Source organism: Larus michahellis, chromosome 2, assembly GCF_964199755.1.
Source record: "Larus michahellis chromosome 2, bLarMic1.1, whole genome shotgun sequence".
NCBI classification, from domain to species: Eukaryota; Metazoa; Chordata; class Aves; order Charadriiformes; family Laridae; genus Larus; species Larus michahellis.
In genome coordinates, this window is record NC_133897.1 from 30,446,634 (window position 1) to 30,690,426 (window position 243,793).

The window sequence follows — 243,793 nt, forward strand, 5'->3', positions numbered from 1 at the left end:
GTTAAAATCATGTTTTGTCCTCCAGTGGCTGGATTCCTCAGAAAAGTTTGGGCCATCTTCCTAAAAAATGTTACAGAATTGGTCCCCTTATGATATGCCGTAACAGAGATGCCACGAACTGCTTGAGGTTGTACAGTGTTTCTGGACGTAAACCCAGGCTTGTTATCCTTTCAGAAAAATTTAATTTTATTTAGATTTAAAATGATAAAATGCCCCTATTAAGGTTCTGGCTCATATATTCTGGCTAACATGTTCCCTACAAAATAGAGTGAAATACCAGCTTTCCCTTGGCACTTGGTTAAAATGTCAAAAATGGGTCACAAGTTTAAAGCTTAAAGACAAATGAGGAAAAACAGGATTGTGGACTTCTATGAAGTCTTTCCTTTAAGAAAACTAAGAAAAAACACTTTAAGTTCTGCTGTAAACAATGGGGGGTTAGTTTTCAAAATCACCGTTTCATGTCTAAGAAGTGCTTAATAGGTGCTTTCTGCTTCTTCATGTAAAGATCTTATAAGGGCTTAACCGATTAGACACTATTTTTACCTAATACTTTGGCTTTCTTCAGCACACAACCTGCTCACACAGGGAAGGGGAGCAAGGCTTACACAAGCAACTATGCATCTTAGTGCCTCCTAATTTCCGTGAACATGATTTTGCAACCTAAATAATATTCTTTTTTGTTTCTCCTACTCTTAACATGTTCCACAACATAAATGCCCCTCGTATCATGACTTGCTCTCGGCTCCCTTGCTGTGCCCTGACAGAAGGGTATTGATAGCTATACGACTGGGATGGCTGCCCCTGGCAAAAACCACGCTGAGTTATGAAGGTCATCAAAGACGAATTATGTTCAGTCTCTCTTATTTGCTAATCCAGAAAGAAAACTTTGTATTTAAGCAATAGAAGTATTTTACAGTCAGATCTCTTATCTTTGTTTACCTAAGATTCCCACAGAATTCAGCAAAAATATGGAGATGTTCAAGAAATATGGCCCCCAAAAAAGAAAGCAAAAAGAATTGTTATTAATAGTAAATGATAAACAACACTTTAATGTTAAAATACAAATGTAAGAAACTTAGTAAACAGCTTCAGATGGATAGAGAATAATATTAATATTTTAGGCACGTAACCACCAATTTTCAAGATGCAGACTATCATCTGACAGGTGTAAATGTGAAATGATCCTCTATTTCCTAAGAATCCTAGCTATTCGTTGCAGCATATTTCATGCCACATAATGTGTTTTCTATTATTTTGTAAATTAAATGTATGAATAGGTAATCCAAGTTTTAGTGTTGGAGGTGTGAAATTAGCTCTGTACTCACACGTGTGTTCGATTATTGGGGATTTAGAACATCCAGAAGCTTAGCTAGGTAAAAATTGCTCCACTTATATTATACAAAAGTTAAGGTAATACACACAGAACAAAAATAAAATCAGAATAGATTTTTTACAGAATCTACCATGTAAAATTCAACAGTGATTTTTTAATACTGTTTTAAAGAAACCCTTGGTTTAGGTGCTAAATATGGTAGTGTTCTCATAGCCTCTGAGCCTCCTCCACATTGCAGTTATCACAAATTCTCTATAATAACAAGATCATTTTATTTACAAAACCATAATCTTGCAAAACATTTGCATCGCTAATGTAATTAAGTACTTGTGCACATGCTAATGTGTTCTACCTAATCTTAGTTTAGTGAATTTTCAATTCTGTTTAAGGGTTAGAATTATAATTTTTTCTTGTTAGTAAATGCTTCAGGGTTTAATGACAAAAATTAACTGGATAGCATTAGTATATTCCAAGAGACAAAGAAATCTAGGCTGCAGGAAATTACCCTGCCACAAACAAACAAAAAAATTGTTCCATGTGAATTTTACATGACTAACGCTAAGTATGTGCTGAGCTTTTAAGAAATTAAATTGCTGTGCTATGTTGAACCATCATTTCATGCTCCAAACTCAGATAAAGTGAATAACTGCTAATCAAATAAACCTAATCCAAAACTCATTGATGTCAGTAGGAGACATTGTACTTGTCTGGCAGCGTATTAAAGTGTAGCGGTCTAGACGCATAGACTAAAACACAACTCTGTCTGAAATGTTCTGAATTGAGAGTAGGTGCTGTCTGTTAAAGCAAACTACCTTGAGGCCTCTGTGCTATACTCTAAGGCCTACTCATTGTTGTATTAAAAGCTCATGATTCCTAAATAGTCCGTTCATTAATTACTGTCTAAGAAAACAATTGGCCCGAGCCAGAGAAAATGCGGATTAATTATCACTGTCAAAGTTCTCAGTCTTTTGTAGGACTGGATCCTCAATATGGCTATATAACACACCGCTAATAGGGCTTCATTAGAGAGCACCCTCTCAGTCTAAATAATTTCTGTATTCACATTTATTAAAAAATAAAATATGGGTTGGTTTGGTTTTCTGAGTAAGCCCTTTCCAAGTTTTTACCTAAGAAAGTCCTAAATCTGCTTACTTATTTCTCCACTTTAGCTTACTTGTAACACTTAAAATAGTTGACATTTACCACACCTAGTCGTTAAGAAGAAATTGGTTGCTAGGCCATACCTTCTTTGTCTTAGAAGCAAGAGTTTCCAGAATAGGAACATAAGTCATATAAATAAAACATGATAAATGTATCGGCAAAGTAGCAGTCTCGACTCTTCCGGCATGGTCAAGCTGTAATCCATGCAAGCAGTAAAGAAACAGGATTTGAAGGACAATAAACACAGCTTTAGGTCACTTCTAACATTTCCTATTAAATGACCTAATCAGAAACATGTCCCAGCTAGGCTCCTTCCCCAGTGCTCAGTCCAGTTGTGTTGGAGACCAAACAACTGGGTTTATGTCTGCTTTTATCTCCTCAAGATGGCCAGAGTATTTGAGTAGCCAGAAGGTAACTCAGAAATCTTATCTTCCTGTGCATCTAAGGACTTCTATTCATGTAGTTATAGTTACGATTACTGCAGCATTTACTGTTTCTGAACAATTTTAGTGCCGGGTCCTATGCAAGGGAGCTCCTACTGATTTAGTGTTTCTGAAGCTGAAAAGGTTATCTAAGTTAGACTTTGAGATTAAATATTACAAAAACAATATTCAAAAGAATTTTTGAGGATTTTAAATGTCCTGAACATAACATTTATCTTTCATTAGTCACTCACTAGAAGTGAGCACTTTGTGAACAATTTCTTCTCCCAGTGTGTTTGCTTGCTCTTCGTACAAAGCCTCAGATCTACATTCAAATGTCATTCATGAACTAGGATAGTCTCTTAATTACTGAATACTCATTACCTGAACTTGTTTTCTTTCTTCTCCTTTTTAAAATAGTACCTAATTCAGGAGCAAAAGCACTATCACGGTAGCTGAAGGATCAGCTAAACCTCAAGAACGAATATTAACAGTGGACATGACTGAATTGTGTTTGGTTTATTACTAATTATTTCCAGAGACTGCTCACGCAATAGGTCACAACATCACTGCTCTTGATGGATCTTGTTAGAAAAGGGCACTATTCAATTGCTTAATAAATGACTAACAGTAGAAGGAGTGATAAATGCTGCTGCCCACTAGAGTGTCTTTACTTTCAAGCACTTGGCTTTACGACCTTAGTGGTGTTGTCTTAACAACTTTTTTTTTTTTCTGTAGAGTTTTATAATGAAGATACTTACTGAATGTTTAGAGCTTGTCATGTCCACTTAGAGTGTACTTAAGTATGCTTCAGGCCACAGGGAAGCTATATTCGTCACACTCTAGAAGTGGAAGACAAGTACTAAAGATTCAATAAAAGCAAAGCATTATAAAACTGCAACTTTTATGAAGTCCGTATGAAATAAATAAAAAAATAAATATAATTTACAACTTAATAAAAACTGCGTTAATAAAACTTCTATCTATACTTATGAGTTTCATATTAATACATAAAATAAATCATATCATAAAATTATTTCGTACTGGAGTCAAAAAATAACCCTTAAATAAGAAGTCAAAAATATACCACCAGCATCAGCATTTTACTGTTGTTAAAGCCATGGGTCCAGTTTCCCACACAGTGGAGTTAATAAAGACTATATTTGTGTTCGTACAGTGAAGTTCAGCGTTTCTTTAGTTTCTCTGATGCGTGCAGTTAACAATCACTGCCAAATTAAGATAAGCTTCCAGCCCTTTTTTTTTTTTCCATTGATTCCCAGAAGCCAAATCTCACTGTTTTTTCTTTTACTTTTTGAATCGGACTGATCATTTTTACTGCTTTGCACTATTGACCACACCAGCAATTTTCCCATTTGTATCTTCACAAAAGCCATATCAGAAAAAAAGATCATGGGCATTTATAATGTTTCCAAAATGAGACTCCAGTGTCCAAGTTCATACTTGCTCTCCTCCCACCTGCCGTTCTCCTTTACTCTATACCCTGTCACCAAAGAATTTGGCAACCTGGCCCATGTGTTCTCCTCACTCTGGTTTTCTGCCACAGCCTTTGGAAAAGCTGTCATCCTCCTGCATAAAGGAAAAGAGCCTCTAACTCCAGCAGGCAGAGCAAACCAGCTGGTTCATGTTGGATCTTGGGCAAGGAGAGGGCAACGCACAAGAAAAGTAAGGCTGCGTGTCAAAGCTCTCCCACAGAAACAGCCCAGGAAATGCGTACGTAGGCTGAGCGTGGCTGACGTGTGGTCGATGCATGCTGGTTCCTACGCTGATCCTGGATGCTGTGCTTGAATCAGGCATTAAACAATAGCACAATGGGTGGAAAAAATGTCAAATCCCACAAATTAATGTAGTTTGCTTGTATTTTTTTGGAGAGCAGAAGCATGCTAAAGATACTCGAGTCATTTGCTTTACCCATCATCTGTTAGGTGTGTTTTTCATTATTCACTGCAGCTTGCAGTCCCCATGTCAATCCCTTCAGGATTGTCTCCTCCTTTTAGACAAAAGAAAAAGCAATACAAGTTGTAAAAACCCTGGTTATTCAGACGTGCATGCAGAAGCTGATTTATTTTTAATAGAACTGCAGTACTTTAGTTTAAATCATATTAATGTAAAAGCATGTTTCCTAGCCCATTACAGCTTAAATTGTGCAGATTAATATACTACTTCTACTACTGCTCTGTTTTGGAAAGCGACCAAATTGGAAATTCAGTTCAGTCTGAAACAAACATATTTTTATTATTATCTTTGATATAACTGGTCTTGTTACTAACAGTATATATTGCCAATGTAATTTGAGGCAATTGAAATAAATGAGGTTATAGTTATGCCAGATAAAATATAAGACCATTTCATTTCCTCTGTCAAATGTCAAAGTTTATGATTCTGGTGTCTAGAATAGAATAGAGTTGAGATAACCACAACCCACACACCAGTTTCATTTGTGGATTGCAGACACTCCTTGATCTGTGCCCATAGATTACCGCAGTATGTTTTTAAAGAGCTCATCATTTATATAAGAAGACAAGAGTTGAAATGAAAATGTGTAGAGGAAAACAGCCCTCATAAAGTGAAAGAAGCCCAAGATAGCTGTAAAGTGACATAACATCTATCAGTGAAATGAAACAGCTGTCTCAGGCAAGACAGATAAAAAGTAAATGACTTCAAAGCAGAGGAGGAAAGTCAGGACCAACCCCAGATTCTTCTGTGTTAAGGGATGTCCATAATGAAGAAAGGGGCTTGAATATGAAACATAAGATTTTAAAAACTTCTCCTCATCTGGCAGCTGGTGGACAAGTATTGGAGTAGATGGTACGTTGCTGGGATTCAGGAAGGTAATTTTTGTCATTCTTTGTGTTCTCGATGTGCATATGAAAAATCAGATAGTTTAGAGACAATTTAGAAATTTTTAAAGCATCGCTCAATGGCATTTCAAAAATTTCTGAAAGGATATTTTCCCACAAAACCCCCTCTGTTAAATACACAACAATATGAAAAAAAAAAATCACTCTGTGACAAAAAAAGTCATTATGAAAATTTGAAAATTACTGCTGAATGCTGAAATGTGGATGTACTTCAGAGTTGAAAGTATTGGCATTCCAATTAAACGAGAATTAGTGCCTGTTTCCTTAAAGTTTCCCTTGAAATTAAACAAGTGAACAAGAACTAATGCAGTCTAGCCTGGAAGGAAATATAGTTTTCAATGCTCTGCAGCAGATCAAGCAAAATAATCCTACTTCAAACATTATGTCATTAGAGTTGATCAGGATGATTAGTTTTGATTGGGCAAAAAATAGCCCAACAGCAAAGTAAATTATCTGATCAGATGGAAAAACGGAGAGAGCTTTAAAATTGTTGTTGGGTTTTGGGTATTATTTTTACGCGAAGTGAAAACTGTGCGATTATAGCCATGTTTTATGTTCCTCATTATCTGGAGTCTTGCTTCCCTACGTTTGCATGTGAACTTAAATTTCTGGCATAGTTCTGAACACCTACCGGTGAACAGGTCCATGATAGCATAGTAAATGAAAAATGAAGGTGCTTGAACTCTTCATAAAGCTAAGAAAGGTACAATTAGGTGTTGATTAACACCCAGGAGGTGTCTGATTGACTGCAAGATAACAACACAAGTATTTTTCCTGTCATCAGCCAACCAGATCACTGGGAACAGTAGTTAAAAGTGAAAGACTTTGTTTACTCTATTATTTTCTTGTACTTGTGCTTGGGGTGCTTTTTGCCAATTAAATTAGCCCACAAGCTGCTCATAAGTACAAATGTAATTTGCGCTATTCAAGCACTGTGATATATCCATATAAAGGAAATTTACTAAAATATTGCCAAAGAAATATTTCCATTACAGGCTAATATAAAAATAATTATTAGCTGCAGTAGTAGCGTAGCCCATTTTACTAAATACTGGGAAAAAAAGCAGTCTTGCATATGAAGAAATTATTATTTGAGACAAGACAACAGATACAGGAGAAGAAAACTACCCCAATAAACCAGACGGGTCAGACCTTATGGACTAGTGGGTGTCATTGCTGTCTGTCACACTGCCAGTGAGGTCCAAGGTGCAGCTTTGGTTCAGCACCCCCCCAGGCCATGTCTAGCCACGGTACTGGATTTAACTCGGGACAGGGAAAAGTCCCACCAGGTAGTGTAGATGCAGCCAACCTATCCTGAAGTGTTAGTTTAGCTGTAAGGATGTGACTTGTAGCCTGACAGCTGGCCTGAAGTCGGAGAGGTGCTCATGATCTGTTTCAGGCATGTTCTAAGACAGGCATGTTTTGCTATCTATCATGAACGTATTACTGAAAAAATCAATGCTTACTGATACAGTGGCCTCCAAAACAAATTCTCCAGTAAGTATTGCTGTAAGACAGAGCGGGTGCATGCTGTGTCTTCAGAAATATTTACCACTGAAGTACATCAGGCTTGGAGGGTGGAGAACAAGAGCATCAGGACTGTCAAACAGCTGGCTTTTTAGAGGCTGACTTTGCGGTGTGGGTCACTGCTCGGAAAGATCTCTGCTGCTTCATCTGTGAGACTGGCACCAGGCAATCGCCCCTTTTTTCCAGCCTCCAATCCTGATTGATACGGTTTGACCTTCACTCATCTAAGGAAGGTGGTGCTAATGATGATGATGATGATGATGATGATGATGATGATTAAAATGCAACTTTTCAGAAAGAGGCAACAAGAGAGACCACTGTAAAAGGTTTACTTCGGGCAGTATGTTTCATAGACCAAGCTGCTCCCTACAGCCAGCATCCAAAAATCCCATTGACAATCCTGCTGATGCTCCTCCAGCCTTACCATCCTCTGTGAGGTATACTGTCCCCATCAGATAAAAGACTATATATTTACCATCACATTGTTTGCTAATGTCTTTGATATCCTGAAGGACAATTCATTGTTTTAATGCATGATGTAGTGTAATTCATCATGCAGCAATAACAATACTAATCACCCTTCCTGTTTGCATCAGCCATCACTCTTCAGCCCCTATTGTATCTGAATCAATCTGAGCTTGTTTATATTAATCATGAGTTGTTTGTAGAGCAAAAAGCCAGTCGCAAATTGTATGCATAGATACCATACTGCAGAGAGATAGAGAGAGAGCTGAGTATTAGAGAAGATAAAAAGAGGAAATGAGAAGGATGTTTTCTTTTCTTAGGTTTATAAGGCAAATAAATAGATTAAACAAACAACACATAATCAAATGTTACAGAGAGAAAAAATATTCAGGAAGCCTAATGTGAAAATGCAGATAAGCTAATTTAAAAGAAATTGAAGAACTTTCAAACTATCAGAAGACTTAAAAATTCCCTTCTGATTTGTGGTCTTGAAGAACTGCAATACAAACACTACGAAATGTTGCACATACCTTTTCAATGGTACGGTCTCTAAGGTATAGCTCTGTACTAAGTTCAATGCACTTGCACTGAGATTTATCAACCTCCTCTCCTAAGCATGCAAGCTGGACATTTATTTATTTTCATTTCCATTATTAAGGGTTTCTTACATTATACATCAGCTACTGGGATTAATGCGGTATTCTTTTGCTTATAAAAAAGGATTAGCTTTGACTCTTCAGTTTTCAATTAAAACTAAATATAAGTGCTTCTTGTGTTCATTTGTTACAAAATGCATATGCCTAATTTTAAATCAAAAAATAATTTTACATCCAAAATAGTAACATTGAAATTAAGTGTGCCATCAGAAGTGAACTATATCCTTAAATAATTCTCTGACTCGTGGATATTATAGTTTTGCATGGACATAATATGTCATAAACCAGTGTATTTTAAAGACAACGGTACAAAATAACCCTACATAATATTTCATATAAATATTTCCCAAGACACGGTATAAAACCAGGGTGTAAAAGGTGCTATATCATTTAGAATTAATTGAGTCAAGAATTCTTATTTTTCTCTTTAGCTTTTAATATTTATTAACCTGTCAACTTGGATGCAAGCCAAAGCTGATTTCCATATTTCTACTAATGACTAAGAAATTTTCTTTTCTAGTCTTAAACCTTATAATGTAATAGCTCATAGAGAGCAGTTTCAGACAACAATAAGAGTAATCTAAAAGTACAGTTCAGTTACAGCCATACTTTTTACATCATCAATCTCATTTCAAAGGGTCAGTTCCCCCAGAGTATTCATAAAATCTCTTGTAACGTTAATGGCTGTTAGATATTAGGAAAGCAGGGGGAGAATATAAGAAAACCTTGATATCAAGGCAATATTTATCAGTAAGCTAGTTTAGTGTATGGCAGAATATTAGCATTAAAATAATCGCAAGGAACAGAAGAAAGAAAATGCACTCTATTGAGCCAAGTCATTGGCTGACATTTTTGTAACCAGATCTGGTAATGGTGTCACTTTAAGTGCTATGAAGATGCTTTGATACTCTTTTTTATTCACTAAATGCTCACAAGATACAGCTCCTTTAAAGTTATTAAAGTCATCCATTTCTACCTGCTAATGCCCAAATATATGATGCAACTAAGATAAGGACTCAGACTGGGGAAACAATCAGAACCTATTCACACTGAAAAATTCCTACTACTGCAGGGCTTGTATTTTTGTGTACACTATTCCATGAATTTTTCATTGTTTTTCCTTGTTTGTTTGTTTGTTTTCAGTGGTTTTTAGCACAGAAAGAAAATAAGAGGTTGCCCCATTACAGGGGTATGTGAGAAGCTGAAGAAATGACATTGGCAGCCACCCTCAAAATGAGGTAAGTAAGGGTGGTATGACTCTAGCAGTGTGGTTACACACTTGGATCTTAGGCTGAACGTTTCAGGAAAGTAGTAATAAAGGCATTTAAGGCACAGCAATAGTCTCACCTACAGGTTTCCAGGCATGGCTTATGGTATGTATCAGACTGTCAAGAGCACTGGAGTTTTTTAGAAATAGTAAAAACAAAATTTCATAAAGGCTCAAGTGAAAAAGGCTTGGTCTGAGAGGGATCATTATTGGAAGGAATTACTGAACGGATTGGCAAACCGTTAGATTATCGCAACATACGAAAATGTCTTTAAAGGGTTCGTCCATCTGAAACTGGATTGGAAAAATATTACTGAAGACATTCTTTGAGAGCTGGATATATGTTCTGCAATGTGATTTATGAAATTGGAATTCCATCATCTTCTGTATTGTTCTGCTAGCTAAAAAGATTTTGAAATGACAGTTTTGTTCTAAATTAAGATTTATGGAAGAGATAATCTGAAAGATTAGACGTGCCAATGTCTGCTGAATGTATGGTCTGAGCAACTAATTTTTAATTTTGCCAAACAATTCCTTAAGCTCATAACAAGTTTTGTAAAAAACATCCTTCTTTGCATGAAACCTCATTGCATTAATTTTTTTAGTAAGTAACAGGGTAACCACCAGATTACTAAAACATCAGAAGTAATCCAAGACTCCTAACCATTCTCATGTTGCTTCCAGGACTACAAGGTGAAAAAAGTGTGCCTTATTCACTTTTATTTCAATTTATTCCTTTATTTAATAGCTTTACATAAATATACATAGAAGAAGTCTTGATAAAAGCACATGTTGTATTTCTCAAGTACAAGGAAATTCTACTGGTATCCCCACTATCTGATTCATTGTATTAATTAATACGTCTAGTCACATAGTAGCAGCCCTGAAACATGACAGGGAAGTAAATTGCTCCATGCTATAAGGAAGTGGTAGAGTATTTACATATTTGTCCAATTTTTCCACTGATCTACAAACATATTAGTGCTTTACATGAATTTTTTACTTTGCAACTTGCACGTAATGTTTCTGCCTGAACATCAGATAAAAGCTTAAAGAAAAGCTTGGTGTTGTAAAGGAAAACTCTTTTCTCACTTAGCAACAATTCATCATCCAAGCCTAGGGCCTCCTGAAAGCAGCTGCAAAGAAAAGCATAGATGTTCTGTTTTTTCACTTGCTTTCTGGCTGTCATTTATTTTATTAGCAACACTACAGGGGACCAATTATAACAAGAATAAACAAGATATCTATTTGTGTTTTTCATTATTTGACTGCTGCAGCTCCTTTTCCTCTGTTTTCAGTTGAAAACACCCCATGGTTTTGCCTATAAACAGGATTTTGGAAGCATACTTAGAGTAATGGTATTCACTGGTGCAGAATGAACTCAATCATAATGTTAAAATGAAGTCTCTGGGTTTTTTTCTGCACAACTGCAAGCTTAAGTGTGAATTTCAGTCTGGCTGCACCTTACACTCCCTTTAAAAGAGTAATTGCAGTGTGGCCCCTTTTCAAAGACTTTGCCAGAAAAGAACAGCTTTAGCCAGTGGTCCCCTGTAGAGCTTTCAGGAGATGTACTTGAATTAAATAATAGCTGTGCCCATGTGTCTAGGTCATTGTTGTCAAATTTACAACCTCTGTCAAAGGCAAGGCCAAGTCTTGCCTTTGTTGGCCCACATGACTTATGACTTCTCTTGTATATCCTTATGGCTTACAGTATTTGCCCTACTATAGTAACCTTGAAGAACAAAAGCATACGCTACAAACAGAAAATTTTTACTATGCTACAGCCATTCAGCATTGATTCAATGACATATTTAAGGCTTAAATCCATTGGTTCTTTTGAGTCAGCATGGAGGATCTTTGTGGATTTTAAAAAAATGTAAAGGTGTTGCACTCAGCCTGCCAAAGAAAGGGGTTTATACCACATCAAGCCACTGGCTAGTGGTTGGGCATGAAAGTTTGGTGAAAGGACCATAAAAATGAATGGAAGGTATTTGTTCTGTTCATTTGATATTGCAAATACAGTCTGGATGCAACCCCAAGGTTTGCTCCTGACAGGCTTATTTTTTATCGTTATGATTCCAGCCATAATTTCCTACTAAAGCCCAAATGTTTAATACCATATGAACAAGAACTCAGAATAAGGGAAACTATTCATACATCTATTCACACTAATTAACACTTACAAGATCTGTGAGAGTCCTTGTGTAAAACTTTGCATTCTTACTTTCATCTTTGTTTTTATTTTGTATGAAATTTTCCTGCCTTTAACACTTATATGCTTCCCAAGCTAATTTGTCTCACAGCTGCCCTGTGTTTCTCTGAGTCTGTGAAATACTTTCCTTGCCACAATATGTAGTCTTATTTCTTCTAGAAGACCAAAAACCACCAGCCTACCTATCGTCTGAGTATCAAAAAGCAATGACAACGTTCATATTAACTATCAATAATCATGTGAGCAATAGAATGACTTACTGAAGTTGTTAAATGTCATTTCTTATCCCTCAAATGTATTTTACATAGATTATAAATCTTCTGGGCAAGAACCCTTCCTCTGTTTGAAAAAGGATGAATAGTTGTAGCTGAACGTTTTGGATAAAAGCGGGGCAAGGATAGCAGCGAGGACGGTGTTGTGGATGTGGCCTGCACATCACAATTTTTGAGTATAACTTGATGGATGCTGTTTTTGTGATGGTGTTGGTCTGGAGGCCTCATGCATACACAGTGTTACCGATGTAGGTTGCCAGATTCTGTGCTGAAAATTGCGTATGGAAAGATGGTGGTCTTGGGGTATTTCAGCATATTTAGCTGCTATTGAACTTTGCACTTGCTTGAAAATATCTGTTTCTTTCCAACTTATTACAGTCTAATAAAAAATACTATTTCTTCATACAAGCTTCAATACAAGTAAGTGTTTCTATATTATTTATTTTTGTTAAGTAGACTTCACGTTTATATTGCATAGGCAGTATCTCTACACTTGACAAAATGCATAAAAGAATACAATGATTCTGGTTCAAATGGTCATTAATACAATTTTACTTCCCTAGAGAATGAAGTGCAAAGAAATTTATGAACTCTGTTCCAGGTTCAGAAAAAATAAAAGGAAGATCTTCACCTGGTGAATTTATCAGATCTATGATGATTTACTGTAGGTGAGGTTGTGTCTTATGTTGTTGGAGCAGAAGGTAAGAAATACACTATTTGGATTTCAATGTGGCTTTGGATTTCACACAATATCACTTACTAAGTTTATGAGTGTGCTTAGGGAGTTAAAAACAATCTGTGGAATCCCGATGCATCTTTGTGAAGCCCTGTCCTTCATGACTGACAAACAGATATTTATGACTAATAATTTCTTATTAGTCATCAATAAGAGATATCTATGAAAATCTATGCAAGCTCTGCTGTTGACCACAATCAATCCACTGCAAGACCTTACAGAAGTAAATAGAAAGGCTCATTAATGAGTTCATTCGTCACTCTCCAAATGGCCCTGGGGTTAATACTGTGGAACTGCTTTTCTTCATCTAGGTCTGTGTATGCTAGACCCCGTATGAGTCCGTCTTCTCATCTTTCTCCTTCTAATGATGAATCCAAATATAGCTCTCTGAAACCTTTCCAAGTGTCTTACAACAAGAAGAAGCTAGATTAAAACAGCTGTAAGAATTTTAGCAAAACACAGAAATACAAGTTAATACAAAAAATATGTATTACACTCTGAGAATATCACAATGATTGTGGTTCAAATCCATTAGACCTCTTGCAAAACCTGGATTCACACCACCGATAGCTTACACGGTATGTGGTCACCTGGGAGATGGTGTCTGTCCAGTGAATACCTCACAGTGATGACCTACAGCTCTGCCACACAGAAACTTCTCATTGGAACGAGAAGGGTATTTTGAAATTTGATTCGTAGGCCCACGTCAAGCAGCACTGGTATAACCACCACTTAAGTGACATTAATTTGTAATACTCAACAGATATCTCTTAGTCTTCCTGTTCCTTTGATTTATGCATTTGTCTGTGCTTTTCAAAACCCTCAAGTTTCAATGAAGAATATCTCTTACACTTTTTACTTCTTTTCTAAAGAAGAGCAGAAAGCTTAACTTGATATGGATGACACGTGGTGGTCAGTTTTGGGCCCCTCACTACAAGTAAGACATTGACCTGCTGGACCAAGTCCAAAGAAGAGCAATGAAGCTGGTGAAGGGGCTAGAGCACAAGTCTTATGAGAAGCAGCTGAGGTAACTGGGGTTCTTTACTCTGGAGAAAAGGAGGCTGAGGGGACGGACACCTTATTGCTCTCTACAACTACCTGAAAGGAGGTTGTAGTGAGGTGGTCTCTTTGAGCGGTCTCTTCTCCCAAGTAACAAGCGACAAGACAAGAGCAAACGGCCTCAAGTTGCGCTAGCGGAGGTTTAACTTGCACATTAGGAAAAAATTCTTCACTGAAGGCGTTGTCAAGCATCGGGACAGTCTGCCCAGAGGAGTGGTTGAGTCACCGTTCCTGGGGGTATTTAAAAGCCAGTTAGATGACACTTAGGGTTAGACACTTAGAGACATAGTTTAGCAGGACTTGGCAGTGTTAGGTTTACGGTTGGGCTTGATGATCTTAAAGGTCTTTTCCAACCTAAATGATTCTATGATTCTATGAAATTTTAGAATTCCTTGGCTGACTTCAACTACTCCTTTAGCTGAGGGGTCTTACCTCTGACTTCTTAGAACCCTGTCAGACCTTTATATAGAGACTCTCATGCCTGATGCAAAATTTTTATTTCATTTAGCATTTAATGCTTTCATTTTCATAATTCCCATACTTCTTATTGCTTTCATACTCGACAACAATTGCTACAGAAAAAGCAAATAAACATTGTGTGATTTGATTGACAAACCACAATACTTGAGGCTTATCATTTGCAGCTCAGAGGAACTCAGGCAACCAAAGGTGCTTCTTTTCAGCCTATTTCCTCAGAAGTTCCATGTGGAATCCTTAACCCTCAGTGCAATGGTTTATCCAGATAATAATGAAATGAAGATAAAGTCTTCATTGGGTTTTGGTCCATCTTTACACAGCTTCTGTCAAACGTTATTTTACAGAGAGAGGAAGGAAAACTAGCACTGGTGTAAAATTAGCAAAAAAGAAAACTATAATCTAAAGAACTAAAGACAGAGAATGCTAATTGATTAAATAGTCTATTCAGACCATAACCCTGCCAAGTTCTTTGAATTGATTTTGCCAAGCTTCTCGAGTCTGCATTATTTTCCTCTTATTCAGTGTACCGAGTGCCAGTGCTCTATCTGGAAGCCTAATTGTAGAAGTACTGATAGAGTCATCCTTGTTTTATTTTGTACTAATTTAGTGGCTAGGAAGAAAGTTTCACATGATCCATATGACAAATCCAAACTACTACAGAGCTAAATTACACTTTTCCCCAGTGTTTTTCACTATTTCTTGAAAGAAGGAGGAGGTTAGGAGGACTGAAAGTTCTGTGCTGCCTTGAGAATGAGATTTTGCAGTTCTTCATCCTGCAGGACTCTACAATGTATACTGTTTACATTGTACTGAAAGAGGAGACTTTTATACAAAAAATTAATAAAGAAATGCCCTGAACAACAACAAAACAAAAAAAATCTCTATTTGTAGTTTGGGCACAGGATAAACACTGATATTTTGACAAAGGAATTAAAATAATTAAAAGAATAATTAACTCAGTACTACTTTGACATGGAATAGAGTACTTAGCAGTAATGAGCCATTAGAAGGCAATAAAGAGCATTTTGCTCATGTAGGAACTATTTTTCTCTGACATAACTCTTCCAAATGTATTGGTCTGATGCCTCATATATGGCAGCAATTAGAATCAGGGGTCTCCAGGAAAATAGCTCATAGATTATAAGGAGTATAATGCTACACCTAATCCTGAAAGCTGAATGAATGACATAAATGGTTCCAGGTAAAGGTTCATTGGGGCACAGAACTCTTTGAAACATTGAATTATCCTCCAGTAAAGCCAATTTCACACAGCAATAGGCTCTTAATATTATTCCCACTTTATAATCCAAATCTAGTAGTCTCTCCCCACTGCTGAGAAACATTTTGATATGTTTGCAATGTTTAAGAAGTACTGTCTTGATTCATTAAAATTGAACTGGGCCAAAATTAATAAAATCTATCTGGTAATTGATTGTTCTTTCTTTTCTAATCAGCTTTTGAAAGGAAGTTAAGGTTTCTTATACAAAACAAATTAAGACTTTGTTTCTGTATCTGCCCATGTCTCCTTCCCAACCAACATGTAAACCTGTTGACCCATGTTTACAAGACAGAAGACAGTGGTTTAAGTTTCTGCAAAGATTAGGTTACTACAAGCTTCATGAAAATTGGCAACTGGAAGGAGGAGACACAAGTATGCATCTCTGATGTGAAGAGAGACAGAAATTCAGAAGTTATTGGCTGTGGTTGGAAGCAGCCAAATGTCCACACAAGAGCGCCTCTAGCACCCTGGCTGGCCGCATCATGTGCTTCTGGTGGATGTCATGAGATTATGGAAAACTTACTTTTCTTGTAAGAGTTAGGGGACAACATTAAAATCTGTAGGCAATGAGGCGTTAATAATTCTAGTACTCACAAAATAACCTGCTTTTATTGTGTTTATTCAACTACTTGATAGTTCAAAAATGGTAGGGAGTTTTTTTATTTAAATGTGAATATTTATTACTAATGTAGAGCAAACAAACAAATTGCTCCTGGAATAAGTGGACTTTAATGGGGTACTTTCAGAATCACAGAAAAAGTCATTTCTAACAGTGAGTAGGGAATTCTATTAGAGAAAGGAAGATGTTATTTTCCCAGAAACTAATTCTCTGCCTTCTTGCCTCAGTGCAGAGATTCTGACTGTAACCTTTCCCACACCTCCTTCTCCCTAGTTCCTTGCAACAATCTTAGCAGAGAGAGAGTCTGGCTGAGGCTGATCCTATGGTTTGACATGCAAATCTTTTGAGAGAAATACTACATTTGAGATAAAAAGAAGAAATCTTTCATGTAGCAAGTTTGGTTGGTTATTATTATTATTACTACTATTATTACACTTACCGCTGCTTCATATAATTTAAGAGCTAAATAAATAGTAAAATAATTCCTAGGGAGATAGAATAGCTGGAGGAGGACTGAGAAAACATTCAGCACTGCATATCATTTTTTTTTTTTCAAATTATTATACCATTTCTTATGTGGCTTTAATGTTATTACATACGGAATGTCTATCTATTTATATAGAATCCTGGAATTCTTCTGAATGTTGGAATTCTGATTTAATTCTTTTCTTCCTTCCAAAATGCTGAGATTTTCTATGAAGCTACCATTGTCTCCCTAATGTGTTCCAGTACAATCATTGCATACAGTACATATTTATTACCAAAAACTGAGGATTTCTGACATAACTGCTAAACTTCCAAGGAGTTGCTCAGGATTTAGAAACACTGCTCTCATTGACTTTAATAAGATTAGTGAGACTCTACTGCATGCAAAGCTTTGAAAACTTAGATGGAACTGTTAAACATTAATGACTATAATGGTTAGACTCAAATAAATTAAAACAATTGAATTAATAATACCTTAATGCCTCACCAGAATTTTATGATAATCTATCATAAAATAAAGAATAATTCATCACGGAATTTTATTTTGTCCTTCCTTCAAATATTCCTTTTTGATGTCTCCTATCAGTCACGATAAATAATTCCCACAGTAGTACTATTTTCTGTATCGGTGCTGTAGAACTGGGTAAGTTCTTTTTTGTTGTTTATAGATACTTACAAGTATTTTAGAACTCTTATAAGCTTTTGCTTAAGTATTTGCCATTGTGGCATTATAGTCCATTCCAGAATATGTACACATATGCACATATCTACACACACACACATCTTAAACATCACATCTTTGAGGAGACAGATAAAAAAAATAACTAAGGAAAAATGAAAATTGGTGAACTGGTTCTGAAAATACAATATTTGTCTTAATGTTACAATGCATTTTAGCTATGGTAATGGGAAAAATGGTGGAGAAAGGGTACTGATTTTCAGTGTGGCTTGAAAAAAGGAAATAATAACAGAAAGAACAAATATGGGTGAAAAAAACACAGTGTACAAAAATTAAGAAATAAATGGCAGTCTTTAGTATTATAAGTGAAGGAAGAAAGCCACTAGGAAGTCTGAAATCAGAGATTTTGTATGCAGGGGAATGAAAGAGCAAGTGCCCATCCTCTTTTCTGCACATCTCTGCCTGCTCTTGTCCCTCATATCTCTCTCTAATAGCCCATCTGGGGATACTTCCTGAGAAACCTGTAGCTATCTGCTGGAAGCCTTCAGAAGTGGAGAATGGGAAGGCTGCTGTCATTTCTCAGTGGAAGAGGCATGTGTATATATCATGGTTTCAGCTGGTATAGAGTTGACTTTCATACTAGCAGCTGGTATAGTGCTGTGTTTTGGATTTGGGATGAGAATGGTGTTGATAGCACACTGGCTTTTTTGGCAGTTGCTAAGCAGTCAAGTCCTTTTCTGCTCCTCACACCACCCCGACAGCGAGTAGGCTGGGAGTGCACAAAAAGTTGGGAGGAGACACAGCCAGGACAGCTGACCCCAACTGACCCAACGGATATCCCAGACCATATGATGTCATGCTCAGTATATAAGCTGGGAGAAGAAGAAGGAAAGGGGGAACATTTGGAGTGATGGCATTTTCTCTTCCCAAGTAACCATTAAGTACAATGGAGCCCTGCTTTCCTGGAGATGGCTGAACACCTGCCTGCCAATGGGAACTAGTGAATGAATTCCTTGTTTTGCTATGCTTGCATGCATGACTTTTGCTTTACTTATTAAACTGCCTTTATCTCAACCCAGAAGTTTTCTCACTTTTACTCTTCTGATTCTCTTCCCCATCCCACCATCAGGGATTGAGAGAGCAGCTGCGTGGTCCTAGCTGCCAGCTGGGGTTCAACCATGGCAGTATGGCACTGAGGAAACCCCAACTATGGAAGGAAACCATGACCGCTGTGCTGGTCTTTGCTCAGGTCTCTGCTCTCTGCTGAAAGTGTCACGAGCTCCAAAGTGTTGCTCCTCCAGAAAGCCTTGCACAGAACAGGACTGAGTCGTCTGTGACACCAGATGAATCTGAGCGAGCAGAGCTCCATGTCCCACTGAACAACAGGACTGTGAATTTCACATGTGAAGTAGCTGGGAGAGAGTGCACTCAAAGTAAATTTTCTTGGTCAACAGCCCAGACATCCGGAAGCAGAAAAAAACTGCACATTACATTATCGCCCAAATAAGTTCTGTATCCTTTTTCTTCTGAGCTTTACTAGGAAGGCATCTCATTAACAACAGCTTTTAAAATAGCCATAGCATGTGACACAAATAAAGTGCTTAAAGTCCATGTCTTCTGGAGGTACAATGATAGGCAGTTAGAGGAGACAATTTTGGGTGAGTGGCAAGAGTGAGTTCCACCCCATTTCAGTGTTTCCACACTCAATAATCACATTCCCTAGGCTGTAGGGAACCTACACAAACCTCAACAAATACTTGGGGCGCTGCTGATTTGCCGCTGGGATTTATAGAATGAATGATGGGATTCATGAGCTACATAGCGCTGCATGGTAAAAGACATTTTATGTCGAATAGTCACAGTAAATTTGTAGCTGGAACTAACTCCACAGTAGCTAGACTTAAAGGATTTGATCGTGTGAAAACATACCAAAGCAAATAACTGGCCTATTGATATAAGGGTGTATGTTTTGGTTTTGGAGATACTAGTCACATAAACAAAGCTGTGCATGCTTTTTTATATATATTACGTTGGATCGCATTGTTATCTGAGTTATTTCTCCCTTCATGCAATTTATTTATTATTCTTAAATAATCCTCCTGGTTATACAAGCAGAAAAAAGTCACTTCAGACAGTAAATCTCCCCACATATATTTTTGTAATTCACCTAATTTTAAAGTAGATGAATTCCCTCCTCCTCTTCCATATTTGTCATTTAAATAAATGTACAAACAACAAACAGAAAGTATTGCTTCTGGACTTAAATTTTCTGTCATTTTTCTTCTTGAGACAATTTTTTTACAAATTAGTTAAAAGCTCCTCAAAGGTCTTCTAACAGAAGTGCTGATGTAGTTTGGTAAGAGCTTTGGCAGGAGGATGCTCAGATTGGTGCAGAAGGATAGCTACAAAACTGTCAGTTTAGTTCCGCAGTAGTCACTGAAGAAAGGAGTTTATATATAAGATAGAGTGTTTCCTCCTGAGTTAGTTTCATTCTGACGCTTATATCCATTTGTACTCATTTTGTTTCTCACAGTTTAATTTTTTTCCCAAATCACCTTGTTTTTTCCATCATTCCTTTTAGTTAAGCACTACTACCAAATTGGTTTCACTCAATTTACATATTAAATGCAGTAAAATGTGTTACCACCAAAGTACATGCCTCAGAATGTGACAACCTGAAAACACGTAATTTTATGTGTTAAAGTGGGTTCAAAAACTGAAATGTTTCATTTTGCTTCTTGCTGGGCAGCTAAATTTGCTCTATTTCTAGTCTGCTCTGGTCAGTTCTTAAAACAATTTCTAAGCATTTAGCTCACGGTAAAAGAAATGCTTTATTTTATAAAAAATAATTTTATATTTTTCAGTCCAAAGTAGGCCATCTTGGCCTAATTAGGTTGCTATAAAAAATATTCTGAAGACAAGTTCAAACCTACACTAATAGCACTGGTGAAATCGCACTGAAGACAAAGCAACTCTGCTTTAATTTGGTCAGCAATGAATGTAAGTGGAAACAGTAGCTTCTCTATAGATGTTAATGCAAGCTCTTATCTGTAAATAAAAATTCCCAGTGTTTCAGCACAAGTGGAGCTAATTTGAGTTAATAAATTCCATTTAAAAAGGATAAAGATTACAGTCATTTTGACAGTGCGAGTGCAGCTAAGATAAGTTGCTGGGCACCACTGGGCTCCTCAGGTCACCCGTTGCCCCGCTCGTGGCCTGCTCGTTTTCAGACCTTCTCTGCCGCGCTTCACGCCAGCAGGACGTGCCTGCTCCCCCTTGGTTATAAGCTGCGATGCATCAGCCTTTTAGGGCTTTACAGCATCTCTGAGCCTTTTACACTGACCTTTAACAGCACCCTGATTCCTCTGGATCTGTGTTAGGCTTAACAAAAGGCAGCTCTGAGTGTCTCCAGGCACCATAAGCATTTGCTGCGGTTGGCAGGGAAAAGAAATGGTACCAAGGCAGAACCAAGATGCAGAAGGATGGGGAGTTGTGTTAATCCAAGTACCGAAGACAGAAAAGGAAACTAACATTTCATATTAAACAGGTACCAACTTGTTCAGTTTAAGGATGCGCTCTCCCTTTAGAAAATACTAGTTCTATCCATTTCTAGTACAGAGGCTCACCTGAACCACAGCTACCTGCACTTATCCAGGATCCCAGATGTTGTATACGCACCATATTCATTAATAGCTATATATCCATATACATTTTCTATGATGATAGCATTCTAAATTGAAAGTTAACAGAACACATTTGCCATTTTCATAAACACTATTCCTAATATCAGAATGGAACTGAATAAAGATAATTCCTTTCACTGATTCAACTCACCTTAGAGGTGTTTAGTAGGTCAGCAAGTTTTACTACTTTAAGCCACATAATACTTTATCGAGCCCCACAGAATTACATAAGCATATAGTGAACTGAATGGTGCCAATGTACACACGCAAAAACTGACCCAGGCAGATACCGATCACAGTATATTCATATAGGCAAGCAATAAATAGCAATAAGTGCTGGAAACTAAAAAGAACGAAAAACATTGAGTTCCTTAACAAATTGACTTATAACCATTGGTTACATTTTAGTGCAATTACTATTAAAAAAAAAACCACCAAAACCAACAAACCCGAAATTGTTTTTATTATTTAACTATTTTGTGTTGAACCCCATTTAAAACAACACATTTCTGACAATTTTGTAAGCTTGTGTGCTAAGGTTATCTTAGTTCCTGTCTTGTCTTATGCCTGGTGTAAAAAGGAGTGTTTTAAAATACCAAAAGAAATTCTCATGGTGTAAAAAGGAGCGTTTTAATATACCAAAAGAAATTCTCAAATGTTGAAGTTTTATATTCCTTTCAACCAGTGTTCTTCAGTTTATCAGGAAGAAGCATACCTAAAAGCACTGCTTAATTAAAATTCAATGTATGATTCCTTGGGGTTTCCCTTAAAGGAGTGAAAAATCACCAAGCAGCTTTCAGTTCTCTCACAAAGAGAAAGGGTCATTGAAAAAAAATTTATCGCGTTTTTATTTTTCCTCACCTTGACAGCCACAGGAGACGGAAAGCAAGCCCTTGAGCCTGGCCAGGTATCCAACAGCTCTTCTTATCCTGAAGTTTTTTTCTTAGCTCCCCCTTCTAACAGTGGATAAGAGCAAAGACTATCTGCATGCAATTACCAAGTTTTGGGATTTCTTACAGTGACTTTGGTATTATGTGCTTTGGTTAAGGTACATAAGGCTAATGGAAAGAATATTTCCTCTTTCTGTTGGACCCTTGGCAAATGACCCTCAGCTTTTGCCGCAACTTATTAGCTACTCCAGTTTATGCCTAGTAGATGGCACAGATGCTACAAGAAATGTTTTGAATCTTTTTTTTAGCCAGAAGACTTGTTTTTTAATTTTTCTGCAAGAGTAACCATATTTTGCTTTATAATGTAACAATGCTCAGAAGGAAAACAAAATTCCTGTTAGTGCTTGAATATTTTGTGCTGAACTATGTATAATAGTTCTTATTTTACTCAGAGAAGGACTTGCTCAGGATAGGAAATGATACAACACAGGAGAAGTGAGTCTATAAGAATTTTGGGGGTAGATATTCATGTAGTCCTTGATATGGGATGATGGCTGTATGGTCAGATGTCTCTGGCTAACAAAATGTTTGCTCTCATTTGAGCTTCCATTTTATTAAGTTAATTCTTTAAATTTATTTTACAAAGTATTCAGCTTTGGGTTCCCTCATTAATACCACCACCGATGAGACAGAGAGACAAGAATTCTAGCTACGTGCAAACCTTTCTCTTGAATTACGTGGTTAGGCTTCAGTTTGAGAGACAGTGACACCTTCACAGAGATGACCATGTTTTCTTACATTCTCTCCAGTATTTTCAAAGGAATGGCCATTTTGAGTGTTAGTGGATTCATAAAGAAATTAAACGAGCCATCCTTGCCTCAAACTTGATTATGCTCCACAGAATCAGAAAATCAGGATTAGGGGTCACGTCTGGATGAATCTAAGCATGTCTGCACTTATTTTGCACTCACTAGGACTAACCTATAGGACATGTGGGTCTCATGGAGATATGTGTGTATAGGGCATGATGTATATGACACGCATCGGACAGGACTTAGCACTGGATAGGGTCGTGGTGAGCCTAGCCTTCAGGCGACAGTGCTCTACACAGTCCCAGCATCTTAAATAGCATCCCTTTTTATTCCTCCGCTGGTCTAGAAACCTTGTTCAGCATCTACACTGTCTACTGGATTTTAGTTGTCTGGTAATTCTGAAACTGCTTCAAATCAAGTACAAAACAATAAAATACTCACTGCTTTCTTCCCTTCTTTTTTTTTTGCTTCCCTTCGCCATGCTGGTCTGTGTATAAATTGATTGAATGTATCTTTCCTACCCTTTTTATCCCCAGTGTGGCCACATTGCTGAGTTTAGGGTTGAGGTAATTTACAAATGTTTATCTGTCCCAGTGTTCAAAATAAATTGGACCAAGTTGGTATTTTCAGCTCTCAGAGTTCAAAAGTGAGAATTATAACCAGCTATGCTGGGAACCAGAGATTTGGTGAACTCTAAGCTTTTCTTCGGGCAGAGGAAGCTACACTCATGCTTGTCAAGGAGATTAACAAGAAATCTGATTGAGTCTGGAAGACTATTGCTGCAGTGGATTACAAGTTTGATCTTCTTTTTTTTCAGGGATAAACAACCTCAAGGGCTAGGACACTGGCACAGAAAAACAGATAATATCACTGGCTGTGAAGAAAAAGCGTGGCCATATGGCAGGCCCAATAAATGAAAGTAAATGAAAGCGAAGCAATCCATTCAATAAAAGTATGGTTATGTACTATTATACAAAATCGTTACTTTTATTTTTGTATTTATAGATTAACATGTACCCTTTCTCCAGCTCCTTTCTATCTTATTTATTCAGACTGCATGTTCTTTGGGAAAGGCCAATCTGGTATTAGGAGTATGCATTGGATCCTGGAGCTATCGTAGTGCAAATGTTTGAAAGTGAGTCTTTGAATAATCAGATTAGAATAAACACAGGGATAAAGATTTATAGCTGCTGGTGGAGTGTGGAATTTCTACAACTGCATAGCACACTACATAATAAGGAGGGAAATTCAGGAAAATTTAGCAGTTGACAGAAGAGTTGTATCCTCTAACTCTTTGATCTCAAGGACCTCAAGAGTATTCAGAGATTACTTACGAAATAAAAAATGTGAATAAAAATAGAGCTTCTAACAACTGGTCATTTCCCTCTAGATTGCATGTGTTTCTGTTTCTTAAGCAGGCCATATCCCTGAATATAAAAACAAAAACCAACCAACAAACCAAAAAAACCACAGACAACGATAAGGAAGATTTCAAACCCTTCCTTCATAATATTTTATTATATTCAAAAGCTGTCACAAAATAAATCATTCTATATATATTCTATGTATACTTATTAGCAAAAATAGGCCTACCTACTTACCCTAGAATAACACACAAAAAGTAAATCAGCCAACAGCGTTCATTCCAGTGATAGCACATCTGCACTAAATGCCGCTTTCTGCCTACTCAGTGAATGCTTTCCGAGTAAGATCAAGAAAAGGATTCTGATGGTTTTAACTGTGTCCTAAAGCAAGATGATCACTGAATCAGATAAACTATTAATCTGTTTAAAGCTTGTTACTTTTATTTTGCCAAGGCTGAGATGCTTTGCAGCAAAAAAGCAGCCAGGATGCTTCCTGCCAAGAACCAGACATCTCATGCATGTTTCATAAATACGTTTCTCTACTGAAAACACAAGGATTAAGCAAACACTGGTTCAGTTTGCAAAGGCTTCTACTAATGATTTTTAAATAACTCCAAAAGAAATCTTGGCTCTATTTAAATCAACAGCAAATTCTCATTGCCATTCAGGATGTCCAAGATTTTACCTCTAAATTTTAGCCACAATACAAACCCATTTCAATTTTAAATGAGGGTAACAATAAGTCATACAAATGCACTGAATATGAAGATGCCTATTTTTATTGCGTTTGTTGAACTTTTAAATACCCAAATAGATGCCTTTTTACTATTAAGTAAAATCTCCTTAAAATTTGGATAGATAGATTAAATGAATTAAATGAAGTTTATGCCTGCATTAAGTGTTCATAGTAAATATTGACTGAAAGAAGCCAAGATTTCATAATAAAGTTTTGCCGTTTATAAAATAACGTCACCACACACCAAAATTCCGTGTGTAATAAATCAGTTCTCAAGGAAGCACCTTTTAAAGCAAGACGAAAGACATTTCAACAAAATAGCAATGCTGTATCTAAAAGAGTATTGATGAGGAGGCCTCCTGTATTTAGAAAATCATAAACTTTATGCAGGAATGGAGAAATAAATAAAAACACTGGCAAGGTTTGCTTTCCAAGCATGCTTGGATACCAACATGGAATATTAAAACATGCTAAGGAGTAGGCTTATTGCCTAATGTGCATCATGAGTGTAATCACTACTGTAGCACCTCACACACCTAGTGAAAAAAAAAACCACCTAGTGGAAAGAAAATAAAGAGAAATTTTCCTTTCCAGGCAGTAAAATGGTAAGATAGCTGTTCACCAACAGCCACTGGATGACCGCAGCAGCCTCTGCTGCTCTAATGATGCACAGATGAAGGTGCAGCTGGAAGGGCTGGGAGGGCTGGCGCTGCGCACCGTTCGGTGGCCCGCTTCCAGCCCCGGCGACACAGGGCTCAGCCCTTGGAAATCCTGCCTGCTGCTTGCCCAACGTGACCGCCTCTCTTTTAAGAACTGACGTCCCCATACAGATTCAGCTGCAAAAGAACGCACCATACACACAAAGGAGAGAAGAGCATACGCCATGTAAAAGCCATGGGAGATGAGCGCTCGGCAGCAGCCGCATCCATGACACCATATTAATATGTAACATATCACCTGAAATGCAAATACTAAAAAATATATCATGTGTGTATACTATATCTATACATAAGGCATGCATTGTGTGTGCATATATGTGCACACTTAAGTAGAAAGTATTTTATACTCACAGCTGTACAAAAATCTCTTCTTATTCATAATGTACATTCTTTGTCCTGTTTATATTTTGTAGTGTGTAAACACACACAAAAAAAAGAATTCCCATGTCTCTTTTTCATTCCAGTTAAAAAAAAAAATCATGGAAACAGCCTGAATCCTTGAGTCTTGCCCTTTAACATCACCAAGTGTGTTCTAGTCTGCCTAAATTCACAAGGCAGAGGGCAGTGCTGCACAGCAATAATTGAGATAGCTCTTAACAAACTGGCCTGGAGACCAGTAGCCATGGCCTTACGGTAGCGTTAGGTGGCTCTGGTAGCCTGGGCAGATGCAGTGTGCTACGCTCATGTGGCTAGACCGCTACTAGCGTGACAGACTAGGCTTGTTGGCCCGAAGTCATGCTGCTGCAGGGTGCAGCATTTTGCTGAATAGGTTTCCTTAAGGCTTGGGCACACTCGAAAGCAAACCGTATGGTCCTTTAACTGACGGCGTCACCAGAACATCCAAGCACACCTCTCACCAGAAATCAGAAGTTAATTTTTCTTCTCTGTTGGAAGTTGCATGCATTAATTAGTCCTAAGAAAATTAATATAGTCAAGATTGCTTGAAAAAAGAGAAGTTTATTTGGCTTAGGAAACAGAGATAAAATCCAAAATAGTATGCATTCTACAGAATTAATGTCTTTGAGTCAAAAAATTATATGAAAACTGACCTTGCTAAAGTTAAATGCACTAGCGCATATACAAAAGAATAAATACAGGACAATAAGACAAGGAGTAATGGCTTCAAACTGGAAGACAGTAGATTTAGATTAGATACCAGGAAGAAATTTCTCACTCTGAGGGTGGTGAGGCACTGGAACAGGTTGCCCAGGGAAGCTGTGTATGTCCCATCCCTGGGAGTGTTCAAGACCAGGCTGGATGGGGCTTTGAGCAGCCTGGTCTAGTGGGAGGTGTCCCTGCCCATGGCAGGGGGGCTGGAACTAGATGATCTTTCAGGTCCCTTCCAACCTAAAACATTCTATGATTTTATGATATAAAAAGTAGCTCTAAAAGTCATCTCTGACACCTTGGATCTGGTAAAGCAGCTTTTGTGAACGACCTCTACCCAACTGAAAATCCAATCCTAAAGGGAAATGTTGGCCTCATTCAAAGCAATCACCAAACTCCATTTCACTACAGTGACATGAAAATATCACCCCCCATGCTCCTTCCTTCCTCCCTGACCCTAACATAGTCAATGCTGTCTTAATACAAAGCCTGCTGCAGCTGATGGGGAGCTCTCTTTTAATTTCAACAGGGTTTGTATCAATTCTTGTGCAAAATTAGACAAAACTGGTTAGAAGCAAGTAACATTGTATACCTCACTTCTGAATCTACAAAGTTATCTACTTGTTATTAATATTCTTTCAGTAAAAAACAAAACAATACAGAATACAAATACCTTTGTGACCTTTAGAGGTGCACTTTTAAGTTAAATATATATTTTATTATATTTTTTGTGTATGTGGTGCTAACTTCATTGGTTTTAAGGTACCAAATATTTACAGTACCAATTGTACTCATATAATCTTCAAACAGCTAATAATCTTCTAGCTATTTAATGGAGGGTGAATTCCCTTTTTCAGATATTGTTGCGGTCAGGATATGATATCACTTCTTTTTCAGAGAGGTCAGGCTTCCACCAACGATCCTCAGTTTGTTGGTAGGTAGTTTCGCATCAAGGCAGTTTTCTATTGCAAATTCTACAAAGTTTCACTTGGATCACTTAACTTTCCTGCTTACTGGCAAAGCTGGTGTCACAGCTGTAACGAGATGTTGATGGGAAAAGGTGCGCTTTCTTTTTAAGACAAAAGTAGCCAGTGATTCCAGCACGCCAGGAAATAGCACAGCCTAACAGAAGGAAAGCTCCTGACAAGCAGAAGATATATGAGTGACGAGGGTTTCTCAGGCTAGTAAGCAGAAACCCTGGCTATCTAGCTGAGGAAAGGATGAGAGAATAAAGACTGAAGACAAGAAAAATGGAGACCTTAGGCAACATATCTATACACATTTATATACTGCTGTCACTGAGCTTTTTTTCATTTTCAATAAATGCAACATACAAACAAACAGAAAATCCATCCAATTTTCTATGTCAAAATTCATGTACAAAAACATTTCCCTGTGACAATAATTTGTAATGGAGGAATTCATTATGCTTCCACTGCACATTTTACATTCTCTGCTTTCCTATGCCTCAGTGAGTAGGCCACTTGTTTCTGTCTCTCCATTCTCCTTGCTTTGGCTGTGACAAATCTCTCTTTCTGGGGTCTCAAAAAGCTCATTCTTCTTTCCCATAAAAGCTCTCCGTAATGACTGAGAAACACAGCAAAATACATCCAAGCAGAATTTCAGATACGCTACTGGACTGTTTATTTTGCGTTTGATGTGCACGCAGGTAGATAATGGAATATTAAGCTTCATCCAGAAGAGATCCACTGTTTCTGAAGCATAGTGTTTAAGCTCCGTGAGCTGGCGAATGCAGCTACATGACTCATTTGACTGCTGGAGCAAGCACCCAGGCTCCAGGATTAGGAGGGCTATTGCTATGAACAATAAAAATCATATCTACCTGGCTGACCACTGCATGCTGTGCTCCGTAGTGGAGATACTTCTTTTGGCAAGATACTCTAAATTTGAGGATCCCATTTTAATTTTGTCGAGTGTCTTCTATTCACCATCAGCTCAAGCTCAGGTTATTAAACTGTAGAATTTGTAAAAGCTCGAGTAATCTTTACTCCAGCTATCAGGCCAGCTGTGGAAGATTTTATTTGATACGGGAAACAGGTAAGGTTTGAGTCATAATTTTCATCCTCACCATGTAAATATTGCATGGCAGTCTAGATCCCCTCTAAACACAGAGCTGTGGTAGCCTGGGCCATTAGTCAACTCCTGACCTTATTCCTCTCTGCCAGGATTGGAAAAAGCAACCAATTGCCAGGGCCCTGGATAAAGAGCAGGTCGGGTGGTGGTGCTTCACTACCTCTTCACCCATCCATGCAAAAGAGTTCTTTCATATTTAGATGTTTTGCCACCAGCATAAAACAGCTCCTGAAAATTTTGTCCCTCCTTATTTTGGGGAGAGATGTATTCAGCTTTTTACTTTGTTACGTTGCATTACAGAAAAAGGGAGAGGGTCCCTTCTCCGATGCTGAATAACAATTTGCTGAACAACTCTTTCCAGTTATGCAGGCATTTAATTTTCATACATAAAAACAAAATTAGATTCAAGACGGAAGACCTGAAACCCTTTTCCTTCCTGAAGGTAAGGTAAGTTTTGTTCAGGTACAATAATGCAGAGTGAGATATAAAATACTACAATCTTAAACTAATATAACTAGTTACTGATACTGAAATCATTAAGAGAAAGCATATCCAATTAAAATACATACGGTTCAGACATGATTCATATATATATTTTACATTATTTGTAATAAGAAATAAGTTAATATTTAAATAATGCCATTATGAGGCTATTTAGAGAGAAAGAATATTTTCACAATGAATCTGTTTTTATTTTTATTTCACAGTATTGCACTAGCACAAACTTGTCATTAGTAGTCTAACTTCAGAACAGAGAGCCCCAGACCTTCTTTTGCAGTTATTCTGCTACTGCTTTTTTTATTTTGAGTAATAATTTAAACCCATTGGGACAGCATGCCTTTTTGGTTTTGCTCTGAACCTAATTCTCACTACATCCTAACAGGCCAAGCAGCCAAGGTATGTGTAACAAACAACTTCTGCATTTGTCAAATGCATGTACAAATTGATGGATGTAAACAGAAAAAATTCCGGCACTTGCTGTAATTGATATAAAAACTGATGCAGCTCCGTCTGCCTATTCCGCCACATATATATTACACCTTTTTTTCTGGAATAATTCCCCAACTTACCTGGGCTTTTATAAAGGGGGGTGAGAAAGATGATTTACACGTGCAGAAAACTGCTTCAGTGATCCCTGGTTATTTTAAGCACATTGTCTCTATTTGAGGAATGAATTTTCCTCCCTAAGCCTCCAAAATGCTAGGAACTTAAATCTGTTTGACACATCATGAAGATGAGAACAACATCTGAAGAAAATTATCCCCTTAACACTCTATCAAAATCTCATAGACTATCAGGAGATGTAAGTGGTACTAGAGTAGGAAGTTTGAAATTGGGATGAAATTCCGTTTTCTTTCTGTTGACAATGAGTTCTGCTATTTTCCTGCTCTTGGTCTAGCAAAAAAGAAAAAAAAAAGAAAAAAAAAAGAAAAGAAAAGAAAAAAGAAAAAATGTTACCAGTACTGAGGAAATCTTATTATATTCAACCCTATTTTTAAACAGCTAGGACCAAAATCTTCATTCAGACATGCTGGTGCCACCCCATTAAATTCCAGCAGTGGCACCACTGGTAGAGAAAGAATGGCACTCAGATTTTTCACCATTAAGTAATCTGTTTTCATTACCTTCTCAGCAGTTTGTTTCATTTGCCTGCAGTAGGGAAACTAAAATTAGAAAACATTTCATGTTCATAGTTAGTTTGCTTCCAATGTGAAAAAAACAAGTCTATAAATTTGTCTGTTGGGTTATGCCTTGTGCAATTCTACTAAAAAAGTTGTCTTTACATTATAGTGATGAACTGTAAATGGCGTAGTGCATTATTTTGTCCAAAGTAATTCAAATTAATGACCCTAGAAATATTATTTGAGGTGTCTAAGTTACAAAGCGTTGCCAATAGTCATGAATATTACCAGCAGAATTTCTATTCTCCTTCGTAATGTATGCGTTGCCATGTGTTAATAAACTATTTTTTGATCATCTTCCAGTAGCAAATGAATGTCAGGTAAATGCTGATAGCAAACTAGCAAAAGTTTGAATGCATTGTTCTTGCCTTGACTTGCATACTTAAATTCTCATTTCACATTACCTAAAGTAATACTGATTCTGACTGAGGAGAAAGTAGAAAAAAAAATCGAGCAAGTCAAAGTGTGGTGATCTCACAGGGTCTTCAGCTGGTAACTGTGAGAATAACATTAGCTTAGGAAGTGTAAAAATTACTTTTAGTTTCATTTACATGAAACTTTAAAAAAAAAAAGAGAGAAAGAAAAAATGTAGAATACTTTTCTGGCTTAGATAAATGTTACTCTGGATGCTAAAAACACATTTGCTTCTCAAGAATGGAAAGGGTGTGTATTTTCTTGCATTGCACTGGCTTATGCCATTTTTACTAAGAAAGTGCTAAGCCTCACCAACCATAGATAATAATATTTTGAAATGATTAAAAAACCCACGAAGTTCATCCAAGCGGGATGGCACTGGAATTAACACACATTTGGGAAACGTGCCATGATAGTGGTACCCAGAGACACTCTTAAGAAGCTTAGAGATCAGAGGAAGAGATGAAACGATTTGAGCTTCATAGGAACTTCTCATGACTAAATACTGATGCCAAGACCACTTCTAAGGAAAAGTGGATGGATCATGAAAGCATGAAGTCAAACAGCTCCTGGATTTCAAAAGAGAGGACTGAAGAGTAAGTTTTTCTATGAAGTAATATAAAAAAATTACCGTGGCAACGATGCAAGCGAAGACCTATTTTTGGAGTTCTCCTAGAGCTGCTGTGCTTCGCTTTGTCCTGGAGAAAGGGTTTTCTAGCTCATACAGTTGCTTTCTCAGTAAGGCTGGCCAACGAGTAGAAACAATAACTTTGTGTGCACTTGCACATATCTAATTTTTTGCAATAACTCATTTTCTGGTCTAAATACCTTTTTTAAATTCCTGTACTAACTTTTCAACCTTTCTTTCTGACAAAGTATTACAGTCCAATCAGCATTAAATATACATTTGCTTAGTTTTAAAGGTCATTCAATAGTCACACACCAAGCTAGCTTTAAAGGTAAAGCAGAGCTTGAAAACAAATCTGAAATGTATTTCCTCGGATGACATTTGACTAGAAATCCTATGCAAAATTTAAATTATACTTTTAGCATCAGGCACACCCTTCTAATTTCTTAGGGGCAGTAAGATATTTTATACTCACAAGGAACGTTCCTTACTACAGGCAAATAACATAAATCCTACTTAAAGGCTATACTAAAAATACAGCCGAAGGAAATACACTACAACGTGCTGCATGGAGCATGCATTCGTGCGCCAAAAACACGGAAACCTGTAATTCTTTCTACCTTAGGTGGGCAGAATTAATTTACAATACAATGCTGTATTGTAAAAATTACGGACAAAGCTTCTGTACGTGGCTCATTAACAAGACCCTCAGGCCAGGCCTACGCCGATCATTCCAAAAAAATCTGCCACAAGCTGGAAGGGAGCAGCTGTATCCATCTTAGTTGAAACGTAAGACAGCAGAATATCAGCCTCTTCCAGATAACACAGGATATCTGCTCAAGCAAAATTATGTGCCACTGTGTTAATGAAGGACCTTGGTTTTCCTATTCATGATGGGATTTAATTGTTTCATAAAAGTTCATAGCCAAAGATGGAAGGTAGAAGCTAGAATCCTAAAAATCCAAACTGTAATCTTCATGCTGTCTTCAGGGAGCACCACCTTTGACTTCATGAAGAAAGAGGTAGAAGGTGGCTTTAAAGAAGCTTTAAAGAAGGTGGTTGAATATTTTAATACAGATAGAATATTGCCAAGCTGTGAAAAAGGTCCTCTTTCAGAAACAGTATGCTACAAAAGTGCAAAGAAAGGTGCTGGATGCTGATAGAGCACTACCAAGCAGTTACAGACTAGGGCCGAGCTCGTGCTTTGGTTTCACGTGGAATAAATGATTCCTCAGTCCCTAAGGAAAAATCACAGTGGAAAAAGGTAAGCAGGAATTTAAGGCCTTACTGGACTGGAATTTTAAGAATAAAAACAACAGATGAAATACCAAAAATAGAACAAGGGACTAGCAAAGAGCATTTGTATGTTTAAAAATAAACAAAGCAAAGAAACAAACACACACCAACGCCCCCCCCCCAAAAAAAAACCCAAAAATCAACCCCAAACTACTGAAGAAATAGTAGCAGATCACAGAACTGAATTACTAGGATAGATCTATCAACCCATAAGATAATTATAAAACATCAAAAAATGTGGAACTTTTCCTTTAGGGATGTGAACACACATTGCCATACTACCAATAAAGTTGGTGAATTTCAATGCTTCTGTGTCCCAAAGCTGAAGATTTAAGCAAGTGCTTGATTTCTGCCCACAGAATAATTCAAGACAGACTTACAGCGAGCAGAGTGGCCTGAAGTCTCTACAGGCGTGAGGGTTCAACAGTAAAAAAAAAACATCTTCAGCGAGAAATTAGTCCCATGGAACCAAAAACCAGCACAGTATTATGTTTGTATGAAAATAACGTGTTGTTGGTTGAGCTGGTAAATCACACCGAATATGCAGAGTTCTTCTTTTGACTCAGTTCCTTTTTGGAAATTATGTAACATTTTTCAATTACTGAATATTCCAAGCATTAAAGATTGAGAAAGAAACAAAATTCTTATGATGTTTATTACTTTTTAAGTTTGGCAGGTAATGGTGACTATCTTCTGTCACCATTTAAAATAGGACAGAAGGCTATACCCAAAGAAAAGGGAGCAAGTGTCCCCTCAGAATAACTGCCTTGAGAATGAGATATGATGATTTTAACTTAAAAGACTTCAAGTTTTGTGTATTTTCAGCAGCAAGTATGCTGCTGTAAGGAAAGAGGAAGCACAACTGAACGAACTGCCTTTTAGTTTTCTAGTCAATACAGATTTAGAGCTTTAAATAGCTTAAGTTCTTGTTAAATATATTGTGAAATATATCGAGGGCAGACTATTTAAGTGCCTTTATTAAGAAAAACATGAGCCTATACCCTCTTCAGCTGTGACCAAAAGGAACAACCTTGTCTCACCTTACTGAGTATCAGGTTTACTTCCTGGGTATTGGCCTTTCCTAACATCCAGAGAAACCATCTGCACTTGAAGACCACAGCAGGATCACTAAAATCCAAAAGGACTACCCCAACTAGGTACACTTCCCATATTTACTTCTGACATACTTTTAAAATGGAAGAACAAAGTGTTGCAAGAGAGAGATCTATTCCTAAAAATATTTGGATTAAGGTAGCAACCACAGTCCCCAAGGACACTTATAGACTTTGCCCCACCACCATAAACATCGTCTCTGTCAGAACACTCATTTTCTTCCTCCGATTTCGTGAAAGCCTCTCAAACAATCAAGTGAAAACCGCAAGTAAAGCCACCATTTTGGTATATCATGAAACAGAAAACAATCACAACTGCTACCAAATAAATCACATTCAATTGACCTGTAAGATTTTTCCATATAAAATATGAAGCCTTTGCAAGTATTTATTTCTCAGTCTATTACCACAGAATAGTTTTTCTTCTCCAACGGAAGTTCTTGCTGCTCAGTTTCTTTCAATCTATTTCTAACAGCAGCTACGTTTATCTGCATTCTGAGAGTCCATTTTAAGTGTACTGAAATGTATCCAGACAGGAACAGCTGTACTCTGTCAGGTGGTCCAGAATTACATCCCTTATCCAAGGAAATACCAGCTGTTCACAGAAAAGCACAAAGAAAAATCTACCATGTTACAGACTCGCAAAGATACTTTCTTTTTGTCTGCCCATAGCAAGAATGAAGCAAGTATGAGAATTTGCCCTTGCTGAAAGATATTATACATTTTAATCTAATTATTCCTCAAATCCTGTACACTGGTCTGCTTACTGTGCGCTTCCCTTCCTTAAAAGTGTGATCCACAGAAAATCTTAAATATGCTCCTAGCATTTTATTTTTTAAATATTTAAGACTGCCTTCTTGTTTATTAACAAACTACTTAAAATGAAAAAGAAATGAAACCTTTTGCAGAAAGCTTGGGTTTGGTTTTTTTTTTCCCCCCTTGGGTTTGTTTTTTTTCCCCCTTCGCTCCAGCAACATATGACAACATCTGTTGCCTCCCTGCTGGACAAGGACTTGTCAGCATTGACTCGTCTGCTACCAAAACTTCTTAAAGTGGCAAGTAGAAAAATTCATGTGCAATTAAAAAAAAAAAATATATATATGTGTGTGTACGTATATATACATAGATACACACACACATATATAATACATGCTTTCAAATTCTTGCAGTTCATTATACAGCATGAACATGCAATTATTTCTCTAAAATCAACAGATTGAGTAAAAAGCACACCAAGACAACTTTGCTTTCTTGTTGAGGAAACGCGAACTGGCTTTTCGCTTACTATTTGACTGATCATACAACAGACTGTTAATGGGAAGATATTCTCATTTTGCAAAATTAGAGTAAAGAGTAGACACTTCAAGTTTCAGACATTTATTAAGCCTCATCAAAAAACTTCCAAACACATGACCAAGTGCAGAGTGAGGCAGGTTTGATTATTTCCTGGATGATTAAGCATGACAATTGTGCGGACGGCTTCGGGAAGACCTTTCTGTGCAGCTTATGGAGATGAATGTGTTGTTCAGAAGTCAGGACGGTCCTTTTTCAGTCTACTGTAGTCTACGTTAACCGAGTAGAACTAGGAAAGAGAGGGGAAAAAAAAGGAGTAAGTTCGACTACCTATTTTCCATGGTATTTACTAAAAAAGATGAATCATTTGAACTCATTTAGAGCGGTGCTGCAAAAACCAAGTTTGCATCTAGAATTGGAAGGTATGACAAGGAGGAAGGAAAGTAAGAACAGACCCTTTCACACTCTCAGTTTAGATTAATAAAGTTGGATCCCATTACAAGCAACTCAAAACAGCCTAAATAGTCTGTAAATTCATTGCCTCGGTGACTAAAAAGCATATTTTGGCATCCCAGCCTGAGCTGACGTCAAGCATGTGATGCTATAGCTTTTCTTTAAAAGAGAAAGGTAAGAAATTAACTTGATTATTTTTAGTTATGCCCAAATTCAATTTTTTTTAACTTCCTCAGAGAAAACAAAACAGCCTACAGCGCATTCAAATTACAGCTTTCTGTGCAGCTCCTACAGTAATGATCAGGTCTTCAACTCTTTTCTTTGGCAAGACTGAGGAAGTTGGTATAACAAAGAGAAGTTTACAAAAGAAAAACAGTTTCATCAAAAGCTAAAACTTGTTCTATCAGAGCTTTTTACTAAGCAGTCACCTTCAGTTTAGAGCATCTGCCTTTCCATTTCCCACAGTGCAGATTTGGAAAAAAAAATACCCAATGATACACACACCCAAATATGGTAAACCCTGAGGCTGTGTTTGCATGCTAAGACAGAAGGGGAATGCTACACAAGGCATGCACTCTTTAAAAGAATTTGTGCTGCGCACTATGTTGAGTTTGCCTCTTTTAGATATTTAAGAAACAGCAACATTCCAGAAACAGCAATGAAAACAAAGTATTACGTTCCTCCCGGACTTTTAAGGGAACCGCAACTTATTTTATTTTGGAGTGTGGGTTGGTTCTTTTTGCTTATTTCAATTATTTGAACAGTAAGATATGGTACTGAACAGACACCAGCTCTGAAAACATTTTGCTTTTTTAGTAGCTTGAGGATAAACTTAAAATATTCTTAACAGGAATCTACTAAAATACCACTTTAGTAAAACACGATAAAAACATGATTTCTGTAAACTACCAAATGTTTTACACATCTTTGCCTGCTTCCTCATCAGTTAAATGAAATTACTTTAATATTACTGAAAGAATATTTCTATTGCATCCAGTTACTTACAGACAATTGTTTTGTTTTCAATCAACTGCAGAACTGAATTACTGTTTAAGTTAAACACTCAGATTTTCCTGCTTCGCTTCTCATGAGTAAAGGACGACAGTTCAGAGCTTAGAAAGCTTTAGTTCAGAATTTACGAGGTTTTGTCCTTCTCCCTGTAGTTTATTTCTGAGTATTATGAGCTAGTATATTATTTTTCCTGCATATAATTTCTTTTTCTTACAGTGCAATATATACGAATGCTTACACATAGAATTCTTGCAGCCCATTGTCAACTAACTCTAGGAAAGTTTATAATCTCAAACTCAGCTCTCTGTGCTCTGAGTTCTAGGGACAAACGTTGCACAGCAGAGGAAATACAACACTCATTCAGCTACTTTCCAAGATACAAAAAGATCCTAAAGCAGTAGGCTACACCTTTGATATTATGTTTCCTAAAAATCTGTATTTTTCATATTACCTTGTACTGGTCACTGGGAGACAGTTTGTTCCAAGGTTCTGGATTATTTGTCTTGTCCCAGCTGTTGAGAGAAATGCAAGACATGAGAACATATTAAGAGAATCACACTAGCTTTAAAATAAATAACATTCCTATGTGTACTGTGGTTATTAGGCCAAGGAGAGTCACCCATCCAAATAAGCTTCCACAGAAGACGACACAGTCCTTTGCCTGCAGTCTCTAAATATCATGTAGTAAAAAAAAATAATCCCCTAATCAAGAAAATCTCTACACACTCAGTGCCAGTGACATTGGAACAAGACGTTAGGGCCTCCAGAAACATAAAGATCAAGGCAGTGAAGGTTATTTTAATATATGCAGCAAGAGAAGCGGGTGCTGTGAATTGTTTTATACATACCAGACATCAGGGTTGAACATTGCCAAACGCATGAGATACAGGCCTGCACCAACGCCTCCAGATCCGATGATCAAAAACAGAGGGATCAACTAGAATAATGATAAAAAAATTAAATGTCATACCAGTATACAACAGAACAGCATTATTACACAGCATTTCTGACTACAGTAATGACAAACCAAAGAACACACTCACACACTTTGAGCCCTAATGCATGGCCCTCTGAAACCCTGACACAAGCCCCCTGCGTGCAGGACAGCCCTGGGGTCAGAGAGCAACTACCAGCTACCGAGCGGCAGGCATGAAAAAAATACCGTTACATGCGGAACAACCAAACGCCCTGTAACAGCATGTTTCTGAGAAACAAACATTAGTCCCTCCACTGTCCAAAACAGCCCCTGCCACCCCAATCATAAAGTAAAAAAATGGGTGTGGGTGTGTGGCTGTGTGTGTAGGGAAAGAAATGAGCAAGAAGAATGGCAGGGCCACCTTGAGCAAGGCCCACACACACTGGAGGAAAAAGGGACTTGACAGTGTCTGGCCCATCAGCCCCGAGGTGCTCACAGGCCGTCCGCCCCGGCCCACCGAAGGGGCCTGACATCCCGAGGGAAAGAAGATGGAAGAGCGAGGAAGGGGGTGACCGGCAGGGCCGGGGGGGGCGGGGGGGGGAACCGACCGCCGGCAGAGGAAGGCCGCAGGGAGGTGGGGGAGGGCGACCCGCCAAGGCCGAGGGGCCGCCGCCCCCGGGCCACCGGGTCCCGCTGCCGGGTACTCACGCTGGGGTGCTTCTTGGCGTGGGTGACCATCACACGAAACATGGCGGCAGCGGGCGCAGGCGAAGGTCTCGCTCTCCCTCTTTACCAGCCTCCGGAGCCCGTCCTCCCCGTTCAGCTGCCGAGGCCCAATGTCACCCGAGGCCCCCGCCGCGGCAGGTGCCCGGCGCCGCCGCCGCCCGGATGTAGCCGCTCTGCCGTTTGCCTGTTCGCCCTCCGCGGCGGCCGGCGCCCCGTCGCGGCACCCCGCGCCGACACCGCCGAGCGCTCCGGGCTTCGCGACTCCCGCCTCAGCGCTGTCCCCGGCCTACCAGCCGGCAGCGCCGCCCGGGGAGCAGGCACCTGCCGGGGCACCCCGGGCCCGCGCCGCGCCGAGGCCGCCTCGCCCCGCCCCGCCCGCCGCCGAGAGCGCTCTGGGCAGCGCCTGCGCTCAGGGCGGCGGGGTGTGAGGGGCAGTGCGGGGCCGCTTGTTTCCCCTTCTCGGTGCTCCCCTCACACCGCCTTCGGGAAGCCGCCGCAGCCGTCCTGGTGAGCGCCTGCCCGCTCCTCGGTGGGGATGGGGCCTCTTTCATGTCGCACAGGCGAGCCTCCCGCTTTTGCCATCCTCTCCTCAACCTCAAACCTCCTCCTCCGGCAAACCTCACCGCCGAGGTCCGTCCTCACTATCACCCGGGGGTAAAAGTTGAGGGGGTAGTTGAAAGGTGAGGCAGGGGAGTTAGGGTTTCGTTGACTTGAAAAGGATAAAGGAGCGAAATTCATCATAAAAACGCCCAGTTAATTATTCTGCTGCGGTCGGCGTGGCAAAAGCTGGGTGTGTACGCAGCAGCGTTGAGAGACCTTTGATTTTCAAATTTGACATACACATGATACACAATGAAAAAAATTATCTTTGGCAGAGAAGTTTATAGTGAAATGTGACATGTTTTGTCCAAGGTCGGGTTGGATTTCATTATTTTTCTTGTTACGTAATTCTAAATGCGCAACAGTGCTACTTTGTTTATAATACTAAGTGTGTCCAAGTTTGGTCTCAGTTGCTGTATATCTTATTTTGGGAATGTATTGCCATTTTGGGAAAGAATTGGGAATGTAATGCCTATCTTAGGATCACCAGCTGCTTTGATCCATGATTTCATTCACAAAAGGTAACCCAAAATGTAAGTTTGCCCCCAGTCACTAAGAAATTCATTTTTAGGTAGAGGGAATATCAACATGCTACTAACCTAAGACAAAAAAGAGTTCCTTTCTTAGGTTAGAAGCAGAATAACCTTACGTGAATGCTAATGGTTTGTGTGGGTGTATATCAAAGTAAAATTTTGAAGTAAAAAATAATGAAATAGCAGAGAATAAATGTATTTAAGCAAATGGATGTCTTTTATTTCACTTACTAGTTCCACAGACTGGCTTCTGCTTATTTTCAAGCATTGTCTTAAATTGTCTCTTTCACAATAAATTAAAAAAACCCCCAACAACATATTCCTTGCTTATCGTTCCATAATGCAACGTTTTTCAGTTTGCCAGAGCCAGTATAATCTGGCTATCAGATAACCAGGGAGAAGACACAAATGCTGGCAGTTGGCCCTATTTAGTAACTTGTACAGATACAGGCGATAAGTCATTGGATGACACCAGAAAAATTATAACAATGTTTTCTTTGGAGCAACACAATCCTATTACTTGTCTCCCTCACTTGTTTTAAGAGTTGATAAACAGAAAGGGAACATGGGTTAGCGTGCTCCAAGAGTCTTGTTAACCTTCTAACCTTCTTGTTAATCTTCAGTATACATCAAGTGGTGGAGACATTATTTTTCCATTTTTTCCAAAAGGAAAAGAGCAATTTGCTCATGCAGTTAAGAGCTTTGAAAACAAGAGTATCACTGCTATTTCTTTTATAAGAGAGAAACACCCGAAACCTCCAAGAGTGACTTGGAAGGTTACGCTGCTCACCCTCTGCTACAATAGTTGAACTTTTCACCATCTATTTGGATCATGGGAAATACCAGTTGCCAAAGCAGCTGCAGGATGGCCAGGGAGAGGCCAAAGGGTAGATGGACAGACAGTGACCAGGCAGGGCTGTGGAGCAAAACTCGCCTCAGAGTGAAACGGTCTGCTTTCTTCTGCACAGCCGATACAAAGCTAACTGGCAGAAATTCAGAGACTTTGAGGAGCCTGTTTCTATGCTACTCAGGGATACATTATTTCCACTAGGCATGTCTTGAGGACCTATTTTTAGGAAATACATCATGGTTTTTATATGCTTCTCGGTGTATTTCCTTTTCCCCCAATGATTTATACTTTTGCTGGCTTCTTGTGCTTTTATGAATTTAAACAGCGGCATAGTACCTGGTCAATTTGCAAAATTTGTTATGGATTTTATGGGCTTTCATAAAATTTAATGATTGTGTGCGTCAGCTTTTATTGCCTGGGATGTATGACTCAGATGGTTCATTGTTCATATACATGTCTTATTATTATGTTATTATTATTCATATACATGTCTTATTATTATGTTACTTGGGCTTTTGTGTATGTTAATGAATTTTACAGGCAAAAAAAATTAATGTGTGAAAACAAGCAGACTTCTAATTTTAGAAATTGTGAGTTAATATTCTTAAAGTACACCCAGTGCAAGCATCGCTAAAAATGCAATCTCTCAATTGCTTGGCTTGGTGAAATTTTGAGTATAAACTCAAGCCACCTCATGTCATCTTGGTAGTGGATCCATGGTTCCTAGAAATACCTATTTAGCTGCCATGTTTGTGTGCTTGGACTATGCTATCGTTATATAAATTGTATGTGTTAATTTTTAGTAATGCTGTCAATATATTGGCCGTAGTTGAAGACTAACAATTTTCTATGACTCATCAAGAATCCATCCATTCCCTTACAGAGAGTGAACAGTAGATAAAAGTAGAGATTTTTACCACTCCTTTATCTGTCACTTAGCTACTCAAGCTGAAAGTAAACACATTTATTTCCTCTTAAAGTTTGGTGTCTTTGTGTTCACACCTGACAATTAAATTTATGATGCTTTAGTTAGACTAGTCACTTCTTTTATTCTGAGTAAAGTTATTTTTGTGTAGGTTTCTGCTTTTTAAATAAGTGGATCCATAAATCCTTCAGATATTTTGGCAAGGTTTTGTGATGAACCGGTCCATTAAGAACTAAGGGGCTAGATTTGCAGTGGTGCTTAGCACTGCTGAAAATCAAGTCCTCGGGTTATTCCGGTGCTTTATCATTTATTTTTTCCTCTTTTCTTTTGTTCGCCTGTACAGCCTCACCTCACTCCTTTTGTCTCTCACTTGTCCTTCTTTGATTGCTATCATGGCTTGTTCCTGTCCTTAGGCTCATTTGAGCTTTTAGTTTCAGAAACTTTTCTTCTATTCCAAACGCTTTGTTTCCTGTTTCTAAAGCCTTTCTTCCCTAAACCTTACCTGTTATTATGGATCGTGAATCCACAGATTCCTACTCTGTTTAACATCAGTTATGGCGTGTTTCATTTTTTTATATTAAAAGCAATTGATTTTAGCCACAGATAAAATCATGTCTGATTTTCTGTAGAACAGGAACATGAGGTCATAATAAAATCTGAGGTTATTTGAAGAATCGCACTCCTAAGGTTTGACAGAATCAGTCGATTAAACAAAAAAAATGAACAGAGACATAGTCACTTTGAAGTTACATATTTTAATTGGAAGAAAATAGGAAGGAAAGACTTGGAGATGTTCCAGTTGGTCACAGATCAAGCAACTAAACTCATTGTGAATTGTCCAATATCATCAGGATATTTCTCTGTTAATCAGAACAATATATAAACAGAGGATTTTCTGTAGGACATACCAGTTTTGGTAAAGAGGCAAGGACTTTTAAAAATAATTCTTAGCAGAGAAAAGGAATTCTAGGAGAGCAAAATGTATTTTAAAACTTTGAAAAAGAATGTAAAAATGTAAATGTAAACCCTGCTTTTTTGTGATTTTTTTTGTGGTTTGTGATTTGTTTTTTATGTCTTCTTGTACCTATTTGTATGTCTGTTCCCTCTGTTGTAAGTTCTATTCCTTTCTCTGCTCTTAGCAGTGGGCAACAGCAGAACATGATATATGTACGCGCATGTCTGCCAAACCCATTTGGAGTAGTCTGTTTACATCTTCCTTAAAGTCTGACTTACATTTGGTTTTAAGAGTGTGAAATGGAGTGTCTGCATATTCCATTCTAAGGACAGTAAGGGACTGAGGTGGATGCATTGGGGCAGTAACATTGCAATAGAGCATCTTGTGATAAAATCTTCCATTAAGTGTAAACATTGTAAATATTATAACAGTTCTGGAAAAAAAAAAGTAAGAATTTCAGTATCTTACAGGTAGTTAAGTCAAATGTTATGTTTATAAAGAGAAGAATTTGAAAGAAACAATTATGGATAAAGACCAGATTTTTAAACTGCAACAAAAACATGCATAGCATTTAAGATAACTATGGTGAAAGGAAAACAGCTACTGGAAATCTTCAATACTAACAAAATACAAGGGCTATAACAAAGAAGAAATGAGTAACAAATGGTACTGAAATACATGGTACAGAAATATCCTACTTCTCTCATTTATGTCTGTCAAAAGTATGAGTTGATAAAGCTTCTTGTCTCCATACATCCATGAAAAATACACAATAATGGTAGCATTATAAATAGATTATTATTTTATAAAAAAATACACTTGATTTCAGTTGGAATGAGTTATATGAGTTTATGTATTATATAGCATAATTTGCTAGCAACGATAGAAGAAAAATTTCTATTAAATAAGGCTGCTAGAGATCTGGAAAAAAAACCCCAACTTGGCAAAGGTGGTTGTATGTTCTATTACTAAGGGAGGAATAGTTTTCTAGAGTTTATAATCTGCTCAGCAAGTCCAAGAATAGTATTCTATTAAGACAGAAAAACTTTTTTTTAGTTCATTTGCATTTATGTATCTAACTTATGATAATTAATTTATATTAGATACAAATTGTTCCCTGGATTTTTACAGTGCTATTTGTAAACGTAAAGATATTAGCCCTAATAGATAGAACTTCTGTAATATTACATTTTTAAGTGTACAGCTATATAAACTGCTGTAGCGTTAAAGTAATTATAATTACTTGAAAGCAAGTAAATCCTTACTTTAAAATAAAGGCTTTTATTTTAACATGAAAATAAATAATACTTTTACACAAGGACAGTGAATATGTGAATATGTGCTATTTAGCAAAAGTGAAACTGACAGTACGAAAATGAAGAAAGGATTTCCTTAATCTTTCTTTCCTGAGGTTAAACATCTGGCAAAATGTAGATGTATTTACAAGTATTTAAAAATTTGTCCTTAAACATAATTTTTATAAAATCCCAGTTCCTCATCTGTCATAAATTGTGATTGATGAAACTGCATAAAAAATGTAACGGGAAGTTCTTTCTTTGTTCATACAGAATATAAGAAGAATCATTGGACATGACATTTCTTAGCATAAAAATGCTCTTACCCATTCCTCACGTAGAAACCTATTAAAGCGTGTCTTGCACAGGGAACTATGTGGCTATATGGGTTGTTCATAATGGAATATTGAGGGTTTTTACCTGTCAATTAACAGATTCAAATTTGTCCCCATTCAGCCTCTTTAGGGATTTTGGAGCAGCATGGGCTGAGACAGTGGAAGCACCTCAGGTAACAGATCCCGCAGGAGCAAACATGTTAAAGCACCCGTCACCAGCAAGAGTTCCTCCTAGCCTGCTGAAGATAACACATTTCAGTTGAAAGACTTCAGTAGTTACGGGAGAGAAACAGAAATAGAGATGTGTAAGAGTGAGTAATAAGACATTCCAAAATGGATGAAAATACTCAAGTTTTAAATACCAATATTTATAAAATGTATGGGGTTTTCTATACATAATATTATTCCATGACTATTAGGAACAGAAAGCAAGAAAGAGAATGACATGGCAAAAGAAGAACAGCTGAGAATCAAATACTTGAAAGGAACTAAATTGTGGTCCCTGCTTACTCTCTAGGTTCAAGAGAGCAAGTGAAAGAGCTGGTCTTTATATTTAAAATATATTTTGTTTTAAATTATATAATCTGCCAAAAGCTAGGATGCAGAAGTACAGTCCTGACACAGCTTGCACCCAACTGGAAGGCTTGAACCTCACCAAAAACCACAAGAAGTTACTGGAACGATTCCCCTAAAAGCTATGCTGGTTCAGTGCGCTTTTACAGGTAATCTCTTTCCCGTGATTGCATCCATAGATGGTATTTCCCTGTAAGCTGCTCTTCAGTTCAATTTGAAAAACAATATGAACTCTATAAATAAAAGATAAGTTTAATGGCTCAATAGAAAGTCAAAATCTTCACTAAACAGGACTGGTACCTGGAACTGTTTTTAAACTAGGTGCTGCTTCAGCTATTGAACAACCGTTACAGGCAAATTAAAACCACTTCTGTTTCTAAGGCCCATGATTATCTTAAGGCTTTGTGTCTTTCATCTTGATACAGGAGGTTAAAGGATGCATTTTAATTTCTGCAGTGGAGTAAGGAGAAGCACACTTGAATAATGCTTCCAGGACCATTCTGTGCTGTTTCTTTTACATATGCTGGGAAAGAAATAGATAGTCCTTACAAGTCCTCTGCTCTTTAAGTTAGCCTTTGATTAATCTTCTGTTTGCTTATGGTTTTACCAAAGTTTACTCAAATCTCAGCTGATTTTCTTATGCTGGGAATCTATGCTGACTGAGACAAGTCATGGATTTCCAGGGCTGGCATGACAGTCAGGTTCAAGCTACCAAAAACTATTGGGTAATTATTTATAAAAATCTGATCACAGTTGGCTCTCTGAGTAAAACTGTTCTCCTTTACCGGAAAATAATAACTTGTTATTGACAGCCCTTTCCAGGACATATTGCTGCTTATGAGAAACTGATGCAGCTCCCATGGGAGTGACTCAAGCAGACAGTCTGGGAACAGAGCAAGCTGCTTATAAGCAGCTTCTGAAATGTAAAAATACACCCCCCTCCCCCCCAAAAAAATTAGTATAATTGACTGTACAACAGCTGTAAGGAATGATATATGAGACCTCACATTCACTATGTATCCCAAACATTAAAGAGAACAATATAACGTTAACAAAGAAACATGAAAACAGCATATGTTTACAAAGTACAGTCTTATGGCTGTGGCATTGTCTGCACAAGCTGTTCCAACAAAGGATTACACAGAAAAGTATAAATAGATTTTGTATTCTAATTTATGTTTCTGTATTTTTTTCTGTAATGGAGAATGTCAGTATTTTAATGGAAACACAATTTATAGAAAGAATAAGGCTCCCAAATCTAACAGTTTCAATAAGCCAAAACTTGTTCTCATTTAAGACAGTGATAGAGCCGTTAAAGGACAGGATGAGACATAATTCTGATCAAGCTATTTTCCACAAACCTAGGCTGGAGAAAATCTCATCTGTCTTCCACTACCATGAGTCGTAGGCTTTTGTTTTCTTTATGGAAAGGGCAAAGAGGGACTCTTGCAATTTATGAACAGGACAGATACTGATATTTTGGAAGTAAGAATGTTACTCATGTACTTTCCAGAGAAAACATTATTTTCCTCTCTTTTCTGATGTAGTTTTTAGAGGAAGGTTAACGTTTGCAAAGTAGAAAGGTTTACTGAATAGAAATTGCAAAAGGATGTTTTGCACGTAGTTTAGAAATCCAGTATGTTTTATGTATTGCAGCAAGAAGAGACACATCAATCCAGCTGCTAATACCAGATAACAGAACTGTTACTGATTACTTGAGGAGTCTTTGAATTATGTTGCAGATCCTGACACTGTTGGGTAACACAGAGGCATCTGAAAAGCAGGAATGTGGAGTGCGTTTCGCTTGTGTTTCAGTGAATGACAGTGCTGTGGGGGCAATACATTTCACAAAACTTTGGAAATGCAAAAGTTGGGCGTTTAGTTTAAGGAAGTCTCCCTTCTGAAATCAACAGAAAGATACAGGCAGCTCCCAGAGGTGATCTAAAGGAGAGCGAGAATAAATCACTCTTTCAGGATGTCATCCTTGTTCCTTCCCAAAATCACTGGAGATGCAAGCTGGCGCCCAGGGATAGACTTCAGTTGCATTTCAGAAGATGCTACTGGATAAACCTCATGCTTTCATTACCCTTCAGAGCAAAACCAAGACACCTGCATTATCATGGTATGAACCTGGTAAGACCTGGACAGCTTGTGCAGAACATCCAATAATATCTGTTTCTTGGTATTCTCACATGGTTCACATTGTGCAATAACGTTAGTCTTGGGGTTCCTCCTACGTGGGCTATGATGTCAGACACGGCAAGTTTTGTAAGCGGCCCGATTTTGCAGACAGTGACATTTATAACTGACAATAAACTACAGATACCGTGGCAGTGGTTTAAACCTTCTCCTGGCTTTGCCACCTAAAGTACAATTTAGACGTAAACAACATCTGCCTGGAAGGGCATAGTGACAGGTTCTTGTGAAGACAGAAGTAGCGGATATCTGAGCCATCGCCCTTTCACAATTACAGTATCTCCAATTATCACATTCACTTGAATCATTAGCACTCGATGCAGATAATTTCTAGCGTAGCAGAATATGAAACCCAGTCCCAGCTTGCCTCCTTTCTGGGTATTAGCCACTAAATAAATTATACTGTACTTGCTCTACTTGGGAGAAAGGAGATAGACCATGTTTCAGCTTGGTTGCAGATCAAAGTGCTGCATTGTACTGTAACTCATCTGCCACAGATTTTGAGAAATAACTTTTTTTTTCTGTATATGCATTTATCTAGGTTAGTACAAAACTCAGTTTTCCCTTTCTAAGAATGCAAAGTATCCCATGATCTCTGTTTAATAAATCACAAAAGCTTTATCAAAGTGCATGAAAGTATTGCTTTGGCTTCTCTTGAGTTTTACTTGCGGTTTCTTGGAAACTTCTACTCTTAAAAATTATGTGATGTACCACTTACCAAGAAGTAGTATTCCCATATTATCCTTTCTTTAAATACAGTTTCATTCAAATGTAGGGAATGGTATTGTTATATTTATGGGAGAAGGATAATATGTTTTGATGTGTGACGGCCCATCCTCCTCCTTTGAAGGATATATACAGCATATCTGTAAGATTCACATTGTGTGATTGCATGAAATATATTCCTGTAATAAGACTTTCTGAGCAGGAATTTCTTATTTTATTTGAACAGCAGAGTCTAGACTGAAGTGGAAATGATGTGAAGGGGAAAACTACAGCATATCTTGATATTTTTTCTTATATGTACTAAGACATCAAAAATTTTCTTTGAGAACAGGCAGGACATAAGAGTTAGCAAATTTAATTAAAAAGGAGTTTCATAAAGTACTTTCATTTTTTTAATGTGAAATACCTTTTCATCTTACATCGCACAAGAAATCAGATTAAAGACAACAGAATGTTCTGTTTGTTTACTCGCTTGTTTCAGACATCCTTGGTCCAAAAAAAGTTGACTCCTGTCTTTCACTAACCTATTTGTCTGACTAACTTACAAGCTTGTATACTTTGAGATGTTACTCCATCGATGCTGTCTCTGCCCATCTGTTTTTCCTCTTTGGGACTTGCCCTTAAGAAGCACCTCCTTCAGGCTGCCATCCCTATTTACGAAGACATAAGCAGAACACTAACACTTGTGTGAAAGAGCTGTCTTAACAAACACATGTAGTGCTCCTAAAGTGTTTAGGCACCCAATACGCTTCTCTTTTCTCCATGGAATGCAGAACAGATGTGGATGAAATGAATACATTTAAAAATTGATATCTTCTGCAAGCATAATTTAAAATGCTGGAGCTCTGAAAAGCAATACCCATGACAAAAATATGTCTCATAGGAGATACATTTTACACAACCTCTCCAAAGCAGAATCATTGCTAATTAAAAAAAAAACCAAAACACCATGTAAGGAGGCCAGTCTAGAGATGAACTAATTTTTTTTTTTTTTTAAGTAAAATAAGGAAGTCTTTAAAAGAACAATCTGTCTTATCAATCTTGGATTCAGCATATTTGTTTCTAGGGTAAAATGAGCTTTGATTATAATTTGCCCAAACTGAAATGACTGATGTGACTGAAAATTAGAAAATTCCAGTACAATGACTTTTAAAAGTAATCCACACTGCATCTTCTAAAGAAACAAATCAGGACAGTGGGGATTTTTGCTCCTTGTATCTCCCTTTCTGCTCCCTTATTTGATCTGGGAGGGGAGGAAGAATAATTTTCAAGGTCATAATTCTTTTAAATCGACTTGCTGGTTTATTGTTTCATGACCACGGAGTCTGGAAGAGAGAGAAGAGTCATTTGAGGGGCAAGAGAAAAGACCATGTACTGTGGATTCCCCAAATCTTTTTTCTTTAGAGCCACCTTGAGTCAGAGAATACAAATAAATAGTAGTGAGAACACAGGGTTCTCACATGGGTTTACTACAAGAAACAATAAAGGATGTAGCGAATCACTAAGGCCAAGGTTACACGGTCTTTTTAATTCACAGTAAGTCCAAAGTGCTGCTCAGAGAGACAGTTTCATCCATCCTTTGCCCTTGGCTACTCGTGTGCCAGCACCAGTTCACATAAAGAGGCGAAACAGGACTTCTTGGTAGGGTAGCTTTCTGTCAGATGAAAAAGCTAATCTGGCTCACAGTATGGCTGAATAATTGCAAGATTTGATACAGGTATTGAGAATGGAAGATGGCAGATTTCATGTGAAACTGCACTCCCCCATCATTGTGACTAGGGAGACATCATTATGGTTGGACATTCTTATGAAGAAAACCAACCAAACAAAAAGTTATAATCATGTCAGTGCAATTGAAAAACAACTTTTATATTTTAATCTTTTACAGCATTTCCTGATTTTGACAGATATGTAAACTAACTCTATTCTGATGAAAAGAATACCAATGGCCTCATGTTTTTTTCTGTTTTCTTTCCCTGTCCAGCAGAAGCATTGAAGGAGAGAGTTTAATCCAGGGTCTCTCATTTCTCCCCTTCTCCTCATCTGGGAATAGGAAGATAAGGGGAATGAGGAAAGGGCAGGGGATAGCAATCCTTTTACAATTCAGATAAAACTTAGGAAACATCTAAAAGGACAAAGAAAGGTACATCTTCAACATCAGAATGTTGTTCCTGCTAAATTTCAGAGACTGTAACAAACAAGAGCTTCTCAAAGCTCCTCTATTATTTTCTAAAATTACGGTATTTTCTGTCAAATAATTTAAATACAGGGTTTCTGCTATTTCCCCCATAATTGTCAGAATGTAATATGCATACTTAAATCTGTATAAGCATAAAAATGATATTTAGCATACAAATATCTTCATGGAAGATAGAGTAGAATCTTCTAGCTAGAAATTCTTGCCCATGTTTGGGACTGGAAGTGTTCAAGTCTCTTGAGGATCTCTGGTTTATTGCATCTCCACTCACTACCACTAAACCCTCCAAAACTGAGTACTGCCAAGCTAGGTTTCAAATAATGTAAGAAAAAAAAATAAAATCAGCATTTCTCATTTTCACATGGAACAGCTCATCACTCTGAATGTCTGGCTCAGCAATATGATAGCATGGAAGAAAATCTACTTCTTTTTCAGAAGTCCTGCAGGATTTCATCCCTGTTCTCAAGAAATACTTGAAATTGAGACTGACCTGTAAAATATGAAATTAACACTATTATATCATAAACATTTATACCTTGAGGTATTTGTTTCACAGTAGTACATAAAACACAATTTCATAGAGACTTCTGAAGGTCCAGCTCTAATGGGGACTGTTCTGGGGGCTCTACCATCACGTAAGAAGGTAAAATCTCTTTCCCTGACTTGCAAAATCAGTTCTCCTTCCTGCATCTGTTTTCAGGAACTTGTGCTTCTTGCCAAGAAATTGATGGTCGCAGGCCATAAGACTGGCCTTCGCTGTAATCTGTTTTCTCCCCAGCCACAGAATGGGATCGGATCTATCAGTTCTTCCTGCACTTTCCAGGCAAGGTGCCAGTATTTTTGCCAGATGCCGCCAGCAGGGTACCTTAACAAAGACATGTTTTAGCGATTGTTTTTCTTTTTTTAAAAAAAAACAAAGAAAACTGTATATGTGCGTCTTGATGAAGTGGAACTCTAAAATAACTGATTTCCTTTTCTTTTGCAATAAATTGGATTTTAAATAAGCTCCAAATTCTTAAAATACAATTTTTCAAGACAAAACTGCATAATTTGGCAAAACTAGATTAAAACCAGATTAGTTTCTATAAAAACTGTGATGATAAAAGATGTCTGTCTTTGCTACGCATTGTGCTAATCAGTGACATAATGAATATTAGAAAAAGAAGCAAATTGATTCCTAAATGTCACAATTACATTTAACAGTGAGCATTAAAAGCAGTTATTTCCTTTCTTTATTGCTTACTGGTTTTTATTATTTCATTATAATTTTTAATAGAAATCCAAACCCGTCCAGCTCAGCTTCTTTTGTTTACAGATAATAACTATATAGAATTTAAAAGGAAGCTATAGAAACCCCTTCAATAGAATTTATTTTGTAGCAATTCGCAAAGATTTTTGTCAGTATAGCTGAAGCATCTTTTGTCTTCAGTGAGACCAAAACAAGATTGTATTGGAAAAGCTTTATGTGAGAAGGGCCATTGACACTCGCATTCAAAGTAATTATTCTAGTAAAATTAATTAACTTCTTTTTTTAAATCCGAGCCCTTAGAATACTTCCCATTAGTAGCAGCAGGTCTGTGCTTTTTATGTTCATTGTGGCAGATGTTCCTTACATCCCAGATTTTTTCAGAACAACAGAATGGTTTGATGGATGAAAGGCTGCATCTGGAAAAAAGTGTATCAGTCATTAAAAACCTTAGCCAGAGCCCACTGAAATCAGTGGGAATCACTGGCTTATGTTCACATTTTTCATATCTTGTTAAGAGGGAGTGAGTCTTGATTATTAGAAAAGAACGGAATGACATTGTTTGCTTGTATGGCACAAAATTTCTTTCTCCAACGGCGAGGAAGAGAAAGGCTGTATTGGTGGAAGAATCTGTCATTGCACATATAGATGGCTGCGTTTGTGACTCCACAGGCTTGCAGGCTTCCACAGCAACTACCAGGTGGCAAACCCCCTTGGGGAGTCTGGACAGGCTCCTAAGAAGTGCTGGGAAGGGGTATCTGGTTGTGGTGCACCAGTACTATTGGCAAAGGGAAGAAAATTTGAGCAAATGAGGAAACTAAGGTTTCTATGACAGTATTTTGTAAAATGCTTCCTGCCCTCCTTGGGACCATAGGAAGAGGTGGAAAGGCAGATTTTTTACTACCTTGATTGGATAATATAAGTAGGAAGAATGCACATTCATCATTAATAGAGAACAGTTTCAGAATAAAGGGAGTACTTTATCTGAATGAGGTGTCAGGGAGCTGCAAGAGGGAGATGTTCTGTAAGGGAAGGTGAACAAGGAGCTGGTGCCGACAGCAAGGCAGAGAGGGCACAGTGCCAAGGCCCAAAGGAAAAGAGCACAGCAGGTCTGGTGATGGTGCCCAGGGTCAGCCAGCAGTTTGATGACTGCCAGCCAGGTACGTAGTGATGAGGCAAGTCTATGGTCAAGCCAGGATCAGGCAAGATCCTGGTAAAATCAGGCAAGGCAATCCAGTGTTGCTAAGGCAGGAACCATGGGTAAGACCTGAGCTTAAATGCAGGCCCAGAGCTGCAGAGCCCCCTTCAGTAAGGCTGCTGCTGGTTCTTTCTCACACAGCTCTTTCTCCAGAGTCTGATCCAAGATCACAGGGCTGCGACACATCACTGCTGGTCTTGAGCACTGGCAACCAAACTGCCCTAGGAGGGTGAAGAGCCTGTTGGTGCAGGTCACTAACAAAGAGTGACACTGTGTGATTTTAGGTTCGACACTTAAAATCTAGAAAGTCATAACTGAGCATTTAAACTGGAGGCTGTGAAAGACAAATGCACAAGAACACACAGCTCTGAAATGGTAATGCTGCTGTACAGAAAAACTTGGAAGTTTGGTATCCTCCAGTAAAGGATTGGCCAAAGGATGTAAATACTCAGCTAGTAAATGGGAAACTAACTGAGTGTTATTTAAATGAGTTCCCAAGATGGGAACAAAACAGAGGTACACATGCTTACAGGCAAATGCTAGAAGTTTAAGGAATAAGATGGAGTAACAGGAATGTCCTCCCTCACTCAAAAAAAATGACATAGCAGATACTGGAAACTCGGTGGGAAGACAATCAGTGGCACACGGACAGAAAATATACATGAGATGATAGAATAAGCTGTGCCCAGGGCAAAGATGTAGTATACATTCAGGAAATCAGAATGAAATAAAATCAACAAATTAACCACCTCACTTAATTTGTACGGATTGCAATTCCAGGCCTGAATTGGACAGAGGGTAGTACTGGGTCTCTCTTAATATCCGTGCAGAAAGGATGGCAACACAGACTGCAATGTTGTGAGAAAAATCAGGAAGGCTGCAGTTGTACTGAGGGACTTCAGTTACTCCCACTTCGGATTGGATGAACACAATACTGCGATATAAGCAGAGATGAAAATTTTAGACGTTATGAATGACTCGCATGGAATAAGTGATCAGTGAGCCCACATCCAAAAATACAAACCTCGACTTTTTACTGAATAGCTAGAAGGATCTACTAAAAACCTTACTGATTACTTGCTCTTCTCTAACAGTGACCATGTATTTATTCGGCATTCCTACAAAGGCAGCAAATTTTAAAAAAATCCACACTTCTTGTGCTCTACTTCAAAGAGAACATACAGAAATTGAGGAAGCTTCTTAACAAGATATCTGAAAGGAATTAAATTCAGTAGCATGCAAGCTACTGGAGAACACTAATTGGAATCACAGCATTAGTGCTTATCACCTATGGAAACGTCAGAGAAAATATAAAAGGAAGCTGAAATCACTTTCCAGCAAAGTCAAGGAGACTACTATAAACGGGAAGGAATCCTTTAAATTGTAAAACAAGAAAATTAAAAGTATCGTAAGCTCTAATAAATTAAACGTAGAAGTATGATCAGTTAGGCAGAATGGAAAAAGTATTTGAGAATCAACAAGATAAAAGAATCAAAATTAGTACTAAGTCATATGTCAACCACAGCAAAAAACATGCCTGCGTCCATTGGGCCAGTGGATGATTTGTATGAAACGGGTACTTGGGGAGATGAATTCTTTCCATCAGTATTTTCTGTGTTAAAGAAATGAAGATACTCCCATGCTAAAGTGCTGTTCTCTGGGAGAAGAGGGCTCATCAATCTGTCTGAATTTGAAGTTATTGTGGAAGCAGCTACAGATAAAACATTAAGCAAAAAAGATAAAATGCTCTGATGAAATACTAGGAAACCACCACTATCGCAAAAACGCTGAGAGAACTCAGGTATGAAACAGTTCAACTATTAATGATGTAAACTCTTATTCGTCTGGGCAGTAAATAAGATATCAGATGAAGTTCAATCTAGATAAATGTAAAGGAAGTGAAATGCAGTGCAGATGAATGTAAAGAAATCAATGCTTCTGAGGAAAAGCAATCCAAGCTTCACAAATAAAATGGTGGACTTGGAGTTGACTGTTTCCACTTAGGAACAAGACCTTGGGATTATGATAGTTTTATGGGAGCATCAGTTCAGTGCAGTCAATGCTCACTCCATGTCCCAAGGAAAAAAAAAAATCTTAAAAATTACTAGGAAAGGAATTGAGAGGAAAACAGAAAACATTATTATTCAACTGAATAAATGCACTATTTCCCTGCATATATATATAGCCCATATACCGCCTCTCATTGCAGAAGGGCTATATATAAAGATTGGAAAAAGATTCATGGAAGGAAAACAAGGGTCACTGGAGTAATGGAAGTCTATCTCAGTCACACTATCAGAAGTGATGGAATTCACTGGGATTCTTCAGCCTGGGAAAGAGAAGACTTGGGAGGTATAGCAGAAGATGACGGGATCCAGGTTCAAAACAAATAAAACACGGTTATTTTCATACATAAGATAGTATTCAGCGTAAAATAATGTTTCAATTATAACTCTACATGGATTACAAGGGAGAATGGATGAGTTCTTAGAAGAAAGACTCATTACAGGCCACTAAATGGACAAACAACATCAGGATCAAGAAATTCTCTAAGCTGAAAATAATTGGAAGTTGAGAAATCAGTAGATAGTATCATATATACTTGCTTGGTTCCTGCTTTTCTCTGGCTGTCCACTTAGGGTAGAGACACCCTTAATCTGAACCAGCACACTACCTCTATAGTCGAATACTTTCATAATTCTGTATTATTATTAGGTATTCTTTTGTCTTTATACAGTGGCCCAAATTATATGTACTTTACAGAGGAGAAGAACATGGCTTACTTGATGAGCTTGCTATCTGAAAGCCACATGATAAAAATGATTAATATTCCTTCTGTAACTTTTATGTCAAGTATCTTTAATCATGACTCAAAATTCTACTACACCTGAAACAAATCATAGACAGAAAAACAATACAAAAATGGAAATACTTAGTCTGCGCCAAATTGGGGCATTTTGGGAATACAAGCATAGAACAAGAAACAGAAACAGAGAGCTATAGCAGGGAAGCACAAGTAAACTGTGAGACAATGTGAGAGACAGTATCCATTGGACCATGAATGCTTTTGGAAGCATGGTGGTAAGAGGGTATTTTGAGAAGAAAAATAAAGTGAGTTTGTAGGTTACATAGAACACGTTTTAAGTATGAAGGATGCCGGGAAAAAAACCCGACACACTTGCCTGAAAATTTAACAGCGACCAGAAGGCCAGTACATTATGTTAAACAAATTTGTATGGCAAATGTCATCTGCCATAAAGAAATGGCAGATGAAACCTGTGAAGTGTAGTGAAATCTAACTCAAGAAATTTATGACTGATGCATCAGAGCTGAACATATAGGAGGGATAAAAATGGAAAAGGAACATGATAGAAGCTGAGAAGAAGCATTACAATAGGTATGGCGACATCAGAACTGCATTTTTGAAAACCAGAAAAGGGAACAGGGAAAAGTAGATGAGAAGGGAGATGAGTCTAGACGAGAATTTTAGCTGAATGGGCAGATGGGAAAGCTGCATGTGGGATATGTTTTGCATTGAATCTTTCAGACATAACTTCAGTGGCAGGACTTGCAGAGAGGTCTGGGTTGAGGATGATGTCCTTTGTGTGGGCATGAGTGACAGGGGGTGGTCTCATAGGGGCTGAAAAGGGGGTAGGCATATAGAACCAGGATAAAGGTGGGAAGATCTCTTTTTGCTCTGTCAAGCTTGAGCTGACAAAAATCCACAAAATGACATTTTTTTTTTCTTAAAATAACTGTTTGGTTAAGGAGTTGCAGGACTGGAATTTAACAAAGAGCAGGGAAGGGAGGGTATGGAAGGCAGGAATCTGCTGCCTGTGAGTATCTGTATAAGCACCGGTATGTTACATGGGACCTGACTGCAACAGAAATACATAGATCCATCATTCCTAATCCTTGGGTTTAACAACTGCGTCCTGTATCAGCAAGTAAAAGAGGGAGCAGGGCCCACCTCTACTTAATCCTAAAAAAAGACACACATTACTTGGCATGGCAATTCACACAGAACTAAAGGTATAGGTACCCCTAATTCTAATATTTCAGTATTGCAATCTTAAGACGTGTATTTCTTTAATTCAGAAAGTTCTTCTATTGAAGATATATACTGTTGTTTTTTACTTTTCCTGGACTCTTTTACATGTGTACTGCGTAATCAAAAAAAAGCCCATAATTAATGCCATGACAGAATTTCAAATTGGACTGTATCTGTCAGCATCGGAGTAGAACAGGGTTCATGAACAGGCTGCCCAGGGAAGTGGTTGAGGCACCATCCCTGGAGGTATTTAAGACAGGTAGACGTGGTGCTGAGGGACATTGTTTAGATTAGTGATGGTTTTTGTCAGAGTTAGGTTGATGGTTGGACTAGATTATCTGAAAGGTCCCTTCCAACCTGGGCAATTCTATGATTCTATGACTGAGGCTGAGCGTGGCCTAAGGAGTGCAAGAAATATCTCAATACCTGATGGGAACATTCCCTCGCAGCATTTGACTGCAGTAGACCTTGTAGCAGTCTGAAGTTTATTATTTCAAAGTCTTATTGTTCAGAGACTATTGCTACTGAATTTCCTCCCTTTGTAATTTAAAACAGCAAGGATATCTGATTCAGTCTTTTTATATTTTACTATATAATACTAGACAAAAGAGCAGAGATCACTGAGAGAGGTGCTTGCTGTAATGGCACAGTTAAAGAGTGAAAGCTGGAACAATTCTCTTTGAAAAGATATTCGAAGAGGTCGGTCTCCCTACTACAGATGGTGATGTTTTGATGGACAAAAAAAAAAAGAGTTTGCTGTTTGAATTCAGATAGGTAGGTAGGTCATGGCTTTAACTGTCTGCTCACTGACAGGAAAAAAAAATAGATACAAGATTTCATACTATTATTTCTCCATTCGTAGTTGATGGATGAGTTAAAAACATACTTGAGTTTATTCCGTAGGTGAGGAAATGTGATATCATTGTATTTATTTCTTTGAAAACTCGAGACTTTCATTAAACGAAGAATGATATTTTTAAGGTAATTTATGTGAGTGTGACTGTATTCTCTGCTGACTTGCTATTGTGTAACTCCTTCTAAAATGGTCTTTACAGAAGGACAACAAAGATTCTTTTTTTCTTAGGGCAAAAGTACAGTCAGAACATATTATTTTCTCTCTTTCTCCAGGAGTTGAAGAACAGCACTGAAATGGAGATACAGACATCTACTCTTGCAACAGGCTGAGCGTTGAAGGCTCGACCTGAAGAGAACCACTGGAATGCTGAGATAATTGAAAGACCTGACTTGCTTGACATGACCTGATATACTGAAATATTTCGAGGCATTTTTTTAGATATAATGTTAGTGATGGAGTTGCCATGACATTTTCATAGGAGATGTATTATTTCAGCTTTTCATAATTTTCCTTTAAAAATGACCTTTTAAGATAATTTTTTATGTGTGTATGGGGGTAGTACTTAAAAGTGCTAAACTGACAACACTTGCAATCTATTTCATGGATATAGCAATGTCAGTACAGTGCCCAGGTCCCAGCGGTGTGCCAGTAATACCTCATTTCAACTCAAAAGGCAACTGAACATTTCAACACCCTTGATTATCTGCTGAGATTGGCAAAGGCCTTGCAGAAATAAGGGGATCAGACATTCTCTCTGAAGGCTTCTTTCATTTGGAGCATGAATTCTCCCCTTTTTTCCCCTTATTTGAAATAGTCTGACTCTACTAAAGGAGGTTAACATCTACTAAGGGCGACTTATCTTTGAACAGATGTTTTAATGGCCAGAAACTTCCAAAGAATGATGATCAAAAGATAAATTGGTAGTTCTAGTTAATTTCTGTGCTGCATGTTTTATTTACTTCTAATTACTAAATTTAGAGAATTTGTCGGCAAGCCCTATGTTAGTAGTGCCCAGAAGTTTAGGGAAACAGTGAGTAAATCTTAGGTACTTCACAGTTATTTTCATTTTATTGATGTGTTTTTTTTCTGTTGAGGAATGAGAGCAAAATATGCAAGCTGACTACAGAAGATAACGAAGAATGTGTGCATGCTATTTTCAGAAATAAAAGTGTGAGTATTCCTTTACAGGGGGAAAAAAGGAGAGGAAGAATAAAGAGAAAGATTTGGGACAAGAAAGTAAGACAAGAAGGGCTGAGAGGGCTTGAGTCATGGGACAGAGTACAAAGAGGGAAGGGGGAAGGAGCGGTTGGGCGATGTAAGCAGGGGCAGGCAGCCATTAATTAACTTCTGCCTGATTACCTATTCTTGCCAGAACTGTGCAAGTAGAAACTGGAATAATCCTAGCATTGCAGGCTGCCCCAGAGAGCTGAATTGAAAGCCAGACAGTCCATACATCTGCTTTGACTTTCATGTTTAAAGGAATTAATAAGTTCCTCCACTGCTCTACAGGGTGCTCCTCTCTGTGTTACGTGCTGAAAGTCCTCATTCTTCGAAGCTGTCTGTGTCCCTCAGTCTGCTCTTCTACATAAAGCTAAATTTGGGGTCAGTTGTTTACTTTTCCTTCCTCTTACATGTGATTTGAGTTGTCCTGCCAATCACCCCGTACGGGACACGATGAGGGGCTTGACCATTGGCAGGCAGGGGGTTCTGCAGAAGTTGTTGCTGCGCCTGTCATCATGGATCTGCAGAGTCTAAATGAAAGGATCTGAGCCCTTGTGCTTGCCCTATTAAGACTGAAATTGTGTGTGAAGAGAAAGTAGGATGGGGATGCCAGTTAAAGGGGAAAAAAAAAACCTTAAGGAGTAAAAAGCTAAGACGTATACAACTCCTGCTGGAACAGGGACGCTGATCAGAGTTTTGAAGGAAAGACTAGACTTCATGGGCTGATAGCATATTTGGGTAGGGCTGGCAAAACCAGATTCGGGAAAGGAGTTCATTTTGCAGGCAGGCTACCTATGTAACCAAGTAATTGATGGAGGAAATAGGAGGTCCCGGTGTGAACACATCAACTATGGGTGTGATAATATGCTACAAAAAATCTAGGAAATTCAAGTACAGAATGAACACAGAATTCACATTTTTCGTTGTAATTTTCTGCCCTTCCAAAGTACTCAAAATCTGAAATCCAGAAAATTATTATTTAAAGCATTTCAGATGCATAATTACATCATACACCAACTGGTCATCTCTATGGTCTGTTTAAAAAAAGATGACTAATACACCCATAGCACACTGAGAGTCTTTGCAATACCAAGATGAGTTTTGTCTCTGAGAAGGCTTGTACGGGTGACACACGCACAGCTGTGCTAAATGTAGCGCAGGCTTTCATCACGGACCGTATGCTTGCCAACCTTTACGTTCCCTCCATGCTTCATCGTAGAACCAGTTTGACCCTACTTGCATTTATCCACTGTTAAACAAACACACATATTCCAATAATGCCCCTACAATTCTGTTCCAAGCTTTCATCTTTAGCACTGTTATCACAGAATCATAGAATGGTCAGAGTTGGAATGGACTTTAAAGATCACCTAGTTCCAATCCCCCTGCCATGGCCAAGGACACCTTCCAATAGATTAGGTTGCTCAAAGCCCATCCAGCCTGGTCTTGAATGCTTCCAGGGATGGATCATCCACAATTTCTCTCGCAACCAGTTCCAGTATCTCACCACCCTGACAGTAAAGAATTCCTTCCTAGTATCTAATCTAAATCTACCCTCTTTCAGTTTAGAACTGTTATCCCTTGTCTTATCACTACACTCCCTGATAAAAAGTTTGTCCCGATCTTTCTTGTAGGCCCCCTTTAAGTATTGGAAGGCTACTATAAGGTCTCCCCAGAGCCTTCTCTTCTCCAAGCTGAACAACTCCAACTCTCTCAGCCAGTCTTCACAGGAGAGGTGCTCCAGCCCTCTGATCATCTTTGTGGCACTCCTCTGGACCTGCTCCAACAGGTCCACATCTTTCCTGCCCTGAGGACTCCAAAGCGGGATGCTGTACTCCAAGTGGGGTCTCACCAGAGTGGAGCAGAGGTAGAGAATCACCTCCCTTGACCTGCTGGCAATACTTCTTTTGACGCAGACCAGGATGTGGTCGGCTTTCTGGGCTGTGAGTGGACATTGCCGGCTCATGTTGAGCTTCTCATCCACCAATGCCCTCAAGTCCTTCTCCTTAGGGCTGCTCTCTCTATTCCTGATCCTCAAGTTCTTGAAGTCATACCAGTATGTCAGAGCATCAATTCTTTAAGATGTCCCTGTTCTTTCAATTACAAAAACAAGTTCAGGGAGAACGCCTATTCCCTCAGTTTTTTTAAACGCCTCATAAAGGTTTTGAGCGGCTTTTTGGCAGAGGACTGGCCACCCCAGGTGGGCAGAGGACTGGGCACCCTGGGTGTGCGCAGGGGCCGGGGGTGGCTCACGCAAGTCAGGTGGCGCTGGGACCCTTGTGCGAAAGACAACGTCCCCGCGCTGCTCTCCTTTGCTGTCCGTCTCTCACCATTGGGTGTTGTGCTTAGTTCTGGGTCTCCTGTGATGCAGTCAGACAAAAATCCCTGGTTTTAGGGTTTTTTTCTTTATTTTTCCAAATGCAATGGCTTGCTATTTTTCAAGAGCGCAACAGTGAGCTTGACAATGCAACAATGTCCACAAGGAACTCAGCTCTTACAAGAGGGGTTAAATAAAAGCCATTTCATAATGCTTCGTTTCCACACAGGGGGAACAGAGGAAGTGCCAGACTGGTTTTTGAGCTGTTTTTCCCTATAAATGTGATCACAGAATCGTTTTGGTTAGAAGAGACCTTTAAGATCATCAACTCCAACCTAGCACTGCTAAGCTACCACTAAACCATGTCCTCCAGCACTCCATCTACACGTCTCAAATACCTCCAGGGATGGTGATTCCACCACTTCCCTGGGCAGCCTGTTACAATGCTTGACAACCCTTTCAGGGAAGAAATTTCTCCTAATATCCAATCTAAACCTCCCCTGGTGGAACTGGAGGGCTGTTTCCTTTTGTCCTATCGCTTGTTACTTGGGAGACCGACCCCCACCTCTCTACACCCTCCTTTCAGGTAGTTGTAGAGAGCGATAAGGTCTCCCCTCAGACTCCTCTCCAGGCGAAACAACCCCAGCTCCCTCAGCTGCTCCTCATGAGACTTGTGCTCCAGACCTTTCAGCAGCTTCGTTGCTCTTCCTTGGACAGGCTCCCGCACCTCAATGTCTTTCCTGTCATGAGGGGCCCAAATCTGCAGGTAGTTGCTTTGTATCTAATCAGAAGCTAAATGCTGAATCCTGAGGTGCAATCGAGAGGTTCCTGGACCGGACACGGGTCGCCCCTGAGAACGAGCGGGCCTGCACCGAGACTTTGCCTGAAGTGCTCCTGACTCCCGGCACTACCCGCATCTCTCCCCACGGGAGACCCCAGCGCTGCCCAGGACGCTCCGTGTCCTCGCCCCGCTCCGGCGGGAAGCACCGGGCAGAGGACGGGCACCGCCGCCTCCTCTCGGCTTCACCGCGCACCGCGCAGGCGCGGCGGGGTCCGGCGGCGGGCGGGCGCGCAGGCGCGGCGGCGGGACCGGCCGCCGCGGGCGGGCGGGCGCGCGCGGGTCTGCATCCGGGTCGCCGCCGTGCCCATTGTCTGGGGAAGGGGCCCGGGGCTCGGCGGCTCCGAGGCGCTGCACCCGAGGGCCCCCGCCCGTCCGCCCTCCGCTCACCCGCGCAGGCTTTAGTAAGTGATCCTCAGCGGCCCTTCCCGCTCCTGCCTCGGGGGGATGCCGGCGTGCCCGCGGAGCCTTCCCTCCCTCAGGCGGCCCCGGCTGCCCTTTCCCCGTGGCGCTGGCGCTGATGCATCACGCCAGAGCAACTAGTCTGGAGGTGCCGGTGGCCTCGGGGGCCTCATGCGACCCCCAGTATCCGCCCAGCCGCCCCCGGCCCGGCGCGGACCGGGCTGCGGCCGGTGCGGTGCCGCGTTGTTCCCCGGCGCTGAGGGGAGCAGCGCTGCCCCGGCGGGCGGGTCAGCTGTGAGGGGCGAATCCGTCCCGCTGCGCTGCCGCCGCTGCCTCCCCCCCCCCCCCGCCTCCCCTCGGGGAATGAATGGCTCCGGGACGCCGGTGCCGGCTGCTCTTCGGGCGGCGTGGCGGAGGCTGCCCCCGCCTGTCACGGCCGTTCTGCCTTTCCTCCTAATTTAAATAGCGATGCTGAATTGTCATTATGCCACCTAATAACAATAGCGTGCTTTTTTTCCTGCAGTGGACCGCAGTTCGAAGAGGAGACAAGTGAAGCCTTTGGCAGCTTCGCTGCTGGAAGCTTTAGATTATGATAGCTCTGATGACAGTGATTTTAAAGTTGGAGATGCGTCAGGTAAATATGCTTCCTCATCTCCTTGGTTCCGAATTATCTCGTTTTTGTTTTGTGGTTGCTCATTTAGTATGTGGGAGACAGAATGGTGCTAGTGAACTGTGGGGACTTGGAGCCACTTGAAGTTCGGTGACTCGATTGGATAGCTGGAAATTCTTATGCTCCAGATAAAAAACAGCTGATTAAACAAAACATCCATGCAGTAGTTCAATTACAAATAATTTTTTTCTCAACAGAAAGCTCGTGATTATCAAACAAGTTTTGGCAGAAGCATTTGAGTAGGTTCTGTGCTGACTGCCTTAGCTATATTTATTGCTTTTTATTTCTTTAATGTAGAGATAATTTTTGAAATATTCACTGCATTTAGTACTGAAATAGGAATGTTCTAAAGCCATTTTGTTTTGAATCAGTTTGGATAATAGTTTGTTGCGGACTTCAGAACTTGCCTGTTTCTCAAGGTTAATTCCACTCGGTGAGTGAAAACCTTAAGCAGGAAGATAATCTGTTCAGGTTTTTATTGTTTTTCACAATAGACAAAGTGTCCATTCAGATAGCTATGCAGAAAGGTGTACACATTCCATACTAGAAGGAAATCCTTGGTTCAGGGTGTTTTTGTTCTGCAGTCTTCTCTATGTGTGCAGATTCCTGTATCTGCAGTGAACATCCACAGAAGCTGAAAGTAAACAAGATGCCAAAATAGAACTAATAAATTCAAATATATTGGAGGGAGGGAAAAGAAGGGGCAGGACCATGTTTGTGAATAAACTGCACATTGGATGTTCTGTAGTGTATGCTCAAGGAAATAAGCAAAGAGATGCAGGATGCCTAAGAAGTAAGGGAAGCATTATAACAGTTTGACAAATAACTTCACTTTGTTATTTCTGCACTGGGGATGCTAATCTATGTTTTCATGTGAATTTATCTTGCAAAAATATTCCGCATCTCCATTTAAAGGCTTGTTTTTTAAGCCTTTAAGGAGGCAAGCTCCTCCTTATTAATTAACTTAAAAATGCTCAATAATCATATTGCCAGTGCTAGTTTTAAGGTATACCCTAATGCCTTTGTTTTTTTTTTTCCTAAGCTGAGACATATTTCCCTTGGTTGGTCTGGTGGAAGCAGGCAGCAGTGAATTAAGAGAGTAAAACTGATGTTGTTTTACCAATTTCATGCTAAGATTTTTGGGGGCTTGTTTCATTTACTTTTTTAATCATGTTTTGGGGTTTTTTGATCCTTTCTTTTGAGTAAGGGCACTGCTTTTTGTAAAGACAATTTCCCATAAATGGAAATGATTTTTAGTTCCTGAAGATCTCCCTATTCTGTAACAGTAGCTTAGGCAGGATTTAAGGTAAAAGGAGAATTGGAAGTGGAGTATGGGAGATGGACACATAATTCAGAGCAATATGTTATTTGGTTAAAAGACAATCATTAATTAAAAATAATGAATAAAGCTTCCTGACTCAACTGTATCTAAATGCAGAGGATTCATTTGTAACTGATATCCTGTTTGACTTTTGGGATTATTGTATCCCCACATGGCGGGGGTCAGTGTCTAGCCTGGAGAGTGTTTCAATCTGAGTTTTATTTTGAGCAAGTTGAATGGGCTTTGCCTTAAAAAAGTAACACCAAATTGAAACAAGCATATGAGAAAATCCCATGTTCTACTTATAAAATATCTTTCTAATTGCTGTTTTGTGTTCATATATTCCATACAGCTTTGTTTTAACATCTAAGAACCTGTCTCTTTCAGTAGAAATTAATTCTGTTTAATAAAATTTAAAATTTACTGAAAACTCTGAAATAGCATCAGAGTTTGACATTTTACACTTTATTCAAAGATTTTCAGTGTGAAAGAAGAAAATTGTGAGGGTTTGGAGAAGTTGGGGAATAGAAAGTTATTAAACATATAACCTCTTAAGTTTAAAGAAAAAAGAAACGTTTCTTGTGTGTAATACTAGTTAAATGAGTAGTTGCAGGATATTTGAAACAGAACACCTGTGCTGATTTAAAATGAAGATGCTATAACATAGCCTTAAATTTGATTGTACTTAGTCCATTTAGATTTGGGTGGAAGAAATGCTGAAATCTAGGGACTTTTTTACATGCACGCATATCTATAACTGAAATCGATAGTTTCAAAGTTATATGTATATAAAGAATATGTGTGTACGCACACAAGTAGCCCCACTAGACAAATTCTGGATTGTTGCTAATAGAAAACAGGTTTTCCTTTGCTTCACTGTGGATTCAGCTTTCAAAGCATAACCTGTATTTCTCCAGTACAGTCAGGGCTGTTGCTCTTTTTCTTCTTTCAATGACCATAGAGGTCTCTCCATGTGCAGCCTGTTGCAAATCAGTATTTGGTGTTTGTTTGAATTCAGAATTTCATTGCAAGTTTGCTTACAAAGGGAAATAAATGTGACAGAAGGAAGAAACAATCTTTCTACATTGAAAATGACCATAAATTCTACTCATGCACTCAGAAGAATCCCGTAAGTATGGCAATTCCAAAGCTCTGCAACATATGTGTATTTCATACGCAAATGCACATATAGGTGTTTTAAAAAAACAAAAAGAAGTCTGAAGTTGTTTGCTCCCTGGTGATGATGTTGCATACATATGTATGAGCTTTAGGATGTTAAGTGATATGTGCCAGTAGATGATATTGAGCAAGTCTAGGAGGACTGAGCCCTGAACACCTAAGCTTTTACACATGCTCATTGTTTTATCAGATTTCTGGCAATATGAGATGCATTAAGGATTTGAGAAGTTGCCAGTAAGTACTTTTAAGAAGGAATCAGTGTTTCTGAGTTCTTGTATTCAGAATCCTGATGCCTTGGTAAATTTTTTTCAGTACAGAAAATATTTCTAGTCGCCTAACCTCCATTTCCACCAAAAAAACAATAAATCCATAGAAGATACAGCCATTTCTTACAGTGTAGTTAATTTATTTTCTTCTGGATTCAGGTCACACCAACAGGCAATTGCTGCTTTTTCCACTTTAAAGATCTCATCATTCTGACACCTCTTGAGGGAAACTGATTTTAGAACTTCTATATTCTTGTACATTTACTTAATGTAAATAGTTTTCAGGCCTTTTCATTATGTTAATATTGAACCAGGTAATTTTTTAATGGCTTCTCTTTTTCTACGTAATAGAAAGTAGTAATGCCATATTTTAAAGTACTGAATTTTTCTGTTTTTTATAAACATCTTGAAAAATTTTGTTCCTTAATTAAAAATGTCATATGTAATCTTAATGTGGGATCAGTCAAAACCACTGTTACTTTGGAGTCAGAGTACACAAATACGTGACTGCAAATGATGGTACTGTAATACACTCAACTGAAGTTTTTTAATAAGTTTCACAATACAGATCAGTTATTTGAAGTTTTGCTTTTAAGTTAACTAGAGCATACTTTGGTTTTGGTTTTTTTTTAATTATTCTTTTTTCCTTTTTTTATATTTTATTTAATGAGAGCATCTGGAGATATACTGATGTCAGAAATCAGTGTATAGTTGTAGAGTAATTCCAAGCAGGATTCAGAAGCAACAATCTACCACTTTTCTTTCATCAGTGAAGTTGGTCAGTTTTGGCAGCTCATATGCTGAAATTGAAATGATGCAGAGAAACGTAGTGTGGTCCCCGAACCAGAATGATGTGTGAATTTAAGGACTGGCGCTCTGTCTCAGTGTAGCTACGAAGAGCGTGACTGAATGCTGCCTTGAAGAACTGGATTCTGTCACTACTTCTGCTACAAGTCTCCTAGACTCCAATTTTTAGAGACATTTGTAAGTGTTCGTTGTTTTGGTGTTGAGCATGGAGCCTGACTTGCATAAATATTATGTACTATTATTGCAGTTGAGGTCAGTACGAGCTCTGTTTAAAATGTGTAATGATCTATATAAATGCATATATTAGAGATATATATATGCATATATTAGGTATTCTGAAAAACCTGTGACTTGATCTAGAAATAAAAAGTTGCAAATATCTTTATCTTTCTGTAGTTTGCTTCCTCTTAGCACAATGGAGATTCTACTTTTGCTTTCCTGTGCAGGACACTGTAATATAAAAAATGTTTGTGAAGCACCGAAATGCCATAGTGATAAACATTACTGAAATACTAATGAAGAAACTAATATGTTTGTTTTTGAGAATGAACTTAAATGATATGCAACAGAAGAGTTGTAGGGTGTTGCAATATTTTCTTCTACCTCCATTGTCTACTGAATAGGTAATATTAGTAAATTATTACAATTGCACAATTTTAGTTGTTACAATCATTCAGGTCTTGACTTTGCAACTGTAAGGTGTAGTCCCCTCAGAGTGGAATTCACAAGGGCTTTTTCCCATTGAGAAAATGGAAAATACGGGCATTGTGTTCTTTCGCGTTATCCTCATCCCAAGTGAGATTTCTTCTCCGCACAGATGTCTGCCACTTGAAATAACACTTTGGAGTGACGGATGGGCATTCTGAACTTTAGGCATTCTCTTTGGAAACACTGAGATTTCTGTTCTTCCATGTGTTTACTGACAGCTGAGGAGTAATGTAACAGAAATCGAGGCTTTCATTCCAGTGGATTTAGCGATGGGGTGTCACTGTTTTCCTTTGTTTTCCCCCTACTGTGACTCTTTGTGCCTTGTCTTTCCAGTCTGTCTGTCCCTCATGGAAACTTTGCTCATTTGTTCAGCGTTGTTCTGCTTGTGCAGTCAGTCTTGAACAGAATTTTCATAGTCTTCTACTTTTTCGTACATCTCCTCTTTTTTGTGTGTGTGTCCATCTCTTTTATATTTCCTGCCACATGGAGAAGATTCTTTTGTGCTTTATTAACTCCAGCTTGGTGGGATGGTCTGTTTGTAGCCTGACCACCTCTGAGAATCTAGGCATGCTCGGTGAGGATGGCACGTCTCTAGTGTTTCTTGAGCATATACTCGTTACAGCACCTCAGAGACTTAGACTTAGCATGTCCCAGACACATGTTCAGCTGTCTCCCAGGTGTCACATCCCTCATACAAGATGTGAAACTCTTGCGTTTTTCTAGGAAAAATAGCTATTCTAGTTCACTGTTCAGTAATTTATTGGACTCTGATTTTAAGGATTATTTAGGACTGCAACTTTGCTGAGGGAAGTCATGGGGCATGCAATACTTTATCCTAAACAAATAAAGTTAAATAATGTTAAAAACAGTTGAGGACATTGTCTGAAACTGGGAAATGTCAAGAAAATTCAGAAGGTAGGGTAACCAGTTCCATCTGTGTTAGAACATTGTAAATAAGGTAGTTAGTTCCCAGTGACCCCAGTCAAATTTGGCAACCTGTATTTTTGAGTGCTTTTATGAGTTGAATAGATATCTGCTGAAATGCTGTGTGATATAGTTACTGCTAGTGTAGAAGTGAGGAAACTGCTTACTAAACTTTTATTTATGTTCCTCTTCCATCCTTTTCTCTATTAAACAAAATACTTGTTTTCTGAAAGAAGTGTACACGCATCAATGATCAGTTTAATTTCCTACTCTGCCTAGTCTACATATGCAGTTAGTAGAGAGTTTAGATACTTTTTTCCAAAACATTATTTGAGAAGTTAATTTCTCTCCTTAGAGCAGTAATATCTTAATCTATGTTGGTTTTGTTTTGTATGTTCATAATTATATTACTTTGGACAGTTCAATTTTTTAACTGCCAGCGTTACCAATGTTGAATTGCCAGTAGCCTACCAATGTTTAATCATCATACTCAGAAAAATAGCATAGAAAGCCAGTGGTGTATATCTAACTGATGCTAGATTCTTTTTTTTGAAGTTACGTTGGAAGTGAAGTGTGAAGCCTTTTCAATTCTTGCTTTCAGTATAGTTATATTGGTCTTAGCATAATGGGCCTCTGTGGGTTTAGTCAAGCAGACAAATGTGATCAGGCATTTACCAGTTGCACAACTCTGCCTTTGGCAATTTAAAAGTTCATATTTTCTATATATGATGTAGGTTTTCCTGCCTTATTTTTAAATCCAGTTATTAATATCAGAACTTTCTGGTTAGTTTAAGCATTTCCTTATGCTTCTGGAGTCTTTAAAATTATTTGCAATTTCTAGATCAGGTGTCTAGTAAGTACAGCTGCTTTTACACGTGTTTGGTATAGCACACGTGCAAAGGAGTTCTTGTGAGTTTGGAGCTGTTCTTGTAAGAAGTTTATGGGCAGAGGCTGTTGTCAACGAACAGTTTTTGCAGTGTTTTCCACTTTCCTAGTCTGTCAGGATGCAGGCACCCTGGGTGAGGGTTTCTACCTGGTGTGTAACATGAAGTTTTAGCACAGATACATGCGTAACTTCAAGTCACCATGTCAAAGATGTCCACCTTGTGATTGTGAGACAGCCTAAGGGACCACTAGAGACAGGGTGGTGGTGATTGAATGGCTTTAACCTCCAAAAAAATTATCCTCACCTGTAGCCTGTTTTTTTGTTACCACCCTCAAAAAGAGGATATTGTGAAGCATGCTGTGGGCTGGATGACTTTCCACGTTATGCCTATAGATTATTATTGAACAGTATTATTTAGTCGGAATAACTTCAGACATGGTAGTTGTTTTCTGTATTGCATGCTCAGTTTTTTGGGTTTTTCCATCCTTTTCAATGTTCCAGGATCCGGGGTTGTATTCTTTGTATGAAGCTTTGAGCACCTGGGTAAGACTGAGCCAGACAGGACTCGGTGCAAAAAAAACCCAACAAACAAACAAACAAACAAAAAACTTTCCAAAATGATGCCAGGTGCTTCTCTTTTGCTATCTGGAGTTGGCTAGGTTTTGTTAGTGGAAGCGACAAGCCCAAAATCGAATCTGTAATTTCCTTTAACTAGCTTATCCTTCAGACTTCATTTAAAAACAAATGATAAAGCTGCTTTTTACAGAGCTGTTTATTAAGCTAAATACTGCATTGAAGAATCAGCCTGTCTTTTTGTGGGTGGGTGGCCATGTATTTATGTAGCATAGCACTTACTCTCTGTATACATACATTTTCTTAGAATATAAAAAAAAGAAGTCACAAGGTACCAAGTTTAAAGTTGCTTGTAAAATGGTCCTGCAAAACCCTGGGAGGATTTTTTTTTTAAACTGCCGTTGTGATTTCCGTAGTTTTCCCCTGAAGTCTTGTGCATATTATACAAGACTCCACAGCTGATGTGGAGATTAATAGTAACTTTTTAAATCTTTATTACGCTTTTTCTTGTGTTAATTCTGGAGCATAATGTGCTGTCCTGGAGAATTCCTCTCAGAATTACCCTCCTTAGGTTTGACTGCCACCTGCTGTTGTGCTCAGTAGAGCTAAAGATACAAGGTGTACAGAAATAAATGATGCCTTTCTCGCAACTGCTCTCTCTCATATTTGTTCTCAGTGGAACTCTATATTTTTCACTATTTGACAGTGTATCTGGCCCCATCTTTCACTGAGAGTAACTTGACTTTTCTCCCATAGGGAATGACATGATATGGTTGCCAATTTGAAAGAGCCATTCTTTAAGAATTTCTTTCAAGGAGAAAATTGTATACTACAGCCTCTTCCTAACTGAAAGTGCATCTGACAGAACACCACCTGCAAAAATAGCTGTTATCACAGAATAGCTCTTTCAAGAAAAGTACCTATCACGGTGGATGCATTCAGAGAGAAGAGGGATATCCCTTACTATGGGCATCTCTAGTGTGTACATGCATGCAGAAAGGAGAGCACAAAGCATCGTGTGCAGGCAGAAGGCAAAGAGAAATCGAAGGAGAGAAGTGAACGAAACTAACATTTATTTTTCTCTCTGCTTTATATTGTTTGCTTGTTTGCATGGCATAAAGCAGCTAGAGAGTATCCTTGGTTTTGTAGTATTGATATACAAGAGTCACTGTTGGCAGTTCAGAGCACTGTTAAAGAGCAAACTATACTGAGACTAAGATTCCCCCCCAAAAAATGAAATGGAAGATTAAATTCACAAGAAATCTAAGCATATTTAGAAATGGAACAGCACAATTAAAGCATCCAGACAAATTACCATCGTGGATTTATGTTGGTGAAGTAAAACAAAAGAAAATAATACAAAGTAACTTAAAAATCCAGTTACATTAATTCTAACATGTCAAAACCCTACACTACCTTATTTACAGTGAGACAAGTAGTGCACATTGGCACTCAGAACCTGTGAAATAAGATACAGAAATATGTTTTGCTTTTAAACATACATATGGCATTTAATCTATAATATCAATGTCTAGTATGAGAGTCTAGCTTTAGGAGTTGCTTGTAAAGCGTGAGACTTGGCAAATATAAAATAGCTCAGGTTGGAAGGGGCCTTTAAAGATCATCTAGGCCACCCCCTTGCCATGGGCAGGGGCACCTTCCACTAGACCAGGTTGCTCAAAGCCCCATCCAGTCTGGCCATGAACACTTCCAGGGATGGAGTGAGCAACCCGTTCCAGTGCCTCACCACCCTCATTATAAAAAGTTTCTTCCTTATGTCCAATCTAAACCCTACCTTCTTTCAGTTTAAAACCGGTCCCTCTTTTCCTGTCACTACAGGCCTTGGTAAAAAGTCTCTCATTCTTAAAAGCCCCCTTTATATATTGACAGGCTGCAATAAGGTCTCCCTGGAGCCTTCTCTTCTCCAGGCTGAACAAACCCAACTCTTAGCCTGTCTTCATAGGAGAAGTATTTCATGGCCCTTCTCTGAACCCACTCTAACAGGCCCACGAATATGTATCCAAACAAAGCTATTGTAATGTAAAAATGATTTTTTAGATTCCATATTAGTTAATACTGTTTTTTTTATTTCTTAGACATGCCTGAGGAGTGTTCTGCTATTCAGAACTTAATTATGTTTTTTACTTCCATTACTGCCATTAAGGCTGGTAGGTGTAGGGAAATGACTGAATTACTCTTTTCTCAAAAGACTGTACAATAACTTGTGTTACTGCATTCTCATATTTTTTTTCTGCCTCTCTAAAGATTAGGAAGATTGCAGGAGATTTTTACTTTCTGGCAGCTTCTAAGGGGACAGGTAACATTAATATCCGGATCAGTAGCAGTAGTGCTGATGGATTATTTTTTTGTTGTTGATAATTATGTAATCTCATCAAACACTTCCACATACAGGTATATACAGAAAAAGACAAAACTGACCATTATATCTAAGTAACAACAGAGTTACTGCCTAATCATTGACAGTGTTCTGTGGGGTGGAAATAAATGCTGTGTGAAGAGTGTAGCACACTGGCCCCACTGTTTGTTTATTTAGCTTTATGCAGAGATGGATGTGCACAGAAATTCTCTTTGTGAGGTGATACTGACTGGTGGATTTTTTTGTGTGGTAACTGAAGTGATTAAGAATTTTTTTAAGTTTGCAAGCATCTACATGTTTCTTCTTTGCGTGTAAGTGACAGCGCATCAGGAGCTTGGTGATGGCTGTGAACGCACTGAAAACTGTAGCCGTTGCCTAATTGATCCCTGCATTGGATCAAGCAAATTTGTATTTTCTTGTTAATTTAAAAAAATATTTTCTGAGTTTTTCTTCATTAAAACTAATGCTTTAAATTAAAAGTAGTAGTTGAATATAAGATGAGAGATAGTCAAGGTAGATGATGTGTATAAAATTTAACAAGTTAACTTGTCATCTTTTTCAATAATTTTACATGTACTTTATAGTACAGATGATTTACTGTTGTGATTTTTGTCATACATATCTTCTTCTGTTCCTTTCTATTGCACAGATTGGCCTGTGTTAATTAATAGAAATAGTGACTACACAGAACAATACCATATGAGTGGTATAAGGGTTAGAATTTATGCTTTGTTGTGCAGCTGTAACACTGAATGTGGCATAGCTTATGCGGGATTGATAACTGAAATAACATTTGAAATTAAAAGAGCCCCCAAACCCAGAAAAACAAGCCTGTGCTAAAAATGAAGGTGTGGGAGTATCCATACTATTGCTAGTACTTGTTATATAAACTCTTCATTTTTGTAATTTTAAATCTCTTCTGTTGGGTAGCTATTTTAATTGGAAGATTTAGAAAACACCTCCAGAAATTAAAAACTGGAATGCTCTTTCTTTAAGATGTGACTTCACATGGAAATTATTCTGTGCTACTGGTTATTAATTAATATCAGCTGCAGTTCAAAGGAACATTTAACGTTCATTTAATAAATTCTGCCATCTTTTTTTTGCCATCTTAAAATGCACTCATATTTAACAGATTCTCAACATACCACTTGAAATAGCAGTATTTGGACACCAACTGAAAAATTAGGTGGAAAACCTTATGAGGGAGGAACATGCATCATTCTTTTGTTTAACAACTTGCTTCAACAGATTTTATTTTTGGGGGTACATTTGTGTCGGAACTTTTTTTAAATTTTCATATGCTCAACAGATTCTGAAGGAAGTGGTCATGGGAGTGAAGATGCATCAAAGGACAGTGGTGAAGGTTCCTGTACTGAATCAGAAGAAAATATCTTGGAGGAGGAGCCAGCAGAAGAGAAAGTAGAAGAGCAACAGCCCAAAAGCTCCACTGAAGAGGATGTGCCAACAGCAGACAAAGAGGTAATTAAAACTGAAAAGAAAGAACAAGAAGATGAAGAAGAAAAGCCAAAAAAGAAGAAAGAGAAAGAGAAAGCAGCTGAACCTGATGCTGTGGCTGATGAGCAAACAAATGAACCAAAAAAATGGAATTTGCGCAGGAACCGACCTTTGCTGGATTTTGTATCAATGGAAGAACTAAATGATATGGATGACTATGATAGTGAAGATGACAATGACTGGCGGCCTACTGCTGAGAAAAGGAAAGGAAAAAACGCACTGCGCAAAGAGGGGAGTGATGGAGATAATGAAGATGATGAAGATGATGGGAGCGGAAGTGATGAGGATGACAATGATGAGGAAGGCAATGAAGAAGATAACAGCAGCACGGCTAGTGATGGAGGATCCAAGAAGAAGAAGAGTAAAGTTCTTAACAGAAATAATGCAGATGATGAGGAATTGACAAATGATAGCCTGGCTCTTTCACAAAGCAAGAGTAATGAGGTAGTGCAACCAACTTTCTATAATCTATCTGTTGACAAATGGAAACTACACCCCAGTAGCTATTCTGTTAGTTTGAAAAGTTAACCTGATTGGCTGGAATTGTGTTTACAGGAATAAACGAAGCAGCAAAATTGTGCTAAATAGGCGCTGCGTATTAAATAACCTTGCTTGGACCATTTGGCCAATCTAATGCCACTAAAGTCAATAGAGAGACTTCTCTTGGCTTTAGGGGGAGTTGGATTAGTTCTAAAGCAAATAGGAGGTCCAGTATGCAAATCAACATGTATTAGCAAGACTTTTAGTTCAGTTTTAGCATACATGTTGCATATCTGTAATGTTCTGAAAGTTAAAAGCATCTGTGACATATTCATAAAATAGCTAAATGATAGGTTATTCTTTACCCTAGCCCTTTGTGACAAACATCAAAGTCTGAACACTAAGTTCACTGATAGAAGAATCCTAAGTAAAGAAATATGCACACTGGGTTTAAAATCAAATAGGATAATCATGATAATTTATGTTGGGTTTGCTTATAATACAAATGAAGTAATTTCTTACAGTACTAAAAAGCATTTGGGAACTATTATTGTTATATTAAATATCTTCTAATTGCAAAATGTGAAAATTACATGTTAAGTGTTTAATAATGCGACTTTTTTTTCCTATGCACAATTACAGTTGCCTGAAGGTTGTGCCTGTGAAAAAATTAAAATGTTAGGTTGTCAGGATGGTTGACTTCATGTCCTGCAGTAGCAAAATTTTGAATGAAGTAAAAAGACTTGCTGTAAAATCTACATTCAATTTTCAGGAAATAATTGCAATGTCAACATGACATTTGATAAACGATAGTGGTATGGCACTATTTAAAGTTCTGCTGTTCCATTTAATCTATTTTAATGTGTAAAATGACAGGGAGCTAAACAGAGTGTTTAGAAGAATCAGTTGTCTCCATTTCATATATTTTGTTCTGTATTTTTTATTTATATATAGATACAGATATATATGATTGCGAACAAACTGTGCTGTTTTAATTATTAGTAGTAATTGTGATTGAAAAAAAAGAGCATAATTCGGTTGCTTTTTTTTTCACTTTTTGTATGCACATCTTCTTTCATTGTCTAGCTCTGGAATTCTAGTGTTGTTACTCCTCTTGGCTCAGGAGCTGAAAGTGCTCTAACAATACGGACTTCAAATAGAGATAGGCAGCTTTCTTTTTTGGATTTTTTTCCCTGTTTCAGAATGGAGATGTGAGTCTACATTCTTAAGGATACATTCTTGAATATGTCCATAATTTCCATTGACTTGGAAAATTAGGCCTCTCTCAGAAACACAGAGCTGTCTGATGTATCTGTTGCGAACCTTCTTAATATGCGTGGACCTCAGAGTCTCCTCTTGCCTTGGATTTAGGACATCGATCAAAAGATAAACTAAAAATTTGAAGTTCAAATTACAGTTTTGTAACTGAGAATTTATCTTTACTGCATGTAAAGCAAAGTACTATTTATGAATAGGTCTTTAAAAAGAAGTATTGCAACAGTGGGTATCTGTAGACTGGATTATAGACTGTAATTTTTAGATTGATACTCAACTGTATTATAACAGTACACTCACCACTATTACAATATTTTAAAATAGTAAAATAAATATAAAACCTCTCTAGCAGACAAGTCTAGCAAAATCTCATTACACTGCAGAAGCTATGTTCTTAGAAAAACACATGTGTGAATGCATAATTTGTTTGTGAAAGAATGTTCAGGTAATTAACTCTGAACACGTATTAGTGTCCTTAATATTCATTCTTCCTTTCCTTTGCTTACTTTTTGGGAGTGGATGTCGGGGAGGGTGCTGGGGGTGGGTTGTTTGCTTTTTGTTTCTGTGTGCCTTTTATTTTATTTTTCTACATTTTGCAAAAAATACTTTGAGGTCTGGCTGTACGGTTTTTTAACCTGTGCTGTAATGAAATACTATGTGTTTTTCTACTGTATTAAGCACAGAAGACAAACTTAGCTTTCTTTTCTAGGGCCAAGCATCATTAGTAGATAAATGGTGCTTTTCTGTTTTTATAATTGCTACCTCTTTACGTGATTCTTCTGTTCTCAGTGAGGTGGCTATTTTATTTTTTTTTTTTTATTCCTTTAAAGTTAGAAATACATAGGCATATAGCTTGAAACGCTCACTTTCTTCGTTAACACCAGAGAAATGGGAATTACGTAGTGATTCAGCTGAAATCCTTTCTCTCACTTGGGTAGGGAACAGGACTTGTTCTGGGCTTGGCAGCAGTTACTGTTTCTATGTAAAAGTTCCCGTGCTTTAGACAAGTAGTGTTAGCTTCTGGGATGGGGTCTTCCAGGTGCTAACATGGACTAAGCAGGGGAGCGCAGCATATATTCCACATCACTCCCTCTCCATGTCTGTGTATTAAAACAAGGAATTCTGCTGCTCTGTTTGACCTATTGGCTGTCTTCACATAAGGTAAACCGTAATGGATGAGGATCCTAACATTGCATTCAAATTTGATGCCCTTCCGTCATTGCTTGTTTCTGTTTTTTAATCCATGTTTGCATATGTTCTCACTGCCTGAACAGCTATTGTTATTTCAGTGTTGTTTTTACAGTGCAGTTCTGTTTATTTAATTTAAAGTAATAGTTTTGTTGTTTGTTTTTTTCTTTTCTTTTTTAAATTCCAGACCTTGCGCTTCTATAACAGTAGAGATTGTAAATTTCTTTTAAACTTCTGTTAGTGAAGCCAAATAACAGTTTTAAGTCGAAGGTACTGTCAGAAGAAGCTGATTTATGTAGAGTTGTGAGATGCGCCTGTCACGCCTGTGTCATTGCACAATTAATCTGCCAGAGTTAGGGAGTATCTACTGCCATTTTCTTATCTCTAATGTGAATGGTAAGCTAAACATGGTAATTTTGAGTAATGATGGGCCACAGTATTTTTGAAAAAAATGTGTACATTTCTTGCTTTCCTCAAAATGCGTTGCAACTTTGTCCTAAAAGGAGGGTGTTGGAAGAAATGCTCCATTAAGTCTGAACTCTGTAGGGGAGAATCTTGTATTTTTCACAACCAGTGACCTTCCTGTAAGGAAGCATGACCGTGTGAATGGTTGTATCATCTTTCATTTTTACCTCTAGATAAGTTTGGGTTTTTTTTCTATAGGTCATGTTTCGTTATGTTGTTTAGAGAAGATGAATAGGAGATTCAGAAGCTTTTCCTAACTGCTAGAAGTATGTGTTTGACCCTTTCCTAGGTCAAAAACATTATAACAAGCCACCTCTATTACTTGAGGTAAACTATTTGAGCCCAGCTTTAGGTGGTAAGGTTATTGGGCCCCTTTATCTTGCTTTAAAATCAACCAAAGATTCCCCCATTTCATCCCCAAATACCTGCCCAGATAAACCTAAAGTGTAAAGAGACTTCATTAATGATTCACTGATAATTTTGTGCAGAGACTTACTGTATCAGATTGAGATGTTATAATGAAATAATTGCATAGATTTGTGTGAAAATTTAAGATTATTGAGAAAGAATGCCTACTTCAGGTAGCATTCATGATACTTTTTAACTGCGTAGGCTGCACAGGCACAGTATTGGTGCTATGTTTTGTCATAAATGGGGGTTTGGAATGAGAAAAAGATGTTTTAGAGGACATCTTCCACCTTAATTTATTTTTTCTTTTCTGGTAGGGTACCACAGCAGTTTTGGAATATTCTCAGATCTCAGATGTTTTGAATGGATGCCATTTAGGCGTGAACTGTCAGTCTCTGCTCTGAAACTATTACTATTTTTTTATGCTGCAATTTTTATTTTTTACTAGTGTGCCTAATTTCACACTTCCCTATCTGCCTTCATGTCACCGATGAAAGTAGTTCAAGCTGAATGTTTGCTTGTAGTATAAAAATAAAACACAACATATGGAAACCATGAAACCTTGCAGAAGAGACAGTGGCTGTACCTCACAATGAAAATTATAAGAAGCCTAGATGGTGCTTATGAAGAAAATAAAATTTACATACAGCTTTATTTGATTTGTGAAACACTTCTCTCTGTTTCCTTAGAGAAATTCCCTATTAAAAGCCAGGTTCTTTTTAAGTGGTGTAGTTCACATTGAAGGCTGTCAAAACAGAGCAATGTGTTTGTTCTGCAAATCCTTACTCCTGTATGTAATCAGAAGAAAATAAGTTGTTACAGCTTTAATACATCATATGGTTTTGCATACAGACATACCACTGTTGTTTGCATTGCAACAAAGCAGAACTGAGTTGATAATTTTTCATATTTTACGTAAGTGGAGTTGTCAGGCTTGTGTTAGCTGTTTATTTTCAGATTTTTCAGATCTACGTGACTTTTTTTGAAGGTGCAAATTTTAGCGAAAATGAAGTAACTTTTCTGAATATTGGGACATTTGAAGGTCACCTTTGGCCTTGGTGGGTTTTTTTTTTTGCTTTTAAATGTTTTCTTAGGTATGTGTATTTGTTCCTTTTTGTAGAACATAAATGGTTTTAAGACATACATGTTTGAGGAAATAAGACCCTTCTCTGGCCCTTGAATCTTAACAGATCCCTTGGTATATCGAGATCAGGTTGTATCCATCCTTTCTCCTAGCTCTTATATTCGTGGATCAAGTGTTTAAATGTTTTGACAACAAAGAAGTTTTATTCTTGTGAAAATAATATTCCATCTTTTTTATTTGTTGTTCAAAATTGAGCAAATAACAGCTTTTTTGTTTATTTTAAATAAAACTGAAGTTCCTGGCATAATCCGTGTGTCTTCATTTTTCAATATTAGGACTCCTTGATCCTTGAGAAGTCTCAAAATTGGAGTTCCCAGAAAATGGATCATATTTTGATTTGTTGCGTTTGTCTTGGAGATAACAGTGAAGATGCTGATGAAATAATCCAGTGTGACAACTGTGGAATAACAGTGCATGAAGGTAATACAACCCTTCATTCTCATTGTGGGAGGAAAGCATATGCATTGCTTTTAATAAAATGTTGACTTGCTTTCTTCAAAAAAAGGAAGCCTTTGAACTCTGGCGGGTAATTTTTTGTAACAGTACATGGATCCTTTTTAGTGGTGAAATACCCATCTTCTACTTCAGCGAAGCAAAGATAAGCAACTATGGGACAGGACATGGATTACAAATACCTGTATAATGAATCACAGTGTGCAAATACTGGAGCTATATATATTATATTTTCAGGGCTTTAGGATATTATGTTCAATGTATTTTTGATTTAAGTATTTCACTACAGGAATTTGATTGTGTAACTGTGGTATAAGATCATGAGGATAGGAGGTCTTCTAAAAGGAAAGGGTTTTTTACATACATTTTTGCTGTACCAAAAAGGCAGAGAGCTGGGGAGGAGAAGAGAAAGGATGTGTCCATGGCATTTAGTTATAAGTGAAAACAGCTAGCCTTTAACTTTCTCATAATTTTCACTGACAATTTGAAATGGGGAAATCTTAAAGTTGAAACATACTCTAATCGTTTCTCTTTGAAATCTAGTCTATATGTGTGTTACAAATGTAGGTAAAGATGCACTTCTGGAATAATTCTGAGGTAAGTGTCTGGAATTTTAACAGCCTTACATAGAAGGTGAGCCTGCATTGTGTGGTGTTGCTCTTTCTCGTGAGATGGAAGGTAGGTGTCGTGGTCAAACTACTCAGACCATCTGTCAGAACTCTGGTAGTGCCACAGTCGGGCCCCACGTTGGGCGCCAATAAATCTGTCGTGGTTTTGGCCAGATTGGCCGATCAGAACGACAGATGGCCCTCCCCCTCCCCTCTCCTCAGAAAGGAGAGGAAGAGATAAGGAGATTTACAAGTTTAGAAAAAGAACTAACCTACTTTAATGAAAATAATAATAGATAAGAAAATAGTAAATAATAATAGAATAATAAAAATTAAAGAAAAAAAGTATACAATATATACAAAACCATATCCAGCTCCCAGGATGATGATTGTGTCACCAGCAGACACAGGGAAAGTCCCACACTGGAGTCAGTGACGGACAGGAGCTGAATTCCGGAACTAGAGTCAGGAATGCTCGGATTGGTATCAAAGGCAGACGAACAGACAGGGTCCTCCTCAGACACCGGCCATTGAAGAAAGAGCGAGCCAGAGCTGCCTTGCCCCTTTGATCCCTCAGCTTTTATACTGAGCATGATGCAGAGGGAATGGAACACCCTGTTGGTCAGTTTTGGGTCAGCTGTCCCGTCTGCTCCTCCCTGCAGGTGGGACCCCTCTACGCTTCTCCACTTCCGACCCTCTAACGGGGCAAACAGCAAAGTTAGCTGACCTTGGTTGTTATAGCAATAAGTATAAGCAAGAGCCTCTGTGCATACCGTTCCTTGGTATAATCAGGTTTTATCACTCTGAGAATGAACGGTTTCTGAACAATATGCTGTTAATTTCAGACTTTAGTCAGTTAGAAGAGGCCCAGCTAAAAAGTAAAATTACAAATCAGAAAATTGGTTCTGTTTTACCTCAAACCAGGACAGTAGGGTAGATACTAACACAGAGAGGCATACCTATTTTCTTGAAAAACAAAACCTGTTTGTTTTGGGTTTTTTTATTAATAAGGTTTCTTCTCTTTTTATAGCATTTCTGATATCCTGTACCTTATTAGGGCTTCACTTTTTTTTACGGTTTCCCAGGATAAATGAGATAGGCTACTTCAGTCCTTGAAATTAAAGAAGGTAGGCTTTCATTCTTCAAAAGCGTAAGAGGCATTTATTTAATATATGTAACTCCCATAATTTTAAAAACTTTTGGAGCTGTTTAGCATGCCTTTTCAGGTAGGAAGTGCTTTTCTTAATCCTCTAGACCCCTTTTGTTTTCTCATACAATGTTGAAAATTATTTCAAAACAGTATTTTTCATGCATTGAGCTGTAGTTCAATTCTTTGCTTAACGACAGTTACTAAACTGAGGATGGAATTTCTGTCCTCAGGTTCAGGTGCCTTGCGTTGAGCGTCAACATCTACTCTTAACTCCTGAACTCCTGTTGCGGTCCTTTGAAGAGCTAATCAGTACTGTCAGCGGAGCTTAGAGAGCAATTTAGTTGACCTAATTTGTGATGAGCTGAATGCCTTTGAGGGCATTAGTCAGGTCTTCATTGACTATAACAAGTGTTAGACTCCTAAATTTAGGTGTCGTGGTATGCTTGCAGAATTCCTTCCTCTGATTCTGTTAAGTTTTTGGAAAGTAGTATGCTGTGAAGCTCCCTGAAAGTTCTTCTGTAAGATTTATTTAATGATTGTACAGTTAGTCATGTTCAAGTGCAGAATGATTGTGATAGAAAAATGTTCTTCTGCCTTTTTAGAATAAAAAGATGGCAAATTTTATTTTTATTCCAGAGGAGTTTCCTCATTTTGTTTAGTTTACTAAACCTTTGTCCCTACAAAACTTAAGATTATAGCTGGCTTTCCTCCACAAGAAAATAGTTCCATAGTTCAAAAGTCCTTTGAATTTTAGTAGTTCAAAATCTGTCTAAAAGTAATTGCTGCCATTCTGCTTTTTAAGGTGTTATAGGCAAAGATTCCCTATAGTCCCGTTGCTATAAGGAGTGCAATGTGTGTATGTTTCTTTTGTTGTTATTGCAACAAAGTACAATTGATTAATTCAGAAGATTTAAATTGCTAGTTTATACTGATAAGTTCTGCAGACTGTACAAGCTAATTGACTAAGCATGTTGGTTAATTTTTCACACGTGGTTGAAAGTTTAGCTGTTTTAAGTATTCTTAAAATAAATTTTAAAGTGTATGTAAAGCATTTGTGAAGTCTTATAAAAAAAATAAGCAAGCTGAGTAGGTGAAAGTAGTTTTTGACTGTGATAAAAGTGTAAATTTCCCTGGCAACAAGCTGAACCAAATCTATGGTAAATGCAATTTCGAAGTTTACTGGACATTTTATTTATATATTTCATTGCTAGATATGTATATCAATTTGTAAGTGCAGTAATATAGTTTTAAGTAGAAAAGGACATTTATTTTCTGTACTTCGATATTTTTATAATGATAAGTAAAAGCAGGTACAATTTTAAATTAGAGCTTTTTCAGTGCTTTGTTTAAATAATTGCTTGCAGCAAATGAAAAAATTATTAAAAAATTTGGAACCTTTGAAGCTTTAGTTTGATTCAGTGATCTTATATAGGCATATGTTCAGTAACTTGGAGATTTCTGCACAGTGGTCACTGGCTCATTGTATTACTTCTGAATGCATAACTAATAAAGGAAGACACAGACTTTCATAAAGAAGTTGCAGACAAATCCAAAATGCAATGCAACAATTAGTTTTTGTTTCTCTTGGCTTAATCACTCAACTCGTGTGATTTCCAAATATACATTGAGAAGTAGTTCAAGAAATAATTACTGTCTAATCATACAAACATTGCTTGCAACCTTGAGAATTATTTTTGTAATGTTAATAGAGGTAAGGTTTGCTCTTAATGTCATTGACTTTAATTTATACCTCATAACTGTGTGCCCACATCATGGACATATTACAAGAAGTCTTTCGTACTCCTATACACAGCTGCTTTGTAGTTTGAAAAACGTGTTCCAGTAATAAATGAGTGTCTTTTGTAAACACATCAGAATCCAAGAATTTGTTATTATTTTTGCAGGTTTACTTTAGTAGGTAGACTGCTGTGTCTGTGGACACCATGCTGTGTCCTGAAATTTCTTCTAATATTTGAGCTTTTTCAGAAAACGCAATTTCTAGCACAGTATTGAATGAAGAGGCTCCCGTTTATGAATTGGATAGAAATCAATGCAGTGATGTTTACCTGTGTTTGCCTGCAGTTGGGAAGAATAATATGCCCATTTCCTGCAAACTGATTTTGATACTTAGCAGTTGTCTTCGCCCTAGAATCTCAAACTGTAGATGGCTGTTATCCTGAAATACCCAAACAAAGCTTCTGTAATACCTCAGGGGTTTTCTTCATAGTTTTTGTATGCAATTTCAAGTTGAATTATAAATTAGTATGGTTTCTCTACTTTCCTATAGCACTGTAGATATTTACTTGGAAGGAAGTGCACTCCTTTCACACCCTACTGGTGTGCCACCCAGGGACCTACGTAATGATGATACTAGTGATTTGATTATTCTCTCCCTGAAGCCTTTATTTTCTCTCTCCCTGTTGACTATTGTAGAAACTGTTTTACGTCACAGGGAGGGGTCTTACAGCCTTGGCTTGTGCCTTTGTGCTCTGCTGAAGTAGAAGTTTCCATGTACCACCTATGTATTTAATATGAAGTTATTCACTAGCCGTGAAAATGCTGCCCTTGAATCGAGCCTACTTCTGGACCCAAGGGCTCCCTTCCTTTCTTGGGGGGGAGTCTTTCTCTACTTCCAGTTACTGGTCAAAGGGCAGGTCCCATGCGATAGTGTCGGCCCTTCACGTGAAGGCGAGCCTTCCAGTTGTGATGCGTAAGTGGTTGCATGCCAGCATAATTGTTGGCAAGAAGTCGTTACCCTCTTTCAGAGAGTAAGTTAACGCTGCCTTGTGTTTCAAGTTAGGCAGGGTCTAGATCTCCATTCTCCCTTGCTGCAGTAAGTTTTGGCTTTTCTAGCACAAGGTAGCTCATCACTGTGCGTACTGCTCCATTACTCATGCACCTGGGTACACGGTGCTAGCGCCTTTTCCTTTTGAGTACTTGGTACAGCAGCTGCCTGTTCAGTCATGATTTGTATTCCTTTTGGTTTGCTCGCTTGTGTTAATCAACTATTAGATGAGGTCTATTTCCATGGGAAAAGAGGGGTGATAACTCATCTGGGAGAAACTCTGCCAGCACTCACGTGGAACATAGCAACATGACCAAGTGTTAGAGGGGGATTCTGATTCAGACCAAGAGTCATAGAATCATAGAATGGTTAGAGTTGGAAGAGACCTTAAAGATCACCTAGTTCCAACCCCCATGCCCTGAGCAGGGACACATTCCCCTAGACCAAGTTGCTCAAAGCCCCATCCAACCTGGCCTTGAACACTTCCAGGGATGTGGCATCCGCAAATTCTCTGGGCAACCTGTTCCAGTGTCTCACCACCCTGACAGTAAAGAATTTCCTCCTAATATCTAATCCAAATCTACACTCTTCCAGTTTAAAACCGTTACACCTCGTCCTGTTGCTACACTCCCTGATAGAGTGCCTCTCCACCTTTTCTGTAGGCCCCTTCTAAGTACTGAAAGACTGCTGAAAGGTCTCTCCAGAGGTTTCTCTTCCCCAGGCTGAACAACCGCAACTCTCTCAGCCTGTCTTTGTAGGAGAGGTGCTCCAGTCCTCTGATCATCTTTGTGGACTCCTCTGGACACACTGCAACAGGTCCATGTTCTTCTTATGTTGGGGGATGCAGAGCTGGGATGCAGTACTCCAGGTGAGGTGTCACAAGAGTGGAGTAGAGGAGGAGAGTCACCTCCCTTGACCTTCTGGCCATACTTCTTTTGATGCAGACCAGGATTCGGTTGGCTTTCTGGGCTGCGAGCGCACATTGCTGGCTCATGTTGAGCTTATCGTCCACCGACACCCTCAAGGCTGCCTCCTCCGGGCTGCTCTCAGTTTTTCCGCCCAGTCTGTATTTGTGTTTGGGATTGCCCTGACGCACTTGGCCTTGTTGAATTTCATGAGGTTCGCACAGGCCCACCTCTCAAGTCTGTCCAGGTCCCTCTGGATGGCACCCCTTCCCTCCAGTGTGTTGACTGCTCCAGACAGCTTAGTGTCGTTGTCAAAATTCTGGGGGTTCACCCAGTCCCAACATCCATCTTGCCAACAAAGATGTTATATAGTACCGGTCCCAGTACCAACCCCTGAGGAATGCCACTTGTCACTGCTGGCCACTTGGACATTGAGCCATTGGCCGCAGCTCTTCAAGTGTGGCCATCTGAGAGTCATAGACTCTTAATAAATACTTTTACTTGCCTTCTGACAAGTTTTGAGATTGCTAGAAATTCAGTTTCCTTTTCAGTGGAACTGTTTGCTGTGTGATGTTCATATTACCTGCACAGCCTGCATCACTTGTCCAAAAGATCTCTTTGCTCTGCACACACTCATCCAAAAATCTGTAAACTTTGTGGAGCAAATAACTATTTCAAAATGATAGAAATCTTTAATTGCCTCTAAAACTGTGAAAATAGCATATGCGTAATGCTAATTTAAAACACACTCTTATACTTTGCATTCATCTTTTGTGTCTGAACAGCCTGTAATTAATTCATAAGTCCATCAGTTAAAAATTTGTTCTTATTTCACATATCAACCTATTTTTTTTTTTTAAAGAAAAAAAAGGTAAAATGTTTTCTAAGGAAAAAAGTCTTTCTTACTGAATTTGTAGTAGTACCGTTGCTTTTCAGAGTGTTTACTTCTGTGTGGAGATAATTCTTATTTCTCTTTATAAAAATCTTCTTTAGGCACTAATCTGTCATTTTGGATAAACGCTTTTGTGGTAAGATCTTGTAATAGCAGGACACCCCCAACTGCAGCGTCAGGTTTTTTTGACATATTGGTTGTAGCATGTCTGAAGAAAATGTCTGGTGCGTATCATAGCATGTGCCTCAACTGTAGGTAGTACACTTGCCGGCTATTGCCCTTGGGTTAGCTGCTGAGAATTAAATGAGAGAAGTTCTGCTTTTTAACAGCTGTTTCTTTTCCATACCCTCTGTTTGTTTCTTACTTTACTGTGATGTGTATGGCAGGGAATAAAATTTCTCTTTGTGAAAGCTATAGTGTAGTCGCCATATGCTTTACAGCGTAGTAAAATGTTTTTGCGTTTTAATTTTGCCACTTACCCTGGTATAAAAAATCATTTCGCAAAATCATGTACTTTAGTACTTTACTAAATAAAAATACTGTTCTGAATGTATGATGCGTGAATTGATTAATGTTGTTATTCTAAGCTGTTGGTCCAGTTAAGGATTGAATGTAACACATTTTAAATACCGTGATCTCGCAGCATTTACTTTTGCAAACCTACAGTTTACCTTAAAGTTCATGTTTTCATATCTTTATAGTAAGATCATGTTTCAGGGCATACGTAGATGTAGTTAGCGTATGCAGATTGACTGGCAAAAAATTACCCTCCCAGAGAGATGGAGGAACAGATGCAGCCAAGGCAAGAATTAGGTCTCTCTTCCCATTTCCCTCAGTGGTATAAATTTCCGAACAATTGTTTTCATGTTAGCATTTTAAAGCTTTTGTGATTTCATTTTAATGACAATCACAGCAAATAATAAGCTATTGAAAGAGTATAGTGCCTTTAAAATCAGGGAATAAAAAAATATAAAATGACATACATTTGATAGACAACTTGGCTGTAATTGTAATACATAGATGCAGTTTGCGGAACAGTAAAGGTTGTGTGAGTTTTAACCTCTTGACTTTCATTTCTTTAAATTCATAGGTTAATCATACACTAAACCAGTTTTATCATTTAGTGTAAGAGGTGTTCAAGGAGGTGACAGACATGGAGTTGTGATACAGTAATCTAAGAATTTGCAAACATGGGGTTTTAATTAACTTTAGTTGAAAAGGGGCTCTCGAGTATTCTAAAGATCCAAAATTCTGAATTTTTGTGAACATTAAGGAAAGGCAGCATACATTTTAAGCAAAGTGTCTAAAAGTTGTTTTGTTTTCTTCAGCATATTTTCCAGTCAAAGGGCCAGGTGGTTGTCTTAATGCCAAATATGTCACAGGTTCAGTGATAATAACTGAATCCAGATATATAATTTCCAAGATATGTATGCTTTTCTCTGTTGTCCTTTCAATCCTTAGGTAGTCATACCATTTACACAGCTACGGTGGTTTTAGAACGAACCTAAAGATTATCTCCTGATGTTCCTTGGGAGATTTACTTGTAGTGAGGCCTTACATTGCTTTCTGTTCCATCACCAGCAATTCCCAAAAATTCATGCAAGAAAAGTTGGACTGGAGAACTTTTTCTTGTTCACCAGTTTAGCTGTTTAATACTAGAACGTAATGCAATTGCTCGAAAGTAGCTTCATTGGCAAGTATTCAAGATTGTGTTATTAGAACTTAAAAAATTACTTTCTGGAATACTGCCTAAAGCTGGTACCACATTATAAAGCAAATGGAGTTACCTTATGTATGAGCTGTATGATATTTTATATACCTAATGAAACTCATCTGTGACTGCACTTCTGCGCATTACTTGTCCTTTGATTGTGTAATACTTTTATAATGGAAAGGAACATTCTGGTTGCTTATTTTAATTCTTATTGATGAATCTCATTCTGTAATGGAAGACTGTATTTCTTAAACGGTTCCTACAGTGTTATTGCCTATTTCCTGAGTGTGATTTTAGTCTATTATGCAGAGCTCTGTTTCTGTCACAAGGGGAGTTAGAGCATTGTTGCTATTTTATTACAGTCAGTGGGTAATGAACCAAAGTAACAAATCATGTTGCTATTTAATTGTAGAATTCAATAATTTAACCGTTCTGCAAGTACAAATGTTGACTTGATCACTGTTTTTGACATATAGCTGAATTTAATCTTTTAGTAAAGTCCCTACTGTGTTTTAAGTGTTGACAATGAAATCATATTTTTCTCTTATTGAATACCAGATAAATGTTCAAAATGTGGCATATGCAGAAATACAGTTTTGTGGTGATAAGCATTAGGATTTTCCTTTTTGTCATTTGCAGTGGTAATACTATTACTCTTATTCTTATTCTTGTGCAAAATTTAAATAACAAGCTTTTAAATCACTTTAAAAATAATGTTTTCCTAAATTTGTGGTGATTAAGTGAGCATAGACACCTTAACAATCATAAAGAATACAGTGGATATACCAAAGAATAACGGTGAAACTGAATGATTGAGTTTAGCCATAATTTAAAACCAGGTAAAAATGAGAATGGTGATTGATGCAACTATATTATTATTCTTTTTTTAAGCAATCTGGTGTCTCAAAACTGTCAGTCTGTGCTCTGCAAACTATACTCTGGTTTTGAAGTTACAGAAAGTCTTTTAAGATCAATCCTGCAGCCCTTAAAGTATGCAAATAGTGTTTTTTATTTTATCTGTATATTCTTTTATAGTTGATTTGGATGCTGAATGCAAAGTAGAAAAGTGGAGTGCATATTTGTTGACTGGATACAACTGGCATAATCAATATCTTAAAAAAAAAAAACAAACCAAAACAAAAACCCAACAGCAAAAACCCAAACCCCGAAAATAATGTTTATTTTCAGAGTAGGGAGAAGGAGAGGAATATCCAAGAGAAGCCTGCAGGTGCTCATAAAACTGCAATGTGACCCATGGTACACATGGATTCTTCACTTGGTGCTGGTATTAAAGAAACCATGTTATGATTTGGGTTAGACTGTTGATCCAACTGAAAGCAGACTTGGTTGCATGGGAAGATACATACCTCAACACAAGCACTAGACCTGCCACACTGGAGGAGAGGAGTGGGATATAGTATATAAGATCTTATAGGGTAATAATAAAGGAATGAAGAGCTGTTCTTAAAATACCTCTATAAAATATCAGTGTTTTATTTGTGTTTTTAAGATTTTCATTAGCTTGTTGCATTTAACTTGAAACATATTTCTTTGTTGGAAAAAATGCTTTTGAGTTTTTCCTCAGTCTTTGTTGGTTGCTTTAAGTCTTGTTTTGTTACTTTCCTTCTTAATGGATAGTCTGGAAGAACACCAAGCATTAGTAAAAGAAGGAAGTAAAATCAGCCTTTTTCTTCTTGTTCTTCAGTTGTAACCTAAGACAGTCACATAAAGTAGATCACTTCTTAGAATTAGGGTCTCTTTAAAATTTACATTTTGCACTAACAATAATATTTGCAAAAATATTGTCAGCTTTCTTGGGACTTTTGGTGTCTTTCCTCTGAATGTGTATGTTTCCTGCTGAAATCATAACTGGCAACTGTCTGCTTTTCTTACATTGGTCTTCCCTTTTTCGTGTGTGTAGGTTGCTATGGTGTTGATGGAGAGAGTGACTCTATCATGAGCTCAGCTTCAGAAAATTCCACGGAACCTTGGTTTTGTGATGCGTGCAAATGTGGTGTCACACCTAGTTGTGAATTATGTCCTAACCAGGATGGGATCTTCAAGGAGACTGATGCAGGCAGGTAAGACTGAAGAAGTGATGTTTTGAATTTGATGTTGTCTTACATTAAAAGATTGGGTTTTGCCCTAGTCTGTTCCTATAGGAGACAATGTCATAAATTAAAACTTGTTTGTTGATGTCCTCTTTCTCACCTCGCTTTTGAGTTGGGTGCTTTTTGGATAGTCAATCACCTAATTTTTTGTGTGCTCCTAATATTCTTCATGCCCATTATAATATTAGGAAGATGTTGTCTTAAGGTGAATTTGAACATGAACATTTATGGACCTATGAGCAAAAGATATAACTAGGTGAGACAAAAAGATCACCTTTTACTTCAGAGACTGGTAAATCCTGTTCTTCAGTATGAAGTCACCGTGTATTATTATAAGTATATAGATGTCTTACTGTTTATACAAGAAGATTTTTCTGTGTTCCTTTGAACTACTTGTGTGGTGCATCTTTTTTAACAAAAGACATACTAGTGAAGGTGATGGGAGTCTTGAAAAAGAAACGTATTTTTGTTTGCATCAGGAATGTAGTTTACATTTAAACAAAAAGGTTTCCTGTGTGAAGTTTCTTAGTATCCCATAAAGTCTTACTCAGTATTCAGACATCTGCAAGGATAATAGCATGAAAGACTTCTCTCACTTAACCAATGGTTTGAACTATTGACAGTAGGGACTGGGGATCAGAAACCTAAGAAAAATTGTGTAGTTTTTTTGGGTGCACTCAGGCTTGGAGGTTGCAGTGCGAAAAGCAGGGCTTGAGTCCTTAGAGCCTCATTGATGAATAGTAGCATTATGTTCTAGCAAGGACAGGTGGTGGGGTTAGTCACAGTGGCTCTCTGATGGTGACTGAGCTTGTAATGTTTGGTATCTGCCGTCAATCACTGTAGAATTTGAGCATGTGTTCAGCTGCCAGAAAGCTGCATTTTATGCCTTGCTAGTATTGTGCTTCCTTCCTGGTTAATCCTGCAGAATAGCAAAGCACCAAAGTGCTCTTCTTTAGTTAATAACGACACAAAAAAGAATGACGAAGTCTGCAGCACAGGGGGAAAACACCTTCCAGACTTCTTGTATTGGATTGTGAGAAGTATATGGCCATTGGGAAAATCAAAGCACATGCTCCATTTGAAGGGAGGAAAAGTAGACTTTATCCTTTCCAGAGTATTCTGCTTCGTGCAAGGTAATGTCACTGCAACCTTGTACAGACTCTGCTCAAGTCTATTGACTTTCAAGTACGGCGGAAGTGGGAAGACAACTCCATGCTGCTTCTTAGGAAGCTAAGAACTGTGTGTCATTGATGTCGGGTAATGGAAAACAGTAACAAAATTATATTGAAGTTGTGCTAAAGGCATTCAGACAGACCTAATATATTATGATTATTTTGAGCAATGAAAATTATATTCTTGATTTTTGAGAGTATGCTTCACTTCTGATGATTTCCAGCCAGAGATGCGCTTTTCAGGATGGAGTTCAGGTATATTTTGAGAGTAAGCGGATTAATTCTCATGTGGTGTTTTCCATTCCTGTCGCATTTGGAAAACTAAATAAGATGTAGATACTAATGGTAACTAATTTTCTATAATAAAGGAGAGAGCAGGATTATCAGTGATGTGTGATTTATGGCTAGTGTTACTGGGCTTTGGTGAGTTGGTTTGTGGGTGGTTTTGGTGTTGTGGTGTTTTGTTTGTTTTTTTTTTTTTAAACTATTATATTTAAGTTTCTTTTTCCATACATTTTACAGTTACATAAATTGCAGATGTGTGGTAATATACAAAGCTTTCACATGCTGGGCCTCTCATGAGCTTTTCATTGATCATATTAACACAGGAAGGCAATAATTAGTTGGTAAGGCTGTTCAGAGGAAGGAGAAGTTTTCTTAATCCTTTTTCAACATATCTGTTTGAGGTGTAGGAGTATGAAACTCTGCAGACATGTCTTTATTGATGATGGTGGATGAGTTGGAAAGAATCCAGTTAATAAATATTCAGTATTAGTACAAATACTTTAAGTATTCTAAAATTAGACCAGCATGTGTTACTGTAAAACCTTTTGTGTTTTTTTAATATGAATTCATAGACATAATGCTATTTACACTTAGCTATTTATTTTCAAACAACATCTTTCGTACTAGCAGATTGCGAAATATAACCATACCCATGCTCTTTCTTCACCCACTGGTTTTCATGGTAGTGGTCTTCATGGTTTTCCCTACTCATTGTAAAAAGTTCCCTAGTTAAGACTTGCACAAATGCTAGGAAGTGAGTTAAAATGAAGTAAAAGTTTAATCTTATCATCTGTGTCAGTAAGCTTTTGTATATGTTATGACCTAAGTGTACAGGTGTCTTATAATGTGTGCATAAGCATAACCTTTTTTTTCCCCCTATTTTTCCCCAGTTGTTTGCTGTATTTTTTTTTTTATACTTTTCAGTTTTACACAGACTTTACTGTAATGATCTGCTCCTGCCGTCACTAAAAGCTCAGCAGAGCTCACAATGATGTTTTGGAAAGCTTTATTTGACATACTGTGTTGTCTGTTGTCAGAAAAGTAAAAACAGTATTAAAATGTCATCGGTCGATTCAAGTTTTGTGTATTAAATTGTACATGCCCTTGCATTTCTCCCCTATTTTGTACTTTTTCCTGATAGCAAAAAACATTTGAGTTTGTGTTGAGAATAAAGAGATAACGAGGGTATTCATAACTCTGAACTTTGACCATTGGATGCAGATGCTAGCAATAACCTTTGGAGGCATCTACCTTTCTCTGCTGAATATACATAGAGCTCAGCTTCTCAATTTGTAGCTGAGATGCATTTTAAAGATACACGTAAGCATGTAAAAGAAATCTTATTTTCCCTTCATGTCATCTACGTGCATCTTGTAAAGGGGAAACAATGAATGTAGAAGAAAATACTGTGCTATTTTACAAAAAAAAAAAAAGTTACACAACTGAGTCAGGATTTGTAGTGAGTAATTTTGACCCCATAGAAGCAGTTGTGCTTCTTTTTAAATACTTTTGGGCTTCAGATCCTCAGTTTCTGCTCTGTCTTAGATTCAGCAGTGTGTGTGTGTCTCCCTTAGAAAGCTGTTACACAATTAAACAAATTGCGCTTCTCAATTCTGTTTTCTATCAAAATAACAATAATGCTGCTATGTGAAAAAAATGTTTTTAAAGACTAAAGTCAGTTGTCTAACAGTTAGGAAATGTGAGAATCAATATCATGTGGCGGATTTTATTTCAGCCTTTTTATTCCTGTGTTCTATTAAGCAGTTTAAGCACTATATATGTAATTTTCCATATAACCATAACAGAAACTACAGTCAACATTTTAAATAGTGCTTAAATTTCTTCTTGTAAAATGGCAGTATGCTTTTGGTTAATGTAAAAGTGTTTTCTCTGTGACACTGGTTCTCTGTGCAGAAGCACATGCGTGCTTTGGTGATTGTGGGTATTAACACATTAATTATTGACATTATTTTTGTATTTTTACATGCTGAATAATGTGATATGGCTATTGTGAATAAGTAGAAGTTTATTTTTCCAGATGAACAGAGCTGATGTACTAGAAAAAACAAATACTATCACGTTAATGCCTGTGCTCTCTTTCTTTCTATCATTCATTTATTTACAAATTTGAAATCTCAAGGGTAATGGGGCACTACAGGCTAAGGGTAGGGTCTTGGGGCAGGCAATGTCCATTGTGTGTTCATTGTACGCGGTTCAGTCCTTTTCTTGAAATACTAGCAGAGAGAGAGAGACTCCTGAATAACAATCCTTTAACTCACCGTTGCTCTCCATCCCCTTACCACCTTTTTAAAAGAAATCATTCATATGCATCAGTGCTGGAAATTACACAAACCAAACCTATTCAGTTTCTCTTCGTAATCAAGTTGGAGTAATTTCTGTGTTCCTATATGAAAGGTGAATCATTAGAATAATGAGGTGCTTAATTTCTCAGCAGAAGCCTTTTCACATTAACCTCTCAGTTTCACAAGCATAAATGTGAATTTATGAAATTTTATTTCTCAAAATGCTATTATTCAAGAATATGAATTCTGTCCTTGTTTCGGTACGGAGTTTTTCTTCTTCCCTAATCAACATCTGTCATCATTGCTCCAAGCTAAATGGATGGTAAAGTAACAAGGAAGATTATTCTTCTTTGATTACCCAATTTGTCTTAATTACAAGCTTCTAAAACATGTGCAGCTAAACAAATGAGCAGGAAAATATTTAGAACTGGTATTAAAAGCAGCTGAAATTGCTTCAGCTGTGAACTTGACTGACTTGTGTATGTTTTTTAATAAAGATTCAGGTCTGAGTTCGCATATAGGTGGTTAAAGAAATGAGACGCTTGTGTGCCAATCACACTGAAATGACGGTTTAAATCTGTAATACTGTAATACTTGGGTGACATGTACTAAAACATTTTGAGAAGGTCAGTATGAAGCAAGCAGCCAGCTGTTGGGTTTATCATAGATAAACTCCTACAGAGTGCAGCAGCATTTAATACACCAGTGGAGCATGAAAAAACTGTGCAAATTAAATTGAGAAGCAGCTGCTTGTAGAAGATCTGTATCTTTATATTGAACTTTGGCAGGTATGTTTAGGAGGCTGTATTAAAACTTGCTATCAAAAATCTCCAACCAGAACCTTGGATTTTTGTTAAGAATAGTAATTGTGGAGATGTGTAACTTCTGTTTATACAAATACGTTCTATATAACACATCTTAAATCAGTGGAAAGGTATAGAAAAGAAGCCCTACAGAATTCAGATGGTTGTTATTTACAAGCAAGCAGTCTCTCTGTCTCAAGGTTACAGGTCTCATTTTGCGTGTGGTATTTTGATTTTTTAAAAAAGAAGTATTTTGATTCCTTCTGAAAACAAGTAGAGTATGCTCATTTCAATGACATATTTATTTTAGTAAATGCATACTATTTACCAAAACGGACATTTATGCACGCACATATGCTTTTTTTGTAGAAGAGTATTTCATAAAGTTACGGTAGTGAGTTAGCCCAAACTATTTCCAGTTCTGGATGCAGCGTGATATCATGGGCAGAGATGATACCAGGTGCTCCATTGCTCCCCCACAGGAATATCTTGTGCCTCTGTTGCTGTTGCGAGGAGGCAGACAGAAGATGCACTTTTCATACAGGAATGAGAAGAATCTTATTTTTTGCATATAACATTGTATTAAGTTACGGGGTTGTGCTGCCATGCGGCAGTGTTCATACTGTAATAAAACCAGTGATGAGCTTTACTCCCTGTCTGAGCAGATTTTGGCAGAACACTTGAGTATCTCAGCTTGTTCTCTAGCAGCTAGCATGCTGTCATATTTGTACCATGTTCTTTAAAGACAAAGTTGTAACTCATTTTTAAACTTTAAATTTTCTTCGAGTCTTCCAGTAGTTACAGCGCTGTGACCAAACCATTTTCTGGATGCGGAGAACCCAAGTAAAATCTGTAAAGACAAAGCAATGCAGTTGTTGCATGTAAATGTGTATTTAAGATATACATTATTCTCATGGTTTTAAGTTTTCACGTTTTGAAGGGAGTTTGTCACGTAGCATCTCAAACCTGAGTGATATAACAATAGGGTAAAAACTTGTTTCAAATACACAGGTAAAGAGAGTCTTGTCAGATATGACACTATGGATCAGTCAGTGTTGTGGCTTATGTTAGATTTACTGAGAAATTACTTATAGAGTGCAGTGAGTTAATAGCCTGTAAGTAGTTTCTTACTGTTACTGGGTTTTTTTTCTGTTATCCAGTTATTATCATGGACTATTTTTAGGGAAAATGTTTCATAAACAGTCTGTCTACGGATTTTGTACATTGCAAGATCATTGTTTTCTTTTTTAAAGACTACATGTATTCTTGAGCTTGCTACTGAAATTTTCGTATTTTTTTTTTTTGAATTTCTGTTCGGACATATGAGTCTTAATAATTCTGAACGTGGTGAATTCCAGCATTGTAGGTCTAAGGAACACTGATGAGAAATGTGGTGATTTGGGAAACACGGGAAATCGGGTTTACATGTAACTCCTGATTAGTGTAACCATCAGCTTCAGTATTTCTCTCATCTGTAGACAGCCAGTTAATAACAGGTTAATAAACATGCTGGTCAAGTGCAGCTAAAGCCAGACTATTATTGCTTTGGTCCCAATTGATTATTTTTTTTTAATTGACACACAACACAAAGTGGAGGGAGAAGAGATAGGCTAAACAGTGGTAGAAGATTGGAAAAAAAGAGCACAGCAGCACGGATGCGGATTTAAGCAGGTGGTACCAGGTCTGTGCTGAACCCCTGGTATTTAAAGAGAATGGAAAATTACAGTATGTGGATAATGACAGAGCTAAGGGAAAAAGCGTTTCTGTTGTCATCATGGGTCTTCTTGAATACAGGGAGCAGATTCTATTAGAACAGAAGTTCTAGTTTTCACTAGTGATATATTTACTATTAAACGTTAATGACTGGGAAGATCACAAAGTGCTGAATTAACATACTTGCTAAGGCTCAAACACAGGATATTATAGCGCAGTTACATCCGAAGTCTCTAGTTGTATCCCACGTCATCTGGGAGCTCGTAGGTTCAAAGTGGTAGCTACACACCTCTGCAACTGTAAGATTGTTTTCTTGAATATTTTAAGGCAACAGAAAGTATCAGTATTGCCTTCTGTCTGTGACAGTTTGCTCCCACCTAGTGACTCAGCAAGGGGTAGCAAATAGTTTTTAGAATTTTGATAGAATAGAAAGATTATTTTGGGGAGGAACACTTCGTTTTTTTGGAGTCGTTTGTCTCAGTTGATGTGAGTCGTGCATGCTGTGTAGAACAGATTTTGAGTTTGTCACTAACTGATGGTTTGTGACAATGAGAGTTGGATCTTTTAGAAAGTGTTCGTTAGGTAAAAAGAAGAAAATGTGTCTTCTGCTGCAAGGCTGTCTTTTTGGTAACTGAGAGTTTCAGGAGATTAAGAACATGTTTGTCAAAGGCAGACTTGAGGCTGAAGCCTTTACCATTGTGTGGTATTTAATGACCAGACTCTGAGGCCCAGATTCCTGCTGTCTCATTTTATGCTTCTCAGGGCTGAAGATTTAGACGTATTGCCCTCCATTTTTTTTCATGGCCAGTGAAGAAGAGTACATCTAAGTAACGTAACAGTCTGTTCATCTGAGTTTCAGATAGGCATTTCTGTAATACAACTCACGTGTTTATAACTGAATGCAGCTCCTACCCGTGTTGCCTAAAACTAGTTAGTTTTGGTGATACTAAAAGGTGTAACAGTAACGATGCAAAGTCTGACTGATGCTGTGTTGTAGGTACTTCATAGCTCTGTGCCTAGAGCTCAGTGTTGCTGTGACTACCTGTATAATTCTGTTCCTCCCCTTCCCACCCCTTGCCCCATCGTGAAAGTGTCTGTCTGCCTTAGCTTTGTAAGTGATATCAAAATCTTCATATACATTTCATGTTGCATGCAAAGCGATGTGGAGCCCCAGGTTAGAGCTATCAAAACAGAAAGGTGATGGTAGCCCAGCTCTCGATCCAGACAGGCAGAGCAGTCCTGGTGGCTTTGAAAAGCCTTACTCTGTGGTTCAGCGTATGAGCTGCTGGATCCCAAATATGCATTCTCTCCCTGCTTCTGATGTACTTTCCTTCAAACGCATTTCTTATAGCATCTGTAACATTTACAAGGCACTTTGAAATCTGCAAATGGTGGTATAATATAGGAACAAAATATTGATAACAGTAACCTAATTTTATCTGCTGTTTTAGGTGGGTCCATATTGTTTGTGCCCTCTATGTTCCAGGAGTGGCATTTGGAGATATAGACAAACTGCGGCCAGTAACGCTTACCGAAATGAATTATTCAAAGTACGGTGCCAAGGTAAGTTTAGAAGAGATGTGCTGCCAACAAGGAACTTTATTATACGTTGTTACATGCAATAGAATAACATACATCTTCCCAATTTATTTTTCTTGTTTATAGCAATTGCAGTGAGGTTCGGGACTAAAAATGAGATGAAGTTTGTTCATGGTTGTTAAAACATTACTCTTCCCTCCCTCTTTCTTTCTATTTTCCTTACCACTGTTCTCCATAATTTCTTTTGCTGTTTTCCCCCTAGTTTCCCTTGTTTTTTTACACAGATGCTAATTACTTTCTTTTAAAGTAAGTTAGTGACAGATTGCCAGAATGTGGATGGAAAATGAAGAGGATTTATGGGATGAGAAATGGGATGAGAAATGAAAGTGAACTGCACAGATGAGGACTCATTCCTCTCGCAGACCTGTAAACAAATGCTGTCTGCTGTATGAAGAACTGAAGTTAGAGCTTACTTAGCTAAATTTCCCCCTGCAAAACCAGCTTAATGTAATATTCCTTTTCACTTCATTTCTTATCTGTTACATGTTGCACAGCTAAAGGGTGCCCTTCTAGTGTAGTGGGTGCAGTGTTTCGAGATTCTTCAGTCACTGTGTTTTCTTTGCCGTTCTTTTCCTGCATGGAGATATTTTCTGCAGGTGATACACAGCTTTGCTCTGTACTCAGGGTGTGAGAGATTAAGAAATGCATTCCTGTATAATTTTATAACATTTTTTTTATATGATTTGCTTGTTCCTGCGTATGTGCTCATTGCTCTAGTTAGCTGGCACAGCTGTTTGGTATGAATTTGTAGTGAAACAGACTGAGGAACTGATCTGGCTGAAAAATAAGTGTGTGTGTGTGTTTTTTTTTTTTTTTCTGGGTCACATTAGGGGATGTCAGTTTGCTGTGTTTCAGACAGGGTGTCTAGAATGCCTGTAGTTGAAGTCCTGGTGCAGTGTTTAAGTGAATCACAACCTTCTTTGCTGATATTTACCATTCTTGAGCATTTCTTTTTGCATTGTCACACATTTTCTGCTTGGTTGTTGCTTGTCAGAGGACATCTATGTAATTATCTATGGTTCTCAGTCATCCACAGCACTGCTCTCTTTTTTTTGTTTTGTTTTGTTTGTCCTCTGAACTTGTTGAAAAATTGAACATTTGCTGAGCTGTTGTGGTATTTTTGTGGTACCATACTTACATAATTAATGACACAGGAATTGCATGGGTTGTATTTAGTTGTTGCCCTGAAGGGGAATACAAGACATGGAAGTTCATATAAAAATTCATCCAACGTGCTGTTGAGGTTGTTAAAGCACTCTTCCATTGCTAGTTGAAAATGAAATCAATAGTAGGGGTTGGGAAGGGGTGAAGTTTTAACTAGTGTCAACTGTCAGCAGCATACTTGGTTTCTGTACCACGCAGGAGTAAACCTACCTGTTTGTGTTTTGTATGTGAGATGTAAATCATGGAATATGAGGCAAAACACACCTGAAGTATTTACTATGGCATTTTCCACTCTGCTTTATAAAGGAATGCAGTTTTTGCGAAGATCCTCGTTTTGCCAGAACTGGCGTATGCATTAGTTGCGATGCTGGGATGTGCAGAGCTTATTTCCACGTGACCTGTGCTCAGAAGGAAGGCCTCCTCTCAGAAGCAGCAGCAGAAGAGGTAACTATGGAAAGGATAGAATAAGATTTGTATCGAAAACTTGTGAAGATGACCTGAAATTGTGCCTTTTTTTTGCTTGCTCACTTGGAAAAAGTTTTTGTAAATCGATAGCAAGTCATAGGTTGAGTAAAGGGACGGCCCAGGGAGTGCTCTTTGTTTGCTAAATTGTCCAACTCTGAGCACCTTTTGAAATGGCCTGCGAAAAGGGATGATGGAGAAGGTCAACGCAGAAGCTGGCTGAATAGACTGTCGGTCAATACAGACATGAATTCTAACTCTTAATTCTTGAACTGGTATGATTCTATAACTTCACCTAGGTTGTCATACTTACCTAGCTGTTTATGTAGCATAGTAATCTCTCTTTCATACCAAATAAGATGTCTTGAGAAACCAATTACGTTTGTAATGCCATTTTTTTATGCATGTTTTCCAGTATTTTCTTCAAATTGCAGTACAGGTATATGACTTTCCTTGTGGCAGCATTAATCTTAGGAATCAGAATGAAAAGCAAACACTTATCACCTAGTGATAACTTTTTAATATCTGTTCTTACCAGTTTTCTCCCTGTAATATGATTAAAGCAGTTTAGATATGAAGCTCCTACTTCTGAATTCATTTTTATGGTATAAGTACTTTTAGGTTGTCAAATTTCATCCTAATATGTATAATTTGGATTAAGCCTGCCATGTTCATAGCTGCACAATTTAACTTATTATTGCCTTAGGAGGTACCACAGGTAACACACAAACAAGCCTTACTTGCACTATTGAGATGGACACTTTTGTTTCTGAAAACGGTAGACCACTGTGGTTCTTAAAGGAATCACAAAATACTTTCTTTTGTGAGACTGATAAATAGGAAGATTGCATGATTACCTCATTGTTGTCCCAACTGAATTATGTGTAATGTTGATTCTTCAAACACTCTTGAGAATTTCATCCAGGCACATGTATTTACTTGCCTTTCCACCTTAAAATTTTGTTGCATGTTTTCTGTAACCAAAATATGTTTAATGAAGGCCTCAAACAATCTAATTTTAGTGTGCTGCTAATTTTTGGAAGTAAGGTGTCACAAACTCAAAATCTAAATCCAAATAAAATGTATTTGTAAGAAAAGCCTGTGTAGATTTTATTGGTCTGTGTTTTATAGGTGAAGTAAAGGAAAATTTGATAGGCAAATTGTTTATTAATATTTTTATTACTTTATGAAGGAAGACTGTTTTAAGTTTTTCTTCTTAGTCTGTAGATTTATGATTATGTTTCTACACCTTTGAAAATATACTAGCAATGAAATATACTTCTCAAACCGTATCTCCTCATGGCTCAGATACTTGTAGCCTGTTTGCAAGTGCTAAAAGTTGCTATAAACTTACAGCCGTGATAATGTGCAGATCTGATGGAGCAAAGAATGAAAAATAGAAAAAAAAAAATCATCTGACTGATAATAAATCACATGGGGGTATGGCCCCTGAAAACATTTAGAAAATCATTTGAGAAAATGAAATATATTGCCTTTTGTATTATTCAGAATTGATAAGCCCTTGTAGGATATAGTGCAAAAGACACAGTGAAGCAACAGTAAGTTAGCAATATGTGTTATATGTTACACGGATTAGTACTTAGGAATTTCTTCTGCTGTTTTTTCTGGGAATGAGAAAATAGGACAGCGATTGAACAGCAGAGAGTTAATGCATTTAAAATGTTTATGGTCATGCAATGAAAACAATGGAAAGAAACTTTATGTGGTAAATTACATCAAGGTGACAAAATTGATTTAGAAACATACTTATTAGTTGTTTTTAAAACCATGTCTATTTGGACATGTGAACTGCTTGCCAGATGTTTGTGCTGTTCCGAGCCTTTTGGCCTCGTGTGTCTTACTTTGTTTTCATTCCCTCCCCTTTGTTTTCTCTGAAACAGGATATAGCTGACCCTTTTTTTGCTTATTGTAAACAGCATGCGGACAGGTTAGACAGAAAATGGAAGCGGAAGAACTACTTGGCATTACAATCTTACTGTAAAATGTCCTTGCAGGAAAGAGAAAAACAGCTCTCTCCAGAAGCTCAGGTATTGTATGCATGAGAGAAATGTGTCTGTATTAATCATCCATCTTAAGCAAGAAAGAAACGAAGAGGATGGGAAATTACAGTAGGAAACGAAATGTGAAAGATACTGATAGTGCGTGGTCATTTAACAAAGCAGTGAATTATTTGTAGGTTTTGGTCTCTAAGAACAATTCTCAATGAACTAATTATCAAATTGTGATACCTATACTTGTCTGAACTGAAAGATCTTACTTTGGTTTTGTGGCAAAAAGTTGGTAATTGCATTTTCATTGTAGTTCATAGATTTTTGGTTAACATTTTCATCAAGATTCTTCATAAAAAAAAGACAGCCAGACAAAAAATTAGGCATATTTCTACATCCAAGTTCACTGAAAATCCACTTTTTTTCCCTTAGTAATATCTTGAACTTGGCAGAATAGTTTAGCTTGCCTAAAGATTTTTCTTGTTAGATCCTTTTTCACTTTTTGTAAGCCTAAGTAGAATTCTGTGTGCTGGGTTTTTTTCATAGTAAAGATTTCCTAGAAAAAATACTATGTAGGTAGAGAAACTGAGTCTGTGCTGCTGAGTGGGAGCTCTGAAAATCTTAGGCAACGTCTATGTCCCTGTCTAGTGTCAGATCCATGTAAAACTATTAGTTACTGCATAAGCTGAACCGATAAATGTCCTGTTGATATAAAGGTTTCAATCCTTCTGAGGGAATCTGTGTACTTTGATACGTTTTAATGTGTGTACTTTGTTATTTTTTCTGATTCTGAGGAATTTATGGCATACTTTGCTTTCAGTGCTTAGGCTGAACTCATTCTATGGGAAAATCATACCTGTGTAGAAAAGCAGCTGGTTATTTGAATGAATTCTGACTAATTTGCTGTAGAAAGTAGCAGATGCTGTAAATAATGGAAGGCAGTTATGGGAGAGAAGTAATTGCTTTTTTTCTGAACGAAGAACTGTAGTCTAATGATCAGAAAATAAATCTTCATATCGTCAAACTTTTTATTTAAAAAAATCATACCTTTCTAGTTCTTCAAAGATATTTGAATAGGAGAAGAAAATATTAATTTAAAATGACCTGTGCAGTTGCGAATGAATATGAGCAAACTCTATCACAGAAGAATTTTGAATAAAGTATTTCTGTGGGATATTGAGCTCTGTGTAGCTTGATTTAAAACCGGTTACATAATTCTTGCTGAATACACTCAGCTCTCAATTATGTGAAATGCGCCTACGTAGTGGAGAAATCACGATAATATGGACACTGCCCAACACAATGGTAAGTGCTGGTTGTGCAAAATCAGCTTGGGTCCAACAGGGCTTATTAACTCTGTTTTCAGGCATTTGTGATGCGGTGCTGATAATGCAGATAAGTTCCCAGCATTTCCCTCTCTTCCTCCTCTTTCCCCCAAACCAAGACCCTGCAGATTTTAAAATCTAAATTATTTGGATTAAATGTTTGGAACTGAAAGAATTTATGCTGAAAACTGCAGGTGGAGTTACTTGACATGGTGTCATAGGCACCTTGATACAAATTCGATAACTTCCATACATTTTGTAAAACCTTTTGATTTCACTATTGATGGGTCTAGCGTTGTATGAGTTTGCATTAGTATTGTATGTGTGTCTGAGTTTACATGGATGGAAACAGATTGGATGCTTTAAAAATACATTTGCATGTCCAGTTGTATGTATTGGGATTTTATGAAGTGATTGTTTGAATGGTTTCTGTTACTTTTTAGAAATGGAGAACTGTAAGGGGTACTTAATACACACCAGAAGTGTCTGACTGGGGAGTTGACACAAAGTACATATGAATTCACCCCTTACCTTATCGTATGTTGTCTGCATGAGGAAGTTAAAATGCCACCAGTAAATTCAGCCATCTTTGTTAAATTGGGATTTTGTCTGAGAAATATGAAGCTTGAGACAGTTTAGTCTGGGAAAAATATTAAGTAAATATGTCTCTATAGTGTCTATATTTATATATATGTACATAGAAAAGCTCACTTGGCGGGGAGTTTGTAGGCTTAAGTGGGGTTTACAACCATTGAGCTAATATAAACAAGTATGCAGTTGTACAAATAATTTATCTGGTATTGTGAAAGCGGCTTTTTGAGGCACACTTTTGAAGGAGAAAAAATGGATATCTGGTGCTTTGTAGCCCAGGCAGGAATAATTCAGCCAATAGTCTGGCAAGTCCTGTGGCCCGAGAAAGTAAATCCCTATAAAGAATATAATATATAAAGCTGTCTAGGACACTTACAGATTGTTGGAAGGTGTTCTATATTGAAATACTTTTTTTTTTATATCAATAAAGGAAATGTACATTCCGTGAGTAAAGCATATACTTGAGTTAGGATTCCATTTAGGCATAAGTCATTTTAATCTGTCATCTGTATCTGGAATAAAACTCTGGGTGTACCGTTGTATGACATCTTGGATGACCCCAAAGGTTTCAGAACTGAGCATGTAATTAGTGAAGAAGCATCTTAGCTGAGGAAGCTATAAACCGTTCTTGATCCTTCCAGTGGAGAATAAAGCAAGGTGGTGGCTGTAGGTGGTGGATCTGTTGCGGGGTGGCTGTAGTTGGTGGATCTGTTGCATGGTGCTGTGGGCCCAAGAAAAAAAGCCCTTGGGGTCAGAGCTGGCCTGCAAGCCATGTTTGCCAAGTTTCTTTGTCATTAATGTTGAAGACTTAGTAAACTAATGTGTTAAACTGTCTGTAATATTATCTTCAGCGATGCTGTTTGTAATCAGAGCTGTTCCTTAACCATAGCGTGCATATACACGCACATGTTTTTGCTTTTGTCTCAGGAGTATCTCATACCATATGGTGGGGCAGTTGGATTAGTTTAGTTTCTTCTTTCTGCAGGCAAGTAAACAACTTCTAACTGATAGTCAGCTGGAGTGTTGCCTCTGAAGGTTTGTATGTTGATGTCATTTTCTGCTAGAATTGCCACTACATAGAGTTCCCGCAAGACAGTGTTTTCCACCTGTCAGTAACAACTTGATCTTCTGGGGTTGATCTCCCAGATGGTCACAGATATACAGATGTGATTGACAATATATATTGTGAGCCTCTCTTGCCTACTTCACTTCTGCTTTGGTTGTGTTTTTGGCACATTATAATCAGCTAGCTTAACATTTATAAGGAGATATGACATTGAGAGAGGAGTTCCTATGAAAGGATCTCAAATATGGCAAAAATGCTCCCGTAGATACCAATTTAAAGTATATCTAAATGTATTTTTGATAGGTCAGCCAAGGCTTTTCCCAGTAGTGAATTTTCACAGTCCCATCAGATTATCATTATTAGAAGGGATTGTCTGAAAGCCAGCAATCATCCATGCTGGGGACATCTCATCAGGAAACCTGTGAATACCTCCAAAACCTAGTGAAAGGATAATGTTATTTGTGTATGCGTTTTGAAGTAAAATCAAATGTCTGAATCAGTGGCTGTTTCTTGAGTTGTAGAGTTCCAGAGTGAAAACAGTGTTGATTAGATCATGCAGCTTTTAAAATGCAAATAGATTGTGGATGTGTTTCAAAAGGATATAACTCAAAACCAATTTTGAATTGTTCCCGTATGTTTTTAATTTATAGAATTCTTTATTGCAGGCTCGAATCAATGCCAGGCTACAGCAGTATCGTGCCAAGGCAGAGTTGGCCCGCACCACCAGGCCTCAGGCTTGGGTTCCCAGGGAAAAGCTACCACGACCACTTACTAGCAGTGCTTCAGCCATACGTAAGCTTATGCGCAAAGCTGAGTTAATGGGAATTAGTACAGACATTTTTCCAGTGGATACTTCAGATACTAGTTCCAGTGTTGATGGAAGAAGAAAACATAAACAACCAGCTCTCACTGCTGATTTTGTGAATTATTACCTTGGTAAGAATGAAATTTGCCTATTTTTCTCAAGAAAAAAATTATCCCTTTGCTGTATGTGTACTGTGCTGATTCACGTTGCCTAGAGAAGCTGTGGATACCCCATCCCTGGAGGTGTTCAAGGCCAGGCTGGATGGGGCTTTGAGCAGCCTGGTCTAGCGGGAGGTGTCCCTGCCCATGGCAGGGGGGCTGGAACTAGATGATCTTTCAGGTCCCTTCCAACCTGAACCATTCTGTGATTGGCTTTTTTATTTTACTTATATTTCTTTGTTATTAATAGATAAATATGAATTATGACTTCATTTTAGGTCAGATACATTATTGCTTGGTATCTGTATTTACAAAGTAAGTTAGAGATTTTTTAAAAAAAAATTTCAGAAAAGAAGAAAATCATTCTAATATAAACAGGAGGCAGTGTCATTGCTAGGAAGGGAGTAGAAGCTTAGGTACCTTTGGTGTCATTTTTTTTCTTTTGTTTTCCTCCCTTTCTGTGTGGAATGGTGTGATTTTTGTCTTGGGACTGTTTGCTAGATGGCTGATCAAAGCTTACCATTTAAATAACTTTACTAGTTATGCAGCAGAAAGTAAATGTTATGACTGTTCATTCTACTCAATCTGTATAATAAACCTATAGGCTATAGTTTGGTGTTTTTGTGTTCTTATTGGTTTTATGCTTTTCATTGCTTCACATTTTTCAGTGCGTAAAACTTGAAAATATAGCCAAGGATAGGAAATAATGCAATTTTCTTTTAAATAGAGAGAAATATGCGCATGATTCAGATCCAGGAGAATATGGCCGAACAGAAGAATATCAAGGATAAATTAGAAAATGAGCAAGAAAAGCTTCATGTGGAGTATAATAAGGTGAAGAAAAAGGGATAATGAACTGTCGTACTGTTTTTAGTATTGCTGCGGTTTAGTTTGGTAGCATTTTGCTTTCCAAACAAAATGACTTAGAAAGAAAGATATAAACCATTCTTTCTTTAAAAGTTATATTTAAAAACATATTTATTTTAAAAATATTCTGTGGTCTTTTTTCCCCATGCAAGCAGATTCAACTTCTAAAATGTCATATATTGGCTGGGCATGAGTTCTTTAACTAACCCCACTGAGACCTCAGTGACAAATTGCACATGGACAGACAGGTCCCTCTCATGAGTGAACTGTATCTTAGGGCCCTTCTTTTTTTCATTCTTTCTATGCATTTCATTTGAGACTTTGAGACAACAGTTTAACTCCTCTTTCTCTCTCTGTGGTGTGTTTTTTTTTTTTTTTTTTTTTGCTTGTGTGTAGTTCTACATTCTTTTTGAACCTGCTGCTTGGTTCTCTGCTTAGAACCCTACTTGATAATAGAGAGTCTAGGATTGTCGGAGTGTTGTTTATTTGTTTATGTCAACTCCAACTACAGTTGTGTTCATCCTAGATTTAGTGACTTGACTAATTTTTCAGGCTGAAATAATCAGTATTTACACGTCCCTAGTGTCCTCTCAGTATTTTGTGTGAGTATATGAAATTTGGGGTCATAAATGATGGCACTGCTCCCCCAAAATGTTGCTGCTTTATTTTTTTATTAACTTATCATCATGGTTAAAAAAGCATTTTATATTTTAGTTGCATTTTTACTAAATAATTATATCTTTATTTTAATCTTTAAATATTTTGAAATCGAACGTAGAAATACTGTATCTTTTGTAATAGATAACATGCTGCAATTCTTGAGGAATTCAGCAGCCTCTCAGGTGACAGTGATGACAAACAATAGTGTTGATAATAATTCTTAAATAGTTAGGTGTGTGTTTTAAATGGAAACATATGGAAATGAAGCAGCAGTTCCTTGTGAACTGCCCGAAGATGATAAAGAGGAAGGGGATTGTGCACGGGGATTTTAACCAAATTAATAGGTTGTATATGCTGTGTGGTAACAAACAAGTACTTCCAGAAGAAAAAAAAACAACTTTTTTTCTGCTTGCATCCTTTATTAATTATATCTTTTTCTATGACAGTGAGTGAATGTTCTTTGGTAATGCAATATAGAGCTTTAATTCATTTATATGGTTACTTGTTACAATGTCATTGCTCAAGTAGTATGGACAACACATAAAAGATGTTGCTATATTTTAGTTTTGCTTTTTAGTTGACTTTATGAAACCGTCTTTTCATACTGAAATGCTTCAGATCTTCTTTACAAACAGGTGGCTGCCCAGGTTTTCATCTTAGTTCCATTAAATTGCTGAATGATTGCACTGGTCTCAGCTATATTGACATGAGTTCCATTGTTTTTTATTCACACAATAAAGTAATGCACCCTAGATAGGTAAGAGGTTGAATGAATTTTATTAAATAACTCTTAATGGATTTTCATTCCTGTTGATTTTTTTTTCTTTAACTTTTCAGCTGTGTGAGTCCTTGGAAGAGCTACAAAATTTGAATGGAAAACTGCGAAATGAAGGGCAAGGCATTTGGGCTCTGCTGGGTAGAATCATTGGACAGGTTGGTTGGGTTTTTTCTCCCCTTTTTATACTCCGTAGGCAGACCTGATGTTCCCAGAATTTTGTTTTTGCCTGTCACTTCTATGGCTGAATAAATTGCTTTGATGAGACCCAGGCTTTACTCTGGGGATAATGTTTCCTGATTGAAATACCTAGACTTCTGCAAACCACCTATTGGAAACCTGTAGCTTAATTTTGTTGTTGTAATAGTGATCTTGTTTGCAAAATTCTTTCATTTGGTATAACTGATTGACCTGTCATTTGTGATGAACCTTAACGTGAAGCATGAGTTAGTCCTACCATTTTTGTCTCCACATTGTCTTTAGTTACTGTAGGCTTCAAATGATATGGTAGCTCTTTATGGCTTTTCTAAGATACAAATCTTTGAAACTGCAGTATATATGTGATGGTTTTTAACTGGATAGAGCAGAATATTTTGGTCAAATGAATATAAATATTCAGGAGAAGAGAAGATTTGGATTGCGTCCTGTTGCCAGCAATTTTCTTTGTTCTCATTGATACACATGGAGAAAAGAGGGAAGTATAGATTCTTGCCATGTTTTGACATATGCTTTATGTCAAAGGTATTAAATGGCAATGGACATTTTAGATGTCAGAGAGAGACTGAAAAGATTTCCAATTGTGATTTTAAGGAAGATTGAAGAAACTGTTTGTTGTAAAAATACAGGCATACAATTAGGTCACAATTTTGTGGTGCCCTTTTGTAAAGCTGAGTTAGTGCTGCTATTCAGAAAATGAAGCTTACCCTTTCTTTATGCAGTTGTGATTCTTAAGATATGCTAGCTTTTTCTGGTTGTATTTGTCCACCTATCTTTTCTACTTGTGAAGAAGGATTCTCTCATTATGTACCTCTTGAATCAAGATTATTTTTTTCCACTCCTTTTTGTGATGGCTTTGAGTAAGTATTCACAAATATATTTCCTGGTGCAAATGTTGCTAAATGGAAAAAAAAGAAGAAAAGTTAAGTAGAATTCATTTGCACAGCTTGCATGACATTTTTTTTCCAGTTGGTTGAACAGATGCAGACCCACGGGGCTGCTGAGAAATGACTTTGATAGATGGCTGCTGTCTGAGAAGCTAGCATACTGCAGATTAGTAGAAACCCGAAGAGAATCTCGTCTGCTTTGTGAAGGGCTTGGTCCAATAAGATAATTTTTCTAATTAACCTATTGAGCACCATTGTAGCAGGGATGTTGGGGAAAATAAACTGCCTTAGTATTCTGTCAGTTTTCTGAATTTGCCTTTGCTTGTTTTAGCTGCTTAGAAAAATGCATCCTTGTTCATCCCTCTGTTTGAAGCTTGAAGAAAAATTTGGAAAGCTAGAATTTCAATCTGGGTTTTATTTATTAAATTGAGAAAGAATAGTATAATATTACTTTATCCCAGTATGACTTTGTAATATGAACATCTGTAGTTGCTCTTGTCTGCAAAATAGCTAGCTAAGCAATTTCCCACTCATAATTTGTCTTGTTCTTCATGCATTGAGATTAGAGTGGTGTTCTCTAAAACTCTCAAGACTCATGTATACTTCATTTGTTCAAATCCAATAGAAATTGAACATACCAGCAATTCTACGTGCTCCTAAGGAAAGGAAACCAAGTAAAAAGGAAGGAGGAACGCAAAAGACATCCACGCTTCCGGCTGTACTTTATAGGCAAGTAACAAAGTCTTGACAGAATAGATAAAACATATAGTAAGTTATAGTTTCACAGAAGTGCTAAGAGAAAATTGTTTGCTTCGATTTTGATTAACAAAATGCTTCAGAGTTGTCTATATGCTTTACTTACTTCTGAAGGCTAAGTTGAACAGTAGTCAATTCTTCACCTTAGCACTCATCAGTAAGCTTTGGGGTGTTTTTGCTAATTTGGCAGCGGTGCTTTGAGGACAAAGGTAACTCTTCACAGCTGAAATAGAAGGCTCCTTTGCCTCTGTGGTGTGAAAATTTTTAACTGGTCATCTTGTCTTTTGAATGCAGTCATCTGTATTGATGATTTTGCGAACAGTGCTGCTGTTTAGTCACAGTGGCTGGGTGCATAAAACACTTGTCATATAAGAATTTTTACTTTTTGCTTATGGGTTGTCAAATGCTTTGGGATAGCTTGTGTCACTTACTCTGTCATTGTTCCACCCTTTCTCCTCCTTCAAAGTTGTGAAGCCACTGACTGGGTTTTAACTAAGCCTAACAGTGGAAAATATGCTGGGATCCCAGAGCATGACTGTGCGAAATATACATATCGTCTTGGATCTTCTTCTCTTGCCACCAGCTGAGAAGTGGCACGGTCTGTCGCTTATCTAGAGAGCAGCAGCCAGGCCTCCAGCCACAGCAAGTGGGCAGTATCATGCCCAGCTAGCAGGCTAAATGAAGAAGACGGGATACATAAGCAAAAGTTAATTTTAGTGCTGCGAGAGGTGAAAATCTTGAGAACACGGCAGTGGGCTGAGGATTTGGCAATTTAGATGTATACACAAACAAATGATAGGAGTCACGCTTTACTAGTTCTCTTTCATTCAAATTCAGTCATTTGGTTCCTCCCATTTTATAATGGAATCAATGAACACCTGATCTTTTTGAAATACCTAAAATTTCGATTACGGTAAATAATAATAACAAAAAGGAAATGTAATTTCTTATGAGTTGATACATTGCCGAACATAATAGCAGCAGAGACCTATTTCAGGGTGCTTGCATTATTGAAATAAGCATATGATTGTTAAGACTGATAATAGCAGCATAGTTTTCTATTTAAGCGTTTGGATGGCACAGATAGTATTTTTTCCACTTCCCACTGGTACATTTTGTTGATGTACCAAGTGATTACTTACTGGTTAGAAGTCCTCAAAAATTAGATTGAAAGACATTTTATTGTTAAGTATATTAGATGCCTTTTTATGCTTTACTGTATATCGATAGAAGCTCCTTAAAAAGTAATTATGCACTTAAATGACGCATTCAGATGGAAGTTGCCACTTGTTTGTATTGAAACTGGATTATGTTGGGATGTATTGTTTGTTCTTTATGATTTTAAATATAATACTTTTTTGCTACCTACATGAAAAGTTGTGGAATTTGCAAGAAGAACCATGATCAACACCTGCTCCTACTGTGTGATACTTGTAAACTCCATTATCATCTTGGTTGCCTGGATCCACCTCTTACACGGATGCCAAGGAAGACCAAAAACAGTTACTGGTAAGAGTGCAGTTGATGTATTGTCTTGTGCTATCTCTTAAAGTAGGACATAAATGTGAATGGACTTGCAAATTCTAAGTGTTTTAGACATTGCTATAATGCAGTCTGAACTGAGGTATTTTATTTTCAGGTTATTAGCAGTGATATTTCAAGGTAAAAAAATAGTTGTAAAGATTTTCTCATTATTAGCCTCTGCGTAGAAATAGATTATAGCTTTAATTTTCTTAGCTTTTGCATTCATTTTTGATTATTAATGCTGCTATATAATAATGGTAGGAAACGATAGGCTGGAAATTAAAGACTTGATCTTCTGTTTATCTTAGGACCCAGATATGCAACTCTCTGTCCAGATCTTTAGGAAAATACGTGTAAATACTTAAAAATAAACTTGTAATTAGTAGTTTATTGAAATGTGGAAATCATTTGGGTTTACTTCTGTCTTATGACTCAAATCTGCAAAGGCAGAAGCATATGCGCAACCATACTTACTGCAGTTACATTTCCATGAATTAAAATTATTTTTGTGCCAGTGGAGCAGGACAAAAGCTAAGTCGTACAATGCAGAACTGGTAATGTGGTAAAGGTGCTGATTTCCAAACTGTGATAAAATTAGCGTGCTGCTGTGTTGTGTTAGCATTCTGCATGTTTCTAAACTGCTATAAAATGGGTCAGAAGCAGTTATTCAGAAGCAGTTTTTGTCTGGCAAAAAGTTTGTGTACAGCATCTCTAGGTATCATCATCACCTTGTGTAAACGTTCAGGTTTTTGGTTCAGGTACCAAATAAGATTTGTCTAAGAATTCCTTCTAAAAATACAGTAAAACTATTTTGATTGAAAAAACTTGGTTTCTATTTTTCTTCAGATGTCTCGTATTTATTTATTTATTTATTTTTAAATTCCATAAAACATTTACTGAAGTCATCTTTTTGGGTAGTTTTGATGATTGTGTTCAGAGCAAGATGGCTGGTACATGAAATGGGAGGTCTCTCTTTTTTTATATCTTAACATGACAAAACCTGAATTTACCCCTGTAAATTTAGTTAGTAAATTAATAGAGATTTCCTTTAAAAGCTGACAATCTCAGGAAGGTTTTTACCATCACAAATATTTTTCTGGACTTAAACTTCCTTTAATTATTTAATGTAGTCTGTGATTTTGAACTTTTCAGTATTTCAAGGGCATTCTCAGCTCTTTGGTCAAATTTACAAAGTAGTTATGTTACATAGAAGCTTTTTTTTTTTTGGTAGCTTCTGCATTTGGTTTTTGTTCTGCTTTTTAACCAAGTTGAAAAGGCTCACCAAGAGCTATCAGTCCAAAAGATGTAAGACTACAATTCTCAGTAGGTGTTAAAGGCAGAATAGGTCAGGTTAGGTAGTAAAATGCTTTGATTTCAAAGCTACAGTTTATCTTTATTGTGAATTTCATGCTTCAGTTATATCTCAGATCACAAACTTAGCTTTTACTTCTAATTAGATAGGGCATATTCTGGAGTATGAGATTATAATGGACAAATTGAGCTGTATTGATTGCATTCTTTTCATCATTGAACGCACCTTTATGTATTTTTTTCAGGATCAGTAGAGAGCATATAGAATGGACCCTTTATCTAAGTTGGAGTTCAGCAGGTTCCCCCCCCCCCCCCGCTGCTGTTTTGAATACAATTTTAATCTTTTTCATTGAGTTATGAAGAAAAGTGCGATTTTATTTTTTTTTTTATATGGCGGCCATGTGCTTTTCAGATATTTGTATAGATACAATGGGAACTTAGACAAAAAGATAAAAGTAAGAAAATGTGTATAGTGGGAAATTCCTTGAAACGTTAGGCAGGTTGAAAGACTTTATTTAAAGTGGTTAAGAATGTTGTCTTTAGTCCTCTTTTAAACTAATCAGCAGGAAACAGTTAAAAATAATTGCTTCTTAATTTTTACTTTCTATTTCATTATCACTGCTAATCCTTTGCTCATAATTGCTAACTTGAGCCTTTGCAAAATGTTTGATGAGTAGAATCATATACTTTATCAATACATATTTATTTAAACATTGGGTAGTTTAGCAGGAGTTTATTCCATAAGCTTCGTATTTTATACTGTGTTTGAGGATGCCAAATGATTTAACTTACGTGTGGGACGCTATGTAGATTAGTTAATAGTTATACTTTTTGTCCATTTCATAGAAATTTAAATTATAGTATACAAAAAAGGATTTTGAAATTATTTGACTAAATCCACTATTACATTTAGTAGTAAGAAAAAAGAATTAAAACTTTTTTTATATTTAAAAGCTAATTTGTTAAAGAAAGCACAAATTATAATTAATTATCTCGATGTTTCTAAACACTAAAAGGAGGTAATGATTTTAGTCTCAGTGAAATCGCAGTAAGAGCTTAGACCTGGTGAGCACCAGTGTCTCACAGCTTATTAGAAACTGGTTTCAAGCACTTAACGTTAAGAATTTCCCCAGTTCAGAGGCCTGACAGTTTTCTCCAAGGTAACATTTATACATCTTGAATATTTTAGAAAGAAATTGTTTGTAACATAGTAAGTCCAAAGCCTGCCCTCATTTCAAATAGATTCATTTTGGAAGGGAAGAGCATGACAACTGTTTTACGTAATAAAACACGAAAGCATTAATTTCGACCTGTTTTCATGTGGTGCTTTCAAAGCAGACCATCGGCTCTAATCATAGAGTAAAATGCTGTGGCATACTTCTATTTAAAAATTTGGAAATTTTCAGTTTCTTAGAAATCCTGTTGATTAAACTCTAGAATATTCTTTTGATGCACATTTTATCATAAAATTAAGTCTCGCCATTCTCTCTGACAACTTCTGTGCTTTTATGCGCCTGACCATTCGGGATGGACTGGGAGCTGTGTATTTTACTGGTAGAGAATGATCAGAACTGATAGAAAAGCAATGCACAAATGTTGACAGACAGAATCAAAAGCTGATTATAAAATATTGACGTTTTCATTAAGAAAATACTCAGCAGCTACCAACAGGGAATCGCTCTTTCTATTGAAATGAAGTTGCCGAAAAGCCGTGATAACTTCTGGTAGCGCATGAAATGCTGGGGACTGAGATGAACTAAACAAAGACTAGGGGGTCATATTAGGGTTGGTGGGTTTTATTTTTTGTTCTGGAAGGCCAAGTTATTTTCGTGGTAACTCTGCTGTGGGGAGCATTGGCCACAGGACAGAATGCGCTGTGGTGTTGCTGACCAGGAGTCCCGTGAACACTCATTCAGTATCTGGACATTCGTTCATATTCGTGACCCCACTCATTCAGTACTGATCCAGCACATCTCGATTGTTTTTTTCCTCCTGAGTCATTGGATAATTATATTAAAATTATTAACTTGTGTAAGTGAGAGTGCAATATAATATTGCATATAACATATAAATTTTTTGTGTATTTGTCACTTGTCCTAACTGAAGGATGTTTGGGTTGTTGCAAATGGCAAATTTTCAGTATCTTTACTGTCTGAAAGATGCTCTTTGAAGCTCTTTGACAAACTCTTTTTAGTTCATACATGCTCTCTCTTTTCTCCACAATAAGAGCAGTCCTCCTTTTTTTTTCCACTTCCAGTACATCATTCAACATGTGTGATTTATTCAAATTACCAGAGCGTAGGTGTCATCTTGAAGCTTTGGTCCATGTTTCGCAGGTTCAAAGTGGTTTAATTCTTTGCTAACACTGCAAGCAGTGGTTTATCACAGAGTTACGTCTACAAGACCTGTTCCTCCTAAATAAAAACAAGCCAGACTCTAACTAATAACTGTACAGTTTTCATCTTTAAACACTGAGGGTAGAACTGTTTTCTGGAAGCACCATAGTATTGTTCAGAAGACTTAAATCTACTCTTTTCACAGTAAGCACTGTGTGCAGAAGATGCTGGTTTCTTCCAAATCCTCCTCTGGCCGAATGCTCAGTTGTGATTATAAGAATGACTGTCTTGTTCAGTCTGAGTCCTTTATATTTTCATCATATAAGCCACTCTGAAACTGTGTACCATACCGGTTAAGGCAGTCTAATTCATCTATAATGTGGTAACTGAACAAAACCTCAGTTTTTTCCTAATTTTTGTAGCATTACCTTTTCAATAAAATATTTCCATTATGTTTTTATCTGGTTTTCTGTCTCATATAGCAAAGATGTTGTTTGCTTTTTTATTAAAATTTCAAAAATAAAACCAGATTTGTGTTAAGTTTAACAATATGTTGGCTTTGAGCTCTGTTTGGTAGATCCTTAACTTCGTAACGCTTCATTTCTAAAGGAATGGTGTTTAGTGTTTCTTCGTCTTTTCTAATCATCATTTCAGAAATTCCCATGTGCCAGGCCCATCAGTTAAAATGCATTCACTTTTTTTTTTTGATATGTAAAGCTGCAGCGTAAGGAAGCATCATAATGTCATTGTTTGCACTGGATTTTTTGGGAAGTAACAGAGTTTTCTTTCTCTCCATGGTTTTCGTTGCCACTTGACCAAAAAAAACACCCCTTCTCCAAACTGTCCCTCCCCTCCTTGCTTTCTCAGTGATGTAAATGTTCACTTTTTCACTTTGTAAATTTCTAGGTTAAAGGCCTCATGCTATCAGTTTCCAAAATTTCATAAGAAGAAAGCACTCTGTGATCTTTGAGTGCCTGCTAAAGCCCCATTATAGGTTCACACATTTCTTGAAGCTGCCTGTGCTCCAAAATCTATTCACCAGGCAATGCAGAAAGATTTGTATCATGCAGTTACGCAAAAACAGTGTTTCAGTGTTAGCCTGGACCATTAATAATTTTTGAAAATTAATAATGTGTGTTCCCTTTCACTTGCTGTTCTTGTCTCTTGCTAGTGTGTTGAGAAGATCCATTTGCTTTGTGAGATGGGAAGGTATCTCTGGTACCATTGGTTCTTGTACCAGGTCAGACTGGAAACACAGCAAAACCATGGAAAATTTTTTTCTTCTGTAGGTTGTTAGTGCTTAAACAAAACTTTCTGTATGAAAAGGTTTCAAGTTCTCACTGAGATTTCTTGATGGATCAAATACTTCCAGTAATTTTTAGTAGTAGGTACATTTTAGTAGCAGGTGTATTATTGCCTTCTACTGATTTTCTCTGTGAGTCTAGATTAGGCAAGTCCAGACTAAAGGCAAAACAAAACCTGTGTACAGAAGTTGAATCTTTGGCACCGTTTCTCCTGTTGATTTGTTTGTGCTGCATGGCAATGCTTGCTAGTTCAGAGGTAGTTGAGGATTGTTGTAATAGTTGGAAAGGTGACCTGTTGTGGTAGGTTCTCTGTTCACTGATTGTCCTTGAAGAGGTGAAATTAAATGAGCATGGCTTTAGCGTAGCCAAATGAAAGGCGATTCATATGTCTGCTTTCCATGAATATGTTGGGATTAAACAGCAGAATGGGAAAAGAGTTCTTTGAATTCAAGAACCATGTTGAAATAAACTGTAATAGGAACTGAAAGTTAGGAGATTGTTTCCAAGCCAGAGGAGTGTGTGTCTGTAATAGCTTTTCTGTGGGCCCTATGGGAGTTAACAACCGAACTACTTTATAGTTGAAGCTTGACTGTTTTATAATAGGGTTGGTAAGATGTGGGTGCCTGTGATAGTTGAGGTTATTCCAGTAAATCAAGAGGTTGCGTGTAAGTTCACGTTTATAACTTTCCTTTTTTCCCATACCTTCGGTGTATTTGTGAAGTTTTGTTCTGTGATTGACACACCACCCCTCCCCATCGTACTGTGATTTTGCAGCTTTCTTTTTGTAGATCTAGCTTTTTTCTAATTGTGATTGCTGTGACACTTGTACCACCTGTTTCAGAGCAAGCTTAAGTCATGAAAGTGGAATTTCAGGAACTTCCACGCAGTACCTTATCTGTTGGCAGACATGTTTCTTGTCTTCCGCACTAATATCAAAGTTAAAATGCTTCACTTATTTACATTTAAATAGGGCCCTAATGAAACTAAAGTACTTTGCTGATCTGCGTAGTTATTTTCTGTACAACTGTCTGAACTTATGTAGAAGAAAAACTGTGTCTTTCCCTTTCAACAGTGCGGAGCTAAAGAACAGGAATGATGTAAAACTTAGGTGCAGGGTGGTAGATCCGAGAGACTGGCTCGCAACTCCAAATATTGCTGTAAAATCATACTGCTATTTTTTTGTCTTGTAAGAACTTCAATTTTTTTTCATACAGCTCTTTCGTTGTAGAATGCTTATTTTTAAATTTATACATACGACATATTTTTACTGTAAGAATGGGGAAAAGAAACTTTTTATAAGAATTGTTCATCACAGTATTTTTGAACACTTTCATAGCTATTGCTTACATCTGCATAAGCAGACCATGGTAAGTACTTTCAGTTGTGCTTTCCATTACATAAATTATTGACATGACTGATGCTGCAGTATTATGGAGTGCTGTGCTCTCTGATGCTTACCAAACAGAAAATCTCCTTAGAGTTTTGAGTTTCAAGTTTCGGCAACTTGAAGACAATGCATCATATAAAAGAAAAGAACACCAAGTAACCTTTAGCTAAGCAGACAACACAAAATTTTGAGGAAATGCTCTTATCTCTAAAGCTTCTCTCTCCTGTTACATCATTGGAGGGCCTTTCTTCATAAAATCTTAACAATAATAGTAATTTGCTCTGTGTGCCTTTATTTACTTAAGTGCGTGTGTATACATATTTTTGTGTGTGTGTGCACACAAATTTATGTAAACATATAACTGTAAAAAGTAGCATTTTGTGAAAGTTATTATACCTTATATTTTTCTATTGGTTTTATGTTTTAGTGTCCTAAAGAGGCTTAGAAATGCTACAGGTACTGTGTCTGTAATGAACTGAGGTTTGTAAAGAGGAGGAAGAATAGAGTATTACACACATGTATGCTGGCCTAAAACTGTTTGCAGAGTGTAAGAACTGCATAAACTGACTTCCTTGTGTTTTGGCTACTGATAAAGTCTCCATACTTACATGAAGGAGGGAAGAGACTGATACTTTCCTGCAGTCTACGCTGTAGTACTTCTGCTTTCCTAGACCAGCAAATAATACTAGCACTTGCATGTGTCCTGTTTCCCTGGGTCTCAAGTGCTTTAGAGATAAGTGATTGATCTTCATAACTTTATAATGCAGCCACGATTATCTTAACTTCACGTATGGAAAAACTGAAGGAGAAAGATTACGCTTTGCCAGGGTTACACTGGTAAGTTACCCAATCCAGGATAAGATCCTCTCTATTTTGACTTGGTAGCCAGTGGTCTGTCTAGTGGACCACGATGACTGCTGTTGTCTTCTGGTGTAGCCAGTAGAGATCTGATATTATACTGCTTCAATTAGTTTGAAAGAATTAGAAGGCATGGCAAGTTAATGCAGTTGATATTGTGTTAGCCCTTACTGAAGTTCACAGGAGAAAGGCTGTTCCTGTTGAACATGTACATTTGAAGAAATCAGCTCGGACACAACATACGTACCTGACTTTGTTCTTTTGTTTAGGTACGGGATGGTTATGCCTTCTTGTCACAAGTCTGTATTAACATTTAACTTCAAATAATTAAAGACATGTTTTCTGTTTGTCTCCTTGCAAAGCAAATTTGCTCCTTCGTTTAAATATTTTTTAATGTGATAATTTTTAATGTGTGTATCCCTTTTAATGACAATTAATAGCAGAACATAATGTTGATACTTTTTTTTTAGTTGGTATTAGAAAAAGAACATGTTTAATACGACTACAGTGATCAATTGGAATTTGTTTGAAAGGTTTTATAGTTTTTTGAATTGGAAATATAGTGTGAGAAGGAATTAAAAAAATGGCTCTTAGCGGTGGGTGTAATTTTTAAGTTTTCATTAACATATTTTTAGTTAAGATCCCCATTTATGACTTTGTATAAGATAAGTATTTTCTGAAAATAAGAACAAAACTTGATGATTTCCCATCTTGTTAATTCTGTCATGGAGCTTGTTAATAGCGTTACCTTAGCATCTGTTCTCTTTTGAAGTTCTGAATGTGATTCTTTACTTTTTCAAAGACTCAATAGGCATTTTTTTCAACTCATTGTTCAAAGTTTACTATGCGTCTCCAGCTTCTATATCTTTAATTGTCTCTTCTTTTTTTTTTACAGATTTAAAATCCACTCCCTTAGAAATTAGATATTAAAATTGATTTTCATTGCAGACATGTCTTCTAAATCCCAGCCACTAAAGAGTGCTCTCATCAGCATGAATTCAGCAGTGTGTTATTGTAAAGATTAAACCGCAGCAACAGTTACAATAATGAATAGATTACAGATCAGTGGGCACCATTAAAAATGGGGATATGGTAGGATGCAAATGGTGAAATAGGGTGCATCTTTCTTGAAGATTAAATCCTACTTTCAGAGTCTTGGTTTTCAAAGTTTAAATACAATCAGGAAAAAAAAACAATAAGAAGGTCTTGCTCATTTTTTACTTAGTTGCTTAAAATATCGTACATTTGAGGGACTTCTTTAGGTGTCCGTTGGGTTTCTTGACTTTTTAATTTATTTTAAACACAAACACTTCAATATGTTTCTTTTTCTGCTTTGTGACTGCAATTTTAAATAGAAAATCTTCCACTTTGCAGGCAGTGCTCAGAGTGTGACCAGGCAGGTAGCAGTGACATGGAGGCTGATATCGCCATGGAAACCTTACCAGATGGGACCAAAAGATCAAGGAGGCAGATTAAGGAACCAGTGAAATTTGTTCCTCAGGATGTGCCACCAGAGCCGAAGAAAATTCCAATCAGAAACACGGTAAATGATGGTTGAGTTGTTGTTATGCAGCTCATACTCATAATAATTTTGTTTAAGATGACTTATGTTTTGGACATTTTGAATTGCGGGATTTCAATTTGATTGATGTTCCATTTTCGTTATAAATGCCCTTTCCTCTGTTTAATGCTTTATTACTTGTGTTAAATACATAGTTTTGCTAAAGTAAAAAGCTGGGAAACATGGTACTTAACTGAAGAGCTGGACAAGCTTTTCCTTTTACCTGGGTCACAAAGTCCTCTGTTAATTGCAGAAAAAGTGAAAATTTAGTTTGCACTTAAACTTAGCCTTTAAAGCTGTTCTTCACCATAAATAGTAAGGATGCTATGTTCTTGTATGCTAAGTTTTAAATATATCTAATCGCCAATTACAGCTGTAAAGTAATTACTCATTTCCTTATGTACAGGCAACCTACTGACTGACTGCACATTTTGTGACCATCACAAGACCCTGTTATTTCTGTTTATTCAGCTTCCTAGTCTTGCTAGTCATTGTACGTTTTCTCAAACTTCCCTGGTGGATAGTTTTTAGAGAAGAGAAGCAAAAGCTTTTGCTTCCTGTACTGATGAAAGATTTAGCATCTTTCTTTCATTGGAAAGTAGAACTTTTTTATTAATCACTGTGCTCTAATCCCTAAAATTTTGCTCTCCTACTTGCTCATAAAACAAGGTTTTTCATGTGTGATGTGTTACATCACCTATAAAATGTACATAAAAGTACATTAGGGAATGAGTAGTGTTCCCATGACCCTTTGGAAATTAGTAAGTTATTACATATAAACTGGTGGTTCATCTTCCAATATACTTCTTGGTATTAGGAAATACGTAAACCCTCTCACGTTAGGTTTAGACATACTTCATCTCTCATGCAGCACAACTTTATTTGCCTCCTGGAACTTTCCAGACTTTTTATGGTTGTACTAGCAGATACCATACTTAACTCTTCTGAGTATACACTGATAGGATTAAGCAAGTATTTTCCTGACCTAACCTTAAATGTGTGCTTTAATTACATTCCATTATATTTGGACTGTTTGGGCCACAGCTTTGATTTACCTAATGGCCTCCTTTTCCTCGTCTATGACTAAGAAGAACTTTAACAATGACTCAAGCCAAACTGATTAATTTAGCTCTGACTATTAGGAGTGTGAGTAATCCAAAATTAAATTTAGTGAATAATTAAGAACCTCTCTGTAGGGGAGAAACTTTTTTCCTTTCTTTTTCTCATTGAGGGAAAGTTTCCTTCTTCCCTATGTGTAAGAACACATAGGTTCTTACAGCTCTCTGGGTAGGTTGAACTGACTGTTGTCGTGCTGTTGTTCACACAGAAGGAAGACTTACCTGGTGTTCCTGCTTACTGAACCCTTTGTGTCTCCTCTTGCGTTTTCCTTCTTTCTCTCTCTTCCCTCTTTTTATACCTCATGTAGTGGTATTAGGGGGTGAGGATTCATGACTATGGGACTAAAAAGAACTAAAAGTGCTACAGGAAAGGCATTCACAGTAGTAATAGACAAAAGAGTGATATAAGGCATTGTACAAAAATCCATGGGAAGACAAGATTGGTTTGTTCTAATGCCCAGGTAATAACTGCCAAGCGTCTTCTGCGCTAAATGGAGAGAATTCTGATTGCTCTGAAGTTTTCCCCTTAAGCTGTGAAACTGTGATGTGTTACACTGGTGCTACACTGGTGATTTCAGACCTCACGTGTTAGAGACTATAGATACACACATTCTGGTATGTAATATAGAGACTATATTTGCTTTGAGTGGACTAGTATGTTGCCACGGTGCAGCATTGCACTGTGGAAAATTACTGCTACCGCTCTAAGAAAGACTTCGTTCTTCTGCTTGAATTTTTTGTAAGTCTTTCAGTTCTCTCCAGTTCTCCGCTTTTCTACAACATACAGATTTGCAAGATAACATCTTTGTTGCCCTGTGGGTAGAGCTTCTCTGTCAAAGTTATCTCCAGTCTTCTAGCTTTCCCACAGCTGACAGGTTGTTGGGTCTGGGTTGTCTTTTTTTTTATTTCCTACTGTCTTCTACTTAACTATGGAAGAGGAGGTTCACACCCTTGACACCTGCTGGATTTCTTTCTCTGAACTAGGCTGAATTCCTTCATTTCAGCTCTTTCATGATCTTGGTGCGCTTAGGCTGTATAACGAAAGGAAGATAGCACACCTTTGAAGACTTGGTAGAAACTTCCTGGCAGTATGGGATTCCTGCTCACCTTTGCTATGAACCCAGGAAAGTTTCTGTTAGTTTTTGTTACTTGTCTGTTTTGTTTTGGGTTTTTTTTAGGAGGAGAATACTTTTTAAGTCATTAGGTCTGGGGCTGTGTGTGTATTTGAGGGGAAAAAAATTGACCTTTGTACAACTTCTCATATGAAGTTGAATTGAGTCTTAGTACTCAGAGAACACCTGTGTGGGCCATTTCAACAGCAATGACCAGGTACTACTTCTGTTCTTTGAGTACTCGCTGCTCAAATCCTTTAAAATAGTTTAAAATAAAGACAAAGTAGTTAACAATTTGAAAATATACTTACTTCACAGTACTCTCAGTCCTCTCTTCTCAGTGTACTTTTGTATCTCTGGGCATGTTTTATTCCATCTAGTTTTATTTTGGAAGGAATTGGCTAACCTGCTTAGCTAACAGCGTGTAATCGGCCTTGCTTACACTTATAATCAACAAGTGCAATTATAAGTCTGTTGAATTGTCTGTCTTCTGCTTTTAAGGGAATTTCCATTTATGTTGCATAAATTTGTCTTGAATTGATAGAATTGAAAGAAGGGTTTTTTGCCACATACATAGGAGAACAGAATACATGTTGCATGTTGGGATTTCATTGTACTGGTTTATCGTAGTTAACTCTTCATTACTTCGTTGGCAGAAATTGTGGGTAAGCCCTAATATTTTATTTTGATAAAGTTGCATTAAGAGTGTTACTGATGACAAAAATAGCTGGTAACTGTGAGATATTTTATACAAACACATTTGATTAACTAAGTCTACATGCTAACTGTATGAAAAAAATCTTTAGTCTTTATAATTCCAATTTCATACTTGTATAAGCTTCACAAATCATTATTTCTGTTGCTGGTTAATTTCCGAGAAATTAATAGCTAATAGAAGTCAATAGCCAATCTGTGTAAACCAGATGCCTATAAACTTTTTTTCTGTATTTGTTAAAAACCTGACAATGTTTTTTAACATTTGCTTTTCAGAAGTGTACAATTTTTTCATATTAGGTATTTTTATTATAAAGATTAAAAGCATACAATAGTTTGTTTATTTGGAAAAAATCTTTAAAAAGATACAGACAGTGCTGTAAGTTGAGAGATTAATGCTTTTCATCTACTCAATGATGTGTGTTCAGTTTTTCAGAGCCTTTATGAGATGATCCATATTTACAAAAAACAGCTTTTAACAAATCACCAACTTCATTTGCTAAAAAAACACACACAGGTTATTGTTTATCTAAGATGTCATTGCTAAAATAATTTTGTTAGTCTGGTGTCGCGTTTTTGCAAAATGAGTGTTCTCCTGTCCCTTGAAAAAAATTCTCTTAGGTATATTTCGGTGAATTTCTTTACTTTAAAATTTCACGAGGTGTGCTTTACCTACTGTACGTGCTGTCGTCTGGAAGTGTAATGGAGTTTCTGTGAGAAGTGTCACACACATGCACATCTTCTAAAGCAATATTGCGCATCTGGGGCTAGCTGTGTGCTGTAAGAGGGGTTAGGGGATGCTTTTTCCTGTAATTCTGGTGTAGCCTTTGAAGTCAGGCAGTGTTTCTGTTATTGCATATTCCATCCTCCAACAAATGCTGTCAGTTCCTGGTACGCTTAATGAGCATATTAGGGGGTGGTATGGCGTTTTTTTGTGTGGAAATTTCATTTTTGCTTCCTTTTTAGTGAAAAAGAAGTATCTACCCAGTCTTACAAAGGTGAAGAAGGCTTTTTGTAAAGCCATTTTGGGAACTTTATAGTTTGTTGAGGGATTTAAATAAAACATTCTGATTTTCTGATACCAAACTTATTTTTGTTATCTAAACCCTGAAAATCTGATAGCTTTTTTTTCTATAATTACATTGTATAAAATCCAAATGAACAGACAGTGATTTTTCTGTGTAGCAGTAAAAAGTCTGTGTTCTGGGGAAAGAATTATTAGCCAACACTATGCTGTTCGTTCTTTGGAAAATGGAAGAAAACAAATCTATGCCTGAGGGGCTGTAGTCTAAGTAGATTAGTTTTGAAAAATAATAATAAAAAAAACACTGAAAAAGCACCTACAGACAGTTTTTAGCACAGGGAGTTGTTGTGTATAGTGATTTTGTTTTACAAATAAATACTATTGTTTAGAATAGATTATTGTTTCTCGCTTTTATTTCAAATAGGAAAAGATAGCAGAGGAGTGATTATTTTTTTTCTTACCAAGTATATTAAAAGATAAACAGGACTGTTATCTTGTATTTAACTGAAGCATTTCCACCAAAGTACTTTCCAAACATCTATTGTGTGACTTAATTATGTGATGTCATAAATACACATTTTGAATAAAAAAATGGCTACAAGAGGAAAACAGAACATCAATTCCGATTTGAGTGTAAGTATCAGTGCTTCATAAAAACAGCAAATAATTTTAAAACATTTATCTATACTTATCAGTCATCATTTTAATTAACATTGTCAATGATTGGTCAACTCATTTATATATGACTTCTAAATAAGTACTTGGAAGACCTATTAAAGCAACTATTCAATGGTAGTATTTTTGACATATTCAACTTAAATTAGTGTTGTAAAAAAAAAAAAATAATCAGGAGTTACTCAGCTTTCTGAGACGTAAAGTTTTCATTAGAAAGAGCATTGTAAAATTATTTTTTTCTTCATCACTGAATGTAAAAACTCAACTGGGTCTATGACACATCAAACAAACATAAAAACTAGACCAGTCAGCTTGCCAAATACATGGGTACATGATAGTATGGGACTGTGTTTTGGCTTGAGGTCAAATTTAGGAAGGGAAGTAGGATAAATTGATGCAGCTCTTCCATAATGCTTGAAGTGAATGGAGTATATGAAGAGTTTTGCATTTTGTGTTGTTTTTTTTTGTTTAGGGATTGTTTTGTTTGTTTAGGTGTTGTTTTTTTTTAAGAAAGCAGGGGAAAAAACACCTATAAATGAAAGTTCACTTCTTTTCAGTGTAGCAAAGGCATGAAGAAGTGGACATATTCCAAATGGTATTCCAATGGTGTAAATATAGATGCCTCTGTAAGTAAAGGTAAACATCATATCTATCACTTCTGCAAATAACTGCATTTAAGTTCAGTTTTCCAGAAAAGAATCAGTTATTTTAGCAACATCTGCAAACTGAATTTCTCTGGCCTTTTTCCCCTCCCGCTTTCTGTTTCTCCAAACGTGTGGGCTTTGGAGGAAATTAGTGTTAAAAAGGATAGAGAGCAATCCTGCGAGATCTCAAATTCTGTTGTATGTTTTAGTTTTAGAAACAGTAGTTTCGAGTTAATTGCCCGATTCTGTGATAGTTTAGCTTGACAGCAGGAACATTGCAAGATTTTTGCTTTTCTAGAAAATAAAAGTTCTCAAGAGAATGGTAGCTGAAGAAAAAAATAAGGGGACCTTTGTAATTCGGTGTAATTAAGCCTCATGGTCCACTTGTTTCTCTTAATAATCATATTTTGATGTATTGCTTTTTCTTTTTGTCTGGCAGTTCACTTCTCATTACTGACAGCTTTCTGGAAAATTAAATAGTTATTTTGGAGATAGATTTTGAATTGTAGTGATATATACCATTTAAGGTATTCATTTTGATCTGTATTGAGCGAGTGTGCCATCTGGTGTCTATATAGCTGTCCTTACCTTTATTTAAAATAATTTTATGCCTGCGTGGTGCCATTAGTAGAATGTTTTTTCTGCATTTTAACAAAGCAAAGGAAGTCAAAGGGATTTTTCTGCAGATGGCTTTCACTTCTAATGTAGTGAAACCCCTGAATTTACACAGATAAAACGGCATAAGTAGGTGTGTTGGGCCTCTTTGCTGCTTTTGTGTGCGTGTGCGAACAATTAAAAGAAATTCTAGCCAGTTAACGTATTAAGCAAAGGAGAAACTGAGAGCAGTGCTTTCTACTGTGGTGTCTGAAATAGTTGGCAGAATTAATACGGCTTTTTCAAATGACTGGGAATCTCTTCAGTTTTGTTAAATATCATTGTGCTCTGACCCGTCTTGGGTTTCAATTCACTTTCTTAAATAACTTTCTGAAATTGTCATGCAGAAATCGCCATTGATTTTTCTGAAAGACAGTGGACTGAGCAAAAATCCAGAACTGTGCTAGTTCGCTTTATGTGGAGTGGACTTGAACTGTTGCCACTGACCACAGATGTTTTCAGTATTTCATATTCTTTTCCATTTCTTTGTAATATTCACAATTTCTGTATATTTTCTCATGTAGGAGAAGAAATTAAATAGGTGACAGTATAAATTTTTATCCTCCAGGAGCACTTCAATAAATGCTCAATATTTAACTGGAGCATATACTTGTGACTCTTGGGAATTGCCTCCCCCCTTTTGGTCCGTTGACGAGGTCTGGATCAGGTCGGTTTTCCTCCTCTTCCAGCTGAAAAGCAGAACTGCTCCAAAAGGACGTTCTGCCTTCTATTACTGTCTTTGGATTAATTAGTTTAACGCATGTATCTTCCAGAGGCATAACATGGTGACAGCCATGATGGTTTTGGGTCATGTGGGCACCCATTCTGTCATGTTTACCATTCTGCTTTCAGGCTTGAAAACATACCTACTTGTTGCATCTGTGAGCGATGGCAAACAGACTGTTTCCTTTGCAGCTTGGCTTTGCTGCTTTTTTCCTTTGCTGTTTTGCAAACAGTCTTGTTTCTTTTCAAAGAGTGTAGGATTCCTCCTAGGCTTTATTTGTCCCTTACAGATGTCTTTCATTTGTCTCATGTGTGGAATATCTTCTTCTGAGAATATTCAAAATCTTAGTCAATGCATTATCTAAACTTTTTCATTTTACATGTGTTTTAAATTGTTGTCCAGTTGTTACTGAGTTGCTTATAAACAACTTGAATGTGAAATTTAAGCGTTTGCTTCTAGCTGTTCCAAGTGTTCCAAAATGGAGACTCCCACTTCAGTCTTTCTTCTTCTCCCACTTTTGGGTTGACATTTTGATCCCATTGTTGATCACATTTTCCCTCAACATTTTTCATTCCATTTTGGACAGATATTTTTTAACTGTCTGATTTTTTTAAGTGTCTTGAGTTCACTACTTCCTTCCATGGGTTGGAATCCCCACACCTCTACTGATTTCTTGTCCATATGTCTCCTAAAAATGTCACCCAAATCTCTCGTGCATTTGATCCACATCACATTATATCACTTATTGCTTCAGACAAATACTTTTGTGACACAAAACATGATGGCTGAAAGAAACCCATTTTTTATTGATCTTTCCCTTGGCTATGGAAGTGTATGCCCCCCAGTTCTCCTAATTTCTTCTTTTTTTTTTTTTTTTTTCTTGAGGCATTCTCTAACATTCTTTTAACTGTTTTATTACTTACATTATATGTTATAAAATACTCTGTGTTTTATGGAATATTTTAGTAACGGTCAGTTTAGATTATTACAAATCAGATTAGACAGGGGCAAACAAATGTTGGGAGTTTTTTCTACTGCTTTTTTTTTTTCTGATGGCTGTGTCCATCACTGTTTCTCTGTAGGTAGTCTTGTCATGTTTTGTGTGAATTTTTAAAACACCGGGGAGGCAAGAGGCAGTTTGTTGTGGGGTTTTTTCCCAAATTTTGAATGCGGAGTCCAAAGTTAATAAAATAACTCCGAAGAATGGTGTGTGCTTTAATGCTGTGGGATGGTTCTCCAGCTTCCACTGAAGATAAGCTTTGAAATAAAAGACCAAAAGGGGCGTTGTTAGTCCTTAGGTTTCACTTACCTAGAGCATTACTCTTTTCTGAGGGAGGGCATTAAGATTGCTGTGAAGGCTAAACCTTAGGAAGATATTCTTGGAAAAGATGGCTTGCTTTCACTTTGATGGTTTCGTTGAATCAAATGGCTCAGTCTCTTTACCTGAGGAACATCATCTTAAGGGATTTTAAAGAGTTTAATGAGAAATTGGTTTGCTGATGTATAGTGGTGGTTTTTTTCCCCTCAAAATGTTATGCTGAAAATGACTCATAGGAACAATTTAATCTATTTTTATCTTTTATTATTTTTAACTTTTCCATAATTTTTTTTTCTTGTTTAAAAATACTTCCATTTTATGCTTGCGTCCTAATTTTAATTCATTGATCTTTCTTGGTCTGCCTCGATTATTTTGGGATATATTGCTAATGAGTAAAGACGCTTTATTTTTCTCTTTCAATTCTGTTCACTGTAAGGTGTGTTCTTTGTGACACAGCAGCTAGATCTTTTGACTGTTTCTTTATTTCAAGAAAGAATAGCTTTTAATTTTATTTTCTGACAAAAATAGGTTATGCAGTTGCCCTGCTGTTCTAGTAGCATTGCCTCTAGTAACCTGTTAACCCATGATGGCAACATTTGATACAGAGGTATGTAGGTAAGATAATTAAGTTCTTGGGTATTTTTTAGAGCAGCTGGATGGGAAGGATGAGTGCTAAGTAAGGACAGGGTTTTAGTTATGAGCTTGGTTAGCCTTTGTGTTTGGTTTCTCACTGTCCAGTGTAGAACTCGTGTAGTTTGGAACCTGTCCTTGTGTGTCCTTACTTCCGTTGGGGAGGACTTGGGGATATGGTGGAAGACATGGTTTTGAATGTAGTAGAGAAGGGGAGAAATAGGATTATGATGGTATAGTATTAGGAAGTCAAATTTGACTACTTTGGCTGTTCTTAGCATGTATTTATTTATTTGTTTATATTATTTCAAGGCCCTAACTGTGAAATGATATGAAATGAAAAATAATACCTGGCTTGTGTGTCATGATTACGACCTTGGCATAAGTTTGTCTGATTTTCTGGGGTAGTTAAGGTTATGTAGGATCATCCCTTAGCTATAGGCATACATTTGCCACAGGAATCTGAAGTTGCCTATGCAGTAAAGAGGGTGTAGGTGCCTGCATGGTGTTTCCATTGATGCTGTGGGTTTCAAAGCTCAGTGGCTGGAATCTTCCTGTTAATAGCAAGGAAGCGTCTGAGCGCACAGCACACTTATATCTTACTTGAGTGCACATTGAATGCATTCTAGGGTTATGCAAGTCTAGAATTTTGGATGAGACACAACCAGAGACTTGCCAGTCAGCTGTCATTAAATGTCAACATTTTAAATAATTTTTTACAGAAACCTTTTACTTCCACATATAGAAAATTATATAGTTACATATTTTGAACCACATTCCATTGTTCAATAGTTGTTTTTTTTTTTATTCCTGTCCTAAAGTATCATATTGTGGCAGTTGCCATGTATTGGTTGCATCTGTCTAATCCAGATCTATCTGTGTTTTGGACTGAGTTGTCCATTACAAATGCTAGATATTTTAGAGCATGTCTGCCTTTTACAGAGAAACAAAAAACCTGCTGGGACAGCACTGGTGTTAATGGGGATTTTTCATGGGTGCTGATAACATGAGTTTTTGCTTTCCTTACTGTTTGAGCACTTTGGAAAGGTAGGGATGGATTTCACAAAACTGGCTTCCTCTGTTTTATGATATAGAGAAGTCCTAAACTGATGGTATCTCTATAGTATTGAATTTCCAAGTGTTTTGGTCAAAAAATCACTGCCTTTATATGCATCTTACACTGCATTAACATGTCTGTTTCCAAATAAGTTCTGAATATGAACAAGTTTATCTCAGTTGTAGTATTTACTATTGTGCATATATAATAACACCGTTCCTTTAAGCTTTTCTTTTATAAGAAATCTTAAATTTTAAATTGTTTATGGCAAATACATACATCTCTAATATTTGATGTTTATAATCTCTGATGTTCTGATTCTGAGCCCCCTAATGACAGAAATTATTCAATGCATTTTAAAATGCAAATACAGTACTTTGAGGCAAACAGCAATGAAAAATACTGGATAAAGTAATCCAGGTTTATCTGATTCTTTTCTGTGAACCTGTAAAGTAATTTTAGTGAAAACATGTAAAATTACAAATGCCTAATAGAAGACTATTGTTGAAAATCACAGAATATTCAATTTTCAGTTGTGAATTTGATGTTGTTTTCCATTGTGAATGCTGCAATAGTATTCTGAGCAGAAGTTAGCATTGCAGATATGTTTAAGTGTGGAAATCAGTTTGTGAAAACATTAATGTAAAATTCTGTTACTTTAAAAGCATATAAAATATCCTACAAATGTGTATGTCAAAGGTGTTGATTTTAATGTTTGTTTTCTAGTGATTGTCAAACAGATTCAAGTGTGTTTGAAGGTTTAGAAATCTAATGGAAGCATAATGCAAGTATAATTTAATGTGACATTCCTTGCAATATACATCACACATTATATAGCAGACAGATGAAAACCAACATTTTCTTGACAAAGGTGACTAAATTATTTATGTCTTATGTCTCCATTTTGCTCAAGTTTAGTTAGGATCCATAACTTCTTAAAATATTAAACTTTTAGTATTCTTAAAATGTTAACTTGTAATCCTTTCCACTTAGAGTGAAAAATAATTTAATTTTACCTATATTTACAAATTATGTATCAGTTTTCAAGATGGCATTACTCTGACTGTACAAAGCATGTGTTATTGTCTCTGGCTGCTTAAACATGGAGAATGAGGACCGTAACACTCCATATATTGGCATACACCTTTATGCCTACTTCTTTTTAATCTTTATACAGTTGCATTCAGCAGGGCCTACCTGGCTTAAAATTGTCAAAGTTTGAGAGTGTTCTTAGGACTAATGCCAGAGGTTGAAAGTCCTAAAACGGGCAGTTAATATGCTGATGTCCAATCGAACATTTTTTTGTGTCTAGTTTTAATTTACAGTGACCTTGGGTTGTGTAGCATGTAGTTGACATGTAGTCCATGTTACATGAATGCCTCTAACACTACATTGGTAAAGTCACTTCCCTGTAATAAATCAGTCCTTCCAGACTTGGACATTTAGTTATCTACTGTGCGGCTTGTGGAAGGTGGAGCACCTCAATTATGACTGTATGGTTACATGTATAGTAAATATTGATATGTATTACATAGATAAGGTTCTACAATTTTTTTATAAATAGAAATGTGAAAGAGAATCTCAATAGTAATTGAAGTGTTCTAAAGAAGCACAAAATATACTAGTGTTTTCCATTCTGCTACATTCCTTTCTACTATAGAGTTAACTCTTGCCTAAAAACAAAAAAACCTCCCCAAAAAGTGTGTTATTAACATGTGTGGATCAAAATCTGCATAGGTAGAAAGGGATAGATGTGTTGAAGTGGTAGGTTTGTTTGCAGTGTAATTATATTTAAATGTGTAAACCAGTTTAAAATAGTTTAATTTGAAACTAGTATAAATCTCCTCCAAAGAGGAGCCCAGACAGGAGAAGCATGGTATTACTAGCTTCTTCGGAGTTAGATTTGGCTGCTTGTGATTCTCAACTGGCTTAAGATTTTTTTGATCACCTGGTTTTTACTTTTTCTGAGACAAACACTAAAAGAAGTTTTAAGAAATCACAAAGTAGGCAGTTTTTTCATCATATGACAAATGGCTTCCTAAAATGATGATTTCCTCCCAGAAAAAGAAGCATTTCAAAGTTTATTGATTGATTGATTTTATTAGTGTCAAAGTATCAGACATTGTGGGTTAGTGGAATAGTCTCCGATGTTTTTCATTTCCTTCTGCATCCCTTCTAATTTTCTTTCCTTGTTAAGCAAGGAGGAGAGAGTGTGATATTGTCATCTTATGGCAGTTATTTAATGCAAGCAGGTTATAATGCTGCTGTTTCAGAGATAAAAACATAGTGACTGGTGCGAGTTGCGTGTAGTTGCTCAGAGCTGCTTGTAAAGCTTTGGTGTTTGTTGTTACAGTTCATGGAAACCTATTTTCCTTGACATTGCTAGTATTTAGATAGTTTGGCCAACTGCAATACTGAAATAATTTCCACTTTTTGTATTGCCCATTCCGTCTATTATGTACCAGTCATATGCTGGTATATGCTATAGCTTCATGAGCATCTAATATATACCCATTATATTAAACTTCAGTTTGAAAGCTTTAGTTCTTGCTTATTCCTCAAAAGCTATAAGAATTATTTTCTGTTTTGATTAAGTTTTTTAATTTTGATTTTTTTTTAATTCAATCACTTGGCTTACAAATAGAGCACTTCCAGGGGCTCAAGAAATTTACTGACGTGTACTGTTCGTATCAATTTTCAAATTATGCATTTTAGCATTGGGAAGTTTGCGCAAAGTCTATAAGAGATTTGTAATTCTAGCAGCCATTTTATTTAGAATAAGTCTCCACAAGCTCAGGTCAACAAACACATTTATATTTACTTTTTGCCTACTTTTGTAGCTTTATATCCGGAATCTGAAGCTGTTGTTCTAACGTCTGTTATTGTAGTTGTCTTGCACTGGTTCTGTAGTTAATGCTTTAAATTATTTTGTTGTTGTTATGAATAATAGATAAATAGCAAAAACATTCAGTTGCCTAATATTGAATTTCAAATATATTTTCTTCTAGAGAACTAGAGGACGAAAACGAAGCTTTGTGCCCGAAGAAGAAAAACCTGAGGTTGGAATATAGTGTTTTGTTTGCTTGTTTGTTTTTTTTCTAACAGTTTCACAAAAAAAAATTAAACTTTGGGCTGTAGTGTTACTTTCAGTGCTATAATTGCAAATATTTGCTTTCCTTCCCTCCTTTTCCCCGCCCCGTTCCTTTCTTTTGCCTTCTGCTATGACAGGAACGGATTCCCAGAGAAAGAAGGCAACGACAGTCTGTTCTACAAAAGAAGCCCAAGTCGGAGGATTTAAGGACAGAATGTGCCACCTGCAAAGGGACTGGAGACAATGAAAATCTAGTCAGGTAGGTTTGATGCTCTGACCTTATGAGGAATTAAAGTTCCATTTTCACCACTCCACCATCGTGATTATAACAAAGCAAATGTGCTTTAAAAAAAACACAACCCAAACAAAAATTTATTTAGGGGAAACATTACATCAGAAATACTGACTTGATTCACTTACTGACCTGCCAAACACGTTTACACTGTGGATTAAGATGTAAATAACCAGGATAATCTGTTTTTCTAACACAAGAGAATTAATTTTCTCTTGTCAGGCTGAATTGTCAGTGTTTTAGAGCAGGTCAGAAAGATAAACAAACCAGCAATTTAATGATATTAAAGCTACAGGAGCATCCTAAAAGTAATTAAATTAGCATCATTAACAATTTTATGAGCAGAAACGTGGATTATGAGGAATTTATGTTTTTAAAAATGTATTAATGCTACCTCCATTAATGCAGATCATGAAGGAGTTCGATAATATTTCTTACTGAAACAAGTGAAAAAAAGTATCTGTTGAATGGTGTTTTAGTAGGTGCAGAAATCTAATTAAAGTGTAGAATAGGTGCCATTGAATAGCTGCTGTTGACCACAACTACTGCTGATTTTGACTTTATAGCTGGCATTGTGGCCTCTTTGCGATGCTGTAGAAACTGCTTATAATTCTTGAAAGAGTAATAATGGAGCTTAGCAACCAGAAAGTGGATTTTAATTGAATCTACTGAGCTTTCATTAAAATGATTGCATAATAAGTTCAGATGAAAAATGGTGTTGTATTTAAGTTCTGTATGATTCCACTAGATTTTTCTGGACAAGATCTCCACTTTAGCTCAGATACAATCGTCGTTTTTAACTGGAAGGATTATTGCAAAACACGTCTTTTAATTAATTTCAAGGAATCGGTTAGGAGAAAAGCCAGAATCAACGATATATGCAAGCAACACACAGCTTTAGAATCAGGATGTGTCCCAGGTGCAGATGTCTTGTACTCAGAATAGCTGATTTTAGTATCAGTTACAGCATATGATTTACGGTAGAAGTTGATACAATTTCAAGGGTCGTGTGCCAGTTTGTGTTTTTATTTCCAGATTGGAGGCAGAGTTGTCTGTGACTCGCTCATACATAGGCAAGCTCCTACTGCTAGGTCCTCCTAGATCCTGCCTAGTGATTGCTGATACAGTTATACTGATGAGAACTGATGGCGACAGTTAACTGCCCACGATAAGATGAAGGGCTTCCTTCAGCCCTGTTGTTTGCAAGAAATAAAAGATGCAGGAAGACCATTTTGTTGTGGGAAGGAATCCGTGTACTGTGCTTTACTGCAAAAAAGGCAGTTAATTAGTTCTCCAGGCTTTTGTCAGAAGTGTTAAATACCACATTTGAAGACATAAAGTACAAGATGAAGAAATGTGGTGAAGAACTGTATATTTAAGTTGCAGTTAAAAATATGGTAGAAAATTAGTGGTACGTCTTGTTTACTACATGAAAAAATTTTAGTCGTAATTTAGATGGGCCAAAAATAAGCATACTACATGCCAAAACCCAACAAATTCTCTCATGAACTGTCCTCATAATTAGAATTGGAAACAGAATAGTAATCCTGCATGGGAGGACAAAGAGAGACTCTTATGTTCTAATGCTGTTTTCATAATACTCGGAAAAATATTTTCCTGTTGGTTTTTAAAAGAGATTACATATTTAAAACTTGCTGTTCTTCAGGTAATTCCTATAAATAGCTGCAATTTTATCCAGGTTAGGCGACCGCTGCTTCTAAAGTGCTGTGGAGGCTTATTTTTGATAATTACCAAATTATCAAATTATGGTAAAGTATTCAGTAGACTTCGTTCTTTTAGTGGTTTTTTTTTTGGTTCTTAAAGCTGTATTTTTTGGATGAGAGTAAATTCAGGGACTGTAATAAGATCATAGCTACCTGATAGCCTTCGTGCTATGCAGCCAAAGCCGTGGGGGGGAGCGAGCCACAGAGCGTTGCTAAGGCAGAGAAAGTTTTCAGAATCCTTTTGTCTCTTATGTTGTCACAAAGTAAGAGAAGCGACCTACCTGCCCTGATTTTTTTCTCCTGCCTGTACCATTATGCAGGACTCCTTTCTGGTAGTAGAAATAGAGTGTTATTTTAAATGCACGTTGGGAAGGTTCCTTGTAAGCAAGAGAAGTTTAGGAAGGAAAACAAAAGTATTTTTTCAGTATCCATTTCACTTGGCACTGTCTGTTATTAAAGCCAAAACTTTCCCAGAAAACTAGTGATGTTTGTCATCATCCGTGCTTTTCACTCAACAAATGTTTTGTAATTACTGGATTTTATTCTCACCCTTTCCTACCCAGTCTGCAACTAAGAAAAGGGAGGTTTGTGGGGAGGGAGGTTATAGCGAAGTTTTTTTCTGAATGTGAAAGGTGATCGCTAAGTTAAATGGAAATATGCAACTGCTGAAACTGCAGATTTAAGGAATAATCTTAGTGGGCCATCTAACTTTTCCTGCTGCGTGTTACTGCAAACAGGATTGGTTATGCGACTCTTGAACAATCTGCTTTTAATAATTGTAGATTTTTCTAAAATTTTTGTGGTGCTCTGACTTTGGGTTGGCAAACTGGGTAAGGATTAGAGGAAGATAACCAATTATTTCTTACTTCAAAGACTGGAGCACAGTATTTAGTATTGAATCTGGAATAAAAAAATATTAAATTATTTAACCAGTTGTTACCATTTGACTGATGGAGATTCAGGTTTTTTAATCTCCATTTTAGGTGCTTGTCTGCAGCATTGGATTGCTGAGGGATTATTTGTTATATGTGCAATATCTTTACTTAATCTGTTGTTCATATGGTTTAAACTCTTTAAATAATTGCCTGTGAAAGGATTTAAAATTCTTCCTAAAAAAGCACGTTTCATTCTGATAAATTATAATGGTTCATTAATTGGCTGATTTGCCTTAGTGACGATAGTTTTGTACCAAAAGAAGTGATTAAAGTGAGAATATCTTTAATTATTAGCTTTTGTCTAAAACATATTGACTTGTTCCCTACTTTTATATGTGCTGATAGTTGCCATATGTGTATACTATAGACAGGCCAAGACAGTGCTTTTTTAATCACTGATGTCAGATTCTATTTCTATAGATAGACTGTTTCAGTGTAGTAGCATGCACTAGAACCAAAAGTTTAGGTTTTGTCCACAAAAAAGGATCAGTTTTGTGATCCTTCTGTGATATACTTATTTTTATTGATTTTTTTTTTTTTTTTAGAATTTACAATTAATTTTATTTTATGTATTCTTTTATATACATCTGTGTAAGTTTTACTGAAGTAAATACTTCTGCCATTTCGACCTTTTACAAGATTAGTGAGTGGCACAGTCAAGATTTACAAGATAAGTCCAACAGTGGAAAGTTAATTGGAAACATTTACTCAAACGAGGCAAAGTCTGATCTGTAACATTATAAATGACAGTAAGGAAGCCCTATCTGTATTTAGAGAAAAGTGTGAATTCTGAATATCTTTTTACTCAAATGAACAGTAATTGAGTTTTGAGAGGAATAGTAGTAAAATATGGCAGGTTTTTAATATTTTATATTTGACACAGATAGGTTTGATGTAAAGCGTGGAGACACAGCGCTTTTTCAAAGAGGTAAGAGTTCAGTGAAAGGAGTTACAATGTGCGCTTGAAACTAAAGTATCGCGAAACCAGAGGTACCTATAACAATATACTGTTCAATCTTAAGGAGTAACCAAATATTGAAAATATTTGCTTGAAATTTAAGACATATTTTGAAATATGTGAGTTTCTAAAGCTTGATGTGAAATTGTCTTTCTACAAACTTAAAAAATAATTTTAAAGGATATACTTATTTTTAAGGTGACCTCAACTGTTTGGTTTAGAAAACATTTATGTAGTAATGCTTTTCATTTGTTTCACTTTGTGAATCTTTTAAAGTTGCATATAGTTCACACATTTAATATGTTTCCCGAGTGTTTTATTATAGTCTTGCATGAATCACTTAGAGTGATAGATCATGCAAAGGAATTGTTTGATTCATAAATTCATAACTATCTCCTTTTTTTTTTGAGGCCATAACTCACTAATGCAAATCTTTAAAAATAGCTCTGTAATATCTCCCTATAGAACTTAACCATATTTAGTAGAAACATGGATATGGAAGTATATTTCATGTTGCTCAATACGTGATAGATAAAGCTTGTCCTCCATCTTGCACCATACTCCAGAGTAAGTAAGTGATCATACCACTGTACACACAAAGTGCTTCTTGCACAGTATTACCATCTGTTCTGTTTTGGTAAAAGAAAAAATTAAGATGAATTGCGTATTTAATATATTCTTTAAAGAAGAATCCTCTAGCTAGTCTAGTTTAAAAGCTTCCAAGGGAAGACTTCTGAATGACTTCACTTCTAAAAAAGTGGCCTCTGCTCAGAAAATAATCCATCTCTCAACTGTTGCTATTCAACAAAATAATATTCTAGCTTCAGTTGTTGGCTTTAAGATGTGGTTGGGTAATATTTAGGAATATAGTGCATTAGATAAAATTGATATCTCAGTACTAGATTTGAGAAAAGCAGAGTAAAATTAGAATATCGTTTATGTATGGGGCAAAATCATATTTGACCTGGTTAAAGAAATCCCTAAAAAAACATTAGATTTCTTCATCCCACAATTTAGAGCAAGCATATAGTAATACATTCTTTTATAGGTTTTTGTATTGAATTTTTATGCTTTATTGTCAGTTAAGTTAGAATTTTCCATTTTGTTTGATTTGCAGCAACTGAGACAAAATTATTACTTCAGCATTACAGAGAGGATAAAATAGACTAAGGTCATGTATTTGCAAGAATATAGAATAGAATTTTTTGAAAACATAGTTTTGAATGCTGGTTATAAACTATTCAAAAAGTGTAAAGCTGCAAAGGAAATTATTAAGCATGCATGTAGTTTTTATTTTTAATGCAGATGTTTACTAGGAAATAAGCAATTGTGAAAGTATTTATTTTTCCCAATATTCTAAGTCTCACATTTCAAGCAAGTGTAATGTTCTGCGTGTGCAGTCACTGTGTTAAGGCAGATCTGAAAGGGGAAGGTGAGGAGCAGGAAGGGAGAAAGAAGAAAACATAGGCAGTGCTGTATTTACTAAAGAAAAAAACTCTGAAGTACAATTGACTATAAGGTTTGTCGTAACTTTGAGTCATCAAATCATACTATAACTGAAAATCTTTAAAATGTCTGTAACATCTGTAATTCTGCTGCTATAAATGTATGTATCAAATTTAGGATAACAATTCATACTGTATAAAGGACTGAGTCTTTAGCTGGACAAAGTGATCTACTTCAATTCTGTTTTTGACAGAAAGGATGTTCTAGACAGGCTCTTCAGAATGCTCTGGAAATTTTCTCTCTGAAATTTACTTGTCATATTTCCTTAATTGCATTTGTCTTGTATGGTTTTTTTTTCTTTGGTTTCTTACGTTTCCATGCAGAAGGGCTTTCCAGCTTTCAAGTTAAGGATTTCTTCCTTATCTTTTAGCTGGTAGTTTTGAAGCTCTGCACGAGCTGAAGTTTATTCCAGAACAAGCACATAAATTACTGATTACTTTAAATGCACTGCAACAAAATTACAATCCATCATAGTAATTGAAAGCCTATGATTTACAGTAGTTTTAGAAGTTTAAGGCTGCTAATGTAGAGATTAATCACAAGGAAAATGTTAGTTAATTCAACCACGATTTGCAACAATCTTATGTTTTACAGAGGATTACAAATGCATTATTTTATTGGAATGAACTACTTGAATGAAAGAAAACTTAACATTTGGTTGTGTAGTTTATTTCTGCTATATGATTTGGAGGGATTAATTCTGCATGTTAACTTTTCTTATTGCTTAAGTTACCCGTTAGATCATTTTTTCTGTCATTTACCTCATTTTAATCCCTTTTAAAAAGTATTTCTTTTTATGCTAGATAGCAGGATAATACATATAATGACACGTGCACATTTTTGTTCATGGAGGACTTTATTCAAACTGAATTACCTAAGCTGCATTGCATTTTACTGTAAAATCCCACAGATTTTTTCATTTTCAGTAAATTCGTGTGCTAGGGCAGGCATCAAAAAGACCCTGTAGGCACTGTGGAGCTCTCTTGCGACGTACCTAAAAGTCAGACATAGGTTTGGTAGCAAGAGTCATACTGCTGTCATTCAGGACTTTTCTAGAAGCAGAGGGCTAGGCAGGTTTACATTTGGGCTACCTGGCTGCCTAAAGCTAAACATGCCTGGAAGATTTGAAATTGTATTGCAAAAAGTCCATGGCAGACTTTTGAATTTTTCAGTGTCAATTTCCTTGGTACCTAAAGGATTTCTTTAGTACATTTGTCTGTTATTTTCCTGAAATGAGACAGCAGAATCTGAATTGAAGCCCAGATTATTTTTTCCTCTGATTGTTTTACTGGTTAACTCTTAAGGAAATTTAAGCCACTTAAAGAATAGTTCATGTCTTTGGATACTGATTTTGTGTTCCATCTCTGGCTTGGTTCTTGAAGGAACTAAACTTAGAGGTAGTCTCTGTAGGAGTGACGCAAAACTGAAAATTTGGAGATATTGCCATGATTAGAAGACTTTCCATTCAATTCTGCATTACCAGAACTGGGACAGCCATGTTGGGAAACATATACAAGGCCATCTAAAGTTATTTTTCTGTAAAGCTTAGCATTGAGCCTTCATTTTGAAGAGAGCAAAGCTGGATGAAAGGTTATTCTGCCTACCTGTGCTTTCTGATCAAGTGTTCATACAGCAAAGGGTGATTTATTTATTTTTCCCTCAGGAAGAAGGTAGGATTTCTGTGAATTTCCCAGTTTTTGGTATTTAATGGCATTTTCTGTTAAAACATGGTGAAGAAGTGTAATTTTTTTAAGTGTCTAGAACAGAGGAAAAAACACATGTTTGTCTATTTTCAGTGTTATGAAAGGTCTAAAACCCTGTTGGAGTATTATTTTGATATTTGGCAAGGTTTATTAGTATTCCTCTTACCTGATGATCGGGGGGAGGAGGGGTAGAAATATGTGTGTGCACCCCCCAAATGTTTTTCTTTTGGTTATTTCCTGGATTGTTTGGTGATCTGTCAGTCAAACCTCCATGAAGTTTAACATTAGATCTTTTAACAGTTGTAGAGCAATGATTCCCAAGCTCTTGTACACCGAGCTTTAATCTGTAGAACCTTTGTGAATAGAAGTTTATGAAGTACAGTTTGGTTCAGGTGTTTAATTGTCAGAAGTTCTTAGTATTGATATTTAAAGCCTGATGATCCAAAAAGCTTGTGTACCAGTGTCATTAACTTTAGAAGTATGTAACAAGATAACCACTTGTAAATTAGTTTCATGCAGTTTTTCTACAGGGTTACTTTGTTTTCTACTAACAAGTAGTATTTTACCTTTTTTTGATCAGTGAGTTTTTAAAAATATAGTTATCCTTCTCTCTCCTTCAGTTACAACTGCTTGATCAAGTCTGTGCTGCAATCATGGATTTGAACATTATGGCTTGAAACTATATTTGGCAGTTGTCATCTGTTCCCAAAACAGCTATGTATTTTGGGATTTATATATTATTTTTCTGGTTGCCTTAGGAAATACATGCATCAGAGACCGTTGCACCTTTTTATCTTCTATACCTCCTAGGATTCGAAAGAATTTATAAAATGGAAAAATGCAATGCTGAGGATGTCCTAATTATCTTTGCTGTAAGTAATGAGTGAGTTCTTTAGATAAAGTGGTCATTGAGTGAGGTGCCTCTTCAGAAGGTTAAAATTACTTTAACGAAGCAAGATACAGGTAATGTGTAATCATGTTACCTGTGATGGCAGAGGGGAGGCTGATGATATATCAAGTTCTCTCCCAGTCTGGTTACCAGTAATAGGTTACGGCTGCAAAAATATCTATCTTGATGGGGTCAGTACCTTCTTATTTTGGTGGGCATTCTTAAGAATTTTTTCTTACAGCATCACACTTGCAGCATATAATTCAATTCAGTTGGCATTTGAATGTGTCAGATACTCCATCACTCTGGCCAAACGGCTTCAGTCACTTTCAGTGCAGCAAGGTTAACAAATCAAAGTATTTCATAGTATAGGGTGCTCAGGAAACAAATGTCAAATTCTTTATCAGTTCAGTTGTTTTGCATCGTTAAGCTGAGCCATTGTGACAGACGCCATGAAACTGAAATTTATACTTATGAAATTTGTAACCTGAGAACATTAATGTTTATGTATTAAAATCATGCGGTGGAAGACCACAGCAGGAGACAATAACCATTTAAATGCTGTGTTGCAGCATCAGTTTTGACTTGTCACAATTAGTGTCAAGTGAGCACCAGTCAGTTTTTTTTCAAGTAAATCTCTGTCGACAGAACTGTAATGTAAATTATAGACTATTTGAGTAAGAAATCTTAATATGCAAAATAGTGATTATTACTGTTACACACATATTTTTTTCTGACTGTGTTACCACTGCCCAATACTGTTACAAGTCTATGATCTGTTTTTAGTTAAGCTATGTGGGGTTTTGATAGTAGGAGGCCTGAGGTTTGCGTGTAAAACTTCATTTACACTATTTGAAACAAATTTTATCTTGGAGTAATGTGAGAGTATGTTTTACGCTACCAAAGAAACCCAGACATGAAAAGCAGTTTGAGATACAGGGAGCTTAAGGATTTTGAGTCACTCTTCGCAGCGTTGACCACGGTGATTCTGCACATGATTAAAATGGCATATAGCACAAGTTCTGATTAATAAATCAATAGAGCAAAGTTGCATGCAATTGGTTGCTCATCTGGATCTAAATTAAGAATTTTCCATATGGTATTATTACCTGAGAGGCTGTAGATAACCTACGAGGATATGGGATATTACTGTTCTTTTTAGATTAATAGTCCTATAGCCTAAGATATTTCAGAGCTACTTACTGGAAAACATACTTCTAAAAACATAAACAATAATAAATGAAAAAAAAAAGCTCTTGTCATAATGCCTCTTCAGGGTTATGATATGGTTGGTATAAAGATGGCTTTTTTTGCAGCATATGTTAAAGGATAAATTTGGTTTTATTATTGAACTTTGTTTTGATGTAGCTGAAATAATTTGCATATAGTAACATCTAAATAGGATCATAGGATCGTCTAGCTTGGAAGGGACCTTTAAGATCATCGAGTCCAACCATCAACCTAACACTGCCAAAGCCACCACTAAACCACATCCCTAAGCACCACATCTACACGTCTTCAAATACCTCCAGGGATGGCGATTCCACCATGTCCCTGGTCAGCCTATTCCAATGCTTGATAACCCTTTCAGGGAAGAAGTTTTTCCTAATATCCAATCGAAACCTCCCCTGACACAACTTGAGGCCATTTCTTCTTGTCCTATTGCTTGTTACTTGGGAGAAGAGATCGACCCCCACCCACATCATATTTTGATTTCCACTAGATTTTTCATTTTGTCTACTGTCAGTTGTCTTACTTTCGTTCCCTATTGGTGTGGCCATTGAAATTACAGATTGAATAATCTAGACTGAAGTAATTTCTTTTCTGTAGGCAAATCATAGGAATTTGCAAAATAGAATTGTATGTTTTTCATATTCATATGTAAAATAGAATTATATGTTTCTCATTTTCACAAGAAAAATGCAATTTAAGAATTTTGCCATGTTGTCTTGAATAAGGTTACAGCTAAATTTTTAAGTCTGTCTCTGACTTCATCGTGAGGAAGGCCCAGTAACTTTACTTCGGTTTTACAAGAAAGGCTGTGGAAAAGATACACAAGAAAAAATGCTTGTATTTTCTTCAGGAATTATCTAAAAGCTTTTGTCAGAGACTAATATGTGTCTGTTCCCTTTTTCATATAACTGGTTGTAACAATGCAAAGGTCAAGCATAAATTAATTTGCAGTTCTTTGATTAACTGGCTGAACTGATTATTTTTTCTTCCACTCATTTCCACCCCCTTCCGGCCTGCCGAATTGTCAATTAAACTAAGTATTGTAATGCTATTGTATTGCATGTGTACTTACTGTTGAGGAACAGGAACAATAAATCCCTCAAATTCTGACGTTGAGATCTGATGTGATGCTGTATTAGGGAAATATGCAGTAAAGTATAAGCTGACATTGGAATGTGGTATAGTAACTGACTTTTACCATTGCACATAAACAGAGTAATTATTCTAAATCATAGCATCACTTTCAGCTGGATAACCACTAAAATCACTGCACTGTGGTTTCCTGAAAATGCCACAATCCTTCAACTGCCAAATTAAGCCCAGGGAGAACAACCATCAGTAGTGCCTGCACAGTTATGTAGAGGGATGAGCCCTGAACCAAGTGAAAAGATGTTCTGGAAGAACAGTAACCTTTCCCATGATGTGCACATTTTCCATTACATTTCTGACACAAAATGCTGTGAAATGATTTAATGGTGACATTTTGTTTTGCTGACTTTCCCTTTTCTTATTAAAAAGAAACAAAAGTTAGGTTAGGAAAGTAGAGGAAGGGTGGCCAAGCATTTGAATTCTATTACAGAAATCTCTATTCTCTTTTAAAGGCAAAAACAAAGCCATGCTAAGATGTACATTATTTCTGACATTGTATTTTACTGGTTTTGGGGGAAGGGAAATGTATGTATCACCAGCATCAATACTGAGCACCTCGTCCTGTAAGGCTAGTTTACGTTGTTGCTTTGCAGTAATTGCATACCAAGTATGATAATTCAGTAAAGGGTCCTTTCTAATTAGCAATCACACAGACCTTACACATCAGCTATACAGCACAGCGCACGTAGTACACTTATTTCTGCTTGTCATTTTTGATGTATATTACTAGAAATGATTGTAGAAGGGAGCAAAGCATGAGCAGACATAGTACATTGAAAGGTCAGCACTTGTCACTTGGAAAAGGATAAATTTTTATGGAGTGAGAAAACAGAAAGCTGCTCCCCATTGATGTTGTACAGGAGCTTGTCTGCATCTAAAGTAATACATGTAAGAATGGTTGGACAGAAAAATTACTTGTCTAAAGTGTGGTTCATGCATCCTTTGGCAGCTTTCGATTTCCTGTTTCAGAACTGATGAAAAGCCTTGCTTGTTTCTAGCACAGTATACAATTTTATCTTTGAAAAACACAGCTTTTGCTTTTGTTTTCTTAAGGATGTATGAAGTTTTCTTGGCACCTCATTTATTTTATCCCTCTCCCTTCCAGTTTTAATGTGTTGGGTGACGGTTGCAGTCATTGTAAGTCATTATGTTTCCCTGAGGGGGCATCTAAATATGAATAAAATATTTTAGTTTGGAATCACTGGAAATAAACATAGAGTTTATGTTGTACAGTAACTTACTTGAGAGAAAATATATGTTGGAACATGTTTGTTGTCACATTATTTACTGGTTGGCCAAGAAGACTTGCTGGCTTTGACAAATTCAAAATAATTGTAAGTTCTGGGCAGAGAACCTCAGTTTGTTCAATTGAAATTTAAAACCAAAATCACATATGTAATTTAAATATTGGTAGCTACAAGTAAACACAGACAACTCACTCCCTATTTTGCCTGAAAGCTAATGTGTACAATTGGGACTTTGGGATTTAAGGGTAGCATGTTTCGTAGGAAAGCTGTGTGGTATCTGATAGCACCTTCAGGATTTTGAGAGCTTCAGCATCCCACCTCTGCTAAAACAGTCTTGATGAGTTGTTTGTGTTTTTGAGAGGAAGCTGAAATAGTAGTGATAGCCGAAGGTGAATACAATACTGATACTTAAAAGTTGAAGTATCACCCAGTTTTAGCTTGAGTAGATAGAAGTAAATACAAGTATAATTCAATGATAGCAGTGGGCTGATAGCTAGCTTAGTAAATTCTAAAAAATAATGTTCTAATAAAAGCTAAAATAATTTTAAAAATCATGATGGCAGTAACCTGAACGATACAATTTGTTGACATTTATTTGACCATAATACGTAAACAGTAATTTCCGAGCTGTTTCTTACAAAAGGCTATTAAAGATGAAATAGATGCAATGAAATTGTTTTGGCAGCCTTTAGCTGTTTGCTAACAATTTAATACAGCAATAAAAGTTAGCAATAGCAGCACCAAAATTGCATAGCAGAAACTTGATTATAATTTGGTAAGAAAATACTGTACGAATAAAAGTGCGCACTTCAGTGTAAACTGCAGCCAAGGTTTATCCTTGGGTTTAAAAATCTCATAAAATTGAAGACTTTTCTAAAGTGTTCTTGTTACTAAAAGTCAGAGACAAATTATGCCTGGTGCTGATGTTGCTACCTAAGGAAACAGAGGAGAGAAGTTAAATCTTCTATTCTATAAATATGCCTGTATTAAGCCTTCCCAGGCCTCGAAATGGAAGTTTCTTTGGACCTTGTGATATGGACTGCTTATTTAAGTATTTGCATTGCTCAGCAATCCAGCCAAACAAAACATAAAAGAGAATGGATGAGACTGCTGCCTGCATTTTCGCATCTAAGAGAGAGCACGCTGATTAGCACAACGAAGTGCGAGCACAGACTTGCGGTTAATGCCTGGTGAAAGGCAATTAAGATAAATAAATAAAAAAAATTAGTCTTTAAGCTCTGTCTTTATGAAATCATGAAGTCCATTGAAGTTGTGAATTTGACTGTCATTTCCTTCGTAGGGCCGTTTTTGAGGTGATGGAGTCTATACGCATTTGTGTATTGGCTGTCCTTTAACTTGTGTATAGAAACTCAGACTGCCTGACGAGGTGTGTGGAAGAATTTTCTGGAAGTGTGTTTTATTAGAAATGCTTACCAAAGTAGACATTAAGTAGGTGCAACCGAATACTTAGCTGATTTAATCAGCAAGAATCTGTGCAAGTCCAGAGCAATTTGAGAACATCAACTGTTTTTGAGACATTTGGGATCTCTAAATTGATAATATTTTTAAGGTATTTTGAGAAAAAGGTGAAAATACGGAAATGCTGCTCAAGAGGGAGCTTCTGGGAAACTGAGAAAAGAAAATGAGACAAACGAAGGGGTAAGTAGGCAGAGAGGAATGTGAGTGAGTAATGGATAGAGGAGAGATCAGCTTGCAAATTCTGTAAACCTCAAAGTAGTGAACAAGGATCTGAAATGTCACATGGAGACTAGAAGGAATCCAGTCTAGAAACTGATGTGGACGTAACTTCCTGACAGTGTATATTTTGCATTACCATTTGATGATGCAGAAATTGAGAAGGAGAAGGATGGACTTATTTGCGGACGGTACAAAATGTGACAAAAAATCAGCACTGAAAAAGAATAGTTGGTTTTTGAAGGTGTTCAGAAAGAGCAACAAACAGGATTCAGTAACAGCGTGAGAGATTGTGGCAGGGATAACCTTATTTATAAAGCTGTTTGCTTCAGTATTGAAGACCATTTTGTAATAAATCACAGGAAAAGAGAGCAACTTTTAGATTTTTCCGGCTTGATGAAGACTATTTGTTACTGCCAAACGTATGAGTCTGTGGAGGGATGTTAAGAAAAGCACTTGAGGAAAAAATACTGAAAACGTCCTTTTTTGAAAGCAAATGTAATGTCTGTTAAGATTTTAGGTTTGCAAGAGTAAAATCAATAGTGCCAGTTTTAGTAGTCCAATTGTGTGATGTGAATCAATCCAGTAATATTTAATTGAAGCTTTTCTGCGTTTTGGAGAGATTGTGCAACTACTGGTATGTAAAAAGTGGGAAAGCAGCAGTTTAGTATCTTAAAATGCAGAGCGGATGAAAAGGGAAAAAAAAAGTGTTATTTTGTTAACCAGTCTTAGTAAAAATTGTTTAAATTTACATAAAAACAGCCTATCATCTGCTGGTACCTACTGACAGTTCTTTTAATAACACTTCCTGTGAAAAAGAGATAAGAAAACCAGCAGGCTTTTAAAACTCCAGTGGTAATCTTAGTTCTTCACATTAAAGAACAATAAGTAAACTGCAGGACTTTAATTTTCTTTAATTCTGAAAGGCTTGTCTAAACCATTTCTGCTTTTATTAAAAGCAGAATCACCAAATAGTTGAGATTGTAAGAGGTCTCTAGAGCTGGTCTGGTCCCCAGCCCCCTTACTCAAAACAAGGTCAGATAGAGCGTGTCACTCAGGGCAGCGTCTGGTTGGGTTTTGAATATCTCCAAGGATGGAGTCTTCACAGCCTCAGTGGGCAGCTTTTTCTATTGTTTGTCCCTCCTGACATTAAAAAAAGATTCTTATGTTGAAAAAGAATTCCTTTATTTCAGTTTTTGCCTGTTGCCTCTTGCCCTTTCACTGGGCACCACTAAGAATTCTGGCTCTGTTTTTTCCCCCCCATCAGGTATTTATACACACTGAGAAGATTTCCGCTGAGCCTTCTCTAGACTAAATAATCCCAGCCCTCTCAGCCTCTCCTTGTACGACAGATTCTCCAGTCCCTTAACCAGCTTTGTGCTCCCTTTGCTGGACTCACTCCAGTAACTCCATTATCTTTTTTGTGCTGGGGAGCCCAGAATTGGACACAGTGCTCCAGATGCAGTTTCACCAGTGCTGAGTGGTGGGGGAAGAAGCATAATTATCCATAAAAGTAAACCATTTATAAAAAAAATAAAATTCTTTTATTGTGTGTAACAGGCAAAATTTGGTTTGTTAAGAAAAGAAACATCTTCCAGTAGATCACTATAGGGAATAGCGAGTCATTCAGGACACTACTTAAGGGTGAGAAAGTATTTCAGTTGTTTTGCTTATTAAATCCATGTCTTGGGAAAACCATGTCATAGTTTGTAGTTGTAGTTTAAAAGGTTACTTCTTTGAGCAACGTACTGGAGAACTACCAGTGCTTAATGCTAACAGTTTTCCATAGAAACGTATATCTCTTAGTGGAGGGTTCCGCTTCCAAAATTCCAACCCCTTCCTGTTCTCTCTTTGAAAAGTGCCTCTTCCAAATGCATTTTCAAATTCAGTGCATTAGAGTGTCATCCCACCTAATGATGGCTTTCTGTGGGCACCTGTCAAATTGCATTAGTAGGCATGTGTTATCTAGCCTAACAGGGAACTGAGACGGAGACACAAAAACTCCCAAACCTCAACAGTGAAGGGCTGTTTGCTAACAGAAAATAATAAAAAATGTCATAGTTGAAACTCCACGCTTTTTCTTAGCTACAAAGAAGGAGTTAGGAGTTAAAAGAGCCAGGAGAGAAAGTCTAGCGGCATTGCACTGGAGGAATAATGTCGCTTTCCTGAGGGACAGAGAATACAGGGGCAGGAGGATTCTCAGCCTCCAAGTTCTCCTTTTCATCCCCTCTGGCGGGCGGTGGGGTACCCCACAGCGTGGGCTGGTGGGTGCAGTTTTTACAGATGCTAAGAGTTAAGATTGACCCCTTTTATTCCAAACAAAAGTTGGGAATACATGAGCTGGTTTCTGTGGAGTGACAGAAGGGTACTAACTGTAAGGGTTTGTGGTTTTTTTTTTTTTTTCTGTTGGAGATCCTAGTTCCTTGAAGACTTGATCTGAACATTTTGTGTGAGTTAGCCATTAATTTCTCTGCTATACGAAAAATATCATGGCCTCTGTTTCACCTTGTAGGTAGAGTCTTATATCTGTGTATAGGCTGTTGATAAGGATGTATGTGTGTGTGTGTGCGTGTGTGTTCGGAATGGTCAACGTCAGTGATAGCAAACAGCGTTAGGCTTGTCCTATGTTCCCGTTTGCTGTCATTTCCTCCAGATTCTTCTCTGAAAGAAAATGACACCTTAAAAAAAACCCAACCAACCATCATTAGCCTGTGCTGGCCCATTTGATTACTGGGTATTTATAACAGTATATGCTTTGTATTTTGTGGGAAAGGAAACATGGGTTAAGTTTACAGTATATAATACTTGGTACCTAAATATTTTTCCTCTTTTCAGTTGGTCCTGCTTACTGTAGAAAACACATAAGATTGTAATTTTAAAATACCTGAGACTTTTATTTTGAAACTTCAGCTAATAGTCTATGTACCTAGTTCTACTTAAATATCCTACTGTCTCATTCCAATTATGAAAATACCTTAATATTTCATTCAACACTTGTTTCACCGTTCCATGAGATGCTTCAGAAAAATTCCCATGCTCCCATCATTTTTGCATTTAAATTTTATATTAAGCCATGTGTATGAGGTGATAATTAACTGTTTTAGTAACGGAGATTGATAAAATTCTGAAATTGAGCAGCATTGAGCAGTATTTTCAGTATAGATTAATCCATACGATAAATTTTTGAAGTACATTTTCTCTGACAAATATATGTAGAAATTTTTATGTGAAGCTGGTGGTTTTATAAGTTAAAGTGCTAAGGTTCAAAACGTTACTCTTGTCACCTTAAGCAAAATTTTTCAGTTGACAATGAGCTTAATGCATATATTTAACAAGTTACTTGAAGAAAAGGAAAAACTCTTTCTGGTCAAATATTGCTGCAGTTGCCTTTTTCAGTAACTTGAGTGTGTTTAATGTTCTCTGCCAGCCCCAGGAATGGGAATGTTTTTGAGTGTGTTATTTTTCATTTTGCTATTTTGTAAGATGTATGTAACATTTTCATTGTTCAAACAGACAAAAGAACTCCTCTGTCTTGGGCACCAGAGCTTTGGGAAAAACAGCGTTTCAGCTTCTGTTGGTCATCATATTTGAGGCTTTCTGTGTCTCTGTTATTGTCAACAAGGGAATTTATTTTTTTTTTTAATTCGTTAGAGAAGTCATTGCTGAATGAACTAAAAGCTAATGTTTGGTTACTTTTTTTTTTTTTCAGAAACATTTTCTTATGAAAGTTTGGTTCTTCTTTTAAAAATGTTAATTTCAGTTCATTTGTTTAAAATTCATACTATTATTTTTGCTTCTGAAGTAGCAAAAGGTAACCGCTCCATTTCCTCAGGAATCATAAATAATGTTTATTCTATACGATGATAGTATTATGAAATGCTGACTTACAGGCAGTGAAAGGAAACTTGGGGAAATGATCAAACAAAATTTCCATGACAGAAGCTTAGCAAAGGTTACTCTGCAGGTTTTTAGCTGGCATCGGTACGGATGAAAGTTAGATATGCTGGGCAGGAGTAATAATTGCAGTACTAGACACCATTTTCAGTTTCTTATTGCTTTCTTATTACTTGTAAAACTTTAATCACTTGGACTCAAAATTCTTCATATCTCTTTGGTATCTTTATTAGGTTGCATGTTTTCACACAAAATTCTTAATCTGAGATTTGGACAAGTCTTGCTCAGGCCCCTCTACTCCCCAACACATATACACGTAGGCCTTTAAGAAAAAAAGTGAGTTGAAGTCTTTGATCAGTAAATTGAATTTTGGCAAAGACCTCCGTTTCCCAAGGACAGAGAAGAAATATATCCGTGTCAATATGATGAAATCTTGAAAATTGGAAGCCTTTAAGAATATTGTGAGAGTGATAGTTTCCTCAAGAGTTGTGGTACAACAGCTTTTGCGTATTTTGTCGTCTGTGCTTTGAGGGTGCTGTGGGCCAGCTGAGCATGCTTATCCCTGCAGTTGCAGCACTAAGTTGCTACAGGATGTGCAAAGAAAAGAAACGTGGATTGAGAACAGAGCTCAATGATGGTGTCAGTGACCGGTAATTTGAAGTCTGTTTGATTCAGATGCAGAGTGGACAAGTGCTACCCTAGATGAGAAGAATAAAATGGGGCAGTGAATGTGGGCAGGTGTGCAGTTCTTCTGGGTCGTTTCAGTCATCTTTAGTCACTTGCAGAGATGCAAACAGTATGTACATAACTCAAGAATACGCAACAATTACATGTTCACTTGTGGTGAGGACTAGCATGTTGCTAGGCTAAGCGTTAGTATGAGTTTCACACCCAGTGCAAATGTCTGATGAATCTTTGCTGGTCAGGCAGTCAGTGCTAAGGTGAAGATGTTTCAGCCTCTGTTGTTCCTTGGACCAGGCGGATTTTGCTGAATCGTCATCTTCAGATTCTCAGGGCTTTTCATGTTCAGGGTTTTCTTTGTTTGTTTTTTTTTTTGTTTTTATTGAGTCACTACTGTATACCATTTCAAATCAACAGACAATGAAATTTTTCACTTTGTGTAGCAGAGTTTGGCTTTTGTACTATATTACGTCTTGTTTCCTCGGTAAAGCTAAGCCAAAGTCACGCAGATGCACTGTATGAAACAGGGCCTCGTGTTCCAGACGGACCGAACCCTAGAGCTGTGGTTGTCTGGGCAAGAAGACTGGTACTCGCAGCCAAATACAGAGATCGTGGTGGGTCTGAGGTTGGTGGGCTGGAGAAGGACCTGAGTTTGGATGGTAAATATGCAGAAACAGAATTGAGAGACAGTGGCAAGCTCGTGTGGAGAGGCAGCAAAATGCAAGCTTTTCAAGCTCCAGGACTTGAAAAAAAGAAGTTGGGCTGGTTAGAGAAAGACGCTGGAACAAGAAAACTGTGTGGATGGTAGTTGGGGAGGGGGAAATACCGAAACTGTTTAAAAAGCCAGGGAGAGGGAGTTGTGGATAGGAAGCCTACGTGGAAAGAAGAGGTTTGCTATGGTCCAGATGAGTTGGTGAAGCTGAGATGGGGAGTGGGTGACTGGAAAATGGCATCTTAGTAAATTTTCAGTTGTTTTATTGGTATAGGTGGCAGAGGGTATTTATTTGTTATGATTGTGAAATTTCTCTTTGATACTGATATGTTATTTTGAAAATAATGAAGATACATGGATAGACGACCTTGGTCATCCCCAATCCTTCCTCAAGGTGTTTTGATGGTGTTTTTTTCCCTTTCCTGGTGGTACATTTGAGCATCAGCCTGTGCAGTGTCATAGGAGAATAACTGTTCTTTAAAACAGCTTCTGTCAAAATTGCTTACAAGTTGAGAGGCAGAGCACACAAGCTAGACAAAGTAGCTAAGGTGTTTGTTCATATACATCTCTCTGTGATACACAAAAATCTCTGAGAAGTATACCAAAGAAGAAACCAGTCAATGAAGACTGATTCTGCTGAATTTTTTTGCTGATCAATCAAAATATTAGTAAAGCTTCTAACTGAACAAGACAGTATTTATTTTTAAAAAATAAACTATGAACAGCAAGCATCTTTCATCTACCTTGACCAATTAATTAAAAAAGAAATAAAATAGTTCAGGCCTCATTTGGAATAATTTAATTTTCCTCTGTTCTCCAAAAATAAGTGGGAAAGGAGAGATTTCAGAAAACAGTTAATCACAGTCAGAGATTGAAGCATTTTGCAATTTTCTTGAAGTCAAATTTTTTAACTTCTTTGTATCCGTCATTTTTACCTTTTGTATGTCCGTCAATAACATTCACGTTCTGTGTTGTTTTCTTCTTGAGAGGAAAAAAAATAGTTAAAAGGAATAGGGGAGGTACAAGGGCATTTCCGAATGACTATGACCATTAATAAGGCAAAAGGCCAAATCTATTCTCTGTAGTTCCAAAGTCATGCAGAATGACATACGGTTGTCTCTTATTTCATATTTTTCGGCCCAAATTAATGTCCCGAAGACAGAAATTTGTATAGGTGAATTGCTTGAAATGCATTTAAGTCTGTTACTAATCGCTTTTAAAAGCAGTTTAATTTCTGCCTGGACTAAATGCGGAGTGTGTTGATGTGTTGCAGAGGAAACTGTACTATGGAACAGATCTGGCTGAAAGTGCCCCACAACAGCAGTAACAAAACTTTAGGAAACTGGTAAAATCGAGAAATAACTTGATCCACCCTACACATGGCGTGGCGTAGAGTGAGGCATCAGTTCACCCTACTGGTTTGTGTTGCTTTAGGTTTGCTTCATATAGATTTTACTGCCAAGTTGTAATATAAGGAGAATATGTATTACAAATAAAATATAATTTTCCTATCTAACAAAGTTCTTGCATCTTTTGATTCAGTTGAAACAAACCACACTTCATGCTTCATCTACACTGGGTTGTTGATGTACCTGCTGGAAGCAATATTCAAGAATACACTTAGGTGGTAATGACATTGCAAAAAATCTAAGTTTTTGTCATAATGAAATAATTTTGTTGAGGGCCCTTTTTTATATTATTTGAGAAACAAGCTTAAGTAAACATGTTACAATGTACGTCATGGTATTGTTTCACTGATTTTTTTTTAGTTCTCTTGAAGATGGTTTATATAATATTTAGCACAGAATTCCACAAATAGAGCATCTTCTTAACACACTTTTATCAAACTTCTGGCATAGTCTTAAATGCTATTAGTTAACAGATTTTTGTATATCATACAACTAGTCTTTGTCATCGCTTTTAAAATTTATGTATGATACTTGAATTTTATTTGTGTGCACACAGTCAGCCATGGTGCAGAGCAACCATGTTATAACAATTGTTGTTCTAAATACTTTGTCTAAATAGATATTTTCAGAAGTGCTGTGTGATGCTTTTTGTATATAGCTTGATTATGACATGAATGTAAATGTATCTGTTGCTTATGCGTATTGGTTAACGTATATGTATATACATATACATTTTGATTAACGTCATTTGAAAAACCTAATACTAAATATTGCATGCTCCAGAACTAGTTTGAAGGAAAACTGTAATTCCCGGTTTTGTGTATTTCAGATTTATTCTATTCTTAGGCCTTTCCCACTTAGATACCTGTCATTTTCGCTTTAGAAAGTTTTAAAAAAAGAAGACTGAAAATTAATTGTGAAATTATAATGGAATATATGAAATGTTTGCCTTGTAACTTTAGCAAATATATTTTGAAACACATCCTTCCAGCCTTTCTGTACCTATCAATTAGTTTGAAAAACTTTCTGACCTTTAAAAAAACCCGTCCAGTGGTAAGATGTGTATCTTAAAATACAGGGACGTGTATGTACTATGCAAGTGAATGCATTACATTTTCTGTACTTTTGTTTTCTGACTTACTTTATATTTTGTTTGTAAACACATCTGGGAACTTTTTACTTAGGCCATTTCATGTGTAAAGTTTTTTATTGTGGAGTTATAAATATACATGAATAATACAAGTTTTCTGCTTTGTTTGGGTTTTGTTTGGGTTGTTTTTGTTGGCTAAAATCATGCTTTAGATATGCTTACTGTTATAAAACTTACCCACATAACCTTTCGTAGCTTTTGTTTGGTGAAATATTTATAGTATCTAGATTTCAGTAGAACATAAAATCGCCTTTCAATCGAAGAAAAGGGCCTTTATTGTGACAAATACATAGAATTTTAGGATGCCATCGGGGGCACAATATTCTACTATTTGTGCACAATGAGACTGATTATAAATTAGTTTTAGACACTGTTAGATATCTAGTGCTGGCGTGTGGACAGACAGGTGCTGTCTAGAAGAGGGCTGGGAAACAAATTTCTTATACCCTGTAACTGACAGAAATCCACTACTGACCCAGGCACTGGCCATCGCAGGGTTTTTTTCAACATAGCTGCTTCTCATCCTGATCACAGGAATCTGCAATACTTAAAAATAATGGCTGATGTAGGGTTTTTCTAATACCTGAAATGAAAGCTCTTAGAATATCAAGAACAAATTATCATAACTTCTTACTTGACTGTTCCCATAAAGCTGAGTCCTGAGTGTCCCCTGAGCCAGCTGCACTGTTCCTTGTAACGAAGAAGCATCTGGTAATGTCCACTCGGAACCTCCCGAGCTGCAGGTTGTGGCCGTGAGCCCATGCGATGTGGTCAGCGGTGAGTGAGAAGCGTTTGTCTGCGCTGGCTGTGTAACTGCCCCTTTGGTGGCTGCAGGTTACAGCTCGATCCCCCACCTCGTCCCTTAGCGTCCTCGTTCCCAGACTAGATAAGGGCAGCTCCCTCAGCCTCTCCTTCCAGGTTATATGCTGCAGGCCCCCTGCCATCTTGGTACCTGTTAAGTGGACTCTGTTTTCTCATCTCTGTTGAACTTGGTGCCTAAAACAGGTTATGGCATTTTAAGCACAGTGTCATTAGCTGCGAGTAGAGAGGAATTATAACCTGCCTTGGTTTGCTGGTCCTGCTTTCATTCAGTCATACAGAGTTTGACATTCATTTTAACCCTCACGTCCTTTTAGCAGGGCTGAGAACAACTCAGACAGTTGCTTCTCATTCTGTACTGATGCATGGAGTTATCCCCTCTTCATGCAAAGTTTCCTTCTACTTCTTGACGAACTCCAGGATTATTTGCTGCTCTAGTCCTCAAGTTTCACAAGCAAATTTTGGATTGGAGCTTCACTGTTCAATGTGTCAGCCACCCTTCCCAACTTCGTGTCCTTCTGAAAGTTGCAGAGGGTGAATTTTGTCTCATTATGATAATTCTTTATGAACTCTTGTTAGCCCACAAACCCACCCGTGGTACTTTGTTATTGGACACCATCTAGATTTCAAGCTATTGTCTGCTGCACTTTGAGTCCAGCTGGGTTTCAGCCCGTTCATCCAGCTTTGTGCTTAACTTGATAAGGCAAGTGCTGTACAGGACTGTTTGAAAAGCCTCATGCTGTATAGACTTTGATATGTTACCACCACAGCTCTTCCCTCTTTCACATAGCCAGTCGTTTCATCATGGTCATTTCAAATATGACCAACTCATCTGTCCTTCTTATATCTTTGCTAAGTTCTCTTGGTTACGTTCTTGTTCTTCATGTGTTTGAAAATGGATCCCAAGAGGACATGCTCCTTCATCTTTCCTGGGGCAAGGGTGAGGCTGACCAGCCTGTGATTTCCTAGGTCCTGTTTACTACCTTTTTTTAATGGACACATCTTAACTCTTTACGATGGGCTTGTCTTACCATTTTTCAGTTGTCAGGGACCTGCCTTGGTTGTCGTGATGTCTCTTAGATCTTACAAAGGAGCCCAACAGAGGTAACAAGCATCCCTTTCAGAACCATTGGATAATCTCCGTGGGTTGGAATATATGCAAACGCAGTAGACGCTGACTTGTTGCTTTCCTGCTGTTGGCTGTTCTCCTCTGTCCCGGGTCACATCGGTAGGCATGGAAGTCTGAGAGCAAGTTTTCACCGTGCAAACTGAGGCGTTGAGCACAAAGGCATCAAGTACATCAGCCCCTTCTGTGTTATCAGTTGAAATTCAACCCATATTTTTGTTGAAGTTCCTTTCACTGCTAACATTCTTGTAGTGCTACTTTTTGTTTCTCATTGAATCCATCTGGGGCTTTGCCTTCTGAATTTTACCACCATTCATTTTGTATATTTAATTCATTGAGAAGGTTCTTGCTTAACCAAACAGATCTTCTGCTGGATTTCCTCGTCTCCTATGCAATAAGATGATGTGTTTCTCTGAACTCTGAGTAAATTTTCTTTTAAAAATTATCCGTCTCTCACTTGATAACCTTTCCTTTCATGACAGCCACCTGCAGGATTCTGCCTAGCAGTTCCTTTGACAAGCCAAGGTTTCCTCTTCCAAAGCCATGATACAGCTTTTTGTAGCATTCATGATTAAGAAGTAATAAATTCTACTGTAATTTTTAAACTGCAACAGCGATAAGAGACTGTACTTCCCTTTGTTCTCTGGACACAATGTTCCAATACACAATAAAGTTTCAGTAGTGCCATTAATCTTCTCGATCTAAACTATAAATAAAACCTGATCTTAATGATTTCTGCGTTTCTCAGTCAGAGCAAGAAGTGCATCACAGATTTTGACCTGGGCTATGATATACAGCAGCTTGGTAAAGAGGTTCCACGTGATGCTATAGAGACTTGAATAGCTCACAGTAGAACAGTTACAGTTCTAAGGTTTCTAGGAGTGGGAGTTTTGGGAGGAAAAAACCCTATAAATGTCTTGAAGAAGAAATTACTTTTTTAAAAGGAGGACAAAATATGCATCTGTTAGCCCTGAATCTGTGTTTTAAACTGAGCAGACTAATATAGTTACGTGAAGCCTGTTACCTACAGCAGGACAGCTCACACTTACTATTAGACATGTGCTTGACAGAGCAGCTGAGTGGGAAACGGCAATTCCTACTTTGGCTCCTTCTGTGGAGCTCTGTTAGTCACGCATAGATTTTAACATAGTGAAGTCACAGAGGAGGTTCTAAATGCTCCACAGATATCAATAAACCATCAATAACCGATGGCTAACTTAGTAGCATAGCCTTGCGTTTTCATTAACAGCAGCATGAAAACCATGCCGTTCAGTGGCTTTGCAACTCCTTTAGACCCTGGTGGTAACTGTCGAGTGTTAAAACTTAGACATTGCAATGAAATTTAGATTTTCGTTTTGGAAGTCATTTCTCCCCTGTGTTAAAGAGCCAACCCACAAAAATTACTTCATCTACTTCTGTAAAAAAAAAAAACAAAAAACTAAAAAACCCTTTAGATTTCATCTGAAAGTTTAATGGTATGTTAGTGTATCTATGTAGTACTTAAGAAAGAGTACACTGATCTTACAGTACAGTGAGTCTCAGTACTTACAGTAAAAAGGAATTGTGTAATATATAAAATTAAACATTTTTATGGAGTTTATGCTGTTGACTTACTTTAGCGATAGATTTAGTTACACCCAGTTTATGCAAGAGATAATCTTGCTGGGAAGATACTCTTTGACTATTATCATCAAGAGGATCCGAAGCCTTTTTAGCCTGCTTTGGGATCAGACAGACAAAGTGGTTGGTGCTGAGGGTGGGATTATGGATTCTCTGTTCAAATGTTTCTACGGGCATGTCTGGGCCGTGTTCCTGCCGCTGTGGATACCTCAAGACTCTTAAAACTTTAAAGTCTATTGATTAGACATAAAAACTGAATTACAGCGGAAGTCATAGCATCTTCTGTGATACAAAAAGTTGGGAAGGCACTGAAGGGCTGACAGTTGATTTGTAGATGTGTTTTGATTGCTAATTAAGTTATCAGAGGAAAGCTCACAGTTTTCTCCTTAAGCCAGCTAGTTCCGAATTTTTTGTTTGACTTCATTCTGCCTTCATGAATTAAAAACAAGGGGGAAATAAACCCCAGTCTGTGTGAGGAAGTACGAAATGGCTTTCTTGTAAGGCAAAGTTTTACTTTTCAAATCTTATGCATACTTATGTAGGGAATCAGAAGTATCTTGAAAACGACATTTCAATTGTTTGAGAAGTACAAAGTTTTGATTTAAAAGACCAACTTTGACATAATTCAAAAGTAAAACATTCCGTCCTTAAATTGATGTGTACTTTTGTAGATAAAATAGCTTTTTAAAATTTCTTTGCTTGTATTGCCTTTCCCTTTTTCTTTAGTGGCTTTGACATTTTTGCATGTTAAATCCATCTTGTTGCGTGAAATAATTGAACATAATGTGTAACTTTGCTGTCAGGATAGATACGCATTTAATAAGACTTCCCATCTGTTCGCTTTCAAAACCAAGACAGCATACAAACTGAGAAAAACTAAGCATGTGGTAAAGGCATTACATTGGAAATGGTGCATTAAGCTGCTGAGCTCCACTGTTTCAGGTCAATTTTAGTTGTATTTTATCTTGCTGACTTTTGGCTTATTTGTACTAATGTTCCATTGATAAATTTGCCCTGCATCACAGTATGTTAAGGAAGATGACTCTTAGTCATTTAAACAGGAGAGTGAAAAGCAGTTTAGTACATTAAAATATTTTTAAATATAAAATTTTGGTTTATATTAAAATTGAAGGCTCCATTTTTTTTTTTGAATCACTATGAAAGGCTTCTTTTTGAAGCAACAGCTTTTTTCAGTCAGTAGTTAGGCCTAACATTTAGAATTTATATTCAGTTACTATTCATTCATTCATTAAACTGAGAGACGTTTCATGAAATTCTGTTTTGTAGTCTTAAAGTTGACCTGCCAGCTACATACTGCTGGCAACATCTGTTGCCGCATCCTGATTCAGCTGTAGTTTCATTATCATACCATGACAGTTACATTATTCATCAATATTCAGTTATCCACGTATCTGAAAAGGATCACTTCCGGAACGAGAGGCAAAATGACTCAAGTTGAAGAAGTGGTACTGAATTTTGGAGAAAATCTCTTTGTTAAAGAATACGCTGGTACATGTAAATCACTCGGAGTCTGAGGTGCGCATCACTGTCGGTGTTCCCCTTAATTCTGATGAAATGTAAACAAGGTGTCTGATGTTTAGCAGCGCAGTGACGCGCATGGACAGGATCCATGGGTGGTGGCCCACTCAGTTCCCCTCAAGGCTTTAACTCCCCATCTGTACCACAAATTTTTTTCCTTGCGATTCGTGCTGTCTAAACTTAACTTTAATTGTGAAGTTCCTACTTGTGTTACAGCTGTTGTAAATCAAGCTTGAATGGGAAGATATGAGTTCATAGATACCATATCCGTGTTTGTAAATCATTATGCTCATTGCATGCAGATCAGTTTTTTTTCTTTAGAACGCGTCCAAGTGCTTAAAATAAATACAGCCTGTTACAGTTTAGATTACAGGATATTGTGCAGTTGGAATTGAGAATTAGTTTATACTGTCATATGACCTTGTGTTATAACAGCTCTAACTCAGTATTTCGGTAAATAATAATACTACCAGTACTAATAATAAATTATGTTCTACAACCGGTTTTTCTAACTATGTAATGACTATGCTAGCAGTCACAAGATTCCGTTGAATTCATGGGTTGGCATTCAGTTGAGTGTATTTTCTTCTTACAGTGAGTGCGGAGATTAAACTCGAAAATGCTCTCCTCGTGTGCTCATTCAAAGTAAGAGCAGGAGGAAGGAAGAGTTTTGCTTTAAGTGGAAAGGGATAGTCACTCCTTGCACTTGCACACTGAATCAGATAGAGACAGCTGCAGAGGGGAGATATGCATTGCAAAAACCAGATCAATTGGATTCAGTCGCATCCAAATGAAATTACATCAGTCAATAACCTTCCTTTCAAGTTACTGAAATCTTCCTGGCCCACATTTCTCTTGTCAGGTTACTGAGTTTTCCCAATGATTAAAGTATCTTGAAATTGCTTCGATAACATCAAGGACCTTGTTGTGACAAGGTCTGTAAATGCAGTCTCTTAGAAGAGAAAGCTGGGTTTCATGTAGAGTATTGAGTGTATTGACTGAAATTTTTTTCATGGGTTCTCAGAAGCTTGTATTCACAAAGACAGCCCAGAATGAAGGAAAATGACACTTTTATTACCAATTGAAACCATTTCATGGATGCGATACCAATATTTTATTTAATCTTTTGTACAGGATATGTTGTTTCTTCTAGGCTTTGAATAGTCTGAAAATGCGTTCTTGTTTTGAAGTGGGCATAGTAGTGCTTGGAGAACAGAGTTCGGTAAATCAGGACTATTGTTAGTCTTATTTGTTTACCTCAGTCAACATGTTTGTTGCAGTGACCACCTCTAAATGTCGCTATTTATGCTCCAGTGTGCCAGTTATTAAGATGAAGCAGAGCTTTTCTGTTCCAGTGGTACTTCAGGTTCTGTGATGTTTTTTCCTGCAGGTAACTTTTTTTTACAGGCTAAATGGTGTGTACATTAGCAAATAGAAATCTGTAACCATTCAGGAACCATTTATTTATAACTTGACTGATACCGAGAAGAATTGAAGTAATTAATAGTGTCCAGAAGACACATTGCTCATCATTGTTTTGGAGGTCTGTTGTGGTTGGTTTTTTCCCCCACGAAAGAGCTCTGTAGCTCTCAGTACTTAATGTTGCTGTGGGTACACACTAATTCCTGGGATCAAGAGGTGTACCTTGAGTGGCCTGAATTTTAAAAATGCATATTACTTATATCACCTTCAGATGGTTTGGTGTTTACTGCAGATACGGTTCCTTGCCTCCTAAAATTGGTCTTTGTCAGCACTTCCTATATAATTAAATAGCTCTATTTTCCCTCTCTTTCATTACCATCTTACCTCATTAAAGTTGTTCCCAAATACCTCTTCAGGCATGACAGACTTACTTGGTGGGAGAGTCCTCATGTTTCGGAATTGGTAAGGTATGCTGAAGCAGCTTCCTACCTTCAGGCCTTGAAAGATAAACTGAGCTTACGTTGTGGTTGCAAATGTATTTTACCTGTGCCCAGCTAGCAACCAAAAATATTATTCTCACAACAGGGTTTTATCCTGATGAAAGTAGGTATTACAGTGGCTAAAAAAGAACAAGGATCAAAACTACTAACGTACGCGTTACATTTGTCTGCAATTTGCACTTTTCAGTAACCATTACGCAAATGAAGAGAGCCTTTAGAAATTCCAGGAGAAAGTATTGAAGTAATTTGTGCGGTTTCTTGTGCTGTAAATTCCTTTGAAAAGGAAATTATTGTACATATTCATAGACCCCTCCCCATTACCTAAAGTTCACTTAATGGAGGAAGCAGGTTACAGCCCTGTGTCGTTACGGAAGAGAGTGAGAGAGGCTGGTGTGTTTCTCTCCCTTTGTACCAAAACTTGAAGGAAAGTGCTGTCACAGTTACTTTTGTCCTGGAATGAAGGAGAGCTGGGAGAGAGCAACTCTTCTAAAGGACCGAATATGCAGTTGAGAACCTCCGTGTTGAAAGCATCTGTTACGGCATTACCTGTGATGCTTTTTTCTGTCTGATGTTTGTTCCATCTGCTGGTGAGAAAGGAAAGCTCTTCAGTTTTGCTCGCTGTCCTTGTTTCAGATTTTTGTGTTCAGTAAATCTTTTTCCCAGCTAAGGCTGAAAATGCAAGTTCAGATGTTGCAGGCAGCTCTGGTTACGGCAGTCAGTAGAAATTCGAGTGGATGTATTGGAATGGGAGCAGTTCTTTGGATGAGGCAGGGTTGGGAAATGGTATGTAGGGGTGGGAGAAAAGCCAAAGCAGAGAACAGAATAGGAGAAATGTCACCGATGTGGGAGGTCCCAGAAGTTTTTAGTAAGTAGTTCTCCAAAATCAGCAGTCACTTACCAGATGAGTTTGTGGGTTACAAGCTTAAAAAAAGCTATTGTATTTATCCATTTATATTCCTTTGTCTTTTACAAATCTGTTGCTGGTTAGAACTATGTTTAAACTAAGTCAGTAGTAATTCCTTAAGTAAGACTTTGGAGGTGAGGGGGATGAAGATAACCCTAAATCATGTAAAATAAATTATGTCAATTCAAATTTTAAAAATAGTAGAAATGGAAAAATTCCCTTTAAATGTCCCGTATCAGTAAATATTATAATATTTTTTTACATTTCTTAATACATTGTTATCAATAAAAATGCAATACAAAGAAGTATTATAGGAATCACTAGTGCAGGTATAGGTTACTTACACTTCCTGCTTGATGCCTGTTTTCTGACATCCTTACCTAAAGCACTAGACAAATTTGGATCTTGGCTTCGGTCTACAGTTACAAGTTTCCTCTGTGAGCCTTGTTTGTCTTTTATTACTTTGATTTGTGAGCTTATTGTTAAAATTTAACCTCTTATTTTATTAGTTCAACTGTGAAGTTTGTTTCATATACAAAAGCATATCTTTACCTAAGTGTAATTTGACTATGAAAATAATTCATAAATACAAATTTATTTATATGTAAGTACAATTGTAAGTACATATACATGAGAACATATACAAACATATATACGTGTGTATATATGTATACATGCTCATTTTGAAAAACAGAAATAAAAAATTGCATTAAAGCATGGATCGCTGTATTCAGGTCCACACCTTCCTATCCCAGACAGGGCAGAGCCCGTCACATTCTGATGACCTGGCTCTGATGGATGGTACGGTTACAGCTACTCATCCGGTGTTGCTGGGAGGATAGACGTGGCACAAAGACCTGGAGCTTATCTCAAATTGCTCGCTAATTCTACTCCTCGTGTTTCTGCGCTTGAATGTGCACCCATGCCAACCTCACCCACTCTGAGCTGATCAGAACAAAACCAGTTGCACTCACTAAGGGAAGGGGATTGTAATGAGATGATTGTTAAAAGTATTGCTATTTTTCAGCTCAGCTTTTCTTCAGTTTTCTTAAAAAGTTAAAAGTTGGACTGCAGTATTGCAGGTCAGGACACCTGATTTAAAATCCGAATGGTGTCATGAGTAAGAGATGAAGTGAGAAATTAAATGGATTTACGTGTTCTACTTCCTTGCTGTCCCTCTAATGCTTAGTCTCAAAGTCCTTACACTCAAAATTAAAATTAGTTTGCAAAGAACTGTTGTTGGAACATGCGGCAACACTATTGCTCCTGTTCATCAGATTGTTATTTTTTTATTTTATGAAAGTATGACAGCAATTTAGAATTCCTTTTTATTTACAATTCCACTTTAATACATTTCAAAGTAGAAGACAAAAAAATATAATGCAGTGGAGACTTCATATAGGTCTTTTCTTTGAAAACTGATGTGTATTTGATATGTCAGCACAGCTTAAAGACAAAGTGGTGTTTTTTTCTACTTAAAATCTCACCATGCTATCGGTTACATTAATTTGCTGTATTGCAAGTAGTTTTAAAGAGTTTAAACGTAGAGAATCAGTGCTTTAAAATTGTATTTATTTCTTTTTAAAAAAAGCATCCTTGAAAAGTACATATGTACAGGTAGGGGAAAAAGGCTGTGAAGACTTGAATTACTGCCTCGCAGACATTGTTTCAAAAGTGACTAAAGCTTTCCATGTACTGAATTTTTACATTGCATTATGAAAGAAACCCTCCTTTACTTAATGCTTCCTAAATCCTAAGACTTACTTTCTTTCAAATGCTGTTCTATAAAACAAGCATTTTTTTAAGGTTATAACACAGTACCCATGTTGTTTGTGCTTGTCATGTAGTCAATCCCATAGCTGCATTTGTGTGGGTTTCAAATCTGAGGAAAATGCTAGTTTCACAGTCAAGCCTACTTGTATTAAATTTTTGCTTGTATGATTTTAAAAAAAAAAAAAAAAAAAAAAGAAAAAGAAAAAAGAAAATCTCCTCTGTCTTATGGTGGACTGCCTTTGTTCTTTGAGCTGTATTGAGAAAAAGTTAAAAGGATGCTATACTCAACTCAGTTTAATGTTTTGACACCGAGAGACTCGTGGAAGTTTGATATGAGTGTCTTAATCTATTTGGATCTGAGCATACGCATTGCTTGAATTTAGTGTGATGTTAAAATGTTTCATAAGACAGAGCAGAGCTGCTATGATCTTTCAATGTTAATATTCTTTTCTTATCACTTTACTGTGTAGATACCCTTCATGAGACACAACTCTGCCACAACTCATCCTCGGAGGCAATCGTGGAAGCCTTTTATAATATGATTTTTAAGTGTGGATAAAGCTCTCAATAGAGTACCTAAAGTAAAGGAGAAGCAGCTACCTTGTCTCTACTATAAGCTTATTATGACAAAAAGTTGAGTTTGCTTGTCAGGCTTGGATAGAATGTAATTGATTGGTTTGTTATTTGGACTGACAAGGTAGTTAATTTGCCTGCATTTTTTTGCACTAATCAGGAACATTTCGTATGTGCATTGTTGAAAAATCCCGGATAAATGTCTTGTCAGAATTGTCTTATTAAGTAATGTCTTTTTCCCCTGTGCTTCGTTGGCAAATGATGTTATACAATGCTTGGATTCACTGAAGAGTGACAGAAGCCTGTGGGACTTAAATATTGTGCGTTCCTCTATGGTGATACCGAATGAAATAAGCAACGGTTTGCCATCCGCCTGCCGCTCTACTTATATGCAGTTTAATAAGAATATTTCTATATAGAACACCGTGTTGTACATAGACCTTACTGTAAAAAGGATTGTTTCCTAAAAAAAAAAAAAAAAAATGTTCCGTGATAATGAGACCTGTAAAACACTTGAGACTTACTATTCTGAAGGAATAGATTTGCCACGGAAAAATTGATTTTATGCTTATTAGTATGAACTAATTGTTTCTGACTTCAGACGCCCAAGTGAATAGAATTATACCTATATTGCTTTCTGAAAAATTTAAAAAAAAAAAAGAAAAGTTTGAGTATATGCAGACATTTGTTTTATTTGGCTTACTTCTCTGGCAGTGTCCAGGACGAGCTTATCTCCTCACAATACAAATATGAAAGTGCTATGTAATTTGGGGAAGGAATGAAGAAGTGATCACACAGCGTGACAGCTGAGATCTTCGTCTTCGTCCCTATATATCCTGGTAGATGCAGACATAGTATTTTGATCTACAAATGGTACCGATCCAGTTCTTAAATCTACAGTAGCAGTGTGTTGGCATCTTCATCGTTTCATCTTGAACTTGCTCGGAAAAATTCTGCTCAAATGCAATCACACTTGTAACATTATGACATATAATATTTGAATTTCTTGAGATATGGTGGTTTTTGTCATCTATCAAGGCACATTTCCATTTGAAAATATTTTTTAAACTTAAGAAAGAAATTAAATGCTGTAATAAGTAATAGGAGAAATATACAAATTTGTGTATACTTATCTACAAGTCATATCTTACCAGGGCATTTCATGTTTGGATATTATATTAAATAAAATTAACCTGATGTCTAACACGTCGTTTTGTTTTAAAAAGGGGGTGGGTTGATAATCAGAGTAAGATTTTTGTCTGAACAATCAGAAATGCTTACCGTTTTGTATTGGCAAGCACACAAAGTCACCTTAAAAATAAAGAAATTTGCACTGGGAAATAGGTGTTAATGCATGAAGTTGATCTTTAAGAATCCATGAATCCATTTTAGGAAGAAAAGACCAAGTTTAGTGACCACTTGTCCAGAATTCTGGAAGTGAAAATTTATGTCCAAACTCTGTGCTGACGAAGGGGAAAGAAAAGGTGTTTGCCCATATGTCATGCTGAGTTTACGGGGGGGAAAAAAAGAAAGTAATGTTTACTGTGATTTATGCTCAGTTATTAAACTAACACAGTCTAGGTATTGTGAGTAGGAGAGAATGATAAGTGTAGCATATCTTGGCTTTAGTAAGACTTTTAAAATCCTTTTCTATGTGACATTCTGCTAAATAAGCTACAGAAATATTCTGTTCATTAAGCTGCAATAAAATCTGTAGCTGATTAGAAGAGTAGAGGAGTTCCTGTGGACTCACTGCCAAATTGGAATAGTACCCACTCAGTGGGTTCCACTCAGGACTCCCCTGGATCAGTTCGGTATTATTATATTTTTGTTAATTTTTGCTTTAGTGTATTAGGTGCTGGAATAAAGTGTTTGGTTACATTTGCAGGTGATACCAGTGTAATGTGAGGGTCTAGTGTTGGAATTAAAAATGAAATTTTAAAAAAGCATCCAGAAAGTGCGTGCAGCGTGGAAAAGAAAAAGGCAAATCACTGTTTAGTGTGTCATTATGATAGTAAGTAGTTAGGAGATACGTCTTCAAAAAAGAAGGTGTGGGGGACTCTGGATCACAAACTTACCATGAATCAAACTGATTGTACCTGAGATGTACAAAGAGAGGTGGTACATTTAACACATGAAAGTACTCCTCCTGAATATTCAGAAGGCCAGTATTTCACCCTTGGAAAAGTCTCAGCTAGCATATTCTGTGCACTTTGGCAAGAATTGCGTAGAGAAAGTCCAAAGCAAATGGAATTGAATGATAAGAAGACTACAGGAGACATAAATGAATAAAAAAGCCTAAAATAGTTGGATTTCTTTAATCTAGAAGGGACTGGGGAGTCTGTCTTCAAACAGCAAAATGAATACAGATATGCTGAAGAGAGAGGTTGCTGCAAAGAAGGGAAAAAAGAAGTGGTTTTTCAATTCTGGTCAGACAAAAAATGAGTTAAATTGTAGCAAGATGATTTGGGTTTGCAAGAGAAAGGTTTTTCTAACAGAATAATTGCACTAGAGAATTTTGTTAGGGAAGTTGAGCAATCTTTGCTATTGGAGGATTTAAGGACAGACTAACGTGTGTTAAAAACTGTTGGAGTATTGTTGATACTCCCCTGGGCATGGTTGATATCCTAAGGTTATTTCCTGCTGTTTTTTTGTCTGTTGGTTCCCCAGTACAGCTTCTTTGTAGGATTTTGTTTTTATCTTGACACTTTCTTTTGACATTAGGTAATAGTTTAGTTTTCTCCCTCCCTCTCTCATTCGTATGACTCATTATGTCACTTGCCTCTCTTTTTTCTGGAAAGCCAGATGTTAACACTTGATATTTCACCTTTTGAAAGAAGTTTGATGGCAATATTCAAAATTATAATGGACTTCTCTAGTAGTTCACAAACAATACACCATTCGGTATCATTATTAGTCTGAGTACTTGAGAACGGCACTACAAGTGTGATCATGTATAACAACTAGTATGTGCTTCAGAAAAAGTGATGCAGCATTTGCTGATAACTTTCTTAAATTTTATACTCTTCATTTTGCTAAGGGGGTTATCCTGGTTCTTTCAGAATTTCCCAGTTTTCCCAAGAAAGAAAATATTTTGGACGTTTTGGGGGCTGTAATTTGTGTAGCATTATCTTAATACATGTCTTGGAGGCATTGGCTTCACAGAAATACTTAATTTAAACTTAAAAATACTATAAATATAAGTTCTATACAGTATCTGTATAATATGAACAAAAGCAAACACGTTTGACATAGTGTTTACATCGTTATATTGCCCTTGTATACGTGGGCCCTTAATGAGTTTTGCAAAATAATGTATCAAAGCCGTGTGTTTATAGTTTTGACCTACTATGACAGAGAGAGAGAAGTGAACACTTCTTGCTGGAAGGAAGCTGTTCACGTACAGGTATAGTAAATAAAGTTTCTTTGTAGTGTTCTAATTCATTGTGTACATGCGAACTAAGTTTCATGAAACAGACTTGTGGACCATTTATAAAAAAGCAATTCATATTCTTCCTTAACTGTAAATAATCAGTGTTAGGTTTTTGAATTTGGGAGGTTGTTTGGTTTTGTATTAAAAAATATTAATTAATTTAAGTAGGAGAGGTGGCAGTTTGGGGTTTAGCATAATAAATTTAGCTACACAAATGTCTGCCAGATTAATGCTTTTTTTCTTTTGCTCATTTGTGGTATAAATGATTGACACTATTTGTCAGTTCTGTTAAAATGAAGTATTTGATGCTTAGATTATATGATGATAAGCGTCTGAGGGGGTAGGGAGTAGAAGCTACATAAAATGTTTTTTGTCCTTTTGAAATTATAGATAAAATGTTTTGTTTGCCTTTTTTTTTTTGGCTTTAAAGTAGAACTTCCTAGAGGTCAAAGCGATAGAAATTCCTGCTGTTATGTATTATAACTAGTGCTAAAGACAGGATTTTTTAAAAACTTAATTCATGTAGCAGATGCTGAAAAGGTCAGCATAGATCCTTCTAGTGGATGAAGGCGTTTCCACAGGATTATTGTATATTAAAGAGAAAAAATAGTCAATTTATTAATACCCTTGGATTTGGACAGAAATTTGAGCAAGTTAGAGATTATGCAATTTCCCACATCCAAAACTGTGTAGGTTCTTTATCGTGAAACTACTGTTAGCCGATCTGGTTCTGCCAGGCCATATGTACATCCTGCCCATACGCTCTTCATAAATAGGAGGTAGCAACGAAAAATAGAATGTAATAATCATCCTGCATCTGCTATATTCTCTCACCTTTCAACAGTAGCCATGCCCATCTCTCTTCCAGGGATAACAGGAGAGGGCAGTAGTCTACTTTCTCATCTAACATTGTAAACTATGGAAGTCAGGGACTTCTTTTGTATGCCTGCATAATAGAAATTTGAATGTGGCTTTTACCATAAGCATTATCCTTCCCAGAATGAGTATTTCATTTATTTAAATCAAAATTGTGGAAATGCTGGAATCCATAAAGGTTCAGGTTGGAAGGAGCCTCTGGTGGACGTCTGTTCTAACCACCCACTCAAAGCAGGCCTGACTGCAGAGTTAGATCTAACTCTGAAATTAGATCAAGTTCCTTAGAGTTATGCATGGTTGAATTTTGAGCATCTTTGGAGGTAGAGAGCCTTTCAGGGTAACCAGTACCTGTGTTTGAAAGGGATATATAATTGGGTTATATCCTGGTTTGTATTCAACATTGTATGCATTTGCAGTCACGTAAGAATTTTAGTGCTGGAATCTGTCACGCTCCTGATGGTGAAGTCACGTAAAGCTTGGCTGGCCTATGTGAAGAGACTTTTAAATTATCCTGGTGCTAACAGTTTCTTAAAACTGTTCCGTAGAACGGAAACTGCAAGATGACTTGACCATCCATTTGTTATCGTTGTGCCCCTTATTGGCAAGGGAAAAAGTGTAGAAATCAGGAAGAGGAAAAACAGCTTTTTCCATTTTATACTTAATGTATTTTTCCCTTTTGACAATATTCTGCCTGAAAACAAAAGAATTTCTAAGTATCTAGATCTTACATTTTAAATTAGAGTTTAAATGCAGCCCTGCATCACTTCTGGTTCGTGCCTGGCCCGTGACATATCGCAGCAAAGTGGAAGCAACTTCTGTTGGAATCCATGGGGCTGAATTGAAGAGTTGTGGTGTAGAATGGCAGGGTAAGATACGAAGACGTATCTTCGCTTATCTTCACTTTGTTTCAAGAGATGTCAGAAGAGAAGGCTAAAAAGAAGAATTTCTTCCACCTACTCCATAATGAAAAAGTACTATTGTTTTGGGTCCTCCTTCAGTAAGTAGAATGAATGTAGGGTTTGGACAGCATTAATAACAGTGCACTAAATATATGATTATACAGTTATTTCACCATTAGATCTTTAATTAATTTTATTCTTTAAATAAGGGCACAGGAAAGTGCCACCTTTGACATTACATGTAAGAGCGGCAGATAAAACCTCTCCCATAGTATTCATTCCTATCACCCAGAATTTATCACTTTCATGGTCTGGTTGCAATTAGGTGTCCCAGGAGCGCTCCTCAGCTGCTCCAGTCCAGAGTCAGTGACCTTGGTTCTACGGTTTGAATTCACTTGAGCTACATCAGCTTAACTCTGTTTCTTTGGGAACGCTGACGTGCTCCTTTCCATTGGATCTATCATACAGCCACTAACAAGAAACAAAATGATGACAGTGCCTTAAACTGTCGTCGCTGGTTTTTAATTGTTCATCTGAACCCAAGAATGTGCTGCAGTCTACAACGAACCCGTCTGTGCGTGTCACCATCTATTTGCAGTTTCGGGGGGGCCCGGCTCTTGAGACTGAGGGATTAAAGGGGAGAGAGAGCAGTGCCTGAGAAGAAGCATCTCTTCCTCGGGGGTAGAGAGCCTTTAGTCAGAAATGGGGTCCAGAACAAGCCAACAAGGAAAGACTTATATCAATAGTTAAAGTCAAATCCGCACAGATCCTGGAGAAGCCGTCGTGTTGCATCCCCCCAACTAATGGGTGAGCGAATGCACAACCATCCTCCTGCAGTTCTCCGAGAGTTTAAAAATTCTGGTTTAGGTTACTTCTAATTTTATTCTAATTACTTCTGAGTTGGCCAGAGTAAGGCTTATATGACAAGTTTTAATGGTGATGCTGGTTTGTCAATAGTGTATCAAAGTTTCGTATCTTTTTGCCATTAAACTAAATCTAAGCTGCTGTGATGGATAGGGAGTAGCATGTATATTTTGCAATTTTGTATTTTGTTCAACATGGTACCTTTTGGCATGACACTGCAGACAGTGTGCAGTGATGTGTACATAAGTGAGAGATTTTCTGTAGCCTCTGAAGCATATTTGGAAAGTTGTATTTAAAGATTAGCTTATTAATGTTGTGTTTCAGGGACATGTAGGTAATTACTTTTACAGCTATAGATGGGTGGTGCTGTCTTGTGAATGCAAAACAGGTTTCTTCACTCTGGCTGAATCAGCTCTTTGTGGTTTTTGATGATATTAACCAGTGACTTAGAAGCGTGCCAGCGACGGGCAGGTTTTGCATTCCCTGTTCCTCTGTAAAAGCACGGGTCTTTTTCCCCAGTGCTCCCAGGAAGACTTCTGCAGGCCAACTGATAAGACTCCCTCCTGTGCAGGTAGATGCAATGTAATGAGATTGGATGTGTGTGCTGGGCTTTGTAAATAAAATGAGATTGACCCCAGCCATTATCTCATTTATCTCATTTACATTGTAAAATCAGTATCTACACTATTGATTAGAGCATAATTAGTTAATTATAAACAGGAAAATGCAGAGTGATGTAGGGCTTGAGCACAGCCAGCTGTACTGCTGAAAAAAAACTAATAAAAACAATCCAAGGGCATGAGCAGATGGAGATCACTTTATTAAAGAACAAAGCAGGCATGTTTCAGGTATGGAAATGCCTAATCAAGCTTTGTTGCTGTGAAGATGTAGCTGACCTACATGCTATACTTTTATAAAGGAAAAACGTTTTCTCTTATTCTTTTTTAATTTATTAGCCTACCTCCTTCAGAATTCACCTTTCTTCTTCACACCCCATTTTCTCCGTATATAGTGGGCATATATCTATCCTCATTAATTGCTAGAATGAGGAACACGGCGACTTCTAATTTTGATGCATAAAGTAATTTCAGGCTTGTTAAAACATTGATAGTAAGCAATTACCTGTCAGTTAGAGGCAATTTAGGAGGTTAGGTTAGCCTGTCTTTGTGTGGAGCTCTGTTTTTACTTTCACAAAGTTTTCGGGACAACTGCTAGCCAGGCTACTGAAGGTGGCTGTGAACTTAATTGCATTTGTAAATCACTTACTGAACCACAAAAAAAGTTATCCACAAATAATAGCAAGGTACAATGTTTGTTAGTTTAAGGACTGTTTTGAAGATGTGACCTTGAATCCACAAGGGTACAAATTTTAACTGAACCTTTAAAGTGGAGGAAGTGGTTTCTTTCCTTTTTTTTTTTTTTTTTCCCCCTAGCCCGATAGTTTAACTTGTACTATTAAGCCACCTTCAGGATGGAAGTGGATGATATTTGTAAATGACAGCGCCGTGTGGCTCCTTTGCTCTGTAAATGTCCGTATGGTGATTGGTAGGCGAGTGCGTTTACTGAAAGGCTGTGAGACTGTCGGCATGACACCTTTTGTGACCCAACAATTTCATTCTCTAATTAAGTTGAAAGTACTCCTTATTTTGTGGCGCTTCCTTATTTTCTGAATCTGACGGTGGATTTTCTATCATTTTGTGTTGCTAGGCAAAAGAACACAAGTAATAGTATACACTTAAGGGCTTAATCTCATTTCACCAGTGCCATTTTAACCTAGGTATAAGGTTTTCATTGGGAATTCGCAATTAATAATGCCAGTTTTGTTTTCTGTACTGTGATGTGTGTAAGCCTCACATTTTGTCCCGAGTCAGTCTCAGCAGACGAGAGTTGCCAGACAGCTCAGGCATCGTCTTTAACCAAGGTACAGCGTGTGTGCATCCGTTTCCCCAGCATCAAGCTCTGGGAACTTCAGAATCAGTGAATTTGTGTTCCACAAGACAGAATTTGTGTTCCAATAAAATGCAGTATGAAGGAAGTATTTAAAAATATACTTTCATTTTTATCTCCGTGCAGCTTTTTGTATTTTGATCCTTGAAAATACGCTTTTGTTATTTGCATTTTCGCAGCTGTGCAGATGCAGATAGAAGCTATTAGTATCTGAAAACTTTCATATAGATATTTTTAACTCATTCTAGGAAAATGCAATTTTTCTGCTGCCAAACTAAACAGCTTTGAAGTGATAAAAATTAATGACAATAAATATTAAAAACATTCAGCTTTAGAATGGTGCCTCCTGGTCTGTATTTAATTTCATAATGTTCTGGTTATTTCAGCCCAGCCTTGCTGACTCCCTCAGCGTACTTCTGAAACGTGGCTGAAGGTGCAGTCAGGAAATGCCACCTTCTAGATACAAAATGGAAAAGACGTAAGAAGAGATGGCAAAGCATAATTTTAAAGGGGAAACATTCTCTTTTGAATGTGTAAACACTTGTGTTTATAGACAATCACTTCAGAAAAAAGAAATCTAAATTAATACTGCTTGAAGTCAGATGCGGATTTTAGGATTAAGCTCTGAAAATACACTAAATCAGTTAGAAATAGCGTGATGTTTTATTTTGTGTTACTTAGGGGATCCCAAACAGTTTACAAGAAGGGAGTTCTGATAAGCGCTGCTTAAATGCAAGCACTTACGTGAGTCAGATTCTAGATATAGAAATAGGTTAGTAAAAATATATTCCTTTACAGATGAGAACATTGAGGCTCAAAGGAGGCTTAATCTTTTGCTGAAGGTCACATACGCTGTTGGGATGTAGGAGTGTAACCTATCTCATCTTCCACTCTCAACCTTTTATTATTTTAATATGCCTTTCACAAGAAATAAAACTGCATACAGTCCTAATTGTAAGTAATATATTTCTACATTAGAACACTTCTGTCTTTGAAAACTGAGAAAGGTTTCACTTTTTAAGTGTTTTCTTTGTCCTGGAATTAGAATGAGTTATTACTGAACAATCCTAAGGATATAGTTTGTAATACGGTGTATTAAATATTATATACCAAAACCATGTCAGTCCAATGTTTCGTACTGTGGGTAGGTAGATTATTGCTTTTAATTTCTACTTAGCAGAAGACAGTCCATGCCATACCCTTACCAGTGCTCATGTCTTACACATAACTGCTAAAAACAGAAGGCTTCCCTAGCGAGCACAGCCTCGACAGCATGGGAAAAAGTATTTATTTAGGTTAAACAATCATAATCAGAAAACGGCTACTTCTTTTTATTTGGAGACTAATCCCTGGAGAAAAGTCACGTGAACGTTTTCTTCTCTTAGTACAGCAGTATGTTCGGTGGGTTGAATCCTCTTTCCGTGGTGCCCTGTGTGTTCTGTTGATAAATTATATCCCTCTGTCTTTGATCTGATGATGCCTGTGCCACGCTATTATTGCAATTTTTGGTGATTTTTGTGTTTGCGTGTTTTGTAGAGGAGAAAATGAGTGGCCAGGGAAGCAGAGAAAGAAAGTATAGAGGATTTCTTAGAAAATTTTATTTTTAAACGTTTACACTATTTCCTATTTTTGGATAATTTATATTGGATTTAATTCGGAGTTTAACAACATTTAATGAAGAGAATATTGCAAAGTAAATCTGAAAAAAAAAGCTTTCTTTTTCACACAAAAGAATACAGGGGGATACGCAAATAAAGTCAAGTTCAGTAGGATATATGAAAATCTCTATTTGCTTTTGAAATCTGGTTCTCGTTTTGAGCATATTATTGTACTGATTTAAAAATCCTTTTGTGGAGCACTTGTTACACTTCAATGCTGGTACATTAAGAATGGGTGAACAATAGCTATAGCTGTGTTACATGTTTTGAGCTTTTTATGTGGACTATACATAGTACAAAACCCTAAATAAAGGTTTATTAAAAAAGAACATAAAATTGTTGTGTGTACATAGGGCACTTTTATAAGTGAAAGATCACAGTGAAATCCTTTTAAATTAATGCTCCTTTCCAGAAAATTCAAAACGAATCAGAAAATAGTTGTGTTTTTATTTATTAACCACATAGTCCTAGTGTAAAAAATATAATTCGTAGCTGTAAATTATACTTGAGTTGTTGAATTTGTGAGCAAACAATCCACAGTTTTCCTTGAAAGAGTAGATGTGTAAAATAGTGTCTTAAAACTATGAAAAATCAATATTGTCACTGTCTAAAAAAATCACAAATTTCTAAAAATAAATGTCAATGAATGTCATTGAAGTATCTAAAAAATTAGGTGGGTTATACATTTTTTTTTCCTTAATTTGCAAGTTTCTGAAATAATATCATTTATATAAGATGATGACAAAGGTGATGTATGAGTGTCTGCATCAGAATATTCCGAATTAGGCATAACCTACTTAAAGTGATTGTGTCTGAAAATAGCCCGTATAGAAAATGGATTTTCTGTGACGTGATAATAGATCAGGAAATCTTGTGCTGAGAATCACAGGGAAGCTCAATCTAAAATAGTATAGAAGTACCATTTAGATACATGTGTATAGATATATTTCTTTTTGTTCTGTTCCAGGTGTGATGAATGCAGGCTTTGCTACCATTTTGGCTGTCTAGACCCTCCCTTGAAAAAGTCTCCCAAACAGACTGGCTATGGATGGATTTGTCAGGAATGTGACTCTACATCCTCCAAAGTAAGTTAATTCATCCTGTGAAATAGTTGGAAATGTTCTGGTTTCAGCAGCCTTACTTGGCGTCCGAAGTTTTTGTTGAAATGCCGTACATAGGTTTGCTCTGAAAAACAGTAGAAGGTCATAAAATAACGATTTCAGATTCTCTGTAAAACAGGTAAAAACCAGAATGTATCCGAAATGGAAATATTCTTAATCAATAAAGAGAATTGAGAATTTTATTATCCCAGTTAAATGCTTTCTCTTCACATTATGTTCTCTCTGAGAAAGGAGTGAGTATGGGCACTGTATCAGGATTAGGAACAAGTTGACAAGTGAAAGTATTTCAGGAATAGTACAGAATATAAACCTCTAAGGACGGAGATAGAAAATACATGTCTTTCTAAATAAACGAAGATGATTTGAATTACTAAACCTGTTTTTTCCACTGGAAAATCACATTAAGGTTGTTAATACTTTATATTGATTGGTATGTCTTGATCAAATATAACATTTTAGAACTAGAACTTAATTTTTCACATGGATTAACTCTCTAATAATATTGATAGTAATAGCGTGCTTCTGTAGTACCAACTTTTCAAAAAATAAAGATTTTGATTCTTTGTCTGCACAGAAGCTTCTTTAGCACTGGCATTCTTTTATGTCATCACCATATTCTCTGAACAGACACTTTCCAATTGATTTTCAAAACTGGATTTATAAATGCGCCTGATACCTCAGTGTTAAAATAACAGAGCATTCTAAAAGCCTTTAAAATTTTACAGGCTATTCTGCCACTTCCTTTGTATTTCACAGAATTTTTTAACTTGTAAGGAAGCGACTCAGTATTTGAATACACAGGGACAGAGCTATGCAGAGATGTTGTTAGCATATTGGGATACTTAAGCTCTTTCATGATGTTACTCTTAAGAATAGAATATACAAAATGTTCAGAGAGAGGGAGAATTTTTTGGCTTGCTGGTGTCCCTTTCCAACTGGAAAAATATGGTATTCAGTTTCACCTGGGGGGTTAATCAAATTGTTCTTCCGCAAGGAGATATGAAGACAGACATTGGAAATTAGCTGTCCACTGCAGTTTGGACATCGAGCAATCTTTCTTGAATACCACTTACACGCAGTTGACTTTCCAAGAGTGAATTAAAGTTGTTATTGAATTTCTGTCACCTGCTTAAACTTAAAAGGGGTTGTTGATAACGTTAGTTAAAATCTTCCCTCTCTTGTTTTCTTGGCTTCTTCTGAGTAAACAAAAACGGGTTTGTAATTTCTAAATGTGTTTTCCGGGAGGTTAGCACACTATGTACCAGATGAAATTTTTAAAATACTTTTTCATGTAAATTAAGTATGATTAGCGCAGGCCGTGTGTTAGCTTTAAGGTGCGTGTTGAAAAATACAATATTCTGAAGAGTAAACAAAGTTTATCATTAGAATAATGATATATATTGAGTTATCTTAGTGATCATTGCAAATTTAAAAAAAAATGCTTGTTATTGGGTCTAATTTTCCTTTTCATTCATAGAGGCTTTTAATGTGTAAATTTAAATAAAGTCTTTTGCACTTTCAAGCACAGGCAATTTGAATTGTATACAAGTGAAAATGTAATGAATATGAAAGATAGTGAAAAATTGTCTTATGGGGACTCCTTGTGGTTTCTTTTAGTCACTTTCTCGTAGCTTTTCCACAGGGGTGTGCAGAGAAATTTCTCTGAAAAACTATATTGCTCTCTATGCTTTAAAAAGTTTTTTTTAATGATGTAGCTTTTTTTTGTTATATTCTATACTGCATAACAAATTCAAACAACATCGTGTTGAGTTAAACTCCTTACAGACCTTCCTTACTGCGTACATGTTATTTAAAGGTTTAGGGCTTAGTTTATGTACTTAATCACTCTCAAATTCAATATTCTTTATGGCTTTGGGATTGTGTATTATATATCCGCGATTTTGCCCAGCTTTTCACAGCCAGGAGGAGCCAATATGATAAAGGCTTTTTCCACCCGTTACTAGAGGGGATAGTCTCTCAAATGTGTACTTAGAGCTCAGAAGAGGAAAACCGTAGAGAAACTTGCATTGTTTGCTGCACTCTGCCTGACCTGTGGATGAATTGCAAGCCTCAGCTACCAGCAATTTCAGTCTCTCAGCCCCTCACTAAATCCAATTCTTGGTGTGTCACAGTGAAGTTTCGTGTATGGATTATAGGGCAAAATAGGATTGAATTTCTAGCTTCGGCTAAGAAGGCTATTGTTTAATTTTTATTCTTTCAACTTTGTTCATCTGTTTTGATCCAATTTAAATCACTGTTATAGTACACATTTTAAAATTCCCCAACAATATCTTCTGTATCAGTCTTGGGCCTTGAAAACAATTGATAGGTAAATTACACTCTTTCATTGACGAGAGAGATTATAGTGCGTGGCATGTAATGGTTCAGTTAGTTTTTATTTCTAATTATGAATTTCAATTTTAGACGTTCAGGAAAAGTTGCATACAGCTGACAACGAATAATGTGATTTTATTTTCAGATTTTGCTAAGCACTTGCAGGTGTCAGCAGTACAGGAGATGTAATTTAGCGGTAGTAAACATATGCTTTAAATTGTTATCTATCACAAATGTTGGACAGGCTACTTCCATTTTGCTCATACTAGTCACAGGACTCTCCAGCAATAGTGTCAGTTTTTTCCACCAGCGTAACATATTCCCATATTACCCTGCCTGTCAAATAATAGACAGACAGTGACTTTGCTGTAGGGCATGAGGGCAACAGCTTCTCTGCTGGTAATACTCGCTGTCACTTTTATGGAATGGGTGATGCTCGCTACTAAGGTCTGACAAGCTCTCTCATCTCAAAAACATTGTAGATTTTGTTACATCACATGAAAGCTGAAGCAAACCTGTAAGCTCTCCATTTCTATAATGTTATCCATCTACCCTGCGAAAGGATTATGGTGCGCTTTCAGGATTGCCAAACAGCACGCTAAATCATAAATTTGCTGATAGTTTCAAATAGTGATATTCAGAATGAATACAGAATCTTATTATAGTTGAATTTAATAAAAACAAAACAAAATATAAATAAAATCATTCAATATTACGATGTGGTAATATTCATTAGGAATAAATGTGGCCTGACCATTTGGTCATTATGTGTGTATGAAGCCTCCTTATTACTGGATGTGGGCTCCTTTCTGTTGCCTTCCATTTAAAAAGTACCGTTTAAAGTATCGCCTCCAATTTAAAAATTTCGCAAAGGACCAAGGCAGCAAAGAGTTTAACCATATATCATGGTGGTTACAATGACTGTGCTAGTTAGGTTTCTATCTGCTCATCTTTGCGTACAATCTATTTTGCAGAATGCTGCAGAGTGTACGTGTCAGGTCATTATTTGAGTGCTGCAAGATCAGCTGCCTTGTCTCTTGACTTCTGTTTAGTTTGCTTTTATTTCATCTTTTTACTGTATTGCATTTTTTCCGTGGAAATAAATTGTCGGTATATATGCATAGAATTCTCATCTAAGCCCCTCAGGAAATATTTGCCGGAACTACAAATACGTGACATGCCAACCCTGGCAAGTAATACTTTTTTTGTATACCTTTTGTGTTGGAAAGCAATCATGGATTATTTTACTCATTAGCCAAGTAGAAGCATTTATTTGGGTATATCTCACTTTCACATAGTGAACACGCAAATGTAATTGGACACTGCCATATTAAAATACTGGATATAATGTTGGGAAGAATATTTTTAAATTAAAAATAATTGTTAAAAAGTAAGATTTATTTCACATCTCTTAATTTGGTCAGAAGAAAAGAAAAAAAAGGGCAATTAGATTTAATTCTTATAGTCTGTGGAATTTTGTAAGATATAAAGCGGGTGGTTAAGAAGGCCTGTGGGGGGCGTAGAAGTTTCTGATCTACTCGTGAGTTGTGCAGGTGACAATCTCATTATGGTTTATGGAATTTAATCTTTTTCATTATTCCTTTTCCTCAAACTCAGGGAGCACTTTCTCGCAGAACTAAAAAATCCTGACGACAAGCTCTCGAAATTTAGGAAATGACAAAATTAAGGTGGCATGCAGCGCTTAAAGTCCTTTTATGGCTATATATGAATTTACAGCCTTTAATTACTTCATGCTGTGATGTTTATATTTTTTTTTTTTCTATAGGACCCCTGCCTTCTCTGATTTAGCTGTCAGGAGTCATTGAAAGGGATTAATGTGGGTTGAGCGTTAGAAGAATATACTACCTGTAGGTTCTGCAAGACATGAAAACTGAAGTGATGATTTCAGGAACAGGAAAAAGAAAGAAGCTTGACCTTAAGTTTGGAGTAGTTGAGTAGTGACCAGAAAATTGTATTTTATCTTTGTCTCATTTCAGAGCTTCTGTGCATGCTAGACAAATTAAAATTTTCAAATATTTCGTATTTTTTTTTTTCTCCTTGTTTACTGTTCCCCAGCTTGGATCCCTTGGTCCAACGTGGATAATGCTGAATTCTCAGAGCTGCAGTGGGTGATAGTGTAAGCTATGTTTTGAAAGCCCTCAGTCTCCATAATGATGTGGTCTGGACTATTGCAAATTGAGTAACTAATTTAATAGCAATTTTAATTCTTACTCTCCCTGCGTCTTGGCTTCTGTATTGCAAAATGTCAACACCGCTCCCTTATTTTAGACATTTTCCTTAGATTTGGGTGAATTGTTTTCTGGAGCTGCCTTTTCCTGTCCAGTGAGTGCAGGAGGGAGCCGAGACAGTTACTTTAGATTAGCAAGGGTTATAGTTTAGGTGGGATTCTCCTTGCTTGAGTACACACAGAAGATGATTGAATCGGCGTTGCATGGACAGACTTTATCTGGGCATTCACTAAGCATTTGGAACAACATATTTTCAATGTATCTGTAACATTTTATGTATACAAGGAAACCCTATTTGAATATAATATATAAGGTTGGCACATGGTGGTAGTATATATGCATGCTTAATCGTGTCTTAAATATGTTTTATATATGATATATTTTATCATTCAATAGAATGTGAGTTGAAGTAGTTACATTTAAAATACATCGTCCAAAATTAAACCAAAAAAATCCTTCAAGGTCTTTTGTATTAATTCAAACTCGTTTCAGTTGCATATTCTGACAAAGGGTGACGGCAATTGTAAAGAAATTTTGATCCTAATTTAGTCAGCTTACATCAGAGAGACTGTTGCATCAGAGCACCCTCTTTTGAGGACACAACATACAAGCAAACGCACTGCCACCACGGCAAATGGCATCGCAGCTGAAAAATGATAAAAGAATACTGATAATAAATCTGCTTGCTGATACGAGCAGAACAGAACAGAATGGAAAAAAGTTCAATTTTTATGCAACATTTTTCAGCCTTCAGTTAGCAGTATTTCAAAGCGGTTTACAGAATAACAAATTGTATGGTGTAATTCAGTGACCACATCTGCAAAGGTAGAATCTGCTTTCACTTTTACAAGATGCGGGTATGATGATGTATTTTTTTACATGGTCATCAAGGACAATAGAGGAGTTAAACATTTCTGTGTTTTCATATGTTTCAAAGTTGCTTAAAGAGAGTTGAATAATGCAACGTAAATCAGATTATGACTTTGGTTTCTTGTGTGACATGGAAAAAAAGATTTTTATATATTTACATCAACTAGGAAACCTGTGGTTATTCTGAAATCATTGTTGTCTTCTTAGGTTCATGAGGAGCAGTCGAACATTGGCACTGGAATGATTTTCTTAAAATTAAACAAGAGAAAATTATCCAAATCTGTAAGGCTGTGAAGATTTAACGCAAATCCTTACACCACTTATGCCCTGTTTTAAGAATTCAGTAATGCCAAACTTTGACACGGAAATGAATTTCACTATCAAGATAGTAAAAAAAAAAAGAAAAAAAAAAAGAGTGAAATTGCAGTGTACGGTAATCCTTATCAGTTGGCTGAAATATTGCCAATTGTATTTTAATATTTGCTCCCCAGGTATCATATTTTAAATATGAGTTGGCACAGTCTCTGTTATTTTCTGGCAAACAGGTATAATACATCTATGTAATGAATAATTTATACCATAAAATGTTCCAAAAATAATCAGCCTTGAAATTAACTTAAGATGGGACTTGATTTATGAATAGCGGATAAGCTCAGCATAAAGTTAGTTGGTATTAAATCCCTGAATTAATCCAAATGATCAGATACTCTTAGTTGGCAGAAGAAGATTCCCGTAGTGTAGGTGGGAAGCTTAGGCTTTAATGAAAAAAAACGTTAAGCACTGTAAAATATTTCTGGAATAGATGCTTATTTTAAATACCTTAATTCTTTTCCACATCAAAATCAATTCTGCCATTTCCAGTACCCCATGTAACTGACTGCCAGATCCTCATCATGGACTTCTAGTGCTTGTTCTTCTTCTTAGGTGCAGCTTAACTGTATCAAAAAAGTATAGTGAAAAATGGAAAATACAGTACAACATTGTCTTTCCCATAACCTTGTCTGAACAAGTCTCTTTTGGGCCGGTTACACAGATTGTAGTACATCTAATACCAGCCACGAGTTTAAAGAAACAGGAATACAGGGATCTTTTTCTTAATGAGGCATTGTTGTTCCAAATGCAAAACCAGATTTCTGATTTTGAAGGATAACGCTGGGATAGATCAAAGAGTATTAACTGAAATGTTTACAAAAATCAAGTACCAATTAGGAGTGTAAAGTGAAGTACATAATTTTTTCTTGCATTAAATGTTGTCAAAACCCAGCAGCTATAACAAGCCTGATAAGAGTCTGTTTTCCCAGTGGTATATTCTCAGAAAATTAAGATTTAAACAATGCACAGCAGTTTTAAGTAAGTTTGGGTTTTTTTTCAGAATAGCCACATTTTCGTGGTACTTGGCCCCAAAATAGTTCAGTTGCCAAGATACATTTTCTTCTTCCCCATAGTTTTTCTTAGCCAGGAGACTGAAGAAATTACTCGCTGCTTAACTTCATTCACTCTCTTTCATAAACAACCCAACAATGCAGAATTTTTTCCAAAGCTGAAACTTTGCACAGTTACAAGTCCTTTTTCTTAATGGGAGAGCAGTAGTACCATTTAATGCCTTCCATAATGCTGAATATCTTGTGACAAAAGCAGGAGCAAAAAATGTTTCAAATACGACTGAAAAGAGTGATTCATTCTGATGTCATCAGACACACACACCTTATACTACCTTTAAAAGGAAGCCAATTATTTTTTAAGAGGCTTTGTGAGCATCTCACAAATCACATTATTACTGAGGTAGTCCTGCTTTTCATAAGTTGTCTTGACAGCTTTGCTTTTTTGCGCCTAAAAATATGTTACTGAAGGAGAAACAAACAGAGATGGGTGAAATTATGAACAAGCTCGGTCATTAATTATCGCTTTGGTTAAAGTACACACCCATGTCTAATTAATAAAGTGCTAGACTTGAAAAAAAATCTAAAAATAAAAAAAAATAATAAAAATAATCGAAATTTAAATCACAAACACGGCATAGTGAGTATACATTTAATGCACCTAATCTGAATATACACCATCTTGTATTTAAATGTCTAAACCTCTAGTTTAGATGTGGGTTAGATAGAATAACTATTAACTACTCTAAGGTAGTAGTTAAGGAAGCAAAATCTCTTCATGGGCAGCTGTTAGAAATGCCACTGCTACTCCTTGCCTTCTTTAGGTTATGCTTCTAACAAAGTCTGCTTACGATTACGGTTTATCTGGGAAATAGCTCTTCTACTGAATTATAACTTAACTTCCTAAGCCATGACAGAATGAATTTACAGCCTACACCGCCCGCTACTGTTGTGCTGAGTGGCAAGGAATCTCGGCTGGGACCTCTCTGCAATTGGGAAAAATCCAAAAAAGCTGTTAGCGTCGTCTTTGAAGTAAAGCAGCTAAACCTGGTTTTATGCTAACGCAGCGTGAGAGAATAAAAAAAAACGAGAGCACTTTTTCAGCCCTGAGCAGCACCCCGCAACAGGAGGATTTTATACCTCCTCTTTGGTGTGCAGCTACGCGTACTCTCAAAGGATGAGAGAAGGCTGGCAGAGGAGGGGTGTCTAGGAAGGACAGGGGGAATGCTCGCTCCGTAAAGAACGGGAGGCTTTCTCTTTTTCTCTTTTGAAAATCAGTTTCTAGATATTTACAATGTCGAGCAGCATCGTGACAATGAATTTTATATATGGAAGATACTATGCTGAAATGTAAAAGACACGGGGATAGGGGTTTAAAGTCAGGTTTTCTCAGTTTTACAGTCCGTTTTAAGTGAAGTCACAAAAGGAAGGTATAAGCATGTGAAAGTCACCAAACTGTAGCTGCCAAACCATCATAGTTTACAGCGCTGATACACATTCACATCTACTTCATCAATCCAGTTGTCTTCCTACTTCCAGAGTTCCTAAAATAATGAGCCTTTTGACTATCGATAATTAGGGGCTTCATGCTGACAGTGGAACCATAAACAAATTTACCAATAAACTGTAATTGACCATTGCTGCTTCCTATTAACAGCCCGATTGGAAATTTAGATTGTTATTTACTTAATTAGTAGAACAGATGTTGATTTTGAAAGCATCTGAAAAAAGTGTGAATGAAAAGTTTGTACCTGACTTCTGAATTTTTTAACCTTTTGAGCCTCGATGAAATTCTTGGTTTAGATGATACAAGCTGCCAGGAGGGCAGTATCAAAGACCATATCCATTGTGCGTAATCTTTTCTAATTTGAATATTCATGAAGAAATTAAGACTCAACGGAAAAGAGCAAAAAGGCGTGTACTGTGGAAAGGGAATCCTGAGAGATGCAAAGGTATATCTGGAGTCTGGTAGCATCCCATTCCACTCTAATTTTGCAAAGTAGTGTTCTGTTTTTACCAAATCCCTGAGATAAATTTCTTTACCTAGAAATATGTTTCTTACCTTATGTTTTATATAGAACTAGAAGGTACGTAATTAAAGAATTATGTATCTTAATTCCTCACTAGTCTGACTTTATTACCCTGCAAATTATCTTAGCACATCACCTGTAATCATATTCTATGTAACGGAAGAGGGATTAGATCTTTAATTGTTATTCTCTGGGTAAGATCTGAACACATTATCATGGTTGCCTAATTACCTGCTCATGTTTAGTCTCAAGGTTGATTGTATTTTAAAGTCTTTCAAAGAAATACAGCCATATATGTCGCTCTAAGTAACGTGTCACTCATCAGTAGAAATTACTAATACTGCCTGGGCAAAATCTAATCATAGTGAACCAGGAGAGGGGGGGAAGAAACCTAAAAAGTGCCATTTTATGAAGCGCTAAGCAAGTAATGAATTTTAGCAGAGTCAAGATTTGCTTTTCGTCGTGGCGTTAGATAGTGGCAGTGAGGTTTAGTCACCATTCTCAAATAGAGATTCTCTTAGTGCCAGCCACATTTAATCACATTTTGCAGAAGACAGCTGGGCATTGCCGATTTGTGCTGCGTCAGCCACTTTCCGTGCAAAGGAGTGTCTCGTCACTTGGATTTTAGCATTCTGTAGCAGAAAAGTTCCCTCTTCTTAAAATTGGCTCAGCAAATAGTTTGTGTGGGAATATAACTGTAAGAGCATTACAATCAGCTCTACCAAGAAAAAGCACAAATACTATGTGGAATTTTAAGATGGCTTTTGAAAAGATTTTTACAAAACCTTTAAAATGTATAATGCATTGTTAAATTCTGGTGGCAATTAAGTTTATCTTAGATTTTTTCTGTAAATGTGTCTTTGGTAACGGTTGAAAATTATTATCTGGTTCAGTGGTTTGAAACACCTTTGGGCATGTTTGAAAAGTCTTACGTGTATTTCAGCTGCGTCAGACAGTACCAAAAGACTTCACATACGGAAAACCTTGGAATCTGTAGATATCCAGATTTCTTCTAGCTACTAATCTCATGAAGACAGAAGGGCAGATGGTATCCTTTTAGATGTGGTATAAATAGCCAAAGGAAAAAAGTGTCAAAAAAGGAAATAGCAAGATAACTCAGTATTTATGGAAGGTACACAGAAGTGTACTTAGAGTAGGTTAATCACATCACGTATTCATTTTTGGAAATAGAAGGGCGGCGGCAGATTGATACAGTCATTGACATAATGAATATTAAATGTGTAACCCAGCCTGTGCAATAAATAAAGATACATATTATGTATTAATATTTGGAAATATATTGTTTATTAAATGAATATGAAGTTTGTCCTACTGTTTTCTTCTAATGCCTAATATCTTCACTGCTTGTTATAGCTTGAAAGTATTGCTGCAGGCAGAGGAACTTCAGAACAAAATGATATTATAAATACTTTTTTTTTTTTTAATTGCTGGTGGTAAGGAACTTTTTGAAGGCTATTATAAGAGGTCTGTGTTCATGTAGAGATAGCTTCAAGAATCTTATATTTAAAACGTAACTATGAGAAAATACAAAAAGTTTGAGATATGGGAGATGTCGTTTCTTAATCTGTTAAGTCTCTCACTGGAATGACATATAGACTGATTGTTGTTTATGTGCTTTCTGGGTACAGTGTAGGCAGAGCCTGAAACATCCTTCATATGAAATAGTGAAATATTCAGAAGACAATTTGTACCCTTTCTCAGGTACCCTGGTTAATACACAATGAATCATTTTACCCAGTGACTTATTCTTCCATGCAAAGCTTCAGCTGAAGAATAGTAGGCTTAAGCATAAAGGCCTAAAGGATAAAGGCTTAAGCAATCCCTTGGGAAATACAATTTTGAACCCTCATAAGAAGAGGAAGATGGAGGTGAACCAAGATCTTCCCTCTGATGGTTGAATGTATTCACCAGTTAATTTAGGACAGCGATCAAACCGTTTTCTAAAAGTAAGGCACTGCGTGTGTCTGTCTCGCTCTTCTTTTTTTAATTTCATTGGGGGGAAAATAAAAAAAGAAGGGGGGAGGAGGAATTGTTAGACCCCAGAGAGCTTTCAGTCCAGTGAATTCTCCAGAGGAGGAAAGGAACTGTTGATTGTCCAGGGTAACAGTACTGAATTCTGAATAAAGCTGGTGTTTAAAATACCCTGTTATTTTGAACATTTCCTATTGATTAGCTCAAATGATTCTACATTCCGATATGCTCATTTTCATAGGCCGTGATCTGAGGTACCGTAGTGTGTATTTGTCCTAGCATTTTGGTTAAGATCAGAAATGCATTTTTGAAAGGAATCACCCAGTTGCCACCAGTTGCTATGCTTTGGTTCACATTATGGAGAGGTCTCAAGAGTCTGCAAAGCAGGTTCCCATCAAGGGACACAAAAGCCGAGGATGTTTTATGTCGGATCACGGGCAGTGACCAAACTGCTCGTATCTCTGAAACATGTATAGCTTTGGTCTGCAGAACTGTTTCTGTCACACCACAGTCGTTACTGGTATGAAGTGACTATTAAAACCACTCTTATGTTTGCTGTATGAAAGGTATATTTGTGCTTCAGCTTCATTGACTACAAGAGTTATTCCAGTTTTGATGAGAGAATTTGTGGAATTCACATATCAGTCATCTCAAGGTCAAAAGCCTAAAAATTAATATAGGGATATATACGGCTAGGGTATTAAATTTTATCATTTGTACGTTTGTATAAGCACTGTATGCATATGTTATTAGCTGAAAGAATCTGCTCTACAATGTCATTAAGCAACTATATTTAAGAGTAAGGGACTTGGTGTGTGTTTTCTACTACAGATGAGAAACATAAAAAGGAATTTTGTCTCGTAGATGTAATTTAAAAAAACCCACAAAACCACAACCCAACAATAACCCAAATATTCATGCCTCCTAAAGAAAGGCAGTAAAGTTCACATTTCGAGTGAATTTAGCCTCATTATTCCATATAGCATTTACAGCGTTCTTAATTAGGGAAGAATGAGGAATTTCCAGGCTTTCTGAGGATGCTTACAAGCGGCAGCACTAGTTGTGACCTTTCAGTTCCTGTGGGCTCAGCAAAAGATGGCTGATTAATGTCACATCTTAAACTGTGTCAACTGGGCAGTTGCTTCCCTTTTTAGTAAACAGCCCGTTGTCAGCGTAGCTCAGTTTGACAGAATAAAATTTCCTTGTGTTTTAGCTGGCTACTTTATATTAACAGGAGTATGTACCTCTATTTAGTAGTATAAAGTTATATGGAAATTTTCTTTAATTACTCTAGTGACTAGCGTGAATGAATTAAGTCAGGGGCCCACAAAATAGGGTTCGTAACATTTGTTTGAAGCTTCTTAAAGGGTGTCTAAGAGATTATTTAATTCGGCACATTCAGGTGCCAGAGAGGGCCGAAAAGGAGAGTATAAGAAGCATTTTTATAGAAAGCTTTTCTATAGGTAGATTCATTCTTTAAAAATATTTTTATGGCTTTGAATTAATGTTTCATTTTTCTGCTTTGTCAGTTGAAAAATAAGTGATGGTACTTTTTAAAGAAGAGAGACTGGGAGGGGAAGAGAGGGAGAGAGAGAAAAGCAGGGCGGGGGAAAAATAATGGGACTGCAAGAAGCGCCCTTGGCGGAGAAGGGGAAACGTGAGCACACACACACATTCGTAACAATGAGAAAACTGCACTTGGAGAAAGGCACAGAAACCCTTATAGGGGAGAATGGGGTGAATTAACAAACAGAGCAAAAATGGAGAGAAGGACGCGGAGGGCACACAGAGAGCCTTCCCCCAGAGCAGGGCAGAGCATTATAGAAAACACATGAAGCACATGCAGATAAGTGGGTGCCATATAAGGAAAGTTTAGGGAGCTATAAAACTTGCGTAGTAAATTTAGACTGCAAAAAATAATGTACTGTGTAATCCCTTTCTTTATCTTGTTACTGGAAAAAAATCTGGAAGTGGGAACAGATGAAAACCAGTCTTGATTTAATAAGTAGCCTTTGACGATTTTGTGATGCTTTTGGTGATCACACAGTTTAATATCACTCTGTTTTGCATTATGTTGGGAAAATCTGGACTTCAAGGAGTTGAAAAGCAAGAATCAGCGCTGATGAAGATGTAAGAAGCTAAATAAATATTGCTTAAAGGACTTCTCAAAGGGGAGAAAAAAACCAGCCCTATGAATGTGCTGACCCTGTCTTGAGAATTAAGTTAGATGGTACAATTTAAAGCTTTGTTCCGACATCTGACAGACACGCTCCGCATGCTGATGCATAATATCTGAAGATCGTGTGCTTGAAAGAAAGCCTTTTCTGAGCTACATTCTATTTTTGTGAGAATAAAGCAGCTGCTTTTTGGAGCAGAGATCTCGAGTGCTCAATCTTCTAGTTCAAGTTAAGTAGCAGCCAAGTATTGTGAACAAATTTTGTGTGTGCTTCCTCCCAAGCTGCTGGAGTGGAGTGAAGCAAACTACTTTGACCATAAATTGTGGGGATGTGCGGTTTGACCCTGAGAGGTGGAAGTGAGTTTGCTGCTGTGCCTTCCTCCCAAGTTGTTACTGCCTCAGCAGTCCAAGAGCATGGAAAGTTTGGGGCAATTTAAATGTGATTTGAAAAGAAATACAGATGGAGTAGAACTGTTTCTCTGTTAGAGAGACGATATGAATGGATCGCTGTGGTCTGTCCCTCATCATTTCTGAAGGAAAAAAACGTGGCTTAAGGAAACAGAAAAATGCAAACCCAAATGTAGCTTTACTAATGGAGCAATTGTAGCTGCAGCGCTGCCTTCCACAAGTAATAGCAGGTGGCTTTCTGCATTTGTTGTTTAGAAAATCTTGTTTTAAATGTTACATGTAAAGTGCCGGTATCATTCTGTAAATAAGTTGAAGTCAACAGTTGCGGTTGTATGCAACATACATACAGCAACACGGTAAGCACCACACTTAACAGTGGCTGAAGATGCTTGTGATGGGCTTAAGAATTTGTTTTGCAACTTTAGTTTGGTGGGTTTTTTGGTTTTTTTTTTAGACAAGGGGAAAAAAGGTTTGGAGAGATCAGAGCTGTACAAAATGGGCACAGGCAAGATGAAATATGCTGATCCAACAGTAATAAATTATGTGTGTATTGTCTTAAAAGAGCTTTTAGAACTCCATAAAAAAAACTTACAAAACTTCGTAAAATATAAAATTAGGACAAAAATAACTTTCTGGGCTATAGTATATGCCTGTGACCTAATTCATAATAAAAAATAGCAGAACAATGTACATAAAGAAAGCGCTGTGGCCAAAAAAAGCGAAAAGTATTGAGTTACTCTTATATGTGGTGATAATGGCATAGTATAGCAGTCTCGCCTGTATATTAATATCCTGCAAAAGGATATTCATATAAAATCTGTTGCTCTGGTGCACCAGATAATTTCCAAATTACGCAAGACATGGGAGATTTAGCACAAAAAGGGTAGATACTGGCTTTTTTCCCTTTATTGAAGAAATTCTAAAAATTTCTGGTGATGATGTTCATGTTCATGCAGAAATTTTTGCCAGTCGTTTGAGCCATACTCTGATCAACGTGCTTGTGATCAATGGCTTTTATCCATGACAGTGACAGGAAAGGTGTATTCCTTTGCGTTATACATATGAGATGAGATTAGTGTGGTGAATCTATATATTGAAGTTTAATTCCAGTTTTGATATTTTAATGAGGTTTTATTAATTACAGTGTTTTAAGAGTTGATTTTGAATACAGTTCAGAGAATTCTGGGGTCAGAAAAAGCAGCTATTGAAAGGGTAGCTAAAAGAACGGCTTTTGAACGTTGGGAAATAATGAATGATGAGAAAGTAGAAGAGAAATACAATAATCTAGGAGAGTTTGATTTGAGAGGTGGAGAATTCAGTCCAAAGAGAGGTAGGATTAGTACACTGAGTAATGGAAATGTAGAAAATAGGTGTGTTAGAAAGGGGAGAATAATTCAGGTTCCAGAGGTCAGTGAATGATAATACCTTCAAATGGTGAAATGTTCTCCTGTTCGCTGTTTCGATTTGCATGTGATAAAGTTGGAAGAATAAATATGAAAAACATTATTATTTTTTTTTTTATTTTGAAGGAGGTATCCAGAGAAAATGCGTGACCCTGTTTCCTTTCATATTTTGTTCAAACACTTCTACTAAAATATTAGCAATAGTAGCAACCTTGTTTTAAAATAACTGTAAAAGTGGGAATTTACCCTTTGACACCTGGAAATGCAGGTAGATTTCAAAGATGCAAGCTTGTTTTGTCAGTGCTGTAGTTTATTGAAAGATAGAGGGATAATAAATTGAAACAGACAGGTATTTATTGGAAACTTCTTGTAAATTTATTAGTTCCTTCATATTACGCAGTGTGTTGGAAGAAACAAAAGGACTGTGAAGCTAAAGAATGTAATTAAGTTTCTATGTTTGGAAAACAGAGATTTTTCTTTTGTTTCTGTCTTTAAGAGAAGGGAGAGGTTTTAGAGCTAGGTTAAGGTTTATTACCTGAACCAAGGTAGTTTCAGAGTCAGTGAGAATGAGACCCTGTTGTGTTAACAGTCTATAAACATAGAAGTCATCGTCACCTTCTCAAGAGAGAGAAGAAATAGCCAAGGACAAAACAACGGCGTTGCTTCTGTGACGGGCAGTGCAGGAGGTTAGCACGTGTACGTTAGGGGTTGCAACCCCTACATTACCAAAATTTCCGATCTTTGGAGAGGGCAGAGGAAGAGAGGAGGTTGTCAGATGTTAAATAAAATCCGCATGAGGAGAGTGACAAAGGCAGAATAGAGAGAGGAAGGGAAATTCTACAACTGTAATCAGAAGTTTAAAGCCCATGTTCTTACCTCATTAACTAACGCAGGGTAAAAAAGAATGGCAAAAAGTGATTGATCTCACGTACAAGTAGTTTGAGATAAACCCTGCATTTCTCCTGGGGGTTTACTTTGGCCACCTGTGAACTGTGGAGAACTCCAGGTAACCCGTCTTCACTAGATTTTACCAAATTCTGGCTAAGATGCTGTCAATACTGTCCAAGTACTCCCCTGGGGTGTAAGGAGAATGGGGATGGGTTGGAGCCGCCGGTCAGCTGATGGAGGGATGTTCTGCGGTCTGGGCTAGAGGCACCTTCCATCTGGCCCAGGAAGATTTTTCCTGTTCAGCGCAAAAAATGATACTCTGCGAGGCTACAAGCACTTCAGCACTTCAATAAAAATGTGCTAATTTCTTCCCATAGTCCTTCAGCCTTAAGAAGCTGCCTTCACGTTTCAGAAAGGGCTTTCCCCCCCCCCACTTTTTGTAAGTCTAAAAGGGGACAAATATTTCTACTTTGTTACTGTTAAAGTCTTTGTTAGTAACTTCGGCTTCCAATTCATTACTGCAGTCATGTTTTCAGAGCCTGGCGTGAGAGATAAACCCTTTGCAAATGAAGACAGCATCCATTTTCTTTCTACCTCAGGCCACGCAGAATTGATTGGGGTAATAAAATGACAGTACCATGTAATATACTGACGGCTCTTTAATTTGAAAACTAGTTCCAGGCTGATTCAAAACTTATTTAAAGCTAATTTATGACTTGTGTAATTTTCAACTGGACCAAGGTAAAGGATGATATATGAAAACTGATGCAGAGTTAACATAATGTATTCAAACCTGTCAGCTTGAAATCATCCATAAAGGGTTTGTGGGTTCGTGCGTTGATTTGTTTTCATTCTTTTTACTTTTGTTTGGGTTTAAAGTAACAATGGCAGAAAAAATAGTGGATGCTTGGCTAGTATAAATACCATTGTAAGACACTCTTTTTCCATCATTTTGTTTCAAATGCAACTTCTCACGCTTGCTAGCAAAGTATTTTATGCATAATTTTAATATATATATATACATCAGTTCTCCATTTTCTTCAAAATCAGAAGCTGTGTAGAGTTTCTATTTCATATGAGTCAACATCTCTGCTGACAGTAACATGGATTGTTAAACGGTTACAGTATTTTGTTACCATAGCATTCCCTATGAATATCCATGTCTCTATATGTATATCTGTATCATATTTACATACACAATACATATTTGTGTACGTGTATTGATCTTGTATTTAATGGTCTGGTTTTTAAGTGACAAAAAGTAAAAATAATCAAGTCCTCAAATTAAGCCACAACATCAGCATAGCATAAAATGTAAATATTTTCCTCTGAAATCTGTCACTTCCATATAGCTCACAAATGAAATCCACATCTGTTCTGTATGCGCTATTGATTTTTCAGTGTACTGTATCAGTGATACTTCTGCACAGCAAAGGACAAAACTAAAAGAACAATGTTTGCTTCTATTGCGGTAGATGCAAATAGCAAATATGCCAAATGGGATGGAGGGGAGAAAAGAACGGAATGCTTTGAGGGAGGTGCTGCAGTTGGATGCACCGTGCATCTTTGATTTCTCATCCCCTGACAGTCATTGTCACCTTTGATCTCTGCTGACCTGAATTTTAAAAAAATAAAAATAAAACATGCTGACTGTCCAAGACTCAGAATTTAACCAGCTGCACTTTTGTGTCTGCTGCCAAGACAAGCAAGCAAGTTCTATTCCAGGACTTGAATGTCTGTTTTGTTATATATTTGTGTCAACAAGTAATTCAAATACTATTTTTTTGCAGAACTGTGATTGATTCGAGCCAATGCTGTTATGGTATCTTAAACTGTGTGAATGTGTAGGTCATATGAACAGAGACATAGTTCAAAGCAGGGCTGTCTTTCCTGAATAAACACAGTAGAATGTCAGCACGTTTCATGTTTCCTCTTCAAGGTTTTGTAGGTCCAAGAAAGGATCATGTTCTGAGGAGCAAGCGTTGAGCAAAATTGGCATTGTGCAGGAGAAATGTAATTACTGAGCATTCTGAATTTATTTGTTTATGATCTAGTTATACTTGATAAAGAATTTCTGTATTTTCAGCAAACTGGAAGTACCTCTCAGTGGTTTTCCCCCATACTTTATTAAATAATATAATTAAATATTGTGATCTGTTAAAAAGCTATGTCTTGTTCTGTCCAACTTGAAAATGCAGATATGTGAGCTTTCATATGTAGGTTGGAAAATATAATAATATTTTAATGAAATGGGGGAAGGCTTAAGCACTAGAAAAGATGTGTACCAAATTACTTACTGTGTAGGTTACATGTCCATGAACTGTCATGTCCATCAGTGCTACGCTTGAGGCTTGCCAATGAGAAGTGCCATTGACATGGTTTTCATCACGGGAGGCATTGAAAAAAGAAAGAAGTGACTTTTTGCAAAGTCAGTCCCGGGTGTTATGATTTACATAATAATGAGGAACAATAGGAAACTAGTTCTAATTATTTTTGAAATACATTTTTCCTTTTAAGGCTTCTTCAATAAAAATGTTGGTTTAGGTCAGAGATATAGATTTCTTGCTTTTCTTTACAAAAGTAAACAATGATAATGCTTTTTCAGGTTGTTTTATTTGCTGAGTACAGCAAGAAGTCAAGGTACCAGTATTTGTTACCAGAACTATTGCTCATTTGGCCATGAATTCATAACACACTGAGAAGCAGCTTTGTGAAAGTTCTCACTTGCACCTTGCAGCATTTTTATTGTTGTGCCTTACCTGAAAGGATCTCATTCTCCTTACTGAATACTTTTATTTCTGAAAGCTGTGCTTCACATGCTGCCAGACTAGTTCAGTGCAACACAGATAGCCTTTCTTACATGTGTTCAGGTTCTATACAGTTTTCCTGAGAACTTAGAGCAGTGTGAAAAGAAATAATAAAGCCCGTGTAATTGGAAGGGGAGATGCATTTTCTGCCTTCAGTTTCTGAATAATAAAGTAAATTTGATTTCCATCCATCTCCTTAAAAGTGGAAGTGTTATATTAGCTAGTTCTTAAGAAAACTATTGAGAAGGATGGCCAAGCTGCTTGGAAAGAAGATATTCGAGACTTGGAAGAGAATCCATGACATGCTGGTCCTGTTGAGGCAAGAGGAACGGAATAGGAATGTATGTTTACCAAACTGCAGTTGTTCAGGCCATTTTTGAAAATAATTGTTTATTACTTTCAAAAATCATAGAAACAAAAAAAAATGTTGCTATCATTATCTGGCCACAGGTAATAGCAACGTAATAGAAGTTTGTTCAGACACAAAAGACAGGCACAATTCAAGGAGAGAGAAATCACTGAACCAAAGAATTCAGACAAATACATAATTTTCTCCCAGCAGATGTGGTTGTTACTTTTGTTTTTGTAAGTAGCACAGAAGGGCTTCTGGAAACATATTGAGCTGATAAATTGCATGGCGATGATTTAACTTCCTGGTTCTCAAGGAGAAAGCAAAACAGTCCTGTTCAGTACTCGGAGCCAGTTCATGGCTAATTGGGTCAACAAGAAGAGAGAAGCTCATCATCATAGTTTACTGGGAACCAAACTGAGGCAGCCTTTGAGAGAGAGAGAGGACATTTGCCTGGGCAGGTCCAGATCTGCTCGGGAAAACAGCAGGCTGACTGGATGAACATGATGCAAAATTTATTTTGACGGCATGCAGAGCATGGGGCTTTTGTACAGTTGGTAGAGGAAAATCGGGCTTTTATTATCAGAATGCTAGAGACGTTTCTCCTTATAGTTCACTGTGTTTAGCCGTGGTGTCGATATTCTTGTGAGGAACTGAGAAAGATGAAAAATAACGTGTTATTTTCCCTGTCATGGAATTATTTGGGATGGTAGCTCTACCAAGGTGTCTCATTTTTCCTTTTGTTCCACAGACCCAGTGCTTATGCCCGTAAAACAGTTCGGTGCAATGGCAGTTGGATGTCATTGTTAACATTTTAATTGATGGCATTCTTTATTCTTTGCTGAAAGCTCATTTTTCCTAAAATGTCTTCCTCATACCAAACCCTAAACTTAAGGTGGTAAGACACAGAATGGGCCAGAATATCCTTTTTCTAAGTCACAGGGAGGTGGTGCAACGAGAAAGGCATAAAATGCTTTATTTGAAATGTTTAATCTCAGAAGCTATTTTAAAGGGATTCACCTGCAAAGGTGTATGAAATAGGGGTGTTAGAGTGTTCCCCCTCCAGGTCCAAAGAGATTTTTCCAACTTTCTAGCCACCAGAAACACCCTCCATGTATTAATTCTTTTACAATATCTGGTCTTGCCTGTGATTCTCCGTGTGATTCATTAATGGTTGTTAGACCACAGCCTTCACTTTTACCCTTCCAACAGCCAAACACACATTGGGCTAAACTGCAAATGCAAAGTATTATCATTATGAAATTTTGATTTACTTTTTTAGAGGTTGTTATGTTGAAAAACTTAATAATGAGCTTTGCAGCTTGCAGTTTCCAGAAGTATAATCCTGATTTCCCTGCAATTAATGACTGTATAGAGAAAGTGATATATCAAAAGCACATATCCTGATTGCTAACTGATGACATCTAGAATATCTTCTGTAATGAGTATTACAAGGATAGTAGAGATAGTACCGATTAATGGATTTTTTTCTCAGTAGTAAAATATCTCAATCTATGCAGTTATCAAAAACACTGTGTGAAGCAGTGAAGGTATTACAGTGGTTTTTGTTTTGACTGTTCTGGTCATGTTGCATTGCAAAGGTACTTTAGAAAACAGAAAGTAAGCTACTTATTTTATTTATTTTACTGTAGTGTTAAAGTTACTAATAGACAAGTCTACTAACTTTTCTAACTTTAACAGGTTGTGTGCTGTATTGGTTTGCAGCGATTGGTAAAATACATTTGTGGGGGGTTGTTCTAGCATGGTCCCAGCTGTTTTGCAGAAACCTCCATCTTAAATAAGGGGATGAAATGTAACGTTCCCTCCCTTGCAGTTCAGGAGCAGGGGTAGGTATGGGCGAAACAAGCATGCTTATTCAGAACTTTGCAATTCTGAAATGCTATATAGCTATTTAATAATTCTGATAATGCTTTTGTGAAGAAAATATTACTGTTTTAAGAGAAAATATGTGATGCATGTTTTTGCCTCTGGAGTAAAAGAAGATGCCCAGAGTAAAAAGAGTAGAGTTTTAGACCTCAAGTATTTTTAATGTCTCTGTCTGTGCTTAGAGCGCAGTTCCTCTAAAAAGTCTCGTTTTCTTGGCGTGCCACGTCAACACGCTGCTGAGGGGTCTATTTGTCTCTGTTGCCCTCAGGACTCCGAGCCGTCAAATGAGGTGGTCTCAGAGGCCCCAGGTAACGTGGTACCCTCTACCTCAAGAAGTAGCTCTGAAGAGCTTGTATCGGTGGCACAGAAACGTCCAGAAGAGGTAGGACATTCTGTGTCTATTCTTTTCCAAGTTTAACTGTTGGGGGATACACGTTTGCCTCTGTTTTTCATGCTTAGTGTTGTTTTACTCATAGCAGAGACTTTTTAAAGCTAAAGCTCAATCTTACCCTCCCATACCAACAACATGAAAGACAAGGTTAAATCTCAGTAGCTATATGCCAAGTACATTCCATCTGCTGCCTTTTTGATACTGTTGCTTATTATCAGTGATTGGGGAAGTATTTTTTCTTGTTCCTGTCTTCCATGCCGTGACAATAACAGGAGTCCCACTAGATTCTGGCTAATTAAACTTTATGACACTAAAGAGTCAGAAGTAGAATCTGTACATAGGTATATAGGTAGATGTAAAGCTTTTGTCATCCTTCATTAAATTTAAATACGGCTAACTGCTGGCTTGTGCAAAGGAAAGACCCCCGCTAATATTGTGTCTTTTTTTTGTGCCTTTGTTTTCCAAAAAATGATACGAGGTGCTAATGATGTAGTATGATCAGAAGTCCATAGTCCCTGTCGTTACAAGAAAAGGTACTGGCTTGTAAGGTAGTTCCATAAAGTAGCCAATGACTTGGGTTTTATTCTGTCCCTGCAACGCATACTTGTCACAGTACGCCATACCTGGAGGAGAGGTTGTCTGCAGAATTCAGACTCAGAATTTGGTTTTATGGTGGCAGTCATCCTTTCAGAGAACCATTATTATCCTTAAGTTAACCCTCCCTGTGAGAAGGAAGTCCTTTATTTGGAGTAGCCTTAACGTTATTAACCTTGGCTTCCTCAAACAGTTTAGATGTTATTATTAAAGATATTGCAAGTACCAGCTAATATAAAGACTAGTATTTCCTGCTTTTTTCTCAGATTTCTTTTGACTATAATCTTCCCAGTAAAGGAGAGTATGCGATACTAGCCATAGGAAATACAGTACAATTTATTAGTTCTTAGTGCAGCCTTTAGATAATTATCAAATACCTTCTTGAATTTCTCCTTTCCTCTGATAGTCTTGTCACTTTGTCTGAAGAAGAGGGAAATCCGCAGTACAGGGCCAGAAGAATTCTTAAGAGTGTTTTCTGGATTTAGACCAAATAGGTACTTCACTTATTTTGGAGTATCACCACATATTCTAAGATAGAAAGCCAAGTTCTCACATCTAAGCAGTCCTGAGGATGGAGTAATGTGAGCTTTTAGCAATACTTTTGTATGTATTCTTCAGTAGCAAAGGGACCTCTAGTCTATGGAGGGCCATGGGTTCCACCTCTGAAGTCTCGGCTTTGCCAGATTATTTTAGTTCACTGGAGAAATATTGAGATCACAGGTGATACTTAAAAATAAAAATAGAGGATAAGTGCTGCAGAAAGAGGAGTGAAACGTGGTTAGTTAGTAAAAGGCAACCGAGAGGAAGATGGGTATACAGTTTTTGGCTTTGTGGAACAAAACCAGCTAAACTCTGGGGGAGAGGAAACTTCAGAGAATTGAAAGATGGAAATATACCCTTTGAATTTTAAGAAATACCTCAGTAATAGTTTATGATGAAGCTGTTTCACTCAATGTGGGGTCATAAAGTATTATATGTATTTTATAAGGGAAATAGACTTTCTTCAATCATATTTACTGCAGTTTATATAAAAACAGAGAGAGGTGAGTCAGAAGGAGTTTTGTGGTTGGATTTGCAGGGAACCTTGAGAGGGGAGCACCAGTATCCTGAATTTCCAAATTCAGAACCCACCGTGAAACAACCCATCTAAGTTACGCATGGGTAAGTCAGCACGGTAAACAAACGTTTGTGAATTACACCCTAAAAACAGGTCTTTTGCAAAACAAAACAAAAAAAAGTGTTTGCAGAGCTTTACTTCAACTAATGTCTTATTATTTCTTATGTTATTTGAAGTCTCCTGGTACATCAAGCCTTTATCTTCTTTCAGTATCTGCTTAATGAGTTAATATTTGGAATTAACTACAGCTGCTAACTGATGCATTATTTATATAATAATTTATGTCTTATGTTCAAGACATCAGTATTGGTGAGAAGGCAATTGTTACGGAAAAGCTCAAATGCCACCACGGAAAAGAGAAATAGGAGAAAATTTTAAAGAAGGTAAAATGGCTAACAGACTAAGGATTTCAGGAAGGTGGAGGAGAATTGAGAAAGATCTGGAAAGTGATGTTCAAAAAGAGTCTTGGACTTGCAAATGTGAGGAGAGAACAATTTCTAGTAGGTGAAAAGTAAGGAAAATCCCATGAGTGACCGCGTTAATTTGTATAAACCATAGTTTTGTCCTGCTTACAATTTATTTTCCTCTTAGATAGGCCAGTCTGAATCTAACACTTGGTTATTTGTGTCATTAGTTTTAACTTTCTGGAATGTCATTTGATCACTCAGATGAGGCTTTGTTTTGCTTGTCCAGTTGTTCCTCCTAGTAGAAATGATGGTTGAATTTTGATTTCTACTTAACAGGAAGGCAGCATGGCATCCGCTCCTCTTATTCCCTCCCTTCTTCCCAGCCTCTTTTCATGCTCTAAAATCAGATTTAACTCTGCATGGGATCGGGACAGTGTCCAGCTACGTCGCATATGACAAAAGCCACTGCAGAAATAATTAGCGTGTTGGGTTTAGATTTAGATACCTGTGAAATTTGTGTACCTGTGAAGGATTCGGGAAAGCGTGTGTATTCATCAGTGTATTTCAGATGCAGAAACACTTTGGGTTATAAAATAACCAAATTGTGTTTAGCGTTAGAAAGATAACTTATTCTGTGTTTTCAAAAGCTATGCAATCCTCAATAAAATTTAAATTTTATCGATTTGAATGCTTGAATGATTTAATTAGTTTCCATACTAAAATAAGGAAATGTCCTGTGTGATTGATGAGTTAATATTGTATATATTTATTGTCTTTTTTAAGAATAGGAATTGAAAAGTGGAATTAAAAGAAAAAAATGATGAATTGAAAGGGGACAGGTGTGTGCTGTCCTAATTTCAGTGTCATTTCATTAGACCTTCTTAGCAGTTTCTTAGGAAACTGTAGAATAACACTGCTTTTCATAGAATGTTACAGTAAAATATATTGTTTTGGTGGTTTCCCTCCAACAGTAATGCTTAAAATAGGAATTTTGTCCCCACAACCATTTCAAAATTCAAACCTTCACTATTGTTAGTATGGCTTGAGTAAATACATTGAATTATATGTGTGATATCACACATTCTTTACCATGAACTGATGAAAGAAAATTCTCTGGACATGTTGATTACCTAAGACTCAGAACTTTTAAAATGTTTTAAATGTACAGATACACCTGTTTGAATAACACTGTAATCATTTGATAAAATTGAAAGGCTGATGAATTAGATTTCATGACCCTTACTCTGTTTTTTTGTGGGCACTTTCATTGTGCATCTGGCAGTTGCAGTATATTTAGTAAATGTGTTTATATAGTTCTTTAGAGGCATATACAGTGATGTTGAAGAAGGCAAAGGTTTGTTGTTAATGTGATTTTGCTTTCCTTTTTTCATATAGTGGCTGAAGAGCAGGACGGGTGGGCTGTATCTCGATACCATTTCTTATAAGCAGCACTTTAATGTACGGGGAGTGGTGGTGCCAGTTATCTAAGTAAGAAGAGACTAGTTTTAACAGTTCCCTTAAACCTGAGGCTCGTAAGAGGCATATCCTCTTCTTTAATTAGAAGTAAAATAGAAATACATGAGTTATGTGTATTAATTTCCTTCGCCAGTCCTGTGGAAATCAATTAATCATGTTTTAATAGCGTAAGCCTAGAGGCTAACAGAGCTGTTCTTTCTGAATGGCTGCATTGCCAAAGCAGTACAGATACGGATGAAATGCTGTGCCATTCTCTCTCCTGGATGAAAAAACTGAATTGAACAACCAACCAATCAACCCCCTACTTTCCCCTGGAAAAAAGCATGTATATGCGTTCTGGAGCATTTTAGGGTAAAATATTAATGGTGTGATGGTAGCATATGAACATGAATAGCTTATATATCTGTGATGCTTTCGGAGTGGTGTATTAAAGCTATAAAAGCTGTGTAAAGCGTTGTGATTCTCAACTAAAGAAAGATTAAGATAGGTTCCCATTAATCTGTCTCTGAACTATTAGACATTCAGTGCTTGCTGTTTATCTGGGTAGAGCACAGACTTTTTTCCATTAGTAATGCACAGCTGAGGTATAGTGTTTTGTTTTATAGGAAAAGATGTGTCCCACACTTAAGTCATCTGCCATTAGTCGTAAGTATGGTACAGGCAGCTTAAAAGGTTTATAGAATTCAGTGTTAAAATCTTTGCATTATTCTTGGAAAATCTTGGGGAGCCATCTGCATTATTTCATATATGAGCAAAGAGAACTTTTGGTAATTTTTATGAACACAATTGGCAGCTGATACTATCTTTCATTTCTTGAGTTATCTTTCTTCCTTGGTCTCTGGATAAAACCTTTCCCAACAAGTCCTGCTGCCGCTTCAAGTTGGTAAGAAAAGGAATTTTTTTAAAAACCCAAAGCTATAAACTTCAGCAGAGCGTCCAATCCATCCTTATGCTATTTTATTAGACTGAGGTATTGGCTTTTTAAACAAGGTGTGATGTAACATGTTCTGAAATAATTGAATAAGAATTCCATGGCAAAGCTTGTAATAATGCACATGTGATATTTTCTCCATCTGTTATTATTAGAAGACTGTTAAATAACTAGATTTCCATCACCAACATCTTTCATTTGAGAAAATAACTCAATCATCATATAGAATAAGCATTGGCAGGGAGACAGATGATCTGTGCTCTTAGAGAACACAAGAAAACGTTAGAGAAAATATACATTTATATATCTATCTATATGTATACATGCAAAGGTTTTATGCTTGTGAAAAGGCTGTGCATTCCTTTCTCAATTTCATAGGCATAACAGTATTTTCCCTCTGTTCTGTGTATCTGCTAGCTTGGACTCATGTAACAGAAGAATTGTGTCAGACTGTTGTTGCTGTAAGTAAATTGTTCTTCCTGACACACTGCTAACTGAAAAAGAAATCCAGTTACCCACATAGAGTGGGTTGGACTGTGTATTTACTCTTGAACACTCAATTTTTTTTGTTTAACTTCTGAAGAGCTTTCCTGCTCCAGAAAGTCACCGGAAATTCCCATGCTGTATGGATCTAGCAGACTGTTTCCTGATGAAAAATCATAAGTGATAATTTACTAGTTGTCCTGTATCATAGGTGAATAATCTCCCTTTATATCAGAAGTTGTAGGGCTGTGATTTTGTCAGAGGCTGATTTGTACTCTGAACCTGCTGCTACACTGAGATCAGGATGTTCGTTTTGTGCGACACCACAAACGCTACAAGGCATACTTTGACAAGAAGAAAACATATTAGGTCATCTGCGTGTCATCCATCCCCTAGTAAGACATAGGATTGATCCCTCTGGTGCATTTGTTAGTACTTTATTCTGGTTTTAAAACTTCTGAACAGTCATGATTTTCACATTTTGGGAGCCTTTTCCTTTACACTCCTGTTCAAAGGACCCTATGGATTATTTATTGTACCCCTCCTCTTCGTTTTCTTTGACTGGCAACGAAGAGTTGCGACAGATTACAGATCTAGAAATGCTATGCATTTAAGAGTATTTTCTGGACCTAAGTCAGATTCATTGTAGAGAAGACTGAAATTTGGTTACTTGGCTTAAATTTGGTCATTTGGCCCGTAATCCAGCTCCTTGCATCGAAGTGTGGGTTCCAACCATCAGTCTCATTTATCGAAACAGGGGAGTTGAGTCACCTATGCAGATCATTTGGCACTCAGGAGATTTGTTTGATTTTACTTTTTATGCTTCTACAAGTAATTATTACAATTACTGAAGTTCCCATTAATATTTCATAACAAAAGTGCTAAGCCACATGCCTGAAAAGCCTTAGAGTCTAACAGTGTTAAAAGTGAATTAGTAATGAGCGGAGAAGAGAACATAATACCTTTGACTACTGAAGTGATTCCTCTGCAAAATAAACTGGGAAATACAGTAAGCATGGAAATGCTCTGGAGTTAGGAATTCATATTTTCCATCTAATCTCTTCACCTGGCTGTTTTATGTAATCTTCTTAATAACAAAACGTAAAGGTCGCCAAGGTGGTTGGAAAACGCTGTCACGCAGTTCTGCTTCTGAAGTCAAAATTTATTTATGTATATTTAAGCTGTAAATGGCCTTACAGAATGAGGGCTCCTCTTAGAAGAACATTATTAATTTAAAAAATGAATTAGGTCTGTTTAAAATTTCCACAAATCCAAGACATTTTTCTTTATTTAACCTTTTCACAGTCTCTGCCCTTCTTTAAAGTACATTCAGTCCTATATCATCTGTTACTCAGGAAGGTATTTAATACATGACTTGGCATCATTTGCATTATACAAGAAGATTAACTTTACAAGCTCTGCTATTAATCTGAGTAGCTCTACATATTGACCTATGAAAGAACATAATTAAGTTAGCTTAATTAAGTTAATTAATTGTTACACTCTGATGAACTTACTATTGAGAGGAAATTAAAGGCAAATAGAAAATGGCATTCATTGGTTTGAAATCATATTTTAAAGGATTTTACAAAGATACATTATATTTAGATGACGAAATTATCTATTGTGTAATAACCAAAGCAGAGGCAATTAAAAATGTCAAAAGCTAAGAATCCCGGCAGTATTCTCTCTTATTGCTTGACATGCAGCCATATCTCAAAAAGCAATTAAAAAAACGTGCTAGAACTTTAGAAAATAACTGTTGTGGGTGTTTTTTTCCCCAATACCCGAATAATTGAATTCAGAAACTGACACCACTGTCTACACATGGACTACAGAGAAAAGCAGACTATAAAAGTTAGGTAAGTGTTATAATCTGATACCACACTCTCCTTTTGGGGAGAGAAAAGGGGAAAGGATTGAAAGACAGCGCAGGGCAGCAAGCAGTGCCCCGTCAAACGTACGTACTCGCACATCGGCATAAGAATGTCTTTCTCAAGCAGCGATGGAGGGGAAAGGGGACACTTCTGGAATTTTCTCCAGCAGCTGAATCGGCTGTCAGGAGTGCCTGCGAGTTGGCTGCAGGAAAGCGCTTCAGGGTTACGGCACAGATCCTGTGCACGGAGAGACCCCCCTCATGACTCCAACATCTGGGGCGTGTTCATCAGTCTTCGTATGCACTGGTGGGTACCCTGGAGATCATCAATTCCAAATAGCCGTCATGAATAAGAAGTAAGAGAAAAATGGCAAAACATGCACAAACGTGCCACAATAAATGCTGCCAAAAAAGCAGTTTATTAATCTGTGAGATTCATTAATTTTACCATGGCTTTAGTTTGAAATGATTTTGTCTGAACAATCATTAGTTCTCTACTATTTTTTTTTCCCCAGATATATGGGTTTTCTGGATGGCATCTTCAGTGAAGTTAGGATTTCATATTTTCTTTCTTTTATAAAAAGTATTATTTTAACTCAAGTGAAAACATTATTTTCCCTGAGGTATTATTCTTTGGCATTTCCAGGTCACATGAAAAGGTCATTGATCTGTGGGTACATTCTCTGGAAAAATAGCAGCATTGAAAACGGGAAGCCAGTGTCATTTCGACTCACTTGTGTACAAATTTCTATTCATATTCTGAATACAGATAGGTTGGAAATTCATTCCTTCAAAGAGGAAAAAAAAAATCTTTCCTTGAATCATACTAGGTTCTTTTTCATTTGAAAAAAAAAAAAAAAAAGAAATCTGAAACATTCCTTAAAATGGATAGGATCAGAAGAAACAATTAAAGTACAGCTACTGTATATTTATTAAGACATGTTGTTCTTCTTTAGCACCTTGCTCATAAAAAAATAGTTTTAATTTTTGTAAATTCAATTTGAAAAGAACATGTTGTTATATTTGGCCACTTTAAAGTGTTATAGAGCGTTAAACAACCAGCTATATTATAAGAAGAAACAACAGCTTTGATTTCAGCTTAAATGACCTGCTTTAAATCTTCTTCTTTTTTTTTTTTTTTTTTTTGGCTAGAGGAAGAGAGTGGAAAATGGAATGAAAAATGAAAATTAAGCAAGCTTTAGGTGGGAATATAGCAGCAAGTTGTACAAGTTGAAGGCTGTTTTCCACCTGCTGTATGTTTTGATAGCTGTACTGATGTCAGTGGACTTCGGTGTACCTGTGTGCACTGTCTGCTCAGCTCTGACTGGATTGTTCTGAGGTGTTCATGCCATGGCACGGCACGATGCCATGTAAGCTACTGTTGTCATTTGCTGTGCAGCATGCGTGAAACACAATGGAAATTCTTTCCTGGAGGAAAGTAAACGTAACTCCTTTCTTCAGTATGTTCTGTACACGCTCTTAGTGTTCTTTTTTCTTTCTTTTCTGAGGGATTTTTTTTATCTTCTCTCTTATCTGTAATATTTGAATGAAAAATTAAGCAAATACGTTCTCTGGTCATTGTAGGCAGTGTAAATATTAGACCTCACATTGCACTGTGAACAAAGCAATGATCTTCTTTTTTAGGTGATATATAATGTCAGAAATTTTCTGGTTTATTTTAATGTGACAGGTTGAAAATATCATCGGAACCCTTTTACGTTATTAGAGTCTAGATTTTGGATAATGAAGCTTGAGCAGAGTTGAAAATTTCAATGTCATCTTTAAGGTAGTGAAGATAAGCAGAGGTCAGTCAGTAGTCATTAATAACGTAGGTTATATAGATTTTTCCCTACCCACTTGTTTCAGGGTTATCTCTGAACTGCGGTGCAATCCCAATAGTGTCGCAATGCTGCTTCATCAAAGTATTGTTTCTGTAAATTTCTCTCACTGTTAAGCAGAATATTTAGACATTGAAGAGTTTGTATTACCTAATATTTTAGCACAGTAGGATCAGTGATGTGTTATTTATGAGAACGGCTCTTTTTGCTATTAATGTGTACTTTTGTGATAGTCATATATACATTAATCTACCCTAATTAACAGTAAATTAAAATTAAATTTATGTTAATGCCAAGTATGTATTTTCTGAAGACTGTGAAGTAGATTAACACACACCATTATCTTTGATAGCCCTCATTGACCTGCTAAATCCTTCTTACGTGAACAGTTTTCCTATAATTTTTTTTTTTTCGAAGTGGCTACTCAGCTATTTTAGCCTCCCAAAACCTCTAGATTACCTGGAATATCCAGAAGTACGTATTCTATGCTATAGTTACGGGCTTCGTTTTAGAAACCGTGAAAATGTTACTGAAAATACAGTTAAATTCAGAGAGACTTGGACTATGATGACGAGCAGTGTGTCTGGGCAGTTAGTTACCCATTATCCAGTCCTGATGTGTTTTACTCTGGTAAGATTCTTGTGCAAATTGGTTGAAGTCAGCACAGGAAATTAGCACACACCTTCTGTCAGTAAAGATACTTCTGTGTCCTCTCGTAGGGACCGCTTTGGTATTATTCTGTATTCTCCATATACGCAAAAGAGGTGGAGATATGCCGACTGCACAACCTAGCTGGCCAAAATCATTTGTCTAAACCTCCATAGATTGTGCCAGTTCACTCAGTTCAGTGAGAAACATGCTTGCAGAGTGCTTTTCAGGGCAGATTAGGCTTTAACCTAGCGGAATGTGTTTCACTGCTGGCTAAGACAGGGCCTGGAGGTGCTCTGCAGGTCAGTAGCCAGCAGAACGAGTCCTTAGTCAGTTTACACCAGCCCAAGCCCACGCCGCTGCTGAAACGGCAGTCTTTTGGGGAGGGGTTGATTGCAAGGGCATGTAGCGATAGGACGAGGGGCAATGGTTTTAAACTAGAGCAGGGTAGGTTTAGATTAGACGTTAGGAAGAAGTTCTTTACAATGAGGGTGGTGAGACACTGGAACAGGTTGCCCAGAGAGGTGGTGGAGGCCCCATCCCTGGAGACATTCAAGACCAGGCTTGATGAGGCTCTGAGCGATCTGGTCTAGTTGAAGATGTCCCTGCTTACTGCAGGGGGGTTGGACTAGATGGCCTTTAGAGGTCCCTTCCAACCCAACACATTCTATGATTCTATGATTCTGTTCCCGCAGCCCGCCTGATGGTCTTCTTGGACCAGAAGATGAGTGGGTTGGGTTGGTGGGCTGATCTGGCAGACCATGGGGTGACATCCACAGGAGCCATGGAGCACAACCTCCCTCTTCAGTGGCTGCCTACAGTTAAATGGTCCAGGGCTGAGAGTGAGACTGCATTGTGATTTCAGTGCTCTAGAAAAATTAAATTGAAATAACCCTCAAAAACCCATTAGTGTTTCTGGCTTTAGTGTATTGGGCAGTTTTTCTGTATTTATCCATTCAAAAGGAGCGCTTTTTCCTCATTTTACAGCTCTCCTCTCAGTTCACCCCACAGGAATGGGCTTCTCATATTTGGGTTGTTCAGGAGGTTGACTAAAATTAAGAGCTACTCCTTAATGTTGTAACTAATGAAAATCCTGCTCTTCTTTCTACAAATTAGGATCAATTACTACTTGTAAGATTTTCAGACAGGTGATTAGTTACACAAAATTTAGGCTGTGATTTGGAATCATGAACCGCAGGCGTTGGAATGCACAGAAAGTGGTATATGTGTGCTTGCATCCTTGTGACGTTTTTCGTGATCTTTATCAGAAGAAATCTTTTTAGACTATTAGTGCACAGAGGCGTAACTGCACCTTGCTCGTTGGAAAAATGGCACTGTTGGTTTGAATTCAACAAAACAGAGGGAACCATGTTAAAATCTAGGACTCTAACCTGAGCATCCTCTCTCCAAAAACAGAGTAAATTTAAGTAGTAGGTTCTAGTTTGGGGTAGATTAAAAAATTAAATTTGAAATCTAATTAAATGAGCAGTCATCGTAGAAAGTTGCCTTAAATCCGTACAATTGAATTACAATAGTATTATTCCCTGTATGTTTTCCAAACCATTGATTTTACTTGACTCCAGTTTTCTCCAAATTTTCGACAGACTTTTTGCATGTGGGCACTCACTATAGGTAAACTCAATTAATCCAATATTGGTCACACAGAGTGGGTATTATGAAGATAAATATCCATAGTTTAGAAGGATAAAGACAGGCCTTTAGAAAATAGCTTCTTAGAGAAGTGTGGAAAATTAAACACAAAGTCAAGAGTAAGGGCGTATTTGTTCTAATGTAGCTCTGAATCTGGCAGGCATAATACTCAAAACGGAAGAAAAGGTATGAAAAAGTAGGAAGCATGAAGAAAGGGAACATAAAGAAAGGAGCAGAGAACTTTTTCCTGCATTTTAGGTGCTTATTTTTATTCTCATTTTCTAACAGTCTTTATTTATATAGTTAGCTCTGGGAAAAAGATCTCAGTAAGTCAGCATTTAAAAATGGAGTCACCCATAGAATATAATTTGTGTATGTGCATGCTGTGCAAAATTTAAGATGTTTGTTTTTGAAAAATGTTGCTTGTTTTAACAGCCTCTTTATAGTTTCAAGGGTGGTATGTGAAATGGGGATAGAGGCAAAAATGATGCAGTGTCATTCAGAGCATGTAGATAATCCAAAAGGCCCCATTGTTCATATTTTCGCCTGATAAGCAGCAGAGTAAAAATAACCCAATTTTGAAGTCATGTTGTTATTTGAGAAAGCTTTCAGTGTCTGTACAGGCACCAAGTTATTCAAAAACATAAAAACTTCACAAAAATCAAACCCAACCTCAGTTCCTGTAAGAAAGATTGAGTAGAGGAAACCTCTTCCTTTGGCGCAAGTGTGGCACCGTGCAAAATCTCTCTTTATGCCATGGCGGATACATTTTATCCCTCCATCCCTTCCTTAAGGTCTCATGTAGAAACACTGAACACTTAGAGAAAATTTGAAAATAAACTTTTATTTGAATTATTTTATCTGAGATTGAAAGGTGGAAGAATTTATAACGGTGTTTAAAATAATATTACTATTCCAAAAGTCTAAGTTTTCTAAATTCTTCCTACGATACTAAGTATTTCAGGTGGAATTTCCTTATCTCAAAGGTTATTGTATTTATTAATAACATTTAATTTTGGAAACTAATAGGGATAAATTTGATTTGTTCTTGCCTTCATCTTGCAGTCTTCGCTGGGCCTTCAATGGCCTGTGGCCATTGAAGGCAACAAGAAACTGGGCTAGATAAACATCTGTTGTTACCCAGTGCAGCTCCTTATTTCCTTATGCCAAAAGTTAACCTGACAGTGTCTGCGCGGAGTGGTGAAGCCAAGAAATATGTCAAAAATTAAAACTTTTCAGATGCAATATTGCATACGTGGTACGGTTTCTGTTCTTTTCTTTTTTTCTTTTTTTTTCTGCTAAGTTAGCATCTATGTTTATATTTCACTGTTTAATACAGATGTAGCACATTGAGAAGATGGCTTAACCTATTTTTCCAGAGTATTACAACTTTAGAACTTCCTGAATTTTATTTACCGAATTAATGCTAGTTTAATTTAAATCAATATGCATTTTAATTTGAATTTAATAAGCAAGGGAGCTTTATGATGCAGCCTGTGAAGCTCCCATAACATAAATCAGCAAATAATTCTGTTCAATTATATATTGTAGTTTTCTCATGGCAACATTACCCCAAGAGCTTGTCATTTTGAGTATTTATTTTTAACTCCATAATCTGTATTGTGAATACATTTCGATTTTGCAGTCAGGGCTATATGGTTAAAAGCACTGGATCAAAAAAAAAAAAAAAAGATCCTTACTTCAAAGAGGTTCCATTTCTAGTGTAAAACCAGATGTTGTGGATAATTTTTTTGTTAAAAATCAAGTTATATTAGTTCTGTTTACTGCATTTCGGCTACGGTTTGCACTTAATAAGAGGGGCTTGTGCTTTTTTAAAATGAAAGACTGATAATTTATAAGACTGATAATATTGTTTCAAATCGTTGGAAATGTCAGGTTTTTTCCTACAGAGTGTATTACTCAGCAGTTTATAATAGCCTCTACTTCTCTGCATAATACAGAAACTTAAGTTAGTAATAGAAACAAGACTAAAGACAGGGAACAGATCACTTAATGGAACAAATGGATTCCTAGCCTTATTAATTGGTAAGCTTAAGCTAGAGAAGTATTGCGCATGTAAACTGGGAAAATGGAAGGCTGTTTGCATAAATATTTTTCCTTTAAAGCACGTCATTAATGGACTTTATCAAATCAGACCAAGGGTCTGTATCAAGCAGCTTCATCATCCATGTAGTCATGAAGTGAATGTCATCAGAAATCACTGGTCTTAAAACATTCATCGGCTCAATATGATAGAATGACTGCATTTTTATTTACACAATAACCTCAAATCCTCATATTAAAAAGTGGCAAATTTTTTTGCCCTTTGCTGTTCTAAGTGTGACACATGTAACAATTATTCATCATTCCATAATGGATCATTTTTATCAGAGTCCTGTGTCTCTTCTGTATATGTAGAATAAATATTTATGTTTTCTCATTTTTTCTGAGCTAGAAGATACTGATAGAATAGGTTTGAAGTGTCAACTATAATTCATTGCCTGCAAAGAAAAGCTTTATACTGATACTGTGTGAAAGGAGAAGAATATCTAAATCATTTCAGCAGCGAGCTTATAACCAAGATAATATCAGCATTTTCCTTCTTGAAAATATATCTGCCATAAATTAAAGGAGGTCTTCAGTATTTTATTAAAATGCTTCTGACAAGTTTAACCCCATCTTCAACAGGAATATATGTATGAATACGAAAACCTTCATTTCAAAAAAAAAGTGAAGGTCAAGTGAAAGTTAAAACAAGCTTGCGGTAAACTTCATAATAATGCTGCAGACATTCTGTTTAGAACACGGTAACAAATTATGATGCTTATTTAGTATCAATCTAAAGGTACACATTTTATTGTTATAGAAGCTTAAGATATAGGTAGCACTTCGCTTTTTTGTACAATAGTAATACAGTTGCCAGAAAAACCCACGAAATACATGTATACCGAGTATATTTGAATGAACTCTTAATTTAGTTAAAATTAGCCTTAGCAGTAAGCGTAAGGGAGGTGCATATCACAGTATATAATTATGTTTAAATACATACATAGCAAAGTCATCGGGATAATAAGAATATAATTAGAATTCAAAATATGTTTGTAATGAAGCATTTTATACACAAATACTATGGTTCAGTACCTTGTCACATTTTCAGCAACGCTTCCAGTTTAAGAAAATGCAGGAAAGTGTTGGTACAGTCTGTAGTGAGGTAATAGTGCAAGGGAAAAGTTGTATGTGACAAAACCCTGCACCCCTTTTGCAGAATTTACAGCTGCCCCTTTAGTATTTTTTAAAACTGTTTGATGTGAAGTACTTTAAAGGGTGATATACCACCTTTCGCTGGCCAGGGGAGAAGTGTACCCGCTTCCCATTCAAGGGTGAGTGGGTAAGTTTCGTGCCTTCCCTGTGAGCGCTCTTTCCCCAAGCCCCAGCTGCAGCAGCACCTCCCGCGCGTACGGCCGCTGGCTCCGTAATTCCAGCTGCAGCTGGAGCGCGCGCGTCCTCTGCGAGAGGTGCTCCCCAAGGCGCTTGGTCCGAAGAGACATTTCCCATCCACAAAAGGCCCAAAGCCTCCATCACAGCCTGGAACAGCTTTTCTTGCAAGTAAGTCGAAAGGTGAAACCGAGTCTTGGGTGTTTCTGATGTATACGAGAATTTTACTTTGAACCCCGTGTGGTTTTTTCCTGCAATAAATTTCACTTTAATCACTCATTAGTATGACATCACGTTGATGTTGAGACAAGCCGGAAGATTTTGTAAGGGCATGTATTTAATAGGAAACTTCTGTAAACATAATTTTATGAGTATACACAACATTTCAATTTAGAAACTTGATAATTGCTTTCTTTAAAAAATCAGATATTAAAAGGCAATGTGAGAATGAATCCTTCCTTTCCATGGCAAAAACACAGAAGCAGTCCTGCATTTTGGAAGCAATTAATATGTTAGGAAGGTCGTTATTGTAAAGCTATGCATTTGTCCCTGCTAGTGGCATAAATAAGGCAAGTGATCTTACGGTATTTGCTGTTGTCAAATTGCATTAGCATCTTAGCCATGATAAGAATGTCATTAATGTGAAACAAAAATTAATTGCTATGATAAGGCAATAAAACTTGTTTAATACTGCATGATCAGTCTTGAAAGAAACTCGCAATTTCAGTTCTAATTCCTTCTGTAAATATTTCCAGTTCCTACAGACTCTGAATCTTTACCTTTTGTCATTATTTGCAGACAGACTGGAATTTACTCTTGGATGGGCACTCTGTAGAAACAAAGTGTTAAGGGTGACTCCATTTGCCTGCCATCTGTCCTTGCCGTAATGTTTTTAGCATATGTATTAGGGAATTGTTGCACTGTCCCATCCTAAAATCAGTGTGGAAGATAAGGGCGATGAGTTATGTTCTGGGCACTCCTTCTGCTGTCCACCGAATGCATCTTGTGTAAGCAAATTGTCCAACTTTCAGACAGCTGAAATGCAGGAAAGATGAATCTGAGTCGTGGTCACTGAAATTAGCAGCGGTTCTATATCAAACCACATAGAAATTAATTGCTTAGCTTTGCTCATATTTCACTCAGGTTTTCAGGCATCTTTTTTAAGATTATGCTGTTTACGCATGCTGAATTTTGGTCAGCCGCCTCAAGAGGTCTCGAAGTAACATAGTACTTCAACCCAAACAGCTGTCTACATGGGGGATGAGAACCTCCTTTGACTGTTAGGTTCCACTGCTTATTAGAGAGAAGCAAAGGCATTGATTGCATTTGTATCTCTAAATTCTACACATTCAATTCATAAGCAGCATCCTACTGGAAAGACTGTTATTTTCTGGGCAGCAGACAACCATTTATATTTGATCTTGTCCTGCAGATTCACTCGGTCCTCTTACTTTATGAAGAATCAGAGTAAATTAATAGTAATAAAGGCAGGGAGTCGATGGAACTGTTCCATTTTCCACCAACTACCCTAAGTGAGGTTGCAAACTTTTGTTAGGATAAAGGCTTTTCTCTCAGTGTTGTGCTACTCAAAACGAAGACATTTGGTGTTGAAAATAAACCTTGAATAGGTGGACAACACACAATTCAGAATCAATAAAACTCGGCATTTCATTCCAAAAAATCGATCTGTCTGCATCTGTACGGGTCTGCTTCTGGAGAGCTATCTAGAGCTTAAAGTTGCTTGCATACAATCAAATGCGTGCTAAGAACTTATAATTCACAACAGCCCATTGTTCTTTCCTTTAAAATATCTATTTCAGTATAAGAGATACTATATGACGATATGTCTGTGTTGAAGTGTGAGGTCATGCCTGTTGGAAATCAGGCATTTATGTTAGGCTGTCACATGCGTTTGGCCTTTGCCTATGAAGAAGCACGCTAGCAACGTAGCATTCGCAGCATGTCTTTCAAAGAATTGGCTTCTGGTATGCCTTGGAAAAGTTCGTCAGACAAAAAATGTATCAGGCCACCAATACGTATAGCTGCATATAGTAGAGGCTTTTCTCACTCTGGAAAAGCCACAGTACCTTCTGTTCCAAGGAAGTGGATACATTAGATGAATTGATTTCGTTACAAGTCAGCTTTTTGTGCTTTGGAACAGAAGTACTGGGAAATGGTTGTCTTCATCCCTTCCAGAACCACGGCAGCCTGCCTACATTGCGGAACAAGTATGATGCCTTCATGGCAGACTGAGCAGGCACGTGGACTGATACTTCATACTTTTCAACTATACAGCAATACTTCTGAGGCCAGCAAACCCTGGTAGACTTCAATTGACTGGTGGTGGCTTCTGAATTTCAGCATGAGAATCCACATCTCCACAATACTCTGTGAGAAGCTTGCTTCACATCTTCCAGCACCGGAAAACTTCATTAAGGAAGCCTGCCACTGGTCAGAAGTCAAGTCATATTGCTCTTTTCGTAATAGCTTTCCAGCTTGCTCTAAGTGCGCGGCTTAGAAATTTCAGCAAGTCAACAATCTCGTGTTTGAAAGCGGTATTTCAGTGGAGACAGTCAGGAGGAATATACCTAGGGGTTTCTTAGACCGTGTATGCTTGAGTGCGTCTCTCAGGCTATGAAAAGAATTGTTAACTGCAGAATATCTACTGCTTGATTTTGCAGGGCTTGATAGATCACTGGTTCATAAACGTTAATGTAGAAAGCAGGAGAATGATGCACAAACCAAGCTATTGAGGAGATCTGGCCTTTCATATGTCTGAACAGGCATGACATTTTGTTGTCAATTGACTCTTCTTATCCTCTCCTGCCACGGGTTATGAAATCAGATGCCCTGAGGAAAGGAAATTCAATTATGCATTTAACATTTTTGGATTAGTGGGGAATATGCATCTGGCATGGTGAAAGCAGGATGGTTTTATCTATAAAAGTTAGTTACAAAAATTATCTCAGTTGATAGAAATATGATTACAACCTGCTGTATTCCTCAGAAAAATCTGTAACACTTGAGACAAAAGCTGCTATTATCGCTGTTAGAATCTAAATCTTTTTTCAGACTTATGAAACATTAATGTGATGGGAGTTGGAGTTCTAAAATATTTAAAAGTTTGGCTTATGAGAGTTTTGATAGAAATCTGTCACTGTGTCCAGAAAGGATTTAGGGGCAATGGCTGACGTAACAGCTGACCAGCAAATAGACCAGTACAATGTGACTTGAGTTCTCTGCTCCACCTCATCCCAACCCCACTAAAATTTTTCAGGTTTTGACAGTTCCTTTAGCATGAAAAGACTGGAAGCTTAATTTTCCAGGTACAGAAACAAAATAAAATAAAAGACTGGAATGAGTAGTGACTGGATGGTGCTAAGCAAGGATTAGTGATTTAGGCATGGACTAGTTCTCCTTCAGTCCTCTCAGGGCTGAAGTCTGGCAACTGTTGTTACTGGCTATGGAATAGACAGGTGGACTGTCATTTAAAACAAAAAAGAAACCAGACAAAAAAGATGAACACCTAGTCGGATGGAAAATTAACTTCTGTGTTATATCCTGTTATCTAAAATGTTTAATTTTTTATACTTCCAGTCATTCTTGGTGAGGTGGATAAAGTGTGTTGCTCAACAGAAGGTTAGCAAGAAGTTGCTTAACAGAGGTTGAACAACACTTCATATATGCCCTATCAGAAAACAGGACTCCTGGCTTAAAGGTCTTTATGACAGATGAATGAGTTGAAAGTTACATTTGTCAGTGAAATATTCAATGCCTATGTCAACCATTACAAAATGAACACCACAGGTGGTGGTTTTCTGGTTGGAACACATCGCTATAGTCCCCAAACATGTTCCTAATTCTTTTAGAGAGACTGGCACCTGTTCCAGTTTTTCCTCTTGGATTCCCTTCAATGTCAGATTAGAGGAAAAAATATGATTCCGAATTTAAAAAAACCGACTGCTAGCTATTTCCTTTCCAGGAAAATCTCCTCAGTCATCCCACCTTGAACATATCCATAAGTGGTAAACTGTTATTTCTGCCTTAACCTTGTACCAAGAGAAGATAGATGTTCTTTTAAGGAAGTAGACCGACAACAGCAACAAAGAAGAGATTGTATCTAAAGGAAAGGACGCCAAGAAGATTTTAAGTGTTACCCTAAGGATCTTCAGAAACTTTCCTGGTTTAAAAGATGATAATTTTGTGAAGTAGAAAGGCTAGAAAGCTAGAAGGTAACAAGGCTGAAGATGGTGAAATATCCACCAAAAAACAAAGTTCTACACATGTTGAGGAGGCATCAAAAAGAAATAGTTTGTGGGAGGAAGGTGGCACAGCCTTGAGATGTGTTATTTTCACCTGCTTTTGTCTAAAGCTATCAGCTCAAAACAAAACAATCACACGGGCACGGAGAAAATTCGTTTTTATTCTTTGTATCGATGCTTAAGAGCTTGAAAATGAAAAAATATATTTGGGGCTTTACCCAAGGAGTAGAGGAGGGCTCTGTTGCATTTAATCAAGCTATTCAGACAAAACAAAGATCTTGGCTCTCACCTCAATCACTCAGAGAAACAACAGGAAAAAGAGAATCACAGGTAGAGCCTGTATTTTTACATGGGCCAGGAGTGCAAATCCTTTTCATTAAGCAAGAATACTAGCTTATTGCTGAGAGCCAGTGCAGGCAAAGTGCGGTTCAAATCACCTTGGAAAGAATATTGCCAGGACATGTATTTTCCGTTTTCTTGGGACTTCTCCTTCCTACACACTTCTGTGGTTCTACCAGCTTAACTTTGAAATGTCCTGTATAAACAATCCTTGTATCTTGTGAGAAATTGTAGAAATTATTAAGGAACAATTTACTGTTCTGTGGGGAAGTGTGTAAAACTGACAAGTTTGTCTATGCAAAAGAAACTACATTAAGAATATGTTTGCTTCACAAATGGTAGAAAATACCATTTCCTTCTTGCCAGCGGTAGCCAGTTGAGAATAGTGGATCCCCAGACTACAGAATTAACTCAGGTTACCTACCCTTGACTTACATTTATCGTGTTTTCCCACTGTGAAGGGAAGTAGGAGAGCTACGGTTAGGTACTGAAGGTTGCTAGAGAGAGCTGCCATACATCAGTTTATAGAAATCTGCTTTCAGTTTGGGGAGGTACCGTTTTCTTTCTCCTCTGCTCAAGGCATAAGTTAAAGATGGAGACGTCCATGAACAGATGCTGGTTTGGCTAGGATAAAAAGGTCTGTGGCACTGAATATTGTGATGGGAATATCTTAGTGGTATGCTGAGATATTCCATGAGTGGTCACCCCCTGGTGAGGGGTCTGGAGACCAGGTCATATGAGGAGAGTCTGAGGGAGCTGGGCATGTTTAGCTTGGAGAAGAGGAGGCTGAGGGGAGACCTCATTGCCCCCTACAACTACCTGAAAGGAGGTTGGAGAGAGGGGGGTGTTGGCCTCTTCTCCCAGGTGAATAATGACAGGACCAGAGGGAATGGTCTGAAGTTGTGGCAGGGGAGGTTTAGATTAGATATTAGGAAGAATTACTTTACTGAAAGAGTGGTCAGGCACTGGAACAGAAGCCGCTGGAGTCCATGAGTGTCTGTCGTTTTCAGGACGTTGTCCAAGTTGTTACCTGTGGCTAATCAGTCTAAGGAAGAAAAAAACAAAAGTAGCAATGTTGATTGACTAGAAAAGCCTTGTTTTCCATGACGATAAAATATGAATAAGGGTTTCCTGAACGGGCTCCTGTCTGCTGTGGGGTGGCTGGGTATGTATGGGTGCTTTGGCCTATAGAAAATAGGAGATAATACCTGCTAATGAGGAAGCTCTTGCTGAATAGGGTAGTTTATACACTTAGGGGCTGCACTGGCAAAGTACCTAATGCCATAATAACCTCCAAATCTGAGCTATTCAAGTTGGGATAAGTGTTATAATCAATTTTTGTAGCTTTCAGTAGAATGCCTGTTCCTCTTCTTTTTGTCAGCCTTAGCTTCTTACTTGCCTTGTTGAGTCATATCTTGATGTGTGATAATTATACCGGGTCATAGCTAATGCTGAATGCTGGTTTGTACGAAGCTATCTGTGGGTTAAACTTCTCAGTTAATGAGGAGCTGACTGTGTGGGATTGGATTACCGCCTGGATTAGATTTCTAACGCAGTTCATTTCCAGGCATCCTCTTTCAGAATTTTCACTACACTTTAGTCTATATTAAGGTGGAAATTGGATTAAAAAGACAAAGCGTGAAGTCATTTGCTGAAGCAAACAGAGTGTTAGTGCCAAATTTTTTATAAAAGGATGCTGCTGAAAGGACTGCGGGTCTCTCTTCTAATCCATGGAGAATCCCTCCGCCTCGGAGTTTAAGGACTTCATTTCCAAATACAATGCACAGGGGGTACATAAACCCCTGTTAAATGGTTCATTTTGTGCATTCATCTCTTGTTTGTTTATGGTATTAAAAATGTTGTTTTCAGCCTGGAACAATCCCATTCATGCAGAAATCACTTTGTAAATGTAAATACTGTATTAGTGACAGCTCTGTTCAGCGCAAGTATTTTAACCTATTGGGCAGTATCAATAGCTCTCCTCCTCTAATTAATGTTTTAAATATACAAAAGAAAATTCTGCCTTTCATTTTCCTCAGCGAAATCAAGATTTTTCAACAGGAAAAATTGCTTATATAGAGAGGCAATGCTTACTATGTCTGCAAATGTTGTGTTAACAGGGCAAGTGTTCTTGGATGAAGGCAATGTTGAGCGTGAAACGTGCACTGCCCACGGAGTAAACAGCAAAGATTGAATTGTAAGCACAAGACAGGACGCAATCGATACATTTTAAAAATCCCAACTCAGAACACAAATATCCAAAAGTATGTGCACCCAATGATGTAATTCTGGGCCACAACCTTAAAATTTGTCATCGCCTGATGCAAGACAACCTAAATATGAAAGTATATTCACATCAGAAAAACTGATCTAACTCAGGCTGGCCACTGCAGCTTTCACAAAGGGGATATTGACTACCACTTAAATGCTCTTAGGATGTGGTCTTCCTTGGAGAGCAGGTACTTGTCCTTCTGAAAAAAGGGAATAGATCAATTGCGTTTGATCCTGCTGGCTGATGTACTAGCGCTGACTTGGTAGTTACTTCCTTATTTCATTATGTTTTAAAAATTGACTGCGTTCTCTTTTCATCATTCCAAACCAGACACCTTTTCTATGCATTGCCTCCTGATTGCTCTCAAAACATCTTTGCAATTAAATAATTTCCTGATGAAAAACAAGTTTATATGAAGTAGAGCTGTTTTTCATATGCTTTATAGCTTGCCGCATATTATACTGTACCATGTATCATAAAATTCCTGCTATTAATGGTTGTTTACTTTTCCCAGAGACAAAAAATATGCATCAGAATTTAGAACCAGACAATTTCTTGCAATAACTGCACTCACTTTATGTCTTCTTGGCTGGTTTCAGAAAGAACAGGTGGTGTTCTGCGGCAGAAAAGTTAATGCTTTTAAAGCCTTCTTTGCTTTCTGAATGTAATAACAATGACAGCACTTAGCACTTATATAAATCTCTTCATGCATAGAACTCCATCCTGACATTGAAAGTCTTATTATTCACATTTTACGGGTAAGTTCTTTAATGTAGCAGCGAGTTCAATTTCCACGCCCTCCAGGCCAAATAGGTATTATAGTAGTGGGACAAATGTCAGAGATTTTAGCCAAGAAATTCCTCATCTGAGTCTCAGACCTTACTTTACTATGGATACATGCACTAACTTCATCCTGGTTTCTGTTAGTGACCCTCCTCTCGATCACATACCACTCCTCCATTTCTTCCTCTCCTCCAATGGCATTTTCCAGCGCGCTATCCAGAGGTTTTCTCAGCTTTCTGCACACACCGTGCTCCGTACGGGGAGTTCTCACCTGGACCTCAGTTCCATTTCCCCCCCTAAAGCAGACCTCTGCAGACTGACTCCTCGAGGCTCAGTACTGTTTTGATAAAATATCTGCAAAAACTGTCTGTCCTGTATAGTCAGTGTATTTGTTTTATAAAGAAATATAGACTATTTCTATATGAAGTAGTTTTATATACGTTTTGATGATAATCACTTTTTAATCATTCTTCATTTATTAGCCATACTTGGCACAAAAATGTGAGCAAGATACATGCCCGTTATCCTGACCCACTTAGCTTTTATGATGTTTCACTTCTTGTCCTTCTTTCATTTTTTTTTCATATCTGATTTTAGACCCTGCAAGATCAGACTCTCCAGCTGTGTTTGTATGCTATGTGGCATGATATGACTTGGCCAAGATTTTTATTATTAATTAATAGTATAGTTAAATAAATATTATATCACTATATTACCATTTATCAAATTGAACAGCAAAATCTTGAAAGGAGCTAGAGACCTTTCTGTATCTGGGTCTTAAAAGGCATAATTTTGGGGGTTTTGAATGGACAATAGAAGCAACAGCTATCAAAATTTTTCAGGTTTTCCTTTTTTGAGATCTTCCCTCCTGAAAGGTTTCCTTGAATTTAAATGAATTGAAAATACTTTAGTCCACCTCAAGTCACAAATGATTAATGCCAGTAACTGTCACTGATGAGGGTACTGACAGACAAAGGGGAGCATCAATTAATATAGGCAGAGTAAGATCCTTGATGTCTTATCTACCAACATAGACGGCATTTGCTGTATTTTCTTCATCGTTTTCATATTCTTAATAATTGTATTTTAAAATTCCATTGGCAGATGAAGTAGTATAGTTACATGTGTGTTTCTAAATTTAAATACTGATTTAAATGGCAGTGCTACACACTTCTGTAGTTCCTGAAGTGTTGCATTTTCTAAGGTGCACGTAGATGAGAGGAAGCAGGCAAAATGAGTTATATTAAATACTAGGTAGTATTTGCCACAGGAGAACAGGAGCCTGTTTTTTCTACATAACTTTTTTTTTTTTTTTTTACTACCTCTTCTGTTTTGTGAGTAAAGGAGACACATGATGATTCTCTTAAATCGTCAGTAAACAGAAAATAATTAGATAGTTACTGGCTGTTAACTCTTAGAATCATGATATCAAATTCCTGGAGCTCCTGTGTGTGCAGAAAGAGAAAATCCAATGAATAAAACCAGACAAATAGATTGCAGCTAAGTGAAATGAATGAATATGTAAGGCTGTGCTTGATACTGTGAGGTAGCCCTGGCAGTTAGGAGAGCAGCTGTTGCACAGGCGCAGCGAGCAGCAGCTCCCCAACGTCGCTGCGGGGCCATTGCTGACCCCACGAAGGTGCCGGGCAGGAACTCTTGAGAGGCAGCTGACTGGCAGCACTAGGATTTCAGGAAAAAAATAGCCCTCTGAAAATAGCCTCAACTTCCTCTAAATGCCCATAGTTTAAATGCCATCCGCGGGCTGTTTAAATTCAGTATTCCGTTCCAGCGAAGCCTTGTTCTACAGTATATTTCATATATAACACCCGTAAATAGTACTGTTCGGTTCGGTGATCAGATGAGTTGAATGTAACAACGCACATACAGGTGTTTGCAAGTTGTGGCCCTTAATGTGAAGAATATTATGTCTCAGAAGCACTGTGATACAACATAATGGGAGACAAAAAAGCCTTCTGCGTGAGTAGTCTTCTGAGAAATGGAGTTTAGTGACCTTCAAAAGGAGTTTCAACGAATGATATTAAGTGGCGTCAGTGTTTTAAGGAAAAAGTAGATAAATAATGATTTGTAATGTGAGCTCTGTAATGAGCTCTTCTACCATAAATATGCAAAACACTAATTAGTTACAGCCAAATTTCCCTAGCTTTGGGAATCTTTTAGAATATAGCTTTTCAGTAATTGAATCACATCAAAGTATTGTTTCTCCCACTCTTCTAACAAAGTTATGTGTGATTTGTTGGAGGGCGGGCAGAGATAGGAAGCAAGCTGTTGACAAACCAAAGGATGACTTTGATGTAGTGTAGTGAAACAGTAACTTCTAAATTTATCAGAAGGAAATGTACCAGGAACATGTAAGGAGCCCTGTTTGTGGTGCCTACCTTCACCGAGGTGACAGCTGTCAATTAATTTGATTCTAAGTTTCTGAAAGGCAGCTAATCTTTTTTTTTTTTTTTTTTTTTTTTTTTTAACGAAGTATATCTCTATATATATTGTTAGAGGAAAAAGTTTTGGAAGGATATCGGAGTGTGTTTGGAGGCAGGTGGCTGCTTTTACAGGGCAGGTTTTTGCAGAGTTCCTTTTGATGATAGTATTACCTTACATGGTTGGACATTGCATTATTTCCAGTTGAAGGAGTTTCATCAGATTCTGACTTCAAAAAATTACAGTGAAGCAACATCGCTATCATGAAAAATTACCAAAACATCCCTCAGTATACCCACTGAATTAAATAACATTTGGCTTTAGAACCTCACTTGGAAATGCAAAGATGGGTGGAGGTTGAAGAGAATTCATTCTACTGGTAAACCTGATATATTCATTTTTTAATTTAGAAGCTGATCAGCTTGAAACTATTGAAACCTTGGTATATTAAGTGTTGCAATTTTGAGTCAAAATTGAGTATGTGTTTATTATCAGTGCATCCTTGAAGCTTCAAATACAGTTGAGTTGACCTGTTGTATGAAACAAGACTGTTCAGACATCATTATAGGATCAGAACAGTTAAGTGCTATCCTCAAATACAGAAATAAAGTCAAAATATAAAAACAAGCCAATCTACAAACCTTCCTTTGCCGTCAGACCAACTGAATTCCAACTTCTAAAGCCATAGATTTCTTGTCGTGTTTGATTTCAGGTCCATAGACAAATGTTTGGGTTGTATTGTTATATTAAAAGTATGTTTATTGAGCTTGTAAAGAAATAATTTTGACTTCTGGGTAGGTCTGCAGTACCAGCGTTAATTTCGATTAAATGAATGGTAACAGTAGCGAAGGTGTAGGTCTTCCATGAGAGATTGTGCCTGGGTTGTTAGCATGAAGACGTGGATCTGGTCCTAGCCTAGAATGCTCTTTTGGGGATTTTATTTAATGGACATCGAAATCATTGAAATGTCTGTGTAGTTACGGTTGTTAGATTCTGAATTTAAACGTCAGTGCGTGTTTTGGAGGGACCTACTGAAAGGAATTGTGTTTTTTTAAAAAAAAGCAAAGGTCTCTTCCATCTCTGATTTCTTCATCAGTAGCACAGGTTCTAGTTGCTGTCATAGTCTGTCTTCCATTTACTTACACAGCTTCGTCCATTTCGCGCAGTTTTGTTTGCAACTTCATGGATGGTGACTCAATATAGGCATTCAGTATTACAACAGATATAAAGCCATTTTTACAGCATTTACTTATATCGCATTTTGGAAGATTGGTGACTAAAATAAAGGCCTTTGCTGCGTTGTTCAGACTCCTATGTCATCATATTAACTCCACTGAAAGATCCGTCATTTATGCCTGGAGCCCGAACAGAATTTCGTGGCTGTACTCAGGTGAAATGTTCTGATGAGGTATAAAAGAAAGGAGAAGAAAAGCTTTCTGAATGGTTAGTTGTCACATTATAGCAATATTTTCATGAATTCCCAAGTTATTAAACTTATAATACTGCAGTAGACTTTCTAATTAAATGTGCATTTTCTTTTGTCATAAGGAAAGAAAAAACTTTGGTTATGCTTTTTACAGTAATTTAATTAAGCATTTCCTGTAAGTTCATCAGTATCTATCATGGCTCACTAAAGTTGGTATTCAGTATAGAATGGTAGATTAATTGCCCTTTGTCTTAGATGAAATAAGAATCCTAAATATGCAGAGTCATGAAATTTAATTGTGTTCCTCAATTGCTTATTCAATGCTTTGGAAACCTGAATCAAGAAATACTGAAGAAGAGGGCCAAAGGTTGTTAAATGTAGCGAGTAACACAGATTTTGAACTTTACTTAATGAACCGAGTGTTTATTACTATGAAATAAATGCACCATTTAAAGAATTATGGTGGAAATGTAAAACATTAAAACTCTAATTAATTTTGGTCAGAAGCATGCAATGCACTCATTTTTCCTAAAACATTTTCATTAGGGTCTAGGTTTTCTCTGTTATTGAGATAAATTTATTCCTTTCATATGGTAGTGCTCTCATTTTCCACTAAAAACGTGGACTTCAGTGCTGTTTAGAGTGATGTCTTTCAGCCGCCTTCGACTGTAGGCAGCATGTCTTGGTGGTAGCTTACAGAAGCATTTTTATATAACTCGGTTGTACCTACTTTTCTGTTTGATGTCGTTAATCATTTTGGAAACAAAAGAATGTTCAGACCTCTTCTCAAAAGGCTGTCTGTAGCCAGGCATATTTGTGAAAACAGTTAAAGGCTGAAAAAAAATCTTCAGCTATCATTTAGTAACTACCAAGGTGCATGTATAGCCTAACAATTGAGCAGTTAAAAATGAGCCTCTTATTTATTTTTTTTATTGAACAGTACTTAGAAATAAAATTATTTAAAAGAGCTATTAATTCCTTGTTGTTGGCCTGAGCACCTCTTGTTCTCACGTAGCTATTGCAAAAAGGAGCCATTTTATTTTTTAGTATCAAGAATAGAAACATGAAGAAGTTATGCTTCTTATAATTTAATAAGCGTATAGTGTAAATTTGGTGGGAGTATAACCATGAATATTCAAAATCATCTTGATTTGGTTAGAATATGCATTTCTAGGCTATGGAATATTACTCTGTAGTAGTATTATGAGTATATATAAAGCAGAACTTTCTGTTCTAATTTATAATTCATAAAAATAATGAATATATTGCCACATAAGTAGAAAATGTTGTTGTGGTTTCCATATTTATGTTTATATATGCGCAGTTGTAAGTATTATAATTGAGTGACAAATTTCTCTTAGAAAGGATCTTAATCAGGACAGTGTCAGACTTGAAGGCTTGAAAACTAATGCAAGCGTGCGCTCTGAGACCAGAGTGGAAATTAAGGAGGCCTGTCCCATACAGGCACACTACAATCCCATTAAAGTTGCTTTTCATCTGTTTCTTAGTTGCTGTTTCAGGTTTATGATACTTAAGCATTTATAGATACAATCTAAAGTTCATAAACCTAAACCTTTAAAGATTCAAATTGTTAAAGAGGAAACGTTTTCCCCTACTTTCTTCAAGGAGAACCAGCTGAACTTGTAAAACAATGGTTGGGTTTCAGGCACCACCTGCCCTGAAGAGCATCCCAAATGTAGTGGCAGTCAGCCAAAAGGGCCACTCAGTGGAATGGTTGCCTCCTAAAAGGGAGAGAAACAGATGGAGGATTTGAAATCTGGCATGAAATTCCACTTCTGTACTAAGCGTTAAATGAAATTTGACTGTAAGGGCTCTTGCGATGGTACATTTATCTGTATAATCAGAATTAGAAACAAGGAAATAGAAAATACAGAACACTGACAAACATCTCAAAAAGACTTAAAGTTCTTGTACCAGTGCAAGTTAAAGGAAAGAGTTTATGATAAACATGCAGCTGCTTGTAGCTTCTTAAGAGAAGCGTTAGTATAAAATTAGTTCTCCTAGTCTTGCATTGCCACCTAGAGCACGGTGCCATGCACTGCGTCGGTGAAGGAAACCTCCAGTGGTTAAACGTTGCTCTTTTTCCTGAGCAAAACGGGGTGGAGAGCTGCTTCCAGTTAATTGATGTCATGTTTACTTACATTATAATGGTTAGTTCATTCATAGCCTCCATTTTTTTTATGTACCAGATCAGCGGAGATTTCACTGTAGGAATGTGGTGGGCTTTGACAGTAAGAATTAATGGAGATGCACATTAAAAGGTACGACTGTCAGCTTGCCAGTGGTCCCAGAGGGGGCATTTTCTTGATGGCTGCTTTAGAATACTTCATGAAGCAAATGTCAGACTTGTCAAGGCTGTCACTATGAAAATGATCCATGTAGCAAGGGTCTCCTTTTCTTGGGAAACAAACAGCTGCCTTATCACTGCAGAGCTACAGTGACAGAAAACTGTCATCTATCACAAGAAATTTATATTTGCTTCTAATATCCATTGGTAAAGAACTGTTCCAGTTGTACTCTGTATTTTTGCAGCACTCTTCGTTATAAAGGTTGTCAGTAATATATTTGAAGAAGATACGGGCTTTGGAAGAAAAACAACTTTTGAATTTTATTGCTGGATGTTCACCTTTTGCTGATTTAACTGGGAGACTGATTGAATTCCCAGTTTTTAGCCCTGAAACTCCTTTTCCTACAAATTTGGTCTGTGACGCTGGAACACCAAACTTTAACATACACAAAGAAAAGCTCTTCTAGTATCTAAAGTCCCTTTTTCCTGATATATTTTTGAGGACTGTGTACTTCCAAGTGGTGTTTCGCTAGCTAGAATCTGTGAGGCAGGAGATGAAATACCAGCTGGACACCCTCACTGGAGCTTAGTATATTAGTCATATTACAGCTCTTTTGGGTTAAAATACTGTGAAACGGAATAGTATCTGAATTCGGTCCTGAGTGTTTTTGAGGTGATATTTCTAGATTATGTAATAGCATAGAGAACCCTTTAGTCGTTCCTCGTTATAGTAGGATATTTTTGTGTTTTGCGTACTTTCGTATTATTCAGATGTTCATTTACACCATACTGTATCATATAGCTGTTTATTAAGTTTAGAATGTGGGTTGCAGTTTGCAAAGCACACAACAGCAAGTTTGTTTTATTAAGTATACTTTTGCAATGCAACTTTAGAAATTGCACTGTGGTTTAATGCACAAATTTGTGGTGTAATGCACAAATCTGTGAATTGGTGCATTTCCTAGCACAGTTAATTGAGGTGTGATCTATTCTGCGTACAGAGCAGTGTCAGATTCCCTGTAGAGTTAAGAATTGTCTAATTCACTGTTACCTTCCAGATTTCATATCGTTAACCAATGGAATAAAAAGAATTTCTCAGACATTTTGAATGAAATTCGTTGGAGGGTGGAAAACAGAGAAAGGGACACCCAAAACCCTATTTCTGGGCTTTTTTTTTTTCAAGCCAAAATTTGTCTACAGGGGAATATTCAGCTACTTGAAAGAACATTGTAGAGAGGTTGGTACTGGTCTCTTCTCACAGGTGATTAGCGATAGAACAAGAGGGAGTGGGTTCAAGCTGCAGCAGGGTAGGTTTAGGCTGGACATGAGGAAAAAATTCCTCACAGAAAGAGTGGTCAGACACTGGAATAGGCTGCCCAGGGGGGTGGTGGAGTCACCATCCCTGGATGTGTTTAAGACTCGTTTAGATGTGGTGTTAAGGGATATGGTGTAAGGGAGAACTTTGTAGAGTGGGGCTGATGGTTGGACTCGATGATACCAAGGGTCTCTTCCAACCTGAATGATTCTATGATTCTATGATTCTGGAATAATTACTACAAAATTAACTTTGCACATGGGACCTGTTATACTCTGCTTAGAGCACCATTTGTAGTTGATCTTAAACATCCTTTCAAAGGGGATGAAGTTATATAACAGTCTGCCTCAACTGTCAGATCAAAATTTTCAAAAATAGGATCTTACCTTTATTTTTTGGCAGTTAAAGACATCTAAATATCAAAGTATTCCCATTAACTTCAGCAACGCTATTGAGTACTCAATATTTTAATAATAATTCACACGACTTATTTAGGTGGCAGATTGTAGGGTCTCAGTTTCAGATTCTTGTCCTTGTTCTGTTACTGTGACCCATAAATGCTCAGATACCAAGCGCAGACGAAGTAGTTTGAAGGAAGACATCTCCATAGGACATTTGAAGAGCGTGCAAAGGACCCTTTAGTCTAATACCTTGTTTCCATCAGGGAAAAGAAAGGATGCCTGGGGAAAGGATCTAGGAAAAAAGATGATGAGGAAGGTCTATCAGCGTCATCAGGATGCTGATGAGATGTCCAGGCATCAGGCCTAAGGAGCTGCTGGGTTTAGCAGCACTTTATAAAGCCCTTTGTACTTTTCCTTATTGCTGTCGGTTTTGTAAATCTGAAAGAACGACAATTCCAGACTAGTAAAGTTCCTTCATTTTAACATGAAAATAATCTTTGGGCTGTTAAATGCATTTTTTAAGTAGGAGTAGTAATACAGTCTTGAGGGATTCACTTCCCTTTGCTGCTCTTACGAGTCACCAGATCTGTGCTGAGACATCTTTCACGTGAGCGTGTTCAAAATCCACTGTATAGTATTCGAGTCTATGGTTCCTGTAGTCAGAAAAGATACTGAGAGAAGTTTGGTTTGTGACACCTGCTAGCAAAAACTACTTTGATCATTGAGCATTTTAACACCAAAACGACTCTTTCAGGATTTTTAGGACAGAAAGCACTAGAAGGTAGAGTCGTAGGCAGCTTGAATCAGAATAAATAACATAAAATAGAGATGTGAGGTATTAATAGAAATAATTTGAACTGAATTTCTGTGAAACAGAAACGGGAATTCAGTATTTCATCTGCTGTGTAGCCACTGGTAATAGCAACTTTACGCATTGCCATCATGGACTGTTTTTTAACGGATAACATGAAAATAAAAGGTTTTCCTTTGCTATCCGTCGGAATTAAAAGCATTGTAATGATCATAATGATAGGTGGTAATTAGTAAAACAAATATATTAAATATGTTTAATCTGCAGTTGTTTGGCAAAATTTCATTATAATTAGGCTATATAGGCTATTAAGCTGAAAATTCAAACATTATTAATGACATTAGAAACTCCAACCAATTCAATATTCTGTGCAATCATTGGGATGCCTCTTGGGCTATTAAAAAAAAAGATAAAATATTTCATAGAAATTTTGCATTATCAGCAAACTGAAATAATAGTAAGTCTTCACATCTTGGAGTATGGTTAATATGCGTGCTCTAAATTGCCAGTTCAAATCTTTCCTAAGTGCATCGGAAGTGATATTGCACTTCTTATAACTTACAGGAGTTCACGTCTCAAAATTTTCTGATAATTTTCAGTCATTAGTAAGTTTGCCATTCTCAGGCCACTGCTGTCACTTTTTTTCTGGCAGAAAGCGCGTGGGTGCCAAAACTGGTGGTTCATACTTTCCAGTGTCCCCCCATGATCATTTCTGCCATCTCTTTCGCGCTGGCACTGTGGCAGCGCACAGGTCTGGGAACTGATCTGGCTGAAGGCATATCTGACAAAGGAAAAGTTTTTTCCCCTTGACGATTTGTACTATGAGAAAGATCAACCCTCATTACTCCGCATTTTGCGCAGCAGTCGCCCAAGTTCAGAGATACTACCTCTAGGTTTCTGTTTCAAAAGGAAATGTGAGTTTCTGTTCTTGCAAAACAAGAGGTGGAGTAAAAGTGCCTCGACAAAATTAAGATGTGCTCTGTGGAGCATGTTTTAATACGATACCCTTCAGAAAGGTTTTGTGCATAAAAATGTCAAAATAACAAAAAGTAACAAAATATCTGTCAGGGAGCTGGATGACTTGTGTGTGGGAATCTGCCTGCAAAAGTCTGGTTCATACTCTGCTGGTAGATTTTACCTATTTGAATGTGTTTTACCTGATCAAAGCAACAGGAGCTGGACAGATTATTGGTACTGCAAAGCATCCCAAAGCGGATGCTTCCATCGTGAGTATTCACACAGAGCAAATCCTGGACTTGCTGCAGCCGCTCAGCCATCATTTCTGCATCTCAGAAAACAACTGATGGCTGCAGCTGCTGCTGTAGCCTAGGAAATCTGCCAGAGAGCAAGCATGACCTTATGAGCGCAGAATTAAAACATTTCAAATCTACACAAAGCCAGAAGATTCTGTTACAAAACCTCTTTCACTGGATAAAACCTTTTTGTCCACCAAAAAATAGACTTAGGAAGCTGATGTTCGGTATTGAGCCTAATATCCCTTCACCCTCTTGTAGTCCTCAGTGAAGGTGTGGCCCTGAGGTCTCCGAAATTTCTGCATGCTCCCTTTATTAGGAGAGGAAGCCCTAAGCAGTGTGTCGTGTGCTGGGAAAAGAATGATTGTGTAGGGTTTATATTCCCTGTAGGAGGGAGTGCAATCCAGGATGTTGGAATAATGGCAGGTGGTGTGATAGGAAGGTGGATTAGTTGGCACTGAGGTCAGTAGAGATGCAGCTTCTGTAGGTAAGGATCTTCAGAAACATGCAGATTTCCTGTCCTTTTGTTAATAAGTCCTTCATGTCAGAACCTGGCTGTTTATCATCCAAAAGTTTCTGTGGGTGGCTTTTTTATTCAGTGATATTCTTTGACACCTGTAAGCAGTACATCTAAGCTCAGTTACATGCTGCTCCTTTGTTGTTTGCCATCCTGCCTTGCCTTTATTTTCTTTAGAAGTTCGACCTTTGTATGTATACTGTACATTACACTCTCTCGAGTATATGCTACACTTGTAACTTCAACTAATCAACAATCTTTGGTTTCACATGCACGGTTGTGTTTCCTCACCTGAACTAAAAGAGCCACAGGGCTCACTACATGTTTTAAAGGTAATTGAAGAGATGACAGTCCAGAAAGATAAGAAAAAAAGCTTTTAGCCTTTAGCGGTCAGTCATGTAAATATTTCTCAGTGCCTAGCCTGTCCCCAGAACGGGGGAGAATTTAGAAGCAGGATCGTTTGGAGTGTACGTTTCTAGCTTTTCCATTTTACTTTAGCGTTGTGTAACATAATACAAGACCACATTTTTTTCAGGAGATTTTCCATTGCTATTCTATTTTGTGCTGCCCGTGCGATCTTCCTATATATTTTGTACCTCGCTCTTTGTTATAATTATCCTTACAAAAAACGCTTTGATGGTGAAAGAAGGACTAGGTTGCAAAAAGGTATTTTCCCATAAGAACGAAGGTGCTATTTTAAAGCAGGAAACTGCACCCTGGGTCCCTGGGTCCCACCTAGTGTCCCTGATGTTTCCTTTCTCTCAACTAACTGTTGCCTTGTGATGAGTGGTGCTGCAGCAGCCAGGACGCTTCTTCGTTCCCAAATGTCTGTTCATTTCTTCTCCTTTGTGTTTTTGGAATGAGGAAGATTCTCTGTATATTGAATTAAAAAGCAGGCAGGAAAACTGGCCATACTTTGAATGAGCGATAAGGACTGTTCGACGGGTCGCAAGTTGCCTTATGAAACAGTTTTCTCAGTCTTCCATAATTTATACTTTGGAGGTCACGATTTTGTACTGGACACAAAATACATTCCTGTGGAAACGGGCATTATGATGTCACTTCATTTTTTCAGTGAGATCCAGAGGAACCCGTAGTGAATTATGAGCCCAACTCTTGGAGCTGAAGCTGTAGAATATTGTAAGCATGCTGCTGCCTGACATGCTCATGTTTCCTATTTTAGACCTGACTGATCTTCAGATAACATATGGTGGTACAAGTAATTGGAAAATTGGCAGACCTGTCAAGAAAATATGCTAGATGGGACAAAAATACGATGCTGCAGCACATAAAGTGTCTCTGAAGTTAAATTTATTGTCTTTTATCAAATGGTGAAGTAAACGTATCTGGTCTCAAAAAAATGAAACATTTTTCAATGGCAGATGCTTTTCAAAAGTAATTTTTAGAACAATGATGAAAGTTCTTGCATTTGAAAGTAATTTAGTGGAAACCTCCGGTCAAGAACAAAGGAAAGGTGTGTAGTACTGTCTGCTGCAGACGTTTGAATATCTTGTTATCCGTGTATGGCTTTGTAATTTCTTTATATAACCATGCAGTAAATTGGGCAGTGAAATATTTACTCATTAAGTTATTCTTCTACTGTAAATGTAGGTGATTAGATTTGTTTAAATTTTGAGTGTTGTTATCATTTCTATTTCAACTCTTGGGCAAAATCAAATGCTTGAATAAATGACATTTCTTTCTTATTTTTATGCTTATTGGTCAGGCAAAAGATGACAAAAGACTGTACAGAATTCTATACATATGCATAAGTACAAAAAGTGTACTTCTTCAATAAGTTGATTAATGTTCAGGTTTTCATTTTCTTTTACAGGAAGATGAAAATGAAGCTGAGGCAGAAAATCCATCTCAGCAGCTGAATTTGGAACAGAAAAAATCAAAAAAATAGGATGTTGCTGTCTTGTTTGAAATATTTGCAAGTTGTGTAACAGTGATTATAGTTTCTCATTGTAAAATTAACAAAAAAAGTTCTCAATAAAGTCATTGAAAATTAAATTCATGCTGCACTGGGGAATTAATTAAGTAGCTCCTGGTGATATTCCTGATTGCATTAAAAGCTGAATTATCAGAACTGAGCACCATACCAAGAAAATTCTAAAAGCTTTTTGAACACGGTATAGAAAGCTGATGGGTTATTCATCACTAATAGCATTTACTAAGCAAACAGGTCATTTTTTTTTTCACTCTACAAAGCAATGTTATCCTTAAAGGATAGTTATAACTCTGACCCATTTTGCTATTTTTGAGCAAGAGCTTTGATTCTTAAAAGTTAGATAAATATGTTCTAGTAAATGAGTTCTGAAATTTCTTCTGATCAGTGATTAAAATAAATGTTGCTGAGGACTGGGTTGGAGGCAAGGACTTTTTGGTATGTACAGGATGTTTTCATAAGTAATTACTTTTACATGTTTGTAATTGGTTTCATGTTGCATTATCATTTTCTTCCATATAAACCCTTTCCATCTTCACGTGATCGTTGTCTTTTAATGAATGTCAAGCTTTTGTCTTGATTAGGCCATCCTATACAGGTCCAATTCCTTCATACCAATCTTTCCATTCTAACAGAATAAAATAACTTCTTGCTGTGTTGTTAGACCTTTAAGTGAGTAGCGAAAATTTAAAATAAAAATCCCTTCTTCCTGTACTCATCATTTTTATTTCCAGTTTACCTCTGCTTTTTAGCCTAATGTCATGGTTTGGGCAACACTGGATTAATTTATCTTTCAGTAATTTTGCTTTTCGTAAGGTCTTCTAATGCTTGGGGAAACTGCATTTTTAGATGACTCTCGTGTCTGAATTTGTGAAAATATTTACTTCATCGCCAGCGATGGTCTGCAGCTTTCGAGGTCTCCGTGTTTTTGAGCTCACCAGCTGCAGGGATGAGGAGAAGCGAGACCCGGGCACTTGACCCAAGCTGGCCAACAGGATTATTTCATACCATGAACGTCATATTCTATATAAATTAGAACGTTTGCTGGGAATTTCTCTCTCTCTCCCTTGATGGCGGTGGTCTAGAGAACTTCTTGCCTCCGTGCCAGACCCCTGAGCCCTTCCCTTCCTCCCAAAGCCACAGCGCTCGCAGCGTCCCACATTTGCTGGGAGTGCACAGCTTCCTGCTGATAGAACGGGCTGAGTATGATCCTTGTATATTTTGTATTGGTATCGGGATCGATATTGTAATGTTAATTATTTAGTCTTATTCTATTATATCTGTTCATATTTTTACCCTGAAGTTTTCTTGTTTTTTTCACGATTCCCCTTCCCAGGTGGGGAGGGGTCGTCAGGTGATAGAATAATTGTCTGAACAACAAGAAATTGTTGTGGATTCTTCAAACCATAAAACCTGTGCAGGCCACTATATGGAAAGGTCAGTACAAGGAACTCAGATGTAAGTTTATAGCCCGATAGTTTCGCAGGTTGCAGTGGAGAAACCAGAAATATTACTGACTCTGTTTTAGGATTAGAGCAACACTCACCGAAGCCCCATGAGTGAATTTTATCTTGCTTTAGGAGAAATTAATCATCTTCAATTGAAAAAGTTCGCCCCTTTTCCCACTGTTCCATATTTTTACTCTTACTCTGTATATTAAGTGTTAAATCAGATTGTAAATAGCGTTCATCCTCAATTTTATCCTGTCTGTTTAAATTATAGTTTCAGATATTTTAAAAACAACATGCCTGTGCGCAAGCAATATCTTTTATAAATTCTTTTCTGGTTCATGAGGTTCAAATGTGTGTAGCTCGTGGACAAATTTCAATCACAATTACTCTACAGGAGTTTAATAACACTAGATCTCATTTTAACGAATGCAGCTATCATGTAAATTAGCAAATAAAATAAATTCAGCACTGGTCCATTGGTGCAGATCAACCACTGTAGCCATCTCAGAAAGGAGAGGGAATATGATTTTGACTTCACTGCAGCGGAGGAGACAGATTTGAGAAAGACAGAGGCACAGATTTACCACACAGGACCTTATGGACCATTCTCTGCAGAGTGGTGTTTAGGATCACAAGGGAGACGAGAACAAAGTGAACGTTTTTCCTTTTTTTTCAGGCTAGCACAGAAAGCCGAGGTCAGTTCTCAGAGCGTGGTACTCTTGAGGATCTGTAGAAGGGGCAGGGTTGCCATTGGAAAGGGCTGAAAGGCCTCCAAATTTTGAAGGACAGAACAAGGAACTTATAAGAAAAGGTGAGAGAATGAGGTTTCACACGGGCCTTACACAAAGGTAGGGTAATGGCAGGGGGAGTTACGGGCTGGGATAGATTATGGCCGTGTCTTGGCCTCTCTGCCCACCCCCGTCCCCTGTGCGCTTGGTGTTTAGGTTTATCCACCCAAACTATCCTATGTGAAATTAGCAGATAGGATCTAATTTGTCCAAATTAATCAATTTCTGTTCCTTCCATGGCAGCAGGTTTGTCCTTTTTCTGTGAGTTCTAAGCTCTGTGGCAGCCTGGCACTGTACGGGTGCCTAAGATGAGAAACGTGGTTATTCGGTGTTCAGGTTTTGTATCAAAATATATTACTTGGCTCTCAAACACCCGAGTGAGAAAAATGGTACAGGCCTGGAAAGCTACAGAAGCTTCCATTTGATGCATAATGCTGATGAGCTTAAAAGGAGTATTTCTGTATCTTTCCTAAATTCTTAAGAATTTAATGTGAAAGTACAATTACATAAATCGTACTTTTAGTTAACTCCTTTTTCAGAAATCCAACATATGTCATCAGAACTCTACAGTCAGGCTTGATAAATAGAAACCAGTCCCTTGGTTAAGTTATTTAATTCAAACACCGGAATTTAGATATTTTTACTGCAAAATAATAATAATCAGCACTGTATCATAATCAGCTGGGTTTGAGATGAAGTGAGACAAATGTGACTGAATCAAAATGCAGTCGTAACTTGGTTCCTTCCAGAAAAATGGAGGAGACATTTAACGACTTGTGTGTAGACATTTTTACTAAATAGAAGGGTTTTAAACTGATAAAGGTCCAATAAAGACTCTAAAAAATAGGTGATTTTATTTCCTTTATCTTGATTCTGATCTAATTAAAATTTGTAGCTGAATTGGTATTTTTTTTATATATTCTTGAGTTTTCAGACTGCCGGTATGAATTTCATTTTCATCATTTTTTTTTTTTTCTCAATGTCCGGAGGTTTTTTGGATGCAACTCACTGGGTAAAGCAGATGGCTGCACCAGTGCTACGTGACCATGATACGATGCTTCTGAGAGCTATTTTTCATCAGAGCTAAGTTGAAAACCCCGTGCATAATATTGGGGCTTTTACGAAAGGTAAGTCCATGCTGCAATTGAACACAAGCCAGCCTGGATACTGAAAGCAGCCTAGGCCCTGTAGGGTGAAGGTCAAACCATATCTTTAGATGCTCAAGGGCTAAATTAGGATGAGCGAAAGTTTAGACAGCTTTAATTCAGCTGATGACAGGCGTTTTTATGGAGCAGTGTATTCCTCCTGTGTAAATATACACCGACACGCCCGTGTACATGTGCCTGAGCAGCCACTTATAATGTCCTTTTGATTTTATTCTCTCTCCCTCTCCGCAGTTATTTAATAGTAAGAGTGACATGATGCTCTACAAGGCTCGATGGAGAACTGTTTGTTTCCCAGTCCATCCCTCTCATGCGTGGCAGTGGTGGTGCTTCCCAGTTGGGAATTGCAGGTTTCTGGTTTGCACCCATGACAGCTATTTTAGGGTGGCTTAGGGGATAATTATGTTTTCCATGCTTGAACAGAAACTGTCATTTTCCTCATATTAAAGCAAATTTACTGCTTTTTGTGCAGTTTATAATGGATTACTGTTGGGATTTGTTCAGTCTCCATGTTTGCTGTTTCCAACACTGTGTTTTCTATTACAGGCAACCACTTCACCATCAATAAGAGCAAATTTGTCTATTACGATAATTTTTGTTCTTAGAAAATATTTTCTGGCCTTTCTGCTCCCTGTTAGGCTCCTGCACCGCTCCCTCATGTGGGGGTCAGCAACTTGAGGTGCGGGAGTTGTGTCACCCACAGGGTCACATTTCTGATTTATTAGGGAGTGGTTTATGTTGTATCATAGAAAGATGGGCAATAGTCTGCTCTCAGTTAAAATGAATTTCCTTAGTATATTACCTAATTGTTGTTGTCACGCAAGGATTCTTATTCTGAATGCTACATTCTCACGTTAAGGGTGGGACTCCAAATGATTGGCATGAGCCAAAAAAGCAAAGCTACGTTCGACACAGATGCTGTTAATCTCCTGTTTGTAGCTCCACAGGCATTGAAATAGTTGGATGTAAAATGCTGTGCAAGCAGAAGTATTTTACGCACACCAGATTTATCTTGGTATTTTAATCCCAGTGTATGTGTAAATGGTTAAAATGAGAATTCACAGTATTTTTTTGTTGACATATTGAAATGTATTGCCGTGCTGGACATTTGGTGCTCATTTATGGTTTTTCTCCTGAACAGCACTAGTCATAGCGTTTTATATCCATGAAATTTGACATGCAACAGCTAATCCTAACACAATATTCATTTTCCGCTCATTAGAAAGCATTTTTATACCTTTAAATTAAGAAAATATTGAAGACGCTTCAATATTTGCACAGTCAGAATTTTTAAGGGGAAAAAAACCGATAGTGACAGAGAAGTATATCACTTCAGTGCTTCTTTGTTATTGCAGTCCCATAAGCCGTCTACCTCTTGGTCGGTTGCTCTGCATCACGCTACAGAAACTAACTCTCCCTGACATTAGGCTGGATGGGTTTTACTCTGCGAAATGTGAAGGTTGATTAGAAACTGACTCTATTTCACATGACCGAAAGAAAACAATTTTTACATAGCAATAAGTAAACGACTTCTATCACCTATCTAAGGCTGTACTGCAAAATCATAGCAGGTAATAAATGTTTCCCCACGGTGAATTCAATGTGGATTCTGCAGCGATGTTATCTGGAGAAGGAAGGAAAATGCTGAAGGCAACAGCATGAAAATGCATGCAGCTATGGCATAATTCTGATTTGTTTTGGAAGAACTATTAATTTACTTGTTACAAAGCCAAGTAAGAGCAACCCTTTAAAACTGTTGAACCATGAAAGCCATTTCCTTAAGGGTTTTAAATTTGGGAACAGACTCATGAAATTTATAGCTTTGATGAGATATTCTTTGCCTGCAGTCAGAATGAGAGCCAGATCATTGGTTTCCCAGCATGACACCTATGTATTCTTGTGTGCACTAGATATCATTAGCCTCATAATAACACAGCTATCATCACATTAACGTCTGAAAGGTTCGGTTTTGATGCTTGGTTTAAGTCTCTCATTTATACCTACAGCATACTAAAGAGTTGACTAAAAATAAAAGCTGTACCATACCTATATTGTGCTATTGTTCTGCACTTTAACCAAAAATACAGTCATTTTATGCCTGATCAAATTTTTATTAATTTTTTTTTCTTGCCAAGTCGTGTTTTGAAAGAGCTGTAATGATGAACTAACAGCATACCGTGAATTCAGTAGCGGATAATGGTACAGTGAGACCATTTTTTTCTGATTCATGCCATAAGGACGGTAATGAACATTGTATACATATTGATCTAATAATTGTGATCTTTAGTATATGCTTGAAAGTTTATGTACTATGCCTGCCATCTTATGGTAGAAGAGAAGCGCGTCAGAACAAGGCAATAGCACCTCGTTGCCTGTATTCTCTCAGGTAAAGCCAGGCAGCCCGTAGCGTTCTAGCAAGGCACCAGCAATTAGAAGTTACACAAAGGAATTACAGCTGGAAGCAATTAATGTCACTGCTCTGCTACATACTTCTGTTAGTTTCTATTGGAAAAATAATGTGTATCCCTTTACAGCATGAAGTTGCAACCAGGTTTTACGGTGAATATCTTCCCATTTGTACCAAATGAAATTTGCAGAGAGAGATAGTAAGAGAGATCAGTTTTTATTCCGCCATGTGACTGATCAGGTGGATAGAGTTTGGGGCAAACCTCCTCATAATGGAGAGAAAAAGTTTGGAGAAGCACCAGTACAGCAAGTCTAGTAACTCGTGGCTTAGAGGCAAATTACTTATTACTGTGATGTGAAAATTTTTCCCCAGATCAGTGTCAGAGCTTTCATTTCTGTAGATGGGAGGTGATACCTGTGGGAGTTCTGGCTAGGGGGAGTCCCTAGCCAGAAGTTGGGGCTGTGACATAAATTGAGTCAAACCCAGCCAATTCCAGTGGTCTGGAAACAAAAAAAAAAATAAATACAGAGACAGCTTCAGTCTTTAATCATCAGTAAATTGTGAAGGTTTTAAAGGCTACATGAGACAATATTCAGTAAGTGCTTAAAACCCTTGTGGAATAAGAACCACTAATTAGCTGCTGAGGAGATGGGATTTATAAAAGCTAGAATATAACAGTAGTGTTATCCACAAGAAAGACTCTGGGATGTTTCCATTTTAATTGTTGAAATTGCTTAGTATTTGTTTTAAGGATCATTGTTTCAGTCACCAGTATCTGATTTTTTTTGACTCAGCACGGGACATTTTATTTTTAACATCTTGCTCTGAAAGATGAAATAACCTTTTTTCTTAAATATTTTAATAATCAGTTGAATTTTTTATGTCTTTATATCTTCAGACATCAACCTGTCTTTCAAATATTGAATCAGCTGCAGTATTGTGAGATGTTTTGTCCCTGAAAAGAAATGCAATGTTCATTCTTAATTATAAACATCAAGCCAAGCGCCTAGGTGGAAAATGCCTCTTTTGGCCCTTATTTGTTCCCTAAAAGTTTCCTGCCCCATTTTGAATCCAAGCATAGTGTGGATAATACATGACATTGCTAAACCCACCCTTTAACCTTCATTGTTCGTATTATGGAATTGTCTTTAATTGCTCACCAACTTGCTTATCTAAATCTTGGTATGTATTTTAAGAATTTTCTTTTTCTGTGAAGTCACATTGTTGATGCATATTTTTGTGATTTGGAGTCCAAACAAAACCAAGACTCCCCTTTCTTCCTTGTGGATAAAACCTTTTTAGACCAGCCAGGAGAATTGTCACCTTTCAGAGATGTCAGCATGGTGGGACCCAGCAGGGTGATCTGCTGCCAGCAGTGGGACAGGAGGACAGAGAAAATACTACAGTTCCCCAGAGCTTTGTTTCCATTACAGATGCCAACAGCCTGGAAACCCAGACTGAAGAAGAAGTATAGCTTGGATCATATTTTTTATCACATCCCTACATAGTCTTCTGTATTTGTAGGGCCTTTGTTAAGAGAGAAAGGAGTAGAAGACTGCCTTGCTGAATGTTTCAGATACATAGTAGGCCATGCTAGAGCCAAAATTTCAGACCTAGTCTCAGTGTATATCATCCTTGGCTCCAAGCAGTTATGCCATTTCTTCTTACCAGCTCATCTCCCAGGAGAAAGCCTGCAGACATTGCTCTGCTCGTCACTACACACAGCAACTGATGCACGCTTTTATTGCTTTTTAAAAAGCCATGCAGATGTGAAGAAAGGGTTGTTAATCTGGTCATTTTTCGTAGGTTATCCCCACACAGTTATTCATAATAGAGAGACTTTCAGAGACAGATCAGACCTACCAAGTAACTTCAGCACCACTTCCATGCAGGCACTGTTGTCTTGCAAGTGGTTTCTGAGAGGATGAGGCTGGTCTTCGGTCACTTTGCTGCTCACAGCCCCAGCAGCATCTCACTGGGTGGTTGTGGGCAGTAACTCCTCTTCCTAAGGATCTGCCAAGAGCAGCATGCCATGGTTTGACTATCTATCTGTCATGCCTGCAACTTTATTCTCCCAAAACAGTGAGTATATGGGGGCCAGAACGGTTGGTATGGGCGGCTGTAATGCAGGCTGCTGATCAGTATATTAGCTCAGTCATTCAGCCAGGGTTTGATGAAGGTGGAAACATGAAGAAGAGTGAATTGTCTGTACTGAGACATGACTGAGATGATGATGAAAGTTTGGGGTCACCAGCTGAGAAGTTGGCAGAAGCAACAGTAGTCCTTTAGACTGAACAAAGGAGTTCTTCCAGTAATAACTATAACTGACAACTAGGTCTTTAGACCCACATTTTGTGGTCAACTTATCATTCCATTCTCAATCTGGTCAGGTTTTGCCATCCACAGCTAGATAGGAAGTTACAGCTTGTTTGACATAGACAACAGGCTTGTTGTTATCTTTCCACTTTTCCTCAAGTCTGGAATTCTGTGTAACGTTAATCCCCAAAACTGGTTGGAGTCTCAAGTAAAGGTAGGGTCTCACTAAAGAAGGAAAAATACACAAAGCTCTCATTCTTGGTCTACTTGTTGGTCTCTCGTATCAATTTGCATACAAATTTATGAACAACCACCCTGCTTCTGCCCTGTAGCCTGGGACTGTCCTTTTTTCAAATATTTCCTCTTGCCTGGGCATGCTGCCACCACTGAAGTCATGCAGGCTCACTTGATTTAGGCTCCCATACCACGAAAGATGGTAGTTCCAACTGTTTTCTGAGAGGACACCAAGGCTGAATTAATTTCCCATCTTACTGTCCAACGCTTGCTAAAATTCAGAGAGCAGCAGAGTTTTGCAGTAGGGCAAAATCTATCTTCATTAGGGCTTGAGAGAAGGCTGAAGATATAACCCTTATAACAATGAAAATAACTGGTTTGTTGGAATTGTTAATTACTGAGTCACTTTTCCAATGCAATCCATTGTATTTCTGTTTGAGCAGTTAGTCTTGGGTAGAAGTTTTTAGATTATTTTAAAATTAAATATTTATTAAACACAAATAAAGGGCCTAGTTGCTGACTTGCATGCAAGTTCATGGCCTGTTCCATTTACTGCTTCACTCACAATGAGTGAGACCTTTTAATTGTAACTATTTGTCATTATTGTGTGTATGGGGGAGTTATCAATTATAGTAATACCTCATCACCAACCTGAAGCCCAAATTTTTAGGAACAGTAAAAATGAATGAGAATAAATCAGTCTCCATTCTCTTCTGAGTTACACCTTAAATGCACCTAGCGAGGGTTTGGCTCGCTATGGGTTGTTTTCTGTTGGTATGGTTAGATTTCTTTGGCTTCTTACTGAGCCTTAGAAATGGTCATAATTAGCTCTAAAAGATTCGTGCAAAGGAAATTGCATAAACCTGAGAGGATTGCACAAACCCTACAGGATTTTAATAAAACAGGGACAACCATGACCATTTACCTTAGAGAAACGATCAATTTAAGACGTAATTTTTAATTTTAGTATTTTATTTTTAGTATTTTAACTGTTAGCAGAAGATCAAGTGGCATATCAAATTCCAATACCAGGGCTTACCATTAACCATGTTAACGTTTGCCACGTTATTTAAAATTTTGATGTCTAAGAAACTTAAAATGTAGCTAAAAAGTGGAAGGAAAAAACAACTGCTACCTCCCTATGAACGCCATGAATGGTTTATCTTTGGAGTCATCTGGGACCGCAAAGGAAAATTAACCTATCTATCTCAGACATAATGTTTTAGAAGTGGAAAAATGCACCGATTTTCAAAACTTTATACTTAATTTAGAAAAATTACACTCCTTTTTCTACCACAGATGGTAAAAGTGGAAGAACAATGGTTGACATGCATCAAGGTTCTGCCTGTAGTATTGATAGGAAAATCAGATGCCCTGTTAACATGCTACTTGTATTTCAGTGTATCGTCTGTTACAGTCTAGGCATTCAGTTCAGCGGACAGAAAAGAATGGTGTTTTTCAAATATTAAAGTACATACCGTTCATGAAGTATGTGCAGCGAGAGGAGTCTGGATCTCTAACACCACTGCTGCTTTGTTATTTTTTAAATCTCACAGGAACAAATCAGAAAGACCAAACATTCAAGCATACCAGTAGAAATACCACTGCACCTCATGATCACAGTCCCTAAAAATGGAACAGTCAATTTGCCTGTTTGCCCAAGCTGTCAGTGAAGAGTTAGGTTTGGTATCAGTGCCTTTGAGCTTGTACCATTACATTTCAAAGATCTTGATTTTTAAGTAAAGTTGTTTCCTCATCAGGAGCATAGTGCCATCAGAAGTCCAATTAATATAACATTTGTGAATTATATTTCACTTATGAATTGTATCTCAGTTGCTTTTAAGAGCACTGTTTTATCAATGGCATGAGGAAGCAAACCTGACCTTTATTTGCCAATTTTACAATGAATTCTAATTTTAGATCACAGCCCTGTCTAGTATATATCCCTTAATACCTGATATTCAAGTCTTTTTAAACATGATCAGCTGCGTTTCTAACTCTAGATATCAATTAAATCTAGTATTTTATATATACACACATATATAAAAATCTGTATCATTTTTCTTTCAGTTACATAGATTTATAGGTTGTGCAGTCACCATTCTTAGAAGATCAAGCCCTGACCAATCTGGTCTGATCTCAAGCTGACCCTGCTTCGGGCAGGAGGCTCGACTAGAGACCTCCTGAGCTGCTTTCGCATCTAAATTATTCTATGACTCTGTGGTAATTATTTCACGTTTATTTACTTAGCAGCTTGTATGTGCAAATAGAAAGGCTAATAAAACACGTTGCTTATGAACTCCAAGTGTGTCTGTTTTCCCTCTGGGAATGTGAGGGAAATGTCACTTGCCAGTGCGTGACCCTGAGCTTCACACTGCATCCAGTTTCCCAACTTCGAGCAGAATCCAGGCATTTCCCTGGGCTCTGTGGGTCCAGGTGAGCTCCCGGGGCTCAGACTGACTCTGCCTTCTAAAATGAGACTCACAGTGTAACTGTGCAGCCTCTAAAAATGCATAGCAGACTTTAGTACGCGCTTTCAGAGTGCGTCAGCAGTTTGGGCGTATTGATTTATTGTTTATCCCTTCAGAAATAGGCTATGATGGAAATAGAACTGAGGTGTTGGTTTGGGAGGGTTTTTAAATTGTTTTCTTTTTTCCTCTCCTTAAATTTTCAACAACTCAACCATATACAAACTTAGGTGATGCTTGTGGAGCTCAAGCTGACACAATTAAATGTCACTGAGCTCTGGCAGTGACAAGGAGCTTCAGGAACTTTTCACCATTCCTTAATGCACAAGTCCTGCTCTGCTGGCCACCAGTTCTGCATCTTTGGAAAGTGACTGACCTCTGGACTTTATCACAAACCACACAAGCTTAAACTTGCAAGATGATATGGATGCGTTATTTTAAAAAAATAGTGGCAGTCTCCTAGATATACCTTGGAAAGGATTAATATTTTTGACTGTATGACCAGTTTACAAGAGAACACTGGTAAAGATATATTTTTCACGTATTCTTATTTTGTTGTTTTACTTCCATCAAGATAATTATTTTTGAATCTCTTTATTTTATGTCTTACCATAGATGAAACATCTGATAAATACCGGGGGGGAAAAGGGTTATAGGTAGAAAAAATTGTTTTAAATCAGTGTTTTACTCTGTTAGGTAATATTGACTGTAGCCTTTCCCTTGCCTACGCTTCCTTCAAAAGGATGGCTGTAAGCTTTTTCTCTTTTGCTGCCTGTCTCACCCTGCTGACAGAAATGCTGTGCCTATGCCCTGTGGAAACCGCTGGCTGCAGAGCTGCTCTAGTAGCCGTCACTGTTGTGTGCTTCTGTAGAAGTTCCCGGTCAGTGTTTCATTACACCCGTGTTAGCTAAACGCTCTGTTACAAATGCAGTCATCCCAAAGTGTAATCTAGAGTGTTACTGCTTTAGGGTGCATCCTGCGCGGCCTCCTTGTAAACAAAGGTGCGTTTATCTTTTGACGATCGGTCATTAGGGAGTTAATCCGTTATGTATATAACACCTTAATAAAGCCGAAGGGTTTAGTATTTGTTATCGTGGCATGAAGTAGTGATTCTCCAGTGAAGCAGTAACCTCGGGAGCTCCGGTTCAGCAGAGGCTTCTTGTCGTCTTTCCCCTGGGTCAGGTCAAATGAGACTAAAAGCATTGCAAATGTCACATATGGAAGGCTGTTGAAGACAGAAGTGACACTTATTTACAGGCCTTTGCTGGCTGGCTTATCTTTGAAGCACTATTGATTACCTCACGAGGAGGAAGCAGCTGTATATTCTTTCCCTTCTGCCAAAGCAAGGTAAGTTATGTGGGCACAGGTAATGGAAGCAGTGAATTTTGGGAAAAAGAGATCTATGGGTGAAGTAAAGTACAATAGATACTCCGATGTCAGGAAAGGTGCTGTGATAAAGAAGAGGGGAACAATCAAAGCCCCCAAGAATTCATCGGAGTTGACCTATGCTAGTATGGCAAGCAGCAGAGCCATTCATATGACAGATTATTATACAAGCTGTCTTGTTTTGCCTTACTAAATTATTCTACACCCACGTTTTGTGAAAAACAAGCCAATTTGCTATGACATTGTAAGTACATCACCATAGCAGAAAGGTTCTAAGGACCTGTGGGCTGTATGTCTTCTCGCAGGCTTCGCCTAGCAAACCGCTGCTTTATCACAACGTGCAGGGCAACAACATCATTAGGAAACCCAGGCATCCTGTCCCTCATCCCCTTCACCTATCTTAGTATGAAAATATCATGTTCAAGGGTAATATTCCCTAACGTAACAAGTGTAACCACAAAGACCGTCTCACACAGTACAGCGGTACAGCTTTCAACCCTGGCGCGTTAACCATGACCGAGGCCACATGCAGCCCCTGCAGCACGATGTTGATGCTACACAGTGGCATGAAGCACCCTGCCGTGGGTGGAGCTGGGGTAGGGCATCACTCGAGTCCCCTCAGCCCTCTCTGCCTCCTCTCCCCGCTCCAGGTGGGTCTGTTCCTGATGGACCCCACTGGTTCCTCTGAATTGAAATATAGGTTTCATCATCACTCGGAAGAACGCTGAGCTGACACGTGTAGGCAGCGCTTTTCAGCTTCTGTTAACTTAATATTTTTAAGTAGCATTGTTTAGATGAAGCATACTGACTCTGATTCAGCAGAGGCTGCATTCTTTCCCTAAATACTTCATATGTTCAAGGAAATCAATCTATAGATCTAGTCAAAAGCCATATATAGTCATAAATCCTTTATTCAGTGACAACCTTTTCTTTAGATCAGTACAGCGTTAGCTGCACTGTTCTACTCATGCTTCTGAACCCAAATCTGCAAAGGCTTTTCGGAGTCAGGCTCCTCTGAAGCAGAGACAAACCTTGGTTTCATTTCTGCTAAATTCGAAGTGGTTTGCAATGCTGACGATTGTCTACACAAAATTAAGATGGCATAATGAATCGTTTCTTCTGATCCACAATAACATGTGGCCTGTGCACATAGAAACACACACAAATATATGTGTACGTGACCATTTGCTTGATTTTTATGTGTCTGTGTGCCATATAAAATAATGTTTTGTTGTTAAAACTATATTACAGAGTGATTTAATTTATAGTAGGAGCTGGAACTTCACTTTGCACTTTGAAAAACTTCTTAGTTTATTAATACAGTTGTCTTAATGGGGACACAGGAGCTTGGGAAAAGTCTTGGTGTTCTGCTTTTGTAGAGGTGGTAAGGTAGTCTTCTAATAGTAAGAAAAACTAGCATACTTCATGACATCCTATCCAATGAGTATTCCCATTAAAAATATTTTAGAATGCGGTCAAATTACATTTATGTCATAAAATGAAGTTGTACTATGATAGAACTCTAATCAAATTACAATTATTTCCATTTGGCATAAAAAGAAATTTCAGCCTCTTGCCGTTTATCAACTTAACTTTGCTAATTGAAGGAAATGGTTTGTATGTCCTTTATAGGATATGCAAAGCACATTTGTATTGCCAAATCAACTTTTTCAAGATTGTTGCAAGGTAGAGTGTAATGGCTGTTGAATGGCTGCAGAATGATTCTTCTGCATTTAAAGACTAGTGCTTTTTATTTCTTTTCTTGTGTAAAACCTAATTTGACCTGTTGATTCAACTTCTATTTATAGCAAAGCAAGTGAATAAGAAACCTGACAACAATTTATTTTTGTAGGCTAATTATACATGGTAAGCAAAGAGGTGTATATGACTAAGGGCAGAATATACTGGCTTTCTGGCAGATTTACATATTTTTATTATGCCTGCCCATAGAGACTTTGTAGAATAATAGGACCACTGTAATGAGAAATGACATCAAGTTGTTTGCCACAGATTACAAATGTCCAGTTTATTTAGAAGATTCACAGTGCAAGAGACAAAAATGTGAGAACTTTGCTTGCTTAGGATTTTGGAGAAACAGCCTGTGTTTCTTAGTGCGATTCTGATTTTTTTTAAAATTACTTAAAGTTTCTATTTTGATGTTAGACATTTCTTAATTGTGCCAGTCACTACACAAAAGAATTTTCATTCCCATGTGAGAGAATTCAGCAGAGACTGATTTTAATAGCATCAAGTGTTATACCCAAATATTTTGATTTCCATACTGCTACTATTTATCCCAGCAGGAAAGCTCTTAATTCTGAATTCCCCATGGAACTAGCTCTTGTACTTGCTAATTACTGTACCACGTCCCTGAAGCTTATCTTCACGAA

The 243,793-nt window shown here is 37.3% G+C and overlaps 2 protein-coding genes across 7 annotated transcripts; one reads left to right on the forward strand and one right to left on the reverse strand.

Annotated features, from left to right (window-relative positions):
• Positions 1-35,427: 35,427 nt before the first annotated feature.
• On the reverse strand, positions 35,428-38,588 carry NDUFA4 (NDUFA4 mitochondrial complex associated). The gene is made up of 4 exons (XM_074574757.1): positions 38,448-38,588; positions 37,672-37,760; positions 37,275-37,335; positions 35,428-35,648 (listed from the first exon to the last, which is right to left on the reverse strand). The coding sequence occupies exons 1-4, from the start codon at positions 38,487-38,489 to the stop codon at positions 35,592-35,594; spliced, it is 249 nt and encodes an 82-aa protein (XP_074430858.1). The 5' UTR covers positions 38,490-38,588; the 3' UTR covers positions 35,428-35,591.
• Positions 38,589-61,603: 23,015 nt separating this feature from the next.
• Positions 61,604-229,903, forward strand: PHF14 (PHD finger protein 14). 6 transcript variants are annotated; one of them, XM_074574759.1, is made up of 20 exons: positions 61,604-61,781; positions 62,303-62,413; positions 72,803-73,452; positions 78,244-78,388; positions 88,397-88,556; positions 96,314-96,425; positions 97,932-98,069; positions 99,989-100,135; positions 103,744-104,014; positions 104,769-104,875; positions 106,406-106,501; positions 108,072-108,175; positions 109,580-109,711; positions 118,297-118,465; positions 131,162-131,212; positions 131,382-131,503; positions 173,342-173,459; positions 194,536-194,649; positions 196,331-196,413; positions 229,074-229,903. In XM_074574759.1, coding segments are annotated over exons 1-19 (2,820 nt in total). In that variant the 5' UTR covers positions 61,604-61,780; the 3' UTR covers positions 196,403-196,413; positions 229,074-229,903. The 6 variants fall into 6 exon arrangements, with proteins under 6 accessions (XP_074430860.1, XP_074430861.1, XP_074430862.1 ...); XM_074574760.1 differs by lacking the exon at positions 229,074-229,903 and adding an exon at positions 197,113-197,127; XM_074574764.1 differs by lacking the exon at positions 196,331-196,413 and having other exon boundaries at positions 61,611-61,781; positions 229,074-229,249.
• The last annotated feature ends 13,890 nt before the right edge of the window (positions 229,904-243,793 follow it).

Bases quoted from the DNA above. Each gene is read 5' to 3' on its own strand.
- NDUFA4 (XM_074574757.1), bottom strand. From the start codon at position 38,489: ATGTTTCGTGTGATGGTCACCCACGCCAAGAAGCACCCCAGC. The intron at 37,761-38,447 runs GTGAGTACCCGG...TCATTATTCTAG, and splicing joins ACGCCAAGAAGCACCCCAGC to TTGATCCCTCTGTTTTTGAT. The intron at 37,336-37,671 runs GTATGTATAAAA...TTCTCTCAACAG, and splicing joins ATGTTCAACCCTGATGTCTG to CTGGGACAAGACAAATAATC.
- PHF14 (XM_074574764.1), top strand. The intron at 104,015-104,768 runs GTAAGAATGAAA...TCTTTTAAATAG, and splicing joins TTTTGTGAATTATTACCTTG to AGAGAAATATGCGCATGATT. The intron at 108,176-109,579 runs GCAAGTAACAAA...CTACATGAAAAG, and splicing joins CTTCCGGCTGTACTTTATAG to TTGTGGAATTTGCAAGAAGA.